At 44.9% G+C, this 287366-nt stretch overlaps 10 protein-coding genes, 3 long non-coding RNA genes and 2 other non-coding genes across 52 annotated transcripts in view; 10 read left to right on the top strand and 5 right to left on the bottom strand.

Annotated features, from left to right (window-relative positions):
* The first annotated feature begins 77607 nt into the window (after nucleotides 1-77607).
* Nucleotides 77608-83736, top strand: gtpbp8 (GTP binding protein 8). Of its 2 annotated transcripts, none has more exons than XM_015955039.3 (8): nucleotides 77608-77749; nucleotides 78645-78821; nucleotides 78892-79045; nucleotides 79792-79890; nucleotides 80278-80408; nucleotides 81058-81157; nucleotides 83288-83406; nucleotides 83563-83736. In XM_015955039.3, the coding sequence occupies exons 2-8, from the start codon at nucleotides 78670-78672 to the stop codon at nucleotides 83651-83653; spliced, it is 846 nt and encodes a 281-aa protein (XP_015810525.3). In that variant the 5' UTR covers nucleotides 77608-77749; nucleotides 78645-78669; the 3' UTR covers nucleotides 83654-83736. The 2 variants fall into 2 exon arrangements, with proteins under 2 accessions (XP_015810525.3, XP_015810526.3); XM_015955040.3 differs by lacking the exon at nucleotides 77608-77749 and adding an exon at nucleotides 77970-78076.
* A 385-nt stretch (nucleotides 83737-84121) lies between these two features.
* Nucleotides 84122-90778, top strand: slc10a2 (solute carrier family 10 member 2). Its single transcript, XM_015955035.3, has 8 exons — nucleotides 84122-84136; nucleotides 87356-87472; nucleotides 88378-88899; nucleotides 89401-89519; nucleotides 89624-89712; nucleotides 89792-89967; nucleotides 90040-90197; nucleotides 90447-90778. The coding sequence occupies exons 3-8, from the start codon at nucleotides 88490-88492 to the stop codon at nucleotides 90626-90628; spliced, it is 1134 nt and encodes a 377-aa protein (XP_015810521.1). The 5' UTR covers nucleotides 84122-84136; nucleotides 87356-87472; nucleotides 88378-88489; the 3' UTR covers nucleotides 90629-90778.
* Nucleotides 90779-94673: 3895 nt separating this feature from the next.
* LOC107382751 (glycerol kinase) lies at nucleotides 94674-111128 on the bottom strand. 3 transcript variants are annotated; one of them, XM_015955033.3, is made up of 20 exons: nucleotides 110973-111128; nucleotides 104032-104105; nucleotides 102849-102955; nucleotides 102695-102772; nucleotides 102211-102290; nucleotides 101974-102111; nucleotides 101801-101910; nucleotides 101155-101221; nucleotides 97677-97712; nucleotides 97535-97602; nucleotides 97413-97455; nucleotides 97267-97347; nucleotides 96566-96644; nucleotides 96381-96477; nucleotides 96217-96301; nucleotides 96006-96126; nucleotides 95500-95643; nucleotides 95299-95385; nucleotides 95155-95220; nucleotides 94684-94896 (listed from the first exon to the last, which is right to left on the bottom strand). In XM_015955033.3, exons 1-20 carry the CDS (start codon nucleotides 111024-111026, stop codon nucleotides 94883-94885), a joined length of 1629 nt encoding a protein of 542 aa, XP_015810519.3. In that variant the 5' UTR covers nucleotides 111027-111128; the 3' UTR covers nucleotides 94684-94882. The 3 variants fall into 3 exon arrangements, with proteins under 3 accessions (XP_015810520.3, XP_015810519.3, XP_070409405.1); XM_070553304.1 differs by lacking the exon at nucleotides 110973-111128 and adding an exon at nucleotides 110575-110651; XM_015955034.3 differs by lacking the exon at nucleotides 95155-95220 and having other exon boundaries at nucleotides 94674-94896.
* A 673-nt stretch (nucleotides 111129-111801) lies between these two features.
* Nucleotides 111802-118482, top strand: LOC107382750 (uncharacterized). Of its 2 annotated transcripts, none has more exons than XR_011521136.1 (3): nucleotides 111802-111941; nucleotides 112034-112116; nucleotides 118377-118482. It is a non-coding gene; the product is annotated as an uncharacterized lncRNA (long non-coding RNA). The 2 variants fall into 2 exon arrangements; XR_008565975.2 differs by lacking the exon at nucleotides 118377-118482 and adding an exon at nucleotides 117353-117486.
* Nucleotides 116557-121666, bottom strand: LOC107382749 (high affinity cGMP-specific 3',5'-cyclic phosphodiesterase 9A). The gene is made up of 14 exons (XM_015955032.3): nucleotides 121384-121666; nucleotides 119985-120146; nucleotides 119849-119900; nucleotides 119613-119715; nucleotides 119360-119502; nucleotides 119230-119289; nucleotides 118644-118821; nucleotides 118392-118514; nucleotides 118128-118220; nucleotides 117976-118043; nucleotides 117794-117896; nucleotides 117387-117491; nucleotides 116949-117095; nucleotides 116557-116876 (listed from the first exon to the last, which is right to left on the bottom strand). The coding sequence occupies exons 1-14, from the start codon at nucleotides 121469-121471 to the stop codon at nucleotides 116730-116732; spliced, it is 1572 nt and encodes a 523-aa protein (XP_015810518.3). The 5' UTR covers nucleotides 121472-121666; the 3' UTR covers nucleotides 116557-116729.
* A 4275-nt stretch (nucleotides 121667-125941) lies between these two features.
* On the top strand, nucleotides 125942-131209 carry nifk (nucleolar protein interacting with the FHA domain of MKI67). The gene is made up of 6 exons (XM_015955031.3): nucleotides 125942-126231; nucleotides 127956-128084; nucleotides 128929-129037; nucleotides 129188-129399; nucleotides 129793-129855; nucleotides 130775-131209. Exons 1-6 carry the CDS (start codon nucleotides 126109-126111, stop codon nucleotides 130949-130951), a joined length of 813 nt encoding a protein of 270 aa, XP_015810517.1. The 5' UTR covers nucleotides 125942-126108; the 3' UTR covers nucleotides 130952-131209.
* Nucleotides 128182-128312, top strand: LOC129167264 (small nucleolar RNA ACA64). The gene has a single exon (XR_008566087.1). It is a non-coding gene; the product is annotated as a small nucleolar RNA ACA64 (small nucleolar RNA).
* Nucleotides 130229-130356, top strand: LOC129167265 (small nucleolar RNA ACA64). Its single transcript, XR_008566088.2, has one exon. It is a non-coding gene; the product is annotated as a small nucleolar RNA ACA64 (small nucleolar RNA).
* A 2122-nt stretch (nucleotides 131210-133331) lies between the features above and the next one.
* Nucleotides 133332-135101, bottom strand: LOC139070509 (uncharacterized). Its single transcript, XR_011521006.1, has 3 exons — nucleotides 134955-135101; nucleotides 134398-134466; nucleotides 133332-133730 (listed from the first exon to the last, which is right to left on the bottom strand). It is a non-coding gene; the product is annotated as an uncharacterized lncRNA (long non-coding RNA).
* Nucleotides 135102-136724: 1623 nt separating this feature from the next.
* clasp1a (cytoplasmic linker associated protein 1a) lies at nucleotides 136725-193451 on the top strand. 31 transcript variants are annotated; one of them, XM_070552944.1, is made up of 44 exons: nucleotides 136725-136880; nucleotides 138351-138958; nucleotides 147787-147865; nucleotides 148097-148200; nucleotides 152917-153008; nucleotides 153119-153194; nucleotides 153379-153476; nucleotides 154075-154145; nucleotides 162259-162399; nucleotides 162480-162553; nucleotides 162782-162874; nucleotides 162960-163105; nucleotides 164266-164401; nucleotides 164537-164607; nucleotides 166308-166367; nucleotides 166728-166805; nucleotides 166883-167050; nucleotides 167278-167324; nucleotides 167450-167620; nucleotides 168395-168418; nucleotides 170033-170140; nucleotides 170468-170494; nucleotides 170829-170990; nucleotides 176595-176699; nucleotides 179382-179444; nucleotides 179942-180045; nucleotides 180211-180234; nucleotides 180551-180795; nucleotides 180907-180970; nucleotides 181152-181315; nucleotides 182212-182290; nucleotides 182374-182517; nucleotides 183291-183386; nucleotides 184108-184257; nucleotides 184327-184433; nucleotides 185548-185673; nucleotides 185991-186138; nucleotides 187781-188027; nucleotides 188167-188223; nucleotides 188506-188687; nucleotides 188758-188886; nucleotides 189852-190058; nucleotides 190360-190476; nucleotides 191806-193451. In XM_070552944.1, the coding sequence occupies exons 2-44, from the start codon at nucleotides 138761-138763 to the stop codon at nucleotides 191890-191892; spliced, it is 4869 nt and encodes a 1622-aa protein (XP_070409045.1). In that variant the 5' UTR covers nucleotides 136725-136880; nucleotides 138351-138760; the 3' UTR covers nucleotides 191893-193451. The 31 variants fall into 31 exon arrangements, with proteins under 31 accessions (XP_070409045.1, XP_070409046.1, XP_070409048.1 ...); XM_070552945.1 differs by lacking the exon at nucleotides 168395-168418; XM_070552947.1 differs by lacking the exon at nucleotides 170468-170494.
* LOC139070542 (uncharacterized) lies at nucleotides 150159-151650 on the bottom strand. The gene is made up of 3 exons (XR_011521028.1): nucleotides 151398-151650; nucleotides 151224-151311; nucleotides 150159-150785 (listed from the first exon to the last, which is right to left on the bottom strand). It is a non-coding gene; the product is annotated as an uncharacterized lncRNA (long non-coding RNA).
* LOC139070722 (uncharacterized) lies at nucleotides 171316-176586 on the top strand. Its single transcript, XM_070553460.1, has 3 exons — nucleotides 171316-171482; nucleotides 171585-171728; nucleotides 171916-176586. The coding sequence occupies exons 1-3, from the start codon at nucleotides 171316-171318 to the stop codon at nucleotides 175145-175147; spliced, it is 3543 nt and encodes a 1180-aa protein (XP_070409561.1). The 3' UTR covers nucleotides 175148-176586.
* An 11846-nt stretch (nucleotides 193452-205297) lies between the features above and the next one.
* On the top strand, nucleotides 205298-215190 carry tfcp2l1 (transcription factor CP2-like 1). Its single transcript, XM_015955002.3, has 15 exons — nucleotides 205298-205554; nucleotides 205834-205982; nucleotides 207177-207250; nucleotides 208146-208251; nucleotides 211025-211131; nucleotides 211199-211351; nucleotides 211416-211526; nucleotides 211817-211920; nucleotides 212911-212962; nucleotides 213096-213189; nucleotides 213565-213655; nucleotides 214316-214395; nucleotides 214510-214652; nucleotides 214930-214981; nucleotides 215059-215190. The coding sequence occupies exons 1-15, from the start codon at nucleotides 205496-205498 to the stop codon at nucleotides 215094-215096; spliced, it is 1413 nt and encodes a 470-aa protein (XP_015810488.3). The 5' UTR covers nucleotides 205298-205495; the 3' UTR covers nucleotides 215097-215190.
* Nucleotides 215191-224114: 8924 nt separating this feature from the next.
* On the top strand, nucleotides 224115-239285 carry LOC107382742 (sterile alpha motif domain-containing protein 9). 2 transcript variants are annotated; one of them, XM_070552941.1, is made up of 5 exons: nucleotides 224115-224159; nucleotides 224251-224394; nucleotides 225163-225244; nucleotides 225335-225391; nucleotides 233771-239285. In XM_070552941.1, the coding sequence occupies exons 4-5, from the start codon at nucleotides 225368-225370 to the stop codon at nucleotides 238223-238225; spliced, it is 4479 nt and encodes a 1492-aa protein (XP_070409042.1). In that variant the 5' UTR covers nucleotides 224115-224159; nucleotides 224251-224394; nucleotides 225163-225244; nucleotides 225335-225367; the 3' UTR covers nucleotides 238226-239285. The 2 variants fall into 2 exon arrangements, with proteins under 2 accessions (XP_070409042.1, XP_070409041.1); XM_070552940.1 differs by having other exon boundaries at nucleotides 224251-224402.
* Nucleotides 239286-250265: 10980 nt separating this feature from the next.
* The window catches only part of gli2a (GLI family zinc finger 2a), a 78924-nt gene continuing 41823 nt past the window's right edge, over nucleotides 250266-287366 (bottom strand). For all 3 annotated transcript variants that reach the window (XM_015954999.3, XM_054751278.2, XM_070552939.1), the window contains 11 exons: nucleotides 282883-283088; nucleotides 276447-276644; nucleotides 268508-268709; nucleotides 267868-268057; nucleotides 266770-266880; nucleotides 266375-266515; nucleotides 258642-258791; nucleotides 257453-257617; nucleotides 256605-256880; nucleotides 255549-255912; nucleotides 250266-255334 (listed from right to left, as the gene is read on the bottom strand). In XM_015954999.3, coding sequence (XP_015810485.3) covers nucleotides 253059-255334; nucleotides 255549-255912; nucleotides 256605-256880; nucleotides 257453-257617; nucleotides 258642-258791; nucleotides 266375-266515; nucleotides 266770-266880; nucleotides 267868-268057; nucleotides 268508-268709; nucleotides 276447-276644; nucleotides 282883-283088 — 4279 coding nt within the window. In that variant the 3' untranslated portion in view covers nucleotides 250266-253058. The remainder of the gene's footprint in view (nucleotides 255335-255548; nucleotides 255913-256604; nucleotides 256881-257452; nucleotides 257618-258641; nucleotides 258792-266374; nucleotides 266516-266769; nucleotides 266881-267867; nucleotides 268058-268507; nucleotides 268710-276446; nucleotides 276645-282882; nucleotides 283089-287366) is intronic.

Below are 287366 nucleotides of genomic sequence, written 5' to 3'. Positions count from 1 at the left end.
GGCGCTTCACAAAAACAAAACATTTAAAATATAAAAAAGATCTTCGAAAATGATAAAAAAAATGTTTAAAATAAGCAACAATAGACAATTGTGATTAAAAATGCAGAGAGAGAGAGAGAGAGAGAGAGAGAGAGAGAGAGAGAGAGAGAGAGAGAGAGAGAGAGAGAGAGAGAGAGAGAGAGAGAGAATGAATAGGTAAGAAAGCTTCTAAATCTCAAAGTACGTGACTGGCATTGTCGAAACACCCATCAAGTTTCACAAGGCAGTCTTTTCTCTTCAATATATTACAAGTGGCAGCACCTGATTGTGAATCTATCTAAAAGGTGTCCCTATCCAGTTTTTACATTTGACCCCGGGTTTCCACGGGAGCCGTCAGCAGCACTTTACTGCAGCAGCGCGTCTTGCTCGCGTAAGCTGCTGCTTGGCCCTTCCCACGAGACAAAAGCAGCAGGGGAGCAGCTGTCACCGACAGAGCACGAAGTCACTCGAGTGACTTCGTCAGTAAACACAACAACAAGCAGGAGAAAACTACAACATGGTTTGTGTTTTATGTTCTGTCCGTTTTATAATCGCCAATACGGACCTGAAAAACAAAGGAGACCGCTAGCTAGGTGATAACTTCTCACGGGGACGCACAGTTAGTAACCTTTTTTAAAAGTAAAGCAACCGGAAGGCAGTACGTTCTTTATTCTGAAAATCTCCGGAGCTTCGCTCCGTTTCCGCGTCCAATTTCCTGTCTTTCCTTCACCAAAAATGTCGAACTTGACCCGTTTCAGAGGCGTCGCGCGTAGAAAATAGAACCGGCGCGTAAAGGCCACGACATGCTGCTCCTGAGACGCGGCCGACTCGCGCTGCTGACGGCTGCCGACGGCTCCAGTGGAAAATGTTCTGTTGACCACAGCGGTCCCTATCAGCAGCTATGACGTGCTGCTGCAGTAACGTGCTGCTGACGGCTCCCGTGGAAAGCTGGGGTGACATTGCCAACATTTGCTCATCAGTAATAAAAGATACTTTGACTTTCATACAATAACAAAAATTTACAGATCATAAAAAATTATATTTACAAAAATGACAACTTTAAAAAAAGAGCGCATTGGTGTTGTTTACTTTTCTATATACAGTTATATTCCCCAGCCCTATGCCTAATTTCTCCCTAAAAATGTCTGTAGCAGAGAGACACGTACATAGTGTCATCTCTGTATGACTAGACTGCATGTAGTGGGTGATGGTCAAGCAGCTCTTTTACATCAATAGTCAACAAATTCTTGGTTTGTAGCACACGATAAGAGAAAAAATGCTTCTCAAAACACAATGTCTCCCACCTCTGAACAACTAGTTAGCTCCAAGACCAAAAGTACTTTTATCAGCCCAAACTGAGGTTCTCCATCGTGGTCGTTGGACATGAACACGGTCATGCCTGGTCTGTATGTAGTACCCTTAACTGTGACCCTGACTGGTACATACAGTTCAGTGAAAAGGGGAATTCCTGTCAGACCACATTGTACGTCTTTAAAACAATCCAGATTTGCCAGAAAGGTAGTGTACCCAGGACCAACTTCTGTGCTGTGGCTGAACACTGACCCACTCACGAAACTGTAGCATCGCTTTATCTGATGTCTATAGGCCATGGTTTTGCAAATGTTCCGGAAGTTGCAAGTGATATGACTCACTTGTTTAAAGAAACCATGTTTAGCTTCAAACCTCATTACCCACAAATGATTCAGTGGTCCAAGCGTTCTGATGGCTCTGGGATAGTGGATCATGAAGTGGTGTTTTGGACGCAAAGTCTGAGAAAAAAGTTCCATGAACAGAGAGTGATGCTCTTCTATAATTTCACTTAGGTATCGCGTAACTGCTGGGGTCACAGATGGGGAGAAGATTATTTCCATGCACATCAGTAATAGCAGAAGAAGTTGCCATTCCTGGTTGTCATTAGGGACACGATCACCGATCATGAGTGGATATATATATATATATAGAGCCATGACCTGATGTGGGGGCTGGGGGGGTGCGTCGACATGGTCGGGACATAGAAAGGGCTGCGCGGCTAAATAAGTTTGGGAACCACTGATGTAGGGTAGTTAGCAATAATTAGCTTAAACGTTATCTAGCTAACGTTGTAATCTAATGTAATTATCTTACCCACAATAGACACCACGATGGTCACTGTCACCACTGTCACATAGGGAAAATGAAAGTTAAAGGGCTTGTGTGCCTACTATCTTTTTTTCCGTGATGTTGAGCCTGTCGCCTCCTTTTCCGGTCAGCTCCTCAGTTGGCAAGCAACTTGCGCACTCACGACACCTACTGGAGTGCAGGATGGATGGGGAAAATAAACACTAAATCCCCAAAGAATAAAGAATAAAAAATAATTCAAACATCAAAACAACACTGTTAATCGGTCCTGTATAAAATAAAACTGGTGTTAATATACATTGGATATGGTACAAAATATTACAAGATCGTATGTTTATTTAACCCAATTTTTGGGTTAGCCTACTCCCAGAAAAAGTAACCTCATCGAAAAACCCACAAATTGGGTCAAAATAACCCAAACAACCCAAGACTTGGGTAAAACTCTGAAGAATTAACCCAGAAATACAACCCAACACAAATAACCCAGAATTTGGGTTGAAGAAATACCCCAACTGTTTTTTGTGTGTATAGTAAGCTTCTGGTAAGCCTCTAAAAAAGTGAGGACCAAAAAAATGTCCTCACTTTGTAGGGAAAATAGTCAAAATGGTCCTCAGTGTGTAACATGTACAAGAATACACACACACACACACACACACACACACACACACACACAGGAATTCAGATTACTACTAAATATTTCATTCTTCTGTTATTATTTTACTCCATAGGAAGTTTTCACATTGAACCACTGCAGGAGGCTAACTCTCCTCTTTCCTGTTTGTCACTAATGTAGCGTAGTTAATCTACATAACTAGAATTTAATGCTGTTGCTATGCAGCTTTGCAAAATTCTGAGAAAGATCAAACGAATTGGCAAATGAACTTACATATATATATACATACATATATATATATCCACTGATATTTATATATTCGATAGAAGTTCATACATCAACTGGCTTGGTCCATATTTAATCAAAAGATTAATATTTAATTTAAGAGATTTAAATTAATAGCAAAAATGTATTTATTAATTCAGAAGATTTAAAGAGATTTTTGCTCATTCAATGACCAAATATACACCACTCTGTGTTTTATTTCAAAGAAGAGTCAGGTTTAAAAAGTTAAGAATTTATTACTAACAATTTAAAAGACAATTCATCAATGACAATTTATAAAAGCTTTGATATTAAAACTTGGTATTAAAGCAACCTGTGTCTGGATGAACTAAAAATGAAGTGTGTGTGTGTGTGTTTGGATGTGTGAATGTAAGTCTCAGAAGGTTTCTATCTCAGAGAGAAAACGCGTTCTGGGTGAAAGAGTTTGATTTGCAGCTAAGCTAAATTATTTCTTAATAAGAAACAGGCATACAGATGCAATCTTGGGTTCTACCTCACTGTTCAGACGACCCTCTGTTTGGATCCGGAGGTCAAGGGAGGATGTTGGTCAGCCTCTGGGTACTCGGTCCGGTAGGGGAGACCAGTGGTACCGACTCTCTGGTCCTAGATTTGCCGCAGGCACACAGGCATTGAGTTTGCGTCTTAAAATAACTCTGAAGGAGTTGTGCGTCAGCTTGGTGCAGATGGCGTTTCTTGTTGAAGCAATTCTTTCAGCGTGACAGAAAAGCTTTGGTAGAGATTTCGAGCGGCCGACCCGATACTCTGGAACTCTCGTGCCACGGAGGGATTTTGGTGAGCTCAAGAACTGAACTTGAACTGAGGAGTTTTGGTTTTAACATACCTCAGAACATGCCCTCTCAGAGATAGAAAGCTGGTTGTTATGGAGCAAAGACGTGTGAATGCAGTTACCTTTACCCTGATTTCTGTGTCCTGCATGGTGTGTATAAGTGCACATGACCTTCTGTCACTGTTAAACATGACTGATTATCATAAATAATAATTATTATTAACCAAATAATAATAATTCATTTCAGTAATTAAATGTGTTTATAATGAACCTTTGATGATTATTTATGAACCTTGTAATAGGACAGTGAAAAGAGTTTATTATAAATGATTCTTCTAAATCTTGAAGTGTCCTTCATCTGGAACAGCAGTCAGATAAAGGCAGTCAGATTAAAGATGGTTTACAGCCGACTTTGTGTCTCCTGTGATGGATAATCTGTAAATAGAAGTACAGCCAGGACAGCTTGACCCAGCTGAGGAAGTGTGACCTTTGGGTCACAAATGAGGCCATTCATGTTGCTACACTAACGTTTCATCTGAAATTCAAATCCAGACATTTTCTTCCTGTCACAATCTGCTCCAGCCTCCCTGACTGTGTCTCTCCCCTGCCTCCTGAATAGTCTTTATTGTTCTCACCTGCCCCCGTTAATCTGCCCATGTGTTCCTGATTGTCTCCCTGAGTATTTATACCTCCCGTCTTGTTTGAGTCTTTGTCGGATCATTGTGTTTGTTGTCAGCGTTGTTTTGTTCTGTCGTTCCCGCTCTGCCATTAAAACCATTTTTACTTTATCCGAGCCTGCATTTTTGCCTCCTGTCAGCTCCTCCACACATGGTCCGCCATCATCCACACCCGCAACGTGACAGAATGATCCGACCAACCTGGACCTGTGGTGAGCTCTAGTCATCTGCCTGGAGGATTTGTTTGCTTTATCTCCTTTTAAGCTGAGGGAGATTTCGACCTGGGTTTTTTTTTTTTTTTGGCACATCCTACCTGTTCTCGGGGTGGTCAAGATCATTTTCCTCTCCTGCTGTTTTCGCCCCGTCCTGTTTTCCCATGGAAGCCGCAGATCCTGGAGCTTTGATGGAGTTACACCCCCTACGCACACCAACATTCTCCGGGGTGGTAGGGACGGTCTCCCTGCTTTTCTTCTGCTTCCCTGCACCCAAGCCTCTGCCTGTGACCCAGCTGATCGTGATGTGCACCTGCTCTGACCGTTGTCGAGTACCTGCCGCCGTTCCTGGTTTCCTCGCGTCGCTCCTTCAGTTCAGCAACTTCCTGGTCCACGCCTGCGGGGCCTATGCCTGCAGGTCCTCCATGGTGCAGTCTCTTCAGGGTCCCACGCCTGCTGCTGCAGGTTCCATTTCCAGTTTTCGAGTGTTCCAGTTCCCCAGTGTCCTGCTGTCGAGTTCCGGTGTCCCGCACCTGCTGCTGTTGAGTTCCAGTGTTTCAAGTTCCCGAGTTCCTGTTTCCAAGTTCCGAGTGTTCCGGTCCCCTGCCTCCTGATTAGTCTTTATTGTTCTCACCTGCCCCCTGTTAATTTTCCCATGTGTTCCTGATTGTTTCCTAGAGTATTTATACCTCCCGTCTTGTTTGAGTCTTTGTCGGATCATTGTATTTGTTGTCAGCGTTGTTTTGTTCTGTCGTTCCCGCTCTGCCATTAAAACCATTTTTACTTTATCCGAGCCTGCATTTTTGCCTCCTGTCAGCTCCTCCACACATGGTCCGCCGTCATCCACACCCGCAACGTGACACTTCCATAACAAACCTTTTCTCTGCCTTTGTTTAGTTTTATTAGAAATGTTAGTTTAACCAAATAATCGGTGTCATCAGTTTTTGTCTGTTCCCTAAAATGTGTTTGTAAAATAAATGAATGAAACTTTGTATCTGCGGTTCCGTGTTCTGGTCCTGCTGATCCCGATTTAGGACATTTCCTTCACAAAAAGTGATGCGATTGCTTTGCTCAAGAGCACTAACATGAATCGGAACCTCAACTCGTGGAGTAGGTCTGTAAAGTAACCCTAATCCTAACCCCATGGGCAACAGGTGCATTTGATCAGAAATCATCAGGTAAACAAATCCTTCTAGAGCTCTACAACCCCTCAAGATGCTTTACAACACAGCAGTCATTCACCCGTTCACACTCTGGAGCAACGATCGCTCTCAGAAAACTCTGACAAAATCAGAATAAACACAAAAACACGACTCAACTACTCAGAGTAAAACTTTTAGTTTAAGTTTTATTTTGATTTATCATCAAAAACACAGAAAATCATCTTTTACTGATGAAGGAAATCATTTCTTTGGGTTTTTAGCACCTGGAAGATTATTTACACACCTGAACGACTCAAATATCTGTAAAAATAAAGTTCAGTCCATCATAAAAGTCTAAAGATATTAATTCAGAATGGGCAGGTATTTAACTAGTAAAGGTCATCTTTCTACAGTCATGGTGCATCTTAAAATAACTTCAGTTTATTGTCTCAAATGTTGAAATGTTTTAGTTTCCAGCAGAAATCTGAGGTCTAACCGTTGGAGTTAATCCCGTTAGATATTGTTTAACCTAAATGTTGAGTAGATTTGTTTCCAGACATGAGCTAAAGTGTGCTGCACCCAGAAGTTAGTGTGGGTTAGACAGCTCAGAAGCCAGACTAAAACATGAGCAACAGCAACTACACGGGTTTGTTCTAGTCTGCAGCATTCAGTTTTAATTATTGTCAGAGTTCTACTTTATGATGCTCGGCACCCGTTTGTACTTCAGTCTAATCTCAACAAGCTGCCAGAAAGCCGAGGAGTAAAAACTACATCCATCAGCTAATTAGATAAGGAGATTCCAGATTTGAATCATGGAGAGGCGCTGATGTTCTGCTGGAGTTCATGAGCAGAAGAACAGAAACTCGAGGATCTTCCTACGAGCGTCTAAATGAGACCGACTGCATGGTTTTATCAGTAATTACATCACTCATCTCCAAATCACACCGTCATCACGCTTAATTGAGCAAAAATTGGACACATAAGAAAAAATAATTAAGGTCCCCCTTTCCTTCAAACAGATTCATTAATAAATTTACTTGGCGACGTGTTTCCAGGTGTTTTTTCCTCCAGGTGGAGAAGCCGCGCTCATTTCCAGGCGTCTTCTCTCCAAGGACGTCTTATAGTGGAGTCTTCCTGATCAGATACGACCTGTAAAAGTATAAATGTAATTATAATTACAACCAAACCTTTCCTTTCATGATTTAGTCACAATACAGATAAAAATCCGTCTTTAAGCTTCTCTAATGGTTTCTTAATTTAAACGCCTGCAGAACAAATCAAAGCTTCTTAAAACTCACAACCAACCTGTTACAGACACCATTCGCCTGAAACTTCACCGGTTTTCACCACAATCAAAATAAGAGCACGGAAACTTTTGTTGTGGTAATCAGAACAGTTAGCTTCTAATCTCCTAAAGAACAAACACAAAAACGTGTGAAAAAAAGAAAATCAGTTGTTATGTGGCTCTGACTGAATCTTTAGGAGGTGACACCAACAGCCAGTCTGAATCCAAATTATAGGTTAAACCTTATTGTTTCACCCTTTCATGAATAAATATTCCAGGTAAAGCGTCCCTTAAGACTAATTTAATCCACTTGATGGCGTTATGTTCACCTCCTCACACATGTGAGAACATGAACGTATCGGAGCTTTTGTCTGTGATCTGATTGTTTATCAGTTCTGACCGTTTGTTGGTGGCTCTGGGTGGGCTGTGTTCTCTGCAGTCCTCCTTAAACGACACAGTCGTGTGACTGAAACGAACCACAGCTGTGAGTCAACCAGCGGACGGGGCTGGACTGCTGTTTCTATGGCAACGGGAAGCAAACCAGAGTCATCCAAGCAACGCGTCGGAGCGGAGCGACAATTACAGTAGCTGTTAGAGCATCAAATGGTTCTGAAACCAGAAGCTTCAGACAGAAGAAGCACTTTGTGTTTTTACAGTGGAGGTGAATAATTTAGAAGCATTTATCATCTTTGTGTCAATCATGCTGCTTTTTCACACGAACAAAGCCTTAGTGTGTTTTTAATCGTCCCTTCTTTGTTTTACTTTTAATTAGCAGACCTTCATCCTCATAATTTGAGTCTGGAACAAAAGTCCATTAACCCGCACTCTCTCCAGTCTGACCTCAAAGCCTGCTAATGCACTTCATTATTCACTCGTCTGTTCAAGTAGCTGCTGGTCCACACGTCCTCGTCCAAAATCCAGAGTCTCACTGGGACGGGACCAGTTAGGCACACAAATGTCAAGCTGCAAGATGCTGTGCAACATTTCCTTTCAGTTTAATGACAAAAAGTCTTAATTTGTTGGCAGTTTGTCTTCATTTCATTTGTAGTTTGGTCGTGTTTGAGAGATCATCAGCCTCGTGTGTCTTTGGCTCTGAGCCGAGTCTCTGCTGAACCACCAGACAGATTATAATGAAAGCAGAACTGCTCGAACATCTACAGCTGATTCAATTTCTGGAACAGAAAGGAAATAAAACGACCACAGATTTGGTTTGTGCACAGATTCTGCATCTGACGGCATCAACGGAAAGATGAACAGACGCCAAAAAAGTTAATGAATCCTGTCAGAGTCAGAAAACCTCCAACGCCCATCACTAGCAGACTTAAGGCTGTGGCGGTAACAGCAAAAACAAAAGGTGAAATCAGCCTTTAATTCTGCTAAATGACTGCAGACTGAAGTCAGCTTTCATCCAATCTAAAGGCTCCAGCTACACTTTTTATGTATATTTTATTAACTTGTGATTTGTGGGTTTTCATGCAGCCAAAGTGACTAAATCTAATGATTCAGATTAAACTACTTGGCAGACGTTGGTAATGAGAACACGGTCTACTATTCAGCCACCAGAAAAAAAATAGAAAACTTTATGGAGACTAATCAGGAAATTTACTTGCAATTTTGTACAAAATGCCTTCATCAGCTTTTATATTTAATGAAACTTTGCTGTTTTGCTTCATAAGAAAGGAAATAATCTCCACATGATTTATGCTCAGGTGTTTTTAATCAATCAAAGCTTTATTTATAAAGCGCCTTCCGCAACCCTGACAGGAAGCCCAAAGCGCTGAACATGGTACAGTTGTAAGTAATTATACTGAATAAATCAACAATAAAAGAAATTCAAATTACAAAATACAAATTACAAAATACAAAATGGAAATAACAAGATAGATGAAACATTCCGGTAAAATACAAATGTGTGAAACACAATTGGATTGAGTGGATGGATTGAGTGTACCAATGAAAACTGTGGAATGGATTCAACATAAAAGAGGGCCATAATCAAACATGTTCTGGAAACGCCAAGCGGAGGAGGTGTGTTTTTAGGTGACTCTTAAAGACTGGCAGAGAAGGGGACAGCCTAACTGAGGGTGGCAACTGGTTCCAGAGTAACAGTGCTAGGACTGAGAAAGCCCGGTCCCCACGGGTACGACACCTAGACCGAGGGACAGCGAGCAGGCCTTGGTCAGAGGAGCGCAGAGCGCGTGATGGGGAATGTTTGTTCAGGAGAGTGGCCAGATAGGGGGGAGCACCACCCTGGAAGAAATGATAAACAAAGATGAGTATTTTGAATTGTGAGCGATAGCAAATCGGAAGCCAGTGCAGGGAGGCCAGAACCGGACTGATGTGGTCCCGTTTCCTGGTCCCAGTCAGGAACCTGGCAGCGCTGTTCTGCACAACCTGTAGGCGACGCAATGTTGACTGACACAACCCTGCATATAGAGAGTTGCAGTAGTCAAGCCGAGAAATTACAAAGTCATGCAGTACCCGCTCCAGGTGGGCTCTCGACAGCATATGCTTGATTTTAGCAAGGCGTCTCAGGTTTTTAAGGTGGTATGAGTTTAAAACTTTCTACCTGATTTACTTTTCAGATGAGAAACTGGTTAATTTTGTTCTTTACACTCATGTACAGGAAACAGCTGCTGCATGAATCAGGTGGAAATAAAAATGATGCTCTGGTTGTATCATGGTGCAGCTTTCATCATCATCATCATCATCAACATCACCATCCCCATCATCATGACCATAATCATCCTCATCTTCACCATAATCATCATCATCACCATCATCATCATCACCATAATCACCATCACCATCCTTATCATCATGACCATAATCATCCTCATCTTCACCATCACCATAATCATCATCATTACCATCATCACCATCATCACCATCATCACCATCATCATCATCATCATCATCATCACCATAATCAACATCATCACCATCATCATCATCATCATCATCATCATCATCATCAACATCACCATCACCACCACCACCATCATCATCATCATCATCATCATCATCATCATCATCATCATCATCACCATCATCACCATCATCATCATAATCATCATCATCATCATCATCACCATCATCACCATCATCACCATCATCTCCATAATCTCCATCATCATTATCACCATCACACCATCATCATCATCACCATCATCATTATCACAATCATCATTATCACCATCACATCATCATCATCACCATAATCACCATCATCACCATCATCATTATCACCATCACATCATCATCATCATCATCATCACCATCATCATTATCACCATCACATCATCATCATCATCATCATCATCACCATCATCACCATCATCATCATAATAATCATCATCACCATCATCATCATCACCATAATCACCATCATCATCATCATCATCATCATCATCACCATCATCATCATCATCATCATCATCAACATCATCATCACCATCACCACCACCACTATCATCATCATCATCATCATCATCATCATCATCATCACAATCACCATCCCCATCATCATGACCATAACCATGCTCATCTTCACCATCACCATAATCATCATCATTACCATCATCACCATCATCACCATCATCATCATCATCACCATAATCACCATCATCACCATCATCATCATAATCATCAACATCACCATCACCACCATCATCATCATCATCATAATCATCATCATCACCATCATCACCAGCATCACCATCATCATCATCACCATAATCACCATCATCACCATCATCACCATCATCATCATCATCATCATCATCATCATCATCATCATCACCATCATCACCATCATCATCATCATCATCAACATCATCATCACCACCATCATCATCATCATCATCATCATCATCAACATCATCATCACCATCACCACCACCACCATCATCATCATCATCACAATCACCATCCCCATCATCATGACCTTAACCATGCTCATCTTCACCATCACCATAATCATTATCATTACCATCATCACCATCATCACCATCATCATCATCATCATCACCATAATCACCATCATCACCATCATCATCATCATCATCATCAACATCACCATCACCACCATCATCATCGTCATCATCATCATCATCATCATCATCATCATCATCGCCATCATGATAATCATCATCATCATCACCATCATCTCCATAATCTCCATCATCATTATCACCATCACACCATCATCATCATCACCATCATCATTATCACAATCATCATTATCACCATCACATCATCATCATCACCATAATCACCATCATCACCATCATCATTATCACCATCACATCATCATCATCATCATCATCACCATCATCATTATCACCATCACATCATCATCATCATCATCATCATCACCATCATCACCATCATCATCATAATAATCATCATCACCATCATCATCATCACCATAATCACCATCATCATCATCATCATCATCATCATCATCAACATCATCATCACCATCACCACCATCATCATCATCATCATCATCATCAACATCATCATCACCATCACCACCACCACCACCATCATCATCATCATCATCATCATCATCATCATCACAATCATCATCACCATCATCATCTTCACCATCACCACCATAATCACCATCATCATCATCACCATCATCACCATAATCACCATCATCATCATCATCATCATCATCACCATCATCATCATCATCATCACAATCATCATCACCATCATCATCTTCACCATCACCATCTTCACCATTATTATAACCATCACCTTCATCATCATCATCATCATAACCATCACCATCATTGCCATCATCGCCATCATCATCATCATCATCATCATCATCATCATCATCATCACCACAATCATCATCACCATCATCATCTTCGCCATCACCATCTTCTCCTTTATTATAAACATCACCTTCATCATCATCATCATCATCATCATAACCATCACCATCATTGCCATCATCGCCATCATCATCATCATCATCATCATCATCACCATCATCATACCCATAACCATCACCATCTTCACCATCATCATCATCATCATCACCATCTTCATTATTGTCATCATCACTGATGGTTCTTCAGGTCCTGCAAATATTGTTCACTCGTGTAAGCCAGGTCGGTTCAGACTAAACTGGCTGGTACAGCAGGTGAAGCGGCAAGGTCATCTGTCTACCCGTTATCATTTCAGACGGGGAGACACCTGTAGACTCATGAGGGGTGGCCCGTATGGCCATTAGGACGATCGGAAGCTTCACATCCCAGTCTCGGTAATTAGAGGACACGTACTTCCTCAAAATGCTGATAACCGTCTGGTTCATCCTCTCGACCTGGCCAGAAGACTGGGGGTGATGACTAATGTGGAAATTGGCCTTCACACCCAACAATCGCCAAAGATGTTCCATCACTTCAGAGGTGAAGTGAGTTCCTCTGTCCGAGTCAACCCGAGTGGGAAGACCGAACCGGGCGAAGATGTGATTCATCAAGAAAAAGCTGTTGTTTGTGGCGTGTCATTAGGTGTTGGTAGACATTGAACCCATTTGGTGAATGCACAGGTCACAGTCAAGATGTATTTATTGCCCCTGCTGGACCTGGTCAGAGGCCCCACCCAATCGAATTGCAAGTCTAACCACGGTGTGGACGGTCCCATTCTCTGTAGGGGAGCTCTGTGTGCGGGGTTGGATGGCTGAAACTGACAACAAACCAAACAACGCTGGACGTGATCTGAGACGTCGCGACACATCCCCGGCCAATAAGCAACCTGGCTCAGGGCACCGAACGTGGCCTTGGCACCTTTGTGTCCGGCGGAGGGAGAGTCATGAGCTTACGTGATCATGCCCCCCGCCCCCCTTAGTGACTGTAGTGCCATGAGGACAGGTGGCAAAGGAGGCTTGAAGGCGTGCATCAGCAACCCTTCTCAGCGTGACACGAACACGAAAGAGAGCACGGAGCTCAGGAATGGAGTCAAGCTCGACGGAAAAAGGCAGATGAGTTGTAGGATCAGAAAGATACAGGATCATCCTGCTTTTAGCAGGGTCCTGGAACTGAAGACTGACAAGATTGTTACCAGAAAAGACAGGTTGAACGGACACAACACCCTTGGATGGTTTGGAGGTGGACGCGTTAGCGGCCTGAGCTCGAGTCACGGCACACACACTAGGTGGGTCAGACCGAGAAGACACATCCTCAGGGAGCCACAAGAGATTGAAGACCCATGGGGTACGATCGACCGCACCTTGTTTGGCAAGAGAGTCTGCAAGGTTGTTCAAATCCTTGTCAGTTCCGGGTGCACGAGAATGCCCTTTGACTTTACACCAATAGATGTGCATATCATGTGACGTCGCTAGGGCGTCACAAGCCATGAAGTGGTCCTGATGTTTAGGTTGTGGTCCTGATGTTTAGGTCCGGTTAGAGGTCAGGAACCCGTTACTCTTCAAAGAATGAAACTGAGGCACGCGTAGTCCGAGTCGGTGCAAATCACCAGCTCACGGACTCCACGGTCCACAGCAAGATGTAGTACTAACAAGATCCCAGCCACTTCTGCAAACTGTGAGGTCTGAAGCCTGATTTATGCTTCTCCATCTGCGTCAGTGCGGAGACATGCAACACCATCATCTGTCCTTGCGTAGGGCTCCGGCAGGTATGCAAGTACGTATGGAGTCGAGCCCACTTTTTTAAACATCCGTCGAACGAGAAGGATTACGCAAGCTTGTGATTGTTCAGGACGCCGCTGTTGTTTACAGCACCCCCATTGCAAAGAGAGCCGAGGATAACTAGTGGCAGACACGGAGAAGCTTGAGGAATACCTCGTGAAAAAACGCAAAAAATATGAATGTTTAATTCTCCCGTGACTGGAGGAGTGACAAGATGCGCAGCAAGCGTTTTATTTGTGGACAGAAATGACAGGAAACGTGGGTTTAGAGGTGGGGAGCGCATGAAGAGGTGGGAGAATGAGAGACAAATATGTCCATGTCATAATCAATCAATCAATCAAAGCTTTATTTATAAAGCGCCTTCCGCAACCCTGTCAGGAAGCCCAAAGCGCTGAACATTGTACAGTTGTATGTAAATATATTGAATAAATCAACAATAAAAGAAATTCAAATTACAAAATACAAATTACAAAATACAAAATGGAAATTACAAGATAGATGAAACATTCTGGTAAAGGACAAATGCGTGAAACACATTTGGATTGAGTGGATGGATTGAGTGTACCAATGAAAACTGTGGAATGGATTCAACATAAAAGAGGGCCAAAATCAAACATGTTCTGGAAACGCCAAGCGGAGGAGGTGTGTTTTTAGGTGATTCTTAAAGACTGGCAGAGAAGGGGACAGCCTAACTGAGGGTGGCAACTGGTTCCAGAGTGACGGTGCTAGGACTGAGAAAGCCCGGTCCCCACGGGTACGACACCTAGACCGAGGGACAGCGAGCAGGCCTTGGTCAGAGGAGCGCAGAGCACGTGATGGGGAATGTTTGTTCAGGAGAGTGGCCAGATAGGGGGGACCACCACCCTGGAAGAAATTATAAACAAAGACGAGGATTTTGAATTGTGAGCGATAGCAAATCGGAAGCCAGTGCAGGGAGGCCAGAACCGGACTGATGTGGTCCCGTTTCCTGGTCCCAGTCAGGAACCTGGCAGTGCTGTTCTGCACAACCTGTAGGCGATGCAGACAATAAATGACTCTTGACTCTTGACTCTTGACTCTTGACTGACACAACCCTGCATATAGAGAGTTGCAGTAGTCAAGCCGAGAAATAACAAAGGCATGCAGTACCCGCTCCAGGTGGGCTCTCGACAGCATAGGCTTGATTTTAGCAAGGCGTCTCAGGTGAAAGAAACTGGACCGGATCACAGAATTGATGTGAGCGTCAAATTTAAGTCCTACATCAAGTTTCACCCCCAAACTGGTAACAACTGGTTTTGAGTATGGAGAAAGAGGGCCAAGATCAGCATAACGATCCACATTCCTGCTGTTGGGGTGGAAAACAATGAGCTCTGTCTTTCCCTCATTCAGATGTAGATAGTTGGACATTAGCCAAGACTTCACCTCATTAACACAGGAGACAAAGGACTGAATAGAGTGACCTTTCTCCTTGTATATAACTCTCTTATATACAAAAAAACCAATATAAACACACTATCTTGGACCCAATACATGACAGGATACCACAGAACAGCGCTACGCCCTCTGTTGTCCTGCCGGGGAATTGCTTTGCAACACTCTCCAGGAGACAGAGAAGTATGAAAGCAAAACGCTTCCGTCAATCCGTGCGTGTCTGTCCCTTGCGGAGCTGACGGAGAAGCATAAACCAGGCTTTAGGACCCAACCGGTAACACAGGGAGTCCTTCTGGTCAGCGTGCAACCAGACGACACCCATGCCTGACCTAGGTGCATCACTGAGTCGAAAAGAACTGCCGTCAACGTACACGGTCGGCAAGTCCACACAAAGAGAGTGTCATGAGTAGGGTTGCCAACCGTCCCTTGAAAAACGGAATTGTCCCGTATTTAGAAACAAAAGTGCACGTCCCGTATTGAACTCAAAAGGGACGCACTTTGTCCCGTAATATAGTATGGATCAAAATTAGTCTGTAGTCTATTACCGGAATTAACGCTTTGTTTGAAAGCCAGCCCTTCGCCTGCTCTGTGACCAATGAACTGATCGCATGCTTACACACGAATATGACGATACAGATTACTGCTTATTTCATTGGTCGAGGAACGGTCGCTTGGGGAGAAGATACCGGAAGAAAACAGATGACAGCAAACAGCACGGCCAACAGGGAAAATAACGCCGACACTGCTGTACAAGTCTCGGACGACAGTACCCCTCCGAGAAAGAAGAAAAAAGGCTTAAAAAATACAGGGAGGAATGGGAAAAGGAAAATTCCTGGCTGGAAAAACTGCGCGATAACACCTATAAAGCGCACTGCACCGTGTACCGGCGCAGTTTTTCCATAGGGCATGGTGGACTGACTGACCTCAAGCAACATGCTTCTAGTAGTAGCCACATGAAAAACATAAAGGACGTGAAAGCACGGCGAACCCTCGATCCGTTTGTCGTCCACAAGGCCACAGCAGAAGCAGATATGGTAAGTAAACATTGCTTTTTTTAAACCCTCTGATTAAAGTGAAGGTATTTATATGAAGAAAAAAAACACTGTGTTGGGGCTTGTTCACTATTATTTTTATTATTTTTGTTGTCTGTTTTGTCATTAGTTTTTCTATTTTTTTTTTCAACTTGGGTGTTTAGTTTCGATGTAGCCTTGTCTTGGTTTATATGTTGTTTGGATAATTTTAAACTAAAAGGATGGATAAATACATAATAAATAAAGTGAACTATTGTATTGTATAAAAGCTATACAATGCAATAAATATACAATAAATGTTTTCCATTTATTTACCACTGTAAGTTTTCTATGTGGTGCTTATAACCCAGGTTTACTTCTTATCTCCATTGGCAGGTTAAACATCTCTATGGATGAGCTTTATGACGAGTGTGTCACTGCAACCAGCCTTCTGGAGCACCTCACCAAAGGACCTCAGGAGAAGGAAAAGTGGCAGTCCAAGGGAACAGCTGAGAAGTGTAAAGAAATTCTTCAGGCAGCTGACCTCTCCAACATCCAGCCTGTTGTATCGTTTGTACTCAGCATCCCATCTTCCACTGGATTGGCAGAGAGGATTTTCTCTCTCATGAAGAATAAGTGGACTGATGTGCGGAACAAATGTTCTACTGAAATAATTAGATGTGAGCTCATTGTCACTCTAAATTGTGACATGTCTTGCTCAGAGTTTTACTCTGCAGTACTGAAAGACAAACAACTCCTAAATGCAGCAAGATCTCAAAAGAAATACAAATGGAGATAAAAAATAGTCTGTTTTCACATAATGTAGCATTGAGCTTTTGAGTTCATGAGTTTGGACTTTTTTTTTTAGTTCAACCGTAGGCTACAGTCGAGGCCTTTGAGGCACAAATATGTTTACAGCTTCTCCACAGACTTTCTGTTTGCACTTTCCTAATTGCACTCAATGTGCAGTTACAGCGTTGCTCTTTCTGTTGTTTTCTATTAATTTATACAATTTTAAGTTAAGCAGAACAGAGTTGTTTTAAAGAGAGCTATTTATTATCTAAAAAGTAAAGCATAACAGGCTACCGTTTAAGAAAGAGACCTACTTTTTTTTTGTCATTTTGCACAAAAAGTTGAGCATAACAGTTTTCTGTTTAAGAAAACTACCTTTGTTACTTATAATAATTTTGTAATTTCACGCCATAAATAAATGGCCAAATGATCATTTGTTTCCCATGTTTTCATATCACAAAGAATATGCATCTTCTTAAGCCAACTTCAAGTCAAATAGTAAAAAAAAAATCCTTTCACACACACAAAAAAAGAGCAAAAAAAATCACCACGCTGGGAAGGGTGGCCTGGAGCGGCCGGCCCTGCCCGCGAGGTGTCCCTTATTTATTTTTCAGGGAGTTGGCAACCCTAGTCATGAGCCAGGGTGAGTACTCTCATTCACCTAACCATCTTTGAGTCTCTTGCCAGGAGAGGGAGTGCCCCAGCTGTTCCTGATCAGCAATCAGCGGGGTGTTTTCCTATTTAAGGTGGACGGAGGGCACAATTCAAGGCCGGAAGATTGCCTCAGCTTGGTAGTACCCAGCCACTTGAGTTAACCTCTTGTAACTCTAGGATTCTTGTGCTTTAGTATTTTTGCTCTAGGTATTTTTGGAATTTTTTTTTACTTTTGCTACCGCCTGGAGCTTATTGTGGATTACTTCCCTTCTTCAGGATTCCCGCTTGTTCTCTGGTCGCTTGCCTTTGGATACCTACCTCTGACTCCAGGATTTGGATACTCAGCGTGCGGACCATATCACCAACCTCCATAACCCACCTCTCTCATCTCAACCCGGTGCCCCATCCACCAGGACGCCCCTCTTTCCTCCACCTATGCACCCTCTCCTGCGCTCCCCCGGCTCTCAACCTGCTCCCTCCTCCAGCCAGCAAACTCACGTCCCACAGTAAGTTCTGCTGAACACCTCTGACTAAATGGACCTCTGAATCAGAATCAATGCTCACCTGTGTTCTCCCTCTTCCAGATGCTTAGCTGCCATAGCAGTACCTACCACAGACTTATCTGTGCATCCTCAGTTCCTTCTTTATAAATAAATCATTTTTTACCCCCGTTCTTGGTCTGTGTTGCATTCTGCATGTCTTGGGTCAGGTACCTTCCTCCAAACATGACAGAAACTAGTCGAAGTAGTGGTGGTTGGGGTTTAGAAGAGTCTGAGAAGGGCTAGCTGGCAGGACTGACGTGACGGCATTGTCTGAGCAGTGTTGGCACGCAGCCAAACCCATGCCAAGAGGGCTATGACAGTTCTGGGCATAGCGTACTTCAATGTCAAAGCTTTGAAGAGCCAGCATCCATGACGCGATTCGCGCATTGGTCACCACACCATCTCTGATGCGCTGACTGTTAAGGAAGGTCACTGGCTGATGCTGAGTTTCAATGACGATTTTCTGTCCACCGATGTAGCTAGAAGTGTTTCACCACCCACATGGTGGAAAGCAAAGCTTTTTCACAGCCAGAGTACTTTAACTCAGGATCGGATAAGAGCTTACTAGCATAGGCTACGACACGCCTGTCGCAGTCATATACTTGGTAGAGACCGACACTCAAACAGTGGGATGAAAAACCAACCTCAAGGTGAAACTCCTTGTCACAATCTGGGAGCTCCAAGCACGGAGCTGAGCATAACGTGGCCTTCAGATCATCTATAGCCTGTTGCTGCTGCTCAGTCCACTCGAAAGGCACACCCTTCTTCAGTAGGTTAGTCAGAGATCTTGCTATCTCAGTATAGTGTTCTACAAATTGGAGCGAGTAGTTGCACACACCTAGAAAACGCCGACGTTCGGAGACATTCGTAGGAGGTTTGATGGTGGCCACACCTTGAATTCTGCCAAGTTGGGCTGCACTCCCTGTGGTCCCACAAGGAGGCCAACAAACTGAACCTTTGACCTGCACCACTGACCTTTGGCGAGAGAAATCTTTGCACCAGCAGCTGCAAGCTGACCCATGACGTCGTCCAGCTTGGACAGGTGGTCATCCAAGGTACGCTTATGAACAAGAATATCGTCGACATAGATGAGGGTATCTCACTCTTGAGCATCAGGGCAGGCTTTGTCCAAGAAGATGTTGAACTCAGCTGGTGAGTTGGAATAACCAAAAGGACACAGAGTGAAGGTGTACTGGCGGTTAGCAAAGGAAAAGGCTAATTTATATTGGTCAGATTTATGGACAGGAATTGTCCATAATCCAGACGCAATGCCAAGGGTGGAGAAGTATTTAGCGTCTTTCACTTACGGGAGTTCTTGTTCCAGGCGCGCCATCGGCTACCTAGACAAGGGAACCTGTTTGTTGAGTTGTGTGTAGTCAATGGTCAGTCGCCACTTACCATTAGGTTTCTTTACTGGCCACAAGGGAGCAGAGTAAATGCAGTCCATCTTTGACCTAAAAGGCCATGCTCTATTTGCTCTGCCCAAGCAAAACCATAAGTTTCTGACACAAGCCTAATCTACAAGATATGGGCCAAGGCCACTCATTCTCTGTGCTCTTATCTAAACTGTTGCTTCCTCGGACAGCACAAGAAAGAAGAAAGAAGATGAAGAACTCTTTCTCTTTAAATAATAATCAAATAACTTTGTTAGTCCAAATAATCATGTGAAGCTCAATAGTCAATCAATCTGTGAAAAAAGAATATTAATTACCTGTTATTATAATCCTATAATAGTATATAATAAGTAATATAACTTTAAATATTTACATTAGACTGATCACACGTAATGCTAGTTACATGACAAATTTACTTTTTTCTGATCCAATCAGAACCTTCCAGATCTGACGTGAGGCATTGTTTTGTTGGTGCTTGTATAATCCCCTTTTGTTGTCAAATTCGGATCTGACAGTAAATCAAAACATCCTAATTATAAAACTATATCCCACGTCATCTTAACTTCGGTTCCAAGCGTTCTAGAGAAGTTATCGGAGTGGCCAATCCGTAACTTTCCTCTTAAAGCCGAAAGAACCTAACGACAAGCTGGATTAAATCTGTTGCATGTTCCACCTGCTGCAACGGTTCCTTCAGAATAAAAGTTGAACCATCACAACCCCTTCAGGGTCTCGCTGATGCCAATAAACTGTCATGACCTGGGAGTAACTTATGACTGGAAGGGTCGGCAACCGCTGCATATCTACAGGCGTCGGTTCCAAGAGGGTCCAAGCTGGACCCCGACATTCCGAATCTAAATGGGGACTTTCGTTGGGGTACGTAGACCGACAGATGGCGTCTCAATGTGTGTTATAATCTCCAAACCAAAGCTTAGAGTGAAACACCCTTTCACTCCCACTCAGAACTAATTGTCTCTCCGGATTTGCTGGTTCTGAACATATTTCACACACACACCATCCTCAGTCTTACTCCACCTTAGACACATCATACACATAGTGTTTAAAGTTAGTCTTATTTAAATAGTTTAGAAATAAATCTTCTTAAACTTTAAAACTTGACTCTCTCTCTCTCTTGTCTCTGGGTTAATACGAAGTGTTATCTAATCCCTGCAATAAAAAGTTCCGATCTTCTGCTTAAAGTAATATTCAAAGATCTATCAAACTGATTTCATATTTCCTATGGAATCTCACATTTTATGGGTCATTACTTAAGATGTAACCAACAAATCATTACGTCATCATCACAATCATCATCATCATCATCACCATCATCATAACCATCATCATCACCATCATTGCCATCATCATCGTCAAAACCATCACCTTCACCATCATCATCATCACCATTACCATCTTCACTATTATCATAACCATCGCCATCACCATCATCACCACCATCATCAACAACATCATCATCACCATCACCATCATCGCCATCATTGCCATCATCGCCATCATCATCATCACAATCATCATCACCATAACCATCATTATCTTCACCATCACCATTTTCACCATTATCATAACATCACCATCATCACCATCGTCATCATCATCATTAACATCATCATCACCATCACCATCATCATTGGTAGGGATTTTACCAGTATGTTTATCAATAACCCATTTCCTGTAGTCGAACAGAAGAGGAGACAATGAGACAACAATTCAACCAGTTTTAACTGTGGCATATAAACGAGGCAAAATGCCCCGAACATCTGGTCACAGACTTTATTTAAACAAAAAGATAAGAAAGAAATGGGAGTGAGAGAGAGAGAGAGAGAGAGAGAGTGTGTGTGTGTGTGTGTGTGTGTGTGTGTGTGTGTGTGTGTGTGTGTGTGTGTGTGTGTGTGTGTGTGTGTGTGTGTGTGTGTAGTCAAGAATGTCTGTGAGTGTGTGTATGGGAAGAAAAGTGTGTGGATGTGTCTGAGTGTGAGAATGCTTCAGGACATTTGTTAACAGGATTAAGCAATGAAATACAAAATTTCCATAACATAAACCCATCATCATAACCATCACCATCATCATCATCACCATCATCATCATCACCACCATCATCTTAACCATCATCACCATCCTCATCATCATCACCATTACCATCACCATTATTATCATCATCATAACCATCACCATTACCATTGTTACCATCATCATCATCATCATCATCATCATCACTATCATCACCATAATCATAACCATCATCACTATCATCACCATTATCACCATCACTATCATCATCATCATCACCATCATCATTATCACCATCACATCATCATCATCATCACCATCACCATTATCACCATCATCATCACTATCATCACCATCATTATCACCATCATCACCATCATCATCATCACCATTATCACATCATCATCATCATCATCATCATCATCATCATCACCATCATCATCACCATCATCATCATCATCATCATCATCATCATCATCATCATCATCATCACCATTATCACATCACCATCATCATCATCATCATCACTATCATCACCATAATCATAACCATCATCACCATCATCACCATTATCACCATCACATCATCATCATCATCACCATCACCATTATCACCATCATCATCACTATCATCATCATCATTATCACCATCATCACCATCATCATCATCACCATTATCACATCATCATCATCATCATCATCATCATCATCATCATCATCACCATCATCATCATCATCACCATCATCATCATCATCATCATCATCATCACCATCATCATCATCATCACCATCAGCATTATCACCATCATCACCGTTATCACCATCACCATTATCACCATCATCATAACCATCACCATCATCATCATCACCATCAGCACCATCAACATAACCATCACCTTCATCATCACCATCATCATCACCATCATTATCATCATCAGATCCATCAGTTCCATCATCATCATCATCATCATCATCATCACCACTTGCTGCAGCAGAAACCCGTACTGAGAGAATGAGGACTGAGAGGAGATGACGATGACCTCTGAAGTTCCGGCTCACGCCCCCAACTCCCTCTGGGAGCTGGCTTCTCGGAGACTCGGCTCTGCACCTCCAGGACCCAGACCCCCGGGACCGCTAGGTGCTGACGGATGTCCAGGTGGCTGACCGTGAGGGAGGAAAGGCCCATTAGCAGATGGGTGTGGGACCCTGAACCTGACAGGGTTAGTGTAAGACGTGGCACAGCTGAAGGAGGCAGCAGGAGCTGTCATCGACTCCATCAGCGCTAAACGGACCTCCCCCACGCTACTCATAACAAACCCAACAGGAAAAATGGTGACACTGTTCAGGGTGGAGGTTTGTCTTCAGTTTAGATTTGCTGTGAAACACTTTCGTTAGTTTCACTCACACACACACACACACACACACACACACACACACACACACACACACACACACACACACACACACACACACACACACACACACACACACACACACACACACACACATCTGCAGCTAAAACCAACATTGACAGTGTTTAAGTCACCAGCTCAGGGGCCTAGTGTAGCGTGTCCACCCTGGGACCGGGATCAGGGCTCTTATCCTGGTCGGGTCGTACCAAACACCTTAACAATGGGACCCAGCGCCTCTGTGCTTCACACCGAGCTTTAAGGGGTTGGATTGGGGGGGATAACCCACCAAATGGTTCCCAAGCACAGCCACAGCTGCAGCTCTCATGAGGAGACTTTAAACAATACAGTAACTATTCAGCACAAATGGTAAAATCTTTAAATGTAATAAAAGCATAAAGCATGATAAAAGAAAACACATAATTATTTTAACAGTCTTTAACTTTACTTTTTTGTGTTTAGTCACATGTGTGATTAGCCCCGCCCCCCAAAACTTCCAGAGACTCAGACAGGTGTGAGTGTGTGTCTTAGAGAACAAATGGACCCACAAACCGCTCCCCGAGTTCCCTCCACAGAGAATGCTGTCCTCCACCAGCAGGCCCTGAGCTCAGCTCCATCTGCTCGTCGTCTCACACTGGGGTCAACGGTCTGGAGGGCAGGAGAGGCTCGGCTCTGTCCTCCATTTTAGGATCTTGGTTTTGATTTTAACTCCTATGGTGTGGACCACAGTGAGACAGGGTTGGACAGCAAGTCTCTGTGTTGCAGGTTTTCCAGAAATCAAGGGAATGTTTCAGCTCCGCTTCCTGTGATGTGATCAGTAGCTGATGTTGTGTTTTTGTCATTTAAACGTTAAAATGAGGTTTCAACCCCCCAAGATGCTTCACCCATTCACACACTGTTGATAATAACTAGTTTGGTCTTGTGATGGTTAGATGTGAACACTTTCTTTATTTAGTGACTCGTTTTCTTCACCTTCATCCTGACCAATGACAACATGTGATAAATGTGATGTCATCATCTGTTATCTTTGGAGGCGTTAACTGCAGTAAAATACATTCATATCACACAAACTGCCCATTTGTTGTCTTAAACTGACACTTTGAGTACAATAATTATCATCTGTATTGTCACAGTGTCGCTGAGACGTTTAGCTCAATCTTATAATCTGCCTTTAAAACTGGTTGCCATAGGAATGGGATTAACTGATTGTCTTCTTGTAGAAGAGACGTAGTCAGATTTCTGCCGTTCAGCTCCGGTTTGTTTCATCGCCACCAGCTGCTCAGCAGAAGCTAAAAGAGTTCCTCTATCTCCAAAAACACAGGCAGAAACCAGCCAAACAACTGGGTCCAGACACAGAGCCGAGCTGCACTTTGGCTCTAATTACACTGATGGAAGTTCCTTTGTAGGCCTCGGCGCTTCCAAATCGTGGAGCTAAAGAGGATCGGCACTCGGCTAAAGGCTTCATTGTGCTGGGTAAGCTGCTGGCTCAGACGGAGGGGGGACGGGACCAGCTGTAATTAGTTTGGCTCCTTTGCTGCTTCAGATCCCGCCAGCAGAGGGTTTACAGTAAAAGGTGTCTCCACGGGGTTCTGAGGGTTAAGAGAGGGTGGTTTTAACACAACGGTCCCGCAGAGGAGAGGAGGGATCCCTGACTCCGAGTCTGACGTGTTGTGACCAAATTGGATTGGGGGGGGGGGCTTAAAAGATGAGGAAAGGGACCTAATAATGGAGGTTAGCTCTGTATTCATGCTACTTGTATAACTCTTGAAATAAAGGTCAAGAATCTGTTAATAATAACCAGGCAGCATTCAGTCCGACAGGACGGCCGGATAATTGTGATTAGCTACAGTGAGACAGGTCAGCATCACTACAGTTTTCACTCTGGAAGGATACTTTATTCATGTGATTAGGGAAGCATGTGACACATGCTGGAGAAGCTCTGGCATCATCAGGAGCTTAGGAATCCTGACGACATTTAGAACGGATGTCCAGGATACAAATATTCCTGGAAACCAGCAGAAGTCCTCCTGGTTTTACTGGACAGGCGGCTGTTTTTCCACTGTTTTCCTTGACCTGGCTCTCTGAGGTTGTTTTTCATTTTAATTCAGATTTTTTTTCCCACTGTGGGTGTTGTCTTTGGGAGGCAGATTGTTCACGCTCCAGTGAGCAAACTCAAAGCTTCTCAACTCAAAGTCGACCATTTTCCCAGCCCTTTGGCCTGTGAATGGATACCCTCTCCCTTCATTTACTTTGCCGCTGAAAGAGAAGGTCTTTAATAATCCCTCTTCTGCTCTAATCAGAGCCGCTCAGAGATCCTACAGGACCAAGGGCTTCTTTTACTTTTGTGCCGGCTTTAACCGTCTTGATGCCGTTGGCATTTTCCGGCGAGGTCCATCACCCAGGGGCTTTTTAATTTGCTCTCTATTGACTCTGTGTTAATTGGGTTGGGATAAAGATGCATCCAGATCTCAACCCTTAGTTCAATCATTTAAACCTTCTTTGTGTGTTTTTTATACATTTAACAAAAGATGCAGAGCTGTGTTCAGGAAGGGGAGGAACACACGGGTAACGCATTCAGGGCTGGAGCCGATGAGAAACTTCGTCACCGACTTGTTTCCTGCTGTAATGAAGGAACGTTTTCATCACTTACCTCCTTTTGGTAAAAGACTTCAATACAACAGCAGAGATTCACCTCCTGACCTTTCCTTTCCCTTAGCTCCATCAGGAATGAAACATTTAGCTGTTAGTTCAGCTTTTTAATCTCATCCTGTCTTCAGTTTCTTCTGTTTGAGCATCTCAGTTATCCCTTTAGTTTTGTTGCTCTCTGAAGGAAAACAAAAGGAAGATAAACTCATGAAGAAAGCTCTCCAGAACTGCTGATACCCTCACTGGGCCTTTGTGAAATCTACAAAGAAGTCTGGAAAAGCGTCCAAAGCAGCAACCAACAAAGAAAAGGACAACAGGCCCAAAAGCACCATCATCCCATACGTGCAGGAGTCTCAGAGAAACCTAGAAGAATCTTCTCCAAACACAACATCCCAGTAAACTTTAAACCCAACAACACCCTCAGACAGAAACTGGTCCATCCTAAAGACAAAACACCAAACAGAAGCTCAGTGGAGTCGTTTAAGCAGTCCAGTGCAGTGAGGACTGTCCAGATGTTTACATCGGGGAAACTAAACAACAAGTACACAAGAGCATGGCACAACACAGGAGAGCCACCTCTTCAGGTCAGGACTCTGCAGTCCACCTACACCTGAAGGACAAGGGACACATTCTGGACAGAGAAGACAGATGGTTTGAGAGAGGAGTAAAAGAAGCTATCTATGTCAAACGTGAAAAACCCCACTTTAAATGGGGGCGGGGCTTAGATTTCACCTTCCCAGTACCCATAATGCAGCTTGGATCTCATTCCTAAGCAGTTTCAGTCTAGGTCACACCTTCCTGCATCTAATCAACACAACGACTCACCAGAGGACAGAGAGGAGGGGTACTCAGAGTAGTTTCTGCTCATTAATTAACAACAGTCAGCGACAGTTTATAAGCTGGACTCTCCCTTATTCCAGTCAGGATTGACAAAGCTCCTTGGATGAGAAGCGAAACGTCTTCAAGAAACCAAAGAAGTCTAGCTGCCTTCATCTGAACCTTTTTGGATTCCTCCATGTGTAGATCTTTCTTTGTAGGTTTTTGCCATTTACTCTACTGGACATCAAGTTTATTTCTGTTCAGTTTTCTGATTGAACTGTTGGTTTTATCTGTGACTGACTGACTGAAGGAATGAAGGAATGAATGGTTGTGTATCGTTCTGTGTGTGTACTGCCTTTGTTTCCGGCCGAGGCTGTGGGGCTGAGACTGTAACACATAAAGCATCCTGGTAAGAGCATGGGGGTGTTTAAGTGTGTAATCATTTGTTACCTCTCGTCCCCGTGGACCCACCAGCCAGATGGAAAGAAGTCAACGCTGGAAGACTCGTGAAATCCTGCTATTTGAGAGCACACCCTGAGGAATCTCATTAAAGGAGCTCCACACGTCGATGATGCAGCCTCACACCGCTGTTTTTCTTACTGAACAGGAGTCGTCCATGACGGATTAACTGGATAATGGTATTGGTTTCGCATCAGCACAGGAGCAGGAGGACCGCAGTGGATAAGCTCTGAGCATTGCCCCTCTCTTCCTCTCTGTCTCCTGCTTTCTGACTAAGTAATTATTCCTTAAGACCACCTACCAAGGCAACAAAAATAAAATTGATTTCCCATTATGTGAAGCATTGCTCCTGCTGCAGAGGTCCTGTCAGGGCGAGCAGGCAGCGAGCAGAAACGTCGAACCCGAGAGCCCTCGGCTGCTGTGCTGTTGCAAACACCCATCTGGTGATTCAGGCTTTTATTAAAAGGCTCCGAGTTGCTTCAGAAAGAGACGAATCCACAGAAAACACAACAAAGATCAATTTATCAAAGTCGTCTCCATTCAGCTACACAGATATTCAGATTATTATCCTTTCAGGCATTCATTTAACACCTATTGGTGCTTTTTATTCTTCTGGGCTTAAAAAGGAAACGTTTCAATATTTTATGTTAACTTTTCCACCATTTCACTTCTACACTTACAGAAAAGCTCTATAAAAACATGAACACAAATGTTTATATTTGTCTGCTAAATGTGATAAATGTGTGGGATTTATCAAAGCTGTGGAAGTAAAATGGTATCTGTACTCTTCTCCTCAGGTGAAAAGCAAAACGTCTTCAAGAAACCTAACAAGTCCAGTTGCCTTCATTTGAACACTTTGGTTTGCCATGACCTGGATGACTGAGAACCAAGCCCCCACAATGCGGCTCAAAAATTGAGGCCAACCCGGAAGTACCAAAAATTGCAGTTCCACCCTCATCCACTAGGGGCTGGTGTCAGAAGCGAGCAAATCCTCACTGACTCCCATGTTAAAAATACCAATTTCACAGCAGAAATAAACATGTTTACAGGTGAATTTTTTTCTCACTCTTCTGTTTAAGTGTATTAAAAGCCTAAAATTCTGTATAATTAATGAGCATCAGACCCACGTGACCACAGAGCTAGCTCCGTGGAAAAGCCTCAGGGGCTGTCTCCAGCGGTCAATGGGCAATCAGGCGGGGTACACCCTGGACAGAGAGACAGTTCATCGCAGGGCAACACAGAGACACACAGGACAAACAATCACACACACATTTTGACAGACCAATTAACCTAACAGTCATGTTTTTGGACTGTGGGAGGAAGCTGGAGTACCTGGAGAGAACCTACGCAGGCACAGGGAGGGCATGCAAACTCCATGAAGATCCCAGGCTGGGAAGCAAACCCAGGACCTTCTTGCTGCAAGGCAACAGCTCTAACCACTGTGCCACTGTGCAGCCCATATAACGTTTTACACATATACATGTAAACCTACATATATACCTTTATACACATATACCTTTATACACATATACATATATACCTGCATATATACCTTTATACATATATACCTTTATACACATATGCCTTTATACACACATACATATATACCTACATATATACCTTTATACATATATACGTACATATATACCTTTTTACACATATACCTACATATATACCTACATATATACCTTTATACATATATACCTACATATATACCTTTTTACACATATACCTACATATATACCTACATATATACCTTTATACATATATACCTACATATATACCTTTTTACACATATACCTACATATATACCTTTATACATATATACATATATACCTACATATATACCTTTTTACACATATACCTTTATACACATATACATATATACCTACATATATACCTTTTTACACATAAACCTTTATACATATGTACATATATACCTACATATATACCTTTATACACATATACATATATACCTACATGTATACCTTTATACATACGTACATATATACCTACATATATACCTTTATACACATATACCTTTATACATATATACATATATACCTACATATATACCTTTATACACATATACAAATACACCTACATATATACCTTTATACACATATACAAATACACCTACATATATACCTTTATACACATATACAAATACACCTACATATATACCTTTATACACATATACATATATACTAGGGGTGCAATGGTACAGGTAGCCCACAGTACGGTCTGTACCTCAGTACTTAGGCCACGGTCCACGGGGCGGTTCTGTACATGTTTGAGCAGAAAGAGACTGCTTTTGTTCCAAAACAAGCATTTTATTTTTCTTCTGAGCGAAAACAGAATGTCACAATTGGAAGAACATCAATATATGAAATAAGTTAACATTCTCTGCATTGAACACTAACACCCTCTTTCAATTATCACTTGTATGCAGTACGAAATATATTAAAAAGAAATTACGAAATGTAAACAAACACACTTGAAAATATTCAAATGGCTCCCAACCATGATATGTGATACGTGAGGTAAGCAATGCAAAAGTAAAAGTGCATTTTGCGTTTTAACAAACAGGAATTAGCTTGTGCTGTAACGTCACAGTATGGAATAAAGGAACCCTCTTTAGTCTGTACTGAACTTGAAATAATACAACCTCTTCTTCAAGTATCAATAGTGAATCCAAATTTTAAAATATACACAATGTCAAACAAACACACTAAATAAACAATTCCCATCCTCGATAACAATGTGAACGAAAACGTTTGCTTTACCTTTAACAAAAATAAATTAGCTTGTACTTAGAATAAAAAAGTAGAGCAAAATAATTTAGTAAATAATCCTGCATTCAGGATAAAAAGTGCAATATTAACTCATCCACTATTGAGAGATTTTTGTGCAAGAAGATGAGTCTATCAACACTGTCTGGTGCAAGGCGAGACCGGTTTGCACTAACAATGTCCCCAGCAGTGGAGAAAATTCTCTCACTTGGAACTGAAGTCCCTGGGACACAGAGGAGCCGTTTTGCCACTTTTGCTACATGAGGGAACTTATGCTCATTGGTCTTCCACCACCTGAAAGGATCGGCATCAACGCCAATGGAGTCTGCCAACCTGTATGAAGCAACTTCATCCTCAACTATATGGGCAAGAGTTTTGACCTGATCTTATGTTTTAAAAACCTTCCCAAATAGCTCTGCCATTGCTGTCTTCTTTGGACGGGGAGAGGCTGACTCTTGTCCCTCTGTGGGTGACATCGTCTCCGGCTCCAGTTGTCTCTGGAAAAACAATGACAATTTTTTATAATACAGAATAACAGCTGTTAATGTTTATATTTTGCTCCTGTGAACTCAGTGTAATTGCCACAAAAGAGAAAAGCTAAACTGCTGTTTGATCCTAGACAGATCTGTACAAGTATGAAACGTTAAAACTTCTATATAAATTTTTAACAAAAAATAAAATATAAATTCAGCCATAGATTCACAGGAAATATGATCAACATACCTGTGGTTCATACTCCAGAATTTCTGTGGCAAGATCTCTGTAGAGTCTGTCAAGGGAGGGCAGGGGTTTAAACCTGGGATCCAGGGCTGTGGCTTTTTGGAGGTACTTGTGAAGGTCAGGGTCGGTGTACCTTTTATCCAGGTCCTGTGTGATGGCTTCTTTTGCCTCTTTGATACCTGCACTGTCATCATTTCTTTCAGTGGGAGGATCGTTGAAATTCTAAGGGTTGTTTCACTGGTCATGAGTGTTGTCACCGTTTTTAGAGGTTTGAGAACTTCAATTAGTTGTTCTGCCATTTTTTGCTCAGCATCAGTCAACACTGCAATGCCCTTGATGTGGCTCTTCAGATTCGTGTCCATCGTTAATGCAGAGTAGATGGCAGGCTGCTGTTCAACATATCGTGACAACATGTCATGTGATGTGTTCCACTGGGTTATCACATCATGAATTAACTTGTGCTTTGGTAAGTTTAGCATTTGCTGTTTCACAGCAAGTGCTTGGTTGGCTGTGGTGCTGCGGTGAAAAAAGGTGACAACTTTCCTCACTTTCCCAAGGAGGCGGGACACACCGTTGATTGACACAGCCCTCTTTGCAGCGAGAGTCACAGTGTGAGCAAAACAGCTGACCTGGGGTCCCAGCTCAACAGTTTCATTAACTGCATTAACAATGTTTGGAGCATTATCCGTGGCGACGGGTATAGTTTTGTTTGGCCGCTCCAGCTTCCACTCGGTGACTGCATTTTTTAACTCTTCTGCTAAATGTGCACTTGTGTGGCTTTTATAGAGGGGGCAAGTCTGCAGCACGGCGCTTTTCATCTCCCAGTCCAGCATGTAGTGAGCCATCACAGTCGTGTAGCTCTGTGTTGCCCGAGAAGTCCAACTATCCGTGGTCAGTGCGAGGCTTTCTGCCTTAGCCAGATCACTCTCAATGGCGTTGCGCGTTTTGTCGTAAAGACCAGGGATGACGACCTGACTAAAATGTGTGCGACTGGGCACAGAATAACGTTGGTTGAGCGTCTTCATTAAATGTTGAAAACCCACATCTTCGACTACAGAAAAGGGCTGCAGATCTTTCGTGATAAACACTCCCAGTGCATCAGTAATTTTTTTATCTTTCTCTGAAAAAGCCCGGTAGGTCTGAGCAAAAGCATTCAAAGTCAAAGTCAAAGTCATTTATTGTCATTTCTACCACATGTGCAGGACATACAGAGAAACGAAATTGAGTTTCAGCACACACAATTCAAAGATCAGACATACGTGGGTAAGACACATGACAAGAATTGGTGACTGCGGTCATTCGCAACATGAGTTGCGCTACCTTATAGATGAAAAGGGTGTTACATGAGGATAAGTGGGGGTAGGTAAAAAAAAGGCATAGCAGAGTAAGCCCCAGCGGGGAGTAACTCTATTATACAAAAAAAAAAACTCCTTTAAACATGGAAGCACAAACAGCACAGATACAACATCAGAGTCCGATGGGGAGGCGGGGATGGGCGGGATCCTGAAGCCTCCAATGGGAGCTGCCACTGCGGCACATCGACCAGCTGCAGACCAACAGGTGGGAGGGAGAGATAAGGACCAGAGAGCACACTGAAGTTCCCGCAGACGTCTCAATCTGAAGGAAGAGGGTGAAGGTCGGGACACAGCATCTGTCGGCATTCCTCCTTTCGTGGGGGTGTGTTGAGGCAGCCTTGAGAGGCTGCTATGGCGTCAGATAAGGATAAACATGACTTTGTTTAGGGCAGGCAGAGATAATTTTCCTCTTCGCCTTGGAGTCTCTAAGTGGTCATTCATGTCCACCAGTGAAGCCAATTTTACGTTCTAAACATCCCCGCATCGTCCGGCGACCCCCTCCGAGATCAAATCCATCTTGCGTACTATCACAGGCAATGCCGCGAGGACATTATCCAGCTTACGGTTCACCTCGAGTAACGTCCCAGTAGTTTTGCTGCTGGTGCCTGTGCGGCGGGTTGCTCCACTGACCTGTGTTCAGGAAGCTTCATGTCTGGATGCCTTGGATGGATATGTTTTAACATGTTGCTCATGTTTCCACTGGAGTATGAAACATGTGCCAAACATTGTTTACAGACTGTGTAACTTCTGTTGATTGTTTTTACTCTTTCATCGTTGTACTCAACCCAAAATCCAAAATAATTCCATACTGATTGTTAGGTATTTTTATTTATTCATCTTTGTTGTGAAATCTTTTGTTAAATGTGTTGGGGAAAAACCTGACCTTACTTGTTTTTATGTTTGGGTGTTTTCAGAAACTCTGGAGGTAAGTGAAGAAAATTCAGAAAGTTTACTAAATTATATTGACGAAGTTTTTGAGTTATTTGTCATGGGTCCGAAGAAATCAGCAGCTGAGGCTGAAACACCTGCTGGGACCAAGAGGAGCCGTCCTCAGGACTCGCCTGAGGCCTCATCTCCCCGTAAGGACATATTAGAAATTTTAGATTCTATTGATAAACGGCTTCTGGGATTTGAGGGGCGACTTCATCTGCTCGAGGTTCTTCACCAGGAGTTTCAGAACCTCCGAACATCTCTGGAGTTCAGTCAGGAGCAGGTTGAACGGCTCGCTGCTGAGAACGCGTCTCTGCGGGAGTCCGTTTCTTCCCTGGAAGAGGGAATGACGCGGATCACCCAGGACAACAAGACTCTGAAGGAGATGGTTTTGGACCTTCAGGCCCGCAGCATGAGGGATAATTTGGTGTTCGCAGGTCTGCCGGAGCAGGCGGGAGGGGCGGAGAACTGCGAACATACAATCAAGAACTTTCTCCAGACAGAAATGAAGATTCCAGAAGAAACAATAAAAAGCATCACATTTCACCGGGTACATCGCCTTGGAGCTAAAAGAGGGGACAGCAGAAGACCTCGTCCCATCGTGGCTAAATTTGAACATTTTAAGCAGAAGGATCTTGTTAAAAGTCACGGATGAGAGCTCAAAGGAAAAGATTTCAGCGTGAATGATCAGTTCCCGAAGGAGATTCTGGATCGACGCCGGGTTCTCTTTCCGCTGCGTAAAAAGTTTATCCAGGATGGGAAGAGAGCTGTCAACTCGGTGGATAAGCTTTATGTGGACAATAAACTTTACAAGGAGCGAGGAGTGACTGACTGGCTGTATTAGCCCAACATCAGGTCAGACATTTATTATTCTTATCAGGATTCACTGGGTTTGATCACGTCAGGATTAAACAGCTGCTAAATCAGTTTTCTAGATGATAAGATCACCTGTACTTCACCACTTCACACCCCATCCCCCCTTCTTTTTAGTTCTTTCTTCTTTTCTAACCTGTATCTGTACTTTCCCTTCCTCTTTACTTGGTTCTGTTCCTTTACACCTGTATGGCACAACCACACAACTTTCCAACACTGCGTCAGACTCGACACACACACACACACACACACACACACACACACACACACACACACACACGCACACACACAGCACACACACACACACACACGCACACACACATGCACACACACGCACGCACACACACACACACACACACACACACACAGATATATTAAATTCATAGCACAATATCATAATTTATGCGTCAAATAATACAACCACAAACACTGTTGGATCTTTATTATTATTATTATTATTATTATTATTATTATTATTATTATTATTATTATTAACTTTTTTTGTTATTTATTAACATACTATTTATACATTTATATACTTATTCCATCCTATTCACATGAAGGCGTCATATTTTAGCTACTCACCCCGGCTTTCCACAGCAGCCGTCAGCAGCACGTTACTGCAGCAGCACGTCATAGCTGCTGATAGGAACCGCTGTGGTCAACAGAACCTTTTCCACTGGAGCCGTCAGCAGCCGTCAGCAGCGCGAGTCGGCCGCGTCTCAGGAGCAGCATGTGGCGGCCTTTACGCGCCGGTTCTATTTTCTACGCGCGACGCCTCTGAAACGGGTCAAGTTCGACATTTTTGGGGAAGGAAAGACAGGAAGTCTGACGCGGAAATGGAGAGAAGCTACCGAGATTTTCAGAATAAAGAATGTACTGCCTTCCGGCTGCTTTACTTTTAAAAAAGGTCACTAACTGTGCGTCCCCGTGAGAAGTTATCACCTAGCTAGCGGTCTCCTTTGTTTTTCAGGTCCGTATTGGCGATTATAAAACGGACAGAACATAAAACACAAACCATGTTGTAATTTTCTCCTGCTTGTTGTTGTGTTTACTGACGAAGTCACTCGTGTGACTTCGTGCTCTGTCGGTGACAGCTGCTCCCCTGCTGCTTCGCGTCTCGTGGGAAGGGCCAAGCAGCAGTTTACGCGAGCAAGACGTGCTGCTGCAGTAACGTGCTGCTGACGGCTCCCGTGGAAACCCGGGGTCACACACACATCTATGGGTGCACTAAGGTTTGTCTCATGGAACGTACATGGGACTGGCTCTAGAGAGAAGTGATTAAAAATTTTTGATCAGTTAAAGAGAGTGCAAGCAGACGTAATATTGTTACAAGAGACTCATAGATCTGCCACATCCGCAGATGAACTTAAGACACCTGAGTTTCCCAGCATGTTCTCTGCCTGCTTTAACTCTAGGCAACGAGGTGTAGCTATTTTAATACACAAAAACATCAATTTCACAGTATTGGACACAGTTTCTGATCCAGAGGGTAGATTTATAATGTTAAAATTATCTGTACAGAACCAACGCTTATGTATCGTCAGCATATACTGTCCAAATATTGATGACCCTCCATTCTTTCATAATTTTTTCTCTGTACTCTCCGAACACTCTGACTGTCCACTTATACTTGGAGGTGATTTTAATTTTTGGATGAATTCCTTAACAGACAGGCTCAGTACAGATGGGACTCAGCGCAACTGGCAATCCACTAACATAGTTAAACAGTACATGAGTGATTATGGGCTTTGTGATGCATGGCGATCTCTTCATCCTAACCGTAGAGAGTATACTTTTTTTTCGCACGTCCATCACTCTCACTCACGTTTGGATTATTTTCTAGTCAGCAGCTCATTGTTGGCTGACATTTCAGACACTGAGATACACCCCATAGTTGTCAGCGACCATGCTCCGGTTTCTTTAACTCTGGTAAATAAGAAGACAATCCCACCAAGCAAAAACTGGAGGTTTAATACATCACTGCTTAAAGACGAAGGTTTTATAGATTTTTTTAAAAAGGAGTGGGCTTTACATTTAGAACACAATGACCTGCCTGGAACATCAGCACCTATTCTTTGGGAGGCAGGAAAGGCAGTGATGAGAGGTAAAATAATATCTTTCTCATCACATAGGAAAAAAACAGAAAACAAACGTATTCAGGAGTTAGAAGAAATCATCAAGTCTTTAGAGGCATCCACAGAAGAAGAGTCAATGAGCAAATTACGTAAAGCTAAATTAGAACTTCATGGAATTATTGACAAAAAGACACAATTTTTAGCACAAAGACTACGAATAGAAAACTTCGAACATAGTAATAAATCAGGTAAATTCTTAGCTAGCCAATTAAAAATAAATAAAGAGAAAACTACCATATCTGCTGTTAAAGACTCAACCGGGAATATAGTTAATGACCCTGAAAGAATAAACAACACCTTCAGAGACTTTTACCAAACTTTGTACTCACCACAGATAAACCCATCAGATAATGAGATCAATGAGTTCCTTGACAGGATAACACTTCCTAAATTATCAGACAGCCAAGTTACAGTCCTGGACTCGCCACTAACATCAGCGGAGCTCCAGGAAGCCCTTAAATCCATGACTAATAGGAAAGCTCCAGGTCCAGACGGGTTCCCAGTAGAATTCTACAAAGAATTCTGGATCATTCTGGCTCCAACATTTTTCAGAATGGTGAGGGAAATCGAAGAGAGCGGCAGATTACAGCCAAACATGAATTCAGCCAATATTAGTCTCTTGTTAAAACCAGGCAAAGACCCAGCATTTCCAACCAGCTATCGCCCAATTTCTCTTATTAATGTTGATCTCAAAATAATTTGTAAAGCCCTGGCCAAAAGATTAGAGAAGGTAACCCCCTTCATAATACACCCTGACCAAACTGGTTTCATTAAAGGTAGACAGTCATCCACAAACTCACGTAGATTACTTAATTTGATAGATTTCTCTTTCAGTAGAAACATAGAAACTAGTATATTATCTCTAGATGCAGAAAAAGCTTTTGATAGAGTTAACTGGAAGTTCTTATTTGCAACTTTACATAAATTTGGCTTTGGGAACTTCTTCATAAACTGGCTAGAAACATTATACAGTTCACCAACAGCACGTGTCAGGACGAACGACCAAATATCAGCTAGCTTCTGTCTTCAGAGAGGGACCAGGCAGGGATGCCCACTCTCCCCCTCACTTTTTGCTATCTTTATCGAATCACTAGCAGCAGCAATTAGGCAAACAACAGATATTAAAGGGATAAAGTGTAAGAAAATAGAACATAAGATCAGTCTTTATGCAGATGATGTTTTACTCTTTCTCCAGAATTCTCAATCCTCTCTCTCCCAAGCAATAGAACTGATAAACTCTTTTTCAAGAGTTTCAGATTACTCTATAAACTGGTTAAAATCCACAGTTCTACCAATTAATTTCTCATTTGTCAATTTGCTTAATACACAATTGGAGTCAGGGAATATCACATAGCTGGGAATTAATATCTCTCCCAAGTTAGCAGATCTAACCAAACTAAACTACATCCCACTTTTAAGGAAAGTGGAAGATGATCTTGCAAGATGGAAATCCTTACCAATATCACTCATGGGGAGAGTGGCTACAATTAAAATGATGGTCTTACCCAGAATAAATTACTTATTTTCGATGATCCCAAACAAACCACCAGCTGACTGGTTTAAATCTCTGGACTCCTCAATTACTAAATTCCTTTGGCAGGATAAACCTCCACGAATTAGCTTAAAAACGCTTCAGAAGACCAAAGACAGAAGAGGACTGGATTTACCCAACTTTTATTATTATTTCTTAGCCAACAGGCTGCAATATATACCAAGATGGTTGCAAGATAACCCATTAGACGAGTCCTGGTTAGATATAGAACAGACACTTTGCAATACGATAGAGCTTTCAAACTTACCATTTATTAGCTCAAGCATAAGAAAACATGAAAGCTTCAAAAGTATTAGTATCAGCACCTCTCTGACAGCATGGTGGGAGTATCTTAAAATGACAGAGTCTTCACTAGTACCATGCAGACGCACACCTATCTGGAACAATCCTGACATTTTGCAAAACAACAAAATGATGAACCTTCCGGACTGGAAAAATAAAGGAATCCTATACCTGGAACACATATATGAAGGATTGGACTTCATCCCATATAATCAAACAGTCTCCCAATTTGGAATGGATAAGAATAGCTTTTTAGAATATCACCAAATTAAATCTGTAGTCAAACAAAAATTTAAGCTCAATAAAATAGAATTACAAACACCACCAAGGGTATTAGACTTTTATAATCTCAAACCCCCCAAACTACTGTCTAAAGTATATAAGACACTGTCCAAAATAGACGATAAAATTGCAATCCCTATTGAAAAATGGGAGGTGGAATTATCAGTTAGCTTTGACCAGGACTTCTGGTCCCAAACTTGTTTAAAAACTTTTAAAATGATCAGACATCCCAATTTACAATTAATTCAGTACAAAATTCTACACAGAGTACACTATACAGGTCATCGGATGTTCAGGATGGGGTTTGTGTCGTCTGACACCTGTACACACTGCACAAACAACATTCATGACAATTACATTCATGCACTGTGGTCCTGCCCACCTGTCCAGGAATTTTGGGGTAGACTATGTGAGGATCTGTCAAAATGTCTGAAATGTCACATCCCAACTTCCCCCTCTCTTTGTTTACTGGGGAAGCTGGACAATGTCCCGATTGCAACATCTTTGGTTCACGTGGTTCTGACTGCCATATGCATCGCTAAGAAAACTATCCTCTTGAATTGGAAAAATAGAGAAAGTCTCTGCATTAACCAGTATAGAAATCATTTGTTAGATCATATTGCACTTGATATAGCCTCTGCTTCCACTTCAGATGAATCTCTCTGGGCTCCTTTGATCGGTTCCATCACATAGCGAGGGTGGGGGGCCGTTGATGTTGTCCTGCAGGATGGTGTGGGTGGGGGGGTGTGGGGTCTGAGTTTGGAGTATCCGGATGTTCCCTGGAGGTGGGTTCACTGGGGGTGTCTGGGACTGGGGGGCCGTTGCCCCCCTCTGGAGGTGCTTGGGTTGCCTCGGGGGGTGGACTGCTGGCGGTTGTGAGTAGGGCCTCTTGGGGATCTTGGCGGCGGCCATGGGTCACTGCCTGGCGGCTGCAATGCCCCTGGGCGGGTCTGGGTGGGGGCCTGGGGGCTCGGGGTTTGGGGGTGGCCGGCCCCGTGTGGGGATCTGGGCGGGGCCTTGGGGGTCGGGTCATGACATGTATGCTGCCGGGAAGAAGGCAGGGACACACAGCAGTGCCTGGCCCGGGTTCGGGGGCCTCAGGTAGGGCTTGGCTCCTCTGCCGTTCCATCACAGGGGAGGGGGAGGTCCAGGAGGGGAAGGACCCAACCTTACCTGGATGTCCCATGTCTTATATATTCTGGAAGTTGTGCAAATGCAGGGGTGGGCATAGATATTCTGCTGGGGTGGGGCTGGGTTGGTGCCCTCGGACTCCGTGAGGCTCTGTAATGCTGCTGCTTTGGGCCCTGGCAGGATGGGCTGGGGTCTCCATGCCCTGGGTGGCAGTTTGACAACAGAGGTGCCTATTGGGGCCAGTAGGGGAGCTGGCTCCCTGGAGGGCTAAGCCCAACCAGCCATTCCTCCCCATCCCCGCATATTTCTCTCCTCCTGCTCCCTCACATCATCATACAAACATACACATAGGACCTTGGGGGGTGGGCAAGTCAGGGAGTGAGGGTATGGACCCCATTTCCGCATTCCTGTGGAAACCTGCCCCCCAATTTTATTTGCACCTTATACACTTCCACTGACGACATTCCACACAAACACACACTTAGGGCCTTGGGAGTGAGCACATTCAACGGCATTTGGCAGGGGGATATTTCAGCCTCCTCCCGAGTGCCGGTGCCCACTTCCAATTTTAAACCGCAGTTAGACACTGATGGCTGAGGGTGTAAGTGGGGTGGTGCGGTGGCATCAGCTGGCATATGCTGGATGATGCCTGCACTGCCCACTCACCACAGCCATGGAATACACCTCATGATCACGCAACACTATATTGGAGCAGGCGGAGGGAGACTAGGGGGTCTTAGCCACCTCTGTTGTTGCTAGGCTTCCTGGGGCTGGAGGCAAGGAGGGAGATCTGGCCGTCTGGTTGGGGTCTGGGGTGGTGGGTTGCTTTGCTCAGCGTTGGGCGGGGGAGCCTGCTCATCAGCACCCCAGCAGAAAGGGTCAAACTCTGGTTACCGGTGATGGTTGTACCCAATGTGCAGCAGTACCAGGACCAGAGTGAATAGGGTGTGTATGGGGAGCATGAGTGGGTGTCCGGCGTGCATTTTTGTAAGTCTTGGGTTGTATGTGCATGTGTGAGCATGAGGGAGGGAGCGTGTGACTGTGTTTGTGTATGACTGTATATGTCAGGTGGGGCCTTTGGGTCCTCCCCTCTCCTGGAACTTCTCTTGATGATATAGATCTCTGTCCCCCCTCCCCCTGCCACACCTGGTGTGGGGGCTTGTGCCTTGGTCTGCCTGAGTGTTCGGGGCAACCGGGTCTGGGGGTTTAAAATTTTGGCATCTGCCTGTTAGATCCCGGTGCCTGCCTGGTGGGGTCTGGGTCCCTGGGCTCTGCTGGGTCCCCGGCGGGGGTGGTCCATGGGTCCCGGGTCGCTGGGTCCCGGGCTTTGCCGGCTAGGGGGTGGGAGGCTGCGGGCGGGCCTGTGGGCTTGCCGCTGATATCCCCGGGGACTCTGCCGGCTGCTGGTTGTGGCCCCCGGGGCGATCCTCTGTGCCTCTCGAGGGGGGCGGGGGCCTTCCTGGTTGCAGTCTCCTTGGGGTTCCTGCGTTCTGGGGCAGCGCCTGGATCTCTGGGACTTGGAGCTCCCCCCGTCTCCTGCACATCTTTGGGGGGCAGATCTGTGGTCCCTCACACTCTCTGTTGGGCGCTCCTATAGAAAAACCTTAAATAAACAAGCGCGTGTACACACACAGGTGCTCACATGCTGCTCTCAAAAGTATGGGCTTGGGCACGTTAAACACAGGTCTTAAGACTATGGTGGGCACTTAATGCGTTGTGATTTATTATCGTGATTCTTCAGTTAAGCAATGTTGATTATATATATATATTTTTTTTTCTTTTCATCAAGTTGACGCAGTGATAGGTAGATCTTGTTGTATTGTTGTTGTGTCCCTTTTTTTGTGTCCCTTTGTTTTTTTTTTTGTCTTTTTTCTGCAGGTCTGGAAGCAGACTCTTGTTCATTATTGTTTGTTTTTGTGGACCCCCCCCCCCCCCCCCTCTCTCTCTCTCTCTCTCTCTCTCCCCACCTTTTCTTTTCCTCTCTCTTTCACCTCTGTCTCCGTGTCTGGTCGGAATTACAAAGCATTCAACAACAATAACAATAAAGTTTTAAGTATCAGGCGTGACATTAAAAGCAAATGCTTTGATGCTCCACCTGAGAATAAATCTGTAAGGCTTGTCACCAGCATTCAGACATCAATTCTGCTTGCTTCACAGCCAGACAGGACACGGTAAAAAAAAAAGAAAAAAAAAAAGAAACTCCTTTCTGCTTTAGGCATTTTGATCCAGTATCTGAAGTTTTCTTTAGTCCTGTGCATTCTAAGACCAAAGTGTTTTCCATTAGTTAAAAGCAAACTGGTCAGGTAGGAAAATTAGCTCAACTCTAGAAACTTCTCTTGTGATTGTGGAATTTGTGGGTGTGAACATTTTGTGAATAAAACCCCTCCATGAGCTCCCGGCTCCTTTGTGAGAGGAAAATGGCTTCCGTGTTGTATGGTCTGATTCTTTCTCACCCGTTACAAAGTGAGCTTTGTAACGTATGTTATGGCCTTTGTAGAGTGTCACACTTTGCAGAGTTTGTCTGTCTGTTTAAAGGTTTGTTACAGTTTACCAAATTAAGAATCTAATCCCTCTGTGGGTGTTATGACTTCCTTTAAGGTAATTTAAGTTTAAGGTAATATAAGAACAATAGTATAAATTAAAATACGCAACACAATAGTGAATAATGCTAAATTAAATTACCGAACATAGATTAAAAATACCCAACAAGTGGTGGAGAATGCGGGCAATGCAGAGCTGGTGAGCTGAGGGCTTTGTCTGTGAGCTGAGTGGGGGTGAGCCTCCGTTTGGCTCCATGGACGGGCTTTCTGCGCCCAGCTCTCGCATATCGATTCAGGGTCATGTAAATTACGAATAATCAATCTACGCTCTCTCTCTCTGTGTGTCGTCCTTTAAGGTAATGGAGGAGCTGGAATATGGGAGAGAGACGATGGAAAGCTCCGGAGGGAGTTTGGGTCTTCGCCCTCTTTCTTCAATTTCTAATTATGTAAGGTGTGTTATTTCAGGTGACGCATATAAAAATTCTAACAGTTAATGGTCTTTCGAGCAAGGTAGCAGATGCCTTCTGATGGGAGATCGCCTTCGGGGAGCCGCATGGCCACTTCCTCATTAAAGTCCGGCCAGCTGAATTGCTCTCCGGCCGGCTGCTCCGCAGGTGAACTTCCGCCTATGGCTCTCGCTCTACCAAGACAAGGAACGCCAAGTAAGTACCTAAATTAAATTGCACCCTTTTCCTATATAACTAGTTGGCAGTGTGTTTTTTAAGCTGAGTGTGGTGACTAAGCATTCAAGCACGAAAAGACGTTTTCGTGTCCATTTAAGGGTTACACGTGTGAACCGTAGAGGTAGCACTGAAACGTGAACCGTGGCTGTAGACCTGCTGGGTTGTAATTCATCTGTGTCTGCGGGGCACAGCCCACAGTGCTGCTGTGGGTGATAAAAGACAGGTGAATGTGTAGTGGGCCTAAAACCGTTGTGAACCCCATATACACGCAGCACGAAGTCCATGTGCTGGTGTCGAGGAAGAAAGGATAGATGCTAAAAATCATACTGTCGCTGGGATGTTAAAGAGCAAGTAACGTCTAAATTAACTTTTTTTTGCTGATGAACTGTATAAATGAGTGTCTAATAGTGTTTTAAATGTGTGCATTCTTTATTTTAGCATTTTGGTGCATTTTCTTTAAAAATTAAAAATTCTGTCTAAAAACCACAGTAATGCGCCACCTTCAGCTGAAAACATAGAATTTGAGTCATTTTGAATAAATTTTAGCCAATGGCTAAAGAGTAAAGTACTACGTAAACCAGTAGAGTACTACGTAGCAGCTCCGTGCCAAAGTTATAAAAGCAACGAGCGTCTCGGCCACGCCCTGTGGCGAGTGGGAGTTGGATTTGCAAGCGAGTGTAGGAGGTCAGCGGTAGTTCAGCATTAGCATATAGCATTAGCATATCCTAGTCTTTAGCATATCTTTTAGTGTTATACATACTTATTTAGTGTTAGCTTGGCTGTTGTATATTGTAGTTTAGTTAGTGTTTGGCTGTTAGTGTAATTGGGAAAGTATTTCGGGTTTAGTGTTCCATATCGTCTTAGTATTGGTGAGTAGGTGTAGTGTAGTATGGTTGCGGTGACTCTGTGGGCATTTTACCCGCGATTCTGCACGCCTCCGTTTGAAGAGGGAGGCTGCCCACCGTGGCTCTTCCGCGATTTAGATGCAGCCCACCGACTCTGCTCCCCCACCACGGCGGGCTCCAGTCTGAGGTGAGTCAGCTAAATAAACGTTTTAACATCTTCTAAAGACAATTCCCTACCTAAATGCAAAGTCTGAGAGACGTGGTTCACTTCCTTTAGCTAGTCAGTCGGCAATTCTGCAACAGTGTCTCTAACTAACGCAGCACTAGTTGACAGCATTACAGCGTGAAATCCAGCTTGTGACCCGGTTCTGTGAGGAATTCTGTTCAGGAGGTCGCATTTCAGGCTCTCCACATCATATGTGACTGACTTTTACGTTATAACAACGATCACACACTAGGAATGTTATAAAGCGCCTATATAGGAGATTCTTTTGTATATTATCTGACTTTATAAACTCCCAACAACAATGTGCTTCTATTTTTTTTTTCAGGCTAAATCTACCCAAGACACTGGCTGTCAGACTGATTTAGCTGCAAGAAAGCACTTGTCCAGGCTGACGTGAAACCTTCCCTGTAGCAAAGGTGAATTATTTTTAATAATCTTCTATGTAAACATTTTATTATCACCTTCTAGTTTTAATTTGTTTTACAGATTATTTTTACACGTGATTTTATGGTCTTTTAAACATTTATAAATGTGCTGCTTCTTTGTTTTTACATAGCCAGCCAGAATGGAGTTCACAGCCGCAGTGTGTCTGGTGACCCACAGGGACCATGATGAAAATTCATCTTCCAGAAGGTCCCAGAGCGTCCAGACCCCCTGAAAAGACCAAGATGTAAGGTGTCTGCTGTTGATTCCAGCTTCCACCTCAGTGACAGTGCAAGCTCAGTGAACTGTTCAAGGTAAAAAAAAAATTAAAACATTTCAGAATTTTTAAGATATTAACAATTAAATAAGTATGTGATTACATCATGAAGGAGGCTACTGATTCTGGCCCTGTGACACTTGGTGGTGACGTGTGAGCTGATTCTCCTGGAAAATAACTTTTACATTAAATATTTTGTTTTTGCTATCAAAAGTAAAGTAACTAATAACCTGCATTATTGCAGGACATTCAGCAAAATATGGACTCTACACCATGAGGCATGCACACATTAATATTCTATAAGAGCACATAAGGTGAGCAACACCACATATTGTACACTGTCCTGAATTTGTTTTCTTTCTGCATCTCATTAGCCTGGCTGATCACCTGATAACTCCTGTCATCTGGTTATGACAGCATGAGGATGTCCTCACACACCTGTAACCTATCAGATCATCTGGCAGAATAGAGAGAGAAGAGACAACACCACATCTCCTGTTCCTGGAAAGCCTTCAGCCATCCTTCGATGACTGAGAACCTCCATCAGCTCTGTCTACTGTCTGCCTACAATTATTATAATAAATATTGTGTTTGACAAGTTTTTTGTGCTGCCAAATATCTCATTTAGATTCCAGTTTTGATATTTTAATGGATATTTATAAATTACATTGAATATCACATTTTTGTTGCATGTTTAACTAGCTCTATTGTGATTAATTAAACTAGCACCTCACTGTTAAAAGCTCGTTCTAATTTCAAGCATGTTTAAGTATTTATGGACATGAACAAAAACAGGAAATATATATATTGAGATTTATTTAATTAATATAACAAATAAGGGGGAAAGAGTCATCGAAAGGCACATTCTTCTGGAAGTTCCTGATCCTGAGGACACCAGCAGAGACCAGCTGCAGACACCGGAGGACCTAGAACCGAGAGAGCAGCTGTTATTAGTAAATAAATAAAGAAATCAGGGCAGTTTTAGTGGGCTGAACACATTACAGAATGATTTTCTCATGGGGTATTTTCATAACTTTATATGCAGCAGACTGTAACTTGAGCCCAGGGCTACCGGAGAGCTATCCAGCATGTTTCAGTGGATTTTCCTGCTTTAACAGGTTAGATTAGCTGTTAAGCAGCTCAGCTATTTGTTGCTGATTAAAACCAGGTGTGCTGAAGCAGATAAACCTCTAAAACATGCTGAATACTAGCTTTTTAGGGCCGTGGAGACAAACCCTGCAGCTAATCCAATGCTATGGCTAACGGCTACTTACCTTTCAGAGGTGATTCTGTTGGGTCGGTTCTGGGAGTTTCAGGCAACTCACAAGCTCAAAACAATAAGACTCAGGTCCGCTTGTCTCCTCCAAATAGACTTGGTCCCTTTCTTCTCGAGTGTCTGTGTAAGGAGGGGGAGAAACGTCCTCCACTTCTATCAACTGCTCAGAGTGAAGGGAGCTAGCTTCATCTAGTTAGCCATCGTCTTCGTCACTGCCGCGGCTCCGCCCTCTCGGTCCTCCAGGCAACGCCTACTAATGTTGCATTTTTTAAAATTGATACGTGGGTGGAGAAGGACTCCGAGGCTCAATTGACCCGCTCTTTAAATAAATATTTCATGGTGCATAAAGGTACCCAAATTAAGAATCATCGTTGAAATTGGCTAAAGTAATCCAAACCGTTCTAAAATTCATTCCTTGTCATTTTGTGTGTCTGCTGACTCATTGTGTTTCTGTGTGTGTGAAAAGCTGTGTTAAAGTGTTAAAAACCCAGCTGTGAGCTGTGCTTCAGTGGATATCTGTGTTTCTGTGTGTGTGAAAGCTGTCGTGTAGGTATGGTGACTCAGGACTTCAAGGAATGTTGTGTGTGTGTGTGTGTGTGTGTGTGTGTGTGTGTGTGTGTGTGTGTGTAAGACAACTGCAGTTCTGAGCATCAGTGTGTGTGCATATCTGAGTTTTTGAGTGTATAAAACCTGAAGGTTCTTCTAAGTGTGATTGTGTAGCTACAATTTTTAAGTTTGAACCGGTTCTGTCTGTTTTCTGTCTGTCTGTCTGTCTGTCTGTCTGTGCATGTATGAGAATGTCTGTCTGTGCATGTATAAGAATGTCTGTCTGTGCATGTATAAGAATGTCTGTCTGTGCATGTATGAGAATGTCTGTCTGTGCATGTATAAGAATGTCTGTCTGTGCATGTATGAGAATGTCTGTCTGTGCATGTATGAGAATGTCTGTCTGTGCATGTATGAGAATGTCTGTCTGTGCATGTATGAGAATGTCTGTCTGTGCATGTATAAGAATGTCTGTCTGTGCATGTATAAGAATGTCTGTCTGTGCATGTATAAGAATGTCTGTCTGTGCATGTATAAGAATGTCTGTCTGTGCATGTATGAGAATGTCTGTCTGTGCATGTATGAGAATGTCTGTCTGTGCATGTATGAGAATGTCTGTCTGTGCATGTATGAGAATGTCTGTCTGTGCATGTATAAGAATGTCTGTCTGTGCATGTATAAGAATGTCTGTCTGTGCATGTATGAGAATGTCTGTCTGTGCATGTATGAGAATGTCTGTCTGTGCATGTATGAGAATGTCTGTCTGTGCATGTATGAGAATGTCTGTCTGTGCATGTATAAGAATGTCTGTCTGTGCATGTATGAGAATGTCTGTCTGTGCATGTATAAGAATGTCTGTCTGTGCATGTATAAGAATGTCTGTCTGTGCATGTATGAGAATGTCTGTCTGTGCATGTATGAGAATGTCTGTCTGTGCATGTATGAGAATGTCTGTCTGTGCATGTATGAGAATGTCTGTCTGTGCATGTATGAGAATGTCTGTCTGTGCATGTATAAGAATGTCTGTCTGTGCATGTATGAGAATGTCTGTCTGTGCATGTATAAGAATGTCTGTCTGTGCATGTATAAGAATGTCTGTCTGTGCATGTATGAGAATGTCTGTCTGTGCATGTATGAGAATGTCTGTCTGTGCATGTATAAGAATGTCTGTCTGTGCATGTATGAGAATGTCTGTCTGTGCCTGTATGAGAATGTCTGTCTGTGCATGTATGAGAATGTCTGTCTGTGCATGTATGAGAATGTCTGTCTGTGCATATATGAGAATGTCTGTCTGTGCATGTATGAGAATGTCTGTCTGTGCATGTATGAGAATGTCTGTCTGTGCATGTATGAGAATGTCTGTCTGTGCATGTATGAGAATGTCTGTCTGTGCATGTATAAGAATGTCTGTCTGTGCATGTATGAGAATGTCTGTCTGTGCATGTATGAGAATGTCTGTCTGTGCATGTATAAGAATGTCTGTCTGTGCATGTATGAGAATGTCTGTCTGTGCATGTATAAGAATGTCTGTCTGTGCATGTATGAGAATGTCTGTCTGTGCATGTATGAGAATGTCTGTCTGTGCATGTATGAGAATGTCTGTCTGTGCATGTATGAGAATGTCTGTCTGTGCATGTATGAGAATGTCTGTCTGTGCATGTATAAGAATTTCTGTCTGTGCATGTATGAGAATGTCTGTCTGTGCATGTATGAGAATGTCTGTCTGTGCATGTATAAGAATGTCTGTCTGTGCATGTATGAGAATGTCTGTCTGTGCATGTATGAGAATGTCTGTCTGTGCATGTATGAGAAAGTATGAATCTAGAGGTAATTCTGAAACGGTGTGTTCAGTTGTGTGTGTGTGTGTGTGTGTGTGTGTGAGTGTGTGTGTAAAAAAGAAAGCTGTTTATCACCAGCAGGGTAGCTACAGAGGGAAGTTTAATCCCCAGAGGGATGGACGTAACAACAATCAGAGACAGTGGTCCTCACTAGACCACTCACAGCCACTCGTTTGTTGGACTTGTGGAGGTCAAGGTCACATGTCATGTGACTGTCCCTCCTAGTCAGATGGCCCAGATAACAAGAGCCCAAAGAGGCAGGGGTTTCCAAACATAGAGGAGCCGACCTAGCCGTGAGCCTGTCAATCATCAGGCTGCCTATTAAATCTTCTAGGCAGAGACCTCATGTCAGCGTTAAAAATCTCTATTTTCTCCATAAAGGATGACATGAGAACGGTTTGTGTGGCTAAAAGATTGCTGTCATCTCCATGGGTGTGTGACTGCTGATAGAATCTTTGAAGTGATAAACTGACTTTGTGGTGTTGACGGATGAGTAAGAAGTTTAACTTAAACCAGATCCCTGCAATTTATTATTTGTTTCCTGTTAGAAACTAGATTTTCCAGGGTTTGTGGTTGACACTAATAGATCACGTAGGGTTTAGATTTCTCTTTTGTGATGAATGGGTTACAGAATTAGAATGTGCCTTTATAATAAAGTATGATTTGGTATTAATGTGGTATAAAGCCCCATGAATAGTTTCTGCTTGGTTTTTTCATATGATGTATAACTGTAAAGAAGGTGCCTTATTGCCATTTTAAAGTGATAAACTCTTTTCCTTTGTGCAAATTCTAACACAGATCTGGTTTTACCAGATTCAAGTTCCTGTGAAGGCAGAGTAGCTGGGAGGCCTAATCTATGTCCACAGATGCCTTCTGCTACTGGATTTAATTTAAGAGTGTGGTTTTGCTTCGGGATGGTCTCTGTTTTCAATTGGTAAGGTTCCTTCATGGAATGCAAACCTTAGCTCAGCAACCTGTTTTGTTTCATTGGTCAGTCTAAGTAAATATGGTGTAATTGTAACATTTGTCATTTTCTTTAGAGAAGTGAGCTATTTTTATTAGAAATATTGTTAAAATTCTCCAGTAGGATCATCGGAGATATATTCTTTGGGTTGGGGCCCAATCTCCAATCTCCAAAATAGGCTGATGTTTTCTCACCATATCCTGTTTTATTTTATTGGGTTATTTTCTGTGGTGATAGAAGTCTGCACAGTGCAGTGCAGGAGACATATGAAAGCTCGGTTTAAAGTACTCTGACTCCATCCTATGTTATGTTATTTGCAGTTAATTGTATATTGGATTTATCTTTACTTTTTACTTTCTGGGAGTGCGAATTTACCAAACCTACATATCCAGATTTAAGGGGGTGACAACCTAAAACCCGGGTATTATAAGGTTTGTAGTGCCTGTTTGCATACAAAACTACAGTTTGGGCATTCCAAAATAATGGTTGTCATCGTTTGAATCTCCCTGGTTCCCCGATATTCTGTTAAATCTTTATTTGATTTGTTTTTCAAAGTCTGCTGCTGCTGAAGTCAGTCCAGCTCAAGACTGGTTGAGCTGCTTGCTGAACAGTTAATCAGATAAGTGTTTTCTGGCTCTGAGCAAACAAAGGTTTGTCTCAGATCTTTATCAGTAAAGGACGAAAGAGACAGAAATGTTCTGAGTTCCGACCCAGTCACTAAACTTCTGAGTAAGGACGTTTTGCTTGGTGTAAATTGTGTTTTAATACTGCTATAGTAAGGGTGAGCTGCCATTTCTGTTTAACCTTTTGCTTGTTTGATAAGTCAGGCAGATATATGGTACTTCAAGGGTTAGTGAGTAGTTAGGTTTATTCTTTATTATTTTGGCCTCTGGCTTACCCTGAAGCAAAAGCAGTGATCTCAGCCTGGTATAAATAGATTTCTTAGGGTTAATTGTTAAAGCTCTGTTCCTTTCTTTTGCTGAATAGTCTTTTCATTTTTAATGATTTTGTGTTATAATTAGTTACTGTTGTTTGAGTTTATTCAATTTGATTTTCTAACTCCTGGATTGATATATTTACATCTTTTCTTTTACTATGACTGTTGTTTAAATGTTTTATTTTGCCTTTAAGTTGCCTGATCCGCAAACAAGTAATAACATCCTGATGTGAGATTTTGTTTTTATTTCTTGGATTCTTGTCATAAGCAGAATCTTTGCCAAGGTGAGATATCTGGCCATAATGGTTTGACTTACTGTTTTTACAGAAAGGTGTTTGGCTTTTTCATAAACCTAAAAACTTCTTGTTAAATGAGTCTTATCAATCACTTATTGGGTTACATAAACTAATAGTGTGGGTTGTTTAATGCAATATGGAACATGAATTGATGAATGTACTTTGCTGATGATTACATGAGTTGATTCCAGCTTAAAGATGATACCGAATGGACTATGTTGGTGAATTTCAGGTGAACTTTGAGCCCCATTAAATTCAAACTGGACTGGAAAAGCTGAATGGTTGTTGTTGAAGATGTCAAAAAGCCACAATGACCCTTTTTGCGCTTTCTCACTGCAGGCCATGGAACCAAGGAGTTTGGGGTCCTGTTGCATGTGATACCACCACAAATGAGGCGTCAAGGTCACTCGTCTCATCCCTCCCACTGCTGCATACTGCTGAGAGGCCACTACAACTGACCATAATCAGATGGAATGCATGCAGGCTCGCCAGGATGGCAGATAAGTAAACGATCTGCCTTCAGCTTGTAGGACCAATCCACCATGTCGCTGCTGATGATGGGAGATCGCACTTTGCTCTGAAACTGCCCCTCAGCATCTGATGGAACGAGAGGAATAGCAGCAGTTGGGAGGAACAACAGAATCAACATCTGGTGTTTGAGACCCCTCCTGGGTCCGTCCACACGACGCTGTGACCTGCCTCCAACGACGTATCCAGTACCCCAAATCTCCCGTCTGGTTTCATGGCTCCCTGTCCAAAAGACATCCCCTCACCATCTCTCAGAATGTCTCTCTCTCCTGTCACACCGCAGGTTGGCTCCCTGCCCCCACTTCACGTTGCGTGAAGATGGGCGTCCTTACGAGGACATTTGAGCTGAAGAAGGAGAGTCTGGGTCTGTGATGACTCGTCTGTCTCATATCGACGAAAGGGCAACACCATTCTATGGAAAACATTGTTTTAACATCAACTTTCCCCCTCTAGCAATTCCACGAATCGACTGAGTTTGCTGGTATCTAATAATTCATATCAACTCGTGTTCAAGTTTCTTGCATCTGTTATGGTTATCTTAATAAAGCTAGGCACACAGGATAAAGTAGATTTTGGTGTTTGGGTTATTGTTAAGCTAACATCATCGTATTGATTCATAATTCATGCTCATTGATTATTGGGTTAGTGACATCTTACTCTGATTTGTTAAGACAACAAAAATGAACATCAGGAGGGATTGTTAGGTATTTTCATTTATTCATCTTTGTTGTGAAATCTTTTGTTAAATGTGTTGGGGAAAAACCTGACCTTACTTGTTTTTACGTTTGGGTGTTTTCAGAAACTCCTTTCTGCTTTAGGCATTTTGATCCAGTATCTGAAGTTTTCTTTAGTCCTGTGCATTCTAAGACCAAAGTGTTTTCCATTAGTTAAAAGCAAACTGGTCAGGTAGGAAAATTAGCTCAACTCTAGAAACTTCTCTTGTGATTGTGGAATTTGTGGGTGTGAACATTTTGTGAATAAAACCCCTCCATGAGCTCCCGGCTCCTTTGTGAGAGGAAAATGGCTTCCGTGTTGTATGGTCTGATTCTTTCTCACCCGTTACAAAGTGAGCTTTGTAACGTATGTTATGGCCTTTGTAGAGTGTCACACTTTGCAGAGTTTGTCTGTCTGTTTAAAGGTTTGTTACAGTTTACCAAATTAAGAATCTAATCCCTCTGTGGGTGTTATGACTTCCTTTAAGGAAATTTAAGTTTAAGGTAATATAAGAACAATAGTATAAATTAAAATACGCAACACAATAGTGAATAATGCTAAATTAAATTACCGAACATAGATTAAAAATACCCAACACTGATGATTTACATATACATATATACCTTTATTCATATGTATATTATGGCGAGTTCCCCGCCCGCCTCCCGATTGGGCCGATCGGGTGAACAATCACTTGGAACCTTCCTCCCTTTTGATCAAGGTCACAGCCGCTCTGCAGGGCTTGCGAGTGATATCAGACACTACAACCCTCAGACGTGTAATGTCTGACCTGCAGACCCTGGTCTCATCTCATGACCGGTAATATCTGAATCCAAAGGGAGCTACAACTCTTTGATATTCCTGTAGCCACGACGTCGGGTAACTCACCACTCTGGCTGCCGTTCCTCCGGACGGCCGAGAGCGACCGTCACACAGGGGTATCGTAGACTCGGCACAATGGGGTGGGATGGTTTTATGAATAACCAGACGTTTAAACTGATTTTACAACCCAGACATCACAAGATATCTCAGATACTTAACAAGGTTCTGCTAAAACATCTAGCTTCATTCCGTCATCTCATTCATACTTTGTCCTTTATAATCATTAGTTAGGAAAATAGAATTAAATCCATTTTTATAACTATATACTTGACTCTGTCTGAGTGAATAGGAAGTGTGTGTTCCCTGAATAGTCAAAGAACCTAGCGTGATGCTAACTCAAATGTTCAAAGACCAGTCAGATTGATAATTCATATTCGTATGGAATATCACATCTTATTGATCATTTATTAAATGTAGCTAATGTACATAGAAAAATGGGCAGGAGTCAAATCAATGGCAGTGAGCAGTTCATTTAAATGATGACTTCAGTCATCAATGGCAGCAAATGAGTTAAAAATCAATGGAAAAAAAACAACAATAGCATACTTAGCTATAGGCTAGAGTAAAATTCAATTCAAAAATCCTTTATTACTCCCAGAGGGAAATTAGGTTAGTCTTTAACCCTTTTATAAAAGTATCCACCGTGTGTGGGGCTCTGAGGTGGTCTGGGAGGGCGTTCCACAAGGAGCAGCCACTGAGCATGCCCTGTCGCCCATGCTTTTGAGCCGTGTCTTGGACACAACGGTGCTGGTGGCCTGACTGGGTCCCAGTGGAGGTGAGCGGTTCAGTGAGGTAAGTGGGCGCCACACCGTGAAGACAGTGATGGGTGTGCAGGAGGACTTTGTATTTAATATGGAAATGAACGGAGAGCCAATGCAGGAATCCAGCCACCAACAGCAAGGAGGGTGAAGTGCCTTGCACAAGGACTCAACTGAGTGGGACTCCATCCTGCAACCCTCCAGTTACCAGACACTTGCTTGACTCCTCTGCCACCAGTGGCGGCTGGTGAAAAATATTTTTGGTGAGGCTGTGCTATTTTTTTTAAACAAACTTGTGCTTTCTGAGCTTTGTGCACAACTTCACTATTTCCTGAATTAAGCACAGCTCTTTTATTTCCTGTCTTACATCATTGGACAAAGGGATTAATCCACGTGTGTCTGACTATTGGCACGCTGCCTTGCGGACCAAGGTTGAAAAATACTGCATTAAATTGCACATAAAATAACATGACCATATATGGTCCACATCCACATTACTGTTTGTGAAACTAACATGCTGGAGAATTTCATCACAATAATATTAAATAAACAAGTATCTGTATGTACCTGATCTTTTGCATACTGTTGGTGAAGCTCTGGATGACCCCTGTGATGTAGACAGAGTCAATGTTCCTCTTCTGCAGCTGGTTGAACAGCATGTCCACATGTGGCATGATCTTGTGACACAATGCCAGCAGAAAGCCGAAATCTTCTTCCTCCAGCATTCTCACAAAGCCTCCTGCCTCTCTCTCAGTGATTGGATCAAAGTCATCCGAGTCTCTGATCATCTGGAAAAATCTGAGGAAGTCATCCTTGTGCTCATACACTGTGTTGACATCTCTCTCTTGGACAAAATGTGTTGGTTCTGATCCACTTCTTCATTGTGTTTCTTCACTGCAAGCCTGCGTCCCTCATCACTCGCTGCATGGCAATGTTAGCTCTGCCTAGCATAGCTAGCTTCACTGTGTTGTCCATATGCGCCCGGGATAACTCATGTTTCTTCACCTTCTCAGAAAAATGTTTCATGTCCGTAACTCCTGACTCAATCCATGCCTCATCTGTCACAGTCGTTTTGAATAACAAACACGGAAAGCAAAATAACGCATTAGCATGATTGCATCCAGCTAGCCAAGCCTTCCCAGAAGCCTCGTGTGTACAGTTTACCTCTCTCCTCCTCCTGCTGGCTTATCTTTACGTCGGGCTGATCTGGTCCAAGCTCTTTGACATTAAGTTTTTCCACCATAGTTCTCCTCTCGAACGGATACTGGAGAAGAGACCGAACTGAATTCAGTGGCTGCTGAGATCCGGTATCCATGCTGCTGCTGGTTGTAGGCGCACTGGCGTCCATGTCTATTACGTCTGCGTCACGACCGTCACGAGTCACGACCAAAAACGTGCTGGAGTCGAGAATCTCCGAGTTCTACCGAGCACTAACGAAAGCCTTTGGCGGTAGCTCTATCGCCCATCATGCTTCTGAAACAACGTCGACGCTGATTGGATACATTTCCATTCCTACCCTTTGATTTTCTTGTCAGCAATTGGACGGCTGGTCTCGTCCCGTTTGGGCGATTGAAACACAGCACACAGCCTCCACCGCTCGGCAGAGACCGGCAGAGACCAATATAGAAATATATATACATATGATTTATTTTTGTTACAAAACACACAATTAACTTAGAATATGTGATTATTGTTAATTTTATTTATTTATTTTTTTAAATAAAAATTAAAAACACTGGGGAAACTGGGAGGGCGGCGCCCTATCGCCCTCTACTGGCCAGCCGCCACTGTCTGCCACGATCGTTGGCTTGTTACTTCGTGATTCTTAAAGGAAGTGATGAGAAGGGTGAAACATTTCTGCTGTTGCTGTTCCTGCAGCAGCCCTAAACAATAAATAACAACAAATAACAATAACAAACACAACGTGGCTGGAAAATGAAACAACACCAACCAGAGGAATAATATACATTTGATTACATTCTCCTTTATTTGATCTAAAATGTTTTCTAAACTGTTGCTTGTTGATCAGAATTAGATTGTGTTACCTACAGTTTACATGTCTTCCTTTAAAACCTGCTGTACTGTAAAAGTCTCACACTCTACAACAACAAAATCAGCATCACTATAAAAAATCTCTCAACTTCCTCCTTATTCCCTTCACTCAGAGGTGGAAAGTAACGAATTACATTTACTCACGTTACTGTAATTGAGTAGCTTTTTTGTAAATTTATACTTTAAGTAGTTTTTAAAATCTGTACTTTTACTTTTACTTGAGTAAGTTTTTAAAAAAGAATTGTAATTCGCTACATTTTAAATCATATCCGTTACTGAGTAAAAATAAATTGTAGGCTTAATAAATTAAAAATATTACGTGAAGCAGCGTCGGAACAGAGACTCCTGCATGAGCGCCACCTCTAAACCGAGGGGGCTACACGCTTTATGATGAGGACAAACAGCCATTTTTACCGCAGTTTTGCTCAAAGACATCAGTTCAGTCCCTGTGATCCACTCGCTGTTTACCTCCTCTCTCCCTCCTCTCCTGTGGGTTGGAACCCGCACCTTCGCGCACCGGTGTGACGTCATCAGAATTCTGCTCGGTTCGGCAACCAGACTCGGTTCCGTGTTTGAAATGTGTTTCCATACCGCGCACGGAAGCAGCAAAATAACGTTTAGCGCTCCTAAAAAGCCGATTATCAGCGCTCTGCTCATAAACAGAAGACCTGCAGGCCTCTGTGAGTTAATCCTGATACTGTTCAGGTGTAAACATTGTGCTCCATCTGTGTTTGAACTCAGAAGATGCTCCTTGATGCCACAGATATGTGATGATTTGGCTTATTTCTTTATTTTACTCCAGAATAAGAGATTAAATTATTACAAAAGCAGTTCAGTGTAGTTAAATTAGTCATTCACATGATTCTAACATGTTGTAGTGTGTGTGTGTGTGTGTGTGTGTGTGTGTGTGTGTGTGTGTGTGTGTGTGTGTGTGTGTGTGTGTGTGTGTGTGTGTGTGTGTGTGCGCGCGCGTGCGTGCGTGTGCGTGTGCGTGTGTGTGTGTGCGTGCGTGCGTGCGTGCGTGCGTGTGTGTGTGTGTGTGTGTGGGACTGCAGAAGACAGCATGGCTTCATCAAATCCATGCATCCTATATCTTGGCTGAAGTAATGGCTCAGGAAAATAACTTGTATTTAATAAACAATGATGTCTCTGCAGTGTTTATGATAACATTTTATCTTATATTGGACCTATCTTTGGTCTGGGAGGTGTAACTTATCATGATACAAGCCTTTTAAAACATGTTAAAGTGTTACAAGAGGAGATAAATGCATGAATTTAAAGTTCATATTTCGAGACCAACCTTCACAGTTTGGAGGCTCACGCTGGTGAGGAGACACCATTAGTTCTAGTAACACCTGGGCTCCCAAGGCCTGTTCTGACAGGACGGACGTTACGGGACCCTTAAGGATTCCAGTTGGATGATTGGAGGATTATTTAGGAGGATTGGGATGAACAAACTGGTTTCAGTGGTGAAGGGTTAAGGTATTGGCTCGGCATTAAAATTGTAGAAATGCAAAATAACTACACTTTATTATCTATATAAACATGTACTGGGTCCAGTTTTTTATTCTATTAAGGACTTTTGTCATAAATCATTAAAGAAAATCCAAATCCTCTCCTCCAGACAGTGAAGAACTGTGTTTCGCAAACGTCACTCCAGCACGTAAAACAAGCTATCTGCTGATGCTAATATTGTGAGTCACCGTTATTTGTTTACTTTGATGCTCCTAATTATTACGTAAAATTGCGTTTACAGCTGCAGCAAAAGGTCTGAGCCATGTGTCTGTGTCCTACACGCATTTTTAAATAACAGGTCTGATCCAAAATAATAACCTACATCTATAAATCCATCTAGAACCGCACCGCTACTTCTGGACTCTAGACGAGTCCCGTTAGCGTGACTGCAGCAAAACTAACCGTGTTCGCTCCGGTAAGGAAAGAACAAGTCCTTTGGGAAAGCTACGACACACACACACACACACACACACACACACACACACACACAGATATAATCTAAAAGATGATCTCTATATTTCAACATTAGAACCTCCATGACATCCTGGATTAGTGCAAACAACGAGTTGAGCTAAGGAGTTACTCCAGCATCAAGAAGATTTATTCTGGTAAATTGTAGGTTCATTATTTTCCAGAGTTATATCAATAAATACACACAGCAGTAAAACTGTAGATTACTGAACTATATTGGGACACATGATGGAGCTAAGACCAGCTGAGAACTCGTCAGCTTAGAGCTCCCAGTGGAGAACAGAAATGAAATATTTAAGAAAAGTAAACAAACTGTACCGATTTTGGTTCTGAAGATGAACAGAATCCTCTATGTCCAAATCAGGTTGCAGGTCTTCTGAGTCAAACGGTCTAAAACATGTCTGCACCTCTGGTAGTTATATCCAGCTGGCGGGGTCGGAGTTCGGTTGAACTTCTCCAGTAATCTAATATCCGATCTCGTCGCCGTATCCCAGAGAAAAAACAAATCTGATGGACTAGTAGAGGCTTCAGAAGCTACATCTGATTGATGACACATTGTTCTCTGCTATAACGCTAACGCAGAAACAGCGGAGCCAGGCGTTGTTTACTACAGCTGTTTCAGCAGAGCTCCATGTGAAACGTCAACAGCTGCCCAGGGCTTAGACCGGAAGTTAGTTTCTGTTTTTCCTGCGCCAGTCACAAACATCAGATTTTCTTACAATTCCAGCCGTCAAAATCCAAAAACCTTTTTCATCTGAGATTTTAATACACATTTACACATGCTGTTCAAACGAATGTTGCCTCTGGCCGATATCTTTAAATGAGTGAGTGAACCCACTACCAAAGATGAACTCTGCTAACTTTAAAAATCAGCTGCTCTAAATAAGCATTCAGGGAAAAGTCATGGGCTTGTGACTAGAACCTAATTTATGTTACTAGTTTGCAGTGTAACTGCCTTTGTACTTCAATATGCATATTTGTTCATTTAATTAAAAAAACGGCCACTTTGACATTTATACCCCATTGTCTTTTTTTTAGCTATTCAGAAGAGCCCATCCTTGCACAGTCAAAAAAGTAACTAAGTAACTTTTACTCTGATTACATTTTAAATAAGCTACTTTTTACTTTTACTTGAGTACATTTTGAGGCAGGTAATTTTACTTGTAATTGAGTAAAATTTCATGAAAGTAATTATACTTGTACTTAAGTACAACATTTTAGTACTCTTTCCACCTCTGCCTTCACTCCTGTATTTTCTAAACCTCCTGCAGCTTCCGGGTCTTTGTTTATTTACAGCCTGGATTTTACTTCCATCACCTGTTTTACTGGAACATCAACAGAACGGTCCATCGGCTTCATGCTAATCTCAGCTCAAAGTAAACACCGTTATTAGTAAAGAATGAAGGAGTTAAAATCCCATTTGAACGGGTCGGTTTTCTGTAAGATGTTTCCTCTAATTGGTTTGCAGAGCAGAAACAGCCACAGCTAAAAGGACTGACCTTTCCTCAGAAATAACCCTCCTTTAAGGCCAGAAGAGCTCCGTGTGGATTCACATCCATCCCTCTGCTCTGTGTTTACTCCTTTTCATCCATCTTTACCATGAAAGATGCCGTTTCCTTCTAGAGTTCTGAAAAAGAAATAAATGCTGGATGTAAACACACATTTACCCTCAAGGTCTGCATGAAAACATAGTTTCCTTCTGCAGTATCAGACAAATCTGAGTAAGAGGCAAAAGCATTCAAATGTAAACTGTGTTTCAGCTGGAGAAAGGCATAATTGGAAACACACACACACACACACACACACACAGCCTCAGTCTTGACATTAGTCATTCTGCGTTGGGGTGTGTGTGGGGAGCTACAGTGACATAAAAGCCAAAGTAAACACAAACCAGGTAACGGTTTGTTTGTTTTTGTGTGCCTTAGGAGCGACTCACCTGAGCTCAGGTCACCTGAGCAGGTGCCAATCACAGCGGGCTGGAGCTCATTAGGAACAGCTGAGCATGTTTTGGTGCCTCAAGAGAACCAATGTGAAACGTTCCTCTGGGCGGGAAGAGGTTAATCAGCAATGAGCTCAGGTCCTGCAGGTAGGGAGGAGGAGGAAAATGATGGGTGGCATCCGAGGGAGAGCGAAGGACGGCGTAGTGGGTCGACTGTGAAATGAGGAAGTGCTTCAGGAAACTCACAAGGACCTCCAGGATTTCTGTGTGTGCAGCACATTTGTGACACCTGGTGTGTTGCATCACAATCACTGTGCCGTCTGCTACCTGTGAAAGGTCATATGTTACCTTAAGAATTCAGATCATCCTGTTCACTTTCTTTTCACCCTGTGCTCAGCAGGGTCGACTCCGGAACGCTACGGATATCGGAGTTCTGACAATAAGAAGGAAAGATGGAGGAGCCACATGGGAACTGAAGCAGCATCGTTTCAGGCTGCTGTTGCTGTAAAGAAGACTCCATCTTAGATACGTGGGCGCAGTTATGAAATGAATGTGAGAATGGACGGCTCACACAGTTGGATGCGTGCATTATGGGCCATTCTGACCACTAATGGCGGGTGCTTAGTGTCGATTCATGGCCGGCCCAGCTGTAAAACGCTCTGCGGTTGGTTTTTACGAGGCGCCTCTGGACCCGACCCATACCAGTCTCACCACAGCTCCAGCAGAGCCGCTCACACAGAGAAGAATAGTACTGAAATGCAGCGTATTGACAGACAAACACAGTTATGAAAAAGTCAAACGAGGCAGCAGGGATTCATCTGCTCAGAGCGGCTTCCTTTTCACGGCTCCAGGAGGACAATTTATTTCTAAGAGATAATGCCAGCGGAGGAAGGAAGAGATAAACAGAACGTCTCACTCACACTCCACCTTCAAGCACTCCAGTTCCTGGTTGGTGGTGTCGTCCGTTCAGCTGCTGGACTCCATCAGTAGCTTCGGTCTGGGCGACTTTCCCTGTAAACAAGCAGTGTTAGTTCGCTTCTGTCTGGGTAATCGGCTGAGCCACACGCTGTGGAGGTGGCAGCTGTAGGCCAGTCTGGAGGACCTTCTTCTAGAAAACTCACGTTTATTTGTGTCCTTCTCATAGACGTGGTCGTCTTTCTTCAGACATAAGTAGAAAAACAACATTTGTTCGTGTTTCTTCTCATGGTTGGATGGTAAAATTTGATTTAGACTAAATGATTTAACCTGAAATGACCCCTCTCTCTCTCTCTCTCTCTCTCTCTCTCTCTCTCTCTTGCTCCCTCGCTCTCGCCTTGTCTGCAGGGGGCAGCAGCAGAAATGCATCCACCAGCCACAAAAACATCTGTAAACATGTGACAGGGCTGTGGGACCTCCTGGAGGATCTCCAGTGGACTCTCAGGGGAGTTCTGGGCTCTGCTGGAGGATCTCTTTGGGCTTTTCTGAGATCTCCTGGGTTCTCCATGCACTCAGCTTCAGTCAACATTCAGATAAATCAGACCTCTTTGGGCTGGACCAGGTTTTTTTTTCATTTATTCTTTATTTATTTACAACCTTTTTCAGTTACACGGACATGTTACATCCAAAAGTTACCACACAGGGAATCCGTCTCAAGGGCTCTCAGTATAGGTCCTGTGACCTGTCTGACTCTTCACCAGCACATCTGTTCTAACTCCTCCTCACCTAATGAAGTTGTAACAGCTGCCATTCATTCATTCATTCCTGATGCATCCCACGTAATGATACTCTAATAGGGACTGAGAGAAGCGCTGAGCTGAAACCTGGAGCTCCAGAGCTGCTGCGTTGATGACTTTTAGTCATCAGAGTCTCTTGCGGTGATGATCCAGCGGAGGGATGGCGAAGCAGAGATGGGCGAAGCTTTTGCTCCATCTGAGTCTAAAGACACATCAGCAGAACTGATGAATCCCAGCGTGGCGTAGAGTCTGGAGCAGAATGAAACGGGATTTGTGAAGAACAATGGAGAAAGTCCTCCTGTTGGTGGAGCAGGAGTCACGGCAACGGCCGGTGCTGGGATGTGGCTGGATGACAGACTGGATTCTGGTTCTGGTTCACATGGACCGGCTACAGCAGAACCAATGGTGTTTACAGAGCGGAACCTGCTTCTCTAACATCCAGATGTTTGATAAAATGGTGCCTTTTGACCCCCCCCCAGGTGCTTTACAACACAGTCATTCACCCATTCACACACATGTTCAGACCTTCTGGAGGGAGAAGTCGGCTTAGTTCTGATTTTCCAGCTTCAACTATTAACAGTGATCCGGAAAAAGCAGAAGGGATTTTCTTAAATGTATGTACGTTTTTATAAAAGATTTTATTTTTGACTAAATGGTGACAGAAATGATGCAGATGAGAGGAAAATGACCATGAGGCTGAATGGATGATGGCTGGATGGATGGATGGATGGATGGATGGATGGATGGATGGAGTCCAGACTTTCATTCAAATCTCTGATGACATCATGATTCTGATGACTGATTCTGGTAATAAAGTTCAAAAACCAGAAACCTGGTCATTTAAACAGGAGAAAGCTGCTGGAGGAAAAGCTTTTGCCAAACTGGGATGAAGCATTCCCAGAAGTCGGAGGTTGTGGGCCACATGGATGTTGGCTGGTCCCGCAGTAGAGGAGAAGTCCAGCATCCCTACTGCTGAACACACTGGACCCAAACCCACAACCACAGATCCTGGAGCGAAGCTCACGCTCTGTCCTTTTCTTCTTCTTTTTTTTATTTCCCCCCGTGTCCTGTCTGGCTGTGAAACAAGCAGAATTGATGTCTGAATGCTGGTAACAAGCCTTACAGATTTACTCTCAGGTGGAGCATCAAAGCGTCTGCTTTTAATGTCACGCCTGATACTTAAAACTTTATTGTTGTTGTTTTTGAATGCTTTGTTATTCCTACCAGACACGGAGACAGAGGTGAAAGAGAAAGGAAAAGACAAAAGGTGGGAAGAGAGGGTGGAAGGGGGTGGGGGGGGGGTTCCACAAAAATAGACAATAATGAACAAGAGTCTGCTTCTACACCTGCAGAAAGAGACAAGAAAAAAAAACTAAAATAAAAAAATGGGACTCAACAACAATACAACAAGAGCAAGCTATCACTGCGTCAACTTGATGATGAAATATAAAATCAACATTGTTTAACTGAACAATCACACGATAATAAATCACAGTGCATTTAGTGGCAACGGCAGCCTTAAGACATGTGTTTAACGTGCTCAAGCCCATACTTTTGAGAGCACCATGTGAGCACCTGTGTGTGTACACGCGCTTGTTTATGTAAGGTTTCTCTATAGGAGCGTCCATTAGAGAGTGTGAGGGACCACAGATCCGACCCCCAAAGATGTGCAGGAGACGGAGGGAGCTCCAAGTCCCAGAGATCCAGGTGCTGCCCCAGAACACAGGAACCCCAAGGAGACTGCAACCAGAAAGGCCCCGCCCCCTCGAGAGGCACAGAGGATTGCCCCGGGGGGCCACAACCAGCAGCTGGCAGAGTCCTGGGAGACATCAGCGGTAAGCCCTCAGGCCCGCCCGCAGCCTCCCACCCTCCAGCTGGCCAAGCCCGGTACCCAGCGACCCGGGACCCAGGGGCGACCACCCCCGCCGGGGACCCAGCAGAGCCCAGGGACCCAGACCCCACCAGGCAGCCACCGGGATTGATCAGGCAGACGCCCAAAATCTTAAACCCCCTGACCCGGGAGCCACGAACACTCAGGCAGACCAAGGCACCACACCCCACACCAGGTGTGGCAGGGGGAGGGGGGACGAAGATGTATATCATCAAAAGAAGTCTCAGGAGAGGGGAGGAGTCAAAGGCCCCACCTGACATAAACAGTCATACACAAACAGTCACACACTCCCTCCCTCATGCTCACACATACACACCCTATTCACTCTGGTCCCGGTACTGCTGCACATGGGGTACAACCATCACCGGGTACCAGAGTTCGACCCTTTCTGCTCCGTCCTTTTCATTCAGCCAGTCGTCTCTCATTGCTGCAGCTCCAGTTCAGCCTCACCCTCTCTAAACATCTGTCTCTGTCAGACTTCACTCCAACCTCTGGCTCTGATTCATGCTTCCTTTATTTTAATTTTGGCTCTGGCACTTGTCAACTGGCTTTGACTGTTAGGCATTACTGGGAGGACAAAAATGTGGCGTAAGAACAGAAAAGAGGCGTTACGTCCTGCGTGGGAGAAGATAAAACAGGTCTATTTCTGGTGAACTCACTTCAACAGAGGCCGTCACAGATTACTGACAGGACCGCAGAAAGCAACACTGCTATGCTTTTTGCCCTTGGACCCTTCACAACAAAAGCAGAGAAGGTCTGAAGCTCAAACAGACAAATACGTCAACCCACAGCCGGACTGGACGAGTCCACATCTAGATAAATATTATCAGCTTCTGGTTTTAAACATGTGATGTAAGTCAAAGGTCATGTCTAAATGTTTGAGCCTAAATCTCATTTATCCTGTTTATATAAATACATTTAAATTAATATAAATAATATTAAATGTAAAATTTCAGGATCTAAAACACATTTTTAGGTTTCATCTAAATGTTAACAAATAAATTGTTGTTTTTAATGATCTCACGTGCAACTCAAATTTATTTAAAGTGGAAGTACCCTATCAAAATAAAAGCTGGGTAAAGAGGTGCCTAATGGGAAGACGGGGTGAGTTCTCCGACCACGTTCCTGACTGGCTTCTCCTTGTTTGTTTATTCCTGATTTGGCAGAGTCGAGTCTTCAAAGCTGGATAAAATCAGGAAACTATTAATAATATTTTCTTTGAGTATTAAGTAACGTGCTCTTCCAGCCACATTTTTATTTTACTCTCATATTTTCTGAGTTGTGTGAATAAACATGTTTGCTCATGTTTCCAGGCTGAAGTCGAGCCTTCAGAAGACCCCTGATGGTTCTGAGAGCTACCTGTAAACGGCTGGAGGGTTGTTCTGGTAGATCTGTGTTCAGCCCGGGTCAGAGTCATTGACCTTGTCAGCGCGCGGCTGGAAAAAGATCAGAAAGACATTTACATCAGATCCATTCACCGACAAACTGAGATCATTATCTCCCGAGTAACCACTCAGTCTGAAGCTGCGACGACAGACGGCTCTAAATATGGAGCTCTGTGATGATGGAGCGCCAACATGCTCCTGGAAACCAGAGGAAAGACGTTCTACCGGATGCCTCGTGGAGCAACACTTAGCTTAGCTCATCATGCTAACGTCATAACAAGAAAGGGTATATTTGATGACAAATTTCATCTGAAAATTATAATGTTACACCTAAATATTTAGATTTCAACCTATAATAATAATAATAATAATATAAATGTTTAATATTTAAATATAACTATATCAATCTACATGTTTTGAATGAAATCCGTTTGTAAGACCTAATTATCTGAATTAAATAAATAAAAGGTTAGTGTTCCTTTAAGAATGTTGAGTATTTTTATTTAAATACCTTCAAAGAAATTCATATTAAACGTTTAGATGTAACTCTATTATTATTATTATTATTATTATTATTATTATCATTATTACTGTTATAATTATCTCTTTTTTATTATAATATTGTTGTTGTTGTTGTTATTTAAACCAACATCAGACAAACAGCAGAACTGAAGTGAAAAGTTTCAGTCTGCTTCCTCCTGCTGCAGTCAGGATCAAACCTTCTCAGTTTAATTATCAGTCGGTTCTATTTTCAGCGTTCTACCCCGGTACGTCTTGTCTTAGTGCTGTAATTGTTCCCCTCTGGGTTCAAAAGCAGAAAAACAACTTTTCTGTTTTTGCAAATCAAATGTTTAAAAATCTAAAACCTACCTGAGACGTGCGTCTGCTCCGTCTGTCGATTTCTCCTGACGACACCACCGTGAAACATTTTCATCAGAATTTCACTCGTCTCTTACAAAGGTTTTATCAGCCTGCCTTTGATTTCACGGCAGAGATCCTACTCACTGAGAGTCTTAAAGAGAGCTGCAAACCCAACAGAACCTCTGTTAGCTTTCCCTTTATGGTCGGGCCTCTTACTGAATCACATCTGCACTTTTAAACAGATTAAAGGTATGAAGAGAGAATAAAGTGAAAGCTGTGACTGTGGGTTCATGGTTACAGATACAAACATGTGATCAAACTGAATCCATTCTGCACAAGGTGTGATCTCCAGCTGAGTCACACGGGTCAGACGACAAACATGCGGTCTCGTCTTTCTGACTCGGTAAAAACCAAACCGAGTCGGATTCCAGACACCTGCAACAACTCTGGGAAGGTTGTTAGAGAGAAAGGATTTCAAACACGCCTTAAATCCCTGCACCCTGAGAGCGAGACTTTGAGATTCACGTGAAGACAATGAAAACCCGGTTTGTGATCCTTTCCAAAATGCTCGGAGATTTAGAAACACAAACCTGCAAAGTTCAACACAAATTCAAAAAGAAAAACCTGGATCTAGCTCACTTTCAGCTCACGCACAAAGGAAGTCATTCTGCAGCAAGTCCAGCTAGCACCTGTGAGAGACGGAAGGCTTTTAAAATAAAATCCCATCATCAGTTGGAAGCTCGGGAGTCTGAAGCTGATTTAAGATGGCAGCAACACAGACTAGCCGTTAGCCTGTCGGTCTAGAAGTCAGATTAAACCTGCTCAGACTAGAGAGGCTGAAGCTTGTTTTATGGTTTTCATGTTTAAACGTGTTTCATTCAGTCATAAAAACAGCAGTTTACCAGTAACGTTTTATTCAGGGCGGGTGCCGCGACCTGCTCTGACCCACCCGCCCGAGCTGCAGGTTTCAGCAGATGAAGCTTCGAACCAAGTGTGTGGAGCCAGGAATGATCTTCATCCCTGCCGGAACACTGCTGACCTCTGAAGCGATGAGCACAACGAAGGCTCACACACACCTGCCCCATCCCGACCCTTTCATCCATAGAGACTCGGACCTCCACCGAGAAGCTGTGAAGATCTGGAGCTCAGATCAGCTGACAGTTCACGGGGACTGGACGTGACCTTCAGGAGCGGCTCATCAAAAAAACTCAACAAGTCCAGCTCCGATTGCAATAAAGAGCAAGTCGTGAGAACTACAAATTCCTGGGCCAGCAACGTTTGCAGGTACAGACTTGGCAACCCTGTGGACTCAAATAGGATTAGCTCGTGAACCAGGAAGTGTGGAGAGACTGTAAACAAAGACCGCGTCCCTCTTTGGCCTTCTTGAAAGGAGAAACCACCCAGCCAGCTGAGTATGACATGTTTGGATGTAACCGTCCTTCCAACATTAGACTGTTCCCATTTTACAGTAGAACTATTATCTGTTGTGCCTTTAAGGCTTGGTGCTCCACATGTTTAATGAATAAGGAGATAAAGAAGTCTGTCTGTCTTGTTTCTGAAGCTGCTGGGATGTCTGAAGCCTGGATCTTCACCAGCAGATTCTTGAAAAAGATCCCATGAATTATCTCCAAATATAACATCAGTTCTATAAATCTCCTGCTTACGTTTGAACAGAAACGTCCTCCTCTCCTGAAAAACAGTCCCTTTGCTTTTATCATTCATGACGTAATCAACCTCTGCTGATAAATCCAAACCCAGAAATCTGTCCATGTTAATCCCAGATGTTTGACGTCTTGTTTCTCACACACTGAGGTCAGGACGGTTATTACTGTTTTCTCCTGTAAGTCTGAAAGTATTAGAATTGTTGTTTTATCTTTTCACATAGAAACTACTTAAAGGGCTTTATTCTCCACTTGAGTGGAGCTAAATACATATTTGATTCTTTCAAAATGTAATTCTGTGCCTTATCATGTCTTTTTACAGACATTTCATTAAACTTCAGCCTGGTCTCAGTTAAAAAAAATAATGAAAGAAAAGAAAATTACCAGAAAACCAGGGCGTGGAAACGTACGGATATAAAAATAGAATTAATAAAAACTGAGATGATTGTAACAGGCATTAGGTCTGAACTCTAGCAGAGCAACAGATGGTAAACTCTGAATAACTCGGCCCTCTCATCCATACATGGTTCTCTACTGCCCCCTGCTGGTCACAAACAGCTACAGCCTGCTCCAAACGCTCCACAATAAAATCAGGTTGTCTGTCAAAATAAAAGCTGGATATTATGACAGAAGCACACCACACCAGTAACGCGTCTGGGAACCAGTTCAGCTCAACGACAGGCGCTTTGACATCTATTGTGAGCGATGATGATGATGATGATGATGATGATGATGGTGGTGGTGGTGGGAGCGTTGCTGTAATGCAGCTCTAATGTTGAACACATGTGAGTCTTCCCAGTATATCGGCCAATTAAACGCAGCAGACACAAAATAATCCATCACACATGCAAAGAAGAGCAACGCCCCCCGAAAAAACGGGAGGATGAGAAATGGTTTGGAATGTGGAGAGGTGAGAACAGATGGATCATGAAGTATAACAAACGAAACGAGCAGGGGGCTCCGGACCGCCAGACCGCCTCAATCAATCACTGCTCTAACAAGACAGTGGGCAGTTGTTGTTCCTAGGAGAAAGAAATTCCAGGCTGCTCTCGGAACAAGGCCAGACCTGATCGGGAGGCTGCGTCCCTCCGTGGGCGGCTGCTTTTACGGGTCTGTGAAGTCCAGATCTCCTGAAACGGAGTTCTGGTGGGTTTTCATTGGCCTGTAATCTGGTGGCAAGGCCTCACAGAGAACAGCAGCCAGTCAGGCCCAGAAGCAGACATCAGAAGAGCCATCTCATCCAGATGGAGACGTTCCAGATGTCACAGAGTCGGGAAGGTTCTCTCGGCTCCCAACTGATTAGTAAATAAAGGAAATTCTCTTTGGAAAGTCAGAGTTCCTGCATTTGTCTGGATGTTGGTTCCTGCTTCGTTTCGATTCTTGTAAGAGTGAAATAACTGAATGCTAGAGAACAGATTCATGTTATTCATAAGCCGCCTTCCAGAGGAACCTCAGATCTGGAGGAACAAACTCCCATCCTGGACGAGAACCCCCTCAGAGCTCTCCAGGGTTCTTCAGCTCCACATCTGGAGGTCTGGTCCATAAAGACCACAGACAGGACCAGAGATGAGGCAGTTCTGGAGGTGAGAAAATCCCTTTGGTCCAGTCTTCTACCTCCCCACTCAGATGACCTCACCATCCAGCCGGGCCCCCACCTGCCTGGGGCACCACACAGACTGAGCTCAGGGGCCCCGTGTGGGCGGAGCCTTGGGGGCTGAAGCACCACATGCAGCCGTGTCCAATAAATTCACTGTGTTGAGTCGGTTGTGTCAGAGTCCAGCTGGTCCACAGTGTGGGTTCTTGTGGTGGAGACTCCACAGGAGACGGGTCCCCCATGTCTGGGTCTTAAGATGTTCTGTAGAGCTAGAGCGGAGAAATGGGATGAGACAGGGACGGGGGGGGGGGGGGGGGGTGCTGATCATCCCATCACTTTATTATCACATCTTTAGGATCACAGAGGTGTGGAGCAGTGAACAATGATGCTCCAGACACACAAAAGCTCTCGGATTGGCCCTGGTGGGGTTTTAATTCCATCTGGAGCCATAAAACGCTCCCAGGCCGGGCCGGGCCTGCTCAAAACCAAAGTTCATCACACAAACCTGTGATGAGTGTAAGCTGTGAGGATCGATTTCAGCGCATTTAGGACTCAAATAAACATTTTAAATGTTTCAGGGTAACAACACAATCATGATGTCAGTAATAAAGGTGGGTTTCTGTGTGTGAGAGGGACAGAAGGGAATGTTTGGGAGAGACCTGACGCTACAGTAGACCCTACACACACACACACACACACACACACACACACACACACACACACACACACACACACACACACACACACACACACACAGCTTAGTAGCCCCTGATGCTTTTCTACCTCCTGACTAGGACTCGTCAGTAATTTTCCTTCGGTTTGGACCGGAATGCTGATTCCTCTCCTTGTAGAAGCAGAAATTCCCACCTCTGAGGCAGGTTAGATTGGTGTTGGTTTCTCATCAGAAGTCCGTTGAGAGCGGCTGATTTTGGTGGGCGTGGAGGAAGTGATTCCCCCCAGGTTGGAATGTCAAGGGCAGCGCTCTACAAAAGCCGGTTCCCAGTGACAATAGCACTCGTGTCCACATTCCCCTCCACTGTCAGCCCTTTCTTGGCTCGGCCTTTATGAGGACAGCAGTGTGAAACTGACACAGCTATTATCTCTCTTGTAGCTGTCCCACGACTCCCCCCTTCTCTCCCCTCACAACAGGACCGGGAGCCTCAAACGCAATAAAAGGGCTGCAAATTCTTTCTGAAAAGCCTCTGCTTTAAGGCCTCTGGCTGTGCTGGGAAGCCATGCAAATACCAGCACAAGTTCACGAGCAAACTGGTCCTGGATCAGTGCTTCTGCCCTTCATGCTTTCAGTATGCGATCTCCATTTTAACAACGTTTTTCCCATTAAGCTTCTCTTCACAATGTTAATCCTGCTGCTGGTGTTTCTGGTTACCTGGCTGCTGCGTCTGCCTCAGGGTCAAACATATATTCTCATAGACAATTGCTGCCAAGTGGAAGCCTGCTGCTTGCATTCAGGTCACCTCCCAAGGCTTGGGCGGTATAACTCAGACGAGGCTCTGCAGAGGGCCTTGCTTTGCTGCATCACCTTCATTAACCACCGCGCTGGAAGCTTCTCTGTCATCCCCGGGTCGATGACTCACCTCTCAACTCCAGCTTAGCTTCCCCCAGTTTATTTCTCCACTTATCTGTTGTGAGGAATTGGGGAGACTGAGACAGAGGAGAGAGACGGGAGATACTCGGGGCTCAGGGTGTGTTTTTTAATCTGTTATTCTTCTGTATTGGCACGGGCGTCTCCAGTGTGGGGATTAAGAATCCAGACAGAGTGATGGAGCTCAGTGCTGACCTCGAGGGCGGATGAGGAGAGCTGGAGGAGAGAGAGGAGAAACAAAATAAATCATCTCTGCGCAATGAAAGAGAGGACAGAAACACAAAGGGGACTGTGTGTGAGTGTGTGTGTGCATGCGTGCGTGCGTGCGTGCGTGTGTGTGTGCGTGCGTGCGTGCGTGCGTGCGTGCGTGTGTGTGTGTGTGTGTGTGTGTGTGTGTGTGTGTGTGTGTGTGTGTGTGTGTGTGTGTCAGCCATCAAGAGTGGAAAACAGAGCAGCAGAGAAATAAAGGAGCGGTCTAATTCCTGGAACAGACCCTGATAAATCTAAAGTTTTCCTCCCACAGCTGCTGGGCTGATAGCAGCTGGCGGTTGGCATGTTGGCGATCCACCACGCTTTCATTTTCACAGAGACACAGAGACAGGTTCACTACAGGGAATAAAGAAGTTTGGGATTTTCTCAGTTCCCCAGCACGGTTTCAGAAGGAATTAAGCCCAGGATGTGAGGCTTCATCTCCCAGTAACCGTTAGCTAGCAGCTGCACCGTTATGATCATATTTAGGTGTGATGATCACAAATCAGCACACGTGAAACTAAAAGATACATTTTAATTCTCAAAACAAAGGAAATTAGGTTACGGATGATTTTGACACCACATTCGTTTAAAGTACAATTACTGACAAAGTAGGTCTCAATGTTTATTAACCCAAATCAATATAAAATAATAACATTAAAGGTGTAGAAATGAAGTAAAAATGGCATCCTGTGGTAAAATGTGGTGCTGCAACCACTTTAAACTACTCTGGAGCTTTTTGCTGGCCGTCATCAAATTACAAATGTCGTCGCTGCAGCATTAGCTCGCAGGAGACCCCCCACCCCACCCCCCCACACACACCACTAAGTGATGGTAAACAGTAGTTACGTCCCTCCTTTCTTTGTTTTGAAAGGAGAAAAGCTGACCAGCCCCACAGCCAGCTGAATATGAAATATGTTTCAGTATAACCTTCCTCTTTGGAATTTTCTCACTGTAAAATCCTCACTATATCCTTACATAATGCACCTTTAATTCTAAACCTGCAACCTGTAAGTCACTTTGGACAAAAGTGTCTGCTAAATACATAAACATACATATCCAGAATAAATTCTGATTGCACGAAAAGTAGATTTTTGGTTTAAAATGAGAAAATTATAACTGAATGTTGAACTCTAAACATAAACTTTGAATAGAACGTGGCTCACCAGCATCAATGACCTCTGATCTTAGGTCTCTGAGTTGTTGTGAGTAATTAATCCATGGATCTTTGATCAATGTGTCAGAAAACCCAGACAGGCAGATCTAACATTCCCGGTGTCTCTGAGACAGAAAGTAGAAAAACGAGGGACAAGTGCTCCTAACTTTCTGGCGGTGTTGATGTGGAGATGTGGCACAAATCCTAACTTTTACCACCCAACACCAACGCACGTTAATCATTATTCTACACTATAGCAGAATCCGTAAAAGATGGATTGTGATTTGTCAAAAAGTGCTTTGTTTGACTTTGACAAACATGGGAATTAAATGATGTTAAAATGTATAGAACTGTGAGATTGACCTGGTGAAGCAGCTCTCCAGGTGCTCTCCCCCTAAACTTCTGATCCTAGAGTCCCCTTGTTTTCATTCAAACATAAGAAGTGAACTCCTCTTGGTCTCCACCAATGAGCCTGTAAATAAGAATTTTATTTGTGTCATCTCTTGACTGTCTCCTCCATGACTCCCTCAGTGTTTTTCTTCCATTCCTTTCCTTCCCAGTGTTTTATTTATGAAGATGGCGTCCTGGTCCCAAGGTCATCTCGCCCCGCCCTGCCTCCTCCACACACCGATGCCAGGCGAGCCAAAGTTCATTTCTCTGCTAGAGGAGAATCGATATCCCTGAGCTCCCGGTGCTCACTCTCCAATATCCTCTAACCAATCCCTGCCAAAATATTTATGCTGCAATCACTGGAGGTGCTTTGGGAACAGGAACATTTATGGGAGATGCTTTGGGAACAGGAACGTTCATGGGAGATGCTTTGGGAACAGGAACATTCATGGGAGATGCTTTGGGAACAGGAACATTCATGGGAGATGCTTTGGGAACAGGAACATTTATGGGAGATGCTTTGGGAACAGGAACATTTATGGGAGATGCTTTGGGAACAGGAACATTTATTAGTGATGTTTTGGGAACAGGAACATTTATGGGAGATGTTTTGGGAACAGGAACAGCAAGGCAGTAGGAGAGCAGACGCATGCTTCTCTTATCCCATGCTGCAGCACCGTCGCTGCTAACCTAGCCATGTTTTTGGTGAGAGGTGATATTGATTGATGTTGCAGCAGGGTAAATGACCTCATTTGTAACAGATTTTTTCTAAGACTGAGGGCAGCCATGTTTATTTAACACAGACAAAGAGTAATGTGAGCAGGAATGCTGGCTTTGCAGCTCCAGTGATTAAACAGCTCAGCGTTTGCTCCCACTCGCAGAGCTGTGAGGAGATGGAGGATGTTTGTCACAGGTGTTGGTTCTGATAGCTTTCTGCTCTGCCAGATGGACGGCAGAACAAACAGGCTGTGGAGGACTCCGGCAGACTCAGGGCCTTGTGGGGAGTGTTTGTCTGAGGCGTATTGATGGTTCGACCTCTTGGCTTGATCAACTCGCTGTACTTCATCCTGCTGGACAAACAAAAGGGCTTCAGGATTCTGGTGGCGCATGTTTCATTGTGGCACTGTCACACATGGTGGGGGGGCTCACTGGTTAACATGCAAATGAACAGTTTAATGGCTCTGAGGGGTCACAGAGGTCACTCTGTGGGATGATTTGAAGGATTTTGGGCATCTGTGGGCGGCTGCTCAGCGCTGCAGCAGGACTTTTTAGCACAAGATTAATTGTTTGATTAAAAGGTCTAAAAGTTCTGGATGTGAGTCGAGCCGATGCTCAGAAACAGATGGAGGGGAAAGAAAACAGCTGAGACACGCGCTGATGGGGGGGCTTAACGGTGGGAGGAGGTAATCAATTTTGTATGATATTTTTTTTTATTTTATTGATATGCACCCTGCAGAGGTAAATGCCATCATGGCGCGAGCTGCAGATGTCTGCTTGGTGGACGATTGATTGGTTTGGCATTTGATCCTGTGGCTCCCCGTGAGGGATGGGGTGTTGGAGTCGTGGGAGCAGTGGTGGCTGCCCTCCGCTCTGCTCCCCCCGCCCTCGTTTATCTACACCACCATAAATCCTTCACAGTCCTTTTCTCACACTAGTGTCTCATAACCCGCGCTGACGTGTGGTTTTAGAGGTTTGTTTGGAGGTTTTAGAGGTCCTGCGGTGATAAAAGCCTTGTAAACAACCGCTGAAGAAAAATAGTTCCTTTGGCTCCCAGCTTCCTGTGGAACTATAAAACAGCTTTAAGCCTTCAGTTCCTAACCTCTGCAGCTCCTATCCTTGTTCCTCTCAGGTGAACATCGTCAGAAACAAACACAAATTAAAGGTCTCTGAGGGATGCACACCACCTTCTTAAGTATGATGTAACTCCTCACAAGTGAACGCTCCATCACACCTGATGATGAGACTCCGACAGAGTTAGACATTTTTGTGCATCAGCCATGGCAGCCATCTTGAATTGGGCAGACTTCATAAGTTAATGAGTTGTAGACATTTATTAAAATTGTTTTGTTAAAATCGGTGCTGGGGTGGAGGAGGACGCGAGCGAACACATCCTGAAAAGGTAAATGATTAAAGGTCAGAGGTAATGTGACTCTAACAAGGAGCTTGTTTTTAGAGTGTGTTCTCGTAACCGTTGTGAAAACGGCGTGCAGGAGCACGACGGGTCCTGAGCAGGCTGAAGATGAGAATCTGTGAATTAATTTGCTCAGTGAATCACATCAGGTCATAAAAGCCAGATGGAGCAGCAGGAGGACTGGCCCAAGGTAGTGGAGAACAAATCACAGCCCTGCATTCAGTGGACTGCAGCGCCACCATGTGGGCAGAAACCACACCCTCAGCGGATTACAGGGATTCAGAAACTACTCTGAAACATTATTAATGCTTGATGGATGTTCAAGCAAATAGGAAAATGATTGAAAAAACCTTAAAGAAAAACAGAGAAGGAGGAGAATTTATTTATGAGAATCCATTTTTCCTCCTGGGATACTCAGAGTCAAAGAATGCAGAAGGAGGCCCAGAGTTGCTCTTATCACTGCCACCTCCTTAGAACCAGATTTATGGAGACATTTCTTTGGCAAACCGCTGCTACGTCATTATTATAATCCTCAATAATCCCGATGGACAGAGTGCTGGAGGATGTATGTGACAGGGAGAGCGGTGCTTTTCCCTTCTTGTTCCAGAGAGCAGGAATGTTTCTGTGCGTTCCTGCAGCCATGCATCAACATGAGGAATGGAGCCAGATCTAAAAGAAGATTCATGCTCGTAAATTAGGCTTCAATGACCCACGGGACGGTAGATCAGTGCAAAGGTTCCATCACATCTCTGCAGTTTTAACCTACCTTCAGCTTCCAGTCTTTAACAGTGTTGGTCTGGAATTGTTCATATCCATGTGTTTGATAGAAATAAGCTTCCAGAACAAATCATTGACTATGTAAGTGTTTCATTTCATTTACTCAAGGAAAAACATTATTATTGTTATTATTACCATATTATTAATCCAACTTTCAAATGGAAATTTTTATCTGACAAACTGCCTTTATTTCATACCTAGTCTGATTACTTAGTATTATTATGTGTTTTTTTATTTTATGTATGTTTATTATTCTAAATGTTACACTTATAAAAGAACCCATGCATACATGTTTAAATGTTGTAAAAGAGTGTAGAAATTCTTAAATGTTCTTTTTTTCTGTTCACAAGAATGTTTTTTATTTAACCTAAAAGTCTGTCTAAGGTTTTTTTTTTTTTTTTCATTTAATAACCAACCAAGATTTTAATCAGTTGATTCCTTTAATTCTGGTGCAGATTGAGTTCAACGTACTGGCTCTATAAAAGTATAACACAAGTATAACACAAGTATAACACATGTATAACACATGTTGGTGGTTCAAAGTGAAGACATAATAATAATAATAATTATTATTATTATTATTATTATTATTATTATTATTATTATTATTATTATTATTATTATTATATCCATTCATCCATCGATTTTCATCCACTTATCCGGAGTCGGGTCGCGGGGGCAGTTGCCTAAGGAGAGAGGCCCAGACTTCCCTCTCCCCAGCCACTTGGGCCAGCTCCTCCGGGAGAATCCCAAGGCGTTCCCTGGCCAGGTGAGAGACATAGTCCCTCCACCGTGTCCTGGGTCTATCTTTAGGTCTCCTCTCGGTTGGACGTGCCCAGAAAATCTCACCAGGGAGGCGTCCAGGAGGCATCCTGACCAGATGCCCGAGCCACCTCAACTGGCTCCTCTCGATGTGGATGAGCAGCGGGTCTACTCCGAGCCCCTCCTGGATGACCGAGCTTCTCACCCTATCTCTAAGGAAGAGCCCAGCCACTCTTCGGAGAAAACTCATTTCAGCTGCTTGCATCCGTGATCTCGTTCTTACGGTCACTACCCAAAGCTCATGACCATAGGTGAGGGTAGGAACGTAGATCGACCGGTAAATCGAGAGCTTCATCTTCTGACTCAGCTCTCTCTTCACCACAACAGACCGGTACAACCCCTGCATCACTGCAGACGCAGCACCAATCCACCTATCGATCTCACGCTCCAGTTTTTCCTCACTCGTGAACAAGACCCCGAGATACTTAAGTTGTCTGCAAAGTGATCTTCAATCCTTCTCCTATAGAAAGCTAAGGCTGCCTATAGGAGAAGGACTGAAGATCACTTTGCAGACAACGACCCCAGAAAAATGTGGCAGGGGATTAATCACATTACCAAGCACAGAAGCAATAACCTGGCGACATCTAGTACTGATGCCTCGCGAGCTGAGGATCTAAATCGTTTCTTCGCCCGTTTTGAGACGTCCAGGCCCTCAGATGTAACTCCATCTACACCCGTCCCCAGCACTGGCACACTGACACTTGCGGAGCATCAAGTGAGGTGTGTTCTAAGGTCAGTGAATCCCAGGAAGGCAGCAGGTCCTGATGGATTACATGGAAAGGTGCTCAGGGCATGTGCTGATGAACTGACCGGAGTCTTCACTAAAATCTTCAACCTTTCCTTGACACTAAACACCATCCCGCCCTGTCTCAAAACCTCCACCATCATCCCCGTCGCTAAAAAGACAGCAGCGGTCAGCCTAAATGACTACAGGCCTGTTGCACTTACGCCTGTAGTGATGAAATGCCTGGAGAGGCTGGTCTGTCAGTACATCAGGGCCAGTCTGCCTCCCACTTTGGACCCCCATCAATTTGCCTACAGGACAAATAGATCCACTGAGGACGCTATCACCACAGCGCTCCACACTGCGCTGAGTCACCTGGAGCACAGAGGAAGCTATGTGAGAATGCTCTTCCTGGACTTCAGCTCAGCATTCAATCACATAATCCCTGAGATCTTGGTCCAGAAAATGTCTCACCTGGGACTCCCCACCCCCATCTGCCTCTGGATTAAGGACTTTCTGACAAATAGATCACAGTCTGTCAGACACGGCCCACACCTGTCCAGCACCATCACACTCAGCACCGGGGCTCCACAAGGATGTGTTTTGAGTCCACTCCTGTTTACAATCTACACATCCGACTGCTCCCCTTTCCATCTCTCAAACACCATTATAAAGTTTGCGGATGATACCACCGTGGTCGGACTCATCTCGATGGGGGATGAGACAGACTACAGAGATGAGGTCAACAGACTGGCAGAGTGGTGTTCAGTAAATAACCTACAACTGAACACCACGAAAACTAAAGAACTTATCTTCGACTTCAGGAAGGGCAGAGCAGACCCCATTGTACATTCATGGGAACTGTGTGGAGAGGGTACACTCCATGAGGTTTCTGGGCGTGCAGATCTCTGACGATCTCTCCTGGACCGCAAATACCATGGCAGTGGTCAAAAAAAGGCCCAGCAGTGTCTCCACTTTCTGAGAGTGCTCAGGAGGAACAACCTGGAGGAGAAGCTGCTGGTGACTTTCTACAGAGCCACCATAGAGAGCATCATAACGTACAGCATAACAGCATGATACGCAGGGTGCTCAGCTGCAGACAGGAAAGTGCTGCAGAGGGTCATCAACACAGCCCAGAAGATCACTGGCTGCTCTCTGTCCAGCCTGGAGGTCATTGCAAACTCTCGGTACCTCAGCAGAGCGAGTAATATCATCAAGGACCAATCTCACCCCAGCAATCAAGTCTTTCAACTATTACCATCAGGTCGACGGTACAGGTCACATAAAACCAGGTCAAGCAGATTCAGGGATAGCTTTTTTCCCAGGGCGATCTCTATAGTAAATAAGCATAAAAACAATTAAAACTGCTTAGCGACTTGTCAAGGTTACCGTCAACTATTATGCTGCTATTCTAATGCCATTTTATACATAATATTTTATCTGTTATTCTGTATATATTGTGCTATTCGGTATATATTTTACTTACTATTGTTTTGTTTTAGGGGACTTTTTATAATTACAAGTATTATTGTATTGTGCACCAAGGGAGTGCTTTCGTTGTATCCTGTACAATGACAATAAAGGTCATTATTATTATTATTATTAAACTCCTCCACTTGGGGCAGGACCTCATCCTGACCCAGAGAAGGCATTCTACCCTTTTCCGAATCAAGACCATGGTCTCAGATTTAGAGGAGCTGATTCTCATCCCAGCTGCTTCACACTCGGCTGTGAACCTCTCCAGCGAAAGCTGAAGATCACGTTCTGATGAAGCCAACAGGACCATAATAGGAGTAGGATAATAATAATAATAATAATAATAATAATAATAATAATAATAATAATAATAATAATAATAATAATAATATATTTGAATTTGAATCTGAATCTAAAATTAATATTAAGTGATAAACAAGTCCAATAGGTGTCGCTGTGTCATCCCTTCAACAAACGTAGAAGAAGAAGGATGTAAACAGACGCTGATATGACTGTTAAGATTCTGAAGAGACATTTAAATAAACAATTCTTCGTGATGATTTTGTGACATGAAGACAGAGAGGTGTCGGTGAGTCGTTTTATGGAACTCGGTACTAAGCTTCCGTCGGTCTTTGTTTCGCGTCGCTTTAAGATGATGTAATGCTAACAAGCTAGCATCAAGCTAACGGCATTATGCAGGCTTTCATCTGTGGTGAAATAATTCTACATTATTTTGTTTCATTAGCCGTAGTTTTGTCTGAAGCTTAACAGTTTCAGAGTCATTCCTCATAGTATTTGTGTTCGTGAACAACTTTAACTCCTAAACCTTAAATAAATGACGCAGCAGAAGTAAAACCTGTAATAAGGAAAACAAACCTTAAATTCGTTCTCAGAAACCAGCAGGAAGCCATCAGTGGTATTTTATTTTATTTATATTGTTTTATTTAATGCCCACAGTTGTATAACAACCAAACCCAATTCCAGCCAGTCATGAACGAAAAATATTATTAAATTAATTAAAGTAACTAAAGAAACACCAGATTACACGTAGACTCAAAAATCTGATAAACGTTCTAATTTTAATTAAAATAAACTGAAAATTAAAGCCTTGCAACAACTATATTCCTGAAGAATAAATATAATTAAAGCACTGAGTTTAAATATGTGAAAAAGGTTATTAATATTACATCAATACACGCACAATATTTAAACAAAAATCCAAACTGATATTTGACTGAACCTTGTTTGGATCTTCTCGTTTATCTGTCTGAGCACATTTTATTCCTCCTGTTTTACTGAAGCACACATGCTGAACATCACCCTGATGAACTCTTAAAATCATACTGGACATGTGGAGATGCTGGAATTAAACAGTTAAACCGTATTCATGTTGCTAATGTAATCTAATTTAAAAGAATATAATTATTTATAAAGTCAGTCCTGAAGTTTCAGGCTAAACTCTGATCTTTCTGTCGTTCCTCCAGCTGTCTGATCTGAAGTCAACAGAAGATGTTACGTGTCCAGCGATGCCCGTGGCTTCTTCTTTTTACTCGACGCAGCGTCCATAAGCTGGCATCGCTTCAGAAGGCCTCCTCTCTTCCCCCCAGGAAGATGCAGAGCACTCTTTACCCCTTCAGTGGCCTGGAGCCTTACCTGGACAGGTACTGTGCTCGGTACCTATGCTGTAAATTCTCAGCAGGACGTTTTAATCAGACAGAACCGTGTTTTCAGGTCCGTGGACAGGATGCAGTTTAAACTGTTTCAACCCAGTTTGGAGGACATGATGGAAGCAGAGAAACTTTTCTGCTCTTCTGCGGCTCATAAGATTGATTTCTTCGTGTCTGCCGGCAGGATGGAGCACATCCCTGCTCTCAAACCTCCTGAGGTGAACTACTACTTCACTTCTGTGGTTTTTCAGTCTTGTCTTAATGTTTGGTTGACTCTGGATGTGACGAGGCCACAAATATTCTAAATTACTGATGATTAAAAAACTGAGGTCACATTAAAATCAGGTAATTATCATCCCATTAGCTCTTGGTTTGACTTATATTCAACCGGTCTCATTTTAATATTGTTTATTGTTTGATTTTACTGGTTAGAGACAGTTTTCATCTGTCTGCTGTTTTGTCAACAAGATTTTAAAAAACCAGCTAATTCAGCAGCTAACAAGCAGAAGAGGTTTAGAACCAGAGAGATGGAGTAAATTCTCCAACCAGCTTCGTCAGCTGCCTCATGAATTAATTCCACGATAAAAGAGGAACTTGGTGCCTGAATGTCCCTCTTTGTTTTAACAGATGAGCCCAGCCTGTAGGAGATACAGCCTAATATGTCTTTACCCTTCTGCAGCCTCATGCATTAGTAAGCAGGAGTTGGCACGTGATGATGAATGAGCAAATCTCTAAGTGTTGGACTCAGAACGGAGCGGCGTGGTGACAGGACAACGGGCCGAGTTCGTTAGCACGCTGCCTCCATTGGAGGATGATGTAGCTGCAGCTCGCTGCCAGAACGAATCTCCATCCATCTGTCCAGTGTCGCAGAGACAGACGAGTCTGAGCGGTGATGCTTTGGCTCGTTGTTACTGAAAACTCCTGCGGTGTCTGAAGATGAATCTTCTGATTCTGCTTTTCTCAGGTGTGTTTCATCGGCAGAAGTAACGTGGGAAAGTCGTCACTCATCAAAGCTCTGTTTTCTCTGACTCCCGAGGTCGAAGTCCGAGTTTCCAAAACTCCGGTGAGTTTTCTGCATCGATGCATGAAGGTCTTCCAACATTCACCTGGAGGCCTTCACGTCCTCCAGTTCTGCTCAGATCTTGTCTGAGATGGAACAACCAGGAAGGTTTTGGTTGTTTTTATTTCTATAAAGTTTCACATTTCAGAGTAATGCACATGGAACACATAAACCATAAAACACACCAAACGTCTGAGCTAATGTGGGAAAATGACTTAGATTAACTGACCAAAGAACATCTTATATGATAAAATGGCTTGCCGTACAGCCAGCATGTTGCATCTGCTCCGCAGAAAACTTTCCTCAGCTAATCAGAACCAGTCAGATCTGGAACTTTCAGCCTGTTCCTCTGCAGCAGATCTCTTGAACTTTATTTGTTCTGATCTTCAGGGTCACACCAAAACGATGAACTTTTTCCGAGTGGGAAAAGCTTTCACCGTCGTGGACATGCCGGGTTACGGACACAGAGCCCCCAGAGACTTTGTGGAGATGGTGGAGCCGTACCTCTACGCCAGGAAAAAGTACAGTTTGTAGTTCCATCTGGGAATTCTGAACTTCCTACGAGTGAATGAGTCATTAGAGAAGAAGTTGGGATGCTTCATTAAATGTTTATGGTTCGGTTAAGGTCTGTAACAAGCTCCCTTCTTGTCTGGATCCTCTCCAGCTGAAGACCAGTAACTCTCGGTTCCTGATGCACGGCCAACAAGGACCATGAATCAGTAGATTGGTTTTATATAGAAAATAGTCCAAACCAGACATTGGGACCCCTGAAGCCACCACTCAAGGGCCCTGAATCTCCTCATGCAAAAGATTTTATCCTCATCTTGGCCCTCTCCGTTTGGTGGCATGGTGCATTTCTATGGGATCAGTGCATGGAGAAGTGTGGAGGTCCATGTGCGTCTAGTCTGACTGTGTGAAGAAAACACTCCAGCATACTTTCTGTTCTGGACACATAAACAGTGGAGACATGACCTAAGCCCCAGATCCAACAGTCACAGATGGAGCAGAGCCTGTGACCCGAGTGAGGAAGTTCAGTTTGTGACGTTGTCCACTAGGGGGTGCTGTGTGATCACCTCTGTTAGATTTCCTTTTCTAAAGTATTTAAGTTAGATGTGCAGGTTGAAGCCTGTAGGAGAGTCCTCCATAACTTTTGCTGTTTTTGTTCTTCAGTCTGGTGAGGACGTTCCTGTTGGTCGATGGCAGTGTTGGTCTTCAGCAGGCGGATCGAATCTCGCTGGAGATGTGTGAGGAGATCAGATGTCCTTACGCGGTGCGACAGTAACTAAACACTAACATATTGTGATCAAATGAGAGCATTTTTGTTTTAAGTAAAAATGTTTAGCGTGAGATCGATAGGCGGACTGGTGCTGCATCTGCAGTGATGCGGGCGTTGTACCGATCTGTCGTGGTGAAGAGAGAGCTGAGTCAGAAGGCGAAGCTCTCGATTTACCGGTCGATCTACGTTCCTACCCTCACCTATGGTCACGAGCTTTGGGTGGTGACCGAAAGAACGAGATCACCGTTACAAGCGACTGAAATGAGTTTCTTCCACAGGGTGTCTGAGCTCTCCCTTAGAGATAGGGTGAGAAGCTCGGTCGTCCGGGAGGGGCTCGGAGTAGATCTGCTGCTCCTCCATGTTGAGAGGAGCCAGTAGAAGTGGCTCTGGCACCCAGGGCATGCTGGGGGCTATGTCTCTTGGCTGGTCAGGGAAAACCTTGGGATTCACCCATAGGAGCTGGCCCAAGTGGCTGAGGAGAGGGAATTCTGGGCCTCCCTGCTGAGGCTGCTGCCCCATGACCCAACTCCGGAAAAGCGGAAGAGAATGGAGGGATGGATGGATTGATGGATAAAATAAAATACAGACAAAAGGAGTTAAACAGCTTTAAAACCCAATGAGTTTAAACCAGGGGTGTCAAACTCATTTTAGCTCAGGGGCCACATTGAGGGAAATCTAGTCCCAAGTGGGCCGGACCGGTAAATTAAAAACAACTTCAGATTGTTTTCTTTGTTTTAATACAATCAATATAAAACAAGGCTGGAGCCTGAGGACAGTGTATCCAAAATCGTACAAATACAACACCTGAAGTGTACTTGAAATTTTGAAAAAATAAATAAAAAAAACATTCATTAGTGATTCAAAGAGCTTACAGATCACATGGCTAGATCAGTTTCATGCAGCACTTAAAGTATATTTGACTCATTTTACTTTACATCTTTTAGCTTTCACCAGCACATCAATATCAGAATTCACATCCCGAGTGGCAGCCAACTTCAGGATGTGATTCAAGTTCTTGTGTGAGCCTTGAGCGCAGCTTTGTTTTATTTATATTCATTACAGAGAAAACTTGCTCACAAAGATACGTTTATTTTCACTCTACATTGTAAAGTATGAAAATAAAGTTTACACAACCATCTCGCGGGCCGGATTTAACCCGCTTGCGGGCCGGATGTTTGACACCCCTAGTTTAAACCATTTGTGGTTTCCTGGTCTCTGCTGCAGGTTGTCCTCATGAATCAGTTTTATTCCCGTATTTTAGACTGACAGAGTGAACCTTAACCGGAGGGTTTTGGGATAATGATAAATGACCCGCACTTGTATAGCGCCTCTCAGAGTAAGGACTCCAAAGCGCTTTACACTACAGTGTATCATTCATCCATTCACACACACATTCACACACTGGTGGTGGTGAGCTACGATGTAGCCACAGCTGCCCTGGGGCGCACTGACAGAGGCGAGGCTGCCGAGCACTGGCGTCACCGGTCCCTCCGACCACCACCAGCAGGCAACGTGGGTTAAGTGTCTTGCCCAAGGACACAACAGCAGAATGCTCTGTCTAGTGCCGGGATCAAACCTGCAACCTTCCAATTACTGGACAACCCGCTCAACCTGTTGAGCTACTGCTGCCCCGAGTCCCACTCAGTCTGTCGCAGTCGACGTGTCCTTGGGCAAGACACTTCACCATTCTAACCTGCTGGTGGTGGTCGGAGGGGCCGGTGGCGTCTGCTCGGCAGCCTCGCCTCTGTCAGTGCGCCCCAGGGCATCGTAGCTCAAAGGCGCTATGTAAGAACCGTTTACCATCCATCCTTCTCAAGAGTCCCCGCCGAGTTAATGCTGAACACTTCCACTCAGCTATTTAAAAACTAGAGCTGCCGACGCACTGATGAAGCCCGTTAACTATTCATGCTGCCGGGCGATTAAACACTATGCTGCGTTTACCGGAGCGCTGAAACAAGGATCCATCTGCGTCGTGTGTTAGACGACAGACTTGGATTAAAACAGATGAAACTGAAAAGATTGATGTGGACGGAGCTTCGAGTCATCTGGAGTTTAGTCTTGGTGATGTGAGGACTTTTACACGTGCAGGTGGAGCGGTAACGAGCTGCCTGTCTTCTTGTTCAGATGGTGGTGACCAAGATAGACAAATGTGGGTCTGGAGCTCTGCTGACGAACCTGCTGAAGCTCCAGGAAGTGGTTCAGACTCAGACCAATAGCTGCTTCCCCCAGCCGTTTCTCATCAGGTAGCCTACACCAGATCTCCCAGTTCCAGGAACCACATCCCAGTCAGATGTGTGGAGCTCCAAGAGCAGCTCTCATCTGTTTCTGTTCAGTCAGGAATACTCACCAGTTACATCTTTTTTATTTCATCTCACTGATGTTTTGTCTTTCTGAAACAGCTCTGTGAATTATTGGGGGATCCACCTGCTCAGGTGCTTCGTCGCTCATGTGACAGGAAGCATCGTGCTGAAGAACACGTCTCAGAGCTGATCAGGGATCAGCCAGTCTCATCATAACAGCTGCTGTTTTCTTTAACGTCTAATAAATGTAAACACGTTTCTGCGTTTCCTCGAGTGGATGAGCATTTATGTTTTTCTTCTCTGGTTGTTTAACGAGTCTGAGAGGGCGAGGCTGTAGCCCATTTACGTCCTCGGCTTCATCATCATATCTGTTTTATAGACGAACTCCTGCAGGAGGTCAAGGTCTGGAAAACGACACGATAGCTGACCCAGCTGCTGGACTGCTTCCTAAAGCGTCTTATCTTTATGATCTTATTTTATCGTGGAGCTATAAAACTGTCCGGATCAGAACTTTATCAGGAGGAAGATCTCCTGAGAAAACCGCCGTGACTTGACGCGGAGCTCAGTTACACAACAGAAGCTAAAGCTTACAACGAACGGAACGAAGGTCGGGTCAGACGAAGATAAAAGCAGATGCGGACGTCTCCCGTTCTCTGTCCTGGCTGTACGACACGTACGACACACACTCACACACCTTTATCACTTTAACGCCCTTTAAAACATCAGATTCTTCTGGGAAACTTATTTAGACCAACAACGTTCAGATTAGGTCCGATTTAATCTGTTTTTGGTAAATTTCTTTATCTTGGTGTTGTTGAAAACATTTTAGAAAGTTTATTTGGATTTATAAAATATTTCTGTTTGTCAAACAGGAATATTTTATAAATTTATATTTTGCAGAGGGTTGCTGGTTTGAAACTGGGACATTATCAGGTCGTTCTTGTCACGTTGTGGGCTGGAGGAGTTGGACCCATTGCACAGCCACCCAGAACGACACGAGGCAGGAGAGGATGTAAAAGTATACATTCTTTATTAAGAATGACAAAAGCCAAAGAAAACCTAGTAGACAACGCTGACAAGGACAATGGACCAGCAAACACTGAGGGACAAGACAGGGTTTTTAAACACAGAGGGAAGCAGTCAGGTGACAGGAGAGAGGTGTAGAGGGGAGCCAGGTGTCATCAGTAAACTAAATGGAGAAAGAACTAAGCAGAGGGAAGATAACCTATAATACACTACATAACTAAACCTCAAGACTAAGGGCAAAGATAAACTAATGACCAGAGGGGTGAGGAGGACTAAAACAAACCAAGAGGAACTACAAGGGAGTGACGAGGAGACGCATGAGGAGAACCTGGAGTGGGCTGGAGAACACATGAGGGGGATGCAGGACGCAGACCATGACAGTTCTGAGGCGTTAGGCAGAGTGAACGCATGACTAACATCAGAGTCAAACAGGTCATTCTTGAGTTTGTTTCATGAGTCCATCAGCAGGAGGAGGAGCTCGTCAGAGCTAAAGGCCATCAGTCAGCAGCTCGACGTTTGATGCTGATGACAGAAACCATCCATGTAGGTTAATAACACATCATTAAAACTCGTCTACCTTTATGAAGTTCTGGCTCCATCCAATCACTGGGTAACCATGGTAACGGCTATAACAGGTCTGACCAAAGAGCAGCTGGACGAGTCCATCAGAAATGTTTGGTTCAGGAGGATAAACTTAGCTTATCTTGTGTTTAAACCAAAAGGTTTTAAACTGATTCTTTTTCACATAAAAGTTTTTCTGCTCTGGATTTTTACTGATTTAGGAGGAAAACAACATTTAACTTCTTCAAACATACTTTTAGTTTATTTAGTTTTTGCTGGTACGTTTGTGGCTTTAGTGAGATAATTCAAATCCTCTCCGATCAGAGTGGGACTCAGAGACAGCAGATTTCTGCGAGTTTTGTTTGGGAATGAAGAGAGCAGCATTCCTAAACCAGAATGATCCCAGACCCCTGAGGCTTTGTGACTCAGACAGCTTCCAGACGTGGTTTTTAATCCTAACTGGGTCAGCGGGACCAGGAAAACCCAGTTTGACACATGGACCAGTCTCAAAATCACCTCAAGTTTCCAAGGATAAAAAAGCTCTAACTTATGCTGCCAATAATGCAATTATTATTGTTGTTATTATTAATACTATTATATTATAGTTGTTATTAATACTATTATAGTTATTGATGATATTGTTGTTATTAAAATGATTATAGTTGTTAGTTTTTATTATTATTATTAGCATCATCATTATTATTTGTTGGGGTTTGTACATTCAGCCCTGTTCTTTGACCTTTATTATGTTCATGTTTTATTACATTAGTTGAATTTCCCATCATTAAAACTTAATCAGCTTTGTCTGGATTAAAGTCCGGCTAACGCTTGTTATGAATAAAAAGGGTCAACTTTCACCATCGAATTGACACACTAACCTCTCATACACACCAGAACTGCAAAGTCAAGGTCACACCAGCTGGAGGATTCAGACGTACACATCAACCTTTTACTCACTTATTGTTCTTCAACGCAGACGTACATAAACTGTCAGGGTCTCCCACAAAAGCCCTTTCCTCCCTCATCTCAGACTGCTGGATTCCTCACTCTGAATAAAAAGGGAATCCACACGAATCCTACAAGACTTTACAACTCATAAGTTAAATAATCATATGTGATGAATGAGCAAGATGTTTAAACCAAATGTTTGAATAACCTGTGCTTAAATCAATTCATTTGAAATGAATATTGTTCTTACAATGATCCATTTAAATCACAAATCATTATGTGTTTGATTTAACAAGTTAATCGTTGTTTACACTCATACACATCTTCATAAGATACATATTAAGGTTAGAAATATTTTAGTGTCTGAGGAGGGCGTGGCTTTCTGTGGGATGTTGGTAAATACTCATAAATGTGTCAAATTCTGATTTACCAGAATGGCCAGAAATCATAACAAAGTAGTTTAATAAAACAGGAATTACTTCCCGAGTTATTCAGTTTCTGACAGAGTTCCGAACCGGCCAGTTCGAAACAAGCATCCTTGAGAAATCTTATTTGTACATGCAGTCAAAAACCTGTTTGCACGCTGCAAGCTGACACAGCCAGACGGCTCCCTAAGAGCCACATCCAGTTTGGATGCAGACCAGCATTCCAGCTACTGTTGTGACCTGGAGACATCTCAAGACTGGACGGGTCGCATCGGAGTTGATCTACGAAATCCCGGTGCCGTGAATTCCACCCAACTTCTGACAGTCCGGATCCACTGGGGGTCTCCGCCAGGGATTGTAGACACAACAGACTGTGTCTGATGCAGTTTTATTAATAATCAACTCTAGTTTATAGCTGACAACAAATTATTTTACACCCAGATTTCACAATTTCTTTCAGATTCAAAGATTCTGATAAACATCTAGCTTACAGCACACCACCTACACATCACACTCCATCACCGCATATCCACTCCATCACATCTCATTATTCATATTTTGTCATGTATTATAATTAGTTTAGAAAAGAATAAAATTCCTTTTTAACTTTATACCTGACTCTGTCTGAATTAACATGATCCCTGACCAAGTAAAAGTAACCAGAATCTTCTGATTAAACATTCAAAGATCAGATTGATATTTCATATTTATATGGAATCATCACATCTTATTGGTCATAAATCATCACGTTTTAAAGTGTGACCGCTACACGTTTCTGTTCCTGAGCCTTCTGGAAATCTCAGATTAATTCCATTAAATAGAGTCACAAGAGCGGAGAAACACTGAATGTTTATTCTTGGTGTTGAAGGTCAACCAGATAGTTGCCCTTTAGAGTTAAACATTATCCTTCTTCTGATGTCAAACTTCCATAGGAAAACCGTTTCACCTCTATGGGATTAGACTACATAATCTGGTTGTCACTACCGTGCCGGTGAGCGAAGCGGAGATGAGGCGAGGATCCAAACGGGGTGAGGAAGACAGGTAGACAGGTAGGTAGGTATGTATGTATGTATGTATGTATGTATGTATGTATGTATGTTAGGTAGGACGTTTTACAAGAACTTTAATATGGAGCACGCAGGACAGAAGCAATGACCCAACACGAGACACAGAACTGAAGGGGTTTAAATACAGGAGGGCTGGGAGCTTGGGTGATTGGGAAACGAGAGGCAGGTGGGAGCAATTAACAGAGACACAGGACTAAACCAAAAGGGGAGACAGGACAAGGTGTGACACTGGTGGGATTACCTGTTTCATTGTTTCTCCTCCTGGTATTTTGCTTCTTTTATTGCTTTTACGATTTTGAATCAGGAAAAAAAAATTATTTTTCTTTCATTTTGCTGAAGTAAGTTTTTAAGCTATTCCTTTTTTATGAGTTTCATTTTGATCAAACCTGTTTCAGCTTTTCAGAGTAAAACATTCCCGCTCCGTCTCCAGAACCTAAAGATGTTCTGACCCTAACATCGAGGTCCAACAGAAGCGGTTTGTCTCCGGGACCCGTCCCCTCTGTAAGGTCTCTGGAAGTCCCTGGAACAGATGTGGTCCTAAAGTCCGCAGAACCCCCGTGTGAGGGCAGAAACTTCCCTAAACCATTTTCCCAGGATTTCTATAAAAATCTCCCTGGAGTTATTTATGGTTTTAAAGAAGCTGAAGCGGTGATTTAACTGGGAATGATTGATGAGGTTTCCTATGCGTACGCATCTTTCTCCCCTGCTGGCAGTGAGGATGATGATGGTGCACGGCATTCCGTTAAAGTTTAAAAGTCTATAAAAGTTGGAGCGTTCTGGGTTCGGCGCAGATTTTATGCACACTCGTTCATCTGAACACTGACCCCATAAAACATCAACTATTGGTTAACGTTTGATTTTTCTTTCTTCCTGCTTTTCACACCCAGGTTTTTTTGAGAGGGGATGAGGGCTTAAAGAGCAGTGGGCTGGACTCTTCCTCGCCTTCTTGGACTGGGACAGGGGACACGCTGGAGTCATTGTGCAGAGTTTAGGAAGTCCATGATGTTTTCCATGATGTCCAGCCTGAAGCCAGCTCTCGGGATGCTGACCTGTGACCCTCGGGCCACGATCTGCTCAGGCACAAACTGCCTGGTTCCTCCCAGTGACTTTAACGCCATCTTGAGCCTGGTGCTGAGCATCGTGCTCACGGTGATGCTCGCCATGGTCATGTTCTCCATGGGCTGCACCGTGGACTCCAAGAAGCTGTGGAGCCACATCAGGAGGCCTTGGGGCATAGTCATTGGCTTCCTGTGCCAGTTTGGCATCATGCCTTTCACGGCCTTCGCGCTGTCGCTGGCCTTTGGGGTGCTGCCCGTCCAGGCCGTCGTCATCATCATCATGGGCTGCTGTCCCGGAGGCTCGGGCTCAAACATCATCTGCTACTGGCTGGACGGAGACATGGACCTGAGGTGAGACAGGGACCTGGGGACAGGTGTGCTTTCACCTGACTTATTTCATAGTTTCTTCCTATTGAACTGACATCAGAGTGTTTTAACATGGTTTAGATCCAGTTAGCAACTCTGACCCTTGGACTGGTCCCACTGATCCCAGTGTGTCCTTCTGGTTTTTCTCTTGGGTGCTTCATAAAAAATGTCTGACCAGTTAGTAGAGCAATCCAGTCCTTCAGCTGGGCGTTGGAGGTTTGGAAGACATGTTGATTTCCAAACGAGGTGGGGGCACCTTACCGAGTAGGAGGGAAGCTCTATGAATCATCCAGTAGGATCAATGGTTGGAATGCCGAGTCCAGGACTGGCCCAGAACTCTTCCTGGAGGCTGAACACTCATCCCGTTATTCCCTGAATGAAAGCACATTGACAGCCATTTTTATTTGGTTTGTGTTGAGGGGCGGTGGAGCCGTTTCCCGGCTAGGTCCGCTACCTGATCATGGTTGTTGGTTCTTCTCCCTGCAGCATCAGCATGACTGCCTGCTCCTCCATCTTGGCTCTGGGCATGATGCCTCTCTGCCTGTTCATCTACACCAGCGTTTGGACTTCCAGTGACACCATCAAGGTCCCCTTTGACAGCATCGGTGTGTGAGCCATTAAAACATCCATCACACATCTTTGCGTTTCAGGACCAGAGAGGATTGTGGGTAAGTTTGACATTTGTCTTCTTTTCCTCGTGTTTTCTCAGGAATCACATTAGCAGCCCTTTTGATCCCCATCGCTGTGGGGATGTACGTGAAGAACAAGTGGCCTCGTGTGGCCAAAAAGATCCTCAAGGTGGGAACGTTTCACTGACCAACCCGCTGATGGGAAACAAAAGTTCTGGATGGAATTTAATGAAGAGTTTGTTATACAGGTGGGGTCTATAGCTGGTTTTCTTCTCATCATCATCATAGCCGTGGTTGGAGGAGTCCTCTACCAGTCCTCCTGGAACATCGCCCCCTCCTTATGGATAATTGGAACCATCTATCCCTTCATCGGATTCAGTTTGGGCTTCCTGCTGGCCCGCTTTGTGGGTCAGCCCTGGGACAGGTGGGGGACCTGAGTCTGATCATTTCTGTGTTTGTAACCGTTTTATTGCTAAGAACCTGTTTACACGTTCAGATGTCGAACCATCGCCCTGGAGACGGGCTTCCAGAACTCCCAGTTGTGCAGCACCATTGTCCAGCTGTCCTTCAGCCCAGCAGAGCTGGAGGTCATGTTTGCGTTTCCGCTCATCTACAGCATCTTCCAGCTGGCTGCGGCTGTCTTTTCTGTGGGGGGTGAGATTCATCTGAACATTTTCAAATCAAACGTCAGGAATGATCTTATTTTGAGGTCAAAGTGCAAAAACAGCTCAGATCATCGTTACTTTTTCAAGCTTCTAGTTTCAGTGGTTATGTATGCAGGATGAGTTTGTTCCTCTCTGACATCTGAAGTTCTCCAGGCTGTTGCTTTAAATTAGTTTGACATAAAAACTCCTAAATCCCTTTAAAACTGTTCATTAACTGGTGGCTGTTCATCCTCTGCAGGTTTCCAGGCCTACAAAAGGTTTTTTGGGAAAGGGTCTGCCGACGCGGACTGTGAGGGCCGGACCCTGGATTCGGACGGCAGGATGAAAGAGAAGGTGTACGGTCTGGAGAACACGGCTGTGGAGTCTGATGAGACCAACAACAACGGTTTAAAAGGCACATTTAAAAACATACAGATGTGAAATCCGGTTCTACGGATGGACTCTGGGCCTGAAGGCGCGCGTGCACACACACACACACACACACACGCTGACAGGGGGCGCTCCTTCCTTCCTTTAATTTATTCATAAAGATATTTAAAACTAAAGAAATCCTTATTCCTGTTTATTCAGACAGATCTGGTCAGTGTGATTTTAATATCAACACTAGTGACAGATAATTTTATTTATTGAGCTTGTTTAAAAGTTTCTAGGCGTGAAATTGAATTAGAAAACAAACAAAAGTTAATAAAAGGAAAGAATCCTGCATTCAAATGTGGGTGAGAGTTGGATGTTCTGACTTCTAATTTGTGTTGTTGGTTTTTCTGTTTTCTACTTCATATTTAACACATTAAAGTTCTTCTTTAAACTGAAGAGTTTGTTGTGTTTTCTGTTTGAACTTCTGACCTGCATGTCAATCACCAGGTGGAGATCCCACTAAAGCAGCTGAACTTGGCTGAAAAAATATATATATATATATATTCATATATATATATATATATATATATATATATTCTGAGATGTTTGAAATCATTTCTGTATATCGGTCTCTGTTTTTGTTTATTCTGGTTTTGTTTACTTTATTTTTTTGTGTAGTTTCTTGTGAATTTTATTTTGAAAGGCACTATATTAAAACACTTATTACAGCCACATTGGCACTGCAGAACCCTTTAAGCCCCTCCCCCTTCATATGAACCAATGGACAGTGGCGGCCTGTCTGCTGGGGCACTGCCCCACCAGTCTTACAGGAAGAAGAAGACGACAAAGAAGATAGGAATCACAAAATGTTTTAAAACACCATGAAAATACAGGGAGTGCAGAATTATTAGGCAAGTTGTATTTTTGAGGAATAATTTTATTATTGAACAACAACCATGTTCTCAATGAACCCAAAAACTCATTAATATCAGAGCTGAATGTTTTTGGAAGTAGTTTTTAGTTTGTTTTTAGTTGTAGCTATTTTAGGGGGATATCTGTGTGTGCAGGCGACTATTACTGTGCATAATTAGGCAACTTAACAAAAAACAAATATATACACATTTCAATTATTTATCTTTACCTGTGAAACCAATATAACATCTCCACATTCACAAATATACATTTCTGACATTCAAAAACAATACAAAAACAAATCAGTGACCAATATAGCCACCTTTCTTTGCAAGGACACTCAAAAGCCTGCCATCCATGGATTCTGTCAGTGTTTTGATCTGTTCACCATCAACATTGGTGCAGCTGCAACCACAGCCTCCCAGACACGGTTCAGAGAGGTGTACTGTTTCTCCTCCTTGTAAATCTCACATTTGATGATGGACCACAGGTTCTCAATGGGGTTCAGATCAGGTGAACAAGGAAGCCATGTCATTAGTTTTCCTTCGCTGTGGAGTACTTGGACGTGATGGAGCATTGTCCTGCATGAAAATCATGTTTTTCTTGAAGGATGCAGACTTCTTCCTGTACCACTGCTTGAAGAAGGTGTCTTCCAGAAACTGGCAGTAGGACTGGGAGTTGAGCTTGACTCCATCATCAACCCGAAAAGGCCCCACAAGCTCATCTTTGATGATACCAGCCCAAACCAGTACTCCACCTCCACTTTGCTGGCGTCTGAGTCGGACTGGAGCTCTCTGCCCTTTACCAGTCCAGCCACGGGCCCATCCATCTGGCCCATCAAGACTCACTCTCATTTCATCAGTCCATAAAACCTTAGAAAAATCAGTCTGGAGATACTTCTTGGCCCAGTCTTGACGTTTCAGCTTGTGTGTCTTGTTCAGTGGTGGTCGTCTTTCAGCCTTTCTTACCTTGGCCATGTCTCTGAGTATTGTAAACCTTTTGCTTTTGGGCACTCCAGTGATGTTGCAGCTCTGAAATATGGCCAAACTGGTGGCAAGTGGCATCTTGGCAGCTGCACGCTTGACTTTTCTCAGTTCATGGGCAGTTATTTTGCGCCTTGGTTTGTCCACACACTTCTAGCGACCCTGTTGACTATTTTGAATGAAACGCTTGATTGTTTGATGATCACGCTTCAGAAGCTTCGCAGTTTTAAGACTGCTGCATCCCTCTGCAAGATATCTCACTATATTTGACTTTTCTGAGCCTGTCAAGTCCTTCTTTTGACCCATTTTGCCAAAGGAAAGGAAGTTGCCTAATAATTATGCACACCTGATATAGGGTGTTGATGTCATTAGACCACACCCCTTCTCATTACGGAGATGCACATCACCTAATATGCTTAATTGGTAGTAGGCTTTCGAGCCTATGAGTAAGACAACATGCATGAAGAGGATGATGTGGACAAACACTCATTTGCCTAATAATTCTGCACTTCCTGTATAAATGCTCTGTATAATCTGCACGTAGGTGTAAATGTTCTTCTACTCTTTGTATTTCCTGTTGCTTTGGGCACATACATCTTTACCATATCCTTGGGCCCAGTCCCAATACCCGCGCTTCGCCCTACAGTCTGACGTGAAGTGCACTTGGAGGAAGTGCGCAGTAAGGCTTCGAGTGTGTGTGTTCATTTTCAAATGAACTACTTTCATTTGAAAATGAACACATTTTCAGAAAAAGCATTTGAGCCTTTTCTCGCCCAACAAAGGATTGTGGGTAATACACTTCACCCAAGTCCACATCGAAGTGGACTTGGGTGAAGTACAAATCAATGGTGCAAAAGGGGCATGGTCAACTTCCGCACTTAAGTGTCTGGACACCCTACACACTTGCCCCCCCTGTCCCGGATCACGCATTGAAGGGTGCAGGTGTGAAAGTGCGAGTGTTGGGATTGGGCCCTTCGCTACAACTAGTGAATGCACGCTGGAGTACCTTCCAACACAAAACATGGGCAGAACTTTGCCTTTGAAGCATGAACAGAAGACCGGAGTTTCAGCTCAGATCAGCAAATTCAGCCAGAAGCTCTCCAAAAGTCCACTTTGTCCCCGGACAGAACCTTCCTGGTTAGCCGGCTGCCTCGTCTTTGAGCTGCTGGAGCAGATCAAGCCTGATTCAGACAAGTATTACACGTTTAAACTGTTTAAACCCTTTTTGTGATTTTATGCTCAAACTCTTTTTTGTTAAAGTTGAGAAATAAAAACAGAGTCACAGCTTTTAATGTTCTGCTCAGATCAGACAGGTGTAAACATGGGGGGGGGGGGGGCTGGAGATATTTAGGGATATTCTGAGGTGAGTGTGAGCTCTCTACCCAGCAGGTTTATGCCAGAAGAACTACATAATAAAAACCAACTGAGAAATTGTAGTTGTTTGAACACAAAAGCAAAACACTCTGATGTTAGCTGCACTCCGTCTAGCTGTTAGCTCATCAATCCTGAAGGAGGGGGTCCACAGAGCGGCCCTCAGCTGTAATAACAGAATGCTTTCATCCTGCTAATAACATCTGTAAACGCTGGTTATCATGTTTTGGTTCAGACTAACACGAGGCAGAAAAAATAAAGTCTTTAAAATAAATGTAAGCCTGATCCAAAGTTTCTTTTTAATGATCTGGGTTTTAGTTAATGATATAATCACCTGGTCACGGGGGCACAAACCCTGGACTCTACTAAGAGCTTTGTCTAAATCCAGCAGCAGCAGAAAGAACAACCCAGATCCCAATACCGGACTCACGTGTATTCATCAGAACCAGGTCCGCGGGCCTGATGCTGCTCTGTTGTTCACCAGAGACTTCATGTCTCACAGCTGCACAATCTTCTATTTATTATGTTGAATCATCTCTACAAAATCTTATTTTGTGACCTGCGAAGACCTTAAACTTGGTGTTTGGGGTTAAACACATTTGGACACTGATGACTTAAACCCTATTTCTCTGAACAGAGGCTGTTCTGGAATTATTATGAATTATTGATTGTTTATACACGGAAAGGCTGTTGATATTTGCTGAAATGTTCGGTTTGATTAGTTTAGTTCATTTTTAAATCTGGGTCATGTGACTGATGAAGATCTCTGATGAAGGTTTTCTAGTGGTCACATGACACACGTCGTCATGGACGACGCGTCTCCTAAAGCACAACAAAAGTCAGATAAAATGATTTCCTCTGGCTGGGAGATTTAAGGATCCGTCTCCTAAAGAATTCCCGGGATGCTCCACAGGTTGTTCCTCTGGAATCCAGCAGCAGGCACTTCAGGTCATGGACTGGATCAGAGGAGATCCCACATCCAGCGTTTCAGTCCAGAGTGACTCTGAGCGAGTCTCATAAATGTCATCCAAAGTTCTGCTCCGGCTCGGCTGGATCAGAGCTGCTGACCTGTGAGGCGAAACATGTTTTAGTGTCACAGACATCCGACCCCTGCAGAAACAGCTGGAGGTCTGTGACTGAGCGTCAGATGCTCAGAAGGAACTTCATGCTGCAGCAGCTCCTACAAGCAGGAAAACCAGGAAAACATGCAAACATCCCAAACCGGCTCCTCTCTAAACCTGCCAACTCTGTTAGTGACGCTTCCCAACATGCTCTACGTTAGTGTCACATGACCTCAAACACAACATGCAGCACCACGGCTCGGACCTCTGACGGGGGGCGGGGTGGGGGTCACCCAGCAGGGGGCACCACCCTGCTTCTTCTTCACTACACCTGTTTTCAGCCAATTAGACCAAAATCAGACTCACTCAGAGGAGCAAAGGGCATCAGTTAGGCTCTGCGGCTGCATACCATTTCTGTGGCTGCAGGGCTCCGTCGTCTCCCAGTTCATGGCTTTCTGAACGGCCTTCTTCCAGCGGGCGAAGCGAAACTCGCTCTCTGTGGAGAGAAGGTTCAGCCTGAGCATCAGCAGACCACATCTGTCTCCAACAGAACCCACCACTAGTGGGCAGCAGAGCCCTTCTAACTGCTCTCATTCACTGATGTTTGTACCTTCTGGGTTGATCTGAGGCTCATATTTCTCAGACGTGAGATGTGGGAGCTGACCCGGGCCCAGGTCCCACACCCCGACCTCCTCAGCCGCCCCCGCTGCCATAGCTGCACCCAGAGCTGTGGTCTCCGACATGGTGGGTCGCACTGACAACAGCAACACATAACATCAAGTCCTCTGATCCTGTAGTCTGGATTTTGCCTTCTTCTGGGATTTAATAACTTCAGACCAGGTGGGAATTAAACTGATCTGCACCTTAATGACAACGTTTTAAAATCCTTCTGATACAATTTAGGTTTTCCTGCTTTTGCATCCAGATGTTCTGAATCCCCTGAAGATATCAGCCTCGTGTCCTCACCTGTCTTTGTGTGGGAGCAGATGCGTGTGGTTCTAGAAAGATTCTTTCAGTTTTGGTTCAAATCAAGTCCAGATGTTTAAACGTGTCCCTCTGCTGAGGATCAGTACCATCATTACATAAATATGGCCGAATCTGTACCGAGTGTCGTACCGACAGGAATGCAGAGGATGTCAGCCTGCAGCTGCATCAGTAACCTGTTTCCCGTCATTCCTCCGTCCACACGGAGCTGCGTCAGAGGGACGCCGCTGTCCTGGTTCATCGCATCCAGGATCTGAAACACAAAAACCAGAAAGCAGGTCCACATGTCAGATGAAACCCGGACAGTTGCAGGACTTTGGTGCAGGAGCGAGACGCTGCCCACCTCTCTGGTCTGGAAGCAGACGGCTTCCAGGGCAGCAAAGGCCAGGTGACTCCTGTTGGTGAACTGTGTGAGCCCACAGATGATGCTGGAAAACAACAATCATTCAAATGTCTGTCTGACCCCCAGGTGAATCTGGACCTTCTGAGACGAGGCGTCCGTCTCACCCTCGTGCGCTCGGCTCCCAGTATGGAGCATACAGACCGGAGAACGCCGGAACAAAGTAGCAGCCGTACGAGGTTCCCGCTGCTGCCGCTAATGTCTCTGAAACCAGATGGTGAGCTGGTGTTTAAACGCTGATTATCGACTATTTCTGACTTCCAGATGGTGGACAACGAGACGGAGGACAAACCGATCTCTGAGGACGACTGCACGATGCCCATGTTGTCCTTCAGCCAGCGGATCACAGCTCCTGCTATGGCAACCGAACCCTGGGGAGACACATCGTGGATCAGCAGGTCCATCAGCCATTACACTATGACCAGCTAGCCTCGTCCTGCTGAACAGGTCATAAAGGAAGTGAGCCAGAGCGGTTCCGCAGGTGTAGAGGGTTCTACGGGTCAAAGGAACATGTGGACCCACAGAACTCTGTCCAAACATCTCACTGTCCCTGTCAGTTTACCGTCCTCCATAATCAGTCAGGTGAGCTCCATCACCAACACACACAGCAGCTCCTCTGTTGGATCAGAACCACATACCTCCAGGTTCTGATCTCAGACTAGATGTTCTGGCTCAGTAGGTTAACCATTTAAAGCCTGGTTCATAAAATAAACGTTTTATTTTTAACTTATTTGTTTATGTTCATATTTGGTTATTTACCTATACACAACTCAACATTATACAGAATAAAAGAGCACTCTGCACCTGCAGTACTGAGATTCTCCACCAGGGGCAGAAGATGTGCAGGAGGAGCTTGTAGGAGCACGCTAGCTCCGTGTTTACCAGACATAACAGAGGAATTGTTGTAGAATTAAAATGTTTCTGGCTATGTGCATGTAGTCATAATGTTATGGCTGAGATTAGAGCCAGATTAGGAGTGAGATTATCACAAACCTCCAGGGCATAACAAGCAGGCCCATCTTTCCCCAGCTTGTAGGCAACAGTGGTGAGAAGTCCGTGGTGTGACATCAGAGGCTGAAAGCATCACATGATGATGATAAACAGGAAGTAAACATTTCACTGTGTTCGGCACGTCTTACTTTGGTTCCCGTGTTTCTGAGCAGGAAGCAGCCCGTCCCGTACCTACGCGTAAAAACTTTATTAATCACACACGTCTGAATGAAAACATTCATGTGTTCATTCTGGCGAGAAACCGTCTCACGTGTTCTTGGCCTGGCCTTCATCGAAGCACATCTGACCCACCAGAGCAGCCGACTGGTCCCCTAAACACTGACAGGAACACGCTGCGTTTAAAAACTCAACCAGAACGTTTGACATCCATTTGTCCTTGGGAACCTTCTTACCCCAGAGATAGGAACTCCTGAGAGGGAACCGGAATTCTGTTTAGAGAACAAAACGTGTTTACATCTAAAACTGTGTGAAAACAAACAAACAAAGACTTCAACCCAACAAGATCCTAGACCTGGTCCCTGCTAGACCTTGTCCCTTCTAGACCTGGTCCCTGCTAGACCAGATCCCTGCTAGACCAGATCCCTGCTAGACTTGGTCCCTGCTAGACCAGATACCTGCTAGACTTGGTCCCTGCTAGACCTGGTCCCTGCTAGACCAGATCCCTGCTAGACCAGATCCCTGCTAGACCAGATCCCTGCTAGACCTGGTCCCTGCTAGACCAGATCCCTGCTAGACCAGATCCCTGCTAGACCTGGTCCCTGCTAGACCAGATACCTGCTAGACTTGGTCCCTGCTAGACCTTGTCCCTGCTAGACCTGGTCCCTGCTAGACCAGATCCCTGCTAGACCAGATCCCTGCTAGACCTGGTCCCTGCTAGACCAGATACCTGCTAGACTTGGTCCCTGCTAGACCTGGTCCCTGCTAGACCTGATCCCTGCTGCTAGACCTGGTCCCTGCTAGACCTGGTCCCTGCTAGACCTGATCCCTGCTAGACCTGATCCCTGCTAGACCTGGTCCCTGCTAGACCTGGTCCCTGCTAGACCTGGTCCCTGCTAGACCTGATCCCTGCTAGACCTGATCCCTGCTAGACTTGGTCCCTGCTAGACCTGGTCCCTGCTAGACCTGATCCCTGCTGCTAGACCTGGTCCCTGCTAGACCTGGTCCCTGCTAGACTTGGTCCCTGCTAGACCTGGTCCCTGCTAGACCTGATCCCTGCTGCTAGACCTGGTCCCTGCTAGACCTGGTCCCTGCTAGACCTTGTCCCTGCTAGACCTGGTCCCTGCTAGACCTGGTCCCTGCTAGACCAGATCCCTGCTAGACCTGGTCCCTGCTAGACCTGGTCCCTGCTAGACCTGATCCCTGCTAGACCTGATCCCTGCTAGACCTGGTCCCTGCTAGACCAGATACCTGCTAGACTTGGTCCCTGCTAGACCTGGTCCCTGCTAGACCTGATCCCTGCTAGACCTTGTCCCTGCTAGACCTGATCCCTGCTAGACCTGATCCCTGCTGCTAGACATGGTCCCTGCTGCTAGACCAGATACCTGCTAGACTTGGTCCCTGCTAGACCTGGTCCCTGCTAGACCTGGTCCCTGCTAGACCTTGTCCCTGCTAGACCTGATCCCTGCTGCTAGACCTGGTCCCTGCTAGACCTTGTCCCTGCTAGACCTGGTCCCTGCTAGACCTTGTCCCTGCTAGACCTGGTCCCTGCTAGACCTGGTCCCTGCTAGACCAGATCCCTGCTAGACCTGGTCCCTGCTAGACATGGTCCCTGCTAGACCTGATCCCTGCTAGACCTGATCCCTGCTAGACCTGGTCCCTGCTAGACCAGATACCTGCTAGACTTGGTCCCTGCTAGACCTGGTCCCTGCTAGACCTGGTCCCTGCTAGACCTGATCCCTGCTAGACCTTGTCCCTGCTAGACCTGGTCCCTGCTAGACCTGATCCCTGCTGCTAGACCTGGTCCCTGCTAGACCTTGTCCCTGCTAGACCTGGTCCCTGCTAGACCTTGTCCCTGCTAGACCTGGTCCCTGCTAGACCTGATCCCTGCTGCTAGACCTGGTCCCTGCTAGACCTTGTCCCTGCTAGACCTGGTCCCTGCTAGACCTGGTCCCTGCTAGACCAGATCCCTGCTAGACCTGGTCCCTGCTAGACCTGGTCCCTGCTAGACCTGATCCCTGCTAGACCTTGTCCCTGCTAGACCTGGTCCCTGCTAGACCTGATCCCTGCTAGACCTTGTCCCTGCTAGACTTGGTCCCTGCTAGACCTGGTCCCTGCTAGACCTTGTCCCTGCTAGACCTTGTCCCTGCTAGACCTGGTCCCTGCTAGACCAGATCCCTGCTAGACCAGTTCCCTGCTAGATCTGGTCCCTGCTAGACCTGATCCCTGCTAGACCTTGTCCCTGCTAGACCTGATCCCTGCTAGACCTTGTCCCTGCTAGACCTTGTCCCTGCTAGACCTGGTCCCTGCTAGACCTGGTCCCTGCTAGACCTGGTCCCTGCTAGACCTGATCCCTGCTAGACCTGATCCCTTCTAGACCTGGTCCCTGCTAGACCTGGTCCCTGCTAGACCTGATCCCTGCTAGACCTTGTCCCTGCTAGACCAGATCCCTGCTAGACCAGATCCCTGCTAGACCAGATCCCTGCTAGACCTTGTCCCTGCTAGACCTGGTCCCTGCTAGACCAGATCCCTGCTAGACCAGTTCCCTGCTAGATCTGGTCCCTGCTAGACCTGATCCCTGCTAGACCTTGTCCCTGCTAGACCTTGTCCCTGCTAGACCTGATCCCTGCTAGACCTTGTCCCTGCTAGACCTTGTCCCTGCTAGACCTGGTCCCTGCTAGACCTGGTCCCTGCTAGACCTGATCCCTGCTAGACCTGATCCCTTCTAGACCTGGTCCCTGCTAGACCTGGTCCCTGCTAGACCTGATCCCTGCTAGACCTTGTCCCTGCTAGACCAGATCCCTGCTAGACCAGATCCCTGCTAGACCTGGTCCCTGCTAGACCTGATCCCTGCTAGACCAGATCCCTGCTAGACCTTGTCCCTGCTAGACCTGGTCCCTGCTAGACCTGGTCCCTGCTAGACCTGATCCCTGCTAGACTTGAAGGTAACCTGGAAACGAGTCTGACCCGTCACCGGCCCTCAACAGCGTTCCTCTCCACGGGAACAGAATCCTGATCCAAGTCAATAAACCACAAGAAGACCAGTTTTCCATAAACCTCGGGGTTTCCTGGACCTGGCCCGGTGTTCCAGCACCAGAATCACACGGCTGCTCCAGAACCCGTTCAACCATCAGCTGGGTTAAGTCACACGTCAAAGCCCATCAAAGTGGTTTGTGATGAATCAGCTGGGTTTTCCAGATTACAGTAATAAATTCCTGATAAAATTCCTCCTGGAACGTTAAGAGGACTCTGAGTCGGGACAGAAGAACCTGATATCATGAATGTGTAGATACAGGTTTGATGTCAGCCAGAACACTCCTACAGAGCCAAAGCTGCTCCCATCTGCGTCAACCCAAAACCTCCACCGTGCAGGTGACCTTTGAACTCTAAAGATAAGATATGAACACAGACAAACAACATGGCGTCAGCTTCCAATCAGCTCAGAACGCCATTCCAGACTTCATCCAGTCACAAAACTGGTAAAATAACTGATTCAGGAATCTCAGTGACAGGAAGAACATCCCGGTTTTCCTCCTTCATCCCGGTTTTCCAGAGAACACTCTGTTACAGACGTGTGTGAGCCGGCCTCACAGCCAGCAAACAGCTGCTTCATCCAGATGTTTCATCAGACCTTCTGCTACCAGAGATGGTTTCACACAGCTGGATCGGGTAACGACTACAGCAACAGCAAGTGGTGAAAGGGGAGGGGCTTACCATCCAGCCGTATATTTCTGAGGAGCTTCTGACGTTTGGGAGGATTTCCATTGGAATGTCAAAGTACCTGAAGTCAAAGAAAAAAACTTTATTAACAAACTAAAGCAGGAGAACAAACAGTCAGACCCGGTTTGTAACCCTGACCCTAACCAGACTCATCGGGTCGGGCTGCTGCAGCGGGTTTACTGGACGACGATAATCACTCAGATGTTCTGTGATGATTCAAAGTGCATGTGGAGGTTTCAGACTCTTATTGTGAAGGGGTGAAGGAAGTTCCTCTAATGTAATCAAAGCCGCTGCAGAAATAAAAACCTCAGACGGATTGAAGAGATATAAATAGTCACATGAAGGATTTAGAAAAAAATGAATGTCTTCAGCAGTTTGACCTTTGACCTTTGTTCTAGCACAGACCTGAGGTGGGCTTTGCCACAGTTTGGCCTTTTGGCAAACTTTGTTAAGTAACTTTTCAGCCACGTTAACATCAGTTTTACTGTGAACAACATCTAGTCTTCTTTCACAGCAGATGGAGTCGCCGTGGACGCGGACGAGCTCCCTCCCTGCACAGCCAGGACACATTTAAACCCGTTTCTAGGATGAAAACACCAGAGGAGACATAATAATTCTGGTTTATCAGACGGGATCTCACCTGCAGAGTTCCGGGTCCCAGTCCAGAGAGTGGATGTTGAAGAGCATGGTCCGACTGGCGTTGGACACGTCTGTGATGTGGACGCCTCCACTCCTGCCGCCTGTCAGACACTAAAGAAAAGACCTGAAGAGTTTCCTCGTGAACGCCTGCAGCTAGGAGCAGCTCTCTCTTACCCAGATGATCCAGGAGTCCACGGTACCAAACAGGGCCCGTTTACTCAGAACTGCCTCGTGCACCTCGTCCACGTTGTCCAGCAGCCAGCGAAGCTTCACGGCGCTGAAGTAGGTGCTGATGGGGAGTCCGGTTTTCTGCTGCAGGGACAGGAAATGGGTCTAATTCAGGGCTTTCCCACAAATCAGATTCTGGTGTGAGGTTCTGGTCCAGAGGGCCTCTGGTTCATCAGCTCCTACCCTCAGGTGGTTCTTGCTTCTGCCAGGGTTTTTGTTGATGAGCTCTTCTACAGTCGACTGAGTCCGCAGGTCCAGCCAAACTACCAACCACACACAGGAAACAGGAAAGTTTAAAACACCGACTGTTGGTTCCAGATACATCCAACATTTAGTCTGGGATTGGGTCCTCCTGTCTCCAGCTCCTCCCACACTCGTCTCACTAACTAAACTGAGAGGAGTTCCTGATGACAGAACTGGGAGGGAGTGTGTTCTTCTAATCCTTAACACGGTATTCCAGCAACACGAGAGCGAGGCTCCTGGAGCTGGCACGGAGCTCCTCGTGAGGTCAAGAGACCAAAGTCATGATTTCATTATGAAAAACTAACCAATAAGCTTTAAGCTGAAGGACAATCTGCTGTGAAACTTCAAAAGAAGAAACCTGAGATCAGCTGAAAGAGGAGCAGCTTCTCTTTGGGACCTGAAACCGGTTCGGATCAGAACTCACCGATGGCGTTGTAGAGCGGCTCTCCGGTCTCTTTGTCCCAAACCAGGGTGGTTTCTCTCTGATTGGTCACTCCCACCGCTGCAGATAGTCACAACATGGACGTCAACACTGAAACCGTCCACCAGCTGCCTCTGGTCCCCTGTGACGCTCTCACCTTTAATGTTGGACACGTCCACATTGAGCTGTCTGAGTTTCTCACAGGTCCGCTCCATGCACTCATAAACGGACCACATGATCTCTTTGGGGTCCTCCTCCACCCATCTGACCCAAAAACAACAAACAAACACACAAATAAACACAACTGAACCTCCACTAGACACCTGTCAGCGAGAGACAGGATCTGGTTACCATGGCAACCCCAATGAGCCACTGGCAGCAGCATTAACATTTCTATTTGTTTTGGTGGCCTTTGCATGTTTTCTACAGATCATTTGTTCAAACATTCTGATTCTTGTCTTACTTTGAGCCGAATCATAAATCAGCCCATTAGTCTGGTTTATCTGCCGCTCTGATGCAAAGCTGCAACAGTCTTCGGCCCTCAAACTAAACTGCTCATCTAGTAAATCAGCGTGTTGCTCAACAGTGAAATAAAACTGCACCTTTGACCCGATCGAAGTTCGGAGGACAAACGTCAGTTAAATTATAACTGCAGACTCCGGCAAAAACAAAGAGCTGAAATAACATCTGAGTCCGAGCTTTCAGGGAATGCTGATGAAGACACCGTAGGCCCTCAGTCTCCCGGCCTGAACAGTCTGGTGTTACGTCATCGTGATGTCGTTAGTCGCTTTCACATCTTCTGCAGTCAGGTCTACAGCGCTGAAACAGATCAGACTTTTCCAGGCGACGGCAGTAAAAGAAGATTTCTGTCTCTTCTGCATCAGGAGGAGCAGAAGCAGCTCCTGGTGTTCAAACGTAACTGTGTGTTTTCTTCTACACCTGGTGTTTCCACCTGTTCACGTCCAAAACATCTGCTGAATATTAGCCTCTCAGATCTCTGCCGGAACATCTACAGCCACAGCGAGCGAGCATTAGGCAGCCCTAAAACGTCTTTAACCGCCGCGTTTGTGGTTGGTGTGATAAATGCAGGTTTGTATTGTTTAACTAAAAAAATACTCCATTAAATCCCAACACTTACAGGATATCAGACGTGGCTTTCATTCCTTTAGGGAATGTTGACATTCATTCTTGTTCAAATGAATCAGAGTTGGAGTCGATGCACTCATTAGGATCTGGACTACAATTAAAACTGATGCTAGACTTATTTTCTCTTCAGTAATATTAAAACTAATTTATGTGGGAAAACTTTTAGGATCTCATGTGGATTTGAGGAATCTCACCCTTCCTTTGGGAAGCTCTGGTTGATCTCGACTTGATGGTGACTGATCAGTTCAGCTGTTCTTGCATTAAAAACCTGCAGAGAAACAGAGGTCAGTGAAAAACCAGCAAACATTCCTTAGCATGCATCTTTTGTTTGGCTGAAATGATTTTAAAACAAACAGAACAAGCTTCCGGTGTTTTCATTAGCATGTTATTAACCTTTATTAGTTCATTTAGGCTCTGAGGACAAGCCTGCTTTCCTTTTCTGTTTGCTTAACATCAGTCAGGTTTAGGTCACTCTGAGCCACATCAGAGAAGATCTTTGGTGAGGATTCGTAACGATCATCTGCACGGGCTTCATTTATTTGTATTATTGTTATTATGGACAGCAGCAGCTCAGGAGGTAGAGCGGGTTGTCCAGTAATCGGAAGGTTGCAGGTTTGATCCCGGGCTCCGGACAGAGAATTCTGCTGTTGTGTCCTTGGGCAAGACACTTAGCCCGCCGTGCAGCTGGTGGTGGTCGGAGGGACCGGTGGCATCTGTGTTCGGCAGCCTCGCCTCTGTCAGGGCACCCCAGGGCAGCTGTGGCTACAGTGTAGCTCATCACCATCAGCGTGTGAATGTGTGAATGACTGACTGTGTTGTGAAGCGCCTTAGGGGGTTTAGAACTCCAAGGTGCTTGGATAGAGAGGTCTTCTGGTTTGAATCATGAACTTTTGCCATCCTCAGTAAAAGAGGGGAGGCGTGGATGACGCCGCCCCTCCACACTTGTCCACAGGCAGCAACAAGTCGCCGAAGCAGAAAACTTCATTTTAGCAGAATTCATTTTAACCAGATTAGTAGAACAGACCCTGACCCAACCCGGGTCAGAGGCGACTAGTTGAACAGACCCTAACCCAACCCGGGTCCGAGGCGACTAGTAGAACAGACCCTGACCCAACCCGGGTCCGAGGCGACTAGTAGAACAGACCCTGACCCAAACCGGGTCCGAGACGACTAGTAGAACAGACCCTGACCCAACCCGGGTCAGAGTCGACTATTAGAACAGACTCTGACCCAACCCGGGTCAGAGGCGACTAGTAGAACAGACCCTGACCCAACCCGGGTCAGAGGCGACTAGTAGAACAGACCCTAACCCAACCCGGGTGAGAGGCGACTAGCAGAACAGACCCTGACCCAACCCGGGTCAGAGGGGACTAGCAAAACAGACCCTGACCCAACCCGAGTCACAGGCGACTAGGAGAAGAGACCCTAACCCAACCCGGGTCAGAGGCGACTAGTAGAACAGACCCTGAGCCAACCCGGGTCAGAGGCGACTAGTAGAAAAGACCCTAACCCAACCCGGGTCAGAGGCGACTAGTAAAACAGACCCTGAGCCAACCCGGGTCAGAGGCGACTAGTAGAAAAGACCCTAACCCAACCCGGGTCAGAGGCGACTAATAGAACAGACCCTAACCAAACCCGGGTCAGAGGCGACTAGTAGAACAGACCCTAACCCAACCCGGATCAGGGGCGACTAGTAGAACAGACCCTAACCCAGCCCGGGTCAGAGGCGACTAGTAGAACAGACCCTAACCCAGCCCCGGTCCGAGGCGACTAGTAGAACAGATCCTGACCCAACACGGGTCAGAGGCGACTAGTAGAACAGACCCTAACCCAACCCGGGTCAGAGGCGACTAGCAGAACAGACCCTGACCCAACCCGGGTGAGAGGCGACTAGCAGAACAGACCCTGACCCAACCCGGGTCAGAGGGGACTAGCAAAACAGACCCTGACCCAACCCGAGTCACAGGCGACTAGGAGAACAGACCCTAACCCAACCCGGGTCAGAGGCGACTAGTAGAACAGACCCTGAGCCAACCCGGGTCAGAGGCGACTAGTAGAAAAGACCCTAACCCAACCCGGGTCAGAGGCGACTAATAGAACAGACCCAAATCAAACCCGGGTCAGAGGCGACTAGGAGAACAGACCCTAACCCAACCCGGATCAGGGGCGACTAGTAGAACAGACCCTAACCCAGCCCGGGTCAGAGGCGACTAGTAGAACAGAACCTAACCCAGCCCGGGTCAGAGGCGACTAGTAGAACAGACCCTAACCCAGCCCGGGTCAGAGGCGACTAGTAGAACAGACCCTGACCCAACCCGGGTCCGAGGCGACTAGTAGAACAGACCCTAACCCAGCCCGGGTCAGAGGCGACTAGTAGAACAGACCCTAACCCAACCCGGGTCAGAGGAAACTAGTAGAACAAACCCTGACCCAAACCGGGTCCGAGGCGAATAGTAGAAAAGACCCTGACCCAACCCGGGTCCGAGGCCACTAGTAGAACAGACCCTGACCCAACCCAGGTCCGAGGCGACTAGTAGAACAGACCCTGACCCAACCCGGGTCCGAGGCAACTAGTAAAACAGACCCTGACCCAACCCGGGTCAGAGGCGACTAGTAGAACAGACTCTAACCCAACCCGGGTCAGAGGCGACTAGTAGAACAGACTCTAACCCAACCCGGGTCCGAGGCAACTAGTAAAACAGACCCTGACCCAACCCGGGTCCGAGGCGACTAGTAGAAAAGACCCTGACCCAACCCGGGTCAGAGGCGACTAGTAGAACAGACCCTGACCCAACCCGGGTCCGAGGCGAAGAGTAGAAAAGACCCTGACCCAACCCGGGCCCGAGGCCACTAGTAGAACAGACCCTGACCCAACCCCGGTCCGAGGCGACTAGTAGAACAGACCCTGACCCAAACCGGGTCCGAGACGACTATTAGAACAGACCCTGACCCAACCCGGGTCCGAGGCGACTAGCAGAACAGACCCTGACCCAAACCGGGTCAGAGGCGACTAGTAGAACAGACCCTGACCCAACCCGGGTCAGAGGCGACTAGTAGAAAAGACCCTAACCCAACCCGGGTCAGAGGCGACTAATAGAACAGACCCTAACCCAACCCGGGTCAGAGGCGACTAGTAGAACAGACCCTAACCCAACCCGGATCAGAGGCGACTAGTAGAACAGACCCTAACCAGCCCGGGTCAGAGGCGACTAGTAGAACAGACCCTAACCCAGCCCGGGTCAGAGGCGACTAGTAGAACAGACCCTAACCCAGCCCGGGTCAAAGGCGACTAGTAGAACAGACCCTGACCCAACCCGGGTCCGAGGCGACTAGTAGAACAGACCCTGACCCAACCCGGGTCCGAGGCGACTAGTAGAACAGACCCTAACCCAGCCCGGGTCAGAGGCGACTAGTAGAACAGACCCTAACCCAACCCGGGTCAGAGGCAACTAGTAGAACAGACCCTGACCCAAACCGGGTCCGAGGCAAATAGTAGAAAAGACCCTGACCCAACCCGGGTCCGAGGCCACTAGTAGAACAGACCCTGACCCAACCCAGGTCCGAGGCGACTAGTAGAACAGACCCTGACCCAACCCGGGTCCGAGGCAACTAGTAAAACAGACCCTGACCCAACCCGGGTCAGAGGCGACTAGTAGAACAGACTCTAACCCAACCCGGGTCAGAGGCGACTAGTAGAACAGACTCTAACCCAACCCGGGTCCGAGGCAACTAGTAAAACAGACCCTGACCCAACCCGGGTCCCAGGCGACTAGTAGAACAGACCCTAACCCAACCCGGGTCAGAGGCGACTAGTAGAACAGACTCTAACCCAACCCGGGTCCGAGGCAACTAGTAAAACAGACCCTGACCCAACCCGGGTCCGAGGCGAATAGTAGAAAAGACCCTGACCCAACCCGGGTCCGAGGCCACTAGTAGAACAGACCCTGACCCAACCCAGGTCCGAGGCGACTAGTAGAACAGACCCTGACCCAAACCGGGTCCGAGACGACTATTAGAACAGACCCTGACCCAACCCGGGTCCGAGGTGACTAGTAGAACAGACCCTAACCCAACCCGAGTCAGAGGCGACTAGTCGAACAGACCCTGACCCAACCCGGGTCATAGGCGACTAGTAGAACAGACCCTGACCCAACCCGGGTCCGAGGCGACTAGTAGAACAGACCCTGACCCAACCCGGGTCCGAGGCGACTAGTAGAACAGACCCTAACCCAAACCGGGTCAGAGGCGACTATTAGAACAGACTCTGACCCAACCCGGGTCAGAGGCGACTATTAGAACAGACTCTGACCCAACCCGGGTCAGAGGCGAGTCGAATAATAATAATAATAATAATACATTTTATTTCAAAGCGCCTTTCAGGACACCCAAGGTCACTTTACACAAAACACGTAATAAAATACAATAAAACAATAATATAACCCAAAGAAGAAAAAACAGAGAGAAACATTTCAATAAAATCAGAGGTTGTAGGCAGATTTAAACATGTGTGTTTTGAGTTTTGTTTTGAAAAGGGTAAAACTGTCGACGTTCCTGATGTCTGGGGGAAGTGAGTTCCAGAGTCGAGGAGCAGAGCGGCTGAAAGCTCTGCTCCCCATGGTAGCGAGACGGGCAGAAGGAACCGCAAGATGGATGGAAGAAGAAGATCTGAGTGAACGGGACGGGGTGTGAATACTTATAAGGTCTGAGATATATGGAGGAGAGAGGTTGTGGATTGCTTTGAAGGTATGGAGGAGAATTTTGAAGATGGACCTGAATTTAACTGGGAGCCAGTGAACCTGCTGGAGAACCGGTGTGATGTGGTGAAAGGAAGGGGTTCTGGTGATAATACGGGCTGCTGAATTCTGGACCAGTTGCAGTTTATGAAGGAGTTTGTTGGGAAGACCATAAAGAAGTGATTTGCAATAGTCGATACGGGAGGTGACGAGGCTGTGGACGAGAATGGCGGCAGTGTGAGGGGTCAGTGAGGGACGGAGACGGTTTATGGAACGTAGATGGAAGTATGCTGACCGAATTAAGTTATTAATGTGAGCCTGAAAAGAAAGTGAGCTGTCGAGAATGACACCCAGACTCTTGACGTGAGGTGAGGGGGAGACTGTGGCGCTGGCAATAGTTAAAGAAAAGCTGTCAGATGTTGAGAGGGTGGAGTTAGTGCCAACAAGAAGAAGTTCAGTTTTATTGCCGTTGAGTTTGAGGAAATTAGAGGTGAACCATGATTTGATTTCAGAGAGGCAGAGTGTAAGGGAGGATGGTGGGAGAGTTGAGTTGGGCTTACTGGAAATGTAGAGCTGGGTGTCATCTGCAAAGCAGTGAAACTGGATATTGAATTTGCGGAAGATTTTGCCAATAGGGAGGAGATATACTATGAAGAGGAGGGGCCCCAGGACAGAGCCCTGGGGCACACCTGACTTGACTGGGGAGGGTTCTGAGGTAAAGGATTTTAACTGGATGAACTGAGTGTGGCCAGTAAGGTAAGATTGAAACCAGCTGAGGGGGGTGTGAGTGATGCCTAAGGAAGAGAGTCTATTGAGGAGGATGGGATGAGAAATGGTGTCAAAGGCCGCACTCAGATCGAGGAGAATAAGAATAGAGATTAAACCAGAATCAGCAGCAATGAGTAGGTCGTTAGTGATCTTGATGAGAGCTGTTTATGTGCTGTGGTGGGGACGGAAGCCAGACTGAAACTGTTCATAAAGGTTATTGAGGGTGTACTAGCAGAACAGCCCTAACCCAACCCGGGTCAGAGGCGACTAGTAGAACAGACCCTGACCCAAACCCGGCGGACCGATTCAGCCCCAGACCCTCCATCTTTTCTCAGCCTCAGGTTGTCTCAGTTTAAAATTCCGACATGAAAGGAGCGTTGATGTGAATTCCTTCAAGGAATGATGATCCTGGATGTTGACATCAGACCTGAGCATGAGCTTCCTGAAGATGTTCAGACAAAAAACGCTCCGTGAGACGGTCAGTGAGTCAAAGGTTTACACAACCAGCCCGACACTCTGGGATTCCCACGACAGCTCTGTGGGAAGTTAAACCACTGGTTGGAGGAGTTTTACGTAAACCTGGAACCTCTCACCAAGGTCAAAGGTCAAAGGTTGTTCCAAAAGAACAAGCCACAACAAGCGTCCAGAAAATATTTGGCTGCTTTCTGAGGATTTCCACAATTATTCAACAAATGAATCCCACAATGTTCCAGGATGATTCCAGCTCATCCAGGTCCAAAAGTCAAGTTAAGGAATTCCTCCCAAACGACTCAGGATCTGGATCTTCACAACAAAACGATGTTCAGTTAAAGCCGATATAGTTATCAGTAGGAAGATGTTTGTGTGCGGAGCCTCACGCTGCAGCAGGGTCTTCCAGCTGACCTTGTTCTGGAACGACCCAAACCCGGTCGGTTAGCAATAGTTAACGGGTTAACTTTCACAGAGTGGTTCCAAAGACCTGCAGGAGAACGTCTAACAGAACCTGGAAGAGCAGGGATGAACTCGGAAGTTGTTTCAAACAGACAAAACTAGACTCAACAGGCTGATTTTTCCTGGTAAAGCTGGAATTCTGCTGCAGGCTGGAGGGAAAACTCCTTGTTCGTCCTTCAGAGGATTAAAGAGAATTAAGATAATAAACTAAAGTGAGCAGAGATCCGATTCTGTTAAAACCTCCAACAAGTTTGGAGCACCAATAACCCCAAACATGAAATTAATTCTCTAGAAGAGAAACTCAACCTGCAAATCTGAATATGAGGAGAAAAACCCAGAGAGAGCCCATCAGTCAGGAGAACGGATCCAGAACCAGCTTCTGACAGGGAGATCTAAACGGTGGATAAAAGCAGGAAAAGATGAAGACTGGATCAGGAGTTCTGGACCAGAGCACCTCTGAACCAGAGCAGGACTTCTGGACCAGAGCAAGAGTTCTGGACCAGGACTTCTGGTCTGGACCTTCATGGATCAGAACTTTAAATCTTCTTTAAACCCTGTTCTTGTCTTTCTGGACCGGAGTTCTGTTTTGTTTTTGTTTTTCCCCGGACCGGATCATAAATAAACGAAAGCATGCATGAATGAATGAATGAATGAATGAATGAATGAATGAATGAATGAATGAATGAATGAATGACGTAACTCACCAGAAATCTCGTAGAGCTCGTGCCCTGATCGATCGCGGCCACCAGCGGCTCCATGTTCCGCTTTTTCTAACGGACCGGTTCGGCTTAACTCGAACCTCCCGTTGATACCGAACTCTCGGTTCCTCACCATAAAGGGGGGACACCGGACCGTGACGTTCCGGAACCAGCCCCTCGCGGACTGATTGGCTGCAGGAGAACAGGCGTGCTGACGCAGCGTCCAATCAGAAATGAGCACTGTGAAGACGCCCCTCCCCCGCCTGCAGCTTGACCTTAGGTGACCTGGTCATGATTAAAAACTACAAATCTGATCAGAAACGAACAAAAGTTTTAAATCACGTTAAACTTTAATGTTTGTTTTATTTAAGGATCTGAATCTTAATCCTAATTCAATCCACTTTGTTTAATCCAAGATGTGTTTCCTTTACAGAGTTACATTTTATTTTTAAATATGTCAAAAACAAAAAGTGTTTCAGGGATTTTAATAAAATCTTTTCAGACTTACTTTGAACATTTTGTTTTTGTTTTCTTTTATTTTAAAAACATAATTTATTCAGTTCGTTTAGTCAGACGTTCTAAAATAATTCATCTTTAAACTGCTGCCCCAGTAAAACAAGGCTTTCTCTACGGGTTGGTGGTCAGATGTTCCTGGATTCGGTTCTGATGTCGTCACTGAACCAGCTGCTTCAGTGAGGTCACAGAGGTCACACTCCTCCTCTCCTCTCAGCCAGAAGGCCTTTCCTCTGATGAAGCCAAACCAGGAATAGAGCTTCAGCTCTGAGCTGCAGAGGAACGGGTCAGGTGTCCTTCACCGTCATTCTTTGTCTGATTTTAAACATCAGAGTTCTCCAGCTGCTGAAGGTTCTCTCCTGAACTTCATGTTTCTGTTCCCATCAAAATCGGAGAAACATTCATGTTTCCGGAGCAGACACGGGACAATATCAGCTGTTTCTACTCTCGTGATGACACCAGGTGAACGTTTACCTTCTCTCTTGGTTTTGAACATCAGACGCATTTTATATTTTAAGCTTCATTTATTTTCTCTTGTTGTTTTATGTCTACAGCAGTAATCTGGGTGTTCTGTCTGAACTGGTAGATGAGCAGCTGTTTTCTCAGAATTTACTCTAATCTGACCCCTGCTGTCCAGGTGTGCACTCTACACCCACACATCTTTCTGCATCCTTTGTTCATTAGCCCTAAAGCTCAGACGTTCATCGTGGACTTCAGCCTGCCTCAGTCTAATCTCTGCATCCTGATTGGTTCTTCGTTCTTCTACTCTGAGGGCTATTCCAGCCCTGTTGTCAAATTCTCCAGAGTTTGACAAGTAGGGAAAGCATTTTTAAGTAGTCCACTCATACTCCTAATCCTGCAGAATTTCTTTTGCTTTAGTTTAGCATAAATTATGTGAACCTGTTAAGACGGTCTTCAACTCCCACCTCCAGCAGAGCTTTGACCGCGTCCCGAGAGCAGTGGAGGACATTGACTCCGAGTGGGCCTTGTTCCACTCTGCGATTGTTGAGGCGGCTGTTGCTAGCTGTGGTCGCAAGGTGGCCGGTGCCAGTCGTGGTGGCAACCCCCGTACCCGCTGGTGGACACCAGAGGTCCGGGGAGCCGTCAGGCTGAAGAAGGAGGCCTACAGGGCGTGGTTGGTCTGTGGGTCTCCAGAGGCAGCAGACAGTACCGGATAGCCAAGTGGGGTGCAGCAGTGGCAGTTGCCGAGGCAAAATCTCGGGCGTGGGAGGAGTTTGGTGAGGCCATGGAGAAAGACTATCGATCGGCTCCAAAGAAGTTCTGGCAAACTGTCCGGCGCCTCAGGAGAGGAAGGCAGTAACTCGCTCACACTGTTTACAGTGGGGATGGGGAGCTGCTGACGTCAAATGGGGTTATAGTCGGACGGTGGAAGGAATACTTTGAGGAGCTCCTCAATCCCACCTACATGCATTCTGAGGAGGAACCAGAGCCAGGAGACCTGGGGGTGGACTGTCCAATCTAGGGGGCAGAAGTTGCTGATGTAGTCAAACAACTACACAGCGGTGGAGCCCCGGGGGCGGATGAGGTTCGTCCTGGGTATCTCAAGGCTATGGATGTTGTAGGGCTGTTGTGGTTGGCACATCTCTGCAACATTGCATGGTCACCGGGGGCAGTTCCTGTGGAGTGGCAGACCGGGGTGGTGGTCCCCATATTTAAGAAGGGTGACCTGAGGGTGTGTTCCAACTATAGGGGGATCACACTCCTCAGCCTCCCTGGAAAGGTCTACTCCATGTTACTGGAGAGGAGGGTCCGATCGATAGTTGAATCTCAGATTGAGGAGGAGCAATGTGGTTTTCGTCCTGGCCGTGGAACTGTGGACCAGCTCTATACCCTTGCAAGGGTGATGGAGGAGTTTGCCCAACCAATCCACGTGTTTTGTGGATTTGGAGAAGGCTTATGACCGTGTCCCCATGGGGCATCCAGTCCCTTTACCAGAGGAGCGTGAGTTTGGTCCGCATAGCCTGTTCCCGGTGAGGGTTGGACTCTTCCAGGGCTGCCCTTCGTCACCGGTTCTGTTTATTACCTTTATGGACAGAATTTCTAGGCACAGCCGTGGTGTGGAGTGTGTCGAGTTTGGTGGCAGGAGAATCTCGTCTCTGCTTTGCGGATGATGTGGTCCTCCTAGCTTCATCCAGCTCTGACCTTCAGCTCTTGCTGGGTAGGTTCGCGGCCGAGTGTGAAGCGGCTGGGATGAGGATCAGCACCTCCAAATCTGAGACCATGGTTCTTGACCGGAAAATGGTAGCTTGCCAACTCCGGGTCGGGGGAGAGGTCCTACCTCAAGTGGAGGAGTTTAAGTATCTCGGGGTCTTGTTCACGAGTGAGGGTAGGAGGGATCGGGAGATCGACAGGCAGATTGGTTCGGCGTCTGCAGTGATGCAGAGGCTGGGCCCATCTGTCGTGGTGAAGATAGAGCTGAGCCAGAAAGCCAGGCTCTCGATTTACCGGTCGATTCCACGTCCCAATCCTCACCTATGGTCATGAGCGTTGGGTAATGACCGAAAGAACAAGATCACAGACACAAGCGGCCGAAATGAGTTTCCTCCGTAGGGTCAGCCTTAGAGATACAGTGGGGCAAAAAAGTATTTAGTCAGCCACCGATTGTGCAAGTTCTCCCACTTAAAATGATGACAGAGGTCATTAATTTACATCATAGGTACGCTTCAACTGTGAGAGACAGAATGTGAAAAAAAATATCCATGAATTCACATGGCAGGATTTTTAATGAATTTATTTGTAAATCAGGGTGGAAAATAAGTATTTGGTCACTTCAAACAAGGAAAATCTCTGGCTCTCACAGACCTGTAACGTCTTCTTTACGAAGCTTTTCTGTCCTCCACTCGTTACCTGTATTAATGGCACCTGTTTGAACTCATTATCTGTATAAAAGACACCTGTCCACAGCCTCAAACAGTCAGACTCCAAACTCCACTATGGCCAAGACCAAAGAGCTTTCGAAGGACACCAGGAAAAGAATTGTAGACCTGCACCAGACTGGGAAGAGTGAATCTACAATAGGCAAGCAGCTTGGTGTGAAAAAATCAACTGTGGAGCAATTATCAGAAAATGGAAGACATACAAGACCACTGATAATCTCCCTCGATCTGGGGCTCCACGCAAGATCTCATCCCGTGGGGTCAAAATGATCATGAGAACGGTGAGCAAGAATCCCAGAACCACACGGGGGGACCTGGTGAATGACCTGCAGAGAGCTGGGACCACAGTAACAAAGGTCACCATCAGTGACACACTACAACGGCAGGGAATCAAATCCTGCAGTGGCAGACGTGTTCCGCTGCTGAAGCCAGTGCATGTCCAGGCCCGTCTGAAGTTTGCCAGAGAGCACATGGATGATACAGCAGAGGATTGGGAGAATGTCATGTGGTCAGATGAAACCAAAGTAGAACTTTTTGGTATAAACTCAACTCGTCGTGTTTGGAGGAAGAAGAATACTGAGTTGCATACCAAGAACACCTTACCTACTGTAAAGCATGGGGGTGGGAACATCATGCTTTGGGGCTGTTTTTCTGCTAAGGGGCAGAAAGACTGATCCGTGATAAGGACAGAATGAATGGGGCCATGTATCGTGAGATTCTGAGCCAAAACCTCCTTCCATCAGTGAGAGCTTTGAAGATGAAACGTGGCTGGGTCTTACAACACGACAATGATCCCTAACACACCGCCCGGGCAACAAAGGAGTGGCTCCGTAAGAAGCATTTGAAAGTCCTGGAGTGGCCTAGCCAGCCTCCAGACCTCAACCCCATAGAAAATCTGTGGAGGGAGTTGAAAGTCCGTGTTGCTCGGCGACAGCCCCAAAACATCACTGCTCTCGAGAAGATCTGCATGGAGGAATGGGCCAAAATACCAGCTACTGTGTGTGCAAACCTGGTAAAGACCTATAGTAATTGTTTGACCTCTGTTATTGCCAACAAAGGTTATGTTACAAAGTATTGAGTTGAATTTTTGTTATTGACCAAATACTTACTTTCCACCCTGATTTACAAATAAATTCTTTAAAAATCCTGCCATGTGAATTCATGGATTTTTTTTTCACATTCTGTCTTTCACAGTTGAAGTGTACCTATGATGTAAATTACTGACCTCTGTCATCATTTTAAGTGGGAGAACTTGCACAATCAGTGGCTGACTAAATACTTTTTTGCCTCACTGTAGGGTGAGGAGCTCAGACTTTCGGGAGGGACTCGGAGTAGAACCGCCGCTCCTCCGGATCGAAAGGAGCCAGTTGAGGTGGTTTGGGCATCTGGTCAGGATGCCTCCTGGACGCCTCCCTGGGGAGGTGTTTCAGGCATATCCTGCTGGCAGGAGGCCCCCGGGTCGACCCAGGACACGTTGGAGAGGTTACATCTCCAATCTGGTCCGGGAACGCCTTGGGGTCCTGCCGGAGGAGCTGTTGGAGGTGGCCGGGGAGAGGACAGTCTGGAGCTCCCTAGTTGGGATGCTGCCCCCGCGACCCGGACCCAGATAAGCGGAGGAAGACGACAACGACAATAAATGATGTGAGTGAATGGTAACAGCACTTACAGGAAAAGGTCAAACATTTATTCAGTATGGATCCTAATGTCATGAAAACAACGTAACACAAACAAAGAATGGAGTCGTTTTGGACTTGGCACGATTATGACAAAGCACCGCTGTAAACCGCAGCTGCGAGGTGCATCTGTAGCGGCCCCATAACTCGCCGTTCACTGTTAGGAGGAAACATTTTGAACCTGGAAGTGGCTAACTATCCAGGGAATATGACATCAGACTGAGCTGAGGGGTGGATTATCCCCTTAAACCAGTTACCCTAAACAAACGGAGCCAGAAACCTTCAATTTAATGTCCAATAAAACCAAAAATAGATGTAATCAACAGATCGTCCAGAATCTGAAGTTATTCACTTTATCTGTATTTTGGAGCCATTCTCTGTTAAATAATTACGAGGAAAATGCTTCCGAGCTAAAACAAAAAGAATCGACACAAGAAATAAATATTCTTTCAAAAGCAGCACATTTCCTCTTTAGCAGGTATGTTTCCAGGTGTTCCAGATGTTGGGAGGACCACAGGGGCTATCTCCAGCTCTACCTCTAGATGGCAGTGGCAGCTTGACCCTGAGCCTTTAAACCTGCAGAAATTCTGACTAATGATTCGATAAATGATGATAAAATACATAAAAAGTTATAAAGTCAGTGTGAGAGCGTGGTGCTGGGATGGTGCCGTTTTCTGGGATCAGTGGGATTCTGGTTTAGAGAACTCCGCTGCGGGATCGGGTCGGACTTCCTTGTTCTGAGTCCGGTTCTGCTTCCCTTTCTCCAGAGCTTTCTCCATCTCTGTGTAGTAATCCAAGGCTTTTCGGACCGGGTCGATTATGTGTTGCTGAAGAAGGAATTAAAGATAATTATCGCTCCAGCCGTTGTCTCTGGGTTACTGGTTCTTTCAGGTTCTTACCTCCAGGCAGGGGAAGAGGTTGGCCAGTTCGATGAAGAGCGGCAGAAGAACAAACCTGATGAAGCCAATCTGAGATGAAGGTTTTGTCACTTTGTCTCTGTCCATGAACGGGGAGATGGGGAGGCCTTCCAGTTTCTCCACATCACTCTGAGAACAGCATTACAATCAAGCAGAAACGTTTCTGAAGAAACGGAGCTTTTACCCAAACGTCAGCATCAACTTTGTTGTAATCTAAGTTCAGATAAAACCAGTCTGATGAGCTGCTGCTGGTGGCTCATCAGGGTCACCGTGGTAACCCATTTTTCTGCTTCGGGGCCTAAGTACACCTGACTTCATAGATGTCTCGCTGATGTGGTTCATAGTTTAAAACGGGTTCTTGATACGTTTTCTTTTGTGTCCTGCAGTTAGGAGGCTTTCTGAAGGTTCTGGGTTTGGTACCTGATTGAAGAATTCCTGTAAGAGGCAGTCCAGCCAGGGTTCTGCCACCTCCATGGGCCGAGCTTCATTAGAAATATCGCTGACTTTGATCAGGACCATCATGAGCTGCACAAACAACAACACTTCCTGTTAGCCTGAGGGATTAGTTGGAGATCTCTGATGGTTCCAGCTGCTCTGGACTAGAACGAGTCTCTCTAACGAAGCACCATCATCCTCCTCCTCACATCATCATCATCCCAGGTTTCTGCCTCCAGCTTTCAGCATCAGGACCAGAGGGTCTGCTGGTTGTTAATAAATGTAACCAGAAGATCTCCTGACTGATTTTCTGCCTTCAGTTTTAAACTCTTCATCTTTGGACCCACAACGTTAAAGGTCATGTGCAGAAACAGACCACCCTGATGTTTTACCAGATCTTTGTGTTCTCTGCTGCTGAAGTCAAAAACTGGCACGATGGACTTGAACTTGTTGAGAACCTCATTGTGTCTCGTCATGTCGGTGGCCAGAATGCACCTGTAATCACATGACAGCTTGACACACACCACCCAATCAGAGTGTTACTCTAACGAGCTCGTTAGGAAGATGACATCACGTTATTATCCCCTCCCTGATCCGTTTGTACTGGTCCGTAGACAGATTCCTGAAGATGTTGCTGTCTCTCTATGGGAAAAAACCGTTGATTGAGTCACCTATCTGACTGACACACCTGTTTTAGAACAACTCAGGTAAATGTTCAGCTCTCACCCTCTCTAGTATCTCAAAGGCCACTGCACAGTGATGGTTTTCCAAAGGAGAGATGTCGTTATATCGAAGCGCCAGTTCAGTTCGAGCGTTTATCTTAAAAAGGAGCCAAAAAAATACATCGTTTACATTTTTAAAGCAGAAAACTCTGAGAGATTCGTACATTTTTACTTGAAATCTGTCAGTTTTAATCACAGAAACTTGCTATTTATTTATTTGTTTGTTTGTTTTTTTGTTTGTTTGTGTCTCCAGCTCTGGGGGTTGGACCTGGTACGCGTTGTTGTATCCTGTGTGGTCAAGGTCATGACAGACTGCAGAGCTCAGCATGATCAGCAGATCCATGGAGTCCATTTTGCTCCTCAGGTCAGTCAGCCAGATCAACCCATACATCTGTTTAGAGAAAAGGTCAACCAGAACCAGAACCAGAACCAACTGCAGCTGGTATTTTAGAGAAGCTTTGTTATTTCATGGTTTCATGTTTAGCTGCAGCTTTATTGAACTCTAGCTGCTAGATCTCACCATCTGGGTAACACAGAAGCAGTGTTTGAAGTTGTGGAATGGGATGTTGTTGTATCTTCTGTAGACCTCGAAAAGGAACCGCTGCAGAACTTCAGGCTCAATGTTGAAGGTCACAGTCAGATCTAAGTCCGTGTACATGACCTGCAGGAGAACCATGATCTCTGCATCCTCCCACTGCCTGTACACACACACACACACACACACACACACACACACACACACACACACACACACACACACACACACACACACACAGTGTGTAATCCTGTGAGGTCTTGTGTCATATCACAGAAAGGTAAAGGTGGTTTGGGGCAATCTTGTAATTCTTCTGTCTGGGTTTGATTATTTGGTCTGAATGTAAATCCTGACATCATTCAGCCTCAGTGGGTTTGCTTCCTTGCTTTAAAGACTGTCGGCTGCACTTCACATCAAACGCAGAGCCCTGATCTTATGAAAGACCGTTCAGACCCATTCATATTCAGATGAAGGCGTTGGTCAGAAGAAAGGCTCGGGAACAGACAAAGCCCATCATGAGCAGCTGCTCTGAGCTGTTGATTCTGCATCTGATTCCTGTTGTTCAACTTACCAGTTATCAAAGGTTGGGGTCTTCAGATACTGCCTGACTTCTTCTGAGACCTCCAGAGAGCTGCAAACACGAGGAATGAGAGCTTGTGTGAACCAAATCTGCTTCCTGTCATGATTACCTGTGGACTCACCTCATTTGCATGAACTTCTCCCGCACATGTTCACACTCCTCCTTGGTTTTGTGCAGCGTTCTCTTGTGGTAGAAGGGCGACGGTTTGTGAGTTCCCTCTGAAAGATCTTTGTAGAACCCCAGCCAGCTGAGATGCTCGACACTCTGAAGGTGGGTAGGATTCAAACAAAAACACAATCAGAGCGAGACACAGGACTCCACGGGGGGGTCAGAGAAGAAAGCTGGAGCTTCTTCATCCAGATGGGTGGCTCTACCTCCAGCTTCTCCCGGAACAAGTCCACCTGTTTCTTCATCTCGTAGACCACAGCAGGTGTCTCGCCAGCATCCACCAGGATTTTCTTCTCCAGGCTCTGAAGTCTGGAATTACACATCTGATTTATGTGGTTCTGGCTAAACCTGTGGTCTGTTTCCAGCTACGGTCACAGATATCAGACGATAAAAAGAGTTTTGCTTCTAAAAAACTTCCCACTCACTTCCATCTTATTTTTACCTTTTTTCCATGGATGAGAGGTCGAATCCAAGTGAACCAGCAAGCTCTGCACCTTGGAGTGAGACGGAAACAGGAATGTAAGGAGATCTTACCAGGCTGGGTCAGAGGGAGCCCCGTGGTGCTGAATCAGTGGTACCTAACAGCTCGCTGTTGCAGTCGGCAGCCACCACCTCCAGTTTGTAGCGGGAAGCGGGAGCGTTGGGCTCCAAGCTGGGTGAGATGTTGATGATGTTTCCTTTGGGGTTGTACAGTTTCAGGATGTCATGGGGTCCGGCCTCGGCTGCAGACCTGAACAGATCTAGGAGGAAGGTTTTACTTTGTTCACTGATCGGTGATCGAGTGGATCAACAGAACAGAGCATCTGTGTTCCTGGAGCTGGATCTGCAGGCTTTATTCTCATTTAAAGATTTCATATTGAGTTGTGGGTCTTCTGCTAAGGAGCAGCTGCTTTATCCTGAGCTCCTAATCTCCAGGGCTGATCAGGCCTGAACCTCCAGAGGAAGGTCAGTTTCACGCTGAGATCCAGGAACTCCCTCTTCTGGTTCTGATCCAGATCTTCAGAGCACAGATGAGGATTTAGATTATGCAACAAATCCAGAACCTCATGTTTCAGCTCAACTGCTTCTTCACCAGGTTAAGTCCTCAGTTACTGAAGAAGAAGCTCTGATCTGACCGTCCATCTATCCTCCATCTTACCATCATGCTCAGTAAGACTCTAGACCTCCTCCACTCCCAACAAAGAGAAGACACTCCATCATTTTCCAGAAGAGAACCAGGACCTCAGACTCTCATCTCAGCCGAACTGGTCTGAAGATCCCAACAGAACCACATCTTCTGCAGCTGAGATGACATCCTGCAGTTCCCTTACTGGACCCTCTCTCCAATACTACACCCAGAGATCGGGTCCATGAAGACCAACATCAGGGTCAGGTAGGTCCCACCTGCTCTGGAGCTGAGCTCAACGACCGAATAAACCATGACTACACACACACACACGGTCCAAATTCTCCAGCTCCACACATGATCCATTTATGATGTTTAACATGAAATCAGAGAAGAAGAATCTGCAGAAACGTGAGATTAAGGCAGAAAACTGCTGGACTAACACACAGCAGCGACTACGTCAGTCAATCAATCAAAGATACTTTATTAATCCCAGAGGGAAATTAGAGTTTCAGTACACACAATTCAAAGAATTGGTGACTGTGGTCATTCGCAACCCCCGAGCCGCGCTCTCTGTGGAGATCCATCCAGACAAAACAAATCGAACATGAAACAAATCTGCCTGCTGTCAGATTGTCTGGGTTAGAACCAGAACCTCAGACTTCTTTCATGTTAAACTTGATCAGACGCTCAGAGAATCAGACAGCGGCCCCAACAGTTTAGTCAGAAATCATCATTTATTCATTGCATTAAAAACATTTAATAAATGTTTATTTATTAAAATTACCAGACAAACTGCTCTTTTATACAGCAAATCTAAATGATGAAGACCAGATCATTTATCTATTATCATCCCAACACGACACTCTTACCTTTGACATCCTGAGCAGGACAGTCGGCGGGGAACTCGGCCTGCTCCGGTATCCCGTTCACAGTGAAGTAAATCCTTTTTGTTTCCATGAGTTCAGCTGCTGATGTCGCCGTGTGAGCTGCAGACTGCCGCCTCTCCTCCTCTGATCAACACTCCTGCTCCTCCCCTCCTGCTCTTTTACTCCTCCTTCATGTCACTCGACACATTTAGACTCGTGTTTGCAAAAGGTTTCATTTCATTTGTTTGTTTTTGAGTACTCTAACGTTTTGATTGTCCTCAGATATTTGTAGCTATATTAAGGAAACATGACTAAAGACAAAAAATAAATAAGTGATGTAAAATCTATAAATTATTGAAGAACTTTGACAAAATCCAATATCAACACAATAATCTAACATTTCTTTCTAAATCCAGACCTCCTTCAAGATTCCACATTAAAACCTTATGCTGGCAGACATATTAACAATGATATATGAAAGAGAATAAAACATACAAACATGGAACAACTGAGAGAAAAATTAAATAAAGGTTAAGTTGTCCTATTGACGTGTAGAACTAGTTGTAATGGTAAAGTAATCCAGTCATTTAAAACATGTTTGTTACAAGGAGAGTAAGAGCAAGTCATGAGAGGTCAGACTTGGCATTTCTATTTTCATTTATATTATATCTTGTATAAATAATTCTGTCCTTTTTTAGGATTACACCAAGTTGAATTTTGAGGGGACCAGATCTAAAGTTACAAAAACGAATAATTCACAGAGAGATTTCCATAGCTGTTAGACTTTTGTAGAACAGGTGCTTTGTGGTCTCCAGGTTTGTTTCATTGTAGTGATTTTCAAATTGAGTTTTCTTTTAATGAATTTGTCAGGAATCATAGTTTTAAGATGACCTTCCTTACATTTTCTGATATTTCAGATTTATGACCAATCAGATCCAACCGAGATTCCCAGAACCTACAGAACCTGGCTTTGGTCATACACCTTCTCCTCTCTTCGGAGCTCTGAACAGGAACAACGAGCGGAGTTACCAGCAGGGGGCGCTGAGCAACTGCTCCATTTCCCGCTGAATTGGCTGAATTCATGTTTGGCTGTAATCTGCCGCTCTCTTAGATTTCCCTCACCATTCTGAAAAATGTTGGAGCCAGAATGATCCAAAATTCTTTGTAGAACTCTGCTGGAAACCCGACTGGACCTGGAGCTTTCCTATGAGTCATGGATTTAAGGGCCTCCTGGAGCTCCGCTGATGTTAGTGGCGAGTCCAGGACTGTAACTTGGCTGTCTGATAATTTAGGAAGTGTTATCCTGTCAAGGAACTCATCGATCTCGTTATCTGATGGGTTTATCTGTGGTGAGTACAAAGTTCTGTTTTTGTCTCATGTGATGAGAAAGAGATTATTTTACCTCTCATCACTGCCTATCCTGCCTCCCAGAAAATAGATGCTGATGTTCCAGGCAGGTCATGTTCTAAATATAAAGCCCACTCCTTTTTTTAAAAATCAGTAAAACCTTTGTCTTTAAGCAGTGATGTATTAAACCTCCAGTTTCTGCTTGGTGGGATTGTCTTCTTGTTTACCAGAGTTAAAGAAACCAGAGCATGGTCGCTGATAACTATGGGGTGTATCTCGGTGTCTGAAATGTCAGCCAACAATGAACTGCTGACAAGAAAATAATCCAAACGTGAATGAGAGTGATGGACGTGTGAGAAAAAGATATACTCTCCACGGTTAGGATGAAGAGATTGCCATGCATCACAAAGCCCATAATCACTCATGTACTGTTTAACTATATTAGTGGATTGCTAATTGCGCTGAGTCCCAGCTGTACTGAGCCTGTCTGTTAAGGAATTCATCCAAAAATTAAAATCACCTCCAAGTATAAGTGGACAGTCCAAGTGTTCGAAGAGTACAGAGAAAAAAATTACGAAAGAATGGAGGGTCATCAATATTTGGACAGTATATGCTGACGATACATAAGCTTTGGTTTTGTATAGATATTTTCAACATTATAAATCTACCCTCTGGATCTGAAATTGTGTCCAATACTGTGAAATTGATGTTTTTGTGTATTAAAATAGCTTCACCCCTTTGCCTAGAGTTATACAGTGGGGCAACAAAGTATTTAGTCAGCCACTGATTGTGCAAGTTCGCCCACATAAAATGATGACAGAGGGCAGTAATTTACATCATAGGTACACTTCAACTGTGAGAGACAGAATGTGAAAAAGAATCCATGAATTCACATGGCAGGATTTTTAAAGAATTTATTTGTAAATTAGGGTGGAAAATAAGTATTTGGTCAATAACAAAAATTCAACTCAATACTTTGTAACATAACCTTTGTTGGCAATAACAGAGGTCAAACGATTACTATAGGTCTTTACCAGGTTTGCACACACAGTAGCTGGTATTTTGGCCCATTCCTCCATACAGATCTTCTCGAGAGCAGTGATGTTTTGGGGCTGTCGCCGAGCAACACGGACTTTCAACTCCCTCCACAGATTTTCTATGGGGTTGAGGTCTGGAGGCTGGCTAGGCCACTCCAGGACTTTCAAATGCTTCTTACGGAGCCACTCCTTTGTTGCCCGGGCGGTGTGTTTGGGATCATTGTCGTGTTGGAAGACCCAGCCACGTTTCATCTTCAAAGCTCTCACTGATGGAAGGAGGTTTTGGCTCAGAATCTCACGATACATGTCCCCATTCATTCTGTCCTTAACACGGATCAGTCGTCCTGTCCCCTTAGCAGAAAAACAGCCCCAAAGCATGATGTTCCCACCCCCATGCTTCACAGTAGTTATGGTGTTCTTGGGATGCAACTCAGTATTCTTCTTCCTCCAAACACGACGAGTTGAGTTAATACCAAAAAAGTTCTACTTTGGTTTCATCTGACCACATGACATTCTCCCAATCCTCTGCTGTATCATCCATGTGCTCTCTGGCAAACTTCAGATGGGCCTGGACATGCACTGGCTTCAGCAGCGGAACACGTCTGCCACTGCAGGATTTGATTCCCTGCCGTTGTAGTGTGTCACTGATGGTGACCTTTGTTACTGTGGTCCCAGCTCTCTGCAGGTCATTCACCAGGTCCCCCCGTGTGGTTCTGGGATTCTTGCTCACCGTTCTCATGTATCATTTTGACCCCACGGGATGAGATCCTGCGTGGAGCCCCAGATCGAGGGAGATTATCAGTGGTCTTGTATGTCTTCCATTTTCTGATAATTGCTCCACAGTTGATTTTTTCACACCAAGCTGCTTGCCTATTGTAGATTCACTCTTCCCAGTCTGGTGCAGGTCTACAATTCTTTTCCTGGTGTCCTTCGAAAGCTCTTTGGTCTTGGCCATAGTGGAGTTTGGAGTCTGACTGTTTGAGGCTGTGGACAGGTGTCTTTTATACAGATAATGAGTTCAAACAGGTGCCATTAATACAGGTAACGAGTGGAGGACAGAAAAGCTTCTTAAAGACGTTACAGGTCTGTGAGAGCCAGAGATTTTCCTTGTTTGAAGTGACTAAATACTCATTTTCCACCCCGATTTACAAATAAATTCTTTAAAAATCCTGCCATGTGAATTTATGGATTTTTTTTTCACATTCTGTCTCTCACAGTTGAAGTGTACCTATGATGTAAATTACTGACCCTGCCGAGACACCTGCCGGCCGCGACATTTGGAATTCTAGGATGTCCAAGGAAGATCCCGCCTTTCTCGTCTCTGATTGGCTAGAAAGGCTCTACCACGATTGGCTATTTCATTTAACAGCAAACTGGCTGTCCTGCTAAGGGCTGACAACAGTCCTTCTGCCACCAGCAGAAAGCTGTTTTGGGGAGTTTAGTAAAGAAAATGTGAACTTAGCGCTATAATAAACATTTTGTCCTGGTTTGCGAAATATTTTGTTTAATAAAAAACTGAAAAACATAAAATGTGAATTTTAAATCTTGCTGCATTTATCAAACTGTTGGACTTACTTTATTTCTCTTGGCTCTTAAGCATTAGAGTATAAACATGCCTTACCTGGGTATGACATTTAATAAAACTGCCCTGAGCTGCCGGTCTGTTTCTTCTCTAGAATAATGAATACTGGTGAAAAATAGGTCTAAATCATAATCAGCTTTAACTTAATTTTTGATTACATGATATACATTTAATCTGATGATGAGAGATGTGCTCTAACTTGTAAACAGCCTTAACCTATTAAAGCAGGATAGCCTAATAATGAAGTAATAAGATAACCTCAATAGAGCCAGCAGATACAAAGTCAGTCTACAGTGTGATAAAATGCCACACGATTTATTACAAGTTCACATTTGATGTTTTTCAGGTTCTTTTATGAAAGAAACTGGACCTGATTTGTTGCTAAACAGAAAATTATGTTTATTATAGCGATGAGTTCACATTTTCTTCAAAAAAACTCCTCAAGATCTGGCTATAAACATAAAAACCTGCAGCGAGGGAAAACGGTTTCCTCTTACACGAAATAGCCAATCGCAGTAGAGCCCTTCCAAACAATCAGAGGCGAGAAAGGGAGTAAGACGAGACCTTCCTTGGAAATCCTAGAATTCCAAATGACGCCTCCCGGCCTGCAGGGGGAGCGCTGTGACACCAGCACGACGCCACGACCAGCGCTTCCGTTCCGTCTTCGACTACCCACATGTCGGAGCTCCAACGTGTTGTAAGGCGACATTGATCCTCAAAGCTCTTTAAACGTCTCCGTTTGGGTCATAAAAAACGAGCGAAATGACGGAAGGTAAAGCAGAATCCACCTCAGCGCGAGCAAAAGAGCTACTGGCTCTGAATCCGGCCCAAGAGTCCGAGTTTAAGAAGAAAGTCCAGGAGGCGAAGCAGAAGAAGTCCGGGAAGGTGGGTTCCGATGGAAGTGTGGCTCTGATGGAGATAAATCTGATCATTTAGTTACTGGATTACACTAGGATTTAACTACCCGGTTCTCTTTAGGGGTTTTGAACGCATTTGATTTTGTTCTTTAATAACTATTTTTAAGGCCACCTTGTTTAGCTAGTGCACACGTTAGCTTAAACTAACAGCTACAGCACTCTCCTCCCAGTCCCACCCTGCTAAAGAAGGCCTGGAAAAGTTCCCCCACACATCAAAGTGATTTTTCATTTATGAGCTTTTATAACCTTGTTAATCAGGATAGTTGATTTGCTGCTGCACATAAACCGTCAGTCAGAAGCTCTGCTAGCCGGTTAGCTTAAGAGGAGCTAGTTCAGTTTGTTAGCTTGTTATCAGAATCATAGTTGCAGTTTCATCATCTGAGCTGCTTTTTAAGATCTAGGTAAACTTGTTCAATTTGGGGTTAAAAACTAACGTTTTCACATATTTTCCATGTAGTTTTTTGCCAGTTCCTCTTGTGAAAGGTAGACAATTGTTTTTCTCTTTCCCTCAGAAAATCTTAATATTCTCCCAGTTTGGCCCAGCACAGTTCACTTCCCAATAGCAGCAACAGCCTTATATCATAACCACATAAGTGGAGAAAATGCTCAGTAGCAATGAGAGAATTTGCTGTTGCATTTAATGATGTTAACTATTATTTAACATTTTTCAGATATTTTTATTTATTCTAAAACCCTGGTAAGGGATGTTTTTCTGTATTTGGAGCATCAGAAAAAGTTTTATGGTGGAGGTGATGTTTTAAAGTCACTGAGAAACTGCATGCATGCAGTTTATTGTTTTGCTGCTAATACAGTAGCAGGTGCAGCTGCTAATACAGTAGCAGGTGCAGCTGCTAATACAGTAGCAGGTGCAGCTGCATATTTTTGCAATAAAAATGTTATGTTGTAATGGAATTCATGCATTAGTTTTTGTTTGCTCTGAACCCAGAGCAGACTTCACACGCCAAACGACATCAACACTGCATACTTTAGTATTTTTTCATTTATCGTGAGTAATATCGACATTGCAATATTAAGCACTGTTATCTAATATCGCAGGTTTTCCTAATATTGTGCAGCCCTATTTTATACCATACTAGACTAGTTTTATAAAACATTTAACTAGTTTTATACCATACTAGACTTGTTTTATGCCATATTAGACTAGTTTTATACAACATTTAATTACTTTTAAACCATATTAACTAGTTTCTTACCATATTAGACTAGTTTTATGTAGGGCTGAGTACTCGATTACAAAAATATTCAATAGCTGCAGCCCTAGTTTTATACCATACTAGATTTATAAAATATCAGACTAGTTTTATAAAACATTTAACTAGTTTCATACCATATAAGACTAGTTTTTAAACCATATTTAACTGTAGTTTTACATGATGCACCATCAATCATAGAGCACAGGACTATATTAAAACTTTAATTAGGAGGCTAACAATAACTTAGACTAGTGGTAATAAACGTTACTAGTGATTAATATAAACATGTGGTAATAGAAGGTAATTAAAGACCTAAATGATAAAAAAAAGTGAAGCAACATTATAATAACTTTAATAAACACAATCTAGAAAGTTATTAATCTGTTGTTCTTCCAGCCAGTCTGTAGTCTTATATCATGTAACTGGATGAGTGTTTCTCTAGACTTCTTAAAGAATTGAACGTTTTCTGTCTTTTCAGGGTGGACGTCTGACTCCAGGTGTTGTTTACGTCGGTCACCTGCCTTTGGGACTATTTGAGCCGCAGCTTAAATCGTACTTTGAACAGTTTGGGAGGGTCCTGCGTCTTCGTTTGTCCAGAAGCAAGAAGGTGATGTTGAACGGTGCCATGTTTAGTGAAGACTAATAGCTTTATTTACATCATCAGAGCAGCAATGGCCCTGCAGCTCTGCTCCAACACATGTGGCTCAGGCTGAAAATGGTCTCGGGTGTAAATGTGGTCTGAGGTCAGATAACTGAGCCTAAAGTATTCTGGTGCATTAAGCTTATTGCCTGCTGGACCTGATAGCAGAGCGATAAAACCCATGTCCCAACATTCACTAAAGGTTGGTTTATGCTTGACGTGTCCGCGAGGTCCGCGCGGCAAAATTGCGTCATTTTAACAACCACGCGCCTCCGCACGGCCCAAACTTTCCGCACCGCACACCTAGGAAATTTTCTAACCACGCGGACGGTCGGACGCGGTAAAACATGGCGGACTGGCAAGGACTAGTATGGCAGAGGTTCGTAAATACAGACATTTGTATGATTCGGCTCTCAGAGATCACAGTGATCAACATGTTGTTAATAATTCTTGGAGAGAAATAGCTCGCACTGTCGGAAAAGACGAGAACGCTGTTAAAAATGCTGGAATGCCATGTTGTAAACAACAGTAATGTTTACTTCTACTATGGTGTAGTGTTGGATGCATGCCATAGAGCTCCATGCTGCCCCCTACAGTTTGGGAGAATATTGGCTCACCGCAGAGACGAGCCGCACGAACCATAAACGCTGCGAGTTGTGAAGCGCGGTCCATCCGCGAGCCGCATCACTGCGCGGAAAGTGAATGTGTCAAGCATAAACCAAGCTTACTCCAGATGTGACCAGCCTGGGATGGAGACGTTTCCCCTCCTGAAAGCGGGGCTGGGTACTGATCCATGTGTGCTTTGTTACAGACTGGTGGAAGTAAAGGCTACGCGTTTTTGGAGTTTGAATGTGATGAAGTAGCAAAGATTGTTGTGGAGACCATGAACAATTACCTGATGGGGGAGAAACTCATCAAATGTGAGTTTTTTCCTGTGTTTGTCTGAGAGTTACGGGAGTGTTGTGCCTCAATAGGATTGCTACCTAAGAAGGATTTACAGTACTTGCTCAGACGCCGTTTGGAATCCATCCATATTCCCGACTTTCACTGTAGCATCTTTGCATTTGCAGGTCATCTGATTCCTCCCGAGAAGGTACATGAGAAGCTGTTTGTTGGCTCCCAAAAGACTTTTAAAAAACCTTCAAATCCCGCTGTAAAGCGGTACAACAGGAAGCGTTCAGCAGAGCAGGTGGCCAAAATGACGGAGCGGCTTCTACGCAAAGAGTCCAAGCTCCGCAAGAAGTTGGAAGCACAGGGAATCGACTATGACTTCCCTGGATTTGTAAGTGTCCCAGTTTAAAAATCACTACTGTAACTTTAGTCTGTAGTTGTTTGGCAAGGTCTTGGTGGTAGCTGTCAGGACTTACTGGAGATGTGCTTTGGATTTTAGCTGGTTTCAGAGGATCTGAAAATGTACAGCAGGTCAAAAACAGTCAAAGTCAAACTAAAAACTCCAGAAGTCCTTCAGAAGGTCAACAAAAACGGGAAGGAAGTCCCTTCTGGACAGGGCTCTGAACCAGGGTTAAGGTGTAGGACCCAGGACCACTCCAGGAAACACACCTGAAGCTCTGGCTTCTGTGGACCTGCTGACCCGGATGAGATTTGTCTCCTGATGTTTTTGTTCAGGAGGTTGTAGTTACCTCTGAGTCCTGCTAACGTCCCTGTTGTTCCTCAGGCTGCTCAGGTGTCTCAGAAGAAGAAGTCATCAGCTGCCATGGACACGTCTTCGTGTAGTGACGTAAGGACATCGTGCACCTTCATTAGAGCAAATGTGTGGAAGAAAACAATTATTTGAAATCACAATTATTTCACACGAGACCTCCAGTCACAAAACACACTTTTTATTAAAGCTGAGATGGAATCAGATCTGTCGCTGAGTGAGAAGATGATGCTGAAGTTTCTGCTGCGAACAACAACCTGAAGTTTTATCACATTGTTAAACTGGTGCAGCGGCAGTCCTCGCTCTGTCTTCTGTACTTGTGCTGGCGTTTAAAAACACAACGAGTACAGCCTTCCGGGGGGGGCGGGGGGGGGGGGGGCAGAATGAGAGCATCCGTGCATAGTTGCAGTTGTAATACAGTTGTCTGTAAAGTGGACCTGAGTGATTTGGCCCAGTCTGAAAGTGACCCGAGGCGTTTGGTGGTCTGGGGTTAGATAACTGGGCCTACAGTAACGTGGTGCATAAAGCTCATCACCTGTCTGACTGTGGCGGTGTGATGAAACCCATGCTTCAACATGTGCTGTCACGCATTCGGTTATGCAGCATGCTCTTATTTTGACATCTTGGTGACCCCCCCCCCCCCCTGTGTGATGTGATGGAGTGGTTGCTGCAGGATCCGTCGGCTCCACGTTTAACACAGCATCACATTCAAACGGTGCAGTGTAGTCTCATCTAAAACACTTATTTCTTTACTCTGGATTGGCGTTGATTAATAACTAAAATAATTTAGATTTAATGAACTGAAACGCTTTTTAGAATTTTGTTAAAATTATTCTAATTGTTAATTTTTCCACTGAGAATTTAAAAATTAGCTAAATGTGTTCCCAACTGGATGGGTGATGTTCAGATACCCTGATCGACCTGAGTAGCTGGGGTTTATTTTCTGTAGTCGAGCAGCCATGAAACGTTTAAGAACTCCTGTTGTGTTCCACACCAGGACACCACCCCCGCCTGCACGCCGTCCTTCCTGGAGAGGAGGAAGTCCATGGTTGTAGACGACGATGACGACCGTGAGATTGTCGTTAAGATGCCGGCTGTAGATTGCGATGAAGATGACAGTGAGGATGATGAGGAAATCGTCTCCCAGAGCTCAGAAGAGGACACGGAGACATAGTGGATGTGGACGGGGGACTTTTAGGAGCTGGATATAAATACGGACTTCAGTTTGCCTCCAAACAAACTCGAGGCTTTGAACTGTGTTCTTAAGGTGAACAGTTGTAATAATGAAAGCAGCAACAGTCTAGAGGCACCCCACCAGGTGTTTTAGGGTTTCTGACCAACCTTAAGGTGAGTTTGATGAACCTGCAGCCGTCCCGGATCTGCTGCTGTTGTCAGGAAATACTTTAATAAAATAAATAATAACCTTCCTGAACCTGTATTGTTACTTTGCTCACCAACGAAGAATCCACTCCAGCAGTATAAACGGATTTATGTTTAGGTTGTGAGTTTACGAGCTGAGGAGGAGGGTGGGAAACGAGCGAGCTTCATCTCTAACAGAAATGCCTACAAACATGTTTTTGTGATTGAAGACATGAAAGAAGCTGAAAGGATTGAACTAAACAGCTTGAAGGAAGTTGAATCGCTTTATGTCCAGGAAGTGAAAGCTTGTGTTTAACGTGAAGTGTTTAAAAAAAAAACTTTTCACAATAAAAGCATTTTGTGGCCCATGAGGACTTAGTTGTAGATCTATATGAAGAGTTCAGTTGAACCTCTTGAAAGTACACCAAAGTTTTTATTCCAACCAGATTAGGACACACAGTTTACCTTAAAGCTGCAGAAGTACATGTTTACAAGTCTTATGGCTCTGCAGCTCAAAGGAAATGGCTTGCTCAGATAGTTATCTTTTTTTATCTAACAACAACTTTCATTGTGTTGTAACTCAGTCCGTCCATTATCCTCCACTTCTCCGGGGGCAGTAGTCCAGACTTCCCTCTCCCCAGCCACTTGGCCCAGCTCCCCCGGGGAATCCTAAGACGTTCCCTGGCCAGCTGACAAGCATGGTCCCTGCAGCGTGTCCTGGGTCTCCCAGTTGGACGTGCACAAAAAACTTCACCAGGGAGGCATCCTAAGCCACCTCAACTGGTTTCTCTTGATGTGGAGGAGCAGCAGATCTACTCCGAGCCCCTCCCGCATGACCGAGCTTCTCACCCTATCTCTAAGGGATAGCCCAGCCACCCTGCGGAGAAAACTCATTTCAGCCGCTTGCATCTGTGTTCTCATCTGTGGAGGTGGCTCGATTGTTAAGTGCTCGCCCTGTAATTGGAAGTTTGCAGGTTCAAGCCCGCTCAGTCTGTTGCTGTTGTGTCCACGGGCAAGACACTAACCCCCTCACCTGGTGATGGTGGGAGGGACTGGTGGCGCCTATCTACAGCAGCCTCGCCTCTGTCGGTACACCCCAGGGCAGCTGTGGCTACATCGTAGCTCATCACCACCAGGGTGTGAATGACTGTTGTAAAGCGCCTTGGGGGGTTCCTGGGGCCTCATGTATCAGCCGTACTCACGCACAGATCTGTGCGTATATCGTGAGTAGGAACTCTATTACCCATTGATTTTGTATTTGTGCTGGAAATGTTCCTAAACATCAGAAACCTTCAGACCGTGCTTAGGAACAGCATCTAGTGGTAGAACAGGGGATCTGCACCATCGAAGGTCTCAGTCATCCGCACACATTCCTCATCCATAAATTATTTTACTCTGTAAATAATTTTTTTTTCTGTGGAAAAACTGCTGAGTCACATAATTGATGCTACAGCACCCAACGGGAATCTGACTTTGTAGCATGGGTGTCGAGCTTTTTCTCTTCCCATGAAATGCTCAACCATTTTTAATATTAAAGTTAATTATCTTATACTTATGTCCTTGTGAAACGCCTCGTGGATTTGCTTTAGATGCGTTAGATAACAGATTGTTTCTATGCTATTATTAAGGATCTATCAGAGCTCCTCTGCACTGACAGCAGATCCGTCTGGAGCTGTTGGGATCTGGGATCCTTTGTGGAGCTACAGACAAACTTGCAACATCCGATTCCAGTTCATTTTCTATTTTACAACTACGAGAACACCCAGAACCTCCTCTGCTCCCCATCACACACGTGTTGTCATGGTAACCAGACAGAATGACAGCTCAGAAGAGGCTGCACTCTCAGACAACTTTTCCAAATTAAACTAACTCCAACCAGAAGACTCCTTAAATGTAAATGACAACCTGTATTTTATCACATTAAAGTTTTTATTTATTTCTGACAGGAACCTCTCCTCTGCCCTCTGCAACTTGTTTGATTCGTTTGCACCTCAGCAGCCAGTGTTTCAACCTCGCAAGTTTTCTTTTTTCCGGGTAGAACGCAGGAATCCTCTCACGAGCTGAGGACATAGCGTGACCAAACCGGCTCTGGGTAATTTGGTGCCCAGGGCGAGAGTGCCCATTTGCCCCCCCCCCCCCCCCCCCCCCCCCCCCCCCCCGCCTCTCACCCAAACCCAAGTCCACACATTGGAAAAAGCAACTCCACCGTTATTCCTTAGTTACTAATTTTTTATTTTAAATATTCACACAGCAACTCTTTAAAGTCAACAGCCTGAAGAATAAATGTAAGCTTGAAAGATAAGTAACCTGGGAATATTACTATAGCCAACAACTCAAAATGTTGTGCAAATGTCATTGGGGGGATGCAAAATCAAAAGCAACATTAAACTGTGCAATCAAAAGCAAAACTCAAATATCAAAGTGTCATCATAAAGAAAGTTCTACTTTCCATTTTGTTCAACTGCTGTGGCCAGTCAGCAGGATCCATGGGGCCAGCAGCTCGTACATGTTCACAGACATCTGTTGAAGCTGATGATGGTGTCTCTTCAGGCTGTTGGATTGAGCACTGAGTCTGCTGGTGTTGTGTTCTTCTTCTGTGAGAAAATAAACACACACACAAAGCAACTTAACCCTCTGATGCATGAATTAAGAACAGCGCCACTTTCACATTCAATATTCCTCGGTCATGTGCAGTGATGCTTTTCACTATTTTTAATATTACTGGACTTTTTATTTTATTGATCTTTTTTAATCTGTTCTATGAAAACATGAATAAAATTATCAAAAACAGGTGGAAGTGGGGAATATTTGAAAAAACTTATGTCTCACTCTCAGGTGCTCTTCAGCATCAAATAAATTGTAGAATATGAGGAAGAAGAACCGGTGATCTGAGGCACTCTGAGGTTTTCATTTATTAAACAAGGAAACACCGACGCGTTTCGTAACGACCTTCTTCAGGGCATAAACCTTTATACCTTGAAGATGATTCACTATGTCACAAAAACTAACGTCCATCCTTTTTTACAAATTTACAGCCTAATTGACAATAACATCTTAAGGAGACAATTTCAGATGTGTATGTTCAGATTATTTAATATTCTCAATGCTAAATCAATGCTGCACTGATCGTGCCAAAAACAAGTGTCTGATGTGGATTTAAATAAATTAATTTTGCATATCGATATATGTGATAAGCCGTTTAATTTGAAAAAGTCCGTTTCTACTGCTGATTACAAATAGCCTAACAAGTAACTTACTCACCTGGTTCTAGATGCTGAGACTGTAGCTCAGTAAATGTGCTGCTGCTGCGTGATGCCTGGATAGAAGACGCTGCAGCGTAAACAAGAAAGAGACGGCATAAGATGTCATGCTGGGTTTAGGCAGTTCTCACTCCCCGCCGGGCCCGGCGGCAGCGGGGGAGTCCCCGCCACGGCCGCGGCAGTGACGCCCGCCCGATGTGTCGGACAAAGTTGAAAATTTGCCACACCCACACCTAACGTTCTTCTGATATACAAATATTAAATTCATATTGTATGCGTACTTAAAACTTGAAACAACGTTCATAAAAGGCTGCAAGCATACTCCAAAAACCAGTAAAAAATCTAATTCTTCATCATCACAGTGAGACTCAACATTGTCTCACTGCATCTGGACACGACGATTCAAAAGTAAAATGAATGGGTTAAAGTTACAGATACTGTATTGTGTGTGTAAACAGCTAGCGAGGGTCCGTCCGTGGACCGTGCGTGGCAGGAGAGGCAGTTAGCTACAATAATAACGCAAAAAGTTCCTTTGCAAAACTTATAAAGTCTGCATACCTCTGCTTTGTGCCCGTTTATATTCTTCTTCCTTCCTTCGCTTTCGGAATGCTGATCCCGATGGCTTAGGCGTTCTTTTCCTCGTAAAATATCAAACGTTTAAACGCGACGACAACAGGATGTCCTTCCACAGTGCCACCCACACACGTAACTTTGGCAACCTTAACGGTCAAATGCATCAGAGCGGTGGCTCAAGCGGGAGCTCGAAATGCAGCCAGATCATTAGAATTTAAATATTGATGTTTCAATTTCATGTCATTTCAAATGGGGAATTTTTTGAGTATGCAGCGAGTGCATTTCATATTACAAACATGAATTTAATAAACTTTTTTTTTTGAAAATTTGCGCCCTTGGGTTTGCACAGGTGGGATTTATCAGCATATGAGTGGAGGAATAGCGTACAAGACGCCACCGCATGTTTCATAAACCAGGGTTTTGACCGTTCGTACAAACATTCTACATTTCCTTCATGGGAAGGAATTTAGGAATTTTTCTATGAACGTTTAGGCCCCAGGACTCTAGAAGGCGCTATATCAAATACAGGGCATTTACTGTATTAGGTCACTACCCAAAGCTCGTGACCATAGGTGAGGGTAGGAATGTAGATCGACAGGTAAATCAAGAGCTTTGCCTTCCAGCTCACTCTTCACCTGTCTGACTGACTAAGACTGTCAGACAGGCATACTGTGATTGGTTCAACGAACACCCATGCACCCTCCAGGACTCCCCTAAGGGTGTAGAGCTGGTCCAGTGTTCCACGGCCAGGACGAAACCCACACTGCTCTTCCTGAATCTGAAGTTCAACTATCCGACAGACCCTCCTCTCCAGAACCCATGAATAGACCTTACAGGAAGGCTCAGGAGTGTGATCCCCTGTAGCTGGAACACACTCTGCAGTCCCCCTTTATAAATGGGGTACCACCACCCCGGTCTTCCAATCCAGTGGAACTGCACCTGATGTCCACGCAATACTGCAGAGCCATGTCAGCCAACTCAGCCCTTGGACATCCGGAGCCTTAGGGAACTCTGGGCTGGTCTCATCCACCCCTTGCCATTGGGTCTTGCCACCGAGGAGCTTTTTGACCACCTAAGTGACCTTGGGGCCTCAGAGATATGAGAGCCCGAGTCAAAGTCCCCAGACTCTGCTTCCTCACTGCGTGCCGGTGGCATTGAGGAGGTCTTCGATGCACGTTCCAACAGCACACCATCCCCACTGTAAACAATGTGTTATAACTGTGTTTGTTCCATCTGTTTAGTTAATGCAATACTTTTATTTTAGTTTTGTTTGAGTTGATAGCTGATGTACTGATGGAATGAAAGAACTGGAAATTCCTTATTGTTCCTTGGTGGGAAAATGTTTTGACAGGAGAAAACTATGAGAGTAAAAAATAAGGTGGAATAAAAAAATTACAGAGTAAAAATACAAGAAGACACAATATAACAATAAAATATTAAAATGCTAAAATATTTAGAACTCTAAATGCTGAATACATACACATTAGAAATATAATAAAATATAAATATAAGATACTAGAAATACTTATGGAATGAAAAATACGGTGATAACGGGCCTGTGTTAGGTTTAAACGTTGACCTTTTCCCTGATAAACATGTTTTATTTGTTCAATAAAACAAAAACAAACTTGTTTATCTGGTTTGATGCTTATTTGCACCTGCCACCTTTGACCAGCAGGTGTCGCCACATTTCCCCCATTTCCCTTTTTTCCATGCGACAGCCTTCCAAGTGCCAACATCATCTCTGACCCAAGTGCGCCTGCGCGCGACGATCCCCATTCTTGTCCTTCAGGCTGCATTCCGGGTGGAGAGAGAGGGAGTGATAGAAGGACCGATAGGAGCGGCTCGAGGCCATAAACGGGATATATACGCAAATAAAAGCGGAGCTACATGCCCCAGTAGCGGGAAATGGTGAGTGGAAACATGGAGGATGTAGCTGCAGCTCTCAGTCTTCTTCCGACACTTTTCTTCTTTGTGCTGCCGGGCTCCGAGCTGATGTTTCAATGAAAGGCTTTGCTAGCTTTAGCTTTATGATATTATCTCCGCTGCTGGCGCAGTGGGGACGTCGCTCCCGTTAGGGGTTGGAGGCAGGAGCCGGAGGTGTCTGGAAGCACAAAGAGCAGATCCTGGATCAGCTTTTGTCCCCGGTTCCTCTGTTAGAGCTGCTGCTGGGTTTCTGCTAACCTGAGCTCAGCTAATCCTCCACAGGACGATGGGCTCTTCACCTCCGTGCCTGTTTGCATCAACACAGGAGGAAAAAATGACCTGCTTCCAAAAAAAAAAAACACCTTCAGATCAACACCACCTTACCGGTGACGTCATGGACGGTTTATTTGAGCTGAGGCTGAATGAAAGGGAGGAAAAGACTGGCTCCATATGGATGTGTAGAAGTGAGACCTGGGCCAAAAATAGACCTCATTTAAAATGAAAACTACATAAATGTAGAATGTTTAATTCATCATTAAACAAACTACACTGATGAGGAGAACAAAGGCTAAGTTTGTATAGAAAAGGATGAGTAAATATTGGTAGAAACATGACAGTTTATTTCATCCTCGGCAACATAACCAGGATCTGGGTCTCTCCACTAATGTTCAGAAGGATGTTTTTAAGTCCTTGATGGTCTGGTGCTCTTGGAGCTGTAGACCAAGGGGTTTCCTCTCCACTGCCACTGCATGCTTGCTTAGTATGAGGATTGCTGTAAAGACTCTGACACTAGTCAGTGACTCGATGCAACCTGCTGGGTTCCCTATATAGGAAACTTTTTACTGATTGGCTTAATGACCTGACCTGTACTGGAATGTTTACTGTGTGAAGGGCCTTGAGGCGACTCTGGCCCTGATTTGGTGCTTTAGAAATAAACTGAATAGACTTTGAGGTTTGCTGCTCCTAAAACCACCGATGATCAGACCTTCTCAGACCGGATCTCAAACATCCCACCCAGGTTCAACAGACTGGCCTTTAGGACTGTCTTGTCTTTACGGTCCCTTCACCATTTGAGTTTCCTTCCACATTTCCTCCTTCTTTTGGTGTTTGATGATTCTTTGTGTGTTTTTATTTATTTAGTTTTGTATTTATGTTCATTTTCATGGCCCATTTTATCAGTGGTGAGTTTTAAGCAGTTTCAGTTCTTTTTTAACCTTGTGCTTTTAAATGATCTGTATGAGTAACGTGGATTAGGATTAGAAAGGCTGCAGGAGCTCTGGTCAGGTTAAAGTTTCATCTGAAAGAACCATGAGACTTCTAGACCAAACAGAATTCCAGAACATGGAACCAGGTCCTTATGAAAGATGTATTTTAGAGTAGCTACCGTAGACTGAAACCACGAAAAATGTTTTTTCCTAACTGAATTGGTTCTGATGTGTTTGTTGGCTCCTCCAGGACCACTCGGGACAGATGCAGGAACGAGACATGGAGCCCTAACCCTAACCCTCTCCATCCATCTCCTTTTACCGCCTTGCTCGCCAAACCCAGCCACCCCCCGCCCCCCGCTGTGGTTTGGTTCCTCCTAGGGAAGAAGAAGGAAAATAACCCAAGTAGGATCTAATAGTAAACTTTCCCCAGCTGCTGTCCAGACACACACATGCTGCATTGCTACCATTCCCAAATCCCTGCTGCGTCTATCCCGGAGGCACAGCCTCTAGCAGGCTAGCTAGCAGCTGGCATTAGCACCGGTCCAGTCCTGAGGGATAACAGTGTGTGGTGAATCTCCACAGTCCGAGTCTGAGCTGTGATTGTTGCACGCTGTAGAGGCAGGTGGAGCGGGGGCGCCGTGCACTTCACAGGTCGGGATGATGGAGCCCAGCATGGAGAACTGCCTAGCCCAGGTTCTGCAGAAGGACATGGGCCGACGGCTGCAGGTGGGTCAAGAGATCATCGATTACATTCTGGACCAAGAAAAGTCCCACGACTTGGAGCAAGACCAGACGGCACTGGACAAGATGGTGGACGGCATCGCCAGCTCCTGGGTCAACTCCAGCAACTTCAAGGTAATTTAATCCAGATTATCCCTGAATTCAGAGTCAGATTAAACCTTCTGGCCAGTCATGGTCCGTTCCACTGGCTGGAACTCCTCTTTCAGCTCACTTCGGTCCGTTTACTCAAAGGTCAAAGGTCATAGGATTGAATAAACAATGGCTGATCTCTGAAGGAAAGAGGAAGGATCATGTTTGCTGATTAATACCTGATAGTCCAGATTATTCTCCTTCATATTTGAGATTGGTCTGATTTAAGTCACTCAGACTAAATCTGGTGTGGTCCTCTAAAGTAGAGCTGAGCAGAGACACGTCTGTTTGATGAATTTCCTGTGGTCTGTCGAGCTGTAAATATAAATAAAGCTAACAGCAGCCAGTTCCTCTTCCTGCTCTGGGATTGATTGTGTGTTATTCTGGATTTTAATCTAGGCCAGGGTTAATCTGACTCTGAAAACCTATATCAGCTGCACTTTATGAGCTGGTTTAGCTCTGTTTCCTCTGAATGATGCGCTGGTTTTCGCTCCATTTGGGCTAAAATATGTCTGAACAGAGCCGAACCCACCCCCACTGCCCCGCCTTCCGCTGCTCGGTGAAGGTCCAGGCAGATTTTGGTCCTCCGGACTATTTGTTTAGGCTTCAGGATTTAAAACATGCACACAGTCAGGTTTCTGCTGGAGAAGATGCAACATGAGGAAAGCCTTTAGTTTAGGTGAGAGTTGTGATGTCTGGTGTTTTAAACCGGACCGACGGAACCACCAGCACGGGCCTCACCGGTTTCTGGGCAACTAATGTGGAAACTATTTAGTTAGAGAGGGCCGCTGGATTCATTCTCCATAAACGGAGGTTTGCTTCCAACACCAAGCAGCCAGAGGGCCTTACGGCTGTCTCGTCTCTCTCCAAAGCTTCTGTCAGCTGCTCAGGTTTGTTGTTCAGCTTTAAACAGAGGTCAAAGGTTAGTCCCGTGTAACATAAAGTGTATAGTTCTGGATGTAAATACCGGCCTGTGTGGTGGTGCGATGGAGAGATGGCTTTGTTGAACTTGACTGTTGGTCTCTGATGATAATCTGCAGCATCACACCCATCCCCCCCACAGCCCCATCAGAGTAAATCTATAAAAACACCACCGGACGTTAAGGCTGGGCGATGGGACGAATGAATCGACCATCTGAGGGCTGAGCCGTTACGCTTGTTTTTTACAGGAGGCGATTTGTTTATTTATTTATTTGTTTGTTGTTGACAAATATTTTACATGCTACACACGGAGAACATCGCAGAGGTAACAATCAAGAAAAGATCTCCATCAGCATGTCTGAGCCTTCTCTCACCTCCTCTGCCTCTGGCTGCTGACAGTGCATGTGCAAGCGGCACGCTGAGGAGGGGTTTGGAGAGCGTCTGTGACGCACTCGTCATCGTGCACAACAGCGTGGCGTTGAGTGGAAAGCCTTCTATCTTTCAGAGTCTTGAAGACTTCTGGTTATTTCATGTGGAGAAATGTTTCCTGATTTAAACTTTGGCTGAAGTAGCGCTCATCGTTATTCAGCACCTGCTTCCAGTGCATCAGCAGAGCACGGATCCATCCAGAACATTATTTAAACATCTATGAGTCTGTCTGAGGCCAAAGTCTAGAAGCTCATAACCTCTTCAGCAAGCTCCCTACAGACATCTGATCACACACAAGCTGCAGGTGACCAGCTCAGGTTTACACGGCGCAGGAGGAACGTGCGTTCGAGCTGCAGCAGGTGAAACGTTCCTAATATAAGTGAAATCATTTAGTTGCATTGTTCATGTTCCTGGGGCATTCTGATCAGCTTGGTTGGACTAAATATTAATTAAAGCGAATGGAAATGTAACGAATGATTATTCATTATTTAAAAAATGAAAGTGACGGGGATTAATGGATCATCTAGCACTTTGAGATTACTTTTGTAATGTAAAGCGCATTATAAATAAAATGTATTATTATTATTATTATTATGTGACCTCTGGCAGCGAGCTGCCTCCTCAGGGTGCGTCCAAACGCAGCAGCCATTCATTCCATCCCCCACTTATAAAAGAGAGAACCCCAGAAGTTTCTGTTCAGAAAGAAACATTTAGCTTAAATAGAAACCACGACAGTGGGCACCACAGGGAAACAAGACGAGGCTTCTCTTTCACATTTTAACCGTGTTTAACACGGGCCGTTTATACGTCACTACCAAACTACAAATACAAAATTCAACTAAAATAAAGCTTTCTCTTCCAACAAACATTTGTGCTGCGCTAGTCTAAAGAAATCTATGTCTTGGGCTTCTTCTGTGTTCGCACATCAGTCCGTGCGCCATGACGTCACATGCACGAATAAATCGTCCGTCGTCCTTTTATGGACTGACGATTGGCGGTGGGAAAAATGATACAAATCGCCCAACCGTGTTGATGTTTGTTCTGCTGGCTTCGCTTCACTCAGGACTGGAGCTTTTTCCTCACAAAAAGGCAAAGAACGTAATGATGTCACCAGGAAGTGATTTCAGCATCCAGCAGAATTCAGGAATAATCCAGTTTAAAGCGGGAAATCGGAAAAGGTTCTCAGATTTCTGCGTCTTTAGTCCGATTTAAAGCAGCAGGTAAACACTTGGTGTTATAAAGAGGGTATGCTGATACTTACTGGAATAAACGAGTTAATTCAAGCAAATCATCATTGTTGTTGTTGTTGTTGTTATTCTGTGGCATTGGAAAATTGACACCACTGCCCCAAATGAACCCAAATGCAAAATCTGGATTTCTTGGAGTAATACATGACTGGAATATAAACGTTTACTATTTAACTTTGTCTTTATGTTTATTTGCTGAAGTCGGGGTCAGATGTTGATCATTTTAGACGATTAGATCTTTTCTGCAGGGTTTCCAGACCCATCGGGGTTGAATCACCTCCTGACCTCACCAGGTCCGGGATGGCGGTGAAAGCCGAGCCCAGAGACGGTTCCTCTGCAGAAGGAGCTGACATCAGTGATGTAGACGCTGCTCATCTACGCTCGCGCCCGCTACTCTCAGCTTTCCACATCTGGACGTGTTGCTTCTTTGGAGTTAAACTAACAGGAGGAAAACCTAAAGGTAGCCTGAGGGAAGTGCTGGGAAGCTTCCTGTCGGGACACCGTCCACCCTGCAGGGCGTTGCGTGCCGTTTACGAGCAGAGCTTCAAAGTTGCCTCACACACCTCCTCTTATTAAAGGGGAGTCGCTGGATCGGGATCTACAGTCGGCTGTTCTGGCTTTGATGTCAGCAGTAGGAGTCATGAATCGGAACCATCAGAGTTTTGTTTGGACCCGTTGACCAGAGACACTTATAAACCTGTAACAGGTGAGCGTGTCCTCGGAACATCAGTTTTCCATACTTCAGTAGTACTAGTAGTATTGTAGTATTAGAGTGAATCTGTGTAGCTCTGGTTTGTTTGTCTTCATAACGGAAAAGCATCAGATTCCCTGGATCTGACGGGTGGATTGTCTCCTAGTTTCTGGTTGGAACCGGTTCTGGATCACCCCTAGCTTCCCAGGTGACCCAGCACATCCCTGCTAGAGGGGGAAGGTGGTTCCACCAGTCATTTCAGGGAAGAGTCTCAGCTGTCCAGGACATGATGATCAAAGAGCTCCCGGATTTTTGTTCTTGTCCCTCAAAGGCATTTTGCCTCTTATCCAGAAGCCTTTTCCAGTCCTGATCCTGGATCAGAAACAGGAAAAGAATTCCAGTTTCCTTTTGCGATGGTTTTCTCTGATCCTGCTGTTGCTCTGTGGGATAAAAACTCCATAAGCGCTGCTGGTTTTCCGGCAGAGACGCGTGTGATCAGCCTGACAGGTGGCTCGGTGTGTCGGAACCACTTCGGTCACTTCGGAGTGAAAACCAGAGCCGGCAGCCTGAACTGATTCAGTCAGGGAACCAGCTCAGCTCTGCAGGAGGCGATGATGCTTCCTGACGGGACTGAAGGCAGGAGGTGTGGGATGATGGGCTTCTCATCACAGCTCATCCCAGATGAAGCTTATCTGGACAATTTGTTCCCCAGACTCCAGCCTGGAAAATCTCGTTGCTCCTTATTAAAAACAATAACTGCTTCTCTGACAGCACATGTGAAAGATGACCCATGTGTGTGTCGCCACCAGCAGCAGCTGCTGTAAATCCCATTTCCTGGTGACCTTCCCAATACACTTCAGCAGATTTCTGTCCAGAGGTGGAGCCCCCACACACTCCTAATCTGCTCTAATCTGCTCCGACGCTGCTCTTTTGTTTGTAAATCTGTCATCAGACTCATTTCCTGATTTTATCTGAAAGTCTAACACAAGATGTCCTGGTGATGCTGGTTAATTCCGGTTGTTGGGTTAGGGTGACGGTTATGAACGCGCCCTTCTGTCAGGTGGAGATACTGGGTCAGACTGGTCAGTGCTGGGATGTAGGGCCAAGAACCAGTAACTCTTATCAGCATGACTCCAGAGCCGCAGCATGAGGTGACGTGTGTGTGTGTGTGTGTGTGTGTGTGTGTGTGTGTGTGTGTGTGTGTGTGTGTGTGTGTGTGTGTGTGTGTGAGACAGCCCATGTCTCCCAGTATCTCTGCTGAAGCAGCTGTCCTACTGGGCCGACTCAGTCTCTGAGTCCTCACAGCTGTTTGTGCTGATCCACAACAAAAGAAGCTGCTGGTTCTGGATGTCTGAGCTCTTGTTGGGTTGAACCAAACCGTTCTTCCTGCTCGTTCTGCATGTTCTCATGTGACTGATGCTCCGGTCCCACCCAACACGGTCATCGTAGAACCAGAACATCCATGTTCTCACACCAACTGCTCTTTTTCTGCTGACTGCTTCAGAAACCACTAAACCAAATCAGACTGGATCCTCTCTCTTGTCCGATGATGTGGCTCCGCCGTGCTGCAGTGAGCCTCGCGATTCCGTCTCTTCCCAGCTGATGACATCATGAGCTGTGCAGCCTGCAGTCAGCCTTGTCAGCTTCTTTGGTCTCCTCATTCCCTGTATGGAACTTTAATACCTGGAAGATCATGCACTTCCTGTTTGCTTCAGACTTGATTTGGACCAACCATGAGTCTGATCATTCAGCGTGTCGCTGCTTCAGATATCAGAAGCTCATCAGCCTGATTGACCCACGTAATGCCTAACCAGATGTCTCTGACAACAAGAGACACCAGTACAAAGTCCTGGAATGCCGCTGTTGTTGCAAATCATTCCCAAAGGAATGTCTGCTGGTTTGTCTGCTGGGCTTTGCTCAACCTGAGTCCATCAGCAGTTTTCTGGTTGAGGTTGTTTTCCTTTAAGTGTCAGACGTTTGTGAAGCTTTAGCTCCAGAGTCTTTTATGTATTTTGCCTGTTCTTGTTGTGTTTCTTGTTCAAGCATTTGGCTTTTTTATGTACAGCACTGTGGTTAGCTGCCATGCTATATAGAAATGGTGCTTTATAAATAAATATGGGATGGTATGGTACTGAAGCCTGAGTAGTTTTATCACCCACCATCATCAAACCTCTGGACCACGTCTAATGAGAGTAAAACTGGTGATTCGATTTAAGATGGTTGCCACGGCTAATCGACAGTAGCTAACTCACAGATGTCTCTAACTCCGTCAACGCCATCATTTCTCATCTTCAGGTGGTCCCGGTCTGGTCTCTGGAATGAGAAGCTTCACAGGCTAACAGCAGTTAGAGGAAAATGTAAGAAATAAAAGGAAAAGCTTTTAATAGGAGAGTTTTCCTGAGTAAAAGGTGTTAAACAGAATATTCCTAGAACCTAAAGCATCTTCTCATGTGAGGTCTGTTCCATCTTTGGTCTGCTCCTCATGCATCCGTTATTGATTACACAGCCTGGAGGACTGGGTCAGCTGATTTTGAGTGTAGAAATCAGAGTTAACGTGTATCTAAATGCTCGAGTCATTTCTGTTTTCCTCCTGATGGATCCGGGTAGATTGCTGCTATCTGGATCTCCTTGTTCTCTGCTGATCTGTTTTTAGTCCTGAGCCTGTGGCCAACGGGACTCATGCACCTCAGCCCCCGACCCATCCCGTGGTTCTCGTCTGACGGGACACGGAGAGTCAGTTCTGCCTAGAGAAAGGGAGAAATGCCCGTGTTATTGTTCAGAAGCTAAAATGAATCGGCCCAGAAAAAGGCTGCAGGGCTAAATATTATTGTTTATTCAGATGAAATCTATGTTCAGTCTGCAGGAGTCTGAACCTGTGTATTTATAGATGTTTTATTGGTACAACAGTCTGAATCATTGAGCAGAAAAAAGCTTTGCAGCACCACATCCAGCATTAAAGCACGGTGGAGAATCAGACATGGTGTGGGGCTGTAACAGGAACCACAAGGAAAACAGTGACACATGGGACTGAGGAGGAATTCTGACACATCAGTGAAAGTCATGTTTAATAAAGCTGTTGTCGTGGAGCTGCTGTATTTATCAGATGCGTCTGCAGATACGACGTGTGTGTTCCAACGTTCTTGTCTTCATGGACCAGAGCCCCTAGGGTTGTCCTCGTCGCTCCGTTTTCACAGCAGGTAGAAGTGCAGAGGGTCCATCTTCATGACTCTGTGTGTCTAAAGGGTGGAAGACCAAATATAACAAATTTGATGTGTTTGGAGACGACTCGTGGTTTTCAGACCTACGCTCCTTAAGGCAACAATGACTCCAGCAGCTCCAGGGATGAAGGCAGGAATGTTTTTCACTAAGCCTGGAGTTGGTTTAAGTATGTCGTCCCGGCAGAGTCAGGCCATCTCTTGTCCTGAACATCTGGATGAAGCTGAGCCAGACGTCCATCACTGTCCGGGAATCATAACTGCTGTTTTCAAATGCTGCGTTGCACTACTACTACTCATTCACTCACTCACTGTCACTGCATAGGGAGAATGTTAGGAACTGCTGAGATGAGTGGAATTGTCTGGAAGTTTGAAGCTTAACTTTCTAAAATCCTCTCCAGAATTTGGTTTAAAACTTGGGAATCTTCATTTATTTACTTTGGAAAACTACCACAGGGATGTTTCTGCAATGTGGAATTGTGTCTGTGTAAATAATAATAATAATAATAACAATAATAATAATAATAATGCATTGAACTTATATAGCGCTTTTCTAGACACCCAAAGACGCTTTCACACACTCTCACGTTCACACACTGCTAGTGATGGTAAGCTACTTGTAGCCACAGCCGCCCTGGGGAGGTCTGACAGAGGCGAGGCTGCCATTTGGCGCCGTCGGCCCCTCTGACCACCACTAACACAGGCAAGTTGGGTGAAGTGTCTTGCCCAAGGACACAACAGCAGGATACCCCTGGCGGGAGCTGGAATCAAACCCATGACCCTCTGATCATGAGGCAACCCGCTCTACCACCTGAGCTACTGCTGCCCCGAATGTTAGAATGAATGAATGAATGAATGTTAGAAGTTGGAATTCTGTTGTATCCCTGAACAGCCTCTGTTCATAGACATAGTGCTTCAGGACTGATGAGCTAACAGCTAGGCTGAAACCATTTTTACACCCACGGTTGTTAACCTGGACTTTTCTGGTTATTACCAAGGTATTCCATTGTAAATTATCATGGAATTCTGTGTTATTCACATACAGTTACTTTGTTATTAGCAGTAAAACCCAGTTTGGTAACGGCCCAGTGTCGACGCTTCAGGTTTTTGATCATCTGTTGATGAAAGGGACTTTTGGTTGTTATTTAATAGATTTGTGAGCCTGTTGGGAAGTTTTGTTATCTGGGACTGAGTCCAGTAGGAAGCCACATCATTCCCAGCTGTTGTCCTCAGTCACAACTAAAAGCTGTAGCAGTGCCCCTGTGTCAGTGTGATTCCCTATCATGTGTGTGATGAGATGATTGGTTTTGAGGGAAGAAAACCCTGTAGATTTAACTTGAAGGCTCCATCCCTCCTGACACAGATGTGGTCTGCTGGATATCTCCCCAGCAGCTCTCTCGGTGAGCGTGCACGCGCCTCCTGGTGAGCGAGGTTAGATGTTGGAGAGGTTTGGTTTGATCTAAGAGGAGGCTGCAGCACCGTAACAAACGTGTGTGTGTGTGTGTGTGTGTGTGTGTGTGTGTGTGTGTCTGCAGCATTTGAAGAAAACTATAAGTGATATAAACCTGCCTCCACCAGGGGGCAGCAGCGATTTGTCTGTGGACTCGGGTCATAATGATAATCACTCATGGACACGGTTGCTAAAAATTGCACCAAGCTCCAAACAAACATTCAGATGATGCTCATGTGTTGTTTTGTTTTTATTCAGCAGCTGTTGGTCCCTCAGGAAGGCTGATGAAAGTTCAGTCAGTGCCCCGCTCCAGAAACATTAGCGGGTTTCTCTTTCTCTACTCTTAGGACTGGTTATACTCATTATGGCCTGAATGATGAGTAGTAACTTCATTGGTAGTGTTGAAGTCCAGATTAGTAGCTCTTCTTTAGGTTAGGTCTCACAAATTCATGGAGTTCTGCAAGGCTCCATCCTTGGTTCTGCTAAGTTTTACTACGTTCTTTCTTTAATTAACAGATTTCATTGCTGTGCAGATGACTTAAACGTTAACATAATTTTAGGACAACTCTATAAATAATCTTGATTGTTTGTGGTTAGGATTATAGTTAATAACAAACACATTAGCGCCATTTTTTCCCTCTCATATGGAATCTGAAAGTTTTTTTTTTACTTATTTTAAATATTTTTACCACTGCTTCATTTTATTTTAGCATTTTAGCCCAACAGATCAATGAATGAATGAATGAATGAACACATTGACAATAGTGGATCTTTAAAATCTGTATTCTGGGCCCACTCAGACCTTTACCAGGGTAAATGAAAGTTCCCGTGTTTTCTAAATGTTATTGTCTTCTTCTCAGGTGGCTCTGCTCGGTTTGGACCTCCTATCTGCCTTAGTGACGAGGTTACAGGACAGATTCAGGGCTCAGGTGGGAACAGGTAAGATGAGAAACAGATCAATAATGTTTCTAACTCGTTGATGGACATAAAAAACCACCGATGATAGCAGACTCAGTCGTTTTTGTCTGATTTCAGGACATTTTAGATTTTATCAAATTAACGTATTTCCAGTCTGAGAACTGTCATGTTGCTGTTGATCTACATTTAGATTTCACAGGAACCTTCATAAATAAATGGTTGCTGGTTCACATCCACATGTGTTGTTTTCAGTTCTGCCCAGCCTTATCGATCGATTAGGAGATGCCAAAGACCAAGTTAGAGAACAAGACCAAAGTCTGCTGCTAAAGATCATGGAACAAGCTGCCTCTCCACAGGTACAAACCCTTCTGAGGAACCAGAGCTCTCCGTGTTTCACTCCTGAAATTTAAACCAATTCAGTTTTATTCTGCTGCCTGTGACAGAGAAGATCTCAAATGATCTCAGTTATAATAAAAAAATGGATTTAAAGGAGACATAACATGCTTTTAAGTTATTCCTTTTTACATCTAAGCCATTCAGTTAGGGTCTAAATACAGTGGAACTGCAGTTCTTTGGTCTGATTTCCTCATCATTGTTGCTCTACAGACCCTCATCTACCCCTGTTCTGAGGAGAGTCTGAGAATGAGCCGTTTTTGGGTACTGTCTCTTTAAATCTGGAGAAGGAGCTGCAAACTCCGCCCCCGTCCATAGTGCAGACCTACTCTCCTCCCCCAGTCAGACTTTGTAGTTCTACAGGGAAATCATTATGTAGCTTAGCAGAAACTTTATATTAGCATTTTTAAAACATGCGGGAGAGTTGTCCATCAAGCTGTTTCACGGCTGCCAACTCTCTCATGCATTTGTCTGTAGTCACACACACACACACACACACACACACACACACACACACACACACACACACACACACACACACACACACAAGGAATGCTGCTTGCTTATTTATTTCTGTTAAAATTGTTTAAAAAATGATACAGCTCATTAAAACACCATTAAAAGAATATATTTTATTAAGATCTCTCTCTGTATGTGTGTATATTTATATATATAAGTAGTCTTATTTTATAATGGGTGTCTTAATGGCTGAAGATGGATAAAAAGCAGTTACGTTTTAATTTAAAGGTTTGGGATTCTAGTCACAAATAAAGAACATTTCTCCAAATGTTCTTTAAAGGGACATTATGGAAGTGTGACAGCCAAAACATGTATAGAAATAATAAATGTCTTCATACATTCTCCTGCAATGCCCTGGTCCTGTAGAATGAGCCCTGGCATTTTTACTGTGATTGCCTGTTTTTCTGTAAAATCACAGAAAAAGAGAGATGCTCGGGTCGAGCAGGCTGCTTCATGCACGTTCACGCTCAGGCATAGCTCATAGCATTTGCTATCCGTAGCTTTAGCAGCAGAGAGAGAGGCAGTGCCACTTTGTCGCTGTTCCTAACGCCTAGTGACAAAGCTAGCTACATTTCTGAGGACCCTTAGCTACTTTCTGTAGAACTTTCTTCTAGATATTTCCTGCAAATTAGCAACAAAATAGCCATTTTTGCTCCGAACCATTCTTTGAACGTTGTTTCAGCTGTCATCAAGGATAAAAATGTTACAGATACAAACAACGTCACTGGTGCTTTAGCTCGCCTAGTAAGGCGTCGGACTCTCATGCAGAACACCTGGGTTCGATTCTGGACGTGAACATAGTTTATTCAGAGTTTATTTTTTACATTAATGGTATATTTTTTTACAGTAAGATGCCCAAATTTTTATTTGAGACTCGCCGAACAGCATTGAATTCACAGATAAAGAAGATGTGGGTTCAACTTTCATTTTGGAACAATTTTTCAAGCAAGGGAAGGGAAAGATCTGAGCATGCAGGAGGACTGACCCATCATAAACCTTTGTCGGCTGTGCTGAAGAGAAAGGTACAGAACCAAATTATTTAATTAATTAGCTGCGTGTTCTCCTGTCCTGTCCTCCAGGCCCCACCCCCCCACCCCCCCCCACACACACACACGCGCACACACACACACACACGCACGGGACTGTCTCAGCTGTTATTTTCGTTAAGGAGTGTGCACGTACAGCATGCGCGCCTCGTACACGAGCCTACTATTGAAGCTGCCATTACGCTTTTGGCCTGAGGGGGTAATCGCAAGCATAAAAATTCAAAACTCTGTAAAGTCCCTTTAATGTGATCATTATAATTCTAATGCTTACGACTTTACGTTTTTATTGTCTGCTATGCGTAGCCTATATCTTTAATAAATGTGTGTTTAGCTGTAACCTTGGTAATTCTAACGAGTACACAAGAGGATGAAATCAGTGCTGCAGTGAAATTCCCAAGATCGGTCTGCTTTGCTAACAAATCTAGTTAAATCTTACCTGCATTCTAAATAAATACGTTAGGTGAAAGCCAGAAATGGAGGAGTAGCATGCTGCATCATCCTGATCTGAGACTGTGTATTTACCTACAGGATGCAATAAATGTCTACAAGGCTGAGTTTGGACCAGTACATCTAAAAGAAAACATACAATCAGTGATTTTTTAAATTGTTTATATTAATATACAAATTTTCAAAGTATTCACCTCACAGCAAACAAGTAGAACAATATAATAAACAGGCTTTAGTAGTTAAACAGGCGTTGTGCACACAGGTGCTTTGTGTCTCGGTGCTGGTGGTGTCTCAGAGTTCCTGTCCTCCTGCCGTCTTCTGTTGTCCTCAGGATACGGATTGATGTTTCCTGATGATGAGGGAGGGGCAGTATGTGGGCTTCAAACTGGTCCTGGATAACAGTGGGAGACCTCCGTTGTCTGAATACTGAGACCAGAGGGTTGGTGAGATGCAGATCTTCTCTACCTCATCTAGAAACGGAGTTGGTTCAGGGAAAACTTTTCCAGAGACCAGTTCCATGATGTCATCGCCATATTCTGCAATGATAGACAATAACTTTAATGACATATTTTGTCTACAAGCAGCTTTAGGAAAGTTGGTTCTTTAGCTTTCATGTTTATAGTCACGTTTGTGTTGCTGCAGTGACTTCATATTCCTACAAATGTAATAAAATAGTGACACTAAAATTATACAAATGATTCCTTATGAAAGGAAGCTCATCAGAGAGCAGTGCAGACAGACTTACTACATGCTGCAGCTGTTTTTGTAGGCCAGCTGCTGCTGAATTTGGGGGAAGTTATTCTGTACATGTCCAGATCAGATGGTCGATTACAGAAAATAATGTAATTCAATAATTTCTAAACAGACTAAACAAGTAAAACATCAAATAAATCACTCTGCTGTCATCAGATGGAGTGATTCAGGTGGTGAGGTGTTCTTAATGATGAGGGTGGCTGAGGCGTGTCATCACTCACTTTGGTCTGGTCCAGACCGTCTCTTTACTGGTGGGTCTCCTTCCTCAGTAGGTGACGTGAAGCTCCAACATCTGAGCATTCTGTGTTCCTTAGAGGAGAAGAAAAGTAACATTACCACGCTGGCTGAATTATTTTTTCTAGCATCTCAAGGTCTTGAACCAGATCTTCACTTACCTAAACATCAGACCAGTTTGTCCCAGCTGAGCTCATCAGGGCTTTAGTCTGACAGCCTGTCAGTGAAACATGGCTCCAGCCTTCTGGATGTGGACTCTAAAAAGCAAAGGAGCATTTTTACTTTTGTTTTAATTATTTTACAGCTGATTTCATTAGATTTCTGACGCTCATACAGACGAGTGTCAGTTAGCTTTGCACTTCTGACTGATGCAGTATTTTTTATTTATCTGCAGTGAGACAAAAACTAACCTCACTCCACTCAGAGATTGTTCTTTAAAACTCGTATTAAATCCACTGTGTTGACGCACTTTAACGACTTTGTCACGCTGCATTTCAGCTGATATGGGACTTTATTTACTGGATGCTGAGATTACATCACACTCACGGAGTAAAACACACAGGCTCTCTGCTGCTACAATCAGTGGAAGGTTATCATCTGGTTTAAAAAAGGCGTTCATCAGAATTTCTAGATCACGTTTTATTCCACGAAAATCGGCCAAATCCACATTAATCTGGGTGCTAACTTTACTTGGCATACTGTGCTAGCTTTAGCAGGTCGGATGCTGACGCTTTAGTGCTGCTAATGCCCGTAAATCTAAAGTAAAGTTTGCCGACATTTTAGAGTTATATGAAGCTTACCGCTCTGCTGCTGTGTCCCGTCGTTGCCACATTCAGATGGAAATGACTCCTTCTAGATAGATGAAGCCCTCGGTACTAGCCACTAGCCTGGGAGACACGAACACACGCACACACAGAAACACACTACTTTTTTCTTCAGTTATTTTAGCAGTATCTTTTTTTTAGCAGTAGTGTCATCAGCTCCTGGGTTTAAATACTGCCACACCACCCTTCCTTAAAACGAGGAACAGTTTTGAGCTGTGTTTGGCTAAAATAACCAGACATTCTGCATTTTTCCAACTGGACTACAAAAATCTTAGCGAGAATAAAAAATGGCAGATTGGCTCTGTGTTTAGGCAGAGGGCCATGACCATATTTGGTAGTTCTCGTGACGACATAAATTTCAGATGTATTAGGTATTTTGAAAAACTGAACGGGTGGACAAATATGCCCAAAACTTAATTATTAAATATCTAAATAGCAACTCTAGTGAATAATATAAGCCTTTTTGCTCACTTAGACACTTAAAATGTGAAACACACCGTGTTAATGGATAAAAAAGTGGGTTTTTCATGTTATGTCTCCTTTAAATAACTGGATTTATGTATCTATAGTTTCTACGTTAAATGCTGCAACAAGAGAAAAAAAACAAAACTCAAGTCAATAAAAAACTTGTGACAACACACACACACACACACACACACACACACACACACGTACAGACAAACTAGATTAAACTACGTAGAAATGTTTGATCTTCAGTTCCCACGCTTATATTCTGGCTCGGCTCAGATGCTTCAGGAAGATCATGCTTATGAGGTTTATGGGTTTGTGATCTGAAGCGGTTCTGTTGATTTGGACCAGAACCTGGATCTCTGAGGACGGTTCTGTGTCGTTTCAGTACGTCTGGGACCGGATGTTAGGAGGCTTCAAACATAAAAACAACAGAACCAGAGAAGGAGTGTGCCTTTGTCTCATCACCACACTGAACACGTGAGCATCATCACTTCATCACTCACTCATGGGTTCATCTCCTCTTATATGATGCTAAAAAATCACATTTTTCTTTTAGACTTTTCTAAAATGAAGTTTTCTGTTTGCAGATATGGAGCTCAAGGCTTGACCTTAAGTAAAATAGTTCCTCATATATGTAACCTGCTGGGAGACCCAACTAGTCAGGTAAATCCCAACCTCCCTTATCCCTAACCATCCTACTGTCTGAACTTCTGTAGCGAATCACACAAGATCCTTCTCCTTGCTTTACTAACTTACTTACTGACACTGGATAAAGTGGCGTGTTTGATGGAGGAAAACCGAGCTACAATGGGTCATCTTAATGAAGACGGCTCATTTTTGTGTCCAGGTTCGAGACGGAGCAATCAGCTGTTTGGTGGAGATCTACAGACACGTGGGAGAGAGGGTGAGGCTGGACCTCAGCAAGAAAGGCATTCCCCAGTCAAGGTAAGGCCTCTGGACAGACACACACACACACACACACACACACACACACACACACACACACACACACTCTTTCTGTGCAGCTCCCCCTGGTGGAGTGTTTACATGCTGTAGCTTTAAGTTTGATGTGTCAAACTTTGTTAATTTCAAAACAATTCATGAAAATCTAGACTAGGACTAAAAGCCTTTTAATCTGTTTTTCTTTGTCAGTTCTTGCTAAAACTTGATCTGATGGCTTCAGTCAGCTGTTTTTAAAGTAAACCTTTGAGTCTTTTATTGGATGTGGGCCGTGCTTCTTCTGACCTAGGTTGTTTTTGAATTTGTGTTGATTTTCTGGAACGTTGTCCTCTCAGCTCTGATCTGATTTTTCTGTAAATAAAACCTGAAACAGCAGAATAAACAGAGAAAATAAATCAGATGTGGTTTCATTTAACAGCTGGACATTTTGGAACAAACCAGGAGCGACGGAACAGAACCGGGTTCTGTCGGGCTGATCCAGTTTCAGTCTGGTGTTTTTGGACATCTTTGTGATATGGTGTAGACATGTCTGTATTTTTCTCTTGTGTTCAGGTTGTTTTTCTGCCTTTTTTCTCTTTTATAGGTTAAATGTAATCTTCAGCAGATTTGATGAAGTCCAAAGATCCGGGAACATGATCCCATCCTCGGGCTCAGGTCAGTCCTGCTCTTTGTTTCCTATCAGATTTGTGATCTTTCTCTGCTAGAATCCGACAAATCTGCAGTTTTTTGCTGAATTTGAGGCGTTTTTGTTGGAGCCGAGTGGATTGTGGCTCTAAGGCTGCTGGTTTGTGTGTTTGGAGCAGCTCAGTGCCTGGTTGTCATGAGCTTCAGGGTGAAACTTCCAGAGTTAAATAGCAGCTTTCTTCATTCAGGCTCTCATTATCACCAGGTTTCTCTCAGCCAGCAGCTTTTCTCCTTCAACTGTTTTCCTTCAGTTTAACACAGGCTTAGGGCTAGGCGATATGGCAAAAATAGAATATCACGATTTTTCCAATATTTTATCACGATTTCGATTTTTTCACGATTTTTTATCCATGAATAGCATAACTTCAATTGCGTATTAAAGAAGAGAAACATTGAATAAACAAACATTTATTCATATTAGGGATAATCAACACAGTGCTAACACACATATATTTTAAACTCACACAAGAGATGATAAAAGCCCTGAGAGAAACAATTACAAAAATCAGTTTTTCTCGTTTTTCAAGTAACTTAACATAAATTAAAATCGTAAACATATTTAAAGTGCAAACATGTCAATTGCAAACGTATTGTGCAAACATTAACTTGTTTAAAATACTATATAGCTCCCAGTTGCTCATGTAGTGGATAGTTAAGCTCAAATACGGCTCTGATGTGCGGCTGGACCAGAGATCGCTTGTGGTAGCAAAAAACTGCGCATTCTGAATATTTTCTGCAACAAGTCTCTAAATAAAGTAAAATTTTCCAGTGCAGATTGGAGACAACCCATAGAAGCACTGATTTGATCTCATTTCAGAGAAAAATTGAACAGGTTAGATGCACCTAATAAATAAAATTACTAACAAACTCAGGAATCTTTCTTTGCTTCACTGTTCTGGTGCTGAGAATATCACTAATGCGGATCAAAGGAGATACACAGATGAATGCACCGCTTATTATTTGGAGACTACATTTACTGCAGCTGGCAGAGATTGTTTCTATTGATACACGAGTTCACACAATCATTTTAAATGTTAATAGGGGAAGACTGCAGGAGGGAGCGGTAAAATACAGGGGGTCCCAGCAAAAACAAGAAACTACGAGTTTGATGAAACCCGCTGGTTTTCCATCAGGCAGTCACGGGGCAGCTCCATCGACCCAGTGACCGAGCTCAGTCCGGTACCGACACCGGCTCGGCAGAGGGTGGACGAGCCGAGGCGGCGTCGTGCTCTGCTTAAGAAGCGGTGTTATTTTCCTGCTTCAGAAGAAACGTCCAACGTGTTTTTACGCTTTCTCCGAGACATGTCACGTCACTAAGTTGTTAGCGCCGCGCGCTAAGGAAACCCTGCGTTCCTCTTCGGAACGAAAACCTCCTTGTCGCTCTCAGCCGCGGCCGAAGCCATGTTTGTTCACACACAGGTGAAAACAAGCGGGGCACTAATATATTACTATGACTCACTCTGATTGGTTAAGGGTCAAACAAAGGCGTGTCATTCGCCTGGGGTAAGTTCCCTTTTCATTCAGAGGCAGAAATTCAACAGCAGAGCTGTGAATCGTGATAAAACGGTCTCTCAAAAATGACAGACCGTCAGATGTGTAGATCGTAAAACGGTCTAAAATCGTCATATCACCCAGCCCTACACGGGCTTGAATTTACTTGAAGAGTAAGATTTCTAATCTGGTAACAGTTCTGGTGATTAAAATCTCTGCATAAACTCATTTTATTGAGACAAAATGAATTTGATCACAAACATTAAAAAAAAACCCCGGTTGTTCTTTTATTAGAAACAAAAACAGGAGGGTCACATGAGGTCGTTGTACATGCGTGACCCATTCCGGCAGATATTTGGTAGGAAGTTGAGTTTCACAGCTGCTGTGAAATGAACTCCGACTGCAGACGAGGATGTCTGATGTCGGCGTAAACGTCCGACCATTTCAGTGGATCAGAATCAGAACCTCTGATGTCCTGGTGAGATTCTGGTGAAAACATGACAGGAAGGCAGCGCCAAAGCTCTGGTGTCCATGTGTGTTGAACTGGTCGTCCACTGTGGTTGACACACACACACACACACACACACACACACACACACACACACACACACACACACACACACACACACACACACCACACCACACCACACCACACCACACCACACACACACACTCATTAGGCCTGTGATTGTTTTGTGTTTTTAAATGGTAATAATTGTTGTTATTGGTGCGTGCAAATAAAGATTTATATCCATAATCACAGAGAAAACAATTCTGATTGAATTAAAGTAAATTAAATACAGCCAAAAACATTCAGACATCCTATTTCCCAGCTACAGTGAAGGCAGCTTGATGAAGCTGAAAGAAAAAACGATGAATATTTTTTTTCTGAGCTGAAAAATGTTCGGCTTCCTCCTGAAAATGTAAACCTCCAGTTGTTTTTTAAAGTGTGACAGACCCATGGTGACAAAAATAAAAGGAAACAGTCACAAACAACCTCTTATCTAGAGACTGCAACAGTGGGAGGGTTTGACAGCGAGGGAGAGGGTGAGGCATTCGGGTGCAGAGTGGAGGGATTGGAGGATGTTCAGATGAAGGGGGGGGGGCCTTTCTGTAGCAGCGTTGGAGGTAAACACTGAGTTAAGAGAGCGATCCGCTGTGTGGCGGCATTTCTGAGAGCAGCTTTGCATCATGACAGCTGGAGAAGGTAAGACGACTTTCCTCTGGAAGCTCAAACTGGATCTCAGATGGAAGAGAGTCACCAGTGAGAGCTCTTATTTAATCAGGCTCCCTGCTGCTTCCTTCTCTTTTGCTGCAAACGGAGCTCTGACTCACGCTCAGCTGGCTTCCTGGAGTGGAGGATTTATTTTACATCCTTTCCCCTTCAGCAGAGGGAACTCAAGGATGATGGGTGTTTTCTGCAGCATCCTGGTGTTCATGTAGATTCACAGGAAGAGACAACAGAGATTAAAGTCTGAATGTCTTGTTCTTCAGCGTCCTCGTTTCCAGAGCGGTTACATAAACACTGCAGTTGCTGCAGTTCTGTGTTGAGCTGTTACGGGTCTAAAATGGGTCACCTTCAGCTCCATCAGGTCAGAGTTCAAGTGTTTGGAAGAACACACACCTGCCAGGTAGTGTGTGTGAGGAGATGGGACTGATTTTTAAGGAAACCCTTTGATGTTTCCACAGAGATCCGCCTTCAGATGAAGGCTCAGAGCTCCTCCTGTGTGGAGGAGGATTGTGAGCTGAAGAAGTTATACATGTATATGTACCATATTTTCCGGACTATAAGTGGCACTTTTTTCCATAGTCTGGCTGGTCGTGCGACTTATGTACCAAAGTGATTTATATAACAAATTATGTATGCTGCTGCGGGCCGGCTCCGGTCCAGGTTTCAGCTCCTCTGCCCCGCTGGGAGGGTTTCAAACACCTGCTGGAGGCCGTGGCGCGCTGCTGCTCCCTGACTGTTTACTCTGTTATTGTTACGGGTACTTGTCTTGCAATGTGAAATGCTTGGTCTCAGGTTTTGTTAGAAAAATAATAAAATTTCCCCCCAAAATGTGACTTATATATGTTTTTTTCTTCTTCATTATACATTTTATGGCTGGTGCGACTTTTACTCCAGAAAATACTGTGTGTATATATATATATATTCTTGTTAAAAGGATATTTAAATGGAGGCCATGGTTCCAGACTCATTTTCCATCGTGACGATAAGTGGATTTGATCACAGATCCACGGAAGCACCCGGGTCTCCTTTTTCCAGTCCTCATAGTCAGTTTTCCCATCAGCCACACTGGTCTGGATCAGTCATCTTGCAGGCTTCCTAGCTGGGTTTCCTGTCCTGTTGGGGTTGTGAGCATGTGCAGATGAAACAAAGAAGACAGAAATGATGAGGGAGAAGTAGGCCAGCGTGGTGAATGATGGGATTGTCTTCGTTCTGCTCTCTGCCAACACAAATGAGAGAGTCGGTTTGTTCTGAGGGGTTAAACGACTTTTTAACAGACTGGAGGGACAGAGGACGGGGTTGTCACCATGGCAACAAATTGATGCACAAAAGCACTTTAGAGACTGGTGAAAAGACTAATCAGTAAATGTAACAAACCCTTCATTCTGTTTCTGTCCAGCTGTCTAAATGAGTGCATGATGCTGGACGAGAGATGAGGTGATGCAGGAGAGCCTGGTTAGTAACCTTCCTCTCTCCCTGTTTGGGGCCGTGATCCGACGGGAGCGTTCTGCTCATATGGAGAGTGAATGTTAATCATTTGGCTCACTGGTCAGTTTTTCTAAACCCAGATTTCCTCAGCACCCCCGACTGACTGATTTACCTCCACGTTAAACATTTAGAGGATATTTTTTTCTGCAGAAACTGAATCCAGTGGTTCTCACTTCCGGTCCGCGGGACTTCTTGTCCTGCATGTTTTCCATGTCTCTGCTTCAGCACACCTGGTTTACATGTTTATATTGCCTCCTCAGGACATCAAGTGCTGAAGATGCCCGGTAGCCACTCATTCATTGAAGTCAGGTGTGTGTGGCAGCAGGGAAGCACAGGTGTTTGAAACGTGGACTTGAGAAAGCCAGAGGGTTTATTTTCTGCGTAACCAGCAGCTCGTCTGATTTCTAGATTATTTTAGTTGACATCACCAGTCAGCTGATGGTTTCTGCAGCTTTCTGCTCCAAAGCCAGGATCCTGTTGACATGACTGCTGAGTCATGGATGTGTGTTTAGGCATTCGGACAGCCATTCTGGTGTTTGGTCAGCTGTTTTATTGTGTATAAAACGGTTTTATGACAGATTAGAGCTACAGTTAACTTTATGTTTATTGTCTTTATGCAAATGAGAGGTACTGTAGAGTAATTTGGTTGAAAACTAAAACATATTTTTTTATTTTGTTTATGCGGGCATTTATTTTTATCATGTCGTTTTTAAAGCGGAAACATCAGGAAATTAAGGACATGGAAACTTTAGGTTACTGTCGTAACCCCGGCTCTCTGAGTAGCATGAGTGTCTCACTATGGGAACGCCTAGGCGTGACCTCATCAGAAGCGCTTATTCCACATAGCCAGCCCTGATTGGAAGAAACAAATCTGTCAGCGTGTAGGAGGCGGGAACCCCACCTATATATTAGGCCGGCTCCTCACTGACATTATCCTAAAATGACCGCCTCTTCCTCGCTACGAAATAGCAAGGAGGGCGGTATGGTGAGACTCACTCATGCTACTCAGAGAACCGGGGTTACGACAGTAACCTAAAGTTCTCTTTCATAGCATTCGTTTCGTGTCTCGCTATGGGAAAATACTGACTCCCGGATTGCAAGGCAGGACATGATCGACAGACTGTACTCCCAAATATCATATCGTGTGCACAGCTCAGACAGTGGGAGCCATACCCAGGCAGCACCGAGTGAGCTAGTGACGGTGTTGTGACATCTAGCTCGTAGAACCGAGTGAATGTGTGAGGGTATGGAGCTAGGATTGGGACAGTATTCAATGTAACTTGTACCAAGTTTTGTAACTTGGAACATGTTTCATGACTTGTAACTTTGGATTCGTAACTTGGAACTTTAGTTTTTTAACTTGTAATTCTCAATTCGTACTTGTGTTTCTTGTTTTGTAACAGTAAATTTTCATTTTGTACATGTATTTTTTATTTTGTAAAATCAAGCTTTTATTTTGTACATTTACTACTCAGTGTGTAACATCAAACATTAATTCAGAAACATGAAACTTTCGTTTTTTACCTAGCAGACTTCCAAAATTAAAAAATCAATGTACAAGTTTGAAATCCAAACTCTCAAACACACATTTCATTCTACAGGTACAAACCTCAAATCTACAGTGTTACAGATCATTTTGTCTCGATTCTAGCGTCGGTGGGAGGAACCAGGGTGGAACCAAGGTGGAACCAGTGAGAGCACGAGTCTTAGCTACCAATCACGTTTCTCGAATTCCAATCAATTTCCCTCTGGGATTAATAAAGTAGTTTTGAATTGAATCAGAAACATTCAAAGGCTGATGAACACATGAAGGTTACCAGAGCTGGGGCACATCTGAGGTCATGAGGAAGCTGATTCCATCTGAGCAGCATAGTAGCTGAAAGCAGCTTCACCCTGTTTGGCTCTGACCCGGTTCTACCAGCTGCTTCCTAAGGATCTCAGAACCCTGCTGGGTGTAGTTACAGGAAGGAGATCCAGCATGTGTTCTGGCCCCATGCCACAGAGTGATTCATAAACTAGTAGAAGCACTTTGAGATGGATTCTGGAGTTTACTGGTAACCAGGTAGAGATTTAAGAACAGGAGTGATGTGCTCGGTTCTCATAGTTCTTGTTAAGATTCTACAAAGACCAGTCAGAGACCATTGCAATAGTCCAGCCTGCTGGAGATGAACACATGAATGAGTTTCTCTAGGTCTTGTCTGGACATGAGACCCCTGAGTCGTGCTATTTGATGCAGATGGTAAAACGCTGATCTAGTTATAGTCTTAATGTAACCAGTGAAGCTCAGGTCTGAACCGGTTATGACACCAAGATTCCTAATCTGAGTCTTTGTTCCTCTGGAGCTGATGTTTGAAGGATATGATCAAATGTTCACTTCCAGAAACACAAGATTGGGTTTCTGATCAAATGTTGGAAGGATTCTTCCCCATATCTTCTGATCCCTCCAGCTTCCTGGTTGGATTTGGGTGTGGTAGCTGTAGCTTTTGCTTTACTCCCGTTTAAAGTGGCGAAAGCTTCTCAGAAGGCTGAGGTGACCTCAGACAACAGGAAGGCTACTCTGGCAGGAGGTTAGGGTTTGCTCTAGTTGTTCCCCTGATAACAGAAAAACAACGCAGGTGTTTGTGTCAGCAACATCAGTGGCTCTGATGTCTGTAATCAATACTTGGAGAAGCAGAATGCAGAACCTTCTGTTTACGTGTTGAAGTTTCTATGAGGAGGAGGTGCAGCTCTACTCTGAGCTCCTCGTGTATGGTGGAGCTCCTCCACTCCTATCTAAGGCTCGTCTAGCTGCCCTACTGAGGAAGATTCTTTTAGATCCAGGATCCGGTTCTGTAGGTCCTGACTGTATGTCCCGATGGTGGCTCGCGGGTTAGGAGCTCACCCTGTAACCAGGATCCAAGTGATGGAAGGGCAAGCAGATGCTAACAAAACCACATCTTTAGTTAGAACCAGAGACTCTGAGGTTCCTAAACCCGACCCGGGTTCTCCTGGACCAGGCGGGGTCCAGCTTTGGTCTGAGAATGTAGGAGCAGCTCTGAGGGAACGGAGAGACGGTGATGTTCCCAGTTCTGATTTATAAAGTCTTGATAATAATGAACTTTGGTTTGTTAGGTTTAGAGTTTAAAACCTGTTTACAAACAGTTTTTTGTACCTTTGACCTTTTGGTCTTTACTAGTTTAACATCTTTATGAAGATTCAACTATAAACAGTTATTTTGACAGGTGACCTCATATCAGTAAGCCCTTCCCCCTTCTCATCAGGAGAGTCTTCTGGCAGCGTCAGCACACACACACACACACACACACACACACACACACTGGCTGTAGTGAGATAATCAGGCTAGACGGAGCAGCGGAGACATGCTGAGGAAACTGATGTGCCGGAGAATCTGCTCCAGTAAGAAGATGCTGCTGTCTCTCCTCTTCGTCCTCCTCCACCATCTGAAATGTTCTTGTGTCTCTTTCATGTCTCGGTCTTTCTCTCTCCCAACCTGTAGCTCTCGTTCTCCACCTTTCTTTCTCCATCCCTCTGAGTCACGAGGGATCTGGATACTTGTGTGTTGTTTCTGGTGTGTGACGGTCGCTTTGCTGCGGCTGAGTGGGGATGTTTGGGTCGTAAGCAGGTTCTTGTTGGGCTGACTGGAGGTGGAAGCGAGTCTCAGCAGCGTTTCCTCATCCTCCAGCTGGTCCCTGGTGTTACGTCAGGCGGCTGACAGGAACCGTGTATTCGTGCACATATTCAGACCAGATGAAAGTCTGATCGATGGAGCGCGCTGCCTCTGCTCAGAGATGACTCAGACCAGCAGCTTCATCACCGACCAGACCAGAAACCAGGGGATTGTTTTGCCTGCCTTAAAACCTCGCTTCTGTTTTACAGATAAGAACTTTGAGGATGAAGACTCTGTGGATGGAGGCAGGTCCTCCTCCTCCTCGTCCTCCAAAGTGCCCCCTGGTGGACGGAGGACTGTGATGAGCTCTGCTAGAAGACCCAGTTCAGCTTCTTCTACCAAGTCCACAGGTGAGCAGAGAGCTTTATCCTTGTGTCTCCAGCGGTGAAGCTCTTGATCAAACCCAACAAATGTGTTTTTCTTCTCAAAGGTAAAGAAGCAGCTGCTGGAGCTGTCGATGAAGAAGATTTCATGAAAGCCTTTGAAGACGTGCCCTCGGTGCAGGCATGTCCAGCTCTGATCATAAACCCTTCTGCCTTTCTTCCTGCATGTTTGCATCACGTTGGTCGATCTTTAAACGTCAGCGCTGTGAACGTTCCTTCTCCTTTTAGTCCACTTCAGTAGCAATTATGGATAAAAGTGAAGTTTAGCATCGGATGTTGTTGCTGTTGGGAGTAAAAGCCAATGTAAGAGGTCAGAAATCAGTAACTCTTCTCTGGTCTCCTTGTCTAGATCTACTCCAACAGAGAGTTGGAGGACCAGCTGACGAAGATCCGAGAGGTTCTGTCTGACGATAAACACGACTGGGAGCACCGGGTGGTCGCGGTGGGACTTTTTCCTCCCAAACAAACATGCTGCTATAATAGTTTCTGATTCCAAAGTGCTGAGTCATTCCTCTCTTCTTCTGCAGCTGAAAAAGGTTCGTTCTCTTATGTTGGCCGGAGCTGCTGAGTATGAAGGTTTCCCTCAGCAGCTGCGCCTCCTGGAGGCCGCATTCAAGCTGTCCGCCAAGGATCTGAGGTCTCAGGTGGTCCGAGAGGCCTGCATCACCCTGGGGTGAGACCGGGATGGTCTAAACACGGTTTTAGACGTTAGTCATGGTGAACAGCTGTATTCTGGGAAAGTTTACGGGTAAAAAGACCAAAGTTTGTTGAAGCTGTCTTAAACTTTGTGGATGATGGAGACGTTCCCTGGAGTGCTGACATTACCTTGGATCTGGAACTAATTGGGTTTAGCTCTGAAAATGCTTAACCAAAGCTGTTTCTCTCCACATGCTTAAGCAAACGAGGACTAGCTAAAACATCCATCATCCAAGTTCCAATAGAACCCTGATGAGGTGGAACCGGGCCGACATTTTTTAAAGAGCAGCGGGTTGATGAATAGATCCGAGCGACACGGATCCTTCCTGCTTCGGAAAGACCGGATGGTGGGAGATTTATGAGCTGGAGTTGGAAGTAATGGATGGACCAGCATGATGGAGACGTAGTCCTCAAGTAGAAAAGGTGTTTAAGAACTCTAACGTGACCAGAATCGGGTTTGTTATTTATGAAGCTTTTCTATCGTGGTTTAGTGTTCCGGTGCATCAGCTGGTCCCAGAATATCTGAGATAGTTTAATAAAAATATTCCTGTTTCAGCTTCCGGATGTTCTACATGCTTTCTTACACGTATCTGTGTGGGATCGGTTCTGCCTCAGCTGAGTAAGAGGTCCTCTGGACCAGGTGTGTCCCCGATCGTCTCTGTTTGTATCCTAATGACTTCATACTCCAGCCAGATGGAGGAACTTTTCCCATAAGCTCTAGAACCCAACAACACCTGGAGGTTCTGGTTCCTGCTTTCATAAGGTCAGTGGAACCATGACATCTAGACTGAGAGCACGTCTGTACAGGTGGAACGTCTCCATCATCCACACAGTTTAGGACAGCTTCAACAAACTTTGGTCTTTTTATCCGTAAACTTCCCAGAATGCAGCTGATGCTAACGTCTGGAGCTTTAGTCCTGCTGTTATTATAGATAATTGAGATGGTTTTATAATAAACTTTAATCCCACTTTGGTAGAAATAGTTCTGGTAAAGTTTCAGGTGAAATCCCAGGATAAATCTGTGGTACCTTTAATCATAAATTAGATTCTCAGGTGATTATTCTGGCCGTGACGGGAGCTGCACACACCTTCTGTCTCAGGTGATTTCTGACCCCGTTCTGTCCTCCTGTCCGTCAGACACCTGTCCTCGCTGCTGCGGAACAAGTTCGACCACGGAGCGGAGAGCGTCATGCCCACTCTGCTGAACCTCGTGCCCAACAGTGCCAAAGTCATGGCCACATCAGGAATGGCTGCTATTCGCCTCATTCTCAGGGTGAGACATCCCTGAACACGTCCACAGCTGCTTTGCTGTTGGAGCGGACTTGATCAAAGATGGCCGCCACAGCTGTTCCTTATTAGCAAATGTGTCTAGCTCATTTCTAACTTCTCTCCTGTTCCTGTGTTCCAGCACACACACTACCCCCGCCTCATCCCCATCATCACCAGTAACTGCACCTCCAAATCAGTGGCAGTCAGACGGTAAGACTTCCTCAGGACTTTATTCCGCCCAGTAAAACCTCAGCTCTGGTTTCCATAGAAACGCTCATTTGTTCACATTGCTTTCTCTACTCCCATGTTCTGGTTTGTACTCTGGAAGTATGGGGTACCAGGCCCTCTGATACGAGCTGTTAGGTCCCTGTATGACCGGTGTCAGAGCTTGGTCCGCATTGCCAGCAGTAAGTCGAGGTTGTTCCCAGTGAGAGTTGGACTCCACCAAGGCTGCCCCTTGTCACTGATTCTGTTCTTTTTTTTTTCCTAAACAACCAATGATGAACAAGAGTCTGCTTCTAGACCTGCAGAAAGAGAAAAACAACACACAACAATACAACAAGAGCAAGCTATCACTGCGTCAACCTGATGAGGAAATATAAAATCAACATTGTTTAACTGAACAATCACACAATAATAAATCATAGTGCATTTAGTGCCAACCACAGCCTTAAGACATGTGTTGAACGTGCCCAAGCCCATACTTATGAGAGCACCATGTGAGCACCTGTCTGTGTACACACGCTTGTTTATGTAAGGTTTCTCTATAGGAGCGTCCAATAGGGAGTGTGAGGGGCCACAGACGGATGGAGGGAGCTCCAAGTCCCAGAGATCCAGGAGCTGCCCCAGAGCACAGGGACCCCAGGGAGACTGTAACCAGAAAGGCCCCCGCCCCCCTCGAGAGGCGATTGCCCCGGGGGGGCACAACCAGCAGCCGGCAGAGTCCCGGGAGACATCAGCGGCAAGCCCTCAGGCCCGCCTGCAGCCTATTCATAACTTCTATAGACAGGATTTCTTGGTGCAGACAAGGTGTTGAGGAGTTCGTTTTGGTGGCCTGAGGATCAGGTCTCTGCTTTTTGCAGATGATGTGGTCCTGTTGGTTTCATCAGAACGTGATCTCCAACTCTCAGTGGAGCGGTTCGCAGCCGAGTGAAGCAGCTGGGATGAGAATCAGCTCCTCTAAATTTGAGACCACGGTCTTGAGTCAGAAAAGGGTTGAATGCCTTCTCCGGGTCAGGGATGACGTTCTGCTACAATTGAAGGAAAGATAGCTCTGGAAATGGATAGGTGGATTGGTGCTGCATCTGCAGTGATGCGGGCGTTGTACCAGTCTGTCGTGGTGAAGAGAGAGCTGAGCCAGAAGGTGAAGTTCTCGATTTACCGGTCGATCTACGTTCCTACCCTCACCTATGGTCATGAGCTTTGGGTAGTGACCGAAAGAACGAGATCACCGTTACAAGCGACTGAAATGAGTTTTCTTCGCAGGATGTCTGAGCTCTCCCTTAGAGATAGGGTGAGAAGCTCGGTCATCCGGGAGGGGCTCGGAGTAGATCTGCTGCTCCTCCACGTCGAGAGAAGCCAGTTAAGGTGGCTCGGGTATCTTGTCAGGATGCTTCCTGGACCCTCCCCCATGAGGTTTTCTGAGCACGTCCAACCAGGAGGAGGCCCAAAGGTAGACCCAGGACAAGCTGGAGGGACTACGTCTCTCAGCTAGACAGGGAACACCTTGGGATTCCCCCGGAGGAGCTGGAGAGAGGGAAGTCTGGGCTACTGCCCCCATGACCCGGCTCTGGATAAGTGGATGAGAACGGATGGATGGAATACTGTTTGGAACATTCCACAAACAGCTGCAGCCCAGTTAGGTAAAGAGGAGGTTTTCCTAAGTGTTGATGTTTGTTCTCTTCCTCCAGACGCTGTTATGAGTTCCTCGATCTGATGCTGCAGGAGTGGCAAACAAACACACTGGAGAGGTGAGTTCTGCGTGTGTGTGATTGTGTGTAAATGTGTGTGTGTGTGTGTTCTTTACGTGTGTGTGTGGGTAGTCTTGGCATTTGAGCCAGCTGAGCATCGGCTCGCTGAGCTCCTGATGAGGCTCGTTTAATTTATGAGACCTGCCAGGGTCTTCGTCATGGAGGCGACCTCCTTCTCTCCCTGTAACCATGACAACAGGAGCAGGGGCTTTAAAAAGCGTGAGGAAGTCCCAGCCGGGGACCACATTCCCTGTGGATCACTGCAGGAGTAAAAGTGGGAAAGGGAAAGGAGAGCTAGAGGGATCTGAGGGTATTCCTTAGCCTTTGGGATCTCCTCACCATGTTCCCGTATTATCCCAGACACGTCGCCGTTCTGACAGAGACCATCAAGAAAGGGATCCATGATGCTGACTCCGAGGCCCGATCCATCGCCAGAAAGTACGTTCATCTCCATTTGGAATGCATCTAACTTCCTGTTTTTAGAAGGTTTGGCTCAGCTGCTCTCCCTGTTCCAGGTGCTACTGGGGTTTTCATGGTCACTACAGCCGGGAGGCGGAGCATCTGTTCCAGGCGCTGGAGTCCACCTATCAGAAGGCTCTGCAGTCGTACCTGAAGAGTTCGGACAGCATTGTGTCTCTGCCTCAGTCGGATCGCTCGTCTTCGTCCTCACAGGAGAGTCTAAAGTAGGAAGAGTCCAGCTTTCCCTCCGCTGGTTTTCAGCTCTGACAGTTTTCCTCTTTATTCCACTTTCTGGAATTCTAAATCCCTGCTTCTGGGTCTGATGTTTAGACCAGAGTAGATCACATTAAAGCTCTGCGATTGGCCCATTAAGTGTTTAATAGAGAATGTAGCTTTTTATATTTGTAATATTTTTATTATGTGACTGTAATGAATGTGTTCTTCGTTCCAGCCGACCGTTACCGGTGAAGAGCGTCATCAGCGGGAGCATAACCAGAAGTAAGTGTCTGCCTCATGGAGGGATGGCGTATGAACTCCTGCATATTAATGACATCAGGAGTTGGGAGGAAACAGAAGAGGAATGTTACCCAGCAGCAGTCTGGTTGATTTGTGCTCTGCTCCAGGTAAACTGGTGGGTACCAGGGTCTCCACAACACCGGGCTCTCTCCAGCGCTCCCGCAGTGACATCGACGTGAACGCCGCCTCCAGTGCCAAGTCGCGCCTGTCCACTGTCCCCGCCTCCTCGCCCTTCAGCTCCGCGTCCACCCTCCCTCCGGGGTCGTACGCCTCGTTAGGTAAGCGTCCGTCGTCTCCTGCAGCAGGAAAATAACCCGATGGGAAAGATAAAATGTTGCTGCAGAGCTGGTTCACATTCATGTTTTCATCATAAAATTAGAATTTTACTCATGTCTCATCATCTGTGCTGTGTTCTGAAGATGATCGTGTGATCGCTTGTTGAAGTTTTTAACTTTAATGTCAGCTCTTCCTCCTGTTTCTGTTTTCTTCTGGATCTTAATACCCCGCAGCAACGAGCCCTCAACTAATACACTCACAATACTTCATTATTAGTATTATTGTTATTAACTTAATGAGGGGGTAACGGTAAGCGTAAGGTCTGCGTGAAAAACGTTTTATTTTATCTTTATCAGCTATGTGACGACGTCTCCATTTATTAACGAGCTATCCCAGGAACTCTCCAGCTTCCAGAAGAATCCAGGTTACGGCTGTTGTTGGTGCATCAGGAAATAAAAAGCTGATCACGAGGATCAGGAACGGCTGCAGGAGGGAGCGTTTTATCCCAGAGACGGTCCTCTCCTGTAATCAGTGGCTTTTATGGCTCTGACGGCGATTATTAATCCTGATGCTGGAACTAGAGCGTTCCGTCAACAGGAACTTGTTTAACAAACAGAGCTGATATGTGTGTGTGTGTGTGTGTGTAAGCTAACGTTTTCACATCTAGAGACCGTCTCCATCCTGTTTTCCCCTCTCCAGAGAATTAATAATAATATCTGCTAACTTCTGCACTCTCCTTCCACTCTGCTGCATTGATTCACTAAACTGTCCTAAAGATGGCACTGCTGGTAAAAGTGATGGTAAGAGTTGTGTGTCTGTGTGGAGATTTCCTGGTCTTACATGTCTCCATCTGTCTCCTCTTCTCTCCTAACTAATGGTCAGTGATGTGCATGGACTGTCTGCATGGACCTCCTCATCATCTCCGTTCCTCAGATCCAGCCCTGCTGTGGGATCTTCCCTACATGCGTGTGTTTAGCAGGAATGTTCGTACATGTTTGTCTTCGGCTCTGACACGTCTCTTTTCTCCATGTTTTTCCTTCCCAGAAGCCAGAGTCTTTAATATTTAGCATCCTCTGCCAAAAGGTGGGCGATGATGTTTTTACCTGTGTGTGACGTAACGTGGCAGCCGTATGACATCAGAAGACACTAGCGCGTCCCTGACTCAGTGGGTTTTGTAGACAGAAGAGCCGGTCACGCCCTGATACCAGCAGGAAACAGAGCTGGACCTCACGCTGTTATAATGAAGTTATGATGTAACTGTTATGTTATCTCAGCGCTTATGCAGAGCCCTAAATCAACTCTCTGCTCCCCTCGCGTCTGCATGTGGATGTTCGCTAACGCCAGCTTATCGGGGACAGACGTTGTGCTGTAAACCTTGTGTTGGTGATGAAAGTGGTGCAGCTGCAGCCTCCGGTCTCCATAACGACAGGATTTAAATATCTTATTCTAAAGATGACTCTAATTAAATCTTCTCCTGACTTTCTGAAGGTTCAGAGGGCTGTGTCCAACAGTAACCAGTTGTAGAATTAGTTATGGTTAGTTGCTGAGTGTAATCCTGATCTTAAACTCATCACTGACTGCTTCCTTTCCAGCTGGAGCTGATTTATCTTTGGCCGGGTTATTTTTTTTCACTGCCGCCTTTTTCCCCGAGCAATTCTTGACCTGTAAGGTGTCCCTGACCGTAGATGTTGTGAGATGATCGTCTCACCTGTCTGTAAAATCCGTGTTTTATTACCGAACACATCTTATGAGCCGTGAAAACGCTCTGCTCTGAATCAGTGTGCAGCTTTTCTCCTTCGGTTGTTGTAGAGGAGATGCTTCTGTGAGTCTGAGGGTGCAGCTGGCGATGAACTTTGATCTGCACTGATTGGGAGGCTCCTGTTTTGTGCATTAAGACATAAAATCACTGATGGAGTTACCTGCAGCCACTGCTTCAAACACCTGGTTACCACAAGCAGTCTGACAGTTTTATTATCAAAGAAAGAAAACAATCTTTTCTAAAGCACTTCACACCCTAACCCTTCACAAAAACAACGTCAACTTTCCATTTATTCCTTCAAACGGATACAAATCTTTGTTCCAGTGTTTCTAAACAGAACAAAGCTTTTCTTTGTAAATGGATGAAATGTAACTTTATGGTTCAGTAACTTGTAACTGATATTTAAACGTAAAAGTATTTTTAAACTTAACTTTTTCTTTGTTTTGTCACTTTAACTTGTCAGAGTTTCTAAATGAAAGTGTGTACTTGTGTGTAAGTAGTCCCTGTTTTCACTGTCCTTGTGTCTCTGTCTTTTAAAGGACGTTGTCCCCTTGTCCAGGTCTCTCTTGTCCTTTTCCAGCCTCCCCATGCAGAGTTAAGGTGAAAACAGATTTCTGTTCTTTAATTCTGTGTTCTCTCTGGGTTTGTCGTGCAGGTCGTGTTCGTACTAGAAGACAAAGCTCAGGCAGTGTGGGCGGGGCCAGTCCGTCTGTGGTGGACAGCAGGGGGCGGAGTCGAGCCAAAGTGGTGTCCCAGTCCCAGCGTATGTACTCACGTCTTCCTCCTGAGTAATCTGAGTCTTCTTCTCATCCTGTCACGCTCGTTTCATCTCTGAAAAACAAACTGTTTTTCTGTTGGTTTACAGAATTGATCAGCATTTAGTAAAATGATCTTTGTTGTTGTGCCTCCATGCATGCACACAGCTCCTCCATATGTGTGTGTTTTAGTGTTATTGTTGTTACGGGATCTCTGATCCATCTCCAGCATAACCAACATGTCCACAGAGACCCAGAGTGCATACTGGGTTAAACAACCTAAACTCATTTTGACCGTTGTCCACCTTGTCCCACCTATTGCTTCCATCATCCAGGATCCAGATCAGCCAATCCCATCAGTGGTAAGGCCTCAGCTTGATCCAATCACAAGCCAGACGCCTCATCAGTCAGAACCCAAACACCCCAGAACTCTGCATGTGCTTCTCTTCCTGTAGCTTCTAGCTTCACCGAGTTCACCGCTGCATCTAGATGTCTGTTTCCTGTCGGGCTTTTATTTTGGTATTTGTTTCTGTGTTGTGTCACAGTAAAAGTCTTCCCCAGCACAGTTAGGACACACCCACTCTGCCACTGGGTTGATAGTTGAGTCCGTTGAGCTGCAGCAGTCTGACAGAACATTTGAGTTTTCTCCCCAACGCTGCTGATCGTGTGTTGGATCTGTTGTGCTCTTCCCAACAGCCGGGAGTCGATCCAGTTCTCCAGGGAAGCTGCTGGGAAGCGGCTACGGTCGGATCCCCCGAGCCACGGTGTCTGTCTCCAACACGCCCACAGACAAACGCAGCAGAATTCCACGGAGCCAGGGCTGCAGCCGGGAGACCAGTCCCAACCGCCTGGGCCTGGGTAAGACCGGAAGGCCTGCCGTGTTCAGGAAGTTCCTGGACTTTAGGAAACTTACGGCACCATTTTATTTATTGAGCGCTTTCAACACATCCTTGTGGCTGACCAACGCGCTGCACAATTAAAAACAATCAGCTAAATTATAAAGTACAGTTAAAAAGAAGAACTAAAACTAAACAGGCAATTACACAATGAAATTCAAAAATATAGGCAATACAATGAAAGGGAGAAAAACTTTTGGGCTTAGTACTAAAACCAGGTTTATAAAAAAACAAACGACTAAAAACCTCAAAATATACAGAAGTATCATTGGGATGGAGGTAAACCAATGGACGTGATGCTGAAACCAGATTTAAAAGGGAAAATCCAAGGAGAAAAGGTGCGTTTTCAGTCTGGATTAAAAGGCCGAACGTGGAGGGGCAGAGTTCCATCGTTTTGGTCCACATACAGAGAAGGTCCTTTCACCGCGGGACTTCCAAGTGTGCCTCAGGAACCGTGAGGAGGAGCTGATCATCAGACCTCAGGGCACGAGGAGGGTGGTAGCGGTGGAGCGGGATCGGAGAATTGGTGTAATGTGATATCTTCTGTTGGCTCCAGTCAAGAACCTTGCTGCTGCTTTCTGAACCAGCTGCAGTCTGGACAGAGCTGCTTTGCTAATGCCATAAAGGCAGGAGTTAGAATTGTCGATCCGGTGTCGGTACCGTACCGGTTCGGGGTCCTGCAGCTGCCAAAGACGTCACAGTTGATGATTGGCTGAACGTAAGACTTGCGGAAGTTACAATACCACGTTCGTAAAAATTACGTTAGTGCGTTGACAATGAAGTCTTAGCAGTTGTAGTCCTAGCGGTTGTAGTCCTAGTGGGTGTAGTCTTACCGGGTGTAGTCCTAGCGGGTGTAGTCTTACCGGTTGTAGTCCTAGTGGTTGAAGTCATAGCGGGTGTAGTATTAGCGGTTGCAGTCCTAACGGTTGTAGTCCTAGCGGGTGTAGTCCTAGAGGGTGTAGTCCTAGAGGGTGTAGTCCTAGTGGGTGCAGTCTTGACGCTCGTAGTCCTAGCGGGTGTAGTCTTAGCAGATGTAGTCTTAGCGGTTGTAGTCCTAGCGGGTGTAGTCTTACCGGGTGTAGTCCTAGCGGTTGTAGTCCTAGCGGGTGTAGTCTTACCGGTTGTAGTCCTAGTGGGTGTAGTATTAGCGGTTGCAGTCCTAGCGGTTGTAGTCCTTGCAGGTGTAGTCCTAGAGGGTGTAGTCCTAGTGGGTGTAGTCCTAGCGGGTGTAGTCCTAGTGGGTGCAGTCTTAACGCACGTAGTCCTAGCGGGTGTAGTCTTAGCAGATGTAGTCTTAGCGGTTGTAGTCCTAGCGGGTTTAGTCTTAGCGGTTGTAGTCCTAGCGGGTGTAATCTTAGCGGTTGTAGTCCTAGCGGGTGTAGTCCTAGCAGTTGTAGTCGTAGCGGGTGTAATCTTAGCGGTTGTAGTCCTAGCGGGTGTAATCTTAGCGGTTGTAGACCTAGCGGGTGTGGTCTTAGTGGTTGTAGTTTTAGCGGTTGTAGTCCTAGCGGGTGTAGTCCTAGGGGGTGTAATCTTAGCTGTTGTAGTCCTAGCGGGTTTAGTCTTAGGGGTTGTAGTCTTAGCGGGTGTAGTCCTAGCGGGTGTAATCTTAGTTGTTGTAGTCCGTGCGGGTGTAATCTTAGCGGTTGTAGTCCTAGCAGGTGTAATCTTAGCGGTTGTAGACCTAGCGGGTGTGGTCTTAGCGGTTGTAGTTTTAGTGGTTGTAGTCCTAGCGGGTGTAATCTTAGCTGTTGTAGTCCTAGCAGGTGTAGTCTTAGCGGGTGTAGTCTTACCGGGTGTAGTCCTAGCGGTTGTAGTCCTAGCGGGTGTAGTCTTACCGGTTGTAGTCCTAGTGGTTGTAGTCATAGCGGGTGTAGTATTAGCGGTTGCAGTCCTAGCGGTTGTAGTCCTTGCAGGTGTAGTCCTAGAGGGTGTAGTCCTAGTGGGTGTAGTCCTAGCGGGTGTAGTCCTAATGGGTGCAGTCTTAACGCTCGTACTCCTAGCGGGTGTAGTCTTAGCAGATGTAGTCTTAGCGGTTGTAGGCCTAGCGGGTGTAGTCTTAGCGGTTGTAGTCCTAGCGGGTGTAATCTTAGCGGTTGTAGTCCTAGCGGGTGTAGTCCTAGCAGTTGTAGTCCTAAAGGGTGTAATCTTAGCGGTTGTAGTCCTAGTGGGTGTAATCTTAGCGGTTGTAGACCTAGCGGGTGTGGTCTTAGCGGTTGTAGTTTTAGCAGTTGTAGTCCTAGCGGGTGTGGTCCTAGTGGGTGTAATCTTAGCTGTTGTAGTCCTAGCGGGTGTAGTCTTAGCGGTTGTAGTCTTAGCGGGTGTAGTCCTAGCAGGTGTAATCTTAGCAGTTGTAGTCCTAGTGGTTGTAGTCCTAGCAGGTGTGGTCATAGAGGGTGCAGTCTTAATGCTCGTAGTCCTAGCGGGTGTAGTATTAGCGGATGTAGTCTTTGTGGTTGTAGTCCTAGTGGGTGTAGTCTTACCGGTTGTAGTCCTAGCGGGTGTATTCTTAGCGGTTGTAGTCCTAGCAGGTGTAGTCCTAGCGGTTGTAATCTTAGCGGTTGTAGTCCTAGCCAGTGTAATCTTAGCGGTTGTAGTCCTAGCGGGTGTAGTCTTAGCGGTTGTAGTCTTACCGGTTGTAGTCCTAGGGGGTGTAATCATAGCGGTTGTAGTCCTAGCGGGTGTAGTCCTAGCATGTGTAATCTTAGCGGTTGTAGTCCTAGCGGGTGTAATCTTAGCAGTTGTAGTCCTAGCGAGTGTATTCGTAGCGGGCGTAGTCTTAGCGGTTGTAGTCCTAGCGGGTGTAATCTTAGCAGTTGTAGTCCTAGAGGGTGTAGTCCTAGCGGGTGTAATCTTAGCTGTTGTAGTCCTAGCGGGTGTAGTCTTAGCGGGTGTAGTCCTAGCGGGTGTAGTCTTAGCGGTTGTAGTCTTAGCGGTTGTAGTCCTAGCGGGTGTAGTCTTAGCGGTTGTAGTCTTACCGGTTGTAGTCCTAGCGGGTGTAGTCCTAGCAGGTGTAATATTAGCAGTTGTAGTCCTAGCGGGTGTAGTCCTAGCAGGTGTAATGTTAGCGGTTGTAGTCCTAGTGCGTGTAGTCCTGGCAGGTGTAATATTAGCGGTTGTAGTCCTAGCGGGTGTAGTCCTGGCGGGTGTAATCTTAGCAGTTGTAGTCCTAGCGGTTGTAGTCCTAGCAGGTGTAGTCTTAGCGGTTGTAGGCCTAGCGGGTGTAATCTTAGTGTTGTAGTCTTAGCGGTTGTAGTCCTAGTGGGTGTAGTCTTAGTGTTTGTAGTCCTAGCGGGTGTAATCTTAGCGGTTGTAGTCCTAGTGGGTGTAGTCTTAACGCTCGTAGTCCTAGCGGGTGTAGTCTTAGCGGGTTTAGTCTTAGCGGTTGTAATCCTAGCGGGTGTAGTCTTACCGGTTGTAGTCCTAGCGGGTGTAGTCCTATCGGGTGTAATCTTAGTGGTTGTAGTCCTAGCGGGTGTAATCTTAGCGGTTGTAGTCGTAGCGGGTTTAGTCTTAGCGGTTGTAGTCCTAGTGGGTGTAGTCTTACCGGTTGTAGTCCTAGCGGGTGTAATCTTAGCGGTTGTAGTCCTAGCAGGTGTAATCTTAGCGGGTGTAATCTTAGCAGTTGTAGTCTTAGCGGGTTTAGTCTTAGCGGTTGTAGTCCTAGCGGGTGTAGTCTTACCGGTTGTAGTCCTAGCGGGTGTAATCTTAGCGGTTGTAGTCCTTGCGGGTGTAATCTTAGCGGTTGTAGTCTTAGCGGGTGTAGTCTTACCGGTTGTAGTCCTAGCGGGTGTAATCTTAGCGTTTGTAGTCCTAGCGGTTGTAGTCCTAGCGGGTGTAATCTTAGCGGTTGTAGTCCTAGCGGGTGTAGTCTTAGCGGTTGTAGTTCTAGCGGGTGTTAGTCTTAGCGGTTGTAGTCCTAGCGGGTGTAGTCTTAGCAGTTGTAGCATTAGCGGGTGTAGTCTTAGTGGTTGTAGTCCTAGCGGGTGTAGTCCTAGCGGGTGTAGTCTTAGCAGTTGTAGCATTAGCGGGTGTAGTCTTAGTGGTTGTAGTCCTGTAGCCCACAAATCAACACTTTTCAGAGTAAATGTTTTCATTTCCAAAGGAAATGTAAATTAAAAGCAACGAGAGCAACTGATAAATGGTGACCCTCAAAAGCTCTTGGTTTTGATGACATGGGGCAAAATGAAGTATAAGAACTTTATTGACAAGACAGCAAGCAGCATTTTTAATTAATTAATTAATTAATTAATTAATTGACATAACAACTAAGAAATACACAGACCTGTTTTGTGTTTTGGCCGTCTGATGTTTTTGTAGTTTCACATTCTTTACAATGATAATACGGTGTTTTATTAGCAAGTGACATTTAGGTGTAACAAACAAGAATTTATCAACAAAACTGCTGATGTCTTTCCTAAACGTACGTGTGAAAGCCGAGTGGATTGGCCGTAATGTGACGTCATCAGCAGACGCAGGACCCCGAGCCGATCTGGTACCAACACCGGCATGTAATAATGGCGTAGACCACAGATTGTAGATGGCGTTTACTCAGAATAGGCCTGAGTTTGGAAATGCGCCTGAGGTGGTATAAACAGGGTGTTACTGTGCTGTTAACCTGAGCGTCCATCTTTAAGGCCGTGTCCATTTTCACTCCCAAGGTTGGAAACAGTCAAGGTCACATGAGAAGTGAGAGAGAGGAGGTCAGGTGAGGAAGCAGCTGTTTCCAGCCTGAAAACAATTATCTCAGATTTGGAGTCGTTTAAATGGAGAACGTTTTCAGCCAGTCACTCTTTAATGTTTAGAAGGCAGTAAAGCTTCTGAGAACCTTCTGGACACCCACATCTTACATGTCTTTACTTTATTAATCCACCAGGTGTGTAAATAACACACATGGACATTTATGTTGTTCTCTGAAGATCTGTTGTTGGTTTTCTTCTTCTACCCACCAAACGTACTTTATTAAGTTCAGGTTATCCGTTTATCCTGATGGAAAATACTTTTTGTTTGACTTTAATAAGGAACAAACCCAGAAGAGTTCTGTGTTTGTGACGTTCTCCAACCCTGAGCCACTTTCTAATATTTACCAGCAGATTGTCTGTTTGTCTAACACCTAACTCTAACTCGGCTTCATCACTTTTGCTCATATTTGAGCAGAATTGTTATTTGGGCTGTTTCCATTTTGGCTGATGGCTCACTGGGCGACCAGCAGAGAAAAAAATGAGCCTAAAATGTTGGAAATCCACTAATTTGGCTCATTTCTGACTGCAGCTTTTATATCTGACCAGGTCATGTGGGGCACAGGATGTAATTGCAAACAAAACTTTTTGTTGCAGTTTAATCAGAAAGTGTCAGAAACTAACGTTAGCATTAGCCTGCAGCTCCTGTTGGTTCCAGACTCAGGATTTTAGAGTTCTCGTGACTAATCTGTAATAATCTCCTCTCTGTGCTCGCCCCCTCACCCTCTGCTGAATGCACTCTGATGTTCACACCTAACCTGTTGTCCTGACAGCCAGCCTGTGTGGTAAAGCTCTTCTTCCTGCTGCTCTTTCCTACCGCACGCTAGCCCGGAGCCGCATTCCCCGTCCCAGCATGAGTCAGGGTTGCAGCCGCGACACGAGTCGCGAGAGCAGCCGTGACACCAGCCCTGCTCGGGGCTTCGCTCCTCTGGGTGAGTACGGCCGAGAAGACGGCTGAGATAGCTCTCTCTCCCAGCGAGCTCCTGGACTGGAACATCTGTACGAGAAGCCGACATCTAATTTAGCTTCTGTCCTTCACTGTGCAGCCATGGGGGAAGTAGCACACTCTTTTTGTTTTAAGGTTCTTACAAGTCAAGACTCATTAAAGAAATGTCCTACACTTACTGGCCACTTTATTGGGTACACCTTGCTAGTACTGGGTTGGACCCCCTTCAGAACTGCCCTAATCCTTTGTGGCATAGATTCAACAAGCTACTGGAAACATTCCTCAGAGATCTTGGTCCATATTGACATGACAGCATCACGCAGTTGCTGCAGATGTGTCGGCTGCACATCCACGATGTGAATCTCCCTTTCACCACATCCCAAAGGTGCTCTATTGGACTGAGATATGATGACTGTGGAGGCCGTTGAGAACAGTGAACTCGTTGGCATGTTCAAGAAACCAGTCTGAGATGATTCCAGCTTTATGACATGGAGTATTATCCTGCTGGAAGTAGCCATCAGAAGATGGTACACTGTGGTCACAAAGGGATGGACATGGTCAGCAACGATACTCCGGTATGCTGTGGCGTTACAATGATGGTCAATTAGTACTAAGAGGCCCAAAGTGGGCTACGAAGATGTCCCCCACAGTATCACACCACCATCAGCCTGAACCGTTGGTACAAGACGGGATGGATCCATGCTTTCATGCTGATGCTAAATTCTGACCCTACCATCCAGATGTCGCAGCAGAAATCAAAAAACTCATCAGAGCAGGCAACGTTTTTCTAATCTTCTATTGTCCAGGGTTTGGTGAGCCTGTGTGAACTGTAGCCTCAGTTTCCTGTTCTTAGATGACAGGAGTGGTACCCGGTGTGGTCTTCTGCTGCTGCAGCCCATCTGTCTCAAGGTTCGACGTGTTGTGTGTTCAGAGATGCTCTTCTGCATACCTTGGTTGTAACGAGTGGGTGTTTGAGTTACTGTTGCCTTTCCATCAGCTCCAACCATTTTGGCCATTCTCCTCTGACCTCTGGCGTCAACAAGACCTTTTCTCCCACAGAACTGCTGCTCACTGGAGGTTTTCCCTTTTTCGGACCATTCTCTGTAAACCCTAGAGATGGTTGTGCGTGACAATCCAAGGAGATCAGCAGTTTCTGAAATGCTCAGACCAGACCAACTGGCACCAACTACCATGCCATGTTTACAGTCACTTAAATCACCTTTCTTCCCCGTTCTGTAGCTCGGTTTGAACTGCAGTGGATCGTCTGGACCGTGTCAACATGCCTAAATGCAGTGAGTTGCCGCCATGTGATTGGCCGATTAAGTTGCTTTAACGAGCAGTTGGACAGGTGTACCCAATAAAGTGGCCAGTGTGTATAAATGAACTGGGTTATTCAGGATCAGGAGCATGGACGTCATTTTCGCTTTAGAAGTGGGGGGGACACAGGGAGTGTGTGTGTGTGTGGGGGGGGGGGGGGGGATCTTTACAATATGCTCTAATGGGAACAGGCTTCAACTCAAATGGTTGTTTTCCACTTGGTGCTAGAGCTCAACCAGTGTCAATTTAATATAGTGTAATATTGTTTTTGGATGGTAAAAAGTGCAGGGGTCAAAACTTGACTTTGGAAAAAGTGGGGGGGACATGTCCCCCCTGTCCCCCCCCAAAATTACGTCCATGATCAGGAGTAACAGGAGATCTCTGGAGCGTACAGCTGTGTGTTAACGCAAGACTGCACAGAACCCCGGGTAGCTGCTAGTTAATCTGAGGAGGGTCAAAGGCCATCCTCATGCTGTTTAGTGAGGTATTCACACGTGAGAAAGGTTGAAAAGGACCTTCTTAGGAGTGGATGTCTTTTAGAGTTGACCCTGAGGTCAGAGGTCAACACTCAGATGACAGAAAACCCTAAGAGCTCCACCTTTAACTCCACAGGTTAAAGGTTAACTGTCAGCACAGTGGTGGAGGGATGATGGTTTGGGATCCAGTGAGTCCATTTGTCTGAAGTCTGGACTGAACCGGGTCATGAAACAGAAACAGGATCTAAAAACAGCACCAGGGTTCAGTCAGGGTCCAGACCAGAACCAGCTGAAACCATGGTGGTGAGGCCTTCAGAGAGCTGAGTGTGCTCCCCCCTCCAGAAGCCTGGACCAGAACCATGTGAGACAGAAACCAATAGTAACCAGCGGTTCTGTTGGACCAGCGGGTAGAGTCTGATGAACCTTAAACTAAAAGAGTGATGTTTATTCTCCACCATGATTTCTGTCTGAGGATCCACTCACTCTGTCTGGGTTTAGTGTTTCTGACTGTGGTCCGAATCATCTCTGGACTTACTGAGGAGATCTTCTCTGATCTTTTGAGTTCTGTACATTAAATGTGACAGAAATCATCCTGGAGACCTGGAAGCCAGATGTTTTTAGGCTATAAACGTGACTGTGTGCCTGTAAGCAGGTTAGGTTATCATTCATGGTAACGTTGGTACCAAAGGTGTATTAAACATAAGAATCTATCATCTCTAGTCATATCTGTCATACATCGTAATAAACTATGAGACCAGCACCAAAACACCTCAGAACTGGTCCTGCTGGGTTCTTGTGGGAACATGTGTTGGGAACCGGATCGCTGTCCTTATGTGAACCACTAACCCAGTCCGGATGTCCCATCCCCCCCGCAGCCTCCCGACGTCACTCCCGCTCCACCAGCGCTCTCTCCACAGCAGACCCCCACAGCCAGTCAGGTGACCTGCATGCCCAGACCCTCCCCCCAGTCCCTGCTGGTTTCATCCCAGTTTCTGTTTGTTAGGTGTTTCTGTGGTTCATCACCATCGTCATCTGGGCTGCAGCCAGACCCCATCAGTCTCTTGTAATTGTATTTTTTTACCAGACGAAGTTCAGAACAATCCGTTTTCCATCTGCTTTTTATTATTTATCATTTTTAGCTGGTTTGGTTGCGTCATCCACGTCTAGTTTGGCGGTTTTTCTTCAGAAGGTTTGGTTTGGGATGATTTTTGGCTCATGTTTAATTTGTGTTTCTAGTAGCATCTGTGCATGGTGGTTCTTTTGGGTCGGGCTTTGCTTCCTGCTGTTTGGTTTTTGGATTGAACTTTTTCTGAGTTTTTTTATTTTTTTTATTCATCCAAAGACACAAAAATGCTCTGATGATCGTCTCTGAAAGGTAAGTGCGAGAAAGCTTCTCTTGTTAAGCAGCTCTCCCCGTCTCCTTTTCTGTTTTCAGACCGTTACGGTTTGATCCACCAGGCCAGGATTTCAGCGTCAGTTAACGCCATGAGGGTTCTGAACACCGGCACCGAGGTGGAGGCGGCGGTGGCCGATGCTTTGGTGAGTTTAACAAAAAGCTTGGTGAAGCCGCAGGAAACAGATTTGCTGTTGGGACTTTTCCCGTCAGAATGCTGGATCCACACAAATCAACTGTTGACTGTTTGTAGATTATTCCTTCGTTAAACTTTCTCCTCTTTCCCTCTTGGTTGTTTGTTGCTGTTTCAGCTGTTAGGAGACTCCAGGAATAAGGTAGTTTGATGTTTCATCCCATTTGTGTGCTTTGCTGCTTTGCTCAGCTTGCCTGTCCTCCAGGGTTTAATTCATCTCAGTGTTGCTGTTCATCACACTCCAAACACGAACGTTACTTCCTGTTTGAGATCTTTTCTTTTTCATTGCTCATTTCTCTCTCTGCTTGAATGGCTGTTCATTTGGAAGCAACCAGATATATGGTGTGTGTGTGTGTGTGTGTGTGCTACATTTTTTAGCTTTAACCCCTAACCATAACAAGTATGAGAAATGTGCCGTGTGAAGTTAAAAGAGTGACGGTGCCTCTGTGTCCCTGCAGAGGAAGCCGTTGAGGCGTCGGTACGAATCTCCTGGGATGTACTCTGATGACGACGCCAACAGCGACGCCTCCAGCGCCTGCTCGGAGCGCTCCTACAGCTCACGAAACGGAGGAATCCCTCACTACCTGCGTCAGACAGAGGACGTGGCCGAGGTCCTGAATCACTGCGCCAGCTCCAACTGGTCTGAGAGGAAGGAGGGCCTGCTGGGTCTGCAGAACCTCCTCAAGAGCCAAAGAATACTCAGGTGGGCTGAAAGCCGAGGGTTCCTGGGTCTTCTCTGATATGGTTTATGTTGGACAAGATCTATAGTTCAGGGGAAATGTTGATGATTATTTTTGTGTTTTGTTCGTTGCAGCCGAGTGGAGTTGAAGAGACTCTGTGAGATCTTCACCAGAATGTTTGCAGATCCTCACAGTAAGGTATGAATCTGTTGGGACTTGACTCAAGCATGGTAACGGAAGGAGAACGTGGAACTAATGAGTGTTTTTGTTGCATGGCCCGCCTTGCTGTGGATCTAACATCAGAGAGTAAGTGGGACCTTAGCCCGTTGTTGGAGGCAGCCCTCTGCCGTTCCAGCCTAACACGTGTTCTGGGTTTCAGGTGTTCAGCATGTTCCTGGAGACTCTAGTGGACTTCATCACTGTGCACAGAGAGGACCTGCAGGACTGGCTCTTTGTACTGCTCACTCAGCTGCTTAAGAAAATGGGTGCAGATCTGCTGGGCTCCGTCCAGGCCAAAGTCCAGAAGGCCCTGGATATCACCAGGTATTAGTTCAGTGACCTGCAGACCTGTCACGGTACCCACACATCACCTGGTGACACTTTTGAGGAAGACGCCAGCAGACGGTAGAAACATGTTGGGTTTGAAAAAAATATTTTCACTCGCCTGAAGAAAATAAGCTGAAAATAACGACTTGATGAACTCAATAAACTGATGTGTTGACTGCCATCCTTTTCTGATCAGAAATCCGCTGGCTGCCAGCATTTTTCAGTGTTTCTACTGTAGAACATTGTGCTCTATGAACATGTAAAAAAGAAAGAGTAGATTCACTTCTTGCATCAGGAAGAATCAGCGTGTTTCCAGCGTTATTCGTTCTTTTGTAATCCATTGTCGAATTTGGGAGCTGCAGAAACTTTGTCCAGTTTGCGATTCGCTTTTTTCGCAGCAGCATCTCAAAACGATCTCTTCTGCTTCCTTTAAAGACATGATGTTAATTCTCACGGTGCGCGGGCTCGCTCCAATGTCCGCCCCGTAAAATAATGCAATTGACAACTTTAGTCGTCAGTGGCAGTGGATGATGAGTTAAAAATTCTACCAAGACTTTAACTTAGAGTCAAGCGGTAAACCAAATCAATTCTAATGTCGGAATGGCTGCTGGAATCCGATGTTTTAGTGGGTTGAATAGTTGTGTGTCATCTGCATAGAGATGGCTCTGTACATCATGGTTCTGAATAAAAGGACCAAACAGAATAGAAAGGATCCAAAGACAGATCCCAGTGGAACACCAAAACTCTTTTGACTTTTTAGAGGTGAAGTTAGTAATGTAAAAGTTTCTGTTTGAAAGGTGGAGGTTGGGTGGAGTTTAGTGAGGAGTGTGTGGTTCTGATGGACCGTAAACACTTGTGTGAAGGCAGCTTGTTTCCTTGTCTCTCTGTTTTAGGGAGTCTTTTCCATTTGACCAACAGTTTAACATCTTGATGAGGTTTATTGTGGACCAAACTCAGACTCCAAATCTCAAGGTAACAAAAACCAGATCAGGTTTCTAGATGACAACCTCGTTTTGTTGCTCAGAGGAGCTGACAACTCCGACTCCACTCCTCAGGTGAAGGTGGCCATTTTGAAATACATTGAGTCTCTGGCTCAGCAGATGGACCCAGCAGACTTCGTTAACTCCAGCGAGACGCGACTTGCTGTGTCCCGGATCATCACTTGGACCACTGAGCCTAAAAGTTCTGACGTCAGAAAGGTAAGACCAAGCGGGTTTGTTGTAGTATTAAACTTATTAAAAACAGAAGTCTCCTAATGTAGGAACTGGAAAAGAGCTGAATGTTTAGGGTCTAACAAGATAGTATATCATTGATGGCCAGAGTCAAAACAGTAATCCATACAAAACGCTTTGGAAAATAGGTTAGTACCTTGTGTTGCCATGGTGATAGATATCAGGAATCTGCTTCAATATAGTGATGTCCACTGTCCTATGAGCCTTTTCAAATTTGCCAGGCCATGCATTTCAGGGGCAAGCCCCTATTTTCAATTTGTTTGTGCGTGTTTGTTTATTTTTGTCACCGTTCCTGCATAACCGTGCTGAATGGTTCGTTGACTTGGGCATTTCATATCAAGTCGCTAAAAATGTTGTGAAACAAATTATTCAAGAATTGAAAGCGATTTGTTGAAAGAACCAGATACTCTTTCACATAGATCCAGTTTTACACGATTTCTTTAGCAGATGTCTCTTCCAGCTAGTGATACGATTGCTGATACTTTACTTTTGCCTCTCCATTTCAGCCGGGCGGAGCAGAAGTTGTAAACTTTGATAATAGGCCGTCTCGGTGTGGACGTCCTTGGGTCAACTGCCCATTATCTTTCCCATGTCTAATGCACGTAGCATGTTCTGACTCGGTGTTTGTTTTTCCACTGGTGGTGTTGAGTCAGGGCCTCCTGGCAGGCTGTAAATACATGTGTCTGTGATGCCAGGCCTGGTCGTGCTTTAACCCCCTTCTACCTTACGATGTTACCCAGACCCTTCATAACTGGGTGAGCGAGGAGCTGGCTGGCAGGTCCAGCTCTGCAGCCCTTCTGACCACAGAGAGCAACCAGGAAGAAAGGTGTAAGCAGGTAGAGCCCGCTCCCGAGAGCCAATCACAGCACAACAAGCACGCAATGTTCGCCTGCTTGGTTCCTAACCACCAAAACAGCTGTTTCTCTGAAATAACCAACAGATCAGCCTGAGCAGCCAGAAAACACTCGTTTAACCTTAATTTTCTCCTGTTTACACAAAAGTCTTGTTCAGAAGTATGGTTTGTGAATGCTGTTTATTTGACTGCTGTGTGCCTCACACTTCCTGTCTGTTTGACTCATGCTAACAACCTCCCGTCCACCCGGAAGCCTGCATGGTATCCATGTGGGTCGTCTCCAGAGTTCGAGCCTCGCTCAGCCTTTCTTAGTAAAATAAACTCAAGTTTAACTAGATACCTGTTGGGCTCTGCCGAAGCAAGCGGCTCCACAGTGTGAAGTTTACCTGTACTCACCTGCACGTTTCAACAATTTCTTCATAAAATCCTAAAACATCGTTTGCTTCTTCTTCAGTTTTCTACTGAACAGGCCGAGTCTTTTTACAGGAGGATTTTCTGTGGGTCTCACTGGAGCAGATGGAGATGGTTTCCCTGGTTTCAGAGTGTTCTAGTCTTAGCCGTAACTTCAGATCAACCTTGTCTGCTGGGGTTTCTCTGATATTCCATACTTTTCATTTAGAGATTTTAATTCTCTGAACTCAAGGAAACCATCGGACCTGTTCCTTCTGTTCCCTCTCTGACCTCTTCTATTGGTCTGCCTACAGGCAGCCCAGGTGGTTCTGATCTCCTTGTTTGAGCTCAACACACCAGAGTTCACCATGCTGCTGGGAGCTCTGCCCAAAACCTTCCAGGACGGAGCCACCAAGCTGCTTCACAGCCACCTGAAGAACTCCAGCAACACCAGCAGCAACATGGTGAGTCAGAGTTCCAGGCCCTCCATCCTAGCGTTAATCACATCTTAATCTAGCGTCGTCTGGTTCCAGGGGTCTCCCAGTAACACCATCGGCCGGACGCCATCACGCCACACCCCCAGCAGAACCAGTCCCCTCACCTCACCTACAAACTGTTCCCATGGCGGTCTGTCTCCAAGGTAACCAGGCGTCAGGCGTCTGTAGCGTACGGCTGAGATCGGCTCTAACTGCTCCACTGGTTTAAGTTGGGATGATCATCAAACTAACCCGAACACTCAGGAAAGGTTCAGCAGAACATTTCAAACAGAAAAATGACCCGTGAACAGATAATTTTTACCTTTACTGGATCACAGCTGGTCTGACCCACGACCTTTCAGGATCGTTCCATTTGCTTGGTTCTGTCCATTCCTGCATTTCAGGCTGAACCCGTTTTTCCTTCTTCGTAGTTTTCGTTAGAGCTCCTGATACTGATGATACGGTTAAGATGTGTCTGTTCTATTGTGGCTCCTTCAACACTCGTCCCTAGTTCAGCATCATGGGTTTAGACTAAACTATGACTAAAAACTGCCTGTTTGGGACTGTGTCTGATCCAAGAAGGGATGTCCTTAAAACTGATGGCAAAACCCGGTCCGATTCTCGCATGCTTTAGGTCCGATCACAGGGCTAGTCTTGTTGTTGCTAACAGAACAACAGTAACTGCTTGTGAACACTTTATTAAAGCTCTGGCTGTAAAAACAGCCTCAAATGGGAGCTACGCAGAACCAGGATCCATAAACGCTGAATGGCACTCAGGTGGTGTTCTGACCCGCTTTAGCTAGGTGATATTCTCTTTAACCTGGTGATGCTCTGACATGCGTTAACTAGATGATGTTGTGTTTAGAGCTGGGATGTTTGTTCTCGCGGTGCGGGGGCTCGCTCAGACGCCCACACTAAACTAAACTAACATAACTACCAGAGTAAGAGTGAAACTAACATTGATTTTAAACATGGCGGTCTGCCACAGTGATGGAGGACTAAGCTATTGTTAAATGCGACTCCTCTCAGACTTAGCAGCTCATCCAGGTGATTCTGATCTTCCTGAGCCCAGTGAGGATTTTCCTAGTGGTGTTCTGCTTCCTTCCTCTGTACTAACACCTTCCCTTATTCCCTTAACCTCCGAGCTCAGACTTTGTCTTTTCTCTTTCCTCACTCATCTTCCTCCTCCTCCACATCACCGTCATCTTCCCATCTTGTTGATTTCCGTCCACCTCTTCCTGCTCTCTACCTTCCCATCCTTTCTTCTTGTGGAAACAGTCGGTTATGGGGTTGGGGGATCGACGGGCTGTCCAAGCACCCCCCTGCCCCTCCTCCACCCCCTCCACCTCACTCCACCCCTGCTGCCCCCTCCCTAAGGGTCCTGCGCAGAGCGTATTCACCCAGGTAACGAGGCGGGCTGATCACAGAAACATGATCCATGAGACTGTTTTTACCGTGTTTGTTGTTGAAGAAGCACAAATCCATTGTTTCTAGTCAAATACAAACACTCAGCTTTTCATGTTCCCAGTTCAACTAGTCTGTCACTGAGCACTTGGCATGTGCATGCATGCTGACTGTGTACTTCTGATATCACAGCAAATTGTGTGTGTGTGTGTGTGTGTGTGTGTGTGTGTGTGTGTGTGTGTGTGTGTGTGTGTGTGTGTGTGTGTGTGTGTGTGTGTGCGTGTGTGTGTGTGTGTGTGTGTGTGTGTGTGTGTTAGCATGATGGAGTACGACACAGAGAACATGAACTCGGAGGAGATCTACAGCTCACTGCGAGGAGTCACGGAGGCCATCCAGAGCTTTAGCTACCGGAGCCAGGAGGACCTGAACGAGCCGGTCAGACGGGAGGGAAAGAGGGATGATGGCGTGAGTTACCAGAAAACATCAAATACACACTACAGGACTGTGCAAACATTTTAGGCAGGAGTGAAAAGTCTGTAAACTAGGAATCTTTCAGTAGTGGAAGAGTTCGTTTGTTTTTATCCGAAACAAAAACAGTGAATGAACAAAAGAGAAATCTAGATCATGACCACCTTCAACACAGCATCAGATCTTCTAGCTACACTAGGACACATCAGGTAGGTCTGGGACAGGGGTCGGCAACCCGTGGCTCTTCCATCCATCTGATGCGGCTCTCTGTGTTTGTAAAATAATGAATGGATATTTAAATAAAATGCTTTATATTTTACTGCATTAATTTTACATCTGTAAGCTAATTCTAAATGTATAGATTGTCTGCGTAAACCTGAACAGGTCCAACCCGGTCTTACTGTGAGACCGGGTTGACGCGTCACGCTTGTGCGTAATCATATCGGCGCTTTCTGAGCTGAAGAGGATGTGAGATTCTGGGATTCTCCTCAGACGGCTCCTGGATGTGTCGCCACATTGGAGACAGGAACAAGCGCTATTCAGCCAAAGTTTCATAATCAGGGAACATTTTCTAATTGACAAGTCTCTCTGAGAGACCGGGTTTGGAAATCTCTCGCTTCAGTGGGAGGAATCTTCCTGCATGCGCTCTGGTTCTGCGACGCACTCCAAGCCCCTCTCCACATCTTCAGCTCGCTGTGGACCTTAAGTACGCGCTGACTGAGCAGTGTCCAGCTCAGTTGTTCAGATGGGAATCTTTTCTTGGGTGATTTAGCTACATCTGCGATGTGCGTCTGCATGCGTCGGGGTAATTCTTTCTATTCTTTCTCCATCAAAATAAACAGTCAAATACGGGAACTAACTGTTCTGTTTTCTTGTGAAAATTGTTGCAAAGAGATATAATTTAACTTGATTAACACCAGAGCCAGGTGCACTGCGCCGTCATCTCCGTTACTGTAAATGAGGGAAACCAAAATGATCGGATCCTTTTCTGACCTTCCCCACCTACAAAGTTTAATTAAAACAATCAAACGTGACAGAGCCTGGATTTGTATTCTGAACAGTCTAAACATGTTTTAAAAAGAAACGTATGACAAAAGTGGCACCTGCTCAGTAAACCCACCAACAGGGTGAAAAATATCTAAATATTGTAGCAGAGACGGGCTACAACTTCCGGATCCACTTTATATAAATCGTTTTATTGATTATCGTCTTATGAAAGATAACTCTGACGTACACGAGCGACCGGTACTTGCTGCTGTCACCTGTTGTGAGCAGCTCTCTGCTGTCTGAGGGTAGGCCCCGCCCACAACGCCATGGCTGCTGCGGTGTTTTCTTTACTGTGGGAAACGGGTAATAATGGCTCTTTGATGGGAACAGGTTGCCGACCCCTGGTCTGGGAGAACATACCACAGATCTTCTCCTCACATCTATTCATTTGTCACACCTGCTTAAACATGTTACCAAGTGCTCAGACTGGCCCTGAAGGCCTCATGAGTCTCCAATCACACCAGACCCGACCTTCCTCGTTCCTCTCATCCCTGATTTAAACCGGTTAAGTAAACAAATAAAAGAGGGGTTTGTCTAGTTTTAGTTGTTATTGTCTTCTGTTCTCACCTCCTCCCACCTCCTTGTCCTAAAGGCGGGGAGAGAAGGAGTAGCCTCGTCTCCTGGTTCTGATTCCCGCGTGGGTTTAGAAATGGTTGAAGGCGGTCGCACGGCTTTGGACAACAAGACGTCCCTGCTGAACACGCCGTCCCCACGCTCCTTCTCTGGACCACGGAGTCGAGAGTTTTCCCCGTACGGATATGGAGAAACCATCTGCACCTACGACAAGAGCGCCCTGAAGGAGGCCGTGTTCGATGACGACGTGGAGCAGTTCAGAGACTGTGAGTGATGGAGTCGGGATTAGACGTGTCGGTTTTGGGTCTCCGTCGTGTGAAAGAGTCTCAGCATCCAGTCTGTGTTGTCACATTCTCCTCTCTGCACCCTCCATCCTCCACCTTCATCCCTCCTCCTCCTCTCCAGGCCGGCGGCAGGAAAGTGGAGAAAACCAGATGGCCCCCCCTAAAGGCTTTTCTCCTGGTAAACAACCTCCTCCTGCATGAGTCATTCGTTTCCACTCCTCCTCATCTCTTCATGTCCTCTCCAGCGTTTCTCCTGATGTTTTATTCCTCTTTAGGACAATGATAACATTTATCCACACATGAATTCATGTGTGCATCTCTCTCTCTCGCTCTCTCTCACACACACACACACGCACGCACGCACACACACACAGGTTTAGGTGAATTGGTATAAATTTTCACTTTCCCGAATCCAGTTTTTCTCTTCTCTGTTTTGCTGTTTCTCTTTGTTCCGACTCAGTCGGCTCGGACCTGGTAGCCGACCTGCTGAAGGAGCTGTCTAATCACAATGAGCGTTCTGAGGAGCGTAAAGGAGCCCTGGTGGAGCTGCTGAAGATCACCAGAGAGGACAACACGGCGGTTTGGGACGAGCACTTTAAAACCATCCTGCTGCTGCTGCTGGAGACGCTGTGTGACAAAGACGTACGCTTCTTCCTTACTAATCTGGTTCTGATTCGACTCTGGACTGATTCCCGTTTGTGTTTCTGAGCAGCACACCATCCGAGCTCTGGCTTTACGCGTGCTGAAGGAGATCCTGAGGAACCAGCCGGCCCGGTTTAAAAACTACGCTGAGCTCACCATCATGAAGACTCTGGAGGCCCACAAAGATTCCCACAAGGAGGTACTGGAGAGCGGGATTCGGAAACGGCTTTAATTCTTTTCATTTCACTACGATACTGAAGTATAAATGACTGGAACATAATAAAACATTTTTATTCAACTGAATAATTAAATTAATGAACACTTAACAGGAGCAACTACAAACATTGCACTAATATAGACTATTAAAATGTCACTGTGTGATATCTAACATTTATACCTGCAGACAGAAACACCTGTAAATGTTCCTGAGCCTTTAGATGGTCTCTCAGTCTAGCTAAATAACTGAAATTAATGTAGTTTTGCACAGTATTTGAATTGTTCCAGCTTGACATAATTGTGTGTTATTAGTAGCATTTCTGTTGCTGGTAATCTAGTAACGGTTAAATAAATAAATAAAATCCTTTAAAATGACACTAGAAGAGGCACAGATCTGATGGAGGGCTTACATTTACTAACTTGGGTCAGACCCAAACACAGAAGAGCTGAAGCTGGGTGGTAAACACACACAGGTAGTTCTGATAACACCTGAGCTCCATGACGTCTGAGACTGATGCATCAGTGTTACAGCGGGACTAAAGACATGATCAGAAACAGGTTACAGCTGGATGATCTAGGAAGGTAGAAGATCAGGACGTCTGAGCGGTGAACAGGTAAGCGGACCTTCTGACGTCCTGCTGTCACGCCAATAAGGACACGCCTGCAGCAGTGACTCTGCGGGTCTGCAGCCGTAGATATTCATCACGTCCTCCTCGTTCTTCATGGCCGTGATGCGCTTGGATGAAAACCTCCGCCTCTTTAGCTCCTATCAGCTGATGATAGCGGTAACACACCACGCTGCTGAATTAGTAACACACTCATTTCCTTATCAGTAATGGAAACAGCTCTGGACTAAATCCATCTTTCCTGCTGAAACCAGACTACCTGATATAAATGAGACTCAGCTGGGTCCATTGGTTCTGATCGTTTGGACCTGTTTTGTCTTAGGTGGTGCGAGCGGCGGAGGAGGCGGCGTCCACGCTGGCCGGGTCCATCCACCCGGAGCAGTGCATCAAGGTTCTGTGTCCTATCGTCCAAACGGCCGACTATCCCATCAACCTGGCTGCCATCAAGATGCAAACCAAAGTCATCGAGCGCATCACCAAGGAGTCTTTACTCCAGCTGCTTCCCGACATCATCCCAGGACTTCTGCAGGTCCGACCCCAACACAAATTAAGCTCCAGAGCCGTCCTGCTCCCTGTTTCATTGTCCTCTACAGCCCCAAACCAGACGAGTTTAAATGCAATCTGGACATTTCTCTCATTTTAGTGCTGATTGTTTTTTATTTTTATTTTTAATTCCATTTGCCCTATTTGTTCCTGGAAATATTTGCTTGTACTCTAACCTTGGTTGGACCCCTCCCGCATTCCTGCTGACCTCTCCACACAGACGTGTGTGAGTGAGCATGCACGTAAGCGTGCACGCGGTTCCCTAATGCTGCGTGTCTTCTCTGCAGGGCTACGACAACACAGAGAGCAGCGTTCGCAAGGCCAGCGTGTTCTGTTTGGTCGCCATCTACTCTGTCATTGGTGAGGAGCTCAAACCCCACCTGGCCCAGCTCACGGGCAGCAAGGTAGCGTACGCGCACACACACACACACACACACACAGGGTTGGGGAAAGCTCATGAACAGATGCTGAGCCTTATCATCTTCTCATGTCGTTATTTCCCAGCTGCTTCCAACTGACTGACCAATAAGAAAACGCCTTATATTTGCCCCAATTTACCTGACAACACGTGACCTTAGTAATGTAGTTTGGGTTTGAAGGTCAGGCCCACCTGACTGAGGAGGGACCATCCCCCACCACCACCTGACACCTGAAAGGGTCAGAGGAGAGCTCCTGATGGAGAACTCCAGATCGTTCCGTCTCTAATCGGGTTTAAACGTGAGTTCATGGAGCAGAGTGAAGAATCCTCCTCCACAGTGAAGCTTTTGCAGATTAAAACATGTTCAGATCGCTTTCTGAGCGTTTAAATAAAAACATGTATTCCTAATTTATTCCCATCTATTCTTCATGAGTTTGGATACAAAAGTTAGATAAACCTTCACAGGTTGCCTAAAGTCTTCAAACTGCTTTATGGTGTTTTAAAACTGGTCTTAACCCAAATTTCCCAAAGGAATTACCGAATTTCCCAAAGGAACTCACCCGAGGGATTAATAAAGTTCTATCTTATCATCTTATCTTATACGTATGAAATATGAAACGCTCGCTGAAGTCGATGCTGGACAATTTAGGAAAACAGTTAAAAATGTGAACTTAAGCTGGAGAAGTGATGAATGGAGACGTGTTGGAGACCTGGTGGAGATATAATGGAGAGCTAATAGAGACATAATAGAGAGATGTTGAAGACCTGGTGGAGATATAATGGAGAGCTAATAGAGCCATAATAGAGAGATGATGGAGACCTAGTAGAGAGATAGAGGAGATATATTGGAGAACTGTTTGAGACCTAGTGGAGACATTGTGGACACCTGCTGGACACTTTTGAAACTGTAGTTTTGAGAATTCTTCTTTTGCCGTTTACCACCGTTCCACCCTCTGTGGTCTCCAAGGCTTCCCAAAGTTGTCCCACACTTCCTTCCCCAGCAGAGACCAGTTCCAGACTCTCTGACGTCTGGGAGGAAACTTGTTTTTAAATGTTCCAAGTTTCCAGCGGCTCTGAGATTCAAGTGAAGGGAAAGTTTCGGGTCAGAACTCTCCAGAACGTTTGGAGACACTTTGGAAACAGCTGTTTGTCATTAAGACGGAGTAAACCAGATGTACCAAAGTCTGATTAATCCTCCACCTGCCAGAACCGGACCGCGTTCTGGTGTCTGTTTAAACTCTCGTTCTTGGGTGTTTTTTGGTTTTCATCACCATTTGAATATAAACATGTTGTTGGTGTTTCTGCTTGTTTGCAGATGAAGTTGTTGAACCTTTACATCAAACGAGCCCAGACCACCAACAGCAACAGCAGCAGCTCCTCAGATGTTTCCTCTCACAGTTAATGTCTGCGGCGTGGGGCCCTGGTGGCTGATTTACCCGATCTGTTCGATCCTCTCGGAGCTTCCTCTCCTCGTCAGAACTCCAGAATCCCATTCGTCCCGTAGTTCCTTCATCCCTCACCTCCCTGCTGTTGTTGTTTTTATGCGGGTGGGTGGGGGGTGTTACCTTCTCTTCCTGAAAATGGACCGATCGTGCTCAGATCTGTTTGGTGGTACCGTGAGCTAACCGCATCCCGGAGGAGGCGTTCTCAACTTGGATGAGCAGGAATGTCATTTGGCTGGCCCAGTGATGGATCAAACCAACCAGGAACGTGTCTGGGAACAAAACCCAGACCGGACTAATGGCGGCGCTCTGAAGAATTGATTGTCTTTTTTAGTATTATTATTATTATTATTATTTGTTAATAAAAGTGGCTTAAAAGGTGAACTCCCTCCTCAGACTGACAGGCAAGTTCCAGCTGGACAATCATGCTGTCAGCTCTTCTCCTAATCCACCATCAGCAGAACTCCGAAGCTGCTCGGTCTGAGCATGCTCAGTGGCTCCATTTGAACAGGACGTCCCTTATGACACAGCTGTCACTCAGAAATGCCCCCGGGTGGGCGGAATCCACATAAGTTAAAGGTTTTAAAGCAGGTTGCAATTTTACAATCGCAGATTATTTCAGAGTTTTCCATTTTAAATTCAGATTAGATAAATCCGTCTGAGAAACGAAAGCATTAGCTTTGTTCTGTGATGGAGCAGAAACTTCCCTCAGTCCAATCGCCCTGGGTGGTGATGAAAAACGTCAAATCAAACCATCCAATAAGAACGCAGACGGTTGCTCCCATAAATCTGCTTCGTTGATAACCTGATCAGGCAGATTTATTCACCTCAACTCAGAACCAACCCTGGATTATTTGTGACTTTTAACCCTCGCCTGGCACTCAGCTTTAGACTGGGACCACTGGGCTGTAACTGGGCTCTAGCAGGTTGGTTTTTGTACATACACTTGTGGACCACAGCTTCACACTTTACTGAATTCAGCGTTAGGTTTTTGCACGTGCATGTGAGCAGCTGGTGAGGAGATCCTAAAGTGCACTTGGTCTGGTCCGGCTCGAGCTGCAGAACACAGAGAAGCTTTCATCTGCTGCAGAAACACACTTCACAAATCTCTAGTTGCCAACTCTTCCTGGAGGGATGATCAGATGAATTCTGGGTGTGTTAAGTTGTTTGGGAATGCACTGGGATGGGGCCACTCCTGCGTATTTAAGTGAATGAATGTACAGATTTGTGTTGTAATTAGTTTCCTGAGCAGCTTGCAGCCGTGCACACTCGATCAGACTCGTTCTAGTCTGACCAGTTTAATCTGAGCTAAAGTCACCAAACACATTTATGGTTCCTGTCTTGGCGAGCACGTTGAGCACGGTTTCTTTTTGTCTCCGCAATATCCAGACGTATTTATATATTTTATTTAATCCAGTTTTATTCGGCTGTTAGGATAAACTGTACAGAACGTTTTGTTAACATCAGCCTGTGATGTAAAGAACATGTCTGCTCAGAAATAAACGGACTGAAAACAGAAGCCGGCTCTGTTCTGGTGATTGATGAGATGCTTGCAGCTGATCAGAGATCATCCATGGAGCTGCTGGAAGCCTCCTGTTCCAGGCTGGACTTGAGCTTGTGGTTTCCGAGCGCTGAGGTGTTCCCAGCAGCTCTGGATAAACATTAACCTGAGCAGACTTTGAGAGGAGCTGCATTTAGTCTCTGTTCCGGCAGAATGGATCGGAGTCCCGCTGCTGAACCTTAAATCAGACCTGGTTTATTAGTTTGATGTTTTTAAGCTGAAGAGGCTCGTCAGTATGGCAAGCCAAATGAGCATTTATTCTGATATCAGGATATCAGCCAGAATTGTCATGAACATGTAAGCCATTTCTGTCCACTAGTTAACTAGTTAGCCATGTTTGTGTCAACTAGTTAAATAGTGACAGCCTAAATTTCAACTAGTTAACTAGTAAGGCCTAAATTCTCTCTAGTTAACTAGTTAAAATGTTTCATATCTTACTAGTTAACTAGTATTGCTCAGTGTGTTCACTAGTTAACTAGTGGACAGATCAATGTCCACTAGTTAACTAGTTAAAACACATTTAGTTTTTACTAGTCAACTAGTAAGGTACAAAAACTCGTACTAGCTGACTACTGAATGTAAAAATCCCACTTGTTAACTTTGCCCAATTTGGCCAGCCGCTTGAGCATTAATTCTGATATCTTGTCAACAGGTCAACTAGTTAACTAGTGAGGGTCAAACTGTACACGCTAGTTAACTAGTGAACACATTTTGACCTTCACTAGTTAACTAGTTGACACAAAAATGGCTCATTAGTTAACTAGTAAAGGCCAAAATGCATACCAGTCAGCTAGTTGAAGGTATTTGTGTCTCACTAGTTAACTAGTCAGGGTCAAAATGAGCCCACCAGTTAACTAGTGGGAGACGGAAATGTTCACTAGTTAACTAGTGAACACATTTTGGCTTCACTAGTTAACTAGGTGACACAAAATGGCTCACTAGTTAACTAGTAAAGGCCAAAATGCATACCAGTCAGCTAGTTGAAGGTTTTTGTGTCTCACTAGTTAACTAGTGATGGCCAAAATGTGCACACCAGTTAACTAGTGACAGAAGAAATGCCCACTAGTTGACTAGTGAACACATTTTGGCTTCCTAGTTAACTAGGTGACACAAAAATGGCTCACTAGTTAACTAGTAAGGGCTAAAATGCATACCAGTCAGCTAGTTGAAGGTTTTTGTGTCTCACTAGTTAACTAGTGACAGTTCAAAGTGTCCACATGTTCACTAGTGAAGGCAAAACTCCTAACTAGTTAAGTAGTTGGAGTAGGGCAGTGCCACTAGTTAACTAGTGAACCATTAATGACTCACTAGCTAGCTAGTTGATTGTAGCAGGCTCACTAGTTACCTAGTTGATGCATCCATTGTCCAAACTAGTTAACTAGTGAGGACATAAATGTATACTAGTAAACTAGTTCAAGCCTACATTCACACTAGCTAGCTAGTTGCACAGAGTTCTAATTAGGAGGCAGAGAATTTCTCAAATTGAGGCTTTCTATTGGCTCACTATGTTAAAATAAAATATGACAACCAATCACAGTGCGGAATTTTGCAAAATCCCACCCCAAACATTTGCATGCGGCACACAAGTTAACATGCTGGCCAGAGGAACCTCAGCTAGTAAACTAGTAGTGGCTTCAGTGTGACACTTACATGTAAACTTGTGAAGGCGGAACTGCTCACTAGTTAACTAGAGAGGGTACAAATGTCCACTAGTTAACTAGTGAGGTGCAAAATAAGTGTCACTAGTTCACTAGTGGGCCCCAAAACGCCCACAAGTTAACTAGTAAGGTGTGGATATGCTCACTAGTTAACTAGTGAGGTGCAGATTTGCTCACTAGTTAACTAGTGCACCATTAAGCGCCCACTAGTTAACTAGTAAGGTGCAAAAAAGCATCACTAGTTAACTAGTAAGGTGCAGATATGCTCACTAGTTAACTAGTGGGCCCCAAAACGCCAACTAGTTAACTAGTAGGGTGCGGATTTGCTCACTAGTTAACTAGTGAGGCGCAGATATGCTCACTAGTTAACTAGTGACGTGCGGATTTGCTTACTAGTTAACTAGTGAGGCGCAGATATGCTCACTAGTTAACTAGTGAGGTGCGGATTTGCTCACTAGTTAACTAGTGAGGCGCGGATTTGTTCACTAGTTAACTAGTGAGGTGCGGATTTGCTCACTAGTTAACTAGTGAGGTGCAGATATGCTCACTAGTTAACTAGTGAGGTGCGGATTTGCTCACTAGTTAACTAGTGAGGTGCAGATATGCTCACTAGTTAACTAGTGAGCATATCTGCACCTCACTAGTACCTCACTAGTTAACTAGTGAGCATATCTGCACCTCACTAGTTAACTAGTGAGGTGCGGATTTGCTCACTAGTTAACTAGTTGCATCTAAAAACACATACAAGCTGACCATTTTTGTCCACTAGTTAACTAGTGGAACAATTGAAATTTCACCAGTTTACATGTGTGGGAGTGCAGCAGCTCACTAGTTAACTAGTGCCTGAAACACAAATTATGCATATTCTAATGAGAAGGCGGGCAGAAGACTCCTGTTGGGTATAAGAATCCCACCCAGTCTAAAACGTATGTGCTGTGGCCTCACAATCTGATGGGTGTCCCTGAGCGCCAAGGCTTGCACTCATTAGTCATGGTTTGACACCTACTGGTTGGTCGTTGCGGCGGGTTCGAATCCCGCAGATGGCATTCCGCAATTGCTGTAACATTATTTATTTTCTCTTTGTGTTGTAATGTTCAAAGTTTTATTGTTTTACTGCTTTTATTCCCCCCTCCCAAATCAAGTAAAGCACCTCGTTTGGTGTCGTGTAAGGGAGATCAGTTGGCGAGTTCAAGTCCCATTGAGGAGAATTGGAATTTAGTGTGCCAGTAATTTTATTGTAGTTCATTTTTGTTTGGTATTGAAAGTTTGGTATTGAAAAAGGCTATATTAAAAATAATTATTGATATATATATATATATATATATATATATATATATATATATATATATCTCCATCCATCCATCCATCCATCTTCCCAAGAAATAGATCAAATGACACTGAGGGAAAAAACTGTGGTTATTTTGGAGAGGGTGCTGGCTGCAAAACCACAAAGGCGGAGCTGCACCCCGCCCATTCACGCAAACTCAGCCTAGCCCACTGACTTCCGTTTTTGTTTTCAACTTTATCGCAAACTGACCTGACCCACATGAATTACGGCTGTTACTAGTTTACAGTCGTTAATGCTATGTTCTATACTCCAATTAAACAAGATAAATATAACTTGCTACATGACAAAGACTGAATATATCTCGAAATGAAAAGGTTTCTTTTAACGAATATCTGCCTACAGCTGGTCTAATAAAAGTGGTGTACAACAGCACTTCAGTCTATTGAATGGCCTCTGGTAGTCTAGTGGTAAAATCGTCTGAGTTGGTTTTTGCTTTCCCCTCAGCTGATGCTGGTTCGATTCTCGGTGGGGTCATCAGCAGTCTATTTAGCCACATTCAATTTGTTTATATTTTAGTTGTAATGTTTCTTTTCAGCAAAATATTTATGTCGCTAAAAGTTCTTTGAATTTGGTCGTTCCTAAACAGCATTTTAGTTGAAACTCTGCTCACAAATGGACTCACACTGGCTAAATAAACGAATAAATAAATAAATAAACACATTATATGTTAAACGGTATACCAGTAAATTGTTGTAAACATAGTACTGGCAAGTGTAGCTAGAAATGAAGAAAAGAGGTTGTAAACTACCTAAAACTTACACTACTGGGAGGCGAAACAGCATGTCAACCTGACTCCATAACCACTACACCACCACATCTGTTATAAATCAAGTGGCGTTACATGTAATTGTGCTGCCCAGTGTGTCTCTGAGATGGGATGTATGGTTTATTGGCGGTGTCTCAGTAGAAGTCATTTCAGAAATAATTTGTCAGAAAATTCACAGAATATCCAGATTTGAGAACCAAGACCAGACCCACTTCGGGGGAGGAGACCAAATTGAAGCTGAGATGGGAGGAAAATGCATGAATGAGGCTAAAAATGGCTTTGGCGTGTTTCTTATGAGGAAATGACAATATAACATGATTAAAAGTTCCAAAAGTTAGATTTTTAATTATATGGAACCTTTACAAAAACTGTTCAATTAACTTCTCAACTCCGTCCTCAATCTCGCATTTTTTAGCTACAACACCCTCTTTGGTTCCAGAATGCTATCAAGTCTGACAACTGGAAGGAATTAGACTGACTCTAATGGAATGGGCGGGGCTGATTCTGGAATGGGCGGCGCTGACTCTGGTGCAGCTCCACCTTCTGGTGCAGCTCCGCCTTTGTGGTTCTGCAGCAAGCACCACTTGTTATTTTGAGCTAGTACCAGAAGACAGTGTAACCTTTTTTAGTTCTCTCCAGTCAAAACAAAACTTTAGACTTTTTTCTTTTTTAAATTTAACAGGGAACAGCAATCAATTGAACAGGGAACTGCAACCAGTAGTCACACAACAAAATAAAATCACACAAACAAAATAAAGTTACTCTCCTTTTTTCTTGGTGTCTGAAAAGGGCAGGGAAAACCATCAGACTCCAGTCACCCATCGAATGGACTCTTCACCCTCCTGCCCTCTGGGAAGCGCTACAGGAGCCTATGGACTAAGACTACCAGGTCCCGAAACAGTTTCTTCCCCACAGCTGTCAGACTCCTAAACTCTGCCTGCTGACATAACACCCCAAACCAGCAGCACCCTACATAAACTCTGTAGAAACAAGAAAGCCCTGGAAATCGATGCAGAGCGTCACGGGATATGCCTGACTGGTCATATATATTACCTCTCATGACACTGACCTCTGACCCTATGAACTTGTGTATGTGATGAGTTTATTTACCTTTGATAGGGAGTTATGACCTCTGATTTTGTCAAAATCCTTCAACCCGTTCAGGAGATATTGCACACAAAAGCCAAATTTTCATATATACGGCCTCACACAACCTTGACCTTTGACCCTATGAGGTTTTGTACCTCATGAGTTTATTTACCTTAGATAGGGAGTTCTCACCTGCGATTTGGTCAAAGTATTTCAACCTGTTCAGAAGATATTGCACACAAAAACCAATTTTTCATATATACGGCCTCACACGACCTTTACCTTTGACCCTATGAGGTTGTGACCTGATCAGTTTATCTACCTTTGATAGGGAGCTATCACCTCTGATTTGGTCAAAATCATTCAACCCGTTCAGGCAATTTTTGATATATATATGACCTCACACAACCTTGACCTTTGACCCTATTACATTGTGTTCCTAATCAGTTCATGTACCCTTCATAGTAATAAAATACACAGGCGAGGGTCCGACTCTCTGGAGGACGCCATGTTGGATTCTATGTTTATTTAGCTGTATTTATGGTTTTGCTGGTGGTTTTTGACTCCTTTGAAAACTGTGCAACAACACTCTTCTTCTTCCTTTTCTCGTGTGTTATTTGGCGGATGGCACTCAACATAAAAAGATGCATTTCTCAAACAATTAATGTATTGGAGCGTGAACCTGAGTCATTAATCTCATATCCTAATTTGAGAGTTACAGCTAGAGTCCAGAGAGTTTTGTTGGCTTTATGAGCATTAGTTAGTAAGGTCCTCACTTGAACAAAAAATACAGCTTGTTTGCAGTGACTTTGGTATTTACTACCCCCTATTGCCAGAAATCTACAAGTGGTGCTCGCTGCAGAACCACAAAGGCGGAGCTGCACCAGAAGGTGGAGCTGCACCAGAGTCAGCCCCGCCCATTCTATCAGAGTCAGTCCAATTCCTTCCAGTTGTCAGACTTTATAGCATTCTGGAACCAAAGAGGGTGTTATAGCTAAAAAATGCAGGATTGGGGACGGAGTTGAGAAGTGAATTGAACAGTTTTTGTAAAGGTTCCATATAATTAAAAATCTAACTTTTGGAACTTTTAATCATGTTATATTGTCATTTCCTCATACGAAACATGCCAAAGCCATTTTTGGCCTCATTCATGCAGTTTCTTCCCATCTCAGCTTCAATTTGGTCTCCTCCCCCGAAGTGGGTCTGGTCTTGGTTCTCAAATCTGGATATTCTGTGAATTTTCTGACAAATTATTTCTGAAATGACTTCTACTGAGACACCGCCAGAAAAATCATACATCCCGTCTACAAAGACACACTGAATGGCACAATAACATGCAACACCACACAAGTATTACAAGATGTGGTGGTGTAGTGGTTATGCTGTCAGGTTGACATGCAGTTTTGCGCAGGTTCGCCTCCCAGTAGTGGAAATATTCTATAAGCCCTTTTCCTCATTTCTAGCTACACTTGCCAGTACTATGTTTACAACAATTTATTGGTATGCCGTTTAACATATAATGACTAATGTGTTTTTTTATTTATTCATTCGTTTATTTAGCCAGTGTGAGTCCATTTGTGAGCAGAGTTTCAACTAAAATGCTGTTTAGGAACGACCAAATTCAAATAACTTGTAGAGACATAAATATTTTGCTGAAAATGAACATTACAACTAAAATATGAACAAATTAAATGTTTCAGCTGGCAAAATAGATTGTTGCCGATCCCACCGAGAACCGAACCAGCATCAGCTGAGGGGAAAGCAAAACTTAAGTTAAACAATCTTGCCACTGGACTACCAGAACTCACATAATAAAGTCAAATGTTGTTGTACAGGAGTTTTGTTGGAGCGGCTGTGGGCAGATATTCGCTGAAAGAAACCTTTTCATTTCAGGATATATTCAGACTTTGTCATGTAGCAAGTTATATTTATCTTGTTTAATTGGCGCACAGAACATAGCATTAACGACTGTAAACTAGTAACAGCCGTAATTCATGAGTCAGGTTAGTTTGCGATAAAGTTGAAAAACAAGAACGGAAGTCAGTGGGCTAGGCTGAGTTTGCGTGAATGGGCGGGGCTGACTCTGGTGCAGCTCCACCTTATGGTGCAGCTCCGCCTTTGTAGTTCTGCAGCGAGCACCCTCTCGAAATCTACACACTTTCCCTTTAAGCGCGTTGTCTCTTTAACCCTTTGATGCATGATGGTCACTACAGTGGACAGATACTTAAAATTGTTATTTATTTATTTTTGCTATTAAGCACAGCTGTTGAAGACTTTATTGCATTTGAACCCCTCCATTTGTACTTCAGTAAGTCAAGCCAACATATTTCATGTTCAGATTGCACACTGTACACTGAGGTGGACATGTAATAAATAATTTGTAAATTACATTTTACAAAAAATATGTAAATATGAAATATGTTTCATTCACACCTAAGGATGAATGAAAAAAATTGTTAAAAAAATCATGGTTGAAGATTTCATAATTCATGCATCAAAGGGTTAAGACTGGTCCTGGGTGACATTGGAGTTTACAGCGAGGCCGTAGAAATTCTCTGTCTGGATATTTATTGTGGAGATTAATGGACTAAAATGGGTTGCTGCACCGTGACTGTCTTCTCCTTTTTTTGGAGAGTAAAAACTATATTTTGGTTTTTAAATGCTGCCGCTGCACCGTATTAAGAAATGATATTACTGGTTGGTTCGAAATGGGTTGAAATGTTCACATTTCTTCTTTGCTTTACATGCTGATCACTAAAGCGTGCTTTAATTAATATTGCGTTTTCGTAAAACGTAAGAGCAAACAAGGGGGATTTTAATTGACAAAAATAATAAAATCAGCACATTTCCAAGCCAACTGCGGTTAACATTGGCACGTCGGCTTGAAAAATATCTCCTTTTTGCCGTAAATAACACACATTTCATAGCTGTTGTGGGTTATTTATGTGTTCATCAGTGCTTGAGAACTGTAACTTTGGGGAGCGGGTCGTAATTGTGGGCTTTTAATGCGGTGCTGTCTGTGGCGAGGTGTTGGTAGGGTCTGATCGGAGCTGCAGCCAGAGCGTTTTGCCCGACCAGCAGCTGCTGGGAGCTGGTCCACGGTGAAGCAGCCCACGCAGCCGAACGAGGGCTTCCCGGCTAAGAGCTGACCGCAGCGGCCCCGACGACCGCGGGCCAGCGACCCGAGAAATAACATGGGGAGTCCTGCTGCTGCCTGCTGTTGTTTGTTTTCCGTAGTAAATACCTGAATATGCAGAGACTCAACAGGTCATTCAGTTGTGTGGTATCATTCAGATGATCAAATGAAATGTTGCAACATTAATATCAGTTTACCTGATCTTGATCAATAATCACATTGATGAATTGGTGCATGAATAACTACAAACCCTGCTTCCTGCAGCAGCTTTTTCTGCTCTAGATTTATGATCTGCTATTTGTATATTTCAACGAAAAAGACGGAAATGGCATTAATTATTTAGATTTATTTGTGGATTTTTTTGTCGATGTTAACCCTGTTGTGTCTCAGTTCATGAAGCTGTTTTCAATGTTTCCCGCGATGCGAGCAGCTGATTGTGCAGCAGATGGCCGCGGACATGATCAATTTCGAAGTGCTAGTTCTGGATCAAGAGAAAGCCTGCTGTGCTGTGCCGATGATTTTATTTTGCGAGGATGGATTGAGGAAGGGGGACACACATGCTTAAATATCGACTGTCGGCAATAATCAGATTCATACTCATAAAATACTTGTTAACATGTTTTGTGTGTGTGTGTGTGTGTGTGTGTGTGTGTGTGTGTGTGTGTGTAACTCTGCCCACTAATCCGTTACGTATTTTGTTTCTTGTTGACATAAATACAAAAATTATGCAAAAGAAAAGAAGTGAAATAATGTACACAACTAAAGTGTATGATCCAGTATCGAACCCGCGACCTTCACCATTGCAGGCGAACGCGTTAGTCACTAGACCACCGGCACTAGGTGCTACATCTCCTCGCAAATTCATACATTTAAAACACTATGAGTGCTGGAGGCTTTACAGCAACGTATGTAAAATAGAGCCTTTTTTATTATTATAAACTTGTCGCTTCCGTACAAATGTGAAACAATATATCTGACGGAGATTTCTGCGGAGTTTCTGCACTTTCCTGTCAACAGAAACAGACATGCTGTCTGCCGCTGCCTTCCGCCTCCAGGCTTTTTCAGACTAATAACTGAAAACTAAAGACTGCACACGTTAACTGAACAAAGATTACAGCAATACACCACAACTTTCTCGCTACAAATATCGTCAAAACATATTTATGTGCTCAAACGATCTTAGTTTATCAAATTTTCTCTTAGAACAGCCTGAACAGAGTCCGCCATACTTTCTCTGTTTCTCAGTCCTACATGGACCAATCACATAGCTGTTCTGCATTTCTTCATTTGCATGTAAAGGCCGGATTTGCTCACTAGCTAACTAGTGAGCAGTACAGCGGTCGAACTAGTTAACATGTTACACAGAATGCCAGCCAAGTGTGTATTTATTCAAATTCCACAAATTTACTAGTTTTAGGGGCATTTTTCTGCAGCTAGTTAACTAGTGACAGTGTTTTGTGTTCACTACTTAACATGTAAGGCTCAGTTTGCCCTCTATAAGCTAGTGAGAAAAAATTATAATGCAGATATGCTCACTAGTTAACTAGTGAGTGCTTCCTGTCCCATTACAAGTGAACTAGAAAGGCCAAATATGTCAACTAGTTAACTAGTGAAGGTAAATTTGTCACTAGTTAACTAGTAAGAACACATTTTTACATAACAAGTAAACTAGATTGCTCCAAAAACAGCAACTAGTGTGCGTCTTGTGCGCACTAGTTAACTAGTGAGCATATCTGCACCTCACTAGTTAACTAGTGAGCATATCCGCACCTCACTAGTTAACTAGTGAGCAAATCCGCACCTCACTAGTTAACTAGTGAGCAAATCCGCACCTCACTAGTTAACTAGTGAGCAAATCCGCACCTCACTAGTTAACTAGTGAGCAAATCCGCACTTCACTAGTTAACTAGTGAGCAAATCCGCGCCTCACTAGTTAGCTAGTAAGCAAATCCGCACTTCACTAGTTAACTAGTGAGCATATCTGTGCCTCACTAGTTAACTAGTGAGCAAATCCGCACCCTACTAGTTAACTAGTTGGCGTTTTGGGGCCCACTAGTTAACTAGTGAGCATATCTGCACTTTACAAGTTAACTAGTGATGCTTTTTTGCACCTTACTAGTTAACTAGTGGGTGCTTTAGGGCACACTAGTTAACTAGTGAGCAAATCTGCACCTCACTAGTTAACTAGTGAGCAAATCCGCACATCACTAGTTAACTAGTGAGCATATCTGTGCCTCACTAGTTAACTAGTGAGCAAATCCGCACCCTACTAGTTAACATGTTGACATTTTGGGGCCCACTAGTTAACTAGTGAGCATATCTGCACTTTACAAGTTAACTAGTGATGCTTTTTTGCACCTTACTAGTTAACTAGTGGGCGCTTTAGGGCGCACTAGTTAACTAGTGAGCAAATCTGCACCTCACTAGTTAACTAGTGAGCATATCCGCACCTAACTAGTTAACTTGTGGGCGATTTGGGGCCCACTAGTGAACTAGTGACACTTATTTTGCACCTCACTAGTTAACTAGTGGACATTTGTACCCTCTCTAGTTAACTAGTGAGCAGTTCTGCCTTCACAAGTTTACATGTAAGTGTCACACTGAAGCCACTACTAGTTCACTAGCTGAGGTTCCTCTGGCCAGCATGTTAACTTGTGTGCCGCATGCAAATGTTTGGGGTGGGATTTTACGAAATTCCGCACTGTGATTGGTTGTCATATTTTATTTTGACACAGGGAGCCAATAGAGAGTCTTAATTTGAGAAATTCTCCGCCTCCTAATTAAAATTCTGCGCAACTAGCTAGCTAGTGTGAATGTAGACTTGAACTAGTTTACTAGTATACATTTATGTCCTCACTAGTTAACTAGTTTGGACAATGGATGCATCAACTAGGTAACTAGTGAGCCTGCTGCCATCAACTAGCTAGCTAGTGAGCCATTAATGGTTCACTAGTTAACTAGTGGCACTGACCTACTCCAACTAGTTAACTAGTTAGGAGTTAAGCCTTCACTAGTTAACTAGTGTGCACATTTTGGCCATCAATAGTTAACTAGTGAGACACAAAAAACCTTCAACTAGCTGACTGGTATGCACTTTGGCCTTTACTAGTTAACTAGTGAGCCATTTATGTGACAACTAGTTAACTAGTGAAGCCAAAATGTGTTCACTAGTTAACTAGTGCACATTTATGTCTACCACAAGTTAACTAGTGTGCACATTTTGGCCATCACTAGTTAACTAGTGAGACACAAAAACCTTCAACTAGCTGACTGGTATGCATTTTGGTCTTTACTAGTTAACTAGTGAGCCATTTATGTGTCAACTAGTTAACTAGTGAAGCCAAAATATGTTCACTAATTAACTAGTGCGCATTTATCTCTACCACAAGTTAACTAGTGTGCACATTTTGACCCTCACTAGTTAACTAGTGAGACAAATACCTTCAAGTAGCTGACTGCTATGCATTTCTGCTTTTACTAGTTAACTAGTGAGCAGTTTTTGTGTCAACTAGTTAACTACTGAAGCCTAAATGTGTTCACTAGTTAACTAGTGCGCATTTCTGCTGTCACTAGTTAACTAGTGGGCACATTTTCACCCTCGATATTTAACTAGTTGACACAAACATGTCTAACTAGTTAACTAGTGGACAGAAATGGCTTACATGTTCATGACAATTCTGGCTGATATCCTGATATCAGAATAAATGCTCATTTGGCTTGCCATATTCGTCAGCCTTCATTTGCTTTTATAAAATCCAGCAGGATGTCCACCAGAGGCCAGTCATGAGGTCCAGTCTGGAGCTGACGGCTGCAGACACACTGGTACTGTAGCAGGAGGTGTGTGTGCAGGCTCCGCCTCTCTAAAGGTCACCAAAGGTATGCTAATGGTGTCTAGGATGACATCACCGGGTCCATATAAGAGGCAGCCAGTCAGCTGAAGTCTGAGGATCCAGCAGGCTCTGCGTCTAAATCACTTCCTGTTGCTCCGGGATCAAAGGCACCAACATGCTGTTCTGTCACCCGCAGCCTGAGGCATACCTCCAGCAGTCCAGCAGCTACATCAGGTAAAGATCAGCAGGCTGGATCCAGCTTTTTGATTTGCCTGATGTTCGAAATCCTGAAGAGGACTTTTATTTACTGATAGTCTGTTTTAGTTCAGACAGGCTGGTGGTGCAGCTCACCTTTGTTCCTTTGTTTAGTGGATTAGATCAAACGGGACAATGGCCTCCAGCCTCATTACAGAAACATCATCACTGCTCCGTTTCTACCTGTGAAAGGCTTAATCCACCTTTTAGTTCAGATCCACATCAGGTTACATTTCTTCTTCTGGTGCTTTGTGTCAGAGATGCCTTGGCACCCTTCCTGAAGAGCGAAGAGGCCCGGGTTCTGGCTGAAGGTGGAGCCAAACGCACGCCGTTCCAGTACCTGCTGGGCGCCGCCACGTCTCCAGCTGTCAGGCAGCAGGAGGAGACGCTCACCTACCTGAACCAAGGTGATCCGTCGCCTCTGACTGGACGGCTGGAGCTCGCGTTATCACAGCAGAGACGTTCAGCCTGGTCTGATGTTCTCCATCTAAAACAGACAAACGGGCATCAAGCTCTAAAACAGATCTCGGGCTTTGATCATGAGTTTGATTCTGTAGATGAAAATAGATTTTTATTTGATCAGAGCAACCCGAACCTGGAGACTAAACAAAATCATGATTTAGCTTCATCCAAAGAACTTTGACCTTTTTATTGCTCATTGTTTAATTATAAAGCTTTACTGAGCTAATAAATATTAATTTTGTGTTTTATTTTACACCAGAACAGATAGACGTGCAAGTTAGTTAAGAACTACAGTTTTAGCTTTGTTTGCGTCACTTTACCGGTGCCATAGAAATAAATTATGATGATGATTATTAATAATAATATTATGATATCATTATTGTTGTTATTATTAATATTATTTAATTTTGATGTTTGAATAAAGTCAAGAGAAGCTTTATTCATTCTGACCTTTGAATCAAACTTTGACCATTTGAGCAATAATTTGAGATAAAATTGAACATTTTTTAATGTTTGTTAATCCAGGAACATCAAGCCTCATCAATTCAGTAAAAATGAGCATAAAATCAAATACTTTAATTGAACAGAAGAGTTGTTTACTGATGATGCGTTATTATGCCCGACATGGCGAACAAAACGCTGGAATGAGATTTTCTAGATGACGGGGTTCTAAAGGGGAGGTCTGCACCCCGCTGTGGGACGTTAAAGACCAGATGGGGTCTCTATGTTCAACCTAATTAATGAAGGGACTTCTGAGTGATTGAATGAGGCTTTTATTTTGAAAGTATAAAGCTGACTTTTATTGTTTTAATTGCATGGACTTTTACTGACTTTACCCAGGCTACACGAGCTTCTGCGTGTTTGAATCGTTCGTTCATCTCCTTCTCTAAACCTTCTCCTCTTGCTGTTTTCTCATGATGGAAGTTTAATTCAGCTTTTGTTTATCTGCTCAACTCTGATTTGTTTGGAGTAAAACAAAATGATGAAATGACCACAGGGGAGAGCAGCACAGATTTAGAACAGCTGATTTGAGATGTTTGAAGCATTTCTGATGTTTTCTGTGTGATGGAAACATGCGGGCTGCTCTGATTTCCCAGTTTTCAATTTTAATCAGGATTTTTTAATGTTTTGAAATGTAGGTCAGTCCTACGAAATCCGTATGCTCAACAGAAAGCTAGTGGACTACTCAGGTATGAGCAGCAGATATGTGAAGGTAGGTGTAAGGTTTCTCTGATCTTCTCTCTCTCTCTGGTTGAAAGTCTCTTTTCCTGGTTTGTCGCAGGTTCCTGAATGCCTCGTTTCTCTTCTGTTCTTCTGTCCTGAACATCTGCTGACCTCCTCTCCTCTTCCTCCTGCTTTCCTTTGCTTTACTGGGATTTCTTCATCAGGACTTGGGCGTCTTCCTGTCGGTCCAGGACCGTTGTGAAGATGCCGGGGTCGTGTGGATGAAACCCAGTAGCAGCTTACGGTCTGTTTGCTTCTGTCATTTTCATGTTTAGGCGAGCTTTTCAAATGTTTTAGTTCCTAACGGAGGTCATGACCTCTGAGCTCTGCCCGAGAGCTTCTGGCAGGCTCAGATAGACCAGGTTGTAAAGTCTGAACATCCTAGAGACACCAGAATGTGGCAGATGGCTTTTCTCCAAACACATGACGCCGTGGATCCAGAACCGTTTAGAGTTCTGGTCCTCAGTCATGTGTGAGTAGTTATTTAGGTTTAGAGAGCCTGAAACATGATTTAGTATTTTAGCTGTTGTGTGATGAGACTTCTCTGGTCAGGACTCCCACGTGGTGTCACCGGCTGCAGGTTTCAGTAAAGATCAGGTGTCCGTTTCACCAGAAACAAACCTGCCTTTTCTGGTTCGGTCGATCCTGATTTAGCTTTTATCTTCAAACTTTGATCATGTGTGAAACGTTTTAAAGATGATTCCATAAAGAGAGAAAAGAAGAAGGAGCCTAAATGGTCTTATGGATTCTTTAATGTGGGAATTCTTGGTCAGGATTTCTGGAGCCTTTTCCCACTTTGACCAACAGCCTAACTGTTGATGGTGAGAACAGCTCCGTTCGGACCGTTCCTGCTCTCTGTCCTGAAACCTGGTCCCTCTCCTCAGAGCATCATACGTGTGGTGTTCCATGACCGCCACCTACAGTACGTGGAGCGCCAGCAGCTGGAGGGATGGAGGTGGAACAGACCCGGAGATCGGATCTTGGACATCGGTGAGCAGCACCACACTGACGACACCTTAAACCCCATTCTGACTCAGCCGGTTTATCGTTTGGAGTCAGACTTTACGTGATGAAGCGTGACTAGACCTCATCATTGTAATGAAGTCAATTGGATTAAATAAATTGCTGAAGAGCTATTTATTTCTACTCTCATTACTTTGTGACCAACAGCTGTAATACTCTATTATTATAGAGTATCACCTTGCTTGGTCTTAGGATTCTTTTAATTATTAAGCGATCGTCACACTTCGCTTTGATTCAAGAACCAGTCAGTGTTGCAAACAAATAAGAATTTATTTTACAAATAATTTTAAGCCTTGACAAATGGTTTAACTATTATTTACTGTGAGTGGATGCAAACTAAGAGATGGGTGTCTGGAACTAGGTATGAATATAGTATTTCAGAGTCAAAATCTCCGCATCTCAGAGAGAGGTGAGTTCTGGATAATAAAGAAATTTGGTTTGGATCTGAGCTGTAAGCTGTTCTTCTCAAACTGCATACAGACACTATCTCACTGTGTTCTGCATAACCAAGTGGAGACCATCCACATATAAATATTGGACAATGGGTTTCCATAGGCTCCAATAACACGTTTTTGAAGAAAAATGGGAGGTGGCCACCACCGCCATTTTGACCGTGTCACAGGTTCAGTCAAGCCCAGACAATTCCACCAAAGGGAAGAGAGGTGGAGCTGAGGGTGGGGCTGTACAGCTGGGATCAACTGACGACACCCGGTCGAACTAGCTACAAGCTAACCTGAAGCTAACCCAAAGCTAACGCGGAGGTGGGAGCTAAGCTAACAGAGGTAGCAACCTAGCTACAACCGGAGTTAACTGTGCACAACACCAGAGCTTCTGAGTCAGAGATACGCCGGGCTGACCGCTGGGTAAAACCGGGTGGAAAACATCGGTCTCCCCAGAGCTCCACAAGCCGACAGTGGGAACCCAGCTCCACCAACATGTTATATTTCAACCCATTTTCTTAAGTGCAGCGTTATGTTAAATGCACTGGGTTTTACCCTATTACATTTAAATTTCATGGTTAAACAGTACATGTTAACATCTAAGCTCAGCTCGGCAGTGACCTAAAATACATAAATATAATTTTACTTACCGAAAAAAATGAAGTGGAGACTCATTGGACGCTCTATTAGTGCACACAATGCCACAGCAAGTCATTTTGTCCAACAATTGCACAAATAATATCCAAAAAAGAATACACAAATCCCGGAGCAGTTTCCAGGCCAGACCGAGGCTTTACTGAGGCCTTTCCACGGAGCTAGCTCTGCGGTCACGTGGGTCTGATGCTCTTTAATTATACAGAATTTTAGGCTTTTAATACACTTAAACAGAAGAGTGAGAAAAAAATTCACCCCCCTCAGAGTTGTCATGAGTGTAAAATAGATCATTTAAACCAAAAACATGTTTTGGTACCAGGCTGTAAACATGTTTATTTCTGCTGTGAAATTGGTATTTTTAACATGGGAGTCAATGAGGATTTGCTCGCTTCTGACACCAGCACCTAGTGCATGAGGGTGGACTGGATGAAACCAAGCGTCTCAAAACCACTCTGAAGGAGTGTTGCAAAATCGGCTTTGTTCTGCAGGAAACATCTCTTGTTGTCCTCAGCTTTGCAGGTGCAAAAGCTTAAGGTTTTGACAGTGTGTCAAAATCCTTTGGTAGCTCAGCTAAAGATGGCCAGTCTTAAAGCTCTGCTCTCCAACCCTCGTTCTGTTGGAGGTTCCAACTTGTCTCCGGGTGGAAGCAGAGCGGCTGGTTTTATAGCCTACTGTTTATCTATTACCAAAGTTATCAAGAATACTCAGAACGCACACTGTGATGCAGAGCCGCTGAGTCTGCGAAACAAGGTTAGTTTATGTGTAATGCGTCTTAATTTAGCCTTACTTCTTGTCTGGTGTGAGTGATCTAATCCAGTAAACATACTTAGCATCATTGAACAGATTCGTGAAACATTTCATCATTTATAATTATACATGGCAATATTTAGTGATTGTTAATTGTAAGATCTTCTTTTCTTCAAGGATTATTCTGAAATATAAAATGATTACTTATACTATGAAATCTTCTATTCTTCTGGGAATAAAAGTTTATTTTAGGAGTTATCTTGTGAGGAACCTTGGAAAGGAATGCTGCTGTTCAGCTTTATTATCTGATGAAGCTTCAGCTCAGCTGATGAAGTCGTCTGATTAAAGAGCCTGCGTGTCAGGGTAAAATACAGCAGAACGTGTGTAGCCAGGGTTATTTGCTCTGGCCGTGCATATGAACTGTGGGATCTCAAAATCAGTCCATTTGGTGACGTTACATCATCCAGCGGGTCCAACAGAACCTCTTCAGCAGTGAATCTGGAAGAGTTCTGGTCCGCTCTGTTTGAAGCTTCAGACATTCAGCTCTGCTGTGTTTGGATCATGGTTCTGTTGAATGTCCCGGTTCAGTCCAGACTTACGTTTGGTCTCTGGACTTGATGGGGGAGCCCAAACCATTAGCCTTCCACCTCTCTGCTTTAGGTTTAGGGGTCTTTTCCCTGAGTGGTGACCTCTGACCTTGGGGAGAACCTACTGGGTGGTGAATGGTGGTCTCCAGATAGTTAGACAATGAGCCTTGACCCTTCCTAGTAATGTCTTTACTGTCACCTGGTCCTTCTTGTGTTAACACACACCTGCATGCTCCAGAAAGTCTGCCTTCAGGGTTGGTGCGCTCTACACCGGCCCTCCAGACCAAATCTAAAGTGAGTCAATTGTTGCAGATATCCCACTGTCAGTGGGGATCCTGGAGCCTCGCTCCGACCCTTTGCACCTCAACACTATTGAGTTCGTCTGGGATCCTCTAAAAAACGCCTCGGTCTTCATCCAGGTACTGTCAGGTCCTAGTTGTCTAATCCAGGAGACCCTGTGGTTTGAGTTTTCTATTGTCTCCTCAGGTCAACTGCATCAGCACCGAGTTCACCCCCAGGAAGCACGGTGGTGAGAAAGGAGTCCCCTTTCGTATTCAGGTGGACACGTTCACCACCAACGAACACGGAGAATATGTGGAGCATGTTCATTCCTGCAGCTGCCAGGTCAAGGTGTTTAAGGTAAAACGCTTCCTTCTCCCACCACAAACACTCCCAGGATGCACCCTGACATCCCGATATTCAGCCCAAAGGAGCCGATCGTAAACTGAAGACAGACAAGGAGAAGATCGACAAGAAGTCCCCTCAGGACAGAGAGAAGTATCAGGTCTTCCATGAGACCACCCTGCTGAAGGAGGTGAGACAGGAAAGTGTGTGTTTGCCCTTCGGTAATGCCGGGCGGTAAATTCCTCCGTTACCTGGAGGCTGATGCCGTCGTAAATGTTCAGTTTAAACCCACACTAGGCGTGTTAATCAGTTACCGCACTGCTCCGAGCCCGATGCTCGTCAATGATTGGAGCTTTTTCTGTCTTTGGACCCCGGGTGAATCAGCAAGTGGTGTTCCTGTTAATCTGGTTTGTTGTTTAAAGGAAGCTGAACGTTTCTTAACATTGATGAGGTCAGTAACACCAGCTGTTTGGTTTCCAGTGCTCCCCGTGGCCCGACGCCCTAAACCTCTCCACCCACAGCAGCACCAGCATGCCATCACCAGTTTACCACAGCTCACCAACGCCCTGCTGCTTCCCCGATGGGTAAGTTGGCCCCATCACCTTGGTGCGGCAGAACTCCGTAGGAAAACTCAATCCTGATGTCACTTTTAGTTTGGTGTCTACAACATCAAACAGGTGTGGTCGGCTGCTTTCTGAACTGTGGTGTTTGGTTCCTGGGTCAAAGGTGACCTCCAGCAGCACCAGACCCTTTTCTCATTGCTGCATCAACAAGGATGGTCTTCTTATCACTGTGGAACAAATGTGCTTCAGTGATGTTTTAACTGTTTCTCTGCTCACGATTAAATGGTTCTGCACAAATCTGTTGGTCACCCAGAGCTTCAGGCCAGGTCTGCAGAGGCACCTGAAGCTCTGGAGCTCTGTTACTCTGCAGGTTTCAGGGTTTTCATCCAGTGTCTGATTAGGAATGGAAGTAGCGCCCTCTTCGGACTCGTAACAAGTTTGAGCACTCGTGAAGGACTCTGGTGTGTTTGGGACAGGAATCGCATCACAGCTTCACTCATAGGACCAGGAAACAGCTTCAGACACTGATTTTGGTTCTTCTGGGCAACCGTAGTGATTCATGGAGGATCAAAAGGAGAAACAACTTGAGATATTTGTTACTTATTCACTAAGAATGAAGCACAGGTCTTCCTGTTTCCATGCAGTTTTAATCCAAGCATAGCACAGATTATTAGATCATCAGGTTTGAAACTTAAGTCAAAGAGGAGGGTTCTGTTTCTGGAGGGGAAATCCAAATAAAAGAAGTAAATCATCACCCCAGTCTGTCTCAATCAATCAATCAATCAATCAATCAAATTTTATTTCTAAAGCGCTTTTCAAACAAAGTGTTATTCAAAGTGCTTTACAAAATGACCCCAGATTCCCATAACAGGTTAAAAACATTAACAAACATATGCAATCACACGCACACACACACAGACTCACACACACACACGAGTAAAAATTATATTAGGCTGAGTCCAGATGAGCCAAGTATGGTAACGCAAGTCTCTCTTCCTCATGTTCCCCAAGCAACTGTTGTCCGAGCCAGCAAGCGGAGGTGTTGATGCCTGGCTGCTCTGATGTAAGTAACGGAGAGCGGTGCAGAGTGAAAGTGTTAATCTCGCTCTCTCATTCCCTTTAGGCCATTGTTTGGAGACAGTGGATGCTGTGCAGCTATACTCATTTCAAGGACTCTTCTTCTTTCTGACATGTAGCATCTCCTGCCGTCGTCCTCGCCACAGGACACTCTGCAGTGGCTGCTCCGTCACAGGTTCTCGCCTTTCTCAAGGCTCTTCTCCAGCTTCTCAGGTGAAAATGGCAGCTCTCTGGGAAAACCCCTTCTGCGTTTGTTACTTATCCTCACCAGAAAGACATGGCAGATGAATCAAAGTTGATAAATTGTGATTTGATTGGAGGAAATCAACGCTTTAGGCTGATTAACGTTTCACTGATCACAATAATTAGAACCAATGCCCTTAATGCTGATGTCACAGATTTTTTATTTTATTTTGAGTCACAGAAAACAAAAAGGTTTGGATTTCCTCTTATTACAGCTGTTCTCAGAATGCCAGAGCTTGGCTCATTAAAATTTGAGTTAAATCCTCGAGCATCGGATCAGGATTTACAGTAGAACCGGACATGGGCCAGAACCAGAACCAGACTGTGTTTTTGTTGGTGCTGTAGGGGCTGATCTCCTGAGGATGAGCCGGGAGGATCTGATCCAGATCTGCGGTCCGGCAGATGGGATTCGTCTCTTTAACACGATGAAGGGCAGGTGAGGACCTGGAGGACCCGGTTCAAGCATCAGCTGCTTTGACCCCACCCCCTCCATCATGTGGGCTGAAAGGTCACAAGAATGCATGGTTTTACTGGATTAAACAGAGCAGTATGCTGTGTGTTACAGCATAAACAGGTCTAATCTGAGAGCTCAGATTGACACTCATAAAGGTTTCTGACATCTTCAGTCACAACCCAGACGCTCGGGACAGAAATCTTTATGTTTCAGCTGTGATGGATTACAGGTGCAGTTTGTTCACAAAGTTCATATTTGAATCTGGCTTCCAACTAAGCTCTAATTCATCTCCAGAAGTTTTCAAGCTTGGTTATGAATATAGAAAAAACCAGAAAGATGCAGAGACCTTCTGGAGACTAACCCTGGAGAAAAGATAACTTACCTAACATCATCATTTAGACTCTAATCTTTTATTTTATTCATTAACCAAAATCTGAATCAAATCTTTTGACTAAAATATTTAAAAACACTAGATTTTGATTTATAAATCAGACAAACTGGAAAATTCCGAGTTAAGGAAATGTGTTGGTCCATCCATCCTGGAGGTAGATCCAGGAGGAAAACCCAGACACGCTTTGAGAACAGGTGTGGGACTTGCTTCTGTAACTCAGAGGTAAAGAAGGATCTGCTGATGTTTTCCAGGTCCATCCAGCCTCGTCTGACCATCTACGTTTGTCAGCAGCAGAGCAGAAGCCAAGCCACCAAACCAGGAGGTGGAGATGGTAGGTGCTCAGACTAGTTCTCACAACACTGACATGACCCAGCAAGGCTACTCTGGACAACTCTGGGATTTAAGGCAGTCCTAGAAGATCTCAGACCTTCTGTCCTGCCTTCAGTTTACCACGCGCTCTACCTAGAGGAGCGGACTCTGACCGACCTGTCTGAGAAGGTCGCCATGCTCTTCAACATCACCCCACAACAGATCACACACATCTACAGACAGAAGAGCACCGGGATCCACATCCTGGTCTCTGATCAGGTAACACACACACACGCACACACACACACACACACACACGCACACATTCTGATTGGTGGAAAGTGTTTAAGAAATTGATGATGATGTAATTTTCATTTATTTTACGGTGTTCAGCGCCTTGGGCTGTCTGGATTGCTGGCAGGGAGGAGCTCTATGAATGAATGGATGAATGATGATGATGCTTAGTCCCATGTCTCTGAGCAGGGACGATTAAATTCACCATCATGTCTGATGGACAAACAGGTAAATAAACGATATTTAATCTGATTGGTTTCAGATGGTGCAGAACTTCAGGGAGGAAACTAGTTTCATCATCAGCTCAGTAAGAGGTAACTATGGTTCGTTTGGTGCGTGATGACATAATCCAGACTAGTGACTTCTTATGGGATTATTTCTCTTCAAACAGATGAAAACACTGAAGGTTTTAACATCGTGTTGAAATAACCGGCAGGAACCTGTGTGTGTGTGTTTGTGTGTGTGTGTGTGTGTGTGTGTGTGTGTGTGTGTGTGTGTGTGTGTGTACAGTTTGTAAACAGATCCCTGATAAAACATGTAAATTTCTGCTTTTGGCTCATTTTAGTTGTACTTTTTATTTTAGTTGCTGACTGAAATCCTTTCATATGTAATAATGTGAGTGAGTGAGTGAGTGAGTGAGTGAGTGAGTGAGTGAGTGAGTGAGTGAGTGAGTGAGTGAGTGAGTGAAAATGAGAAAGAAACAAAAGAATTAACCTGTTGGAGCTCCTGATGTTGCTCTTGTTGATATGTAAATGTAATTCGTTCAGGTTCATCTGTATAAATCGTGTGAATTTTACTCTAAATAAAATGTTTCGTGTTTCATTTAGGTCCGTTTTTATTGGTGGGTAGAGAATTCTGTTTGGGTGATGCAACATGAGCAGGTTGTGATGATGTCGTTCTTCACACAAACATGAAGTAGTTATCTGGAACAGTGGTGGTGCAACATGTCTATGCAGCTTACATTCACCCTGTGTGTGTGTGTGTGTGTGTGTGTGTGTGTGTGTTTGGGGGGGGGGGGGGGGATGTCATCTGCATAAAGATGGTAGGAGATTCCTTTGAAGGAGCTCAGGATGTGCTGAAGAGGAAGCAGATAGAGGAGGAAGAGCAGAGGCCCCAGCACAGAACCTTGTGGGACACCATGGGTAAGAGAGGTGGTGGAGGACCTAAACTTGGAGACAGCCACAGAAAAGGAGCGCTCAGAGAGATAAGAGGAGAACCACTCCAGAGCAGTTCCTGATAGGCCTACCCAGTCTCTCAGCCTCTTCAGTAGCAGGTGATGGTCAACAGTGTCAAAGGCTGCAGTCAGGTCCAGCAGGACCAGAACAGAACAGTCCCCTGCATCACTGTGAGTCAGAAGGTCATTAGAGACCCCAAGAAGAGCTGTTTCAGTAGAATGAGCTCTACGAAAACCTGACTGGAAGCTATCATAGATGTTATGTTCATCAAGAGCAGCTGTGAGTTGTTTAGCCACCACCTTTTCCAAGATCTTGGAGATGAACAGAAGTTTAGAGATGGGTCTGAAGCTGCTATGGCGAGAGGGGTCGAGACTCGTTTTTTAAGAAGCAGGTGGATTACAGCATTCTTAAAGTAAGCAGGGACCTGACCAGATACCAGAGAAGCATTAATTATAGAGAGCACGCTGGGGCCGATGGACTGAAAAGCACTTTTAAACAAAGATGAGGATAAGATGTGGAGGGGGCATGCAGAGTTGAGCCCTGCACGGGCCTAAAATCTGAGCCCGTGTCCGGCCCGGCCCGAGGGGGTGGAGCCCCAGCCCGACCCGGTCCGAGAAGGTTTTCAGGATTCTCTGGCCCGACCCGAGCCCGACTTTTTTTTTTAACCTTTCATGATGTTTTAGTGTGATAGGATGCTCAGCATTCTGATTTTCTGTGAGAAGCGTTCTGCAGTAAAAAAAAAAAAACAAAGAAAGAAAAACAGCATCAGTGCAGCTTTTTTTTCTAACAGAGCATATTTTCCGAGCGGCAGGTGAAATTTACGAACACTATATTAATTGGATGCGTTTGTAAATTTAATCTGCCGCTCTGAAAATGCGCTCTCCAGTTAGAACAAAACAGCAATGAATGCTGTATTTTTTAACTGCAGAGCAAATTTACTCACAGAAAAATAGAATGCTGCCGTTTTCATGAGAATAAACGAATGTTTTCTGACATCAAAGTGGACATAAAATGGCATATTAGAACAGGGGCACATGTTTCAATCAGCAGTTTGAGAATTCGTTTATAGGCGCGTTTATAAACCACACACACCTTAACTGAGCTAACGGTGCGTGGGAAGCAGGCAGGTGCTGCTGCGTTTAAGTGTTTCAGTTTTTTTTTTATGAATTCGATTAAAAATGAAGGCGCCCGGCCCGGCCCGTGTCCGAGGTAATTACACAGTCGTTGGCCCGAAGCCCTAGGCACGCGGGTCGGCCCGGCCCGCGTGCCTAGGGCTTCAGTGCAGGGCTCTAATGCAGAGGTCTTCATAGAGTTAGCTAGTTTGGTTAACTCAGTCAAAGAAACAGGAGCAAAGCTATCTAGGATGATGGGCCTGGTTGGAGTCGGGAGAGGCAGCGACAAGGCTGAAGGAGAGATGCTAGATCTAACCTTATTGACTTTGTCCACAAAGAAAGACAGACAGTTCTCACAGTCTGTAACAGAGTGGATGGAGGCTGTAGGAGAGGCAGGAGAGACGATGCTGTTGATGGTGATAGAGACATAAACTATGCCGGATGTTACAGCCCAAACCGGACACCAGTACAATCCTGATGCCTACTGTGATAGGGCTTGGGATCACACGTGATTATGTGTTGCATTATGGGATGTGTCAGATCAGAGGCACATACCTACCCACTTTCTGTCACGGAGCTGGTATGGAAACAAAACTACGCTTGGATGAGCTGACTGAACCACGCTGTACAGAGCTGTTTCAGTCATAGGCGTTTTTAGCCTATGACTCAAAAATGGTTTGATCTTGCTCACCTTTCCTGGCTCTGAGCCTTCCTGAGTGGCTGATATGCTGCAGTCAGGGTGACCGAGCTTCCTGCTTTCTGTGGGACAGTCCCGAACTTCCACTATGTTTCACTGGTCCTGCTGATGGAGACACCGTCCGGCATGTTTGACTCGTGGGAGATGGAAATGCTGTTACAGTACAGACTGAAAGCTGTTCAGAGAGAGTCTGTGATGGGTCAGCAGGTTCCTCAGTAATTAGACAGGTAAGATGCCAAAATAAGAGTCTAACACAGACAAGGTGTTTGTCTTGTTTCATACAAGCCAAACCCTGTTGAAGAACATGAAAGAACAGTTGAAATAATTAAATTAAAGCCTTGCTTATTTATTATGAGACTTATGAGAAAAAATTCAGAACATTAGGTTCAAATCTAACTTTTTTCAGAGATTAAAGTCAGTGTTTTTGATTTTCTCTCCCCTAAATATCTACTGTAAGAGATTGGTTTTGTTTTTGTTAGTTTTTAAAATGAAGAATCTGCTCATATTTTAAAACTACAACACCTGGACCAGTGGTTCCCAACCTGGGGTCCATGATCCACCAAGGGGCTTCCCACAACATTTGTGGGGATTTCAGCACATACAAGTGATTTTTGTCTTGAGGGGCGCTATACAAAGGATAACTTCTTTTTCCTCCTCCTCTTCTTTTCTCCATCTACAACATGTTTGTGCTGAGGTTGCGAGGTTACCACACAGCCAAGGGATCCTCAAGGACAGAAGATTGGGAGGCACTGACCTGGACCAGATTCTGCTACAGCGATAGCAGAATCCATTCAACATAAAGATTGTGATGTGTAAACTCGTAATTTGATTAGTGAAAACAATGTTTTTGTTTTCTTTCATGAATGTGAGAATAAAACTGAGTTAAAATGTTGAAGTGTATCTTGCCTGACCGGGCAGCTCTCTGGGTAATCAGCCCCCCTAAACCGCTGACGCTAGAATCGCCCCTGGACTGAATAGTGCTCATGGAAAACTCACTAGCTATATAGATGGTCTTATGAGTGTAAAGAAATCAAGAAAACAAACAGACGTTGCAGTGAAGAAGCAGAATTGGGAGAAAGTGTTAAACAACATGTTAAAACCCCTAAAAGGAAGCAGAGTACACAGGGGTACGTTAAATAGGAATGCCAGGGACCGGTAAGAGGATAAAATCAGCATTATGAATGGTTTGGATCCATATGAAAGACCCAAGACTGGAGCACCGAGGACAGCTTGTTGCTGCAGCAGCTCTACGTAATGAGCATTTTCGGCCAGCTTGGTGGTATGAGTGGATGTAAACATCCAGATGAGAGGTAAATGTGTCACTTGTTGATTTTTCTAGTAAAACAATCCCAACTGTCATCCCACAGACGTGTAGCAGGAGAACCTGTGTTGTGTTTCAGCCTTCTGCCAGGTGTGGGTAGCCTACGAGGGCACTGTGTGTGCATGTCGCCACTGAAGGAAATAAATGGTGTATAAAGAAAAGGTATGCCATCTGTAACTTTACAGGATAAAATACTCAAGTTCAGAAGGTGATGTTTGGCTGCTTACAGCTGCGATCCAAGTGAGCAGACAAGACTTTGTTGTGCTAGATATTGGTCTCTGTGGTAATGCCCCAAGCAGGAAAACAGTGAAAAGTTGGCCCATTTTCCACCTTTTTGCCGGGTGATCACATGTTGCACCCCACAACACAGCAACGATTTAGCATGGTTGCATAATATAACCGATCAAATTAATAAAAGATGAAACAAAACTGCAAGACCGATACTGAGCGTGCTGTTGTCTGGAGTAACAAGCAACAAGTAAGGATTCGGAGGCCGCCAACATGGAGGCAACGAATATAAGCTCAGAGGCTTATAGTAATAAAGTTGGTTGTGTTCTGTTGAAAGAGGTGAAACTCAATCTTCTTTACGTGGATGCGAGTCAGAGCCTTACAGGTCGTTTCAAGTGGGTCCTGCAGTTTAGCTATAGCTAGCCTAGTCTGAGTAGACCAGTCCCAATATGGTCCAGATGAAATAAAAATACTAAAACTGCCTTTTACTAAACTTTCACAAATCACAGTTTTACAGATTTGGTAGAGGTGGAGAACGCTTAGGGAGCATTAGGGATGCTTTAGCCAGGACGAGGTCAGGACCCAAGATGCAGAAACCTAGAATGACACAAGGCAGGAGCGTAGTAAAACGTAAAATCCTTTTATTACGAGTCAATGTCCAAAACTCCAAAAAATCCAAGAAGGGGCAGAAAGCCAAGCCTAAAGTCAGTCACCCCACTGACAAAAACAAAAAGCCCTTTGATGAGGAAAAACTTAGTCTCACGAGGAGGAACAGAACAACACAGACAACAACAATGGACCGACAAACATTGAGACACAGACAGGGTTATATACACAGGGACTGGGTGATTAAGAGATGAGGAGCAGGTGTGTGGGGAATAGGGCACAGGTGAAACAAATGAACTGAGGGAAGAAGCAGAAATTAGCAGGGGAGAAAACTATATCTTAAACCTGTAAACCAAAGCTACTAAAACAACCCAAACTAAACTTAAACACTGTAGAACAAAGACACGGGGGAATCTAAAAATAAGTAAACAAATGATCTGAGTGGGCAGCGAGAACTGAGGAGAGACTAGGAGAACATGAGGAAACCTGGAGGAGCTGGGGACTAAAAGGGCTGGGGACAACAAGGAGCACAGTACCTGAGGGGATACCTGGAGGGAGAACAGGAGGGGGCTGGGGACCAAAGGGACACAGAATCTGAGGGGACACCTAGAGGGAACCTGGAGGGGGCTGGAGAACACAGGGACACAGAACATGACAGCATTAGGGATACTTTAGGGATGCATTAGGGATAATTTAGGGATGCTTAGGGAGCGGAAACCTTGGGTGGAATTGCCCTTTCCTACACAGGAACCAACTTCAGCTTCGTAAATGTTCTTCCTCTTCACAGCAGACATCTTGCATGGGTCTCCATTTGCCCCCAGTGTATTAATGAGGATGGTGATTACCCAACAACAAAAAAAATCCACCTTTTTATTATGCTTCTTCACAAAATCAGACATATGGTCTGGCATGACAATTAAACTATCAATATAATTAACAGGTAGGCAAGAAACGTCCCACGTGATCTGCTTTCAACAGGCTGTTGCAACTAAAGGCTGTACAAAGAACAGGCATAGCTGATTCATCTGCGTTGACTCCAGTCCTCCAAACCCTCAGCTTTCTCCGTGTGGTTCGATGACGTCACTTTCATGAAGCACATTTGTAGTCCTGGACTTATTTTCACTTACTTTCAAAATGCGTGTTTAAATTCACAGACATCAAATGTAAAATGCATGGAACATAACAAGCGGAATTAGAAAATAGTGTTTTTAGCTGTAGCGTCATGAATGTCCTGTTCTTGACCTAAAGGTCATGATCTGCTGTGTCTGCTCGAGCAGAGACAAAGTCTCTCGACAGCCTAATCTGCATGAGATAGTGGCCAAGGTCTTTCATGCACTCTGCTCATCCGAACTGCTTCACCTCTGTTACCAAGACGAAGACGAACACTATTTTGATAAATACATAATCAACAACTTTGTTATTTACTAATAATAATGTGAGCCCAATGTTCAATCAATCTGTGAAACGACAATGTTATTACTTGATATTATAATCTTGGACATTTGCGCTAGACACGTGATGACACAGAGTAATGCTAAAGCCACACGACACATTTCCTTTTGTCTGATCCAATCAGAACCTTCGTTTCTGGGGCTAGGCGTGGTTTTCTGTGGTGTTTGTATAAACCTTCTTTTGCATGTCAAATTATGATTCGCCAGTAAACCAAAATATGACAATTATAAAAACTATCCCACGCCACCTTTTCGTTAGTTCTAAGCGTTCTAGAGAAGTCTCGGACAGGCCATCCGGATTCATCTTCAGCCATAAAGAACCTCGACAAGCTGGATAAAATCTGTTGCAAGTTACACCTGACCGCAATGGTTCCTTCAGAATAAAAGCTGAACCTCACGACCCCTTCAGGGTCTCGGAGACACCAGTGATAACCTGTCGTGACCTGGAAGCATTCCCAGACTAGTTTGGTCGGCACTGCTGCTTTTCTATCGGCTTCGGTTCCAAGGAGGGTCCTTGAGGACCTTGGCATTCTGGATCTAACGGAGGCTTCCCCTGGGGTACGTAGACCGACAGATGGCGTTTCATGTGTGTTATAAATCTCCAACTAAAGTTTAGAGAGAAACATTCACTCCCACTCATGACTAACCGCTTCTCCGGATCCACTGGTTCTGAATAACATTCCACACACACACTCCATCATTCATCACTTCTCACTCCACCTTAGTTCCGTCAGTACACAGAGTGTTTAAGTTAGTTTTGTTTAAATTGTGTAGAAATAAATTTCTTAACTATTTTAAACCTGACTCTCTCTCTTTCCTCGGAGTTTATACGAAGTGTGGCTTAATCCCTGCAATAAAAAGTTCTGATCTTCTGGTTAAAATAGTCAAAGATCCATCAGATTGATATTTCATATTTCTATGGAATCTCACATTTTATGGTTCATAAGTAAGATGTAAATGACTCATTCTTTACATATTGGCTAGCCCTAAGCCATTTATTTGTATATTGTGACATTTCATGTTGATTCTGAGTCATTTTAATTGATAAAACACTCAAAATTCATCAAAAATTGATGTGTTTGGTGGGAGACGGGACGATCACGTCATCTGCCACTAGAGAGAGCAGTTGACCTCCATTTAAGTCTAGAAAGGGGAGTGACACCAGTCAGCTCCAACAGGGGAGCGCTGATTCCTCTCTTTCACCCAAAGGCTGTAATCTAGAGCCCTGCACTGAAGCCATAGGCCCTCGGGTCGGCCCGGCCCGACGGCCCTCGGGCCGGGCTTCGGGCCAATGACTGTGCAATTACCTCGGACACGGGCCGGGCTGGGCGCCTTTATTTTTAATCGAATTCATAAAAAAATTTGAAACACTAAATCACTCAAGAAAAGATTCCCATCTGAACATCTGAGCTGGACACTGCTCAGCGCAGCTCGCTGTCAGTGCGTACATAAGGTACACAGCGAGCTGAAGTTGTGGAGAGGGGCTTGGAGCACGTCGCAGAACCAGAGCGCATGCGGGAAGATTCTTCCGACTGAAGCGAGTGTTTTCCAAACCCTGTCTTTCAGAGAGACTTGTCACTTAGAAAATGTTCCCTGATTATGAAACTTTGGCTGAATAGTGCTTGTTCCTGTCTCCAATGTGGCGTCTGAGGAGAATCCCAGAATCTCACATCCTCGTCAGCTCAGAATGCGCCGATATGATTACGCACAAGCGTGACACGTCAGCCCGGTCTCACAGTAAGACCAGGTTGGAACTGTTCAGGTTTACGCAGACAATCTTTACATTTAGAATTGGCATACAGATGTAAAATTAATGCAGTAAAATATAAAGCATTTTATTTAAATATCCAGTCATTATTTTACAAGCACAGAGAGCCGCATCAGATGCGTCTCTCGTCTCCGCACGGTTAGTTACCCTCGCGGTCTATCACTGGCAAATCAAAAGTGAGACGGATGACACAACCGCCCCCTGTACTTGCTTGTTACCACATTCCACCCGGCCACGATAAAAAACCGGCCATTCACCTCCGCCGACTCCGGCCAAAATATGATACCCGGCAGTTAATTAAATACAGGCTAATATTAGAGGATTTACGGTATGTATTTCAGGTCACTGCCGAGCTGAGCTTAGATTTTAACATGTACTGTTTAACCATGAAATTTAAATGTAATAGGGTAAACCCAGTGCATTTAACATAATGCTGCACTTTAGAAAATGTGTTGAAATATAACATGTTGGTGGAGCTGGGTTCCCACTATCGGCTTGTGGAGATCTTCTCCCCTCCCCGCAGCTCGGCGCATCTCTGTCTGATCGTGGCTTCTGTCTGCTGCCGGCTTGTGGTTCTCCCCTCCCCGCTGCTCGGCGCATCTCTGTCTGATTGCGGCTTCTGTCAGCTGCCGGCTTTCAGCAGCTTTCGGGAGACCTCTGTGTTCCACCCGGTTTTACCCAGCGGTCAGCCCGGCGTATCTCTGACTCAGAAGCTCTGGTGTTGTGCACAGTTAACTCCGGTTGTAGCTAGGTTGCTACCTCCGTTAGCTTAGCTCCCACCTCCGCGTTAGCTTCGAGTTAGCTTGTAGCTAATTCGACCGGGTGTCATCAGTTGATCCCAGCCTTACAGCCCCACCCTCAGCTCCACCTCTCTTCCCTTTTGTGGAATTGTCTGGGCTTGACGGAACCTGTGACACGGTCAAAATGGCGGTGGTGGCCACCTCCCATTTTTCTTCAAAAATGTGTTATTGGAGTCTATGGAAATGAATTGTCCAGTATATTTGTCGATGGTCAAACTCACCCGCTCAAATCCCACCCACCGCAGACTTAGGAGGAACCATATGCTAACCCCCCCCCCCCCCCCCCCCCCCCCCCGCTTCACTTTGTTCAAAGGATTTTGAACGGCTCTTTGAGGTAAAAGACCGACTAATGAACGGCTTCCGTGAAAGAACAATAAAACCCATCACTATTTGTGACGCAAACGAAAGGCGTGTCTTTTCTTTAGGTTTCGTTTTCTCGGAGTTTCTCAGTTGCCCTGCCGCAGCTGCTCATCTGCTGTTGTTCCTGCAGAAAAGAAGGAGCTCTGATTTACTTCTTCAGCGTCGGAAGACCCAGCACCTCCTCCACCTGTCCACATATGCAGACCGCTGTAAGCACGTGAGTACTTCTGGCTTGTCTGGATGTGAAGGAATAAAACAGTCTTCTGCTAGATACAATAAAGTATCACAAAAAGCTGCAGAATAAACAGGCCTAAAGTTCAGATTACATCTTTGCTCACAAACATCGGATTTTTAACCTGCAACGTGTTTACAGATTAGAACTTCCTGTTTTATCTCCATGGGCTTCTGTTTGAAAAAGAAAGAAAGACAGCAACTAATTCACCCATTGGCCCAAATAAGAGGTATATTTGTTTAGTGATGGTAGAAGAGCAGTTATTTAGTAAAAAGACCAATCTGCACAGCTTCCTGCTTTGTGAGCCCCTAGCTGCTGCTATTACTGTGCTACTACCAAATCCAGCTGTGGGTGATTGGGAGTGGCTGCAACATTTCTCCAGGACAGACAGCCGTGCATGTAGTTAGACACCATTATATGTCAACTGTAAACTCAAGCACCCGTCAGACTTGATCCACAGAATTTCTGCTTCAGAGCTCATTTGTGTCAAATGTACTTTCTTCTTCACTGCTCTAAAACAAGAACATTACTTATACAATATTGTTAGGGCCAACAAGGCAGAAGTTCCTTCATGAAGCCGCGAATCACTTCCTGAACTAGAGGAAGTACTCATGACTGTTACAGGAACCACCAGAAGATGCTGCAGGCTCCTGTAAAGCTACATAAAGTTCATTGTTTTCATAGATGTAGCAGACAAATGTTGCTGAAGGGTGCTCTCTGCTTTTTCTACATCATTCTATTGCAGGTGCTATAAAACTGAGGTGAATACTAAAGGGGTGGAGCTTGAAACGAGCACCAGCTTTCATGGATGCTCTGAAAAATATCAGGTAAAACCAAAAAGAATGCTTTTTTGTTTCTGGCTGAAATGCTTTGTCTGTATTGTTCAAGCTCACTTTAAATGGTTTTTGTACAACTAGTGATCTACATTGAAGTGGAGAACTAAAGATAGTATGGCAGACCAAGGAGACATAAAAGTAAGTTGCCTGTCATTATTATAATTTTATTAATTAATATTATTGGCATTGAGTTACCATGGTGACAAATTGGTCTAAAACATACCAAATAATTCTCCTTAAAGCTTGGTGCTGCATGGCATCAGACTGTTTAACCCTGTTTAAACTTTTAACAACTCAGAAATCATGAGACTAACAGAGCAGCTGCTGGACAACTTGTACTGTTTTTTTTTATAAAGACAAAGTTTTAGAATATTGACATTTTAGTCCACTTTCACATTTGCTCCTGTAGAAACAGCACATCTTTCACGAGCAGACAGAGATGTCTCGACTTCATAAAACGTTGCCATGGCTGTGATTGCCCTGATAAAATACCGTGCCTTGCCTAAAAAATTCACCACCCCATTGGTGATTAGTGGTTTTCTTATGGCTACAACTGTTTAGTGCCAGCCCTTTGAGTTTCCTCCACACGTGTGAGTAGAAATGCTCCTAGCTTCATTATCAAAACGCTCTGAGTTCTACTGTTTTTATTCCATTCGATTTCACTGGAAGCTTGTTTTTGCCAGTGTCGCGAGCGTGTCCTATTTATCAGTTCCGTTAGAACCTGGTTCCGTTAGAACCTAAGACTGCGCTGTGTTCTATTTCGTCTAGTCTTAGCCCTTAAGCTAGCTGCTATTGGAAGGATGATCTCCGCATCAGCCAATCATGAAGAGCTTAAATGTACGCCCACCAATAGTGGGCCCCCTCATGGTATATAACCGCAGTGACCCCACTGCTCACCTCCTTTTTCTCTTCATGCCAAGCTTGAGAGCTTTATTAAAGAGCAAATATTATCTCAAAAGAGCAAATTATCCGAAGACGACTTACCAGCCATGTCCAGCGACACCAGACCCTGCCCGACCTGCCAGACGGGCTCCATTTCCAGCGGCGACCTGCACGCTAAGTGTGAGGTCTGTCTCGGGGCTCACCACGCTGGCCTGGCCTTGACCCCGCAGGCCTCGTGCCCGTTCTGTGCCGCTCTGCCCGTGGCGGAGAAGATTCGCCGGGTCGAGTACTTCACTCCCGCCGCCGACGAAGAATTTCCGGTGGCTGACTCCTACCCGCTGGACAAGGCTTTGGTTTTCTTCGACGCCGGTCAGGAGCCGGCTGGCTTCAACCGGCTGGATGACGTCACTGACAGCGAAAACTACGATGAGGCGGCGTCCCTCCTAGACATAACGGAGGTCGACGAGCTTCGCTCAGCGGGTCCTTCTGCCCCAATGGCTTCTCGCTCCTCCCTGCCAGCAGTAAGAGCACTGCTCCAGGAGCTGCCCGCCATCATTTCTGCGTCAGCAGCCCGCAAGGGGCTAGCTGTGCCAGAACCGGCCCTGCCTGAAGCGGATGATTTGGCGGGAATTTTCGGGGCAACTCAGACACGCTGTCCAGACCCTGTCTGGCCGCGCTTCCCCGCTGCTATGAGCTGCTGGTCTGCCGCCTTCTCCGAGCCTGCCAAGCTCAAGGCGCCAGTCTCCACATATGCGCCCATCACCAAGGTCGAGGGGTTTTCCGACCAAGGCTGGCCGTCCGTTCCTCCACTAGAGCCGGATTTGGCCTCGCTGTTCGGCGCCAAGAACCACCTCGCTGGCCCGCGAGCTGTTCCCGCTTCAAAACATGACCAGCTGCTGAAGCGGCTCACCGACCGCGCACATCAGTGTGCCTTTCAGACCGGCGCTGCAGGGAATAACATCGCCCTTCTTGCCTTCGGCGTCTCCAAGATGATGGAGGAGCTGGAAGCTCCCGAGGAGTCGAAAGCCGTCATAACTAAGACTGCTGATGCCATCCTCAATCTGTGTGCTGCTGTGCTCACCGGTTCTGCTCGCATCGCTGCCTGGCAGACCCTCATCCAGCGAGCGATCTGGCTGAAGGCCCTGCCCTCCATTCTGGAACATCTGCAAAGGGAGATGCTGGATGGCCCCATCACCACCAATGTTCTGTTTGGTCCCCATCTTAGGGGCGTCATTGAGAGGGCTCAGAAGACGGCCGAACTATCGGCTACGGTGCGAGACCTGGTTCACCCTCGGTCAGCCTCGCACTCCGGCCGTTCAGCCAGAGGATGGGACGAACGGCGCGGAAGCTTCAGACGTCCAGCTGCACCGCCCGCTCCACGGAGCCGGCCTCCCGCTTCGGCTCCACATCAGCGGGACCAGCGAGATGGCGGACAACGGTTCCGGCGGGGCCAGCAGACGCCGTCTTGGCAGTCCCAGGTGCAGGAGCCTCGCCGAAAGCAGCCACGGAAGTGACTCTTTGGGGGGAATGTGTGTGTACATGATTGTTCTGATGTTGTTGGTTTTGAAATAAAACCCAAAAAACGTCACTCAAAGAGCACAATCCTACAGTCCTCCGCAGAATCCTCTGCCGAGTTCTCACACATGTTCCCCACACCAAGCACTGCTGCACGCACACATGTTCCTGCAGGTAGTCATAATACACGGCCAGCCGTAAGGGTGCGCTCCATTTGCGCTCTGGCCCCAGCATCCGGCCAGGCCCAACTCGTCCCGCTCTCCCCACGCCGTTGGGTGGGACGGGATGTCATGTCGCTGTCTCGACCACGCGCGGCGGCACAGTGCGCGGCTCCATCCGCTAGCACTCTGTCGCCCCCGTGCACAGGCCCGGCTCCCACTCGTCCTTCACTCTCGAACTCCACGCTCCGCGGTGTGGACCAGCCTGTTCCAGCTGTTTCTCACTTGCCCTTTCGAGCGCAGCCCTCCATGGGTCGCCCCCAGTTCTCTGGTACGGGCGATGGCGGTAAGGGCGCATGCACAACCCTCAGACGTTGTTCACGTGACCGCGCACACGCGTCCACTGTCGGAACGCGCGCACGAGTGGCGCCGCCTTTGCATCATGAGCAAATGGATTTCGGACACCATTCATTGCGGTCACACACTTCATTTTCAGGCCACTCCACCTCCCTTCAACGGGATCGTGGAGACGACGTTCACATCGCAAGTACAGTCTCAGGCGCTAGAGCTGGAGCTGCGGGATCTTCTGTCCAAAGACGCTATTTCCCGAGTCCCTCGCGGACAAGAACTCTCGGGTTTCTACTCCCGCTACTTCGTAGTACCGAAGAAGTCGGGAGGAATGAGGCCGATTCTCGACCTGTCCCTGTTCAACTGCTCCATAGCAGTAATGCATTTCCGCATGTTAACGATGAGACAAGTCCTGGAATATGTGCGCCCCGGGGATTGGTTCACGTCAATCGACCTGAAAGACGCATACTTCCACATACCAGTAGTTCCAAACCACCGGAAGTTTCTGCGTTTTTCGTTCAAGGGAGTTCAATATCAGTTCAATCGCCTCCCTTTCGGCTACTCGCTAGCCCCGCGCACTTTCTCCAAATGTCTGGAGACCGCGCTGCAGCCACTGCGCACGGAGGGAATAAGGGTCTTATTTTACCTGGACGATCTTCTCCTGTGCGCTCGGTCCGAGGACGAGGCGTCACAGCAAACCAGGAGGTTGACAGAGCATCTGTCGACCCTAGGGTTTTCTATAAACTGGGAAAAGAGCTCCATCCTTCCATCCCAGTCGATTGTGTATCTCGGGGTGGAGTTGGACGCCTCCCTAATGAGAGCACGTTTGTCGCCTGCAAGAGCGGCAGATCTCTCCACGGTGATCTCCCGTGTTCAACCCCGCAAGATCGTGAGAGCCCGGTTAGTCATGAAACTCCTGGGCATGATGTCCGCAGCCCATTCAGTAGTGCCGCTAGGTTTGCTGCGCACGAGGCGCTTGCAACGCTGGTTCGTCCGCCTCCGGGTACACCCAATACGTCAGAAGAGACGTATGTTGAGGATTCCCCCTTCAGTGGGCGGGGACCTCGCTCACTGGGGGAACCCCTGCATCCTCTCACGCGGGGTTCCCATCTGACGTCCTGCGTCACACGTATCTGTGTTTACGGATGCGTCACTGTCGGGGTGGGGGGGGCACGTGCTTGTCCCATACGGTGGCAGATCGCTGGCCCTCCCACACGCACGAGCACATAAATGTGTTGGAGCTTATGACAGTGAGGAATGTGATCAGACACTTCGCTGCCCTTCTCGAGGGCCGTCATGTCGAAGTTCACACAGACAACCGGGTAGCGGCAGCCTACATAAATCGCCAAGGGGGAGTTCGATCCCTCCCACTGTTGCGTGTCGCCACAGATTTACTGTGTTGGACACATGTCCACCTGCTGTCCATCAGAGCCATCTACATTCCGGGGGTACTGAATGTAGCGGCAGACATCCTGTCGAGAGGGGGACCCCGCGACTCCGACTGGCGTCTACATCCTGCACTGATATCACAGATCTGGATCAGGTTCGGGGAACCGTCTGTGGATCTGTTCGCGGCTCGCGAAAACGCTCAGTGTCGCCTGTGGTTTTCCCTGAGTCCCCGGGACGGACCCCCGCTCGGGGCGGACGCCTTCTCACACCAGCCCTGGCCTCGAACGCTCCTTTACGCGTTTCCACCAGTCCCTCTGATTCCCCGTTTCCTGGACCGAATTCGGTCGGAACAGCTCTCGGTGATTCTGGTGGCTCCCAGGCGCGTGTCCGCGTCATGGTTTCCGGACCTGCAAGCGCTAGTGTCCGGCTCCCCGTGGAGGCTCCCGTGGAGAGCGGACGCCCTTCTCCAGGCGGATGGGATAATCAAACATCCTCCGGAAATAGGCCAACGGCTGTGGGTCTGGCCGCTGAGCGGTCACGCTTAGAGGCTTCTGGGCTGCCGCATGATGTGGTGGCCACGATTCAGAGTGCGCGGGCGCCCTCTACCATTGCCTCTTACGCTGCTAAATGGGCAGCTTTCCAGAACTGGTGCGCAGAACGGAATGTTCAAGCGCTCTCCTGCCAGCTGGCGGATGTCCTATCGTTTTTGCAGATACTGATGGACAGGGTCCTCGCATTCAGCACTGTTAAGACATATGCTGCAGCTATCTCATCATGTCATCAGGGTTTTGGAAATAGATCTGTTTTCAATCATCCCCTCACAAAACGTTTTCTAAAAGGTGTCAGAAGGAACAGACCTGTGTCCCGCCCGCTTTTTCCCCAATGGGATCTAACGGTGGTTCTGCACGGCTTATCTGAAGCTCCATTTGAACCCTTGGACCAGGTCTCACTCAAGTTCCTGTCGCTTAAAACTGCATTGCTGCTAGCGCTAGCATCAGTTAAGAGAGTGAGTGACCTAACCGCCCTCTCAGTGGCTCCCGCATGCCTCAGGATCCGGGAGGATGGCGGGTCTGCTGTTTTATGCCCCAACCCAGCCTTTGTGCCCAAAAGCATTAATGCTTCCTTCAAATCCAGGTCAATTTCATTGGCTGGACTTTTTCCTCCTCCCCATAATTCTGAGGAGTAGGCGGCTTCTCACCTTCTCTGCCCGGTGCGCGCGCTTGTACGGTATGTGTCACGCACTTCGGAGATTCGTCGCTCACAAAACCTGTTTGTGCACTACAGGGAGTCTTCCCTTGGTCAGGCGCTGTCGGCCCAGCGCCTTTCACGCTGGCTGTGTGACGCCATTTCCCTCGCTTACACATCATCAGGGCGGGATCCCCCTGAGGCACTCAGGGCTCACTCAGCCAGAGGGATTTCCTCTTCGATGGCGCTCCTCAGTGGTGTGTCAATGGAAGACATTTGTCAGGCTGCTTCATGGGCTTCACCCTGTTCCTTTACTCGTTATTATTTACGAGATGTGTCTTCTGGATCCATCACTCGTTCAGTGCTTGGACCCCAGCAGGCTGAATGAATTCTTATGGCACCTCATTGGCCTTGCTGAGATGGATTTTATCCTCTTGTGGATGATGTTTTTTTAGTGGGGGCCCCTCTCTTATGTGCCTGCCTCAGTCTTTAGGCCTGGTCTGAGGCTGAACGTCCCCCACTAGAGGAGATTTGATTGGGTGTGTCCATTGGTTGTGTTAACCAGTGGGGCGTAAACCCATCCAGCTGCGCTTTATTCCAATAGCAGCTAGCTTAAGGGCTAAGACTAGACGAAATAGAACGTTGGTTACGTATTGTAACCCCAGATTCTATGAGTCTAGTCGCAGCCCTTAAGCCACTGGCCCCACTGGTTATGATGGGAATAAGAGCCATTGGAGGTGAGCAGTGGGGTCACTGCGGTTATATACCATGAGGGGGCCCACTATTGGTGGGCGTACATTTAAGCTCTTCATGATTGGCTGATGCGGAGATCATCCTTCCAATAGCAGCTAGCTTAAGGGCTGCGACTAGACTCATAGAATCTGGGGTTACAATACGTAACCAACGTTCTCAGGGTCCGTGGGGCGTCGGTGAGTTTTATTGTATTAGACCCTGGTTTGGACTCCCTAATTAGAATCAGTTTCCTATTTTAAGGTGAAATGATATGCCGTACTTTTTCTTTTGTGATAGCACACTTTCTTTTTAGTTTCTCCCGTTATTTAGTGGTTCTAAAAACTAGGGCAAAGTTCAGAAGCAGGCCATCCTTCTGACAATTCTTTGTGTCATATTAGAATTAATTTGCACCTCTGTCAGCTTTTGTGGGCTGTGGTAACTAGAAAATGATTCTTGTTAGTTGATCAGACTAACATAGATTTATCAATTAATCTAATTAATCCAACCTTCCCACGCTGGCGGAGACTTTTTCACACTTGCAAACAGAGCCTATTTTAACCTACTAATGTTTTGGCTTATAAATCCTTAGGATGTCTCGTTACTCACGGGAGGAGAAGACTAGCTTCTTCACCTAAGGTTTCTTTTTCTGAATCTGTCACAAACTGTAAAGCAAATCCTGAAAATTCAGGAACCTGTAATTAAATATGCTTACCTCTCCTTATTGTTTCGGATCGGGGCCCCCACTCAAACCTTTAAAAAGGACCTTTAAGAATCAGGAATGTAGATTATTTTTTCAAAAAGTTTATTACAAGATTAAAAAATACAAAAAGTAGGTAGATATAAGACTGATTACTTCCCCCAAGGAGAAATGCTAATCCTAATAATTAACTAAGAATAATCAGTTGACTTGCACCAACTCTAAGTCTTCTTCAGCTTCAGGTTAACACCCTCTAACTCTCTCAAAAATTGCAAAATACAAAAAATGAGTAAATATAAAACTAATCTATCCCCTGTGGAGGATGCTAATGCTAAAATCTTCCTGAGAATAAATGGTTGACTTGCGTCAACACTAACCCGTCACTCTCTAACTTGAAGTACGACTCTCTTCTTCTCTCCCCAACGACTGACCTGTCGTCCTCCATCCTGAGGACAGAGGATGACCTCTTCTATCCCAAATCTGCTCTGTCTCTCACTGTCGACTGCCCCAACTCTGTCAGCTCTGTTTCTAGCTGCTCTTTTTATACTCTTCTTGGGACATCCTAGACAAAGTAAAAGTGTTCCAGTTACCCATATATCATTATCACATGACAGCAAGACAATGGGGTCATTTGTCAGTTTCATACTTTTTAGCTCAACACAAGACATTTGGTGTCTTCTCCCGAAGTCCAGGATTCTTCATGAAGGCTATTTAGCTCAACACAAGACATTTGGTGTCTTCTCCCGAAGTCCAGGATTCTTCATGAAGGCCTGTCGTCTCCTGATAAGCTCTTTTCAGTCTGCCTCCTTTGACCCCACCTCTCTTGCTGAAGGTTGGGTCAAACACTTCTTGACCTTCTGCCCAATTTTACTTGCAAGTTCTGATCCCTTGGATTCTTCATGAAGGGTTTGTCCACTTCTGAGATGCTTTATCTTCAGTTGATCTTCTTTTGTCCCAGCTTGGATGCTTGTTGTGCAGTTGGGCCCCTGTCTTCTGGCTGATTTTACTCGCATAAGCAAGTTCAGTGTGTTTCAGTGTGGGTCCAATCTTATCTCTGTGGCCCACCCGTTGACTCCGTTTCTTGCCACTGTCTTTGGCATGTGGGAACTTGCAACACCAGTAATGATCATTCTGAATATTGATTTCATCCTCTTAAGCTGGCAGACACTGTGTAATTTTTGCCCAGTTTTCAGACTTTTTTCCTCTCATGTGAGATTCTTTGAAGTCAGGGTGAGTTGGAAATTACAGTCCGCAGGTGTGAGATGTTCTCCGCTCAATAATATCAGAGAAGGAGAAACAACTGGCTGCTACCACTTCAACCAAAGTCCCAAAAAGAAAAACACCATTTGAAGTCACGAACAACAAAAGATGTTTGGAACTAAAAAACAACAACTGGTGTTTTTTCTCTCTCGTTTCCTCTGGGAATGGCGGTTCCGGTATCCGGCGGACACGACCTAAGGACGATAGCTAAGGGAGGACTAAGTTTTGTGTAGTTTTGTTTACAAACTAGCTTGTTTTGTAGGTTTGCCCTTGCAGCGTTAATTTTCTCTACAGTTAGTTACTGTGCCACTCAAACTGATTAATCATTTAATTTTTCTCTGTTTTCACCAGGGGGAGGACTTGCCATGTGACTTAAAAGACTGGAGTAAACATGACGTGAGATTCTGGGTTCTCACCTTGGGTGGAGTAGATGGGTCTGTTGCTGATAAACTGTTTCAGGAAGACATTAACGGTCCTAGTCTTAAACTTTTAACCAAATCAGACTTAAGTGAAATGGGTGTGAACTTTGGACCAGCTAAAATTATCATTCATGCCAGAGATGAGGTAATGACATTAAAGAGAGAAGAGCCAATGAGTTCTCCAAACCAACCTGGGAAACCATGCAAGCCTTATCCATTCAGCAGATATCAGGACACTTTCAGATATATAGAGGACAGCATTCTCGATGTCCCAGAATCAGGTGCCTCAAACTTCATTGAACCCTGCCATGAATATAAAGGTTTCATCAACACACCTGATGAACACAAATTAAACAAGTTCACATTTGAAGTAATCCGTTTTTCAGCTGCCTGCATGAACAGCCGCACCAATGGCACCATACATTTTGGAATTGGAGACAAGCCAGACTTTGTTCATGGTCAGGTGTTGGGAGTGTCAGTAAAAGACAAAGAGGACTATACAACCAAGCTAAACTCAGCCATTACTGCTCACTTTCACTTTAACCAAGATTATGCTAAAAAATGTATTCGACCTCCTCGATTTGTTGACGTTCTCAACAAAAACACGACATCTTCTGACAAATGTGTGATTGAAGTGGACATTGTTCCTGAGTTTGATGTGTGTAAAGAAATGTACTTCCACACTTACAACACAAAAAAAGGAAAGGAGAAGAGTTTTTATGTTCGAGACGGTGGCAGCAGCAAGAATCTTCTCGCTCAAGCCACACCTAAAGAGTACGATCATTTTCTTCAACAAATCGCTCAAATAAGTAAGCTTCGCAAAAAGGCAGAAGAGAAGCACCTGAATGGAATTAAAAGTTCTAATCAAGGCTCTTGGTTAAGCCAGATGATAACTGGCGGCTCTAAATCCTTGGATAAGTCAAACTTTGAGCGATATGTTGTCGTGACAAACAAATCTCATCCAAGCCATTTTCAGAATGTAGGATTTCTGATAGAACTTTACCCAACAGCCGTTTTGGACTTTGATCCTGAATCAGCGGAATGTGGATTACAGCATTTCTTCAAGCAGCATAGCACAGTGAGCTCCCATTTGCCAGCAGCATATAAAATCACAGACAGAGTGGAGGACACTGGTAACAAGTTGAAATTGACTCAAAACACCAGCTGGGTGTTCTGTAATGGAGGCATTGAGAATGAGACACCCTCAGACACTGATCAGTGGTTCATGGAAAAGGGAGCCTCCACTCGAGATGTGATCTCTTTCTTGTGTCGAAGAGATGTGCTTCCAAACAAAAGGTTCCTTGTCATATTCTTACTTTTGTCCACAGTGAGGGAGAAGATGGACCCTCTTGTTGAGACTTTCATCACTTTCTATCAGGAACTAAGAGGTACTGATCAGATCCTCTGTATATCTGACAATGAAAATGCATTTACTTCATGGAAGGATCTTCTTGAGGCTCGGTGTGGAATTAACATATCTTGTAGATGCATCTATGAGCTTAGTTTTGCAGAAGTCAATGGCACCATTTGTAGTCTTTGGTCAGAAAACCGCAGAGCCATTCGTTTCCTAGCTTGTGGCGGTGAAAGCAAAGTGCCTCTTGAGAAGAAGGTTGAGCGTAGCCTGAACACCTTAGAGATCCTGTGTGTGAATGAGTGTGATGGAGGAAGCGAGGACATGAAGTCCATGGAGGAGAATTTTTACAGAGGAGAGAAAGTGTCTTGGTGGAATTTCTTTTTCTCAGAGCAGCCTGGATCCACACCGTTCATCAAACGAGACAAGTTTGACTACATTGTGACCACGGTCATAGAAGACTTGTGCTCCCTGACAAAAGCCTGTGTGTTGCTCAATCTCCTGCATGTACCTGGATGTGGCGGGACTACTTTGGCCATGCATGTATTATGGGATCGTCGATACCGTTTTCGCTGTGCGGTCCTCAGAAATAGTAGTTCTGACTTTGCTGAAGTAGCTGATCAAGTGGTTCAGCTTTTAACACTTTCCCACGAAGAGGAAAGACCAAAGATCCCTGTTTTGCTGATGATTGATGAATTTGAGGACATGGAAAAAGTATATGAATTACAGCAGCAAATTGAAAAGAAGTGTGTTGAGAAAAAAATTCAGTCCAAATGTGCAAATGTCATTCTTCTGAACTGCATGAGATCAGGGTCCTCTGAGCTGAACGCATCAACGACAGATACTGTATTCCTTGGGAATGCTCTCTCCGAGAAGGAACTGAAGTTCTTTGAGGAGAAGCTCGTGGAGATTGAAAAAAGACACAAGAACTTTGAAACATTCTATGGGTTCATGATCATGAAGAAGAACTTCAAGTCGGAGTACATTGAAGGTGTGGTGCGGAACACACTGAAAAGCTTCAACATCAACCAGAAGAATGCTAAACTCCTGGCAGTTTTAGTTCTGTTGAATGTATACTGCAAGGGTTCCTCTCTCTCTGTGTCTTTGTGTGAAGACTTTCTTGACCTTCAACCAAAGCCCATTTGTGGAAGCATAAAAGTTGAAGATGGATTTGGGAAATTTTCCAATTTTATCGCCAGCTGCTCAGTTGAAGGTCTGGTAGTTTACAGAGCAGTGAAAGTGATCCACTCAAGTATTGCACGACAGTGTTTGCAGGAACTCAAAGCAACACACAGTGTGACAAAAGCGGACATTGCTGACCTTCTACTGACAACAAACCAGCTTTATGAGAGTACCCAAGGCAAATGCAAATTCCTGCAAGATGTCCACCACATTCTGGTCAAACGGGTTTTTTCATCAGAAGAGGAATGCCAGTTTTCTCCACTTATTCTAGATATAGCAAATGAAACACCTGGCCAGGAAGAGCTGGTGCTGTCAAATGCATCAAAAAGGTTTGACAAAGATGCTGTTATCTTCCAGCTGCTTGCCAGGTACTGTTACCTTAAAAAGAAGGATTTTTCTGAGGCAAAGGTTTGGGCACAGAAAGCAAAAGAACTCTCCGAAGACAGCTCCTATATTGCCGACACATCAGCACAAGTTTTTAAGCATGAGCTAAAGAATGCCATTGCAAATTGCAAGGAAGTTCCTGTTAGCCCTGAAAATGTAAACGTTTTCCTCAAAATGGCACAGTCTGCAATTGACGCGTTCTGGCAAACACAAAACCTGGCAAAGAAAGAGTCACTTCAGCGAGTAAACACCAAAACAGGCAACTGCCCTTTCAATACATCAGGATGTCTTGGAGAAATTCAGGTTGGAGTAATCATCACTGACTTGCTGGCAAAAGTCCCTGTGTTTTCCCTCGACGGTGTCCGGCACGACATCATGAGTCAGGTTCTTGCAGGAGACATGAAATTAGAAAGTATGCAGAAAAATGATCCTCGACGTCATAAAAACAGCAACTATTATGACATTCTAAGACAGTTTGAAGATGTACTATACAACCTCAAGTACAGGATGAAGGTGAACATTGACTACCTCGACAAGGTATTTGTGAACCTGGGTTCCAGATATGGGATGAAAGACAGTCGTGAGCAAGTGGCTCAGAATGAGCTTTTCAGGTGTTTCAAACAGTATGCTAATGTTTTCTGCAAAACAGATTCTACACATCTGTTAAAGAATAAGATGATGAGCAACAAGATGAAGCTCGACCAGATAAAACTGTTTCTTGAGAAGCAGAAAGCTGATACCTACTCAGGAATTCTGAATTGTCTCTCAAAGAAAATCCCGGCTGAAATGATGGAGAAAATTGTCAGACACTATGTCTTTATATGCCAAGCTGAGCAAAATCCAAGTCCAAAGGAAAAGATTAACTTCATCTATGCGACTGTTGTATTGAGTCGTATCAAACTGGAATCTCGAGAAATGATGCCGTACCCACAGCTGCTTAAGTTTCTCTTCCAGCTTCTATCAGAGCAAACTCCCATCAGTGAGACTCTGTCACTGTTCTTCATCGCTGTAGCGCTGTTGTGGCCATCGTCACAAGACACAGGATGTAGGAATTTGGGCTGGTATATCTCACAGATGAAGAACTCATACCACAAGGAGTTGAAGGAAGCGTGCAATGGCAAGAGTCCAACAGTTCATTTCCTGTTGGGGAATAAATGTGGCTACGAGCAGCTTGTGCACATTGGAGAAATCAAAGAATGCATTGAGGCCAAACAGGAAGTGTTCGAATCCATGTGGGGAAATGCCAAAATATGGAAAGAGGAGAAGGTGAGGAGTCTTCTCTGCAGAGCAACTGGTGAGGTGACCCATGGGAATATTCTGACAAATACTTGTGTCAACCACCTAAAGCTGGAAGTGATGCCGATGTACCGAAGTCAGATCAGTGGATATGCCGAGGGGTCAAGAGTCTCATTCTTCATTGGTTTCTCGATGAGAGGTCCTCTGGCCCTTGACATTAATGTTGGACCTTAAAGGAGCTAAACATAAAGAGGACAGCACTCAGCTGAATAAAAACCTTTTGTAGTCGTAAATAACCTGTTTTATATTGATGTAGAGAAAAGGTGCTGAAATGCTTGTATTACCACTGCTGTTGTGTTCTGACACAAACAAGAGGCTTAATTTAAAACAACATCATGTAACTATTTTTCATGTGTTAACTGAGTTTGTATGCTTTTATTATGCTACCTTTTTAGTAAATCTGCAGAATGGTAACGTGATGCTGAAGTACAGAAATGTAAACCTGATTAACATCAAATGGAGACAAAACCATGGAGAGCATAAAGAATATTTTTTTGCTTTAGGTGATCAGGAAACAAGGTTTGTAATTATTATTTAAGAGAAAGTCACCCTTAAGCAAACAGGGTTTTTGCTGATAAATAATTAACGAGTGTCCAATATTGCTGTAGATGTGTAGTCATTATTTTGGTATTTTAGTGCGTCTTTTTAAACGGTAAACGGTCCGTATTCGTATAGCGCCTTCTTAGGTTTCTGCAACCCCCCAAGGTGCTTCACAACACAGTCGGTCATTCATCCTTTCACACCCTGGTGGGGAGGAGCTATAATGTGGCTACAGCTGCCCTGGGGCGCTCTGACAGAGGGGAGGCTGCCGAGAACGGGTACCACCGGTCCTTCCGACCATCACCAGCAGCAGGGCGGGTAAAGTGTCTCGCCCAAGGACACAATAGGATAATTCTCTGGTCGGAGCCGGGATCAAACCTGCAACTTTCTGATTACTGGACAACCCGCTGTACCTCCTGAGCTGCTGCTTTTAAAAATATTAACATTCTGCCTAAGACCGTCAGTGTGGCGCCCTGTTCGGGCAAAAGAACTAGCTATCATTGACTAGGAAGTGCCTTTTCTAGAAATGCTTATGGAAAAGGAAATTATTGCAATAGCAGGAAGAAAGGTACCATGTAATCAGCTATGCATTATGGTTCATGATGAAAGTTATTGTAACTAGGGTTATATGTTGTTGCCTAGCTCTTATGTTGGTTGTTGACATGGATGGCTTCAATAAATCATTTATCCACCAGTTCTGTTCTTCTCGGTGTTGAATGAATGCTACACATCATTTTACAATCCATTCCCAAAAAAATGCGTGCATTATTTCAAATGTTTTACATTGTTGAGCAGAGGTGTCGGACTCCAGTCCCCGAGGGCTGGTGTTACAGCAAAACCTGACCTAGCATAACGTGTGACTGCAGGGGGTGCTAGAGTATCTCTCATTTCAGGCCTTATAAAGGAAGAAGAAGAGCACTTACTGCTTAACAGCTGTCACAGCTGGGATTTTGGGCGTCACTGCTTCTTCTGGCGTTTGACCAACGTCTCAGTGACTGAAAATGTCATTTATTTTGTATTTGAAGTAGAACAATATCTGCTGAATGTTCAAATGGATGTTGGTGATTTGTTTGAACAAATCAGGAACTGTTCTTTTCCCTACGCACTTTCAGCAGTCTGGACTGAGTCTATCTAACACCTTCCTAGCTAACAACACACTGCTCATTTATTTTAGGCAGACACTTCTGTGACCCTACACTGTAAACCTATATTATTCATATATGAGTCAAATTAAACGGTTTTCTATGGTTGTTCTACCTCCTAAGTCACGTTAGGATTTTGATTGGTCAGAACAAATTTGCGGTCGTAGTCTTAGTGGTTGTAGTCCTGTAGTCCAAAAATCAACAGTTTTTGGACAAAATATGTTTGAATTTCTAAAGGAAATGTAAAATATGAGCAAATGATAAACGGTGACCCTCAAAAGCTCTTGATGTTGATGAAATGGGGTAAAATAAAATATAAGAACTTTATTGAAAGACACCAAGCAATATTTTGAGTTAAAGCATATATTTGGATAACAACTAAGGAAATATACAGACGAATTCCACATTAATACAAACAGATGTGGCTTCACATATAAGAACTGTTCTATTTTTTTGTCAGTCTGATGTTGGTTTTATGCAGTTTCACATTCTTTACAAAACAAAGATAATATGGTGTTTTATTAACAAATTACAATTATAAAGAAAACATTTAGGCGTTAACAAACAAGAATTTATTAACAAAACTGCTGATGTCTTTCCAAAACGTGTGTGAAAGCCGAGTAGATTAGCAGTAATGTGACGTCATCGGCAGTCAAAGGAGCCCGAGCCGATCCTGCACCCGAGAAGATCCGACATCGGCGCTACATTCAAGATGCTTCTACTTGTGAAGTCCACTAGATGGCGCTACTGGGTAAAACACCATCAAATATGTGAAATTCAGATTTGGAACACGTCTGTGCTTGATGGACCTAATCATTCTTTTTTTCACCGTGACTAAAATAATATGGATTTTTCCCTGTTTGTTTCAAAAGTTATGATTATTCCACAATCATAATTTTATGTTGTCCTGCAAACCAAATCCTGTTATGCTTATGCTCTAAAACAAACATTCATCGTGTTTAATGCGGTGATCAGGTGATCCTGGCACGGACGTGGGTTTGAGAAAAGACTGAGATAATCGTATTTCAATAACTCAGATTGTAATAAAATGTTCAGATGCCAACAAGGAGAACTCATTTACACTTAGTTTCATTATTTTTGTTTAAAATAAAAATAACTGGAGCTTCAAACTGAAGTGAAATACTGAAGGAGGCGTGTGTGATTCAGATAAACCACTTCCTGTTCTGACCCAGACCCGTCTGACTGACGCCTTTGTTATGGGGGTACTGAGCATCCTGAAGATATTTTAGTTAAGATGATTAATCTGGAGTTTTCTCAGCGATCAGACATGAGTAAACGATCCTAATCATGAGATTAGAAGGTTCCTGCTGTAACAAATAAAAGTTTTAGTTATGATTTTTGAACATTTTCTTACTTGACATCAAGATGTGAAATATTTTTAGTTCAAATTTTAAATCCAGACACCCCCCCCCCCTTTTTTTTTTTTAAATCCACAACCTCGCTGACCTCCCTCCTAAGAGTCTACCCTGACCCGACTGGACCCGCCTCCCATCTTGGCGTGCCAGCTTTGAATTATAACCTTCACACTCTGGGAAGCACAGAGTGACGATCGTGATTGTATTTTAATTCTGACGGCGAGGTGAAAAAGATGGCTTCCTCTGAGAGTGGGCAGGATTTATGGGGCCTGTCCTGGCCGCTGGCCCCACATCCTCTCTGATCTGCTTTTACTCTGGCGACCCCGCGACCCTCGGGGGTCATTAGCGAGGCCCCGAATGGTCCGGCTGGCTGCCAGCCCATTTCACACTGCTTGTTTTCCAATCAAATCACTATATTTAACAGGAACACGAGCCCAGGGCCAAGTCCAAACAGACATCTGTTTGAAATTGTTCCTCGCAATTATTTCACACAGAAGCTCTCCCTGTGCTCACTCCTTGCCCCACTTTGAGCTTTTGTTTGTTGTTGTTTGTTTTCAGCAAAAACTCCCCCTTCGGTTTGCTAATGGACAGAATCGAGGGGGGTGCTTGGGTCGGTGAGGCTCTGGCTCTTCTCTCCGCTGCCACAGAGGAGAAGAGAAACGGCACAAAGCAGCGTTTTCTCTCGGGGTTCTGATCTGCTGCCAGCAAACTCAACGCCATACTGACCTTCGCTCGCATACGAGCATGTGATAGACGCTGTGTTTCTGACTCAGTCTGGTGCATCAGTACAGGAAGTGAAACCATAACACAGATTTGTGTCATCATCTCCATCGATTAAGACTTTGTTCAAACTGTGAAACCAGAAAACATCACAGTTGTCATCAGAAAAGCATCCTTCACAGTTTAACAACCACAAAGGGCTTCACAGTTAAAATATTAAACAAATGAACATAAATCATAAAATCTAAATGTTTCCTTGTCACCAGGCTGGCTTTAACTAAACACATCTAGAGAATATCAGACACCGTTTTTACGCTTGTGCAGAAATCCACAAAGACGAGTAAAGATGTCTTCTGTTGATGCACTTCTGTCACTTCAGCGCTTCCGGTCGGTAACAAGATGGCGCCTGTGCTAGGCTTAGCCGCAGTCACCGGCCACTTTTTCAAAAATTTTTCCACTAACCTCCTCTTTTCCACCTTGCTCCTGTCTGCAATCCTCTTCAGTAGTTTCCCTGATACCATCTCCTATGATCGCCAGACTCTTTTGTTCTTCCGTTCGTTCACGATCGCCCAAGATGCACCGGGGACGTACCTCCCTGTTTGTTTACCTGAGTGGCGCACTGGCCCGGAGCCAAACGACCATTCCAACCATGGCGCATCCAGCGATGTGTATCCGGTCCCGGCAAACCGTCGGAGGAAAAGAGGTAATCGAGCAGGAATCCAGGTGAGAATAAGACTTCTCTTAAAGCGTGGTTTATCTAGTAAACATCGGCGCAATCTTCTAGCTTCTTGTCCTTTGTTTGGTGACTTCCGCATTCCCGCCAGGCCGCGTTGTGGCGCGGTTCCTCCGCAAAAGTTTTTTAAGGTCGGTTTATCCTCATTCCTCAGTGGTTTCTCCTCCTGTTCCCTCCATAAGTGGTTTTTATAAACACCGTGGATCTAACCCTGCTAATTTACGTCCACTAACTCCAGCTGTTTCTGTAGTTTCTGATTCCTCCACCTCACTCAGCATGGCTCTATTGAACACCCGCTCTGTTAACAATAAGTCCTTCCTGCTCAATGATCTAATTCTCTCTAAAAACCTGGATTTTCTGTTTCTGACTGAAGTTTGGCAGCAAATATCTGATTATTCTGGTCTGATTGAACTCTGCCCGAGTGGTTACTCTTTTCTTAGCCAGCCCCAGGGTTCTGGTCGTGGTGGAGGCCTAGCTGTTGTTTTCAGAGACAATCTTCCATGTAGCTCTACAACCTCTGGTCACTTTGCTTCCTTTGAACTGCAGCTGATTAAAGTCGGGCGTAAGGACCCGTTCTACTGTGCTGTGGTTTATCATCCACCTGGTCCAAACAGTTCTTTCCTTCAGGAGTTTAGTGACTTTCTATCCTCCACTGTGAAGCTGTCCAGACTGGTGATTGTTGGTGACTTTAACATCCACCTTGATGATCCCTCTGATCACTTTGCCATGAATTTCTCCAGCCTTATGGACTCCTTCAGCTTTACCCAGCATGTTTCTGGCCCCACACACACCAGGGGACACACTCTAGACCTTGTTTTTACCCTGGGTCTAAATGCTGACAGTGTTTGTCCTGAGGACGTTTATATTTCAGATCACCATTGCATTTTCTTTAACTTGTCAGTTTCTGCGTCCCCACCTCCTGCTCGCCATATGATTAGTTCTCGTTTTCTTAATGAGAGCACAGCTAGCAATTTTTCTGCTGCTTTTGATCCACCCTGTTCTTCTGATAACGACCCAGATTCCTTAACTTCTCAGTTTAACGAGCACTGCCTCTCCATTCTGGACGACATCTGTCCTGTCAGAACCAGATCAGTTCCTGCAGTGAACCCTACTCCCTGGTTTAATGACAGCCTTCGCAACCTGAAGCGCCAATGCAGAAAAATTGAGCGTTTGTGGAAGAAAACCCATCTCCACGTCCATCTGCTGAAGGATCTTCTGTCATCCTTTAACTCTGCAGTCAGAGACGCTAGGGTTTCCTATTTCTCCAACCTGGTGTCCCAGAGCAGAGGGAACCCCAAGGTGCTGTTTAACACCATCAGCAGCTTCGTCTCTCCTGCCTCTCCTACAGCCTCCATCCACTCTGTTACAGACTGTGAGAACTTTCTGTCTTTCTTTGTGGACAAAGTCAATAAGGTTAGATCTAGCATCTCTCCTTCAGCCTTATCGCTGTCTTTCCCGACTCCAACCAGGCCCATCATCCTAGATAGCTTTGCTCCTGTTTCTTTGCCTGAGCTAACCAAACTAGTTAACTCTATGAAGACCTCTGCATGCCCCCTCCACATCTTACCCTCATCTTTGTTTAAAAGTGCTTTTCAGTCCATCGGTCCCAGCGTGCTCTCTATAATTAATGCTTCTCTGGTCAGGTCCCTGCTTACTTTAAGAACGCTGTAATCCACCCGCTTCTTAAAAAAACCGAGTCTCGCCCTCTCTCTCCATAGCAGCTTCAGACCCATCTCTTAAGTTTCCGTTCATCTCCAAGATCTTGGAAAAGTTTGGGGCTAAACAACTCACAGCTGCTCTTGATGAACATAACATCTATGATAGCTTCCAGTCAGGTTTTCGTAGAGCTCATTCTACTGAAACAGCTCTTCTTAGGGTCTCTAATGACCTTCTGACTCACAGTGATGCAGGGGACTGTTCTGTTCTGGTCCTGCTGGACCTGACTGCAGCCTTTGACACTGTTGACCATCACCTGCTACTGGAGAGGCTGATAGACTGGGTCCGCCTATCAGGATCTGCTCTGGAGTGGTTCTCCTCTTATCTCTCTGAGCGCTCCTTTTCTGTGGCCATCTCCAAGTTTAGGTCCTCCACCACCTCCCTTACCCATGGTGTCCCACAAGGTTCTGTGCTGGGGCCTCTGCTCTTCCTCCTCTATCTGCTCCCTCTTCAGCACATCCTGAGCTCCTTCAAAGGAATCTCCTACCATCTTTATGCAGATGACATCCAACTGTACATCTCCTTTAAGCCCCATGAGATGTCTAAGCTGCAGCTGTTACACACCTGCTTGGACTCTATCACAACCTGGATGGTGGGAGCTTTCTTCAGCTGAATGAAGATAAGACTGAGATCCTCATCTGTGCCCCAGACAAGCTGGTTCCCAAAGTCAGAGACTCTCTTGGTCAGCTTGCTTCTCACACCAAACCTTCTGTCAGGAATCTTGGCGTGACCTTTGACCCAGCTCTCACCCTGGATTCTCATGTCACTTCTCTTGTTCACTCTTCCTTCTTCCACCTCAGGAACATTGCTAAGCTGAGTCCCATTCTGTCCCGCTCTGAACTTGAGACAGTTCTCCACACTTTCATCTTCTCACGCTTAGACTAGAGGTGGGAAAAATGATCGATTCTAAGATGCATCGCGATTCAGCCGTGCATGATTCCGCATCGATGCAGCAACGTGACATAATGAGATTTTCTCCCTATGTCTATGTCGGGGGTTGGCAACCCGCGGCTCTGGAGCTGCATGCGGCTCTTCCATCCATCTGATGCGGCTCTCTGTGTTTGTAAAATAATGAATGGATATTTAAATTAAATGCTTTATATTTTACTGCATTAATTTTACATCTGTATGCCAATTCTAAATGTATAGATTGTCTGCGTAAACCTGAACAGGTCCAACCTGGTCTTACTGTGAGACCGGGTTGACGCGTCACGCTTGTGCGTAATCCTATCGGCGCATTCTGAGCTGAAGACGATGTGAGATTCTGGGATTCTCCTCAGACGGCTCCTGGATGTGTCGCCACATTGGAGACAGGAACAAGCGCTATTCAGCCAAAGTTTCATCATCAGGGAACATTTTCTAAGTGACAAGTCTTGCTTCAGTCGGAGGAATCTTCCTGCATGCGCTCTGGTTCTGCGACGCGCTCCAAGACCCTCTCCACATCTTCAGCTCGCTGTGGACCTTATGTAGTATGCGCTGACAGCGAGCTGCGCTGAGCAGTGTCCAGCTCAGATGTTCAGAAGGAAATCTTTTCTTGAGTAATTTAGCTACATCTGTGATGTGCGTAGAATAAAGTGTCAGTTCGTCTGCATGCGTCGGGGTAATTCTTTCTCCGTCAAAATAAACGGTCAAATACGGGAACTGTCCGGTCAACACAAGCCCTGCTTTTAACTGTTCTGTTTTCTTGTGAAAATTGTTGCAAAGAGATATAATTTAACTTGATTAACACCAGAGCCAGGCGCACTGCACCGTCATCTCCGTCACTGTAAATGAGGGGAAAACTAAATGATCGGATCCTTTTCTGACCTTCCCCACCTACAAAGTTTAATTACAACAATCAAAGGTGACAGAGCCTGGATTTGTATTCTGAACAGTCTAAACATGTTTTAAATAGAAACGTATGACAAAAGTGGCACCTGCTCAGTAAACCCACCAACAGGGTGAAAAATATCTAAATATTGTAGCAGAGACGGGCTACAACTTCTGGATCCACTTTATATAAATCGTTTTATTGATTATCTTCTTATGAAAGGTAATTTTGATGTACACGAGCGACCGGTACCGGCTGCTGTCACCTGTTGTGAGCAGCTCTCTGCTGTCTGAGGGTTGGCCCCGCCCACAACGCTGCGGCTGCAGTGGCTCCCAGTGTTTTCTTTACTGGGGGAAACGGGTAATAATGGCTCTTTGATGGGAACAGGTTGCCGACCCCTGGTCTATGTCTATGCGAGGACAATAAAGTTTTGAGGTTTTATAATTACTTCTGGGGGCAGAGTTGCAATGACATGCGCACTGCGTTGCCCTAGCGCCAATTTAAAACAGAAAAGGCGGACAGGGATACAGGGCCAACATTACCAGTAATCAAAGATGTACCCGTTACATTTAAATCGGATGTCTGGGCTAATTTTGGTTTTGGGATCCTGGATGTGAAAGAATCACTTAACACAGTATTTGTTTACTATTTTTAAGTTCAGTAATATTCTATCTTAAAGCTGCTCTACCGAAAACATTATTTCTTATATTATTTAAGTAATTATAGGCAGCACACTTTAAACAATATTGCTCGCTATAGTGAATAGATGAATGTTCTGTTTTTCAGGGATTTCGAATTCAAAAAGAAATTGAAAACTATTCTTCTGCTTTTATTAAGTAATGAACATTTTTGTGTGAAGAATTGTGATGCATTTCAGACTCAAATCGAATCGTTAGGCAGATAATCGGAATCGGATCGAATCGCGAGGCAGGTAGAGATGCACACCACTAGCTTAGACTACTGTAACTCTCTTTTCACGTGTCTGAGCAGAACCTCCCTGAACCGTCTACAGGTGGTTCAGAATGCCTGTGCTCGGCTTCTGACCAAGTCCTCCAAACACACCCACATCACCCCGCTTCTCCTCCAGCTCCACTGGCTGCCAGTCAACTTCAGGGTTCATTTCAAGATCCTGGTTCTGGTCTATAGGGCCTTACATGGACAAGCACCATCTTACATTGGTGATCTTCTTAGTCCCTACACCCCCAGCAGGTCCCTGAGGTCCAGTGACCAAAGCCTACTGGTTGTGCAGCACCAGGCTAAAGGTCAAAGGTGACAGGTCATTTGCTGCTGTGGCCCCCAAACTCTGGACCTCTCTCCCCCTGAGCCTATCAGTGGACTCAGTGGTCTCCTTTAAAAAGCAGCTGAAGACTCACTTGTTGAAGCTGGCTTTTGAATGACCTTCTTCACCTCTCTCTCTTTATTCTGCTCTCCCCACCTATTCCACCTTCCTCAGGATCCACTGATTTCCCTCTTTCCTGTTCACTCTCTCTCTTTCTCTACATTTTTGTGTTTTAATCACAATTGTCTATTTTTTCTCATTTAAAATATATTTTAAACATGTTCTAAATGCTTTTTTATATTTTTGCATTTTTTGTTTTTGTGAAGCGCCTCGTGATTTTTATCTTGAGAGGCGCTATAGAAATGATACTTTCTGCTTTTTCTTCTTCCTGGTTTTAAAGTTTCTTATCAGTCGTTTTTTGTCTAAATTACATGAAAATCCACAAACGTGACAAGATGAGTAACGCTGTCTACACCAACAGAGACAAATCCGTCCTGACTTCATCATGTTCTCTTAGAGCCGAGGCTGAGTCTGAGAGAACCAGGATATGATGTCATGGTAGGTCCAGAACTGCTCCGGCTCATGTGGGATATTCTGCATTTTCTGTTGTCAGTGAAAACGATGCTCACAGACATTCCCACCCATGTCGCTGACTATTAGACGTGTGATCCTGCTTTGTCACCTAAGGTGGAGCGTTTTGACACTTCTGGGTGCTAAAAGCCAACATCAGAGGTCTGCAGCACGGAGCCAGAGAGATGGGTTTCCGTCATTTATCACAAATCCACCCCATGTCTGGTTTTCTTATGCATGAACTTATCTTAGAAAAATAGACACAAAGGTTCAGTTTTCACATGTTTTTATAAACCAGTCATGATGTGAGCTGTTCACCGGCAGGAAGCAGCTGTGAAGGTCAATCCTTAGACAACAGCTTTGTGACTAGATCTTCTAGATGAAAATCACTGAGTTTCACGTGGTTCTGAACTGTGAGGGTTGAACCGATGAAAGTGATGATCATGTTTTGTGTGAACTTGTATTTTATTGTTTTAATCTTTTCAGTTTCAGCTGAATAAATGATCTGGTGTAAATGAAATGAAACCGACCCAAACCGAAACGCTCCTCCAAGCGCCTCGTGGCACTGGTGACCTCCATAGATTTATGGTTACACGAATATGATCTCTGTCCTGAGCTCCTCTGGTTCTGTGTGATTAACAAAAACAAACGTGTATCTGTTAGCTGGAAGGGTTGGGGTTCCTCAGTGATTCAGAGAGCACTCAGAGACGTCCGGCATGATTACAGCGCTGCTGTGGACACGAAAACACCATTCCATCAGCGTGATCTCAGCTCTCTGGGCTCATAAAGAGGTTAAGAGTTCAGCTTTGCCTTAGAAAAGCTTCTTTAGCCGAGCAGAAACAGGAACTTCTGTCGTTAGTGAGAGGTTCTTAGGTCGGTATTTTAGTCTGTTGCAGAGCGATGGACATGTCCCTCCCACTCAGGAGGAGAGTTGGGTCTTTGTGCAGGAAGAGGAAGATCAAATGTGAGCCGAGACACGGTGGGTCTTCCTAGTTTCACTCTTAAAATCCTTTAATGAGGAGAATGCTGACCTCGATCAAACAACTGCATTCCTCGTCTGCCTACTCATGGTCCCAGAGTGACCTCGGGTCTGCCCGGCAACAGAGGGTAACCTATGAGAGGTCACGATCGGGATCTAGGTCTGACCCTGGACCCCTGAGGAAGGACACAACGATGGCCTTCATCCCAGGAATCCCTCAGGCTCTGTGCATTCATAATTCCTGTACTTCCAGACATTAATGGCGACAGCTCCGGCCTCGGGACCATGGCAGAGCAGGTCGGAGCAGGAACCCCGACTCAACCGGGTCATGATCCTCAGGTCTCTGCAGGCTCAGCGAAGAGAACCTTTGATGCAGAAAGTGTGCAGGGGGAAAAAATCCCAGCAGCTTGTGAAGAGTTTCATTATGATGACCTGACCTCAGGGGTCAAAGGTCAAAATGTGGCACGCTCCAACACTTCACCCGACCTGCTCATATACATCCAGCATCCTTTGATCAAGCATAACAAATCCAGAAGAGCCAAAACCAGAATCAGAACCGGTTCAGATAAAACCAGAACCATCACGTGTTTTACTTCCAACGATAAAACGTCCCTCAGATCAGTAAGAATGAAAACGCTCAAACATTTTGGTCTTCAGGTTGTCCTCAGGGTCACCTGAGGACAAAAAGTGTCCCCACTGCCTTCCAGGTGTAGTTCCGCCTCTTGTCTAACGACCTCCTGGTGACCCGAACAGGAACGAGTGGATACAGAATCCAGGTGGATGGATGGGAATGGAGTGATTTACCCGACAGAATCCGTGATGGTTCCTGAGTGGACGGCGTGAAGCTGAGCGTCTCTGTGGGCATCGGCTCTTCATCTGTGTGTTTTGTCTGATCCTCCTCTTCTGCCTCGCTAGACTCTTGTTCTTCTCTGTGCTGAGACTCTTCGCCCCGAGGCCGTTTGCCTCCAGATCCGCTCACTGACAGAATAAGGAATCGTGATGGCAAACTCAATCAGCAGGCTCCTCTTCTAAGCCATCGTGGAGCGAACATTTCCTCTCTGGTTTATCACCCTGAGGCTTTCTCCTCCATCACCCTCAGAGTCTTCCCTTCTGACATCATCTAGATCAGCTGAGGTGGCAATGAAACAGAACTACCGTGTCAACATGCTGACTTTACAGGGGTAGGCTTTAAAAACCAGGTCATCTTTAGTAAACTACTGATGTCTGAATGCAAAGAGCAGGACAAGTACTGGGCTGTATACCTCCTGTACTTTGTAGTACTTATCAGAGTACTACTGAGGCCTGTGATTTCACCACTCTGGTTTCTGAGGAAATAAAGCAATTTCAGCTGGAAAAGGAAATATTTTATTTGACATGTACAAAAGCCACACACACACACACACACACACACACACACACGGAGCAGAGCAATAATAGATGGAAGCATAAACAGAAACATTAAATCTACTAAGAATTCCAGCAAACAGAACAGAACGGAGGACTCTGTCAACTTATCAAAGTCCGAGTCCCCCGGAGGACTCCGCAGTTCATCTGAAGCCCGGGGGGCGGGGTTAATTAGGACCGGCTCTCTGCTGAGAACACACAGAGGTACTTGTATATTCTGTTAGAGAACGTTCTTCATCACATACAAATAAGGACTCTTGTGATGCGTCGGATAACTCACAGGCGGATCCTTGTCATTCCGATCCGTTTCCCTCATGAAACGGGACCGCGGGGAGTTCTAGGCTCTGATCCGGAGGACGGAGCGACTGTTTTCATTGGTTTATCGAAGTTCTAGATCAAAAACTATCATGTTTCTGTAAAACACCTTCAAACAAGGGCTGCCAGAACTTTCGCAGCCACATTTGTTCCATTTCTTTAGTTAAAACTCACAAAAGAACGTTGGACTGTTGTTGATTTGTGCACATTTAGCCGTTTCTTTACGAAATAAATCATCATTTTCCTGATACAGAACTCTTAGCAGCCCGAGTTGAAATGTACATGATGTGGTAAACGTTCTGAACAATCTGTCGTAGGTCCCTAAGCAGCCTCTGTTTAGAGAAATAGAGAAAATCCACAACTGAGTGAAGACCAAAGTGTGATTTTAGTTTAGAAACTTTCATGCAGCTGTTGGTTCAACACAAAAAGTTATTTCAGTAGGAATAAGAACTTCCTGCTGGACTCAACTCCAGGATTAAGATCAGTTTTTAGCCAATGGTGGTTATGTCTGATATCCATCCATCTCCTGCTTTTCGTTTAAAGTGGTGGCATGGACGTACCAGGTGCAGGAGACATTTTTCACCTATTCCTGGAGCTTTCAAAGCTTTCCCAGATCATAATTCCTCCAGGGAGTTCTGGGTCTGATCCAGGTCTCCTAGAAGAGCCTAGAAAGCCTTCAGGTAATGAAAGGCATCCTAATTAGAAGCCACCTCAGCTGACTCCTTTCCATGAGGAGGAGCAGCAGCTCAACATGGATGATCCAAATCCAGGTGAAATATTAGATGTTTCCGATCCTGGAGGCTCAGCATGTTTCTGTCGTTCCAGCTCCAACACACCTGTTCAGCAGCTCACCAGGCTCTGCAGAAGCCCGTTGATCGTATCAAACAAACATCAGCCTGTCGGTTAAACCCGAGAGCTGCCCTGAGTTTCATTATCACAAGACATGCTGTCACCCGTCACACAATTAATGTACCAATAAGTCATTCATGTGCACATTAGACTAAATTATATATTTTAATTATATACTTTTATTTTCTGTTCAGTTCAATTCAATCCAGTTTATTTATAAAGCGCCAAATCAGGACCAGAGTCATTCAAACATTCCAATACAGGTCAGGTCATTAAGCCAATCAGTAAACAGTTTCCTATATAAGGAACCCAGCAGGTCACATCGAGTCACTGACTAGTGTCAGAGTGTTTACAGCAATCCTCATACTAAGCAAGCATGCAGCGACAGTGGAGAGGAAAACTCCCTTTTAACAGGAAGAAACCTCCAGAGGATCCTGACTCAGTATAAGCAGCCGTCCTCCACGACTCACTGGGGATCGAGAAGACAGAGCAGGCGCACACACGCACACACACACACACACACACACACACACACACACACACACACACACACACACACACACACACACACACACACACACACACACACACACACACACACACCCATCAGCCCCCCCTCCCTGGCTGGTTCTGGTTTTGTGTGTGTGTGTGTGTGTGTGTGTGTGTGTCCTAAGTTAAACATGTCACGACCTGCTCTGCCAGGTTTCCCGTCTCCTAAATGTTCCTACTCCAGGTCCAAAGTTTGCCTAAACTTTCCACATTTTCTTTTTTTAAGAATCACAACGCTTGCATGGAAAGTCACTTTTGCAGTTTTCAGACCCGTCTTGTGAGTAAGCAGTCCCAGGTGCGTTGGAGCAGAGAAACCTCTAAAACATGCTAGACCTCCAGGATCAGGACTGGACATCCCTGGTTTAGAAGAACCAGTACGTTCTCCTTTCAGCTCTTAGTGGGTGTAACTGTTTATGAACTCCTGGAAAAGGTTGGAGCTGATTCACGACAACAGGAACACACGTTCACCACCACTCAGAGTAGCTGTTAGTCACCATTTCTGTGAAGGGAGCCTGTTCTGTGAGCAGCCTTCGACAGATAAAACAGGAAAGGGAAACTTTTACACAAACGCATCAGAAGGGCGGAGTTCTCTCCGCAGAGCTTCTGTCTGGTCCCAGCACACAGCAGCTCTGTTGTCTCTGATGGTCTCCTGGTGTCTTCGGGGTGTCCTCTGATGTCCCCACAAAGGCACAATGTGAAGCTTTCAGCGCACTGCTTTATAACGCCTTCTGACACACAAAACGGCGTCCGTCTCTAGGGAGTTTATCAACCCTGGGCTGTCAGATGTGTTGTTAAAAGTATGGCTTTAAAAAACAAACAAGAACGTAATCCTAACTAAATTTACTATAAATGATTCCTTTTACCGGATTACAGTCGGAAGCAAACATCACACGATTACCAGAGTCATGTAGGCAATGAAACGAGTGAGTGCCAGCTGTAGCTCGTACATTCAGTGCTTTCATCGTGTCCATGAAGTCCAGAAGGACTTGGAGACGACGGATGAACGATGAGGTGTCGGACTGCTCTCAGCTAATCATGTTGAGGAACTTGCTTTCTTCAGCTAAAGCTGTGAGCATGGAGTTCATGTCGCCGATGGCCATGTTGCCGATCCCCGCTGGAACAGACGCCAGGGTGACGGAGTTGCGTGGGGTGGTGAGCCGTGAGGAGCTCTGCGACAGGCTCTGCAGAAGACCAGGACTCAGGGTCCCTGACATGAGGCTGGAGTGGTCTCCATCATCCAGCATGGTGTCAAAGTCTATCTGGGCATGCTCCATGCCCCCTGACCTCCCTGTGGAGGAATCGGCTGTGCTGCTGGAGACCTGGTTGGTTTCTGGTGAGGCCATGTTGGCTGTAGCTGTGCGGTTGCTGGGAGTGCTGGCGTCGGTACTCGGGGACATGGACGCATCCAAGCTGACCGACGACGGTTGAAACATATGAACCTGGCCCGTGTAGAAGACGGCTGAGTTCTGATGGTCTGAGCTACTGGTTTGGGTCACTGGCTTGCTGTACCTCTTGGGGCTCGCCTCAGATGTGTCGTTGCCGTGACCCTGACTCCGATCGGACACTTTGGGTGTTTGGCTTGGTTGTGTCAGGCCAGAACCTGCGTGTTGCCTGGTGACGGGCCTCGGTTCTGCGGGCGGTCTGGGGTGCAACAATCCTCTGGTCCCATTCTGAATACCATGCTGTTGTTGCTTGGGGGGGATGCTGTAATTTTGCTGCTGGTCCACTGGGTTCATGCGGGGGTACCCATCCATCTGGGCTGCTGTTCTGTAACTTTGCAGGTCTGGTTCTGCTGTACTGTTCTGGGCTGAGTTTCCACAGACAAGATTTGGACCTCCCTCTTGGCTGAACCCTTGTTGGTGGTTTATTGAGCCGTTAAAGCTGCATTGCCTCTGTTGCTGCTGGAGGGAAACGTTGACCATCCTCTGGTTGCCGTGGAGCACGTACCCCTGCATGTTCTGACTCATAGGAGCAACCTGCTGGTTGCTGCTCAGACCCTGAGTTTGTGCCTGAAGGGACCCAAAGTTGTGCCTCTGCTGGACAACGGCTAGATTCCCTCTTCCAGGATGCTGATGAGGTTTAGGGATCTTTGCCGTGGCGTCAATCGTCCCTGAGCTCACCTCGTTCCACTGCACCGGCATGTTGCTCTTGCTCATGTTGTTGGGCAGCGCTGAGAAAGGCTGCTGGGGGCCGTTAGGACCCACCTGGTAAGGCTGCATGTCTTGACCAGACCGAGGCATGGCTCCATCCACCATGGCCATCCTCCTCTGTCCATGAAAGGATGTTGGGGGGGGCATGCCTGTCTGGTAGCCCTGAGTCTGACTGCTAGCGTTATAGTTGACTTGGCCCAAGTTGTGACCTGAAGGTCCAGAAGTCTGTGACCTGAGATACTGCACCACATCATCAGGAAGAACCATCTCATCCTCTCCACTCGGTTCTCCCCCTGCTGCCATCCCATCTACGAGAATGTTTTCCATGGCAACGTTCTCGGAGATGCTGGGCGGTCGAGGGGCAAACGGGTAGCGCTGGAGGCTTCCGTCAGAGCGAGTGTAGGCCTGCATCGCCAGAGTCTGATGGCGCTCAGCAGCAAATGGGGCATTCATGGGGTTCATGCTGTTCATGCTGTTGTATCGCTGAACCCGAGGGAACGAATGGGGGTCCAGCGTGGGACGCCGCACTGGGTCACTGGCCCGCCGTGGGAGGCTGCTGGGTATTTCATGAGGCAGCATGCTATGCGAGCCATATCCAATATCACTACATCGCCTTGGAACAGATCCGGAGGGAGGGTGATGGAATGGGAGCGTGGATCCTTCCTGGGAGTCACTGTAAAGAGCCATTCGTGTCCTCAAGCTCATTCGATCCATGTTGGGGAGAGGGGTGGGCGGAGCTCCTCCGATGGCAGCTGCGTACTTTGCTTTGAGCCGATAATGCTGAGCTGGCGTAAGACTGAGTACACCAGGAAGCCCTCCTCCACTGAAACCACCACCTCCACAGTGGCTGGCCTCGCTGGAGCGGCGGGACATATCTGCGGAGATTGGGTCGTACGAGTCAGCCGAGCTGATGTTGTTGTGGCGGTTAGCACCAAACTGAGACGCCTCACTGGAGCGACGGCTGGAGTAGCAGGGTGATATACCGGACGAGCGTCTGCTGCAGGCGGAGCTGATGATGCTGGCGGTGCTGCCGCGGCGCTCGTTCAGCTGGTTGAGCAGCGTTACTTCACACGAAGACAGGTCACCAGAGGGCTGGCCGAGGTTCACACCGCCAACGTGACCCGCCATGTTGGAGCTCTCCAGCAGGGAACCTGGACACATGAAGGGAGTGTTATAATGAAAAGGTTCTGAGAGTCTAATTTCCCTCTGGGATTAATAAAGTATCTTTGAATTGAATCTGCTAAATAAAACCACCAAGGGTGTTGAGCAGCTGATGCACAGAAGATCAGGTCACCTTATGTGGTGCTCAGGAAGGAGAGCCCGGTGGCCTTCAGCTTAAGACAAGCGTGACCCTGAAACACGTACCGACTGCAGGTATGGGAGGCAGCTTCATGGTGTTGCGTTGACCCTGCGACGGCTGCGGTCCAGCGTTGACCCAGGGACACGAGTCCCTCACTGTCTTCAGGCTTTCCTTCTTGATGTTTTCCAACTTGATGGTGACTGCTCCGCCATAACCGACGGATTTCCTCAGCTGAAGTCCCACCCCCGCCTGCTGGCCCCCGGGAACGGTGGAGTCGACCACGGGGCAGTCTTCGTGTGCGCTCAGGTCCCTAAAGCTGCCCCCGCTGTGCACGGCCATCTCTACCCCACTGTCGATGTTGTTGGCGCTGCTGAGAGGCGACGGCTCGCTGCTGCAGGACGAGTGGCCACCAGGACTGGACTGATACGTCTGCAGGGGGGCAGCGTGGTCCGGTTTCATAGAGGAGTCACAAACCAGACCACAAAAGGTTAAAAAACACCAACATTCAAATTTACTATTGGATCAATATGCTGTCAAACTGACATCAGTGAATAAAACGAGTAAGAAAATCAACACCAGACTCACGCTGTGTTCACAGAACTCCATTAAATATTCTCCAGTGTTGAATAATTACGTAGTTCATGAATCCCGACTGTAATGGTGTTTTGTGATAACTTATAAGGGTCTATAGTTTCAGTCTTATTCATTATTGATTCATTTATTAAAATAAAATAAGCATTAAAGATGATTTCTGTGGTTCAGAAGTTATTTCCAGCCCAAAAGGAACACGATGGAGGTTTTATCTGTCTGATGAACATCTGGATTTAGGTCTGTGGGGTGTCATGGTCTGGTGTGGAGACGGGATGAAGAAAGAGGCAGGATGCACCCACGCCATGCAAAAGGAAAATAATGCAATGATTAAAGCTGAAGACAGAAAACCGCCACCTCACCTTAGAGTAGTCTGTCCATTAGCCGGAGGTTAAAGGAGAAACAGAAATAAGGAACAATCCAGAGTCTAAAAACACGTTTCCTCTGAGTTTAGGAGTCAACTAATCAAAAGGACTGAAGCAAGGCAGGTTAGGAAAGAAGAAGCGTGCAGCTGATGCTTCATCTGAACTCACCACTGAGTTCTCCGTCTTGATAGACTTGACCTGCAGACAGTCCTCCGCCCCTCTAGAGGTGCTGTTGGCCTCGGTCTTCCCATCCACGCCTCTCGATCCGTGCCTGGAGTCGTTCTCCCCGTTTCCTTTGGGCGGCTGCAGCCTCGGCGGAGCGTCGCCGCGTTGCTTCTTTGTGACGTGGGCTTCAGGTCCGTGGACGGTCTTAACGTGCTTCCTGAGAGAGCTGGGGTCAGTGTAGCGCTTCGTACAGCCCGGGATTTTACACACGTACGGTTTCTGCAACAGGGAATTGAAATGATTCACATCCAGTAGGAATCACCTTTACATGGAATTGTGTCCGTCAGTCTTTGAATCTGGTGTTTCTGTTTACCTAAACAAAAGGCTAAAGGTGTGTGTGTGTGTGTGTGTGTGTGTGTGTGTGTGTGTGATTTTATATAAGGAGCCCAGCAGGTTGCATCGAGTCACTGACTAGTGTCAGAGTCTGTACGGTAATCCTCATACTAAGCAAGCATGCAGCGACAGTGGAGAGGAAAACTCCCTTTTAACACAAAGAAACCTCCAATCCTGGCTCAGTATAAGCAGCCATCCTCCACGACTCACTGGGGTTGAGAAGACAGCGCACGCACGCATGCACGCACGCACACACACGATGGACTAGAAGTAGTACTTTATATTTTTAAAAAGTAAATGTCAGACAGACGATCTGATTGGTGGACATTAGCAGTTAGAATCCATTCGATCCTTCATGTCGATCCAATTCAATGTTAGTTTGATTTGATTTTTCATCGTGAAATAATGAGGCTAAAGTTGCGTTCTCTGTAAAACATCAAAGCCGTGCATGAACAAACCTCGTTCGAGTGTGTGCGGTTCTGGTGTTTGGCCCGATCGGAGGCGTTGGAGAAGGCCTTGTTGCAGCCTTCGTGCTCACACACATAAGGCTTCTCCCCGGTGTGGGACCTGAGGTGGGTTTTAAGGTTCTCCAGGCGAGAGTAAGCTTTGGAGCATCCCTCAAACTGTAGAAACAGAAACACAATCAGACTGGAGTAACTCCAGGCTACGTAGTCTGCAGCCGTGAAGCAGCAACACACACAAAAGAGCTTTTAGGTGTAATCAGTCCTGGATGCGTGCCCACCTGATGTGGCGTGCCACACAAAAGCAAAGCTCTGTTACACTTTAGCAGAATAAATAAATAAACAAATAAAAGCACTTTGTGGGAAGTATCTAAGTGTGAGGTGTGGTGGTGCGCTCTGCCTGCCGGGCTTTGTTGAGACAAAGACAACTCTGTGTTTTAGCGTTTGTGTTCTCTTGTACTCTACATGCTATAATTTGGTATTCCTTCTAAGCAGTCATTGTGAGAGTAATTGGCTTTGAAATTAAAAGAGAATCATATAAGAGCAGCTCAGAGAGAGGATAAAAACATCAGAAGACTTTATGAGATGTGGTTGAGGAGGAGATGGAGGGTTATGAGAAGATGCATGTGGGATTTGAACGGAGAATGTACAGCCTGAACTTAATAAGGACCCCTGGCCCCCTGCGCCTCTGCAGAGTGTAATTACACAGTCACGCTGTCAGTCAGCGTTTTAACGTTTCGCCTTCACAAGTGTTTTAATGCATTCACAAGAGCCAGCCAGTGAGCTTTGAAGCCACAAGCAAACAGGCACTAAGTCTAATCTTCAAGGAAACGCCTTGATTTATCAATGTGGACCAGATCACATGATGAAAACCTCTAACTAACGACATCTGGATCCATCCGTCTGAAAGCTGCACCTGGTCAAAGGTTCAGTCACACTGAAATGTCCTGGTGTTGTGGGCCAGATGTCTCCGGAACAGATTTTAATGAAACAAAACCTCAGATCTCCATAGACTGTTCTAGACTCGGCCTCTGCTGCAAACTCCCCCAGCAAAGCAAAGAAGGCTGAAACTCCGTTGGAAGTTCAGCTGGAACTTTTAGTTTGGAAGTAAAATATGAAGGATGCCAGAGGAAAAGGGACCAGCAGGCGTCCACCACGACAGGCCCTCCTAAACCCAAGCTCTTACTGTGCACTTGTGTGGCTTCTCCCCCGTGTGCCGCCTCATGTGGACCACCAGCATGTACTGGGCCTTGAAGGGCTTCTGCTCCCGGGAACACTCCTCCCAGCGACACACGAATTCCTTCTTCTCCCCGTGGATGTGGTCATTGTTGATGTGCTGCGTGGACAAATCAGATCTGGTCAATCATCAGCACCGGGAGCATGTGTTCACAACCAGAGCCGTAACTGTGAGAAGAACCTCGAGTGTGTTGACACGTGTGAGTTGGAACATTCTTGTGTTTTTCCCACAATCAGGTTCTCCCTCCGCTGCGCCGTCAGCAAGACGGGCGGCTCTATATGTTATCGGTGACAGTTTTAATGTCAATAGGAGAGCAAGGCAATAAAACAACTGTTTGTTCAGGCCGTGTGCGTTCGCCGTTACTTTTCTTCAGGAAGAGGAACTTCCTTACGAGGCGACTGAAAACAAATCAGCACCAGTCGCTTCCCAGGGAGAGGCTGGTACCAGCAGAAGTTTGGGAGGACTTGGAGACTGGAGTGAAAATGAGGAGAAACTTTGAATTTTCGCCGTACAGCCCGGCCAACGATTGGCCGGTTTCCTTTCAGCTCCGACTCGTCTCGGATGTGGGACTACAACAAATCACACTCATAAGGAATGTTTTAAAAATCAACATTGTCATCATTTTCTTGGGGAAATTTAGCATAAATATAAAAAAAGCTAGTTTTTACACAGAAGAGTGTATAAAAGGGAGTTTTCCTCTCCACTGTCGCTTTATGCTTGCTTAGTATGAGGGTTGCTGTATAGTCACTGACACTAGTCAGTGACTTGATGCAATTTGCTGGGTTCCTTATATAGGAAACCTTATTTCTGATTGGCTTAATGAACTGACCTGAATTGGAATGTTTATTATGTGAAGTGCCTTGAGACGACTCTTGTCGTGATTTGGCGCTTTATAAATAAACTTGAATTGAAATTGAATTGAATTGAATTGCATTTTCCCAGATTTTTCTACTTAATACTTGTGTTCTTCATGTTAAAAGACTTAAAGGTCGTCGGATGGATGACCTCAGCCAGCGAAAGTTAAACAGCCTTTAAATCTCTGTAATGACGTTTATTTATGAACACGCTGTAATGCTGATGGCTCGTTCTGACCAGCGTTTGGTGTTTCAGGCTGAGCAGCTTCACTCATAAAGCACATTTCATACAAACGGATTATGAAATGTTCTTTTCAGGAGCAAAAGTAAAAAACATTAAATGTCACGTTTTTAAAATAAAGCTACAGACAGCTTAAGCTAAAAGGTTAGAGATGTTTAACTCTTTTATGTAGTTTGTGCTTCAGACAAAACCGTTTCAATAATCAGAAGACACAAACGTTTGTGAACAGCCATCTTTCTGATGGACCACATGCAAACATCCACACGTCCAGAGGAACCGCTTCATTTCCTGAGGACATCCCGGCCCACAATGCTCCACTTATGTGGTCGTCTTCTTCACCAGAGAAAAAGCTCCGCGGTCGCATATTCTGCTGAGATCTATTTTGGGTTGAAGGAGGAGGGACGGAAACAAGCTTGGCCCCGAGCAGAGCGCTCCATTTTCAGGTTTCACACTAATAATCTATAATCTGGGTCTTTTTTAAACAGGATTCATCCAGGAAACACTGGCAGGTGCTGCCTTTGTCTCTTCTTATGCTGGTAATGTGAGAACGGATCGGATGGATCAGGAATAATCTGTAGGTTTCATCGGGAACATTTGTTTTTTCTGTTCCTCAGCACGTCTGTCAACAAATAAACATTTCGCTAAAACAAACAAAATAAGCCAAAGACAGAAGCAAATCACGAGGTTACAAACGCAGGACAAACACTAAAGGACAAGTCACGTTGTGCTTCTTACACCGTTTTAAATGTTAGAAACACATGTTTACATTAATATATTTTATACTGATGACATGTTTTCTGTGTTTTGTGACAATTGTAAACATTTTTCATAGATGGACTTTTATACATCAACATTAATTTTTCTGATTAGTAAAAATAATCATGTTCAGTAAATCCCTTTCTTAACAGACGTCCCTAAAATAAACATCACGCCCCCAGCAGCTGTGGCTGCGTAGGGAATGTGGGAATAATGGGACAAGCTTAATAAATCTAATGCATTGTTATTATTACTAATTTTTAGTATTATTATCAAGAAAAGTTTTGTTATATTTTCCATCATTGTTACACGGGTGGCTGTTCTAGTTTATCTGGTTCTATGCTGGTGACCATGCAGACATTCCTGCAGTAGGATCACAAAAAGGCCTGGAAGGATGTCATTCCTCAGGCTTAAGGTAACTACTGTCCTGACTCCCTGCATCCCTGGCATCCTGCCGACCTCCTCCCATTGCTCTCTAGACAGTTGAACCCGACACGTTTCCTTCCTCCTGCTGCTGTGAGGCGGCTGACAGGGAATCAGAAAACAGGAACACAAGTTGGCTTGGGAGAGTAAAGGTCCAGAACTTCAGAGCTGCTGGCCTGACGATGGATTTATGGCCAGGCCTCTGGGCTTCAGAGGAGGGGGTGCTGGTGGGAGTAAGAGGTTAGGGGTCAAGGGTCATGGAGCTGAGAGGCTCATGGGGCGGGTGGCACAGCTGCGGGGTTTGGGCTTGGATTTGGCAAAAGCCATAAGGCTCATTAACATGGTGCGTGTGGAGCAAACAGGAAAGGATCCATCACTGGAAAACCTTCTGAGCAGATTTAATGACTGTCATCAGGGATCAGAACACAGGAAACTCAGGATCGGTGAACTGAGCTGGAATAACGTGGACTTACTGAACCCTACTTTTAATGTGGCGAGCCCCAGGGTGACCTTTATTGTGAACTATTTTGTACATAAATTGCTCCTATAGTGATTTATGAAGTAACATGTTGATGCATAAGATTTAGTTTAAAATATTCTGCAAAGTTTAATGATGACATCATCTCACTAAGGTGACATCATCTCACTACGGTGACATCATCTCACTAAGGTGACATCATCTCACTACAGTGACATCATCTCACTAATGTGACATCATCTCACTACAGTGGCATCATCTCACTACGGTGACATCATCTCACTATGGTGGCATCATCTCACTACGGTGGCATCATCTCACTATGGTGACGTCCTCTCACTAAGGTGACATCATCTCACTAAGGTGACATCTCACTAATGTGACATCATCTCACTACGGTGGCATCATCTCACTATGGTGACATCCTCTCACTAAAGTGACATAATCTCACTACGGTGACATCATCTCACTAATGTGACATCATCTCACTACAGTGGCATCATCTCACTATGGTGACATCATCTCACTACGGTGGCATCATCTCACTATAGTGACATCATCTCACTAAGGTGGCATCATCTCACTATGGTTACATCCTCTCACTAAGGTGACATCATCTCACTAAGGTGAGATCATCTCACTAATGTTACATCATCTCACTATGGTGACATCATAATACATAAACATAAATACATAAACATAAACATCATCTCACTAATGTGACATAATCTCACTATGGTGACATCATAATACATAAACATAAATACATAAACATAAACATCATCTCACTAATGTGACATAATTTCACTAAGGTGACATAATCTCACTAAGGTGACATAATCTCACTATGGTGACATCATCTCACTAATGTGACATAATCTCACTATGGTGACATCATCTCACTACAGTGACATCATCTCACTAAGGTGACATCATCTCACTACGGTGACATCATCTCACTACGGTGGCATCATCTCACTACGGTGGCATCATCTCACTATGGTGACATCCTCTCACTAAGGTGACATAATCTCACTAAGGTGACATCATCTCACTAAGGTGACATCATCTCACTACGGTGGCATCATCTCACTAAGGTGACATCCTCTCACTATGGTGACATCCTCTCACTAATGTGACATCATCTCACTACGGTGACATCATCTCACTAATGTGACATCATCTCACTACAGTGGCATCATCTCACTACAGTGGCATCATCTCACTTTGGTGAAATCATCTCACTACGGTGGCATCATCTCACTATAGTGACATCATCTCACTACGGTGGCATCATCTCACTATGGTGACATCCTCTCACTAAGGTGACATCATCTCACTAATGTTACATCATCTCACTATGGTGACATCATAATACATAAACATAAATACATAAACATAAACATCATCTCACTAATGTGACATAATCTCACTATGTTGACATCATAATACATAAACATAAATACATAAACATAAACATCATCTCACTAATGTGACATAATTTCACTAAGGTGACATAATCTCACTAAGGTGACATCATCTCACTATGGTGACATAATCTCACTAATGTGACACAATCTCACTACGGTGACATCATCTCACTAAGGTGACATCATCTCACTAATGTGACATCATCTCACTAATGTTACATCATCTCACTATGGTGACATAATAATACATAAACATAAATACATAAACATAAACATCATCTCACTAATGTGACAATCTCACTAAGGTGACATCATAATACATAAACATAAATACATAAACATAAACATCATCTCACTAATGTGACATAATTTCACTAAGGTGACATAATCTCACTAAGGTGACATCATCTCACTATGGTGACATAATCTCACTAATGTGACATAATCTCACTACGGTGACATCATCTCACTACAGTGACATCCTCTCACTAAGGTGACATCATCTCACTAAGGTGACATCATCTCACTAATGTGACATCATCTCACTAATGTTACATCATCTCACTATGGTGACATAATAATACATAAACATAAATACATAAACATAAACATCATCTCACTAATGTGACAATCTCACTAAGGTGACATCATAATACATAAACATAAATACATAAACATAAACATCATCTCACTAATGTGACATAATTTCACTAAGGTGACATAATCTCACTAATGTGACATAATTTCACTAAGGTGACATATTCTCACTAAGGTGACATCATCTCACAATGGTGACATAATCTCACTAATGTGACATCATCTCACTACAGTGACATCATCTCACTACAGTGGCATCATCTCACTACGGTGGCATCATCTCACTATGGTGACATCCTCTCACTAAGGTGACATCATCTCAATAAGGTGACATCATCTCACTACGGTGGCATCATCTCACTACGGTGGCATCCTCTCACTAATGTGACATCATCTCACTAATGTGACATCATCTCACTAATGTGGCATCATCTCACTACGGTGGCATCATCTCACTACGGTGGCATCATCTCACTATAGTGACATCATCTCACTACGGTGGCATCATCTCACTATGGTGACATCCTCTCACTAAGGTGACATCATCTCACTAAGGTGACATCATCTCACTAATGTTACATCATCTCACTATGGTGACATCATAATACATAAACATAAATACATAAACATAAACATCATCTCACTAATGTGACATAATCTCACTATGGTGACATCATAATACATAAACATAAATACATAAACATAAACATCATCTCACTAATGTGACATAATTTCACTAAAGTGACATAATCTCACTAAGGTGACATCATCTCACTATGGTGACATCATCTCACTAATGTGACATAATCTCACTACGGTGACATCATCTCACTACAGTGACATCATCTCACTAAGGTGACATCATCTCACTACGGTGACATCATCTCACTACGGTGACATCATAATACATAAACATAAATACATAAACATCATCTCAATAATGTGACATCATCTCATTAAGGTGACATAATTTCACTAAGGTGACATCATTTCACTCTGGTGACAATATCTCACTACGGTGACATCATCTCACTAAGGTGGCATCATCTCACTAAGAGGACATCATCTCACTACAGTGACATCCTCTCACTAAGGTGACATCATCTCACTATGGCGACATCATCTCACTAATGTGACATCATAATACATAAACATAAATACATAAACATAAACATCATCTCACTAATGTCACATCATCTCACTACAGTGACATCATAATACATAAACATAAATACATAAACATAAACATCATCTCACTAATGTGACATCATCTCACTAAAGTGACATAATCTCACTAAGGTGACATAATCTCACTACAGTGACATCCTCTCACTAAGGTGACATCATCTCACTATGGTGACATCATCTCACTAATGTGACATCATCTCACTAATGTGACATCATCTCACTCCAGTGACATCATAATACATAAACATCATCTCACTAATGTGACATCATCTCACTACAGTGACATCATAATACATAAACATAAATACATAAACATAAACATCATCTCACTAATGTGACATCGTCTCACTACGGTGACATCCTCTCACTAAGTTGACACAATCTCACTATGTTGGCATCATCTCACTAAGATGACATCATCTCACTACGGTGACATCCTCTCACTACGGTGACATCCTCTCACTAACGTGACATCATCTCAATAAGGTGACATCATCTCACTAAGGTGACATAATCTCACTATGGTGACATCATCTCACTAATGTGACATCATCTCACTAATGTGACATCATCTCACTACGGTGACATCATAATACATAAACATAAATACATAAACATCATCTCACTAATGTGACATAATGTCACTACGGTGACTTAATCTCAGTAAGGTGACATCATTTCACTACAGTGACATCATCTCACTACGGTGGCATCATCTCACTACGGTGGCATCATCTCAGTAAGATGACATCATCTCACTATGGTGACAACCTCTCACTAAGGTGACATCATCTCACTACAGTGGCATCATCTCACTAAGATGACATAATCTCACTATGGTTACATCATCTCACTAATGTGACATCATCTCACTAAGGTGACATCATCTCACTAAGGTGGCATCATCTCACTATGGTGATATCATCTCACTAATGTGACATCATCTCACTAATGTGACATCATCTCACTAAGGTGACATCATCTCACTAAGGTGACATCATCTCACTACGTTGGCATCATCTCACTAAGATGACATTAACTCACTACGGTGACATCCTCTCACTAACGTGACATCATCTCACTAAGGTGACATCATCTCACTACGGTGGCATCATCTCACTAAAATGACAATCTCACTACGGTGACATCATCTCACTAAGAGGACATCATCTCACTACAGTGACATCCTCTCACTAAGGTGACATCATCTCACTATGGTGACATCATCTCACTAATGTGACATCATCTCACTAATGTGACATTATCTCACCAAGGTGACATCATCTCACTACGGTGGCATCATCTCACTAAAATGACAATCTCACTACGGTGACATCATCTCACTAAGAGGACATCATCTCACTACAGTGACATTATCTCACTACGGTGACATCCTCTCACTAACGTGACATCATCTCACTAAGGTGACATCATCTCACTAAGGTGACATTATCTCACTACGGTGACATCATCTCACTAACGTGACATCATCTCACTAATGTGACATCATCTCACTAAGGTGACATCATCTCACTAAGGTGACATCATCTCACTAAGGTGACATCATCTCACTATGGTGACATCATCTCACTAAGGTGACATCATCTCACTATGGTGACATCATCTCACTAATGTGACATCATCTCACTAAGGTGACATCTCACTATGGTGATCAAGCTGATATCCAGCCATGTTGACACCCATCTTGGACTCACATGCACCAGCTGGTCCTGAGTGTCGTACTCCTTGGAGCAGCCCTCCCAGTGGCAGTTGGTCTCATAAACGGCCTCGGGTTCCTGTTTGCACTCGTCCTTATCCAGATCCTCGCTCAGGTCCAGGATCCCCCCGCCGTAGTCCTGGTAACAAACCACAAAGTCTTACAGATCCATCAGTGTGACTAAATGCACGCCAGCAGCATTGTGACTTGAAGTCGATGAGTTAGAGAAGCATCCTGTCATGGTTCTAATCTGGGAATCTGGAGAGTTGTAGCTAGGTCTGGATTAAGCTCTGTTACAGACATGGCCACGTGAAACCAAAACGGATAGAGATGTGATTTTCTGGGTTTTGTTAAGGTTACCTAATGAACCTGATTTGTTTTTGGCTCCATTACCTGAGCCGATGGTGAAATGGGCAGCGGGCCCTCTGCTTCTGTCTTGACCTTTGACTTTTTGTTGCTTAATGGATTGACAGTGCTGCTTACAGCTGGATCTCCGCCGGCATTCTGAAGAACACAGAAACAGGAGTAAGAGGAATTCCCTGACCTGGTCATGCTAACAGGCTAATGATTCATCCATCCTAATCAAACACCAGATTCCACTCAGAGTCCGTTAGCACTGGGCCAGAACCAAGACTAAACAGTTTAGACATCTTCATGAAGCCACAAGAGATTAAGACAGCAGAAAAGTTATCACCCCCGGTTCAGGTCAGGGTGGTGGTGGTGGTGGGGGTTCTCTAATCCCACCCACTAATTATTCAGAACCTCCATCAGACTCAGATCCAAAGTGGTTCAGATCAGAGCTGATGTGCGGAGGCCTTTCCTGGAGGAGGCGTAAACGTGATGCTGCTGTGAGGAGCAGGAAGTTTGCATCCGAGCGTAAACAGAGCCGCCTGGTTCTGACCCTAGGACTCATGGATTCATCCTACCAAAACGGGATTAAACCAAAACCTAAAGATTCAGTAGAACAGAACGTCAGAGGGTTCCGTCAGTGTGTAACGGACCAGGAAGCAGGTCCAATCCCTCAGATGGAACCACATCCAGAACAGCTGACAAAACCATGTTGACCAGGAATACTGTAGGAAAGCTTCATCAGGTTCTAGAGAACAGAACCCTGATGTTAACCCGGTCCAGAGGTGGCACCAACCCCTCAGGATTCCATCTGGGATGGAGCAGAACCCTGGATCAGGGTCTGCTGCATTCAGGACCACATCTGGTCCAGAAAACCCCATGCCACAACCCGGGCAGGTTCCGGACCCGCCCCAGAAGAGGATGTTGGAGAGTTTAGAAACCCGAAACAAGAATGGACCTGGTTCTGTTGGACTGGTAATCATCATTTGTCCTGATAATATAAATCGTTATAATCAATATTAATAATTATTAGTAATTCACTCCCAATAAATCCTGGAATAAATGATGTTTTTACTCCACTCAGGATCACGAGTTATGGCAGCAAACATGAAAACTAAGTCCTGAGTTGTCGAACGTTCCCACCTGGTTCAGGTCGGAGTTACTGTGCGCCGCCATGGGCGAAGCGCTGAGGGGGTGCTGGCGCGAGGAGAAGGAGGAGGGAGCGGGCTGAATCAGAGGAGGCGTGTGACCGAAGGCGTTGAGGCCTCTCTGCTGGGACAGGAGCTGCTGATAGGCCATGGGGTTGATGTGATGGGGGAAGCTGAACGTGGGGCTGGAACAGAACAGAAACAGATGATGGGAATGTCACAATCTCAGGGAAAACCTTCAGGATAAGAAACAGAAATGAAATAATTTGTATAAAAACTGGAAGATTTTTATTTTACTCCCAGGTGTTTTGATTTTTACTGATATTCCAGACGCTTCACCCTGTGTGTGTGTGTGTGTGTGCGTGTGCGTGCGTTAGAGAACGCTGGCTCATCCCTTGAGTTAGGAACTTTCTCCTGACCATGATAAGAGGTCAGAGCTGATTGTTTCATGCATTTAAAAAGTCAGAAACTGTTCAGGTACAAGAACTCAAACTCAGAAAGCAGTCAAAGGAAAGAAAACACGGACGGAATGTTTATGGAATTCTGTTATGGCGGCAGGTTTGGTCCTACATCCATCTGGTCCTGTTTATAGGACCTTCTGGACTCATGTCATGCGTTTGTTTCTGGTCTCCCACCTGATTCCTCCAACTGAAAGGTGTCCATAGGAGCTGCTAGCAGCCGAGCTGGAGCGGGAATTATTGATGTAAGCCACCAGGGAATTGGGTGATGTTCGGATCATGGTCTGCAGGTCAATGCTGGCATCTGACAGCGGCGAGATGGACAGAGCTCTCTTTCTGCTCAGCCGGGGAGTCAGCCTTGGGCTGGAGAAACGAGACACTGGACAGGACACACACACACACACACACACACACACACACACACACACACACACACACACACACACACACACACACACACACACACACACACACACACACACACACACACACACACACACACACACACGTATGAGGTTTGACTGGAACAGCATAAAGGCTGCAGAGTGAGAACCAGCATTTATCCTGGGCTGAGCTAGAGGTCACAGCCATGCTAAGCTGTATCTCCCACATCTCTCTCACACACAGCTCCCCTGTTTAACATTCGTATCCTCTTATGCATAATGAATCGGCCCCAATCATTCTCTGTAATTACTCTGATAGCGATCTCTTTCAGGCAAGTTAAATGGAGGCAATTTAAACAAATTGATTTCAGAATACCATTAAACAGAAAGAACAACTCAAAGGTAGGGTTCATGGCCGTCTGCTAAACCTGCTCCCCACTGGGAAACTTTTAGCTCTTCCAGCAGGCATCAGGTCCACATTCAGGAGCATTTGCTGTATTTATTCAGAATACTTAAGGTCTGTGGACAGAGAGAAGACTTTGGCTGGACCAAACAGGTGCTGGAGGTTTGGATGGTGTTGTAAAGGCCTCAGAACAGGCATCATCAGAGGCGCGAGACGCAGTAAACTCCTAACAGGCCCATCACAGCTCGCTCGCTCACAAACACACACACACACACACCCACACACACACACACACACACACACACACACACACACACCCACACACACACACACACACACACACACACACACACACACACACACATTGCCAGTCCTCTGATACTAACTGGTCCAGCTCACAGCCCAGCGAGCTAAATTGATTCAGGCACCGTCGTAATCGCAGCGCCAGACCTGCAGCCATAAAGCTGCGTCGTGCCTCCAGAGTTATTACGTTTGGAGGTGGCGACTCGTAAATCAGGGACATATGCGTTCAGTTAGAAGGCCCCCTGGAACCTCTGATGGCGGACGACAGTATTTGGGAGCCCTGAGAGAAAATAATGGGTGGAGATTATATGGAGGGAATCAAAGAGTTGGCAAAAACCACAAACTGTCCTCAGGAATGCATCTGTTTAGGGTTAGGGAGAAGCCGCCCCTCACTGCACATCGACTCCATCTGACGCTGAACTCATGTTTTTGTTGTTTCAGTCAACATCATATCTACTCACTGATGTGAGTGACTCCTAAACTCTGTTTCCTAAGGTTGACCAGCTGTGGTGGCCATCTTTTATTGGTTTGACTCCAACAGGAGTCGACGTTACTCCGGCCAGTTTCCGAGTTTTAGACAAACTAGATCCAGTGATTCAGGAGATATGGAGGACAGATATGAGTTCAAACCACCACGCCATCTTCTGCTGACGTCGACATTTCACTTAATCAGTTTGTTAATTTCCGAGGTCGCTGTGAGGTTTCACAACAACCTCCACATGCTTTTTGTGCTACAAGCATTAATCTTTTGACCAGTCTGATGCCACAATGGATCCATGCCACAACCGGCGCCTCAGACAGTCCAGCAGAGTGTTAGTGAGTGACTCTCATGTTATTAATCATGAATATTACTCATGAAGCCACTAAAAACCAACAGCTGTCATTTCTTGAGCTTTTTGTTTGGTGTCACTTAAGACCCAAAAGAAACATGTGTGTGTGTGTGTTGGGGGTTGGGGGGGGGGGGGGGTAGTAGAGGAGATACTTCAGACCCATCAACAGGTTCAATAAGAGATGCTTGTATTAATCACCCCACAGGCCTCACAACCTGGTGACCTGGGAGACTGGCTGTGGCCTCGCCCCTCTGGGAATGATGCCCATACCCCCCCCCCCCCCCCCCCCCCCACACACACACACACACACACACACTACCACCATCTTTAAACCTCCACCCAGTCCATACGTTGTGCTTGGCTCAAAAACATTCTTACAGCAAAAACTTTATCTGCAGCTTAGAGGAGATGATTTAGTTTTGGGCTGCGCAGTGGCGCAGTGGTTAGAGCTGTTGCCTTGCAGCAAGAAGGTCCTGGGTTCGCTTCCCTGCCTGGGATCTTTCTGCATGGAGTTTGCATGTTCTCCCTGTGCCTGCGTGGGTTCTCTCCGGGTCCTCCGACTTCCTCCCACAGTCCAAAAACATGACTGTTGGGTTGTCTAAATTGTCCTTAGGTGTGTGTGTGTGTGTGTGTGTGTGTGTGTGTGTGTGTGTGTGTGTGTGTGTGTGTGTGTGTGTCTTTGGTATGATCCGACCAGGATATGAACCCTGATCTCCCAGTCTCAGGGCAGATATGCTCATCATCACTATCCTAATCCTCATCATCCTCATCATCATCACCATCACGCTCATCACCATCATCATCATCATTGCCATCATCTTCATCATCACCATGATCCTCATCATCATCACCATTCTAATCATCATCATCATCATCATCATCATCATCCTCAACATCACTCTAATCATTGTAGAAGGTAAATATTGTTGCTTTTAAGCTTAATATATTACCTCTACTTATGACCAATAAGCTAAGATGTTCTATATAAATATAGAACATCAACCTGCTTGGTCTTTGGATGTTTAATCAGAAGATTCTAGGATTCTTTGCTTTTTTCAAGGGATCAAACACACTTCGTCTCAATTCAGACAGAGTCAGGTTTCTAAAAGCAAGACATGTATTTTCTAAACAAATTAAAACAAGACAAATTAAATAGGACGACTGTGATGGATGAATCTAAATGGATGGAAGGTGAGATGTATGGTAACTGAATGGTGTGTGTTCGTTAGAACCTTGCATCTTGAAGAACTGAGTTCTGGGTGAAAAGAATTAGGTTTGCATTGAACTACGAAGTTGGTTCTTATCAAAACAGCATCAGACGCAATCACGTGTGTTTACCTCACCCTTTCTTTGGAGACCCTCTTCGTGGATCCGGAGGTCACAGAGGTCGGATGACCTCTGGGCACCAAGGTTCAGTAGATTAACCGCAGCACCGACGTTCCAGTCCAGAGATGTCGCCAGGCACACAGGTTGGAACTAGTTTGCGTCTAGAGCAGCTGTCTCTGAATAGCTGAAGGAACCGTTTTGCTGTGTCAGCTGTAGGCAGCTGTTAGCTTGTCGAAAGCTTGTCAAGAGATGTGGTGGCTAGAGAGTTTTCCTCCGATGGCCAGTCAGAGTTAGCTCAACTAACAGGATGCTGAATCTCACAGAATGCCGGAGTGATGGAAAGGTGATTCACTCCGCAAGTGACTCGGTTTTAATATTTTCATATTATGATTTACTTGGCCAATCGGAACGCGCCATGCTAAGGGGTGTTAACAACAAACCTCAGAATGTCATGCCTTCTTTCAGATACAGGATGCTCTGATTTGTGGCTAAGAAAATATCTATGTGCAGTGACGTCACTTTAACTTAAATTTATCAATAATGAACATTGTGTCTGATTGTAGATAATGATTCACTTGTTAAACCAAACATTACTGATCATCATATATAAATCTTTCAATGTAATAATAATATTCATTACCACAGTAATTTAAGCACAGACTAATCAACCTTATTAATTTAAGCACAGACTAATCAATACATTATTATTATTATCCATCGACCATATGATCATTCACTATTATAACGGTTCAGTCCTTTATTCTGTGCAGGACAGCCTAGATAAGCAGACAGGCTTGGCAGAGAAGAACCTTGAGAAGGGAACATGATGTTGATAATATGTTATCATGTGTTCAGAGCTGCAGAGGCCCGGACTCCAGCTGACGGACTGGCAGGATCCGGTAGATTAAAGGCAACAAATGTAGACTCCTGTCTCCATATGACCAGATACTGAAGAGGTCAACTGTACATGAAAAACTGACCATTTGTGGACGTTACATTATCATCATCACCATCACCATGATCCTCATCACCATTCTAATCATCCTCATTATCATCATCACCATCACCATCACCATCCTCATCCTCATCATCACCATCATCACCATCCCCATCACCATTCTAGTCATCACCATTATCATCATCATCCTCATCACCATCATCACCATGATCCTCATCACCATTCTAATCATCCTCATTATCATCCTCATCATCACCATCACCACCATCACCATCACCATCACCATCATCACCATCATCACCATCCCCATCACCATTCTAGTCATCACCATTATCATCATCATCCTCATCACCATCATCACCATGATCCTCATCACCATTCTAATCATCCTCATTATCATCATCACTATCACCATCACCATCCTCATCATCACCATCACCACCATCACCATCACCATCATCACCATCATCACCATCCCCATCACCATTCTAGTCATCACCATTATCATCATCATCCTCATCACCATCATCACCATGATCCTCATCACCATTCTAATCATCCTCATTATCATCCTCATCATCACCATCACCACCATCACCATCACCATCACCATCATCACCATCATCACCATCCCCATCACCATTCTAGTCATCACCATTATCATCATCATCCTCATCACCATCATCACCATGATCCTCATCACCATTCTAATCATCCTCATTATCATCCTCATCATCACCATCACCACCATCACCATCACCATCACCATCATCACCATCATCACCATCCCCATCACCATTCTAGTCATCACCATTATCATCATCATCCTCATCACCATCATCACCATGATCCTCATCACCATTCTAATCATCCTCATTATCATCATCACTATCACCATCACCATCCTCATCATCACCACCATCACCATCACCATCATCACCATCCCCATCACCATTCTAGTCATCACCATTATCATCATCATCCTCATCACCATCATCACCATGATCCTCATCACCATTCTAATCATCACCATTATCATCATCATCCTCATCACCATCATCACCATGATCCTCATCACCATTCTAATCATCACCACCGTCCTCATCCTCATCACCACCATCATCATCATCACCATCCCCATCACCATTCTAGTCATCACCATTATCATCGCAACCACCAACAACAAATTAGCTAGTTTCTTCGCCTTCACCTCAGCTTTTACTTAATAAAATAAGAGATAGTTAACTAAAAGCACTAAAGAGTCAAATATTTGATCTTTGACTTTGTTGATAATCTGATTACTTTGTAATAAATAACTAATTTAATCTGACCTGTGTTCCAAGCCGATAACCCAGAGGATTATCGGAGTTAAACCTCTACAACACTGAACAGAGTGAAACGCTCTTTGTGGACCGGACCAACCTGCCAGCGGTACCACAGAGCTAAACATGTTTGTTCATCTCTGGACCAACGAGGAGTGATGAACGGTTTATTTTCCTGCTGGATTTCACTAACAGCAACACTGAGAAGTTTATTAGCAGCAGCTTGCTCTGAATCCTCTCTGAGCTCCTGGTGTCCAACCCAAAGCTGGCGTTGTGTTAGCCGGCGTGTTTATGCACACACTTCCACCAGCGTGCTCACAAACTAACATATAGTTAAGTGTTTGTGTATGCAGTCTGAGGGAACACCCACCCATCTCTCCCCCGCACCACCACATCAGTACACAAATCTTTCTCCCTCACTCGCTCTGCTGCAGCAACACAAAATCATCTTTTTGCTCGGGTTGGCAGACGTTTACTTTGGCTGTTGCTTTTGTCGTGGGAGCTTTTCCCACAAACCGCTCTGATATTCCTCTGCCCACCCACCCCTTTACATACCTGCTCATTTATATCCAAACAGGCTTCTGAATGCCTCCCAATGTGAGTGAACAGGACGTGGCTTTATTTAATAATCCATGCTAATGCTAGCTACCTAAACGTCAGCTCATTCGCTTCAGAATCATTTTGTGATTTATTACTTAGTTGGTCTCTCACCTGCAGCAGGTGGTGGTCACACCTAACCCCGTTTGCAGAACCTTTACTCTTGTTCCAGTCGTTTTCTTTTGTCATCAACAGATTAGCAGTTCCTCCCTTTTCAGCAGATTCCTTTGCTTAACTAACATTAAGTGTCTTTGTCCTGTCTTCTCACTGGGAAGGTGTTTTAGGCAGATGGACTGGGTCAGAGCTTCGTCTGTGAGGGTGTTGATCTGGAGAAGCTGAGCTAAAGGACCAAGCTCTGGGTTTACTGGTCCAAACCTTGTCTAAAAGGTGTACATGCCCCAACTGCCCAGAACTTTTCCACAAGTCCACTTCTCCCGGAGCATTAACATTCACAGAGCTGGGCTTAAGACGGGATCAGAAGGTGCGGTGGTCCAAGAAATGTGGGTTCACTGAGGTCTTTCACTTCTTGTGGTGGGTCTACTGAATATTAATGCATAAATTAATGTTTAATATGATATTTATCTGCACATCCACCCAAAACAAACACAGTGTGATGTCTGCAAAGCGTATTTACCACCTTCACCGCTGCTCGTACCTCGCTCGGAATAAATAAGTTCTTTGATTCAGCCTGAGGCGGCCCGCAACTACCATTAGTTAGCTGCCTCGGTCAATACGGCCTCTGTGTGTGGAGGTCGACATGGAAGAGCCTTCACACCAGCGGAGTGGCCCATTCCTGACCACATCACTCGTCAAACGTTAGTCGCTGCTGGGCCGGTGGCAGCGAGTGGATGAGCCGGCCGGGTGACAGAGGTTGCGGCTTCATGAGCAAACAGCCATCCCAAACAAGTGTGGGCGAAGCAGCACAGCGGCGGTTTGGGGGAGGACGGAGAGGTGGGCCCTTCATTCACTATTTAACTTTTAGATGGCGGCAATTTAAAAGATTAATGGACATGTAATCCAATATCAGCTAGTTGACTCAGTGTCACTGAAGAGTGACACAGCAGCAGTTGTTGTTGTTTTTCTTCAGGTGGGAGGTTTGATGGGAGGAAAAACAGAGCTGCACTCCAGAGCTGCCAAGCAGGGCGAGCAGTGATCAAACATCGGCTCAGAGCTGGAATCTTACCTTCAGCAGGTCGGGTTCATCAGGAAAAGTAGATTTCTCAGACACTGCCAGCACATCCTCCAGCTGAAAAGCACTTCAATGAAAGAAGCTGCTTCTGAGGAAGATCAACTCTGTTTCATTTTGAAGCTGGATTTTTGATCATCTGCTCCAGACCAACTTTTGATTTTGGATGTGACTTTGTTCTTTATCCCTTCAGACCTGCAGATCCTTCAGAGAAACTCCTGCTGACTCCACCTTTAGTTAGTTCAGCTAACATGTGCTAATTGCTGCAATCTGGGGAACTATCTGTGCATTTTTGCTCCAGCGTATAATTGATGCTGTTTGCTTTGCTTCTTTGTTAGATTTGCCCGACTGGTTTCCTGTGGAAGCCTGACTGGCCTCTGTTAGAGTGTTACCACCTGTTGGGACGGAGACGCCTCGTTTCTGCTCCATCATGACAACAAGCAGCTCATCCTGACAGCAGATATGAGAATCATTTATCTAGACTTGTTCTGCAGGATAATCATCCAAACCATCCAGAATCGCAATCAAGATTAGAGGCCCCTGTTTGTGTGCGTGTACGTGTGAGACTGTTTGTGTGTGTATGTGTGTGTGCATGCACATGTATGTGTGTCAGATTGGCTGCAGCTTTCATTAGAAGAACTCTTACCTGGACAAACTTGTTTCCTGTTCACAGGAATCAACATGTCTGGTGAAAAGATGCTCTAAGAGCTCCATGGTCAAAGATTAGAGCAGAGGTGGATGTAATGCAGAAAGTGAACCCTACACTCTAGTGATGTGATTCTGCTGCTGAAGTGCTTTTTGTCCTCACCATCCATGTAATCCGGTAGATGAGCAGCAGCAGCAGCGGCGGCGGCGGCAGCAGCGGCCCCATTCTGCATCAGCAGGTCGCTGTACGGGCTTCTCTGGCTGGCACTGGCCATCAGGTGGTAGTAGTCTGAGGGGTTGGCCCCTGGTGGTGGAGGCGGGAAACTGAACAAGGCTCGGTCCTTCAAGTGCTCGTGGCTGACTGCATCAGACAACAGAGGACAACATAAATCAGCTGGGAGAATTCATGCTACGGAATATCCGGAAGCATCCTGTTGAGGTCAGCTGATTACAGCGTTGCCCTTCTTTATCATTAAAGACATTTCATCTTCTCCTTTGCCTTCTGGGCTACACGCTGGGTCCCAAAATAACAAACTGCATTTTTATTGGACACTTGTGATGAATGGATTTGCATCTTTGTTAAAGTGATGCATTTGTTCTGAGTCACAGAAGAAGAACAAAGCAGACTTCCCTTGAACTCCACACTCACAGACCTTAGGATTACTATTGGACAGAGTTCTTGACAAAAACATGAAGTTGGAAGGACTCAGTAGAGGACACGAGTGCTTTGCTTTACAGATTTAAAGATCTGTGCATGCCTGCATGCCCCGGGGCGCGAGGCTTTTGATAAAAGATGTCTGATGTCTTTGAGGCTTGTGGGAAAAATCTCCAGAGAGTTCAGAAAGCACCGAACGAGAACAAGCAGGGCAAAGAGGGGAGGAGGGGGCTGCACATTCCAGGACTTTTACATAGTGTACACATTATATTTGACAGGATGAAGTCACTCAGGCTGCAGGTGCCGCTGACAAACTCTTAGAATAAACCTTAAACACGGCACGAACAGCAGCAATGTTGACATAAAATGTGTTAACACCTGTAGCCTGTAAAACTGCATTTAAAATGTCAGGAACCATGAGAGAGAGGGACGGATTAACTCTTTCCTGGCACTAACGGTGCCTGTGCACCCCCTCGTTTCCTGTGAGACGGGGGAGAAAGGGGAGTATTAATATGCAATATGGGGGAGGTAGAGGAGAGAAAACAGCCTCCCTCTGCCTCCTGGACACAAGCATAACAGAATTCTGGATCCAGCAGAAACTACTGGAGTTTGGTAAAAGAAGAAAGGTTCAGAATCAGATCCCAGAGCAGCTCAGATGGACTGGGCGGATATTGGATCACGTTACCATCGCTCAAGTAAAACATCTTGGGTCTGGAAGCAGCAGCTAATCTCTAACACGTCCTAGCTAAAGCAAAAACCTCCATTAGCTGCTACAGCTAACAGACACAACATCAGTTTCACAGAAAGTGAGCCAAAACTTGAGCAGCACGACGTCATTGATGAGTAGTGATGGGATTATTTTCTCAGCCCGTCGAAACATTTAAAGGGACATTATGGAAGTGTGACAGCCAAAACATGTATAGAAATAATAAATGTCTTCTTCCTGCAATGCCCTGGTCCTGTAGAATGAGCCCTGGCATTTTTTACAGTGATTGCCTGTTTTTCTGTAAAATCACAGAAAAAGAGAGATGCTCGGGTCGAGCAGGCTGCTTCATGCGCGTTCACGCTCAGGCATAGCCCGTAGCATTTGCTATCCGTAGCTTTAGCAGCAGAGAGCGAGGCAGTGCCACTTTGTCGCTGTTCCTAACGCCTAGTGACAAAGCTAGCTACATTTCTGAGGACCCTTAGCTACTTTCTTCTAGATATTTCCTGCAAATTAGCAACAAAATAGCCATTTTCGCTCCAAACCGTTCTTTGAACGTTATTTCAGCTGTCATCAACAATATAAATGCTACAGATATAAAGCACATCACTGGTGCTTTAGCTCACCTAGTAAGATGTTGGATTCCCATGCAGAAGACATTGGTTCAATTCTGGATGTGAACATAGTTTATTCAGAGTTTATTTTTTACATTAATGGTATATTTTTTTACAGTAAGATGCCCAAATTTTTATTTGAGACTCGCCGAACGGCATTGAATTCACAGATAAAGAAGATGTGGGTTCAACTTTCATTTTGGAACAATTTTTCAAGCAAGGGAAGGGAATGATCTGAGCATGCAGGAGGACTGACCCATCATAAACCTTTGTCGGCTGTGCTGAAGAGAAAGGTACAGAACCAAATTATTTAATTAATTAGCTGCGTGTTCTCCTGTCCTGTCCTCCAGGCCACACACACACACACACACACACACACACACACACACACACACACACACACACACACACACACACACACACACACACACACACACACACACACACACACACACACACACACACACACACACACACACACACAGGACTGTCTCAGCTGTTATTTTCGTTAAGGAGTGTGCACGTACAGCATGCGTGCCTCTTGCATGAGCCTACTATTGAAGCTGCCGTTACGCTTTTGGCCTGAGGGGGCAATAGCGAGCATAAAAATTCAAAACTCCGTAAAGTCCCTTTAAGGAACATTTTCCCTTCTTTACTGTTTCTGCCTGAACTGATTTAGAGGTGACACACACTGAGCCTGATCTCTTTGGTGTGAATCAGTGTGCTGACTTCCTGGTTTTGTAACCAGGGTCAATGATTTAAACCGTATTCATGCTGGGGTTAGCATCACCAGCACCTATTAGCATCAAGCAGCTACTGCTGCCTCTGCCATAAGCTGCTGATTGTTATTAGTAATACTGCACCCCTCATTAGGTTTGTTGCCCAGCCCTAATGATAAACACATAACTAGCAGACCGATCAAGCTCCTACAATAATCATATTTTCCAGATTTGACCACAACAGCTGTACCACCCTCGTTACTTCAGATGAAATCATCTTAGATCAGGTCTGTGAAGAGGTCCTTGGAGTTCCTTCAGTGAACGACGAGGCTGTGGCGTCTTGGTTGTGTTTAACACAGGGGTCCCCAGTTCTGGTCCTGGAGGGCTGGTATCCTGCATGTTTTAGTTTGAACTCTGTTTCAACACACATGATTTCAGTCAGCAGCTGATTAACAGGCTTCCGCAGAGCCTGATGAGGTGCTGCACAGGTGTTTCAACCACTGAATCAAGTCCGTCTGAGCAGAAAAAACACAAAACCTGCTGGATACCGGCCCTCCAGGACCAGGATTGGGGACCCCTGGTTTAATAAATCAGAAAAAATCTTTACGAGTTTTTTTCGTTAATTTAACTCTAAATGGTTTTTATATGAAAACATCCTAAAGCCTATTGTCTTGTGTTTAAGACATGATTCAGAGCCAGCTTAAGACCAGTTTGAGCTGATAAATGACCTTCAGCTGTATTTATGATGTTGTTGTGATGTTGATAAACTGATCTCTACGGTCTTTGTTATTTTGAATGGCAGCTCACCTGGAGACGGGCATTTCCAGGCTCTGAAAGCTTTGGTTTGGAGGATTAGTTATTGTAAACTTCACTACCTACAGGATAAACATTAAATAAATAACGCTGTGAGCTCTAACGCCTTCAACACATGCCTGGCACCAAGGTATCCATGTCAGACGTTTACACTCGCTCCACTGAGCTCTGTGCTTCTGAGAGTTTATTTATCTTCTTCTGTTTGGTCCAAACTTTAATCAGCAGCAACATCTCCTCCACGCTCCATGAAACGTAGACAGCAGCGTGTTTGGTGACTTATTGGCTCCTGTCTAGTTTAAACACAGTTTAAAATCACACACAATCAAAATAACACACATGAGATCTTATGAGGGTTCTTTATGAGGTACGACGTCCTGAATGCAGAGCAATTATCATAGCTGGCAGAAGAATCAGAGGTGCTTCAGTGTGTGCACTCTCAGTGAGCTGCAGCTGAGCAGAAGCAGTTGGTTTACTGTCGCTCGCCTCTAATCAAACGTCCTCCGCTTTTCTGCTAAAAGCAGCTGCAGAACGTCAAACATTTTACTCATCACTCCAAGTAAAAGCTGCGCGTTGCATCCATTTCCTACAGATTCACCACTTCCCCCCAGCAGATGCACCAGAACAGGTCACAATCAGGGCTTCTCTGCGTTCTGAAATTGAAATTCAGATTTTTGAAGCACCTTAAATGATCTACATGACCAGCCAGCACCAGGCTAGTGAAAAACTAATGCCATCACCAAACCCAGTATCTGACTGGGCTGTGACTGCTGGTGACACACAGCGTCGATGAAGGAGTGCCCAAAATGTCTCTGTAGCCTCCAGGAATGGTCAGTTTTCCACCTACAGTGTGACCTCTTCAGTATCTGGCCATTTGGAGACATAAGTCTCAACTGGTGCCTTTAATCTGCAAGAAGAATACTGTTGTTTGTCCCTCGCAAGCTCCCTCTTATCTAAGACCGGTTTTATTCACAGAACATGACGGATGAACTTTCATAATTAAATCATACAATGAAATTAACAATATGAGTAACTAGTCATATAATGAAATGGACAACATGGTTAAATGAAATGTTTTGATTAATCTGTGCTTAAATTACTGAAGTTGAAATGAATATTATTATTACATTGAAAAATGAATAAGGATGAAATGAAATATATGACCCATATGTTAAATCAGCGCACTGACTGGACAAGACACACTCGCCATATCTCCATGATGCAAGTTATAATTAACGTCACTGCTCATAGATATTTTCTTATCCACAAAATCAGCATCTTCATATCAGAGGGAGGTGCGTATCTGAGTTTGTTGGCAAAACCCCTTTACAGGGCAAGTTCTGATTTGTCAGTAACCCAAAATATGGCCATTATTTAAACAGCATCACTTCCTGAGTGATTCAGTTGACTGTGACTGGCCATCGGTGGAAACCTCTTCTCCCATCGCATCTTTTGACAAGCTGTTAATACCTGCTGCACGCTACAGCTGACCGCAAACGGTTCCTTCATATTAAAGCTGAACCAGCTCCGACTCCCTAAGAGTCCTCCATAGACGCAAATAACCACCTGTTTGTCATGACCTAGAGACGACTCTGACCTGGACTGACCTGTTCGTACTGCGGTTTCTCTAAGGACTTCGGTACTGTGGGGTCCACGGACTCCCTGACACCTCGGATCCAAAAGAGAGTCTCCGATAAGGGTATGCAGACTCGACAGATTGTGCTTGATGTGGTTTTATAAACCATTAATTATATTTTATAGCAGACCAAATTCACTCCCACTCAGAACTCAGTTCCTCCAGATACAAGGGTTCTGATAACATCACATTCACACATCATCACACCTCATGTGGTACGAGATAGTGTGGCTTCCATCTACCGGAATCCTCTTGCAAAGGCTTACGTCTCGGCCCGGCCGCTCCGGTCATCACAGGATCGTCGGCCAGCAGTGCCTACACCACGCTCAGGACAATCCAGACTCTTCTCATGCATCGTTCCACAAATGTGGAATGACCTTCCAAGCACTACCAGAACAGCGGCTTCCTTTTCAATCTTCAAGAAACTCCTGAGGACCCTGCTCTTCAGAGAGCATCTTCTAAACTAGCACCCTCCCTGCACCCATCCCCCCTCTCTACTGTCCACTCCTTGTTCCCTCCTCTCCATGACTGATGTCAAGTTGTTGTTGTTAGCCTCAAGGGCAACATGCCGATTATCACTTGTAAGTGGCTTTGGACAAAAGTGTCTGCTAAATACATAAACACAAACATAAACCTCACGTTCCATCCACTTAGAGTCATTCATCACATAAAGTGTTCCTTGTTGCCATGTTTTTAATTGTTTAGGAAATAAATTTCTTACTTTTTATAAACTTGACTCTGTCTGAATTAGTACGAAGTGTCTTACAATCCCTGAATAAACAAAGAATTCTAAATCTTCTGGTTAAACATTCAAAGACCAATCAGACTGGACTTCCATATTTATATAGAAATTCACATCTTACTGGTCAAATATATTGTAGCATTTTTGAGCTTAAAAAGCACCCAAAATAAATACGTATGCTTGACCCTACATCTCATTATGTTCACGATTATTCTAAATTCCAACTGGTGAGCCTCAGGGCTTCGCTCTCGTGTCCCTGGAACTTTGCTTGAAGGATCTGGAAGTAAAAATTCCCCTTCCGGAACCCTGCTCAGTTTAGTGTCTGTGAGGAACATGAGACAACTTTAGGAGGATCTAGAGACCAAACTCATGACACTTATTTGAAGTTCTCAGAAGCCCCACAACCTATAAGCATTTTTAGAATCTTCTCAAATGGACAGTGAGTGGCCAGCAGTCACAGCCTTTTCATCTTGAGGATTTCACTCAAACTTCTCCAGCTGTTTGACTTTGGGGGAATTTTCTGTGTACTTCCGTCTTTTAAAGGTTTGGACATGAACTCGTCCAATCAAAACCTCCCACGCCTTGGTAGTGTTGTGATGTAAACCAAAACCACCCGTTTGTCCCAGATAGTTTGGAAAAGCTCCTTCCACCTGTGTGAGTGTGTGTGTGTGAGTGTGTGTGTGTGTGTGTGTGTGTGTGGGCGGGGGGGTTATACTTTACCTTCAGCGGGGCTCAGTCCTCGTGCGGCTGAGATCATCGACAGGGTGGGACTGCCGTGAACCGAGCGGAGGTAGTGCTCCATGTGGGGGCTGACGTAGGGGTGTGGGGGGCTGAAGGGTGACTCACCCGCTCCAGCCGCTGTGTGGGGGGACAGTCGGATCAGAGAAATGTCTGAGATGACTGGACTTCCTGTCAGTCCTGGAGGTCTGTGAAGGAGAGGGAAGGATTAGAGGGAGTGAAATAAAAAGTTTGGTAGTTTATCTCTATGTGATCATCATCGGTATGTTCTAACACAAGCCTTACCTCCTTTTCCTCCAGACGTGTCTGCAGACTCCATCCACCCCCACCCCCCACCCCCACCCCCCGTCCCGCTGCTAATACATAATAATCCCTTTTTGTTCACCATCTCCTATTAAGCCCTAAAGCTACAAACAAGCCAGGACTGATGGCGTTCAGCCGAGCGGCTACAGAGACGTGTAACGTATACTTTGTGTGTTTGGGTGGGCAAAGCTACAGTCTCTCTCACATCGGCTATGGTTTGCTGCGTGATCAGACACAACCTGAAGAAGCAGCTGTGCGTTTGTCTGAAGTTCTGTCAGCCTGCCGGTCAAATCAGGATCCGCGGTATCTCTGGCAGGTAATTGGTGGATTTGTGACTGTCCCGAGGGGCTGAGCTTGAGAAGGAAGCATCAGCGCTGTTTGACAGGGACAGGAATGTTTTAGCTGTGGATGTGATGAACATTTGGTCATTTCTGCAGGACGGGACACAAACATCTCAACCTTCTGAGAAGAATAATCGACTGTAGCCAACGCACAAACCGTCAGATCAGCAGAAGTTAATCAGCTCTCCTCTATAAACCAATAACAGCTCAGGACTTTTTAGTTTTAGTTGTAGAACAAGTGTAAAAAGCCAAGATTAAACAGTAATCAAGCTGCTGCCAGTGACTCGTGGAGTGTCTGGCAGGACATCGGTCGTGCAGCAGCGAGACACACAGCAGGTGGAGAAAGCCCCACATACCAACGCGTCCGTGGCACCAAAGTCCTAAAGCATCAAGGTGATCAGAACACCAGTTCAGTCATGTACTCAGGACGATGCGTCTGCCAGGAAGTCCACCTGAGATCCAGAGGTGGGCGGGGCTTCTCATCGGTTCTACCTAAATCCCACTGACGTCTCTGGGGAAAGCATTCTGCTTCTGCAGGAAAGGGCTACTAAAGTAATCCGTCAGAGCGAATGGAGCAGCAGTCAGGACTTTTGAAACATGACTCGTGTGGTGCAGATGTTGGAGGGTTGGGGTGCAGGTTGGGTTTCTCTGACCAACAAGTCAAGCGACTTCCGCTTACAGACGAGTTTTAATCCAAAGATTCTGTTTGACGTCTGAGGTAAAATCAGTTGTGCTTGTGGAGTCATTTCAGCCCGACAAAACCAGAGCGACCGGTGGAGGCTGGGGCTATAAAAGATGGAGCTGGCAGGAGCTGCCCGGACCCTCGTTCCGTTTCCAGTAAGCGCCTGCAGACTGCTGGTCTTGTCTGAGGGCCAACTTTCTGCCTTCTTCCACTACAAACAACCATAAAGAGCCCTCTGTTCAGGACCGGAGGTGGGGGGTGAGAAGAAACAGACCCTCCATACACACCGAGCGGCGCACACACGGGCCGGGACTGCGCGTGGATCAGGCTGAGGGACTACCTGAGTGGGCTGGTACCGGCGCTGATGCTGTTCTCGTTACAGCAGCCCGTCGGATCCCGGGAGGGTTAGGAAGGATGATGAATCAAGCTTTTCATTCACATTCTTGCCAAAGGTTCAGTCCTACTGGAACCAGGTCTGGGAAGGAAACCCAGACCAGCTCTCTCACCAGAGACTCTCGTCGGCTCCTCCTGGCATTCCCAACCGGGGTTCTCCTCCCAGAAAACCAGCTGAGCTGCTGAATCCTCCTGATGAGGAGCAGCAGCTGCAGCTCTCCTGTCTTTTACCAGGCAGGATATGAAATTAATGCAACCTGAAAAAGCAGGAAGGTGACCTCAACTAAAGATATGCGACTAAATAATTACTTTTTACTGGTTTTTAATGTTAACGGTTCCCGGAATAGCAAGAAAATCTGCACACGATGCTGAAAAAACACAAGCGGTTTAAAATCGGTATGATTTCCAAATGAAGCGTTTGCTGCTACGACTGGAGAGCTCTGTCACTGAAAGCACATGGAAACCATGCTTTTGAACTGCATCCATCAACACTGCTCATTTGTTTCTTGGCTGATGGAGAATGATGGTGTCGACACCAAACAGCGAATTGCTCAAACCACCAGAAGAAGAGCGCACAAGACCTCCGAAATAAGGAGAAATTTATTACCGCTGCCTGACAGGACGCTGCAAATAACCACCCTGCCTGCCAAGTACTATTATTGAAGTCTTGTCGGTCCACCCTTCTTCTGACAAGATGTTACTTGTGTTTTCCTCAGGCTCCAGTCGCAGAGGTTGAAAGCGAACACTTGGGAGAGCCGTGTCTCTTAATCTGTAGCTGCCACTTAAAGAAACTTCCATCAAGCTGAACCACATTGGGTGGCTGCTGCTGACGGAGCGACTAAAAATGGCTCCGAGACGCCGCTCCGTTTGTCCTGGAGAGGATCACAGTTGGATGGTGGTGGTGGTGGGTGGGGGTGGGGGGTAAAAACAGAGTCGGAGGGATGAAGGAAGACAGTCGATGACATGCTTTCAGCCTGGTAATTGCTGTTTGTCTCGGTGTTCTCGTTGTGATTACATGCTCTGTTGTTCCATTGTTAAAACTCTGCTGTGAGAAAAAGTGATTTGGACAAGGTACGGCTTGTTGGGCATCTAAGTAATTCTGAGAGTAAGTGCATACCATAGTGATTGTACATGACGGAGCCGGAGGGGGCAGATTTCAGTGCGTCTGTGGGGATTATTACCATGAATTAATGCAGAGACACTCCAGCTAAAGCAGATGATCATTTACACGCAACATCCTCTCATTTACTTTATGATGTAGATTCAGTCGGAGGTTGGGTCCCTGGCTGTGATTGGTCAGGTATTTTCACGTAAAGAAGATGAGTTCTCAGCTGAACTTCACCTTCAGCTCATCCCTCAGCCTGCTGGCCCTCTGACTGCACCATGTGGGATGAATTACAATCCCAAACCATTCCAACTTCCACCCAAGCCAAAGCGATCAAGATAAATCTGCCACGCTAACCCCGAGGGGACATGTACAGATCCTGTCTCGGTTGTTTTGGAGGACCTAGACCCATCAGGTACTGTCCTCTGAGACGCTCCTGACAAAGAAGAGGCCCATGAGTCGGAAGGTGGGACAATAAACTGAAATGAGATGGGATTAAAGCGAGGGTAATTATCTTTTCTTCTGCTCTGCCTCTGTCACATACCACTGGGTCTCTGCTGATTGTGCTGAAATTACGTTGATTCCGTGCGATAAACCGTGAAAATCTTGGGCTATTGATGTGCAACATGCCAGCCTTTGATTGATAGGCCCAATGTTTTGTCTTTTCAGCAGCACATTCCTGGTTGTAACTCAGGTGAGTGTCCAAATTCAGCCATCAGCCGTGACGACGAGTCAGGCCGGAGCAGCTTAAAGATAACAACATGTCTGTCAAAACCAACAAGCAGCAGACTCTGCACACTTCCCTTCCTCCTTACACCAAACCAAAACAATAACGAGGAAAAGAGCCCAGCTCCAATCTGTGAGCTGCATTTCATCAACACATTCCACGCTGCAGGGCGGCGAGGCTTAAACACGCTGACTGCCTGGAGAGCAGGACCACATCTGTTTGCGTACAGGGGTGGTGCAGGCCGCAGCTCCACCACACAAAAACCTTCAGCATATTTTAACTTTGCAGTGCTACAATTTACCCTCCAACTGCTTTCCAAAGTGTCTGGGCTCAGGGAAGGAGTGGGGGATCTGTTTTTCTCATCTGTTGCGTTGTCGTGGAGCTTCGGAGAGCGGAAGGCTGGATTACGGGTGCTAATTACCAGGTCAAACATGCTGGCACACGGGCTGGCTCCCTCGGCTTGTGGGTTTGCCCGAGACACGCCTGCCTCCACAGTCTCCAACAAACAGCCGTCCGATTTGTTTGATTTCCTGAAAACCAGCACATCAGCCAGCAAAGTGCAGCATCTGCACTGTGACAGAATGACCTCCGACCCAAATAATGCAGCACGAGACGGACACTAGTCTTCTCTGGAGTCGGCCTGACGCTCAGCAGTCGGTGGATCTGGTTCGCTTTGAGGAAAACCTGGCTGCAGCAAGGCCTTGATAAATTAGCAGGAGCTTTCTGTCAGAGTCCATCACATTAATCACAACACCTCCTTGGCCTGGCTTTGCTGTGATGAATAGCTCTACCTGTGCTGCATATCACCTGATCTTGCTGAATTTAAATGTAACAGCACACGTCTCACAACCCCTCATTGATCTTACTCATGGCTTCTCTTTTGGACTCTAATAAAACAGATAAGCGTCCTATGGC

Source organism: Nothobranchius furzeri, chromosome 7 (genome assembly GCF_043380555.1).
Source record: "Nothobranchius furzeri strain GRZ-AD chromosome 7, NfurGRZ-RIMD1, whole genome shotgun sequence".
Lineage (NCBI taxonomy): Eukaryota > Metazoa > Chordata > Actinopteri > Cyprinodontiformes > Nothobranchiidae > Nothobranchius > Nothobranchius furzeri.
The sequence above is the reverse complement of the archived record's forward strand: the minus strand, read 5'-3'. Positions and strand labels throughout refer to the sequence as shown.

Coding starts and splice junctions, on each gene's coding strand:
- LOC107382742 (XM_070552941.1), top strand. CDS start 225,368: ATGGCAGACCAAGGAGACATAAAA. Junction 225,392..233,770: donor CAGACCAAGGAGACATAAAA/GTAAGTTGCCTG, acceptor TGTTTTCACCAG/GGGGAGGACTTGCCATGTGA.
- LOC107382751 (XM_015955033.3), bottom strand. CDS start 111,026: ATGGAGCCGCTGGTGGCCGCGATCGATCAGGGCACGAGCTCTACGAGA. Junction 97,603..97,676: donor CAGGAGTTCCTATCTCTGGG/GTAAGAAGGTTC, acceptor TGTTCCTGTCAG/TGTTTAGGGGACCAGTCGGC. Junction 97,456..97,534: donor GAAGGCCAGGCCAAGAACAC/GTGAGACGGTTT, acceptor TTTTACGCGTAG/GTACGGGACGGGCTGCTTCC.
- nifk (XM_015955031.3), top strand. CDS start 126,109: ATGACGGAAGGTAAAGCAGAATCCACCTCAGCGCGAGCAAAAGAGCTA. Junction 128,085..128,928: donor GTTTGTCCAGAAGCAAGAAG/GTGATGTTGAAC, acceptor GCTTTGTTACAG/ACTGGTGGAAGTAAAGGCTA. Junction 129,856..130,774: donor ACACGTCTTCGTGTAGTGAC/GTAAGGACATCG, acceptor GTTCCACACCAG/GACACCACCCCCGCCTGCAC.
- gtpbp8 (XM_015955039.3), top strand. CDS start 78,670: ATGTTACGTGTCCAGCGATGCCCGTGGCTTCTTCTTTTTACTCGACGC. Junction 79,046..79,791: donor CTGCTCTCAAACCTCCTGAG/GTGAACTACTAC, acceptor TGCTTTTCTCAG/GTGTGTTTCATCGGCAGAAG. Junction 81,158..83,287: donor AGATCAGATGTCCTTACGCG/GTGCGACAGTAA, acceptor CTTCTTGTTCAG/ATGGTGGTGACCAAGATAGA.
- LOC107382749 (XM_015955032.3), bottom strand. CDS start 121,471: ATGGAAACAAAAAGGATTTACTTCACTGTGAACGGGATACCGGAGCAG. Junction 120,147..121,383: donor TCCTGCTCAGGATGTCAAAG/GTAAGAGTGTCG, acceptor CCTTCCTCCTAG/ATCTGTTCAGGTCTGCAGCC. Junction 118,044..118,127: donor CCTTTGAGATACTAGAGAGG/GTGAGAGCTGAA, acceptor TTTTTCCCATAG/AGAGACAGCAACATCTTCAG.
- tfcp2l1 (XM_015955002.3), top strand. CDS start 205,496: ATGCTGTTCTGTCACCCGCAGCCTGAGGCATACCTCCAGCAGTCCAGC. Junction 205,983..207,176: donor GCTCACCTACCTGAACCAAG/GTGATCCGTCGC, acceptor TTTGAAATGTAG/GTCAGTCCTACGAAATCCGT. Junction 214,653..214,929: donor ACATCCTGGTCTCTGATCAG/GTAACACACACA, acceptor GATTGGTTTCAG/ATGGTGCAGAACTTCAGGGA.
- clasp1a (XM_070552944.1), top strand. CDS start 138,761: ATGATGGAGCCCAGCATGGAGAACTGCCTAGCCCAGGTTCTGCAGAAG. Junction 164,608..166,307: donor AAATCAGTGGCAGTCAGACG/GTAAGACTTCCT, acceptor CTCTTCCTCCAG/ACGCTGTTATGAGTTCCTCG. Junction 188,028..188,166: donor CGTGGAGCAGTTCAGAGACT/GTGAGTGATGGA, acceptor CCTCCTCTCCAG/GCCGGCGGCAGGAAAGTGGA.
- LOC139070722 (XM_070553460.1), top strand. CDS start 171,316: ATGGACGTGATGCTGAAACCAGATTTAAAAGGGAAAATCCAAGGAGAA. Junction 171,483..171,584: donor CCAAGTGTGCCTCAGGAACC/GTGAGGAGGAGC, acceptor TGTTGGCTCCAG/TCAAGAACCTTGCTGCTGCT. Junction 171,729..171,915: donor CAGCTGCCAAAGACGTCACA/GTTGATGATTGG, acceptor TAGTGGTTGAAG/TCATAGCGGGTGTAGTATTA.
- slc10a2 (XM_015955035.3), top strand. CDS start 88,490: ATGATGTTTTCCATGATGTCCAGCCTGAAGCCAGCTCTCGGGATGCTG. Junction 89,520..89,623: donor GGTCCCCTTTGACAGCATCG/GTGTGTGAGCCA, acceptor GTGTTTTCTCAG/GAATCACATTAGCAGCCCTT. Junction 90,198..90,446: donor GGCTGTCTTTTCTGTGGGGG/GTGAGATTCATC, acceptor CATCCTCTGCAG/GTTTCCAGGCCTACAAAAGG.